General features: G+C 41.9%; 3 protein-coding genes across 3 annotated transcripts; 2 read left to right on the top strand and 1 right to left on the bottom strand.

Annotated features, from left to right (window-relative positions):
• Nucleotides 1–655: 655 nt before the first annotated feature.
• Nucleotides 656–189,678, bottom strand: LOC128046312 (maltase-glucoamylase-like). The gene is made up of 70 exons (XM_052638415.1): nucleotides 189,552–189,678; nucleotides 187,215–187,333; nucleotides 173,802–173,922; nucleotides 172,579–172,688; nucleotides 171,583–171,734; nucleotides 170,554–170,725; nucleotides 167,246–167,345; nucleotides 162,101–162,213; nucleotides 161,670–161,795; nucleotides 160,644–160,775; nucleotides 160,377–160,493; nucleotides 159,193–159,306; nucleotides 157,628–157,712; nucleotides 155,522–155,639; nucleotides 154,381–154,552; nucleotides 152,967–153,083; nucleotides 151,202–151,356; nucleotides 148,582–148,666; nucleotides 147,761–147,817; nucleotides 147,104–147,228; nucleotides 143,935–144,023; nucleotides 142,616–142,665; nucleotides 142,050–142,217; nucleotides 139,106–139,258; nucleotides 137,774–137,974; nucleotides 135,075–135,229; nucleotides 133,829–133,997; nucleotides 133,442–133,538; nucleotides 132,266–132,378; nucleotides 131,206–131,331; nucleotides 129,607–129,735; nucleotides 129,254–129,364; nucleotides 128,671–128,733; nucleotides 123,630–123,764; nucleotides 123,075–123,162; nucleotides 122,106–122,244; nucleotides 120,811–120,944; nucleotides 120,661–120,695; nucleotides 120,215–120,331; nucleotides 118,740–118,888; nucleotides 118,093–118,177; nucleotides 117,121–117,177; nucleotides 112,913–113,037; nucleotides 54,410–54,498; nucleotides 52,833–52,882; nucleotides 46,914–47,081; nucleotides 45,332–45,487; nucleotides 43,711–43,992; nucleotides 40,498–40,652; nucleotides 38,777–38,945; nucleotides 38,130–38,226; nucleotides 37,555–37,667; nucleotides 36,970–37,095; nucleotides 35,178–35,306; nucleotides 33,381–33,488; nucleotides 30,224–30,286; nucleotides 29,272–29,406; nucleotides 27,407–27,491; nucleotides 26,025–26,163; nucleotides 24,561–24,694; nucleotides 24,249–24,283; nucleotides 24,028–24,144; nucleotides 22,350–22,498; nucleotides 22,159–22,243; nucleotides 21,349–21,405; nucleotides 20,822–20,946; nucleotides 19,645–19,733; nucleotides 9,632–9,681; nucleotides 4,946–5,119; nucleotides 656–4,600 (listed from the first exon to the last, which is right to left on the bottom strand). The coding sequence occupies exons 1-70, from the start codon at nucleotides 189,676–189,678 to the stop codon at nucleotides 656–658; spliced, it is 12,129 nt and encodes a 4,042-aa protein (XP_052494375.1).
• Nucleotides 189,679–210,605: 20,927 nt separating this feature from the next.
• Nucleotides 210,606–211,613, top strand: TAS2R38 (taste 2 receptor member 38). Its single transcript, XM_052638833.1, has one exon. The coding sequence runs from the start codon at nucleotides 210,606–210,608 to the stop codon at nucleotides 211,611–211,613; it is 1,008 nt and encodes a 335-aa protein (XP_052494793.1).
• An 18,485-nt stretch (nucleotides 211,614–230,098) lies between these two features.
• CLEC5A (C-type lectin domain containing 5A) lies at nucleotides 230,099–241,915 on the top strand. Its single transcript, XM_052639197.1, has 6 exons — nucleotides 230,099–230,177; nucleotides 231,176–231,235; nucleotides 233,570–233,629; nucleotides 233,941–234,077; nucleotides 240,381–240,487; nucleotides 241,801–241,915. Exons 1-6 carry the CDS (start codon nucleotides 230,099–230,101, stop codon nucleotides 241,913–241,915), a joined length of 558 nt encoding a protein of 185 aa, XP_052495157.1.
• Nucleotides 241,916–243,793: the final 1,878 nt, after the last annotated feature.

The following is a 243,793-nucleotide window of genomic DNA, read 5'->3' as shown; positions in this document are numbered from 1 at the left end:
TAGTATTATCTCATAAATAAGTACTAATAGCAGCAGTACTTGGAGAAGAAAGAGTACTCATCAAGAACAATATTACCATTGCTGGCAGCCCCCATACATACAGAAAAAAAGTAGTCACAGGAGGAGTATAAGTGCAAATGGCATGAGTTTATGAAGGGAAAGTAGTCACTGCAGAAAAAGCATTACTAGTACTATTGTCCCCAGACATTGTAGGGGAAGGATAATTCGTAATCAGAGCATCATTACCAAGGCTAGCAGTTGGAGAAGGGGTTACTGTAAGAGGAGAGGTTACTGTAGCAAAAGTAGTGTTCTTATCATAAATACTTTCAGAGAAACTAGTCACAATAGAAAACTATTGCTAGTAGTATCAGCAGCAATATCTGTAGGAATACAGTGGTAGTGGGTGAGTATTATTAGTGCTAGTAGCAATAGTATTTGTTGAAGATGAGTAGTGGTAATAAGAACAGTAGTACCAGTGCTAGTATCAGTAGTACTTGTTGGGAAAGAAGTAGCTGTGATAGGAAGTGTAGCACTAGTTCTAGCAGTAGTAGTATTTGTAGGGAAAGGCACAATAGAATTAGGAACATTCATATCAATAACTTCAATAGCACTTGCTGGGAAAGGCATGATTGTGACAAGAAGAATACCATTAGTGCTAGACATGAGTAGTGTTTGTAGGGGAAGATATAGTAGTATTAGAGACAGTAGTACTAGTTGAAACTTCAGTACTACCTGTTGGGAAAGGCATGGTTGTGACTGGAAGAGGAACATTAGTGCTATCAGCAGTAGTATTTATTGGGGAAGATATAGTGATATCAGGGACAGTAGTACTAGTTGAAACTTCAGTAGCACTTGTTGTGTATGGTGTATCGGTGATAGGAAGAGTGATATCAGTGCTATCAGTAGTTGTATCTACAGGGGAAGAGAGAGTGGCATTAGGGACAGTAGTACTAGTTGTAACTTCAGTAGCACTTGTTGGGTAAGGCATGGTTGTGAGTGGGAGAGGAACATTAGTACTATCAGTAGTAATATTTATTGGGGAAGACATAGTGGTATTAGGGACAGTAGTACTAGTTGTAACGTCAGTGGCACTTGTTGGGTAAGGCATGGCTGTGACCGGAAGAGTGATATCAGTGCTATCAGTTGTAGTATACTTAGGGGAAGTTATAGTAGTATTAGGGACAGTAGTGCTAGTTGAAACTTCAGTAGCACTTGTTGGGTAAGGCATGGTTGTGACCGGAAGAGGAACATTAGTGCTATCATCAGTGGTAGCATTCATAGGGGAAGATATAGTGGTATTAAGGACAGTAGTACTAGTTGAAACTTCAGTAGTACTTGTTGGGAAAGGCATGGTTGTGACTGGAAGAGAAACATTGGTACTATCAGTGGTAGTATTTATTGGGGAAGATATAGTGGTATTAAGGACAGTAGTACTAGTTGAAACTTTAGTACTTGTTGTGTAAGAAGGCATGGCTGTGACGGGAAGAGTGATATGAGTACTATCAGTAGTAGTACTATTTACAGGGGAAGAGAGAGTGGTATTAGGGACAGTAGTACTAGTTGAAACTTCAGTAGCACTTGTTGAGTAAGGCATGGTCGTGACTGGCAGAGGAACATTAGTGCTATCAGCAGTAGTATTTATTGGGGAAGATATAGTGACATTAGGGACAGTAGTACTAGTTGTAGCTTCAGTAGCACTTGTTGGGTAAGGCATGGTTGTGACTGGAAGAGGAACATTAGTGCTATAGGTGGTAGCATTCATAGGGGAAGATATAGTGGTATTAAGGACAGTAGCACTAGTTGAAACTTCAGTAGTACTTGTTGGGTAAGGCATGGTTGTGACAGGAAGAGGAACATTAGTGCTATCAGTAGTAATATTTATTGGGGAAGAAATAGTGGTATTAGGGACAGTAGTACTAGTTGTAATTTCAGTAGCACTTGTTGGGTAAGGCATGGTTGTGACTGGAAGAGAAACATTGGTACTATCAGTGGTAGTATTTATTGGGGAAGAAATAGTGGTATTAGGGACAGCAGTACTAGTTGAAACTTCAGTAGTACTTGTTGTGTAAGAAGGCATGGCTGTGACAGGAAGAGTGAAATGAGTATTATCAGTAGTAGTAGTATTTACAGGGGAAGAGAGAGTGGTATTAGGGACAGTAATACTAGTTGAAACTTCAGTAGCACTTGTTGGGAAAGGCATGGTTGTGACTGGAAAAGGATCATTAGTGCTATCGGTGGTAGCATTCATAGGGGAAGATATAGTGGTATTAAGGACAGTAGTACTAGTTGAAACTTCAGTCACGCTTGTTGGGTAAAGCATGGTTGTGACTAGCAGAGTAATATTAGTGCTATCAGCAGTAGTATTTATTGGGGAAGATATAGTGATATCAGGGACAGTAGTACTAGTTGAAACTTCAGTAGCGCTTGTTGTGTATGGCGTGTCTGTGATAGGAAGAGTGATATCAGTGCTATCAGTAGTTGTATCTACAGGGGAAGAGAGAGTGGCATTAGGGACAGTAGTACTAGTTGTAACTTCAGTCGTACTTGTTGGGTAAGGCATGGTTGTGACTGGAAGAGGAACATTAGTGCTATCAGTAGTAATATTTATTGGGGAAGAAATAGTGGTATTAGGGACAGTAGTACTAGTTGAAACATCAGTAGTACTTGTTGGGTAAGGCATGGCTGTGACCGGAAGAGTGATATCAGTGCTACCAGTAGTAGTATTTATAGGGAAAGATACAGTGGTGTTAGGGACAGAAGTGCTAGTTGAAACTTCAGCAGTACTTGTTGGGTAAGGCATGGATGTGACTGGAAGAGGAACATTAGTGCTATCAGTAGTAATATTTATTGGGGAAGAAATAGTGGTATTAGGGACAGTAGTACTAGTTGAAACATCAGTAGTACTTGTTGGGTAAGGCATGGCTGTGACCGGAAGAGTGATATCAGTGCTATCAGTAGTAGTATTTATAGGGAAAGATACAGTGGTGTTAGGGACAGAAGTGCTAGTTGAAACTTCAGCAGTACTTGTTGGGTAAGGCATGGATGTGACTGGAAGAGGAACATTAGTGCTATCAGTAGTAATATTTATTGGGGAAGAAATAGTGGTATTATTAGAGGCAGTAGTACTAGCTGAAACTTGAGTAGCACTTGTTTTGTATGGCATGTCCGTGATAGGAAGAGTAATATCAGTGCTATCAGTAGTATTTATAGGGGAAGGTATAGTGGCATTAGGGACAGTAGTACTAGTTGAAACTTCAGTAGTACTTGTTGGGAAAGGCATGGTTGTGACTGGAAGAGGAACATTAGTGCTATCAGTAGTAGTATTTATAGGGGAAGGTATAGTGGTATTAGGGACAGTAGTACTAGTTGAAACTTGAGTAGCACTTGTTGTGTATGGCATGTCTGTGATAGGAAGAGTAATGTCAGTGCTATTCAGAGTAGTATTTACAGGGGAAGAGAGAGTGGCATTAGGGACAGTAGTACTAGTTGAAACCTCAGTAGCACTTGTTGGGTAAGGCATGGTTGTGACAGGAAGAGTAACAATAGTGCTATCAGTAGTAGTATTAATAGGGAAAGAGATAGTAGCATTAGGGATGGTAGTACTAGTTGAAACTTCAGTAGCATTTGTTGAGTAAGGCATTGTTGTGACAGTAAAAGTAACATTAGTGCTATCAGTAGTAGTATTTATAGGGGAAGGTATAGTGGCATTAGGGACAGAAGTACTAATTGAAACTTGAGTAGCACTTGTTGTGTATGGTATGTCTGTGATAGGAAGAGTAATATCAGTGCTATCAGTAGTAGTAGTAATAGGGAAAGAGATAGTAGCATTAGGGATGGTAGTACTAGTTGAAACTTCAGTAGCATTTGTTGGGTAAGGCATTGTTGTGACAGTAAAAGTAACATTAGTGCTATCAGTAGTAGTATTTGTAGGGGAAGGTATAGTGGCATTAGGGACAGAAGTACTAGTTGAAAATTCAGTAGCACTTGTTGAGTAAGGCATGGTTGTGATGGGAAGAGTAACATTAGTGCTATCAGTAGTAGTATTAATAGGGAAATGTATAGTGGTATTAGGGACAGTAGTACTAGTTGAAACTTGAGTAGCACTTGTGTGTGGCATGTCCGTGATAGGAAGAGTAATGTCAGTGATATCCAGAGTAGTATTTACAGGGGACGAGAGAGTGGCATTAGGGACAGTAGTACTAGTTGAAACCTCGGTAGCACTTGTTGGGTAAGGCATGGTTGTGATGGGAAGCATAACACTAGTGCTCTCAGTAGCAGTGTTTGTAGGGAGAGATGCACTGGTATTGGCAACAGTAGCACCAGCTGAAACTTCAGTAGCACTTGTTGGGAAAGAAGTGGTTGTCATAGGAAGAGTGGCACTAGTGCTATCAGCGGTACTAGTACTCGTGCCACTTGAAGCAGAAGAACTGGTGGTAACAGAAGTAGCAGCAGTAGTAGAAGCTGTGGAAGGATGTGAAGAGCTCATTGGGAAGGTACTCATCATAGCTGTAGTAGAAACTATAGGACCACCGTGAATCCAAGTAACCTCAGTTAACTTTTCCAGGCTGATAATCTTGTCAGTCAATTGAATATTTAGTGTCTGCCAGAAAAGAAGAGATGAAGTTGGTATTTTAAAATTTGTTAAATATCACATTTAAGTTAAACCTCACATTACAGTATAACAACTGTGCAATGCAACTTATTAAGACCAATCTAACACACAGCACAATCTCTTTGGGAAACATATGGAGAGGATTCCATCAGATCATTGATCATTGATCCCTGGACTATCCTGAGAGGATCACTAATGTGCACTGTACAATATGAGTCAACATTTGCAAATATATATAACCTTTCAAGTATAAGTAAATACAACAATAGTGCTAATAACTTTACAGAAAAATAAAATTAATGTGTGATATGATAGCATTCCTTTAAGACATACCTGATTGTAAGGGTCACTCTTGAAATTCATCACCATGAATTGTTGATTGTCATAGGAGACATTCACTTGTGTTATATCAGTAGAGTTTATGCCCCAGATACTAATATATCCAACTTTCAGTGAATTAGTGTCACTCAAATAATTATTATGTATCATTTGGATTTGCAGTACACTCTGCAAAGAATATATAAAGAGGAAAAGATACATAATACATCTGTTAATAGATTAAATTCTATATTACAATGTTAACAAAAATGCTGGTTTTATTCTTAAATTTTTCATGAAGACATACTTCCTGAGTACTTAAGACAATAAATTTGAGGTGCTCAAAACAGGTTTGTGTGTCAACATTATGAAAGCTTTTTAACTACATTATTACTAATTCTTACAATGATTTTGAAAAGAAAAAATCTTTATGTCTGTTTCTCAGATGAGAAAACTGAGGCTCTGGGAGAGAAAATGAGAAGGTCAAGGTTGTACAGCTTAAAGGCATTTATATGGTTGGAATCATGATGAACTTATGTGCGTAGCACTGTATGACTTAGCACAGTATAAATAAACGATTATGGCAACTTGTCCCTAGGCTAAGGATCAGTCATTCAATTCAATCACTCGCTCGTGTCCGACTTTTTGCGACCCCATAGATTGCAGCATGCCAGGCTTCCCTGTCCAACACCAACTCCCAGAGCTTGTTAAAACTCATGTCCTTTGAGTCGGTGATGCCATCCAACCGTCTCATCCTCTGTCATCCCCTTCTCCTCCTGCCTTCAATCCTTCCCAGCATCAGGGTCTTTTCCAGTGAGTTGGCTCTTGGCATCAGGTGGCCAAAGTATTGGAGCTTCAGTTTGAGCATCAGTCCTTCCAATGAATATTCAGGACTGATTTCCTTTAGGATGGACTGGTTTGATCTCCTTGTGGTCCAAGGGACTCCCAAGAGTCTTTTCCAACACCACAATTCAAAAGCATCAGTTCTTCGGTGCTCAGCTTTCTTTATAGTCCAATTCTCACATCCATACATGACTCCTGGAAAAACCATAGCTCTGACTAGATGGACTTTTGTTGGCAAAGTAATGTCTCTGCTTTTTAGTATGTTGTCTAGGTTTGTTATAGCTTTTCTTCCAAGGAGAAAGCATCTTTTAATTTTGTGGCTGCAGTCATCATCTGCATTGATTTTGGGGCCCAAAAATATAAAGTCTGTCACTGTTTCCATCGTTTCCCCATCTATTTGCCATGAAGTGATGGGACCGGATGGCATGATCTTAGTTTTCTGAATGTTGAGTTTTAAGCCAGCTGTTTCCCTCTCCTCTTTCATTTTCATCAAGAGGCTCTTTAGTTCTTCTTCTCTTTCTGCCATAAGGGTGGTGTCATCTGCATATCTGAGGTTATTGATATTTCCCCCAGCAATCTTGATTCCAATTTGAGCTTCATCCAGCCTGGCATTTAGTATGATGTACTTTGCACATAAGTTAATTAAGCAGGGTGACAATATACAGCCTTGACATACTCCTTTCCCAATTTGGAACCAGTCTGTTGTTCCATGCCCGGTTCTAACTGTTGCTTCTGACCTGCATACAGATTTCTCAAGAGGCAGGTCAGGTGGTCTGGTATTCCCAAGTCTTAAAGAATTTTCCCATAGTTTGTTATGATCCACACAGTCAAAGGCTTTAGCATAGACTAAGGATAGTTTGCAACAAATCTATATTATCAACTATTTTAAGTATCAACACATGGGTTACCATAATGTGAATGAAGTCATGAGATGTTAGAAGATTAAGGCCTAAATGAAAATCATCATGAATATTTGTTATGGGTGTTAAAAGAAAATAAAAAGAATCACCATGGGAATAGGGTTGCCAAGAAAGGACTTAGGAACGACATGGAATGTGAGAAGTCCTGGGAAGACGGATAGAGCTGATGAAGACAAAATGAACAGGAAAGGGAATGGGGTGGAGGGAGGCAGAGACACCTGGCAAAGGCCCTGAATTCATGGGCTCCTGAGTTCACGCTGGCACTGAGCAGGGCAATTACTGGTTAAGTACATAAGATGATGACTTGATGCAATCAATTAAGGAGACAGCTGCAGTAGAGTGAAACTATAAACTCCTAGACTCTGATAGCAACAGTAGAAAGAAAATGATGTTCAGTTGGCATTATGGAGAATTAACCAGACTTTTGTAACTGAGCAGTAAGAATCAAGAGAAAATTAAGAAAAAGGAATATAACATGAAGTAAATGGATGTTTTGGAGCTAACTCTTATGATTTGGGAGAGCTTATTTTCAAATTGTCTGGGATTTCGCAAGCCAGTCGATAGCCTGAAATTGAGGAATGTGATGGGAGATTTCACACACAGAAATTAGCAAATGCTACAAATCAGCCACCAACTCCCATAACCTCATACCAGCCAGAACACCACTGATAAAAATTACTCCCAGGGGAAGCTCTCTTTCATGTCAAAGCACTGATCCTTAGGAAAAACTCCATCAAACATCACATAGAAAAAAGAATCCATTTATCACTACCTTGGAATAACAGAAGAATGGAATTTTAGCATTAGAAGATATTAACATTTATGAGAAACCAAATATATTATAATCAAGAAACAGGAGAACTATCTTCCCTAGCTTGAATAACTATTTAGCAGTAGGAAGAGAACTAAAATCCAGGGCTTCTAGATGAACAGCTTCATTAAAAAGCAATATTTTCAGAGGAAAATGATATAATCTTCAATTCTTTTCTTAAACTAAGAACAGAGAAGTTACATGCCTAATTAGTATACAAAGTCTTGCATTTTGTTTCAGAAAGGCAAACGCAGGATGTCAACATCATGACCCAATAATAATGTCTATGAAGATAATTTGATACACGTGTTTAAAAAAATACATAGTGTGATGCAATAACAGTAAGAAAACAGTTTAGCTAAAAGGAGCTAAGAGTTAGGTAATGAATTAAATAAGTATTTATTGTTGCATGCCACTGAGGTTTTGAGTTTTTGGTTTTGGGTTTTTTTTTTTGTTTTTTTTTGCAACAGAAAGTCCACACTGTCTTATAGACTATAATGCAAACTATATATGTAATTTAACAAGAGAAAAAGGAAAAATTGCTTTGATGATGTTTTCTTTAACCCAATATATCCAAAATATTGGGCTTCCCTGGTGGCTCAGATTGTAAAGAATATGCCTGTAATGAGGGAGACCCAGGTATGATTCCTGGGTCAGGAAGATTCCCTGGAGGAGGGAATGGTTACCCATTCCAGTATTATTGCCTGGGAAATCCCATGGACAGCGGAGCCTGGCAAGCTACAGTCCGTGGTGTCACAAAGATTCGGATGTGACTGAGGGACTAACACGCATCCAAAGTATTATTATTTTAACATATGTCTAACATATGTTTAACATAAAATGTTAATGTGATATTTTATAATCTTTTTAAATATTTAAAATTAAGCTAGTCATATTTCAAAAGCTTGATTGCCACATGAGGCTAGTGACTATCATTGCATACCATAGTGCAGCTCTAAGATAATCTCTCAATCCTGGGACCATGTTTTAAGAGAAATCTAGACTAATCTAGTCCAAACAGAATAAGCTAATCTGGAAACCAGGGTAGGCACAAAACAGAGGAAGTATGAAGTTAGCCTGGAGATGTATAATTCCAAGAAGACAGAAGGAATATGTGACAGATACCTTCAAACACTTGAAGCACTGTTATGTAGAAAAAACACAATAGGTTTATGTTATACTATTCCTTAGTTAAATCCACAAGTAAAAATTAGAGAGAAGCAGATTATAGGTTTGATAGAGAATGATCCTCCTACTCTAATTAAAACTATATGGATTATCCATGGAATCATTTAACATGCCTAGTAGGTTGATTGTATTATGACCTCCAATGATTTGCCCCTCCCTATCTATACTCTTTTCCATGCAATTGTGCAGTGACCTCCCTCTCTGAATGGGGCATTCTATCCCACCTCTGTTGGGGTTAGCCATATGACTTTGCCTATTGCCAACTTACTACAAATGGAGATTTCAGAAAGCCCTCACTCAGGCTCTTCCACCTCTGTTTTTGCCCTTTCATAATCATGGAAATGTCATGCCCAGACCTGTGCATAAGACCATCTTAGATCATCCAAGAGCAGCTGACCTCCAACATGTGACTGCCCCCTCCAGATATATAATCACTGGAGCAAACAGACATTCCCATGACTGATTGCAGATGAATGTGAGCTGGCCAAGATCAGCCAAGCCCAGCTTAGATCATCTAAGCACTGCAAAGTTATAAGCTAAATAAGCATTAATTACTACATGCTGCTGAAGTTATGAGGTTGTTTTTTATGAAGTTATGAGGTTGTTTTTGCACCATTTTTGTGCAACAGATAGCCAATCTAGCATTTATCCTTCAAATTTTTATCAGCCAGAAAGTGTCTCATTTCCTAAAAACATGTCATATATTCAAGGACTCATTTTTTTCCCCAGCATTATATGAATTACAATTTTTTTTTAGTAGAGTGATGGTATACTGGGCAATTGTCAAAATAAGAACTGTTTCTTCCTTATTTTCATGTCAGTAGATCTGATTTGTAAATGTAAAGGCAGGAAGATGTGGGATATGATACCGTTCACTGATTACATTCAATCTGTAGCTAACTGGGAAAAGATTTATAAAATTCAATAAAACAGTCTTACCTGAGCTGCTGTAAAGTTTACCAAGAAATAGTTTCCATTTTCAAAGGTATCTGCAAGCAAGAAAAAAGAATAAGCAACTACTCATTGTTTCAACAATAGCAGATAATCTTTCATGCAGTCAGAAAATATTTCACTGGGATCCCAAGTACTGATCGACAAATCATGACCTCTGTAGAGCAGCACTAAGGGTAGTAGCTGAGGGAATATTTCACCCCTGGTTAGTGTGGGGATGTACCTATGGAAGAGGGTATTTTTGAGGTGAGCATCAGGAGATTGCAAATAGAAGAGAATCTGGATTGAACTAATAGACACCATAGGTGAAAAAGCATGGAGGCTACTGATTGCAACAGCAAAGAATCTGCCTGCAGTACAGGAGACCTGGCTTTGATCCCTGGGTAAGGAAGATCCCCTGGGGAAGGGAATGGCTACCCACTCCCCAGAATTCTTGCCTGGAGAATTCTGTGGACAGAGGAGCTTGGCAGGCTACAGTCCATGCAGTCGCAGAGTGGGACACGACTGAGCAACTAACACACAGCAAGCGCATAGCCTTGAGAAGTCACATGGCTGTGACGAAAAAGGCTTAGAATTGGGGAGAGTGGCTAGGAATTTGTGCTCTCAAGAGGCATTGACATAGATTCAAATTTCCACTTTTGTATTATTGTGCAAACTCTGGGAAATTACTTAACATTTCATCATTTGTAGACTGGAGATGTTAATAATACCCAGCTCAAGGCAATGAGGTCTACAACATGCCACTTGTGTTGATAAGTGCTCAAAATTTGTTGTTCACAATCATCATCAAAGTCATCATCATCTGTACCTTCCTGGCTCCTCTCTCCCTACCCTTAGCTCATCCTTCCACAGTGTTCCAGATCCTAAGGCCTCTGGCCTCAGCTTGTTACATCTATGTGTTCAACTTGTAATTCAATCCTATATCCACCACTCTTCAGCTCCTGTGTTTCTTTTGTTTTTCCCCACTGAATCTGGTCCTTTCAAAATCACCAATGATAAAGTATATTAAATTTCAATATCTCATCATGATGTTCAAGATTTTTAGCTTCTTTGCCCACACATCTCCTCTTTGAAATACTCCTTAGTTGATATCTGCTTTAGTCATTCTCCTTATGTGGCTAAACGCCAGTTTCATAAAAGTCAGTTTCATTTTGTGTTTTATTCTTGGCCCTAGTCAACATTTCATCTCTAATCAATATGCCAACATAGTCTCTCCCTGAACCCAATAATAGTCTTTGTTTTTTAAATCAACTCCACCCTTGTGGAAATGAACACTTGTAAACCCTTATTTTTAAACTGAGCTTTGGCTAGAAAGTGAACATAAAACACCATAGCCTATTTTAGCAGTTTTATTTTTTATTTTTTTTAAAGAGAAGGAAATCTTTTATTTAGTTTGTCATTTCTTTTTTTTCTTTTCTTTTTTTTTAATTTTAAAATCTTTAATTCTTACATGTGTTCCCAAACACAGTTTTAATATAAAATTTTTAAAGAATGAGATTCTGTTCATATAAGCTATTTAAGATTAACTTTGACCTAACTATTGAATCTCCTTAAATCTAAGTAAATTTTTAAAAATAATTACAAACAGTTAAGAGAAAAATTAAATTAAATCTATACTTGTATCTTCATATTTTAAATTTTAATTTCAAGGGCTGGTGAAAAAGGGAAAAGTGCTTCTGCGTAGACCTTAAACAATGTAAAAAGTTTAAAACTTGCTGGGAGTACTAATTTTTAACTTTAAGGCTAGAATATATTTGTTGTAGGAACCTAAAATTTTATTGGAGAAGGACATGGCAACCCACTCCAGTATTCTTGCCTGGGAAATCCCACGGACAGAGGAGCCTGGCGGGCTACAGTCCATAGGCTCACAAACAGAGTCGGACATGACTTAGTGACTAAACAAAAACAAAGTTTTACAGAAAATTGTTTTTTCCCTCCTATTTTTGAAACATATTGCTCATAGAGAGCTGATTTTACACACTAACTTTGGTGCTATAAATCCAATATGATATTAATCATCTAGTCCTAATCAGCTCAAGCTATATAAAAGGATTCTTGTTGTTTAGTTGCTAAGTCATGTCCAACTCTTGCAACCTTATGGATGGTAGCCTGCCAGGCTCTTCTGTCCACAGGATTTTCCAGGGAAGAATTCTGGAGTGGGTTACCATGTCCTTCCCGATCCAGGAATCAAACCCACGTCTCCTGCATTGGCAGGAAGATTATCTACCACTGAGCCAGCAGGGAAGCTGGAAAGGATTCCAGATTCCCTTAAAACATTGGTTCTCAACCAGCAGCAATTCTGCTGGTGAAACATGTAGCAGTTATCTAGAGACCCATTGATTGTTACGTTTTGGAGCTGGAGAGTTTTAGCATCTAGTGGGTAAAGGGTGGGGGTGTAAAAACATTGTATAATTAATGGTTCAACCACCACCAATAACAAAGAATCCAGTTCAGTTCGGTTCAGTCGCTCAGTCATGTCTGACTCTTTGGAACCCCATGAATCGCAGCACCCCAGGCCTCTCTGTCCATCACCAACTCCTGGAGTTCACCCAAACTCATGTGCATCAAGTCGGTGATGCCATCCAGCCATCTCATCCTCTGTCGTCCCCTTCTCCCCCTACCCCCAATCCCTTCCAGCATCAGAGTCTTTTCCAATGAGTTAAATCTTCACATGAGGTGGCCAGAGTATTGGAGCTTCAGCCTCAGCATTAGTCCTTCCAATGAACACCCAGGACTGATCTCCTTTAGGACGGACTGGTTGGATCTCCTTGCAGTCCAAGGGACTCTCAAGAGTCTTCTCCAACACCACAGTTCAAAAGCATCAATTCTTCAGCGCTCAGCTTTCTTCACAGTCCAACTCTCACATCCGTACATGACCACTGGAAAAACCTATAGCCTTGACTAGATGGACCTTTGGTGGCAAAGCAATGTCTCTGCTTTTTAATATGCTATCTAGGTTGGTCATAACTTTTCTTCCAAGGAGTAAGCGTCTTTTAATTTCATGGCTGCGATCACCATCTGCAGTGATTTTGGAGCCCCCAAAAATAAAGTCTGACACTGTTGACACTGTTTCCACTCTTTCCCCATCTACTTGCCATGAAGTGATGGGACCAGATGCCATTATCTTCGTTTTCTGAATGTTGAGCTTTAAGCCAACTTTTTCACTCTCCTCTTTCACTTTCATCAAGAGGCTTTTTAGCTCCTCTTCACTTTCTGCCGTAAGGATGGTGTCATCTGCATATCTGAGGTTATTGATATTTCTCCCAGCAATCTTCATTCCAGCTTGTGTTTCTTCCAGTCCAGCGTTTCTCATGATGTACTCTGCATAGAAGTTAAATAAGCAGGGTGACAATATACAGCCTTGACGTACTCCTTTTCCTATTTGCAACCAGTGTGTTGTTCCATGTCCAGTTCTAACTGTTGCTTCCTGACCTGCATATAGGTTTCTCAAATGTCAATGTTACCAAGGTTGAGAAAACCTGCACAAATAAAGGCACTTTCTTAAAAAAGAAGAGAATTATTGCTCCCTAATTTCAAAAGTGACTTCAGGGACTCCCCTGGCAGTCCAGTGGTTGAGACTTTTCCTTCCAGTACAGGGTTTGTGAGTTCAGTCTCTGGTGGGAGAGCTAAGATCCCACATGCCTCAAGCCACAAAACAGAAGCAATATTTCAACAAATTAAATAAAGATTTTAAAAGTGGTCCATATAAAAAAAAAATCTTTAAAAAAAGCCACTTCAAAGCAATTATAATCAAGACAGTGTGTTACTGGCCGTTAATTCCTGTTGCTATAATTTTCTGCTCACCAAACAAATTCTTGACTGAAGTTTCATCTTTCACATACACTTCACTTAAGGAAAAATATGTACTTCCTAATAGATGAGAACATCTTAGCCCATTAATAAACACAGTTCTTAAATTTAAAAACTGACCTTGCAGCATATTATTTTCTTGTAAGGTTCAAGTCCCACTTCCTTAAAAGTTGGCTTGGGTGGCTAGTTAATCTCTTTTCTCTGATTTTTGGGCTTTTTGTTGTTATGCTAGCCACTCTGATTTAAATGTAAAATAACTTAAAAGCTTGTAATGGAAATTTATTATTTATCTTTCATATTAATGATACATTTTATTCAGCAACTATGTTTCAGGAATTCTATTTATATATTAAATCAATTAAATCTGCTTAAAATCTACATGATAAGTAATATCTTGCAGATTTTAAAAACTGAGGAAATACAGGCAGAGAGATATAAAGCTATGCCGCTGCTGCTGCTGCTGGTGCTAAGTCACGTCCGTCGTGTCCGACTCTGTGCGACCCCATAGACGGAAGCCCACCAGGGTCCTCTGTCCCTGGGATTCTCCAGGTAAGAACACTGGAGTGGGTTGCCATGTCCTTCTCCAATGCATGAAAATGAAAATTGAAAGTGAAGTCTCTCAGTCTACGTCTCTCAACTCTTAGTGGCCCCATGGACTGTAGCCTCAGGCTCTGATTTCCCAGGCAAGAGAACTTGAGTGGGGTGCCATTGCCTTCTCCAATATAAAGCTATAAAGCTTCCCAATAGATATGCAATTAATAAATGACTGAAATGGTTTTTGAAGCCAGACCTATTGAATTCCAATATATCACATGTCTCTCCACAGAGTTAACTTAAAAAACAAATCCAGAGACTAAATGGAACTTTGAAAACAAAAGTAATCTAATTCCTTTATATCCCTCCATTTTTTGCCAGTTCCACCTATAAATGAGATAAAAGAAAATAATTTGAAAAACATCTCTCTTGTATGTTGTGTTAAAGGAATATAGGCTTCTAAAGTATTATCCATACATGAAGAAGAGTAATTTAAAATGCCACTTGCAACATCATCAAAAACTTAGAAATACTTGGGATAACTTAACAAAATATGTGTAAGACCCATGAACTGAAAATTATAAAATGTTGCTGAAGTAATTAAAGAATACTTTCACTTACTTACTTACTTAATTGAAGATGAGATAGAGAGGAAGATGGATAACCCTAAATTTATCTTTAGTATCAATGCATTTCTGTTAAAGTTCTAATAAGCTTTTTGTTAGGTACTGACAAGTTGATTTAAAATTTTTTATGAAATCCAAAGGAACTACAATAAACAAATCTGAAACTACTTTAGTCAAGACAATATGATAGTGGCATAAGGATTAAACATTTAGATCAACAGAAAAACTAACCCAAAATAAACTCTCAGCCACATATAACCTATTGATAGCTAACAGAAATGTCAGGAAAATAAAACAAGGAAAAAAGATTATACTTTCAAGAAAGTGGTGCTTGATCAGCTGGACAAACATGGGGGGAAATGAACCTGGACTATTACATACATACAAAATATAATATTAATGAGGTGGATTCCTAATATATAAAAGCTAAGACTGTAAAACAGGTAATCTTCAGTTAGGCTATGTGATGTGATCTATGATAAATAATACATATTTGGTCTTCATCAGAGGGCTCCGCAGAGCAAGTGATAAAGTGTCCTTCTGCCACAGCAGAAGACACAAGATGATCCCTTGGAGAAAGAAATGGCAACCCACTCCCGTATTCCTGTCTAGAAAGTCCATGCACAGATAAGCTGCTATAGAAGCCTAGAACTGGAATTTCAGGTGAAGAGAGCAATCAAGGTGTCTTTTGTTATGTTAATGAGGTGACTTTTGAAAAGCGACTCAGGATGGTGGCTGTGTGCTGCGTGTTGTTCTTAGTTACTCAGTCCAGTCCGACTCTTTGCGACCCCATGAACTGTAGCCTGCCTGGCTCCTGTGTCCATGGGGATTCTCCAGGCAAGAGAATGTGATTTGTGCTTCTTGTGTCTTAGCCTAAAGAGTGTTGTGGTACCAATACTGGAGTGTTCTGGTACTGGAGTGGGTTGCCATGCCCTTCTCCAGGGGATCATCCCAACCCAGAGATCAAACCCAGGTCTCCCACTAGTTGCCAGAATAACCAACTATCAGTCTTACTCTGAGACCTCTGGAAGGGAGAGGGGCTGGAGATTACATCAGTAGCCAACGGCCAAGAATTTAAACACCATGCCTATGTAATGAAGCTTTCAAAAACAGAAAAACAACAACAGCAACAACAATAAGAAAAACACAAAGAATGAGGTCCAGAGAGCTTAGGGGTTGGAACACACATGGAAATGTGGGGATAGGAACACACCTGGAATGGGCAGGGGAGCTCTACAATGCTTCTCTCATACTTGCCCTATGCATTGCTTCTATCTCGCTGTTTCTGAGTTGTATCCTTGTGTAATACACCCATAAACTATTACGCAAAATGTTTCTCTGAGGTCTGCTACCCACTCTAGCAAATTAATCCAACCTGAGGAGGGGGTCATGGGACCCTCTGATTTATAGTTGGTCATTCAGAAGCACAGATCTAGCATCAGAAGAGGGCGGAGAAGGCAGGAGGAGGAAGTCTTGTGAAACCGACCCCTTAACCTTGGGATCTGACATGATTTCCAGTAGTTAGTGTCAGAATTGAATTGAATTGAATTGTAGCACACCCAGCTGGTGTCCCAGAGTTGCTTGTTGGTGTGGAAAAACACTCACATATACATATGTTGGAATTGGTACCACAACACTCTTTAGGCTAAGACACAAGAAGCACAAATCATATAAGAAAAGCATGAATAAATTGATGTCTAATCAAAATTAAAGTTACTCTTTGCCAGATACCATCATGGAATTGAAAGGGCAAGTCACAGACAGGGAGAACAAACCATATATTTGATAAAAGACGGTAAAATATGTAACTCATAGAACTCAGTAATAAAGACAAATGACAATAAAGAAAATGGGTGAAGGACTTGAACCTCACATAAGAAGGTATGTGAAGTGAAGTGAAGTGAAAGTCATTCAGTTGTATCCGACTCTTTGCGACCCCACAGAATATGTAGTCCATGGAATTCTCCAGGCCAGAATACTGGAGTGGGGAGCCTTTCCCTTCTCCAAGGGATTTTCCCAACCCAGGGATTGAACCCAGGTCTCCTGCATTGCAAGCGGATTCTTTACCAGCTGAGCCACAAGGGAAGCCAAGAATACTGGAGTGGGTGGCCTATTCCTTCTCCAGCAGATCTTCCTGACTCAGCAATCGAACCAGGGTCTCTTGCATTGCAGGCAGATTCTTTACCAACTGAGCTATCAGGGAAGGCCTAAGAATGTATATGCTGCTAACTCACTTCAGTCGTGTCTGACTCTGTGTGACCCCATAGGTGGCAGCCCACCAGGCTCCCCCGTCCCTGGGATTCTCCAGGCAAGAACACTGGAGTGGGTTGCCATTTCCTTCTCCAGTGCATAAAAGTGAAAAGTGAAAGTGAGTCACTCAGTCGTGTCCGACTCCTAGCGACCCCATGGACTGCAGCCTACCAGGCTCCTCTGTCCATGGGATTTGCCAGGCAAAAGTACTGGAGTGAGTTGCCATTGCCTTCTCCAAAGAATGTATATAAATGTATATAAATAACCAATAAACACATGATAAGATGCTCAACATCAAGGAAGTGCAAATCACATCCATAATGAAATGCACTATACACCTACTATAATGGTTAAAAATTTTTAATTCTTAGTGTTGGTGAGGATGTAGAAAACTGGAACTCTTAATTAGTAATGTTAGTAATAGAAAACAGTACACTTTAGAAAACAATTTGGTATTTTCTTTAACCAGTAAACACACACTTGTCACATGACCAGGCCCAGCAATTCCATTTCCAGGATTTTACCCAAGTGAAGTGAAAACATATGTTACAAAATGACTTATACTCAAATAACCAGGGCAGGTTATAGGTAATAGTAAAAAATATGAAACAACTAATATGTTTATCAATAAGTAAATGGATAAATTGTGGTACTCCCACAAGATGATTATTCAGGAGTCAAAAGTAATGAACCTTATGTGCAATAAAATGGATGAATCCTTAAAAATATTTTGTTAGGTGGAAGAGGCTAAGCACAAAGAGGACATACTGTAGGATTCTATTTACATAAAACCAAGAAAAGACAAATCTAATTCATAATGTCAGAAAGCAGATCAGTGGTTGTCAGAGACTGGAAATAATAAACTGGGAGTGAGGGGCAGTTTGCTGGAAAGAAGTAGAAGGGCTTTGTGTTTACAAAAATATTCTACATATTTATTGTCATAGTAGCAAACCAACAATTGTATACATTTGTCAAAACATATATTAATAGAACTGTAAACTTAAAATGGATACACTTTGGAGAAGGAAATGGCAACCCACTCCAGTACTCTTGCCTCGAGAATCCCATGGAGGGAGGAGTCTGGTAGACTACAGTCCACGGGGTCGCAAAGAGTCGGACACGACTGAGCGACTTTACTACTACTATCAAGTTAATTAGAAAACAATAATTTTACTTTTAGGAATCTACCCTATGGAAATAATCTGAAATACAAACAAATGTTAATACTCAATGTTGTTATTTTATAACAATAAAAACTGAAAACATCCTGCACAGGGAATAACTATAGAAAGATAAATTATGGAATATCCTCTCAATGGAATGTGATAATCGTAAGGTGTGATATTGATAAGGTGTATAAAATAATATCTAGACATATTTGTGTCAATATGTTAAGTGCAAAGAAACAGGATTCACAAATTAAATATGGCAACCCACTCCAGTACTCCTGCCTGTTAAATCCTAGGAATGGAGGATCCTGATAGGCTACAGTCCACGGGACCGCAAAGAGCTGAACACAACTGACCGACTTCACTTCACTTCATGTTTTCAACTAGAGGAGGAAATGACAACCCACCCAAGAAGTAATACCTGGAGAATCCCATGGACTGAGGAGTTATGGTCCATAGGGTCACAAAGAGTTGGACACAACTGAAGCAACTGAGCATGCATTATTTCAGCATTATTGAAAGTTAAGCATTATTTTAGGTAAAATGAAAGCAAAAGGTGTTACCGCAAAAATATCAACTGGTTTTAATTTTTTTTCTAATTTTTTATCTCTAAAATGTTTTCTTTAATGATGATATGTTTACCTTTGTAATGAATAAAATCAAAAGGAGGAAACCTTTAGAAATATTTTACTTTTGTAAATAAAGAAAAAATATTTTATTTTATTGAAAAAAAAACTATAAATTCAGTAACTGCTACCTGCTACAAGATTAGAGGTCCACAGTAATAAAGTACTGGAAAATGGACATCAGTTGGTGAGAGATTGTAAATCTACAGCAATGCCTGAGGAAGAAGGTATTCCAGTTATAGTGACAAGCACCAAAATCTAAGATAGAACTATCGTGTTCCTAGACTGGGAAGAGAAAGTACACAAAGCAATATTTCATTGACATAATTATTCTTTGGACAACTTTAATTCCCAAATTCTGAGACACTAAGAAATTTTCTAAGCTCTAATATGTTTCCTGAGTGGGCCTGCACTAAAAGAGTGTTAGTCACTCAGTCATGTCTGACTCTTTGAGACCCTGGACTGGGGCCTGCCAGGCTCCTCTGTGGGATTTCCCAGGCAAGGATACTGGAGTGGGTTGCCATTTCCTTCTCCAGGGGGTCTTCCCAACCCAGGGATTGAGCCCAGTCTCGTGCACTGCAGGCAGATTCTTTACTGTTTGAGCCACCCCTTTGGAGGCAAAGGGTGCCTGGTTCTAGATGGTTGGCCCAAATAGAGGCAGATCTATGAACCACTGAGAGCGGATGGTCAGCTTGATATTTGCAGTAACACTCTTATCAGAGCGAGAAAGTTATAGGGAGATGAAGTCCCCCAGCTGAATCTATAATATCAAATTGATGATCTTACAAAGCGGGACTCTATACCCTTCTATTACAACTACAGCATAATATATATGAGAAACAAAAGTTGCAAAAATCCTCCCAACACCACCGCCTTATTAATAGTAGTGATAGAAACAGGTTTTCAGTTCATGCCAATTATATCCTGAGCCTCCATGTATGGCTTCCCTGAATGCTGTGTGCGGACCCAAGAAAGCTCCTACTCACCAATGCTTTGTCCGTCATCCCAGAACAGCTGACCTTCAGCTCTCCCATTGTCATCCAAAGCAACAATCAATCCCATATATTTCTGTCGGCTATTAAAAGAAAAGTTATTTTTCTATAGACTGCAGGTTGTAAGAATGAAGGACAGCTTCTTTGGAAAATATATAGTCATCCAGAAAAAAAGTAAATGCATTAAAAATACACCTAAAATTCTAAAAACAGATGAGATCAAATAAAAGGTATTTAAAAGCTAACAGAATAAAATGCTTATATTTTAATGAAACATTCAATACAACTTAAATCTCCAAAAATCAAATACATACATGTTACTTACATACATATTATTAGTAATATAAGAAGCTTCTCCCCCCCGCAAAAAAACACAATCATTTAGCAGCTTCCAGATTGCTGTAGAGTACAATGCAGTATGCTTCTTCTGCATTCACAGATTTCCATGGCCTGATACTAACCAGCTTGATTTTGATTCACTTTATCTCTTTATCACTACTCCAGTTAAACTCAGCATGAACGGTTTACTGCCCTCCAAATTGAGCTCATTTTTCACCTTTAGTTCTTTAATCCTCCCAGTATATCCCTTTCTCTTGTTTTCATACATTCAAATTCTGTTATTCAAGACTCAGCCCGGAGCTGAAACCATGATTTTTATAGCACAAGAGTGAAAGCTAACTTCCACTAACTTCCACTTACTAACCACTAAGTAGTTGTTACTACTCTTGTTACGTATGTCTCTCTTGACATGACGTGTTCTATTTTGTGTGTGTGTGTGTGTGTGTGTGTGTGTGTGTGTGTGTGTGTGTATAATTTCTCTTGAGTTCACCAAAGTAGACCTCAGGATAAGTACTAAAACTCTGGGTAGACATCACAAATCAAAGAGCTCACTCCTATTCCTGAATTTTTAAATGCTGTGGAGAGAGGTACATGATGGTATCCTCGGGAAAACGTACTTTGAACCTTTGACACAGAAGCTACACATAAAAGTTCTCCCCAAGACTGACTTCATGAACTTATTCTCCCCCAGATCCCTCTTGGAAGGTACTCTCAGAATCAGATTAATGAAACTGTCCATATTTAGTTTATCCACCATCGAGGTGGGCCACTTCTGAAAAGGCTGCCTCGTTATGGGAGAGCAAGGCCAATAAACACCACCTCTATCCCTTACCTGGAGTGAGTGTTCATCGCAGGTTCTTGCCAAGGCAGGATGTAGCCTCCTCTGACATGAACGTTGATATGGTCCAGGGGAGCCTCCAGGACTTTCCACTCACCTCTTGATTCATTGCCCGATCCCTAGAAGGGAGAAAGTGGGCAAGGAATGATGACGAGAAAAGTAGATGAAATCGGTGCCTGCTCTATCAGAAGAACTTCCTTTCCAAGAAAATCAGCAAAATACTGCAAATCGAAGCAGAAGATCTCTGGGTTTCAGCTTTGCTAAAACCTCTAAAAATCTAGCCTTTTCTCTGTATTGTCCAGAAAAGGTAGGTAGTTGGGGAGGAGTCAATGTAACATAGGCATCAGATTTTCTAATATTTATGGTTTTATGGGTACTTTTATTTAAGCAAACTTTGCATGGCTGAAAGGCTAAAACTTACTGCCTTAGAAAATATGTGCTTGGAAGTCAGGAGAAAGTTCCAGGCCCCTCTCTCTGCCTGCAGGGACCAACCCAGGTCCAGAAACAATGTTAGTTCTTACCGTGCTGTAGTCATACCAACGGGCTCTGGGAAAGTAAGCCTGGACCTGAAAAGTATTCTGAAACACAAAATCAACACATCGTTATGAATATGCCAATAATTTACTTTTAATTTTAAAAATTATCTCTGTAGAAATAAGATTAAAAAGGGAACTTGATTAATGACTTAAAGAGTTGGAAAGGTTTTATTGAGAAAGATCCTAGGAAATTCTTCTTTAAACACAGAGAAACATAACATTTATGAAAAGGTAGATTTTGCAAGGATGCAATATGACAAGATACCAAAATGAGAATCCTTTGTGGGGGTAAAGTTTCCATTAATGGAGATCTTGAAAAACAATCAAGATCTCCCTTAGAAGTTCTAGAAATGCATTTGCCTGAAAACAGTGAGCTGGATAAGACAACCTGTAGGGCTACCCTTGTGGCTCAGTGGTAAGGAATCCAATCCGCCTGACAATGAAGGAGACACAGCTTCAATGCCTGGTCAGGGAAGATCCCTCTTGCCACTAAGCACAGGGCAACTCAGTCTGTGCGCCATGACTACTGAGCCCGTGCTCGAGAGCCCAGAAGCTGCAACCACTAAGCCCACGTGCCCTAAAGCCCGTGCTCCGCAGCAAGAGAAGCCACCACAATAAGAGACCCTCACAGCACAACCAGAGAGCAGCCCCTGCTCACAACCAGAGCAAAGCCCGCAGAGCAACAATGACCTAGCCCAGCCAAAAAAAAAAAAAAAGAAAAAGATCCATAAGATGCCCTTCCTGTTCTTTAGATTATATGATTGGAGGGTACCTGAGCCACAGTGGAAAACTCACATTTTCCAGCACGGGGCTAATTAAGATGGCAGGGCCCAGCATGAACTGATGGTCTATATCCCATGTTGTGCGTTCCTCTGTAAACCTTAAAGAAAAAAATGTGAAAAATATGCCCATATTGTTATGACAGTTGCAGAGGGTTATTCCCAAGACACCCCAGACTTGTCACTGGGGGACCCGGCTCTACTCACTCATGGAGAAGGGGTCGAGCCACAGTGCTGCCCTCAGCGTGAGCCTTATGCATGAGGGTGTAGAGGTAAGGCAGCAGAGTGTATCTGGTCTGGAGGGCTTTTCTTGAGAGCGTCTCAAAGGCTGAGTCCCAGGCCACAGGATCTTGTCTCTAAAAGGGTAAAGGAGCAAGTGGAAGGTTACCTCCTCCTTCCTAGCAGTAAGAGAAAAGGACCAGCACACGCATATGGGCTTTCCTGGTGGCTCAGTGGTGAAGAATGCCCCTGCCAAGACAGGAGACGTGAGTTTGATGGCTAATCTGGGAGTAACCCCTGGAGAAGGAAATGGCAACTTACTCCAGTACTCTTGCCTGGGAAGTCCCATGGACAGAGGAGCCTGGTGGGCTATAGTCTATGGGGCCATAAAGAGTCGGATTTAGCAACTAAGCACTCACGCACAGGCACATATCCCATATGTAGGTTCAGTTCAGTTCAGTTCATTTCAGTCGCTCAGTCGTGTCCGACTCTTTGCGACCCCATGAATTGCAGCACGCCAGGCCTCCCTGTCTATCACCATCTCCCGGAGTTCACTCACACTCACATCCATCGAGTCCATAATGCCATCCAGTCATCTCATCCTCGGTCGTCCCCTTCTCCTCCTGCCCCCAATCCCTCCCAGCATCAGAGTCTTTTCCAATGAGTCAACTCTTCGCATGAGGTGGCCAAAGTACTGGAGTTTCAGCTTTAGCATCATTCCCTCCAAAGAAATCCCAGGGCTGATCTCCTTCAGAATGGACTGGTTGGATGTCCTTGCAGTCCAAGGGACTCTCAAGAGTCTTCTCCAACACCACAGTTCAAAAGCTGGGTAGGTTACACATGCTTTTTCCTCTAACTTCTAGCTTCCTCTTTCCCTCCATCTGCCATCTTTATAAACTGGAGTTCCTTGCTTCCTTTTCTTTCCATGAACCCTTCAGGATGGGGTCTAGTCTTGCCCCTGCACGTGTGTAGAGAGAGATGGGTCTCCATGCAGCACTGACGTAACTCAGTGAGATTTAAGTAAAATACAAACCCATCATTTCTAAAAGCAAAGAGAGCCTCTTTTTATTTCAGCTCTGTTGGGAGCCATAAACATTTCTCCTCATAGGCATGAATAACCCAAGAGATGGGAAAAAGTATATTCTTGAAAAATGGTTGGTAGTCTGGGCTTTTGAACTCTGTAGATTTTCCAAGCACTGGAGTTGCTGGTGATTTTATAATTTTTCATCATACAAATAAGTACGATGTTCTTGAGCGTTAAGAAGTGGTGGGGTTTCCCTGATGGCTCAGTGGTAAAGAATCTACCTGCCAGTTCGGGAGACACAAGTTCAATCCCTGACCTGGGAAGATCCCATATGCTGCGGAGCAACTATGCCGGTGCACCAAAGCTATTGAGCCCACACTCTAGAGCCCAGGAGCCACAACTGCTGAGCCCAAACTGCTGCCACCACTAAAGCCCACAGGCCCTAGAGCCCATGCTCCACCACAGCAGAAGCCTGTACACTGCAGCTAGAGACTAGACCCTCCTCGCCGCAACTAGAGAAAAAGTCCACACAGCAATGAGGGCCCAGTACAGCCAAAAATAAACAAATATGTAAATAGAATTACAAGAGGAAGTTGTGATGTGAGGACACAGAACACCCACACCGTAACCCGCTTCCCTCACCCTGGTCCCGAATGTGTTGTGGTTCCTGGAAAATGGATAAAACGCCCCCAGCTGCATCCAGCGAACACACATCTCATACTCAGCATCTCCAAAGAATCCACAGATGTCTGCTCCTGTCTGAGAAGATGCAAAATCAGAGCATGTTTTAAGTGGGACTTTGTGTGTTTCAGACACACCGAAATCTGAACTAGGGGATTCATCATGGCCCCAGTAGGACTTACATAGGAGATTCCAAAGAGACTGCATTCCATCATGCCTGCGGGGAGAAGATACAGCTGCATTGGACACGGGAGAGCAGACCGTGGGAAGGGTAGGTTTGACCTGTCTCTTCTGTTCCACATTTGAAAGCTCTGAGTCGCTCGTGGTGAAAATGTCAAAAGACGGGTGTGCATTAAAACTCACACACACACAGAGCACTCAGCTCCCGTGGCTTTCACTGACTGCATGGAGGATAATTAGACATGACAACCCCGCTGAGGAGCACTCCAGCCCCCTCCCCCCCTGGAGAGGCCCCAGGATGAGAGCCCACACACCAATGATTGACTTCTTCAGCTGGTCCCACGCGGCCGTGTTGTCGCCCAGCCAGTGTCCTCCCCAGCGGCCAGAAGAGGGGAAAGTGGAGCGAGTGATGACGATCCCTCGCTGTCCCGTCACCTCCTGCACGGCTCTGCTCGGAAGGGGACAAGGGGGCGAGCTGAGGGTGAATTTGAGGCTGGACAGTTGAGGAACTTTATCATAAAGAGTAGCTGCAGCCTGGAGTGTAAGGCAGCAGAGTGCTGCTCCATTTTAAGCCAGAAAGCATCTGCTATTTAAGTGATGCTGACAGTCCCAATCAACTTCCCAGCAGAACAACTGCAGATAGAGCATCAACTAAAATATGGATTTCTTTTTCTTTAAAAAAATGTTTTAATTAAAAAATGTTATCTTATTTTGGAATATAGTTGATTAACAATATGTGGATTTCTTTTCTTAAAAAAATTAATTAGCTGTCTACTTCTAGGTATGAGGAGGGCTGGGGTAAGACAGATATTCATAGAACAATTACTCTATCCCAGGTATTGTACTGGTCATGTTCGTGTGTGCAGTCTCACAACCCTGGCCTCCTTTTACTGTCAGGAAACTGAGGCTCAAAGGAGAGAGATAGTTTGTCAGTCATTTAAAGAGCAACGAGGTAGATCTGGTACCCAAATAAAACTATATATGACTACAGCTCCCTTTGGTAATATGCTCTCTGCTAGGCTAATCCTCAAAATGCAGGAGAAACTTTGCACAGAGGGACAAATACACATAAAAGATGTTTAAATATTTATCAATGGAAGGTCAGTCTTCTGTAAGATGCTTTAGCTCAAAAATGAAAACAAGATTTGAGAGAAAAATCAGTGGAACAAAAGAGAAAATCTACTGATAGATGCTGGTGTGTGATGTAATCCAAATATTTGCTAAAGAAAGCATCACATCAATAGGCAGAAATAAAGTACTCAGTAAGTGACAACAGGAAAATAAGTTAGCTATAGCGGAAACAAATCCATTTAGGTTACTGCCAATATTTTACACAAGTCCAAAAATGGACAGGGATGCATGGGCATGCATGCGTGCGCACACACACACGCACACACACACACACACCAGTGAGAGGTAATGAAGGCAAGAAATAAGGCAGGGGTATCCCCAGTGGCTCAGCAGTAAAGAATCCTCCTGCAGTGCAGGAGTCATAGAAGATGCAGGTTCGATGAAGATCCCCTGGAGGGGGACATGGCAACCCACTCCAGTCTTCTTGCCTGGAGAATCCCCATGGACAGAGGAGCCTGGTGGGCTGCAGTCCATAGGGTTGCACAGAGTCGGACATGACTGAGGTGACTTAGCACATACACACAGAATAAGGGTGGATGCCCGTGATGCAAAGAACTCTGTTCCTGACCATGTCAGAACTCTAGACACTTACAGCCATGGGAAGAAATGAAAATTGTCTTGCTGGCCAATGACAAAAGCACACTCACTCGTACGTGGGTCTGGTCTGGGCCCAGCCATAAAGGCTGTGTACGTCGTAGTGGCGCACCGGTGAGCCATCGGGCAGCACCTGCTGGCTCTCCATGCACAGGGTCTGGCTGCTCAGGCCCTGGTCCCAGGACTCCAAGTCTGGGAGGAAATGCAGAGTTAATTCTTACGAAACCTGATTTGCACATTCACCAGAAATGCCCATCATCTTCGCATTTCTCAACTTCAGCCAACATCCTCGTTACCAATAACAGCTCCAGTTTTAAGAATTTTTTGTTATCAGGGTCCTGTGGCTGCTTAATTAATGAAAGGTAGGAATAGGGTGTAGAGCCAGGAAGGGCACCCTTCTGTTTGCTCCAACTCCAATAGCCACAGGGGGCTGCCAGAGTCCAGTTAGGACACGAGAAACCCCTTTGTGGTTATGATCGTCTCTTCCACTAGATGGTAATGTTCTCAAGGGAACAGGTCCTATTTCATCACTGCACTAGTACGGCTAAAGCTTTCTGATTTGTCATCACGTATCTGATACACAGATATTAAATTAAGGAAAGAAGGAGAAAAAGGCAGAAAGGAAGGAAGGAGAAAGGAAGGGAGGAAGGGAGAGAGGAAGGGAGGAAGGAGCTAGTGAGCAGCAGGAAGCCTAGCAGTGACCCACAATTCAGGCAATGTGGAGTCCACGAATTACTGGGACAGTGCTCTTAATGAAGTGAGTCACTTCCTTCCCTAGGCAGAGTTCAAGTAAGGTACGAGTTCAGGGCAAGGAAAGAGTTCACCTTGTAAGGTGTTAGCTCCTAAGACACCTTTAAACCCAGGGCCCATTAACATTCTGTTTCTGCTTTTACCACGGGACAAACAGGGAGTATCTTTCATGCAGTTTCTGTGAACACGGGCAGAAGGAGTTGACGGAGCTAGATTTCCATCATCTAGTCAAAAGAGTGAAGTGTGTATGTAGGGTGTGTGTGTGTGTGTGGTAGGTGTATATGTGTGTCTTTGTGGTGTATGTGTAGTATGTTGCAGGGTGTGTGGTGTGTGTGGTGTGTGACATGTCTGTATGTGCACGTGTATGGTGTGTGTGCAGTGTAGTGTGTGGTATGTATGTATGGTGTGTGTGGTGTGCAGGGGGTGATTGGGAGTTTCAGTTATCAGTCCATACTCATCACTATAACCAGATGCACATTGTTGCTTGGTTTCTTTCATACCACACCATGCTATTGTTTCTATGCTTAATTAGTTGTTTATTTGCACTTATTCAAAGTTACTCTATTTGGGATTTTACGTCAGATTTAAAAGTGTTTTCTTGCCAAAATTAGGCTTCACTTTAACAGGAAAATTTGCAAGGCTTTTGAGCAGAGAAGTAATTTGGTGAAGACATCATTTTACATACATGGCACATAGGGTGGATTATTAAGAATTTCATTGCTGCAGCCCGTGACAGATCCATTCACAAAGTTCGATGGTTCATTCATGTTCTGCAATGAGATAGCAAAAATAAAAAAAAATTCTGTGGGTCAGAGGCAGCGTGGACCTTCCTGTAGATGACACTGACCTCACAGAGACAAGGTCGAATTTACACCAGCTGGTTGCATCACTAACTGTGTAATCTCAACCCAAAAGGATTCTAAGAAATCATTTTGGTTTAAGAAGAGTGTTAAACCTCTAGTTTACTTGGCATTTTTAGACCTGTGAGGATTGGCTTATAGTGACAAAACACTGAAATTAGGCTGGAATCATGACCTAAGTAAATCTCCTTTTGATTCATCTCCCCACACAAGCCCATCTTTTCTGTGTGGATGAGTCACTTTTTATCTGTGGCTAATGGTTATCATAATCTCTTCATTATCAATAGTTTAGATTATTGATTCTGACATCAGCATAGACCTAAAACCAGGAGAAACCTCTAACTTTCTACAGTAGATACAGTCCTAAAAAGTTGTAGATAACTCAGAAACAATCTAGAAATCAAATACTACTTGCATAGATCTATTACTTAAATGTAAGAAATAGCAGTTCCCGAGGTGAATATTCACAGCCTACATTATCAATGGAAAACTTAAAATATTGTATATTAGGTGATCTTAAGTGAAAGTGAAATTGAAGTCGCTCAGTCGTGTCCAACTCTTTGCGACCCCATGGACTGTAGCCCACCAGGCTCCTCCATCCATGGGATTTTCCAGGCAAGAGTACTGGAGTGGGTTGCCATTTCCTTCTCCAGGGGCTCTTTCTGACCCAGGGATTGAACCCAGGTCTCCACATTACAGGCAGACACTTTTACTGTCTGAGCCACCAGGGAAGCCCCTGGTGATCTTAAGTAGGACATACTAAAATGCAAAGGCAAGCTGTTTGGGAGGACTCTTGGCTACTGGAGTTGTTTAGCTACACCTTTCTTGCAGTGGAACAAACACCACAGAGCTGTTGGGATCTGTGTTCCTCAGGGCTCACCCCATCTCTTCACAGTTTGGGTTAATCTATGTCCTTCTGTGTGCCTACTCTGGGTCTGCCTATCCTGATGGTGGCCAGGGAAGCCCCAGGGCCGCCAGTAGGCTGAGAGGTTTGTCTCTGGGTCAATGGCAAGCTTCTTTCAGCCTGGCCCAAACTGGAGAAGCTCTTCAGAGGTGACCTGGAATATGGTCGGGAGCTCAGACCACTGCACAGTGGAGGAGGAAACTGGGGCACTGATATGCTTCCCACTCCTAGAAAAACACCAACAGAGGAGACTTCGAATGTGTGTCCCAGAGACATCTCAGGAAGCCCTGCTCTTAAGCCCAACCAACAGGCGTAGCAAGCATCGGAATGGATCTTTGAAGCTGGCATTTTCCCAGCCCTGTGATGAATATCAGTTGCCTCTGATCCATGCCTTGCCCACACCTGGCCCTGCCCTGTATCACATGATGGGGTCTTGGGCTCCTTTAGCACTGGCCTCTGTGTAGGTCTGGCCGATGGAAAGCACTGGCAAGAGGTTAGAGGGTGGGAGCTAAGAGAAGTCAGATATGTGTCCCTCTTTCTTTTTCAGGCAGCAACTTGAGCAGTGGCTCATTGCCTTCAGGGACTCCAACTTCCACCAGGCAGTATGTCCCTGGGCAGACATATGATTCTCTCTGCTCTTCCTGGTGGTCCCAGCACCTCAGCTCTATAACAGCATCCCTCTCATCCACACCTCCAGCCCTAGCTTGCTGCTTTAGTAGGTTCTGAGTTATCTCCCTGAGTTTTGACTGCTAATGTTTTCAAAGAAAGGCATGAAAGATGACTTACAATCCACAATCCATCAAACTTCAAGCTCTTCTCTGGCTCTCGAGGGTTTCTGTAGAGCTCTTCTATCTCCCTCTTCCACCAGGCAGCTGTGCTGTTCCGCAAGAAGTCAGGAAAAGCAACATGGGCTTTGTACAGCTGTAAGGATGACACATGCTCTTATGTGGGGTCTCAGCCTGTCCGGGAAGGGGGGTGCACAAGGATCGGGAAGAGGAGACAAGCAGGTATTTGTGCAAGGCTTTGCCCACTCAGTGTGTGCCCTAACCTCATACCAGTGTCTGCAGCTGCACAGAGTTTACTGTGGACACAAACACACCAGGAAAGGTGACTCCATTCTCTCTTTTCCTAGAAGGTTAGATAGTCTTTAAGTCCCATTTTAAACATGGGATTCACTTTACGATTAGGCATGTCATCATATAAACAGGAAAATTAACCATCAGCATCTAAACAGTCAAACTTCAGAGCACAAGTGCTTTTACCACGTTGGCCATATCAAGGAGATCAGTCATGCAGGGAAATGTGAGCTGCAGTGTGGATGGGATGCTGGATGCCCAAGACTGATGTGGCATCAAGTGCTGAGTCAAGGCCATTGCTCCTTTCAACTGGCCAGCACTTCCTTCTAAATGTAGACGATTCGTTAAAACCCAATCTGTTCATAACCTCTCCAGTGAAAAGATCCCAGACTTTCCTTCATTATTTTTCAAGCAACATTAAGTTCAAACAAAATACAACCCGTTGAAGGTGCACAGGTAAAGGTATTTCATACATGATTCCCTTCTGTACAATTCCAGTTTAGCTACCTGTTGGATTTCCATTTGGGGAAAATTTTGCTTCCAGAAAATTACCCGTTGACAAGTATACTCAACTCAGAGCTACTTAACCAAACATCAGGGTAAAACTCATAAGCATCCAGATGTGTAGAACCATGTAGACAAAAATCTGTGCGTTACTGTACCTTAACCTGAGTTTCAAGATCAAGGGACCCATCCACATTCACATTGGGCAGATCTGGCAAAACCTAGAAAAAAAAGAAAAAGAAAAATTAAAATCTTTAAAAAGCATTGCACACAGACCATGAGATGTTTCACATGTTAGACTCAAATGACATGCATCTCCATACAATTCTGGGGGATATTTGCCATTAGTTAAATTGCAAAGTCTGAAGATATGAAATTTTGTTAGGTGAATATAGGTTGGGATCTCTTGATTCATTCCATCAGTTTTCAAAATTTTACTTTTGAATGTTATTAACTAAATCCCTTCTAGGCACATCCTCTGTACAATCACTTTGCAAATGATGATTTTTTCACTGATCTGCCTATCACAGACTTGTAACAAATTTCCCCTTATAAAAAATACATATTAAGTGTGACTCTAAAGGAAAAAGATTGATTTCTGTTCACAACCCATACGCTTAGCCTCAATGCTTTTAAGGAGTATCACAACTTACTAGGGACCCCAAGTATACACAGCATTAAAAAATTCATAGTATCAACCAATTTCATCTGTAATTAGAAGGACATTAACTGTATACATTTTGGACTTCCTTGGTGGCTCAAATGATGAAGCGTCAGCCTACAATGTGGGAGACCTGGGTTCAATCCTTGGGTTGGGAAGATCTCCTGGAGAAGGAAATGGCAACTCACTCCAGTATTCTTGCCTGAAATATCTGATGGACGGAGGAACCTGATAGGCTCTAGTCCATGGGGTCACAAAGACTCAGACATGACCACATTTTCACTTTTCAACATACATTGATTCATTCATTCATTCCAAAAATACTGAACGTTTACTACATGCCAGGCTCACTTCTGTAATCTGTATCTGCTGAGCCTTAAGTAAGAAACAGTCCTTGTTTTCTCCAAGGTCACAGATGGAACAGAAGCACTAGGTTGCATGTTACACTCTCTGAGAGTCGCAATACAGAAGAGGGAGAGCACAGCTGGTCTTGAATGCTTCCTGAGAGTGAACATTTAGGCTGGCCTTGAAGTGCGGGTATTATTTGGGTAAGTTGGGAAGGAAACATTCAAAGGCACTTGAACAGGGCATTAACCCAGAGCAGGAGTGTTGCAGCAAAACAGAAACAAGTGAACAGCCTTTGGCACATACCAGCCAAACAGGCCCACAATGGTTTTGGTTATTCTTTAGCTGTTACTACTAACAGACTCTTGAGAAACCTGCACGCAGGTCAGGAAGCAATAGTTAGAACTGGACATGGAACAACAGACTGGTTCCAAATAGGAAAAGGAGTACGTCAAGGCTGTGTATTGTCACCCTGCTTATTTAACTTATATGCAGAGTACATCATGAGAAACGCTGGGCTGGAAGAAGCACAAGCTGGAATCAAGATTGCTGGGAGAAATATCAATAACCTCAGATATGCAGATGACACCACCCTTATGGCAGAAAGTGAAGAAGAACTAAAGAGCCTTGTGATGAAAGTGAAAGAAGAGAGTGAAAAAGTTGGTTTAAAACTCAACATTCAGAAAACGAAGATAATGGTATCTAGTCCCATCACTTCATGGGAAATAGATGGGGAAACAGTGGAAACAGTGTCAAACTTTATTTTTGGGGGCTCCAAAATCACTGCAGATGGTGATTGCAGCCATGAAATTAAAAGACGCTTACTCCTTGGAAGAAAAGTTATGCCCTACCTAGATAGCATATTCAAAAGCAGAGACATTACTTTGCCAACAAAGGTTCATCTAGTCAAAGCTATGGTTTTTCCAGTAGTCTTATATGGATGTGAGAGTTGGACTATAAAGAAAGCTGAGTGCCGAAGAATTGATGCTTTTGAACTGTGGTGTTGGAGAAAACTCTTGAGAGTCCCTTGGACAACAAGGAGATCCAACCAGTCCATCCTAAAGGATCAGTCTTGAATAGTCATTGGAAGGACTGATGCTGAAGCTGAAGCTCCAATACTTTGGCCACCTGATGCGAAGAGCTGACTCCTTGGAAAAGACCCTGATGCTGGGAAAGATTGAGGGCAGGAGGACAAGGGGACGACAGAGGATGAGATGGTTTGATGGCATCACTGACTCAATGGACATGCATTTGAGTAAACCCTTGGAGTTGGTGATGGACAGAGAAGCGTGGTGTGCTGCTATCCATGGGGCTGCAAAGAGTCGGATACGACTGAGCAACTGAACTGAACTGAACTAACAGACACTTGTAGCTGGACTTGTCCTTCACAAAGCTAATTACTCTCTGATTCCATATAGATTATACTCTACTTGGCATTATTCTCCTCCTACACTCCTGTAGCATTCTCCATTTCAGAAAGAAGGTCCTGGGCTGATAACTTCAGGGACACCAGACTTGGCTGCTGAGTTGCCTGATGCCAGCTGTGGCCATTTTGAAACTTTGCAGCAGGGAAAAAAAAAAAAATCAAGACATTCAAGAGGATATAAAACCTCTCCCTATTCCTAAGAGAGCAGGGCACAATTATTGAGTCACTAGTCCGCTGTTTTTCCCTTTTGCCTGGTAAAAATAATAAAGCTAATCTTTTCTATTTCCTCCAAATGTTGCCTCTGTATTTCTATTCGGCATCGGTAGACAAGAAGCCAAGGTTTTGGCAACAAGATGAAGCAGCATGAGATATTTACAGAGCAAACCTGGCTAAGAGCTACTGTCATCCAGAGTCAGGAAGTCCACTTAAAATCTTCTTGCTATGAGTCGAACAATGAATATGAGGATTGAGGCCACAAAAGGGAATGAAAGGAGATAAGAGAAGGAGATTAATTCATAGCATTCAGTGATTTATTTACATACTGATTAAGCATCTTGGGTCAAAGATGAGAGTGGGTGACTGAGAGACAGATTTCAAAGTCCTTTTCAAAGGGATTGTTTATCTTTGTTAAATGACCAGTTGGCATATATAAGCAGTGGGTCATTGGAATACTTCCAGACAATAAAACAAGGCTCACTGATATTTTAGAGGATTAGACCTGAAACCTTAGCCTTATTAATGTTTATTGAGCTAATCAGTATCAGACAGATTTCTACTCATTCATAGTTTATACATTACCCAATATATTTTGCCAAGAGTTATTGCATCTCTTTTAATCAACTGTGATACTGATTAATTACAGGCACCTTATCCAAAATCTTACCTTTCCCCAGACAATATCGCTGTTGTCTGGCCATTTGATGAACACATCACTTTCCTTCCCTCTGGTGAATGTGAGATACTGGGTCTCATTGCCAGAAATGGCTGGATCCTGCAGGGAAAGGGTTTAAAACAGCAGACATGAGAAAAACGTCACCAAGAAATCTCCTCTCTAAATTTTTAACAATTCACACTACAGAAAGAAATGGTGAGAAAGAAATACAACACCACACACACATCCCATGGATAACTAAGAGCAAAAAAACTTTATTGATGTTTCTCTATAACATTATTCTTTTATTTTTTTGGCTGCAACGTGTGGCATGTGGGATCTTAGTTCCCCAACCAGGGATCAAACCCACGCTCCCTGCATTGAAGTGTGGAGTCTTAGCCACTGGACCACCAGGAAGTCCCTCTCTATAACATTCTTGAGGGAAAAAAGTATGCTAATGTTTGAAAACAATTCCTGGAGATAAGCCAGGTTAATAAAACATTACTCTCGAGTGGAGAAGTCTAATTGATTGTGTTTCCACAATGTAATGGCAATAGTCCTTAAGAACATGAAATTCCTTTCTCCTATTCTGTGACCCAACTTGTCTCTCTCAAGTTCTCTTCCCTGTTCAATCTATCTCATACCTGCCTCAACTGCTCTCTAAATAGCATCATATTTCACAACTGTCATAGAAATTGTCACTACCTATCTGGAACTATCTTTTTTTAATGTTTATTTGTTGGAGGTCTCACTCCAAAAGAATAAAATCTCTGTAAGGAAAAGGACATCTTTTTTTTTTTTTTTTTTTTTTAGGACATCTTATTCTCTTAGATTATAAATACATTTTTTAGAAGAGTGATTTTCAAAGACCCAATGTTTAGTTAATACTTGAATGAATGAATGAAAAAAAGTCAGAGAATAATGCTGTAATTCCTGGAGGCTATAAGGAAGGATCATTCATAGGTAACTACTTCTGTGTTTGACAAGATACAGCTTCCAATGTAAAATGTGTGCTCAGTCGCTCAGGCAAACCCAACTCTTTGTGACCCCATGGACTGTAGCCTTCCAGGCTCCTTCTGCCCATGGGATTTCACAGGCAAGAATACTGGAGTGAGTTGCCATTTCTTCTTCCAGGGGATCTTCCCAATCCAGGGATCGAATCATTGCCTCTTGTCTCCTGCATTAGCAGGCAGATTCTTTATCACTGTACCACCGGGTAAGCCCCCAATATGAAATAATAAACTGATATTCTGGATCCTAAATCAGTTGTTTGTGAATTTAATTAAGAAGAAATAAGTCCCTTAAACCTCACCATTGTTGAGTACTGGTAATGGTAACTTAAGAGGTTTTTGAGCCCCTAAGGGAAAAATGAGATAAAGATACAGCTATTTTCTCTGAGGCATAGCCTGAAACAGTGAAACACACACTCTCTCCTTTACTGTGTGTGTGTGTGTTTTTTTTTTTTTTTTTTTTGGAGGCTATATCTAGTGTTACACACTCTTTTGTACTTTTGGCTGTTAACTAGCATTTCAGTTTTCTAACTCTACCAAAAGAATGTAATAATAAATTACCTCCAAACAACACAGTTATGAAAAATAAATATTGCAATCCATCATCTTTTAAAAGCCATTTTCATTCATTCTTCCTTTGTTTATTTGCTTTTTAATACTTTTAAAAACTTAGAGATTCATAAGAAGTTGCAAAAAATGTTCAGGGAGGTCTTCTGTGTTTTTCATCCAGTTTCCCTCAATGGTACTAGTTTTGAACTATAGAAGCAGAAAACAGGATCTAATCTTTCTAAATACCTACCAGAACAAGAACAAATCTCGTGCCATTTTTCTTCATTTGCTCAATCAGGAGACCAAGATTTTGAAAGCTGGGGCTGAGGGTGAAGTCCAGCTTCCGGTCCATGTAGTCAATGTCTACATGCTGGACATCCTGTAGAAGGAAGCAAGCAGGAGCTCCTCAGGGGACACAAACTGCTTGGCCAGGCTCTGGCCCTGCTGCCTGCAGACTCCAGACCAGGCCTCGCTGAACACCTTCTCTGTTACTCTCCTAGACTGACTTTTCAATTCTGCTGATTGAAATTGCTTTCTGATCCCTACATCCAGCTCACCGGTCCCCATTCTTTCTCATGCTGCTCCTCCAACTGTATTTCCTCCCACTCCTTCCCTCAATTTATGTCTTTTCCATTCTTCAGATCTCAAACTCAGTGAGCCTATTAAACAAAATGATGGTTGAATGTTCAAGGGTAGAAAGCCATACTTGCCTGAGAAACATATCTGTGTCTTTCCCCTCTCCCTCCAGTAAACCTGACAGAATTTATTCACATTTAGAACTACATTGGTTTCTAGTTTTCTAGAATGTATTTATTTCTGCCACTCTCATTTGACTGGATGAGCCTGGAGTGAGAAACTTGTCTTCTCTATAAAGCACCAACTCAGATTTCGGCACATGAAATTCACTTAATCCTTGATTGTTGGATAATAACATCAAGTAGTTAGTATTCAGTTCCTGGTGGGGAGATGATGATTCTTTTTAACCTGAAAGTGATAACCACCTGTATTGCCTTAAGACTTTAAGTAAAACTTCTTTGAGGGAGGAGAGATTTGTTCATAAGCCAAAACTCAGAAAGAATGAATGAACAAATTATTAACATTAATTGTCTCTGTGAGGTATATCCATGGATTTTTTTTAGTCTTTTAATTTTCCCATCTTTTCTAATTTATATTTAATAAGTATCTAGAATAGCAGTCTATAAAAAGAAAAATTAAGCCTCGATGAATGTTTCAAATTATCTTTGATGAGAATATCATAATGCTTTATTTTATTCTCAGCTGCCAATCATTAATTGTCCTCCAAAACCTCAGGAGGTGAATTGAGAGCAAAACAACTGCGTGATGAGAAAATGATCATTACAAGAGGATAAAGAGCATGCTATTTATGGAATTCTGTCTGTTGACAGCAAATGACTGCACTTCTAGGGCTTTATGGAGAAGGCAATGGCAACCTACTCCAGTATTCTTGCCTAGAGAATTCCATGGACAGAGGAGCCTGGTGGGCTACAGTCCATGGGGTCACAAAGAGTTGGATAAGACTTTGCCTGTGTGTACTACTGTTCTGAGATTGTAGCTGTAGGATATGCTTATGTGTATGTGTGTGTTTAAGAAAAAGTGAAGGCTTAGTATTAACTGGTTTCATTCATATTGTCCTTTTATAGCCACTCTCTCCAAGAATAGCCACAGTACAATTTCCTAAAATGGTTATAATCTTGAGATGATTTTCAGGCCCCAAAGTCATGCCTCAAAGCCCAGCCATGGCTACTGAAGGATATTCCTGGCAAGAGGCAGGAACAGTATCCCCCAACCATCCCTCAAACTGCTGAAGGATTTATGCAACTCTGAGTCTGCAACCCTTGATTTTAAAGGGTTGCCTGAAATAAATTTAAGAGGTAATGTTTCTAGCTCCACAGCTACATTTTTCCTTCATACTAAAGTAGTCATCACTACTTGAATGAATTTCTATGAAGATTTTCCAATCTATACTTAGCCAACAAATTCCCACCACTAATTAAACCACAGACTGAATGAGGGTATCATACGTAGGGAATCTGAGCAGCCGTCATTGCAACATACAAACTGGAGATTTCATAATCATCCTGGTATCCATAGCGACTCAGCTGGAATCCCAAGGCCCAATAGGGAATCATTGCTGGCCGACCAATCAACTAAAATAAAAAAGAAAAATAGACTCAATTACATTTCTTTGGGAAGAAAAGATGATTGGCTTCTACTTGAAGCAGCTTGAGCTCTTCTATGAAGCTATCTCATCTAAGAGGCCTCAGTCAAGAAAAATAAGAAGGTCAAATAAATATGGATTAACCATAGAGATGCAGAATGATAGAAAGTCTCTCTATAAACAGTATCCACTCTAGGAAACCTGAGAACTCAGTGATTATCACTGATTTGAAATTCTCAGAAAGGCAAATAGCTCAGAGAAGTATGGGATATCAATACACCTGCAGAGCCCCTAAACACTAAATCCTGACTTTCAGAAAAGATAGCAATAATGTAGTAGGGACATCTAAGGGTCTTAAGGAGGGGAAAATGGCCTTTCTCAGTGCTAAGAACATGGCAATACCCAGCAAACATTGGATGATATATTGATGGGTAGAATAACTTCCAACCTCAGTGTATTGCTGAGTTACAAGCTCAGGGGTTGGCCCCAAAACCATATAAAAGTCCAAAATGCCTCCTGTGGTGCGGTATGTCAGGGCAGGAGTAGGCTGGAATGTCACATCTGTTTGAAAAAAAGAAAAAGGAAGGTGAGGAGTATCCCTGGAACTATAAATCACCCAGTCAGGGAATCTGCCCTAAATTTTGCTATTTTTGCTTTCTTACATTCTTATTTTAATGCCCACCTCCTCTAATAGGCTGTTTCCCATGCAGTGGAATCAGAGGGATATTCAGGTACCTCAAACATAATCTCAGTCTCAACACCTTACATCACTTTGTGAAAAAAGAGCTTAAGTGTACAGTAAAATAAGGTCATACAAGATAGGCACTGTGTTTAGTGAAAATCATACTCCTTATACCTGGCCTAGTGCTCTTAGTAAACCTGAATAAATGAATGAATGGTAGGTGAGTTTATCTGTCTCATTTCCCTTACCCTTGACTTTCCTTATTTCTGTTGATATTCCAGATTGCTAAAAGTGGTCACAGATGTTTCTGGTGGTACACAGAGAATGTGTGTCTGGCTTACCCATGGCATTGCTGTTCAGCAGGAGCACTCCATGGGCACTGCCATCCTCCTCCAGTGCCATATAGTAGGGGTGGACACCATAGGAGTTCTTCTTATACTAGGAGAGTTGTGGGAAGAGCAGGTGGATAATCAAGAAGAGAAAATCCAAGAAATCATGTTCACATCATAACCCAAACAGCAAACTCCTGTGCGGTACTGAAGATTCAGTACAATGTCATGTCTCTTGTGAAGACTTCCTTGACCCTTCCTTCCATCCCAAGTGAAAACCTAAGTGCCCTCTCCTCCTATGCCTTCCTTGTTTATTACTATACAAATCTATTGTAGCACTGGTTACACTGTGTTACCATTGTTTCTGCCTCTCTCTCTTTTTCTCTCTTTTACTAGTTTATAAGCATCTGGAGAAAAAGACAGTATCTTAATAAGACACTGTCTCATTCTACATGTGCCTGACATGTAGAATATATTAAACAAAAGTTTGTGAAATAAATAAAATCCATAGTCCACAGGAAATATATATAAATAGGTAGTTTAGGGACAGAAAGGAAAGAAAACCTTAAACATGGTGTATTTCATTTGAGAGCAGAATATACAGGGATTAAACTAAATTTATATACAGTAAAAATATTGATGATCTTGTCTGTGCTTACCGCTGGTGGCTCATCTCGGGCAAACATCCCCCACGTGTGCCAGCTTATGTTTCTTCTGAAAGTTGTGTGCTCAGTTTCCCCAAAGCCATAGAGGTACTGAGAGGGGAGGCGTGTGGAGATGGAAAGGAACATGTCCCTGAAGGTGAATCCAGGGAGCTGAGAGTCCCAACTGCAACACGAGAGCAGACCTTGGTTCAGAGCTGGGCACAGGCCAGCACAAACACGGGCTCCATGAAGCCTCCTGAGTGGCTGAATATCTGGATACATGTTCAAATACTGTGAGACGATCCAGGTCATAACAAAAGCCATAATTTGCTGCCAAGTTTCTGTGCTGGCATGTTTATTTGTTATCTGTCTTTTGCAAGGATGAGAATTCCTTTACTTGGTCCTGGGTTCCTGGACAACAAGGACCACATCACCCTCATCTCTATATTTCTACTTCTCCTTGCCCAACATATCAGCTTGAATAAATGCATGAGTGAATGGATAAGATAGAGGCACATTTTTCTGTAGAAAATGTGATACTCTTAGAATGGTTTTTTGGATTGGCCAAAGAACTTCTTACTGTTAGGTAGTTAGAATAGGAAACAGGAGTCCAAAACAGTGGTGGCTAAAAGACAAGGAAGGGAAAAGCCCACAAAAATAGAACAAAGGAAGGTCAAAGGAAGGTCCAAGGACCAGAGTGAGGACTTCAGGGAGAACAAACAGCACTTCTGGCTAGCCCAATTTGCATAGGGCAGGCCCCGGGGGAGGGAAAAACATATAAAAAGAGGAGCCAAAGGGCTCTCTCTCTCTCTCTCTCCTCCTCTTGCATGCTGGGGCATTCTTCTCTTCCTGTCTTTGGGTCGACATGCCCTCACACCTCAAAGATGGATTTTCCTGCTATTATCTAAATAAAATGGAGCTGTAACACTGATTTGTCTAAGAGCTATAACACGGTCCATTTGAGACCTGAGAGCTATAACACAGTCTGTCCAAGACCCAAGAGCTGTGACACGCTGAGAGCTTTAATGTCCGTCACTGCAAATCTTTGTTGTGGACGAGACAGAACTGAGGAGCATACACTCACCTGACATTTTACCAAAGAAGGGAACAGACAGAAAGTCAGACATACAGTCAGAGAGAGCTGAAAGCACACGTGTGCACCCAGGTCACAGTTTCTACATGGATGGGGAACCTCAGCCCCAGGCAAAATCCAGACCTTCACTCCATTCCACTCAGCAGCAGGGCAAGGGATGAGAGATGACAACTCCTTTCATGCTTAACACTGTGAAGAGGCTTTGAGTCTTGAGTGTCGATAGAAGCAAAGACTGTAGGAAGCCATTTTACTGAAGCCTCAGTAACCTTTGTCCTTCTCTCCTGACTCTTCTGTTATTATTTCTTAATGAGGGTATATAGAATTGATTTCTATCACGGATAATGTCATACTTATTAAATAGAGTTTCCTGTCCTACTTAACAGGAACAAAGAATAGAACATGTATTTTCCTTTCCCTAAAACAAGCACCACTTAATTAGCTTTTGTAAACCTTTGGTTGATTCATTTTTCTTGTTAAGGTCTAATGGCAAATAAAATTTTTATTGAAGTAGGGGCAATAGATACATTCTTCATTGAACATATTGACATAGAGCCTCTAAAATTAATATTTCACTTGCATTCACGAGAGCCACTATAATTAGATCTAGAACCACTCTAATTAGAACCAAATAAAGAGTGCTTACATCACAGTGCTGGAGCTTTTTCTTCGAATCTGGATCCCGAAAGGATTGTTCCGAATCTTGACATCATACAGACGGTTTTCAGGGGAGCCCACTGGAGACGAAGGGGTGTTCAGAGGCACTGGGACCTCATACCTTTTATTAGTGGGATCATAGATCTGCCAAGAAGAGAGAAGGAAGCTTCTTCATGGAATCTCAGGCCTACAATTCCTTGTGCCAGCTTATATCAAATACAATTCAGTTTCCATATTTTCTGGCTGGTCTGAATCATATCAGGAGGCATCAAATATCCTGAAACAAACAGGTGTGAGGCCTACACACCTACTGTGCCCAATATGGAGCCTGAACTCCAAAAGTGCCTCAATATGACCTGTTCAAAGCCAGCAAGGACATTTCTAAAAAATTTGTGATATAAGGGTATAGAATCTCATGGATAGAATGTATGTGTGTGTGTGTGTTTATGAGGGTGTGGTATGGGAACATGCATGTGTATACAGTACCTTATGTGTGAGCGTGTGAGTATATGCTAGAAATTAGAGAAGAATTTACTTATGGACACTGAGGTCTTCTTCCTGGGGGAACTTCCAGATGCTGTACAGTTTTTCCATCCCGAAGATGGCTCTCTTGTACCCACTGCTTGCTCCTCTCTGCCTGACAGGTAGGAAAATTAGAGAAAACTGTGTGGGAAAAATGAGACAAGGGAAGAGTGCTGTTGGAGGCCCTGGAGTATTGCCAGGATGAGCAAGCATCCTCTTCCTTATCATATTATTAGCCAACTTTTTACACTTCAAACAAGTCTCTTTTCTTGATAGGTAAGAAGTGGATTTATTTAGAGAGAAACACGCTTCACAGAGTGTGGGCCACCTCAGAAGGCAAGAACCACCTCAAAATATGGCATGGTTAGTTTTTATGGGCTGGGTAATTTCATGGGCTAATGAGTGGGAGGGTTATTCCAACTGTTTCAGGGAATGGGCGGGGATTTCCATGAATTGAGCCACCACCCATTTTTCAGCCCTTTATAGTCAGCCTCAGAATTATCATGGTGCCTGTGGGTGTGTCATTTAGCTTGCTTATGTGTTACAAAGATCCTATATTGAGGCTCAAAGTCTAGTGGAAATTGACTTGTCTGCCATTTTGGACCCATTTGGATCTAATCAGTTTATGTCCTGTCCTCAGGTTTTGTTATTCTCTTGTGCCCTGTCCCCTTACCTCCTGTTTCAGACAAGTTTTCTCTAAAGCTTTGCTTCTCAATATTGTGTTTGTCAGGTCAAAAGCAGCTTTCACAATATTTCACAATGTTAAACAGGATCACCAGGAAACTTGTTAGAAAGTGAAAGTGAAGTCGCTCAGTCGTGTCCGACTCTTTGCGACCCGTGGACTGTAGCCCACCAGGCTCCTCCATCCATGGGATTCTCAGGCAAGAATACTGGAGTGGGTTGTCATTCCTTCTCCAGGGGATCTTCCTGACCCAGGGATCAAACCCAGGTCTCCCACATTGCAGGCAGATGCTTTAACCTCTGCCCCACCAGCCGGGGAACTTGTTAAGACCACAGAATCTCAGCCTCACCCCAGACTTTCTGAATCTGGCTCTTCATTTTCATAAGATCTCTGAGGTGACTCATTAAACACTAAAGTGTGAAAAGCAAAGTCTAGAGCTGACCTGTCCAAGGAGGTACCCACCACATGTGGCCATGAAGCACTTGAAAGTGCTGTCTGAATTGAGACTCACTATGAGTACAAAACCAGAGAAGGCGATGGCACCCACTCCAGTCCTCTTGCCTGGAAAATCCCATGGATGGAGGAGCCTGGGAGGCTGCAGTCCATGGGGTTGCTACGAGTCAGACATGACTGAGCGACTTCACTTTCACTTTTCACTTTCATGCATTGGAGAAGGAAATGGCAACCCACTCCAGTGTTCTTGCCTGGAGAATCCCAGAGATGAGGGAGCCTGGTGGGCTGCCGTCTATGGGGTCACACAGAGTCAGACATGACTGAAGCGACTTAGCAGCAGCAGCAGCAGCATGAGTACAAAATACATAGCAAATTTTGAGGATGTAGTATGGTTAAATTGTATTTGGATTACATGGTGATATGATAATATTTTAGTATACTGGTTAAATAAAATGTCACTAAAATAAATTTCATTAATTTTTTTCCAAATATATTTTTAAAGCTATAGTTATTAGAAAACATGTGGGGACTTCCCTGGTGGTCCAGTGGTTAAGAATCTGCCTTGCAATGCAGGGGATGTGGGTTCCTTCCTTGGTCATGGAACTAAGCCCCTGTACCACAATTAGAGAGTCCATGTGCTACAACAAAAGACCCCACATGTGGCAATGAAGACCCATGGTTCAGACTGCATTTTTATTAGAGCAGAGAGAAGACTCTTGAGAGTCTCTTGGACTGCAAAGAGATCAAATCAGTCAATCCTAAAGGAGATCAACCCTGAATATTCATTGGAAGGACTGATGTTAAAGCTGAAGCTCCAATACTTTGGCCACCTGATTCAAAGAACTGACTCATTGGAAAAGAGCCTGATGCTGGGAAAGATTGAAGGCAGGAGAAGGGGATGACAGAGGATGAGATGGTTGGATGGCATCACCAGCTTGATGGACATGAGTTTGGGCAAGCTCCAGGAGTTGGTGATGGACAGGGAAGCCTGGCATGCTGCAGTCCATGGGGTCAACAAAGAGTTGGACATGACTGAGCAACTGAACTGAGCTGAGTAGGTCTCCAAGAGTGGCCTCTTAACTTACAGCATCAGCACCACCTGGAAACTTGCTAGCAGTGCAGATTCTCAGGTTGGAAACTCTGGGGGGTCAGGCCAGCCATCTTTTAACAAGATCTGCAGGTGATTCTGATACAGGTGCAGGTGTGAAAGCTTAAGAACCACCACTAGAGAAATAACTCTGATGTCAGAAGTGGGTTGTTGCCACTTATATGACTTACCACACAGCAGACACACTTTTCTCAGGACTAAAGAAGGACTCTTTAAGAATGTTCATGACTTAGAGCACTCACTATTATAAGAAATTACCACCCTCAGCGTTGTAAGGTTACATCCCACCCCAACTCTCTCCTAACTCTGATCTTCACCTCTTGGGGCCTCAGCAGCCCCACTTGTAGAATGAGGGATTTGGATTAAAGATGTTTCAATGTCTTCCAACTGCATGGAGCTGTCAGCTAAGAATTCCAACCATGGAGACACAGGATTACCTTGAACTGCAGCATGTTCTCTGTGTGGTAGATCACACTCAGGCGGAGAAAGCCGATGGTTGCAGAGAGAGTGTCAGAGGCAGAGGCGGCCTTCGCTGTGGCTGCAGGTGGGGGTAGCTCGTCCCGTGATGATGGTGGTGGCACCGTAGCTTGTGCAGCTTCCGAGGCTGTCAGGTGGGTGAGGTCTACAGTGATGCCCGTAGGCAGGTACTGAATGTTGCTGGCAGCATAACTAGGGATGGTGTCATAGAAACAGGTGGGCACCCCAGGAACAGTCGTGGGCTGGAACAAGAGGAGGACTTCAAGGTCAGCCTCTGACATGACGCTTCGAGACTCTAATTACAGAAGAAGGTGGTTAAACCAGACTCAGTCTCTTACCCTATGTCCATTGCTATGAGTTGAACTATATTCCCCAAAGCGATGGTAAGTCCTAACCCCTGGTACCTGTGAATAAGGTACCTGGTGCCTTGTTTGGAAATAGGATCTGTGCGGGTGATCAAGTTGAATGAGGTCATTGGGACAGAGCTAGCCAATATGACTAGTGTCCTTAGTAAAAGGGGAAACTGAGACACAGACATGCACCTGGGGAGAACATCATGTGAAGATGAAGAGGTCAGGGTGATGTTTGTACAAACAAAGGAACACTGCAGATTGCCAGCAAACCACCAGAACCCAGGAAAGGGACACGAAACAGATTTTCCCTCTTGGCCCCTAGAAAGCACCAACTCTGTAGACAGTTTGATATCAGACTTCCAGCTCCCAGATGCTGGGATAATAAATGTCTGTTGTTCTAAGTCACCCAGTTTGTTGTACTTGGCTATGGCAGCCCTAACAAATGAATACATCCATTTAAACATACACAGGGACTTCCTTGGTAGTCCAGTGGCTAAGACCCCAAGCGCCCAATGCAGGGGGTCTGGGTTTGATCCCTGGTTGGAGAAACTGATCCCACAGGCCACAGCTAAAGGTCCCACATGCCACAGCTAAGACCCGGCACAACCAAATAAACAGATAAAAATAAAGAAAATAAACACACACACATACTCACACACACTCACACACACTCACACACACTCTCACACACACACTCACATACACACACTCACACACACACACACTCACTGGCCTCACCCAATCGTGAAGGGCTCCTAAGGCAGAGCTCTGTTCCCCATGTCCTTACTGTCCCTTATTGTGATCTCGAGGAGATCACTGATTTTCTCTGGCCTTCATTCTCTCTATTTCTCAAAGGGAGAGAAACAGCATTACCTTACCTTTCTGCTTGGACTCTCCAATAGATGGGGGAAAAAAAATCACTTAAAATACTCAGTGCATTCCCACTGCATTACAGCCATGTTCAGAACAAAGTGGGATTTGAAATGGTGTGATTGTAGGAGAGAGTCGGTGAGTTGATCCTCATTCAGATCTCTGAATGAAACACTGATCGCCCATCACATGCAACTGATAAAAACACCTCATCAGCTGCCATAGCGTCATTTGCCTCCTGAGGATGATTACAGCTTAATCTACCAACATTTGGAAAGTGTTTGCTGGGTGCCCAATTACCTGTGGGACACTTTTTACAGCTTCCTGCTCACTGGGGCAGTCTGCTCCTGGCCCTTACCTCCCAAAGGCACCCCCGCTCCCTGCAACTCTCCTCGGAGACAGCGGGCTGCTCAGGAAAGCAGTTGAACTTCTGCAGGTCACTGACCGGCAGATCCCACTGAATGGAGAATGCTTGTCCCAGTACCAGTCCCTTGAGGTCAGTAATGTTCACCACCTGAGGAAAGAGAAAGGGCCATGATGACACACGAGATGTGGCGCAGCTGCCTGGATACTGTCCTTCCTTGATGGTCATGTAGTCAGGACCGGGGAAACCAGCACTTTGACGAGCACCACTTTGATGAGGAAAATTCGTAACCTTATTTCTCCTCTGGGTCTTTCGACCTCTCTGTCGGGAAAATGAATCTGACTTCCTCCAGACCTTTCTGATCTCATGGAGCCAGTGTGGGATATTGAATTGAAAGAGCTTCAGTCATGTTAAGGAACACAGGTCACAGGCAGGGCGGGCATTTCAGATTCATTGCCCCCTGGGTACGGTGCTCAGACATTTTACTAACAATGGCAGTTTAGAGAGCTAAACTTTACTGAGTCTGTCAAGTACTGTGATAACCACTTCATATGCATTGTCTCTATGAGTCCTGTAAAACAATCCTATGCAATGAATAATAATATGTTGACTATATATATTATAGTCAGTAGTACTATATATATAATGTATTATATATAATATTATAATATATTCAATATAATACAAGTATCTCAGTTTTACAGATCAGAATTCTGAGGTTCAGAGAGGTTTACTGTTTTGCTCAAGATCTCACAGCTAGGGCTCAGCAGAGCTAGGATTAGAACCCTATTCTGCCTAATCCTATAAAGCAAGCTCTTGTCCTTTTCTATATGTGTTGTCAAAGTGGAAGGGGGCAGGGAGTTCCCTGGTGGTCCAGTGGTTAGATTCTTCACTCCCAATGCAGGGGGCAAGGGTTCGATCCCCCATCAGGGAACTAAGATCATGCATGCTACACTGTGCGGCCAAAAGAAGTTTTAAAAAATAAAATTAAAATTAAAAAGAGGTCTGCTGTAAGGAACAGTGAATTTCCCAGTGCTTGAAATGTTAACTAACGATTGGGATTTTTCTTTTTCAAAGATTATCGTGTAAGGGAAACATTCCATAAGAACAAAAAGAATAAAAACTCCTTGTGTTTGATTAAATTCTCATTATCTGCAATGGTATAAAAATAGTTTAGAACAGAAAGGAAAAATAGCAACTGTGTCTCAAAGAAAGTCCTTAATGTGAATGAGAGAACACAGATGTCAATATTCTCCAGAACGAGGCCAATGTACTGAATCATATTTTCTCTATCACATCTGACATTAGCACATCTACTTTTAAATAGCCCAGAGAAGAACTGCCTTCTTCAAGGGTATCAGCTCCTACTGCCTGCCTCAGAGTCCCAACGCAAGCAAAGCTCCAGGGTCCATATCAAGCATGCACAGATTTCTCCTTCTACATTCTCCCCCTGGTTCCCCAGCAAGCCAGTTGTCTCTGTGCCCACCCAAAGTTAACAGAGCAAGAACGAGCTGGGTGTCAGGAGCTCAGGCAAGGGCTGTTGACAGGGGCACCACAGCGAGGAACAATATCCCACCTTTGTTGATGCTGTGTAGACAACGTTTGAAATGGAGGTGGTAGCATCATTTAGGGAGACAGTGAAATTAGTAGGTTCCTTGTCCATTCCCAAGATCATGATATCTGTAAATGTGAGTTTGTCAGGGTCTGTATAATTAGCATGTATAATCGTTGCCTGTAGACGGTTCTGTGGGGAAAAGAAGTCAGTTTAGAGACCAGGTATATCTCATTCTGATTGTGTCCAAATACCACTCCATATCTTTCAGAGATCCCAAGAGATCCTTTACCTCTGAGGTTCTAAATGGTGCTGGGTGGTCATCCCCAGGGAATTTTTCAAGTAAGACTCGTAACAGTCTTTAAGTAATCTTTTAGTAATATTATGTACTTGTTTTAGTTTACTGGTTCTTTATTGATTCTATTACTCAGAAAATATGTTGCTGAAACCATGGAATTATCAAACGGACAAGATGCCACACATACAAAAAGAGACCCATAGGCATGCAAAGATACACACATTCATACACATACAAAATCATGCCCAAATAATTATTTTTTCTTTTAATGATAATGGTGATAGCTAAAATTTATGAATGTTCACTGTGTGCCAGACCTTGTGCTAAGCATTTCACATGTATCATCTCATTCAATTCTCACAGCAAACTATGAGGTTGAGGCTCTAATGATCCCTGTTCTTCAGATGAGGAGCCTAAAGCCAAGATAATGTAGAAAACCTATCCAGGGAACTACAGTTCAAAAGGGACAAAGTTGAGCTGTGACAAAGAAGGTAGAACCAATGACTGAAGGAAAAAAGGGACACTTGGATGTTTAAAAAAATTAAGCATCCCACAGATACATGTCCAAATGATTTTTTTACACAAGTAATGTAATGGAGAAAGGACAACCTTTTCAACAGATGATGCTGGAGCAATTGGACATCCATAGGCAAAACGCAAAATTCAACCTAAACCTCATGTCTTATATAAAAATTAACTCAAAATTGGCAGTTCCCTGGTGGCCTAATGGTTAGGACTTGGTGCGTTCACTGTCATGGCCTGGATTCGGTCCCTGTTCAGGGAACTAAAGTCCCGCAAGACCTGCAGTGTGGCCCAAAATTTTATTTTAAATTTAATCTAAAAAAATTAACTCAAAATAGGTAATAAACTTAAATATAAAGGGCAGAACTATAAAAATTTTAGGAAAAAATGGGAGGAAGTATTGAAGAACTATAAAGAGTTCTTATATTAGACACCAAAAACATGATCCATAAATGGGAAAAATGATAAATTAGACCTTTGAAAATCAAAAATTTTTCCTCTGAGAAAGACTGTTAAGAAGATGAAAAGAGCAGCCTACAGACTGAAAGAAAAAAAAAAAAATTACAAACCATGTAGCCAAGAAGGGAACTCTCAAAGCTGAACAGAAAAATAAGTTAAACAAGCCAATTAGAAAATGCACAAAAGAACTGGAACATTTTATCTTAGAGAATATACAGCTAGCTAATGAAAAGATACATGAGAAGATGGTCAACATCATTAAATGCCAGAGAAATACAAATTGAAACCACAATGAGCTATCACTGCTGCTGCTGCTAAGTTGCTTCAGTTGTGTCTGACTGTGCGACCCCATAGATGGCAGCCTACCAGGCTCCCCTGTCCCTGGGATTCTCCAGGCAAGAACACTGGAGCGGGTTGCCATTTCCTTCTCCAATGCCTGAAAGTGAAAAGTGAAAGGGAAGTCGCTCAGTCGTGTCTGACTCTTAGCGACCCCATGGACTGCAGCCTTCCAGGCTCCTCCATCCATGGGATTTTCCAGACAAGAGTACTGGAGTGGGGTGCCATTGCCTTCTCCAGAGCTATCACTACACCTTTATCAAAATGGCTAATCTTTTTTTTTTTTTAATGTGACAACATCAAATGCTGGTTACAATGCAGAGAAACTGGGTGACATACATTGGTCATGGAAATGTAAAACAGTATAGCCATTCTGAAAAAGAATTCGGCAGTTTCTTATAAAACTAAACATATACTTACATAATACCCAGCAACTGCACTCTTGAGCATTTATCCCAGACAATTGAAAACTTGTGTTCACATAAAAATCTGTTCCTAGCAGCCTTATCTGTAATGACCCATGACTGGAAATACTCCCAGATGCCCTTACGTAAGGGCATAGTTAAACATATCTTGGAATGCTGCCCAGCAATAAAAACGAACTGACTTTTGTCATGGAAAAGCTTGGATGAATTTTGAGGAAATCATGTTGAATTTAAAAAGCCAGTCCCCAAGGCTGCATGCTGTATGATTACATTTACATAACATTTTTGAAAGGACAAAATTTTAGAAATAGAGAGCAAATTAGTGGTTTCCAAGAACTAAGAATGAGGTTGAGGCTTGGGGCAAGTGGAGGCAAGTAGATTGGACAACAGGAGGGTTCCTCTTGGCCATGGAAATATTCCGCAGCTTGATAGTGAGAGGGTAACATGCACGAAGGCTAGGGGTCTCCAAACAGAGGAAATAGGCTGCAAGTGTCAGACATTTTTTTGTCTCTCTATATATACAAAATTAAAAGGAGGTTTCTCTTAAAATTCTGTGTTGCCATGACAACACCTGGTTCCACCTGAACTTGACTTTTCTTAAATCTTGAGCTAACCAATGCTATTTTTCTTATGGAAATGTTTTTCTTAAGCTATGTTAATGAACTATGTATTTACCTTAGACTCTGTCTTTCTTCAAGTTTGTTCTGCCTAAGACTCAGAACCAACTTGACAAACCAGTGTGTTTTACTCATGCAAATGTTGTCTTAAGTTATGTTAATGAGACTATGTATTTGCTTGAAAACCTGACTTTCTTCAAGATTCATGTCAATCATTTTATGGCCTGGGATGACTCACCTGCGCCAATGTTATCTCAAAATACATGTTGTGGGTGAGGGGCCTGGTGCCACTCTCTGAGTTTTGAGACATTTCCTTTCTCTAATTAGCAGAATGCTAGTAGCTATATAACTCCCTGCTAAAGACTAGCGGGGGTGGGAGGGGGGCACTCTTTCTACTCCCTTCTGATATCTATGTCAGAAGCTTTCTCTATCTCTTTTATACTTTCAGTTCAGTTCAGTCACTCAGTCGTGTCCAACTCTTTGCCACCCCATGAATCGCAGCATGCCAGGCCTCCCTGTCCATCACCAACTCCCGGAGTTCACTCAGACTCACGTCTATCGAGTCAGTGATGCCATCCAGCTATCTCATCCTCTGTTGTCCCCTTCTCCTCCTGCCCCCAATCCCTCCCAGCATCAAAGTCTTTTCCAGTGAGTCAGCTCTTCCCATGAGGTGGCCAAAGTACTGGAGTTTCAGCTTTAGCATCATTCCTTCCAAAGAAATCCCAGGGCTGATCTCCTTCAGAATGGACTGGTTGGATCTCCTTGCAGTCCAAGGGACTCTCAGGAGTCTTATCCAACACCACAGTTCAAAAGCATCAATTCTTTGGCGCTCAGCCTTCTTCACAGTTCAGCTCTCACATCCATACATGACCACTGGAAAAACCATAGCCTTGACTAGACGGACCTTAGTCGGCAAAGTAATGTCTCTGCTTCTGAATATGCTATCTAGGTTGGTCATAACTTTTCTTCCAAGGAGTAAGTGTCTTTTAATTTCATGGCTGCAGTCACCATCTGCAGTGATTTTGGAGCCCAAAAAAATAAAGTCTGACACTGTTTCCCCATCTAGTTCCCATGAAGTGATGGGATGGGATGCCATGATCTTCATTTTCTGAATGTTGAGCTTTAAGCCAACTTTTTCACTCTCCACTTTCACTTTCATCAAGAGGCTTTTTAGTTCCTCTTCACTTTCTGCCATAAGGGTGGTGTCATCTGCATATCTGAGGTGATTGATATTTCTCCCAGCAATCTTGATTCCAGCCTGTGTTTCTTCCAGTCCAGCGTTTCTCATGATGTACTCTGCATAGAAGTTAAATAAGCAGGGTGACAATATACAGCCTTGACGTACTCCTTAAGAAGAGGTGGCAAGAATACACAGAACAACTGTACAAAAAAGATTTTCACGACCCAGATAATCACGATGGTATGATCACTTATCTAGAGCCAGACATCCTGGAATGTGAAGTCAAGTGGGCCTTAGAAAGCATCACTACGAACAAAGCTAGTGGAGGTGATAGAAATCCAGTTGAGCTGTTTCAAATCCTGAAAGATGATTCTGTGAAAGTGCTACACTCAATATGCCAGCAAATTTGGAAAACTCCGCAGTGGCCACAGGACTGGAAAAGGTCAGTTTTCATTGCAATCCCAAAGTTCATGTGAACCGTGAACTTCCTGATGTTCAAGCTGGTTTTAGGAAAGGCAGAGGAACCAGAGATCAAATTGCCAACATCCACTGGATCATGGAAAAAGCAAGAGAGTTCCAGAAAAACATCTGTTTCTGCTTTATTGACTATGCCAAAGCCTTTGACTGTGTGGATCACAATAAACTGTGGAAAATTCTGAAAGAGATGGGAATACCAGGCCACCTGACCTGCCTCTTGAGAAATCTGTATGCAGGTCAGGAAGCAACAGTTAGAATTGGACATGGAACAACAGACTGGTTCCAAATAGGAAAAGAAGTATGTCAAGGCTGTATATTGTCACCTTTTTATACTTTAATAAAACTTTAATACACAAAAGCTCTGTGCGATCAAGCCTCAAATTGGCCCCGGATTGAATTCCTCTCCTCTAGAGGCCAAGAATCCCAGCGTCTTTCACAGCTCAGCAACAATCTTTCAATAGTATAGATGTCAATATTCTTGTTGTAAAATTGTACTATAGTCTTATAACATGTTCCAATTAGGGGAAACTGGGTAAAGAGTACAAGGGAACTCTGTATTATTTCTTATAAAATGGGGCTCTATAATTATGTCAACACAAAAAGTATCATTTAAAAAGCAATATGGGACTTCCCAGACTTCCCTGGTGGCTCAGATGGTAAAGAATCCACCTGCTATGCAGGAGACCTGGGTTCGATCCCTGAGTTGGGAAGATCCCCTGGAGGAGGGCATGACAACCCACTCCAGTATTCTCACCCGGAGAATCCCCATGGACAGTGGAGTCTGGTGGGCTAGAGTCCATGGGGTCACAAAGAGTCAGACAGGACTGAGTAACTCAGCACATGGGACTTCCCTGGTGGTCCAGTTATTAAGAATCTGTTTTGCAATGCAAGGGGTGTGGGCTTGATTCCTGGTCAGGGAACTAAGATCCCACATGCCATGGAGCAACTAAGCCCATGCATGGCAACTAGGGCCAAATGCAGCCAAATGAATAAACATTTAAAAAATAAAAGGCAATATGAATTTAAAAGAAAGAAGAAATAAGGGAGCAAGAGTCCCACACAAGAAAGTTCTGCCCATGCACAAACAGACATCTAAGAAAACCAATTCAGGGTTCTCCCATCCCCTTCCAGCCTTACTGCCATTCTTCCTCTTGGTCCCCTTGGGAAGCAGACACCCAGCAAGTAATGCACTGCATCTCCCAATCTCTCAAAACCACCACATAATACCTGTGCCCAAGGCCAAGCTTTAGGGCCTAGAAAGGAAGTTCCTTGATGGAACAACTTCAAAAGGCATACCTCATCACCCCCCATCCACACCCCCACCCACTTGTACTCTCTCAAATAAGGGTACATCTTGGAAGCCCAGACTCATCATATAAAACTCAAAAACAATGATTTTTTTTTTTTTTTTTTCAGAAAAACAGACAACTTCACCAAACACATGCTGATTTTCTATCGGTTAATGTTTCTAACTCAGATTAAAATTTTTCATTTTAATGCTAATCCTTCCTTGGACTGTGGCAATGAGGCACTGCCCACAAAGGCAAGCAACTTCAGAAAACCCAAAACTCAAAAAAGCAGTCACAAAAAAGAGCATGCCCCGTGAGTTCCCCCAAAAACAGTACTTACAGAGGTGATGGAAAAATTATACAGAATATAATTATTTTCAGTTACAGCATCTGAAAGAGAAAGACGGAGGAGGGCCAGTTACTACAGGAAGCAGAACAGCTGGGCATCCTCTTCTCTCCACTGGGAACGCCTCTGCCAACTAGCTCTGCTCCCCCGAGTTCCACCTGTTTTTTTGCAGACTCTCCTGGACTACTCCAGCCGCCAGTAACTACTCCCTCCTCTGAACTCCACGGCAGAAGTGGAACCATTCTGTCCGCATTTAAAGCATTTGGGGGGCTTCCCTGCTGGCTCAGTGGTAAAGAATGTGCTTGCCAGCGCAGGAGATCTGAGTTCAATCCTCGGTTCCTGAAGGTCCCACATGCCATGGGGCAACTAAGCCCGTGCACCGCAACTGCAAAGCCTGTGCTCTAGAGCCTGGCAGCCGCAACTGCTGAAGCCCACGTGCCCTGGCGCCTGTGCTCCACCGCAACGAGAAGCCATGCACCACACCTAGAGAGTAGCCCTCATTTGTCACAAGAGAAGAAGCCCACACGGCAAAGACGACCCAGCACAGCCAAAAATAAACAATATGATAAATAAACAAATAATTAAAAAAAAACATTCTGACTTGCATTTGTAGTTATCTACATGCCCTCCCTCTCTCTGGACCAGGACTTCCTCAAGGGCAATGGCTCTGTCTTGTGTGCTAAGTCACTTCAGTCGTGTCTGACTCTGTGACCCTATGGATTGTAGCCCACCAGTCTCCTCTGTCCATGGGGATACTCTGGGTAAGAATACTGGAGTGGGTTGCCATGCCCTCCTCCAGGGGATCTTTTCGACCCACGGATTGCACCTGCCTCACTTCTATCTCCTGCATTTGCAGGTGGGATCTTTACCCACAGAGTCACCTGGAAAGTTTAGGCCCTGCACATGGCCCAATAATAAATAGCCAAGAACTATTAATAAATGCTAATTCTATGTAGCACAGATTTTTACATAATGAGACCCGAAGCTTATGTGAGGTACTTATGTGTGAAAAAACACTGCACAAATTAGATACTTGCCTCTCAATAGCAACCAAGGCAATATTTTACAATCTATTAATAATTTGTAGCTTCCTAGGTTGTGCTAGTGGTAAAAAATCTGCCTGCCAATTCAGGAAACACCAGAGCCGCAGGTTTGATCCCTGGGCCAGGAAGATCCCCTGGAGTAGGAAATGGCAACCTGTGCCAGCATTCTTGCCTGGGAAATTCTATGGACAGGGGAGCCTGGCAGGCTACAGGCCATGGGGTCACAAAGAGTCAAATGCAACTGAGTGCATATACAAATTAACGTAATGTATTATTAATAATGACATCCAGAGAAAGGAATAAACTAAATCCAATCATATCTTTTGCTTTGGTAGAGTCAATAACACACAAGTTGCTCATCTGAAGTCTATTTTAATGTATGCATTTGGCTAGTGGAACTTTAAGAATGCATTGATTCTAAGCTATAGAAATAAGCACCAGTGATAACAAAGCTCATGCCATACTGGGCAGTCTGCCGAGATGAACTGCCATGGAGAAGCGCAGTGATGGTACCATAAGGAAGTCTACCTTTAGAGACACCATCATCCCAGTACAGCTCTCCGTTTGCTTCTCGCTTAGAGTCCAAGGCAATGATGAGTCCCAGAGAGTTCTTCCGGCTGTAAAGGAGCAATTCTCAGTTTCAGAGAATGAAGAAGAGATAGAATGGTCTTAAGCCAGCCCTCTTCATGCCCCAGGGACAGACCATTTTGGAGTCAATCTCAGCTATTAAGTAGATACTGATGCTGTCTGAAAACACGGAAGCAGGGTGTGGGTAGGCAGCAGAGGTGAGTAGTGAATGAGCTTAAGAACAGTAGATTGGAGGCAGTTCTTGCTGAGAACTGCACTTGTGATAATACTAACAATTAGTACTTACTGGATGCTTTCCACGTGGCTGGCACTCTTCTAAGCATCCTGTATTCCTTAAACCATATCTATTATTTCATCTTAATAACTCTAAGAAGTTGAACTACCATCATCTCTAGTTTACTAATGATGAGCAGAGACATGAGGCTCGAACCCAAATTTTCTAGCTCTTGACCTTAAATCTATGTTGATTTTCATATGGTATCTCTTACCTCCTATTAACTTGCATTGTCTCATGCCTAAGGAAATCTATTTGAGGATGCTTTTGGACCTGGGGAATCCTCATGAGTGATTATTTTGACCACCCTTACAATTTGATGCAACTTACAAGTGAAAGACAATGGGAATGTAAAGGAACCAAGGCTACAGCTATCCCCTGCTAAATGAAGATGCCAATTTTGGGCTGACCTTGAGAGGAAGTGAGAAAGATGAGTTACTGAAGCTATTTCCCCTTAGTTGATCTACTTTCAGTTCCAATTTTTCTTCCCCATAACACTCTGCACCCTGGGAAGAGTGAGGAGCTTACCTGGCCTCCGTGGTCGTGTTTGGCCGCTGGATGGGAAAGATGTAGCCCCCTCGGAGGTGAAGTCCTATCCTATCACCTGGCAGCAGCAGCTCCACAAATTGTTTCCTCCATTCTATGGCTACTTGCTAGCCAACAAAAGGGGGAAAGACCAGAAAACTCGTTATTTGGGCTACAAGTGACATTGGAATTATCTAGTTCAGTTGCTTCATTTTAAGCAAGAGGAAAGCAGAGGACCCCCCGCCACCGCACCTCCCAAAGTGAAGTGACTTGCCCAAGGCGCATAGGAAATAGCAGAGCCAAGACTCCAGCCTATCCTATTTCCTTATATTACACCATGCTGTGTGTGATTTCCCACTCGGGTTTTAATTCTGTAGATCATCACAACCTAAGGCCCACTACTAGTCCACATAGCTGCAGAATAGCCAGTCAAATCTACCGAAAATTTCCATAAACCTACTCTAGTTATTCAAATTATTTCACTGTACCTCAGGAAAGGCCTTCTTCCCAGGAACGTATCCATAAGCAACAACATGTAAAACCTTGTTCTATTAGCCTACCCCAAGCACCCAAGACTCACTCACCGTTTCATAGTCGTACCAGATGGCGTCGGGTATGTATGCCCTTGCATAGTTCAAACCCTGGGGAAACATAACGGTGAGCAACACTGTCACAACCCTTTACAGTTTACACAACACCCTCACCCATGGTGGCATGTGCTCATCACAACACTCCTGAGAGAAAGTTGGGATCACACATCCCACAAGTAAAATACAGATCCTCAGAAAAACTGGGCAGATTAACCAAAACAGAGCTGTTCCTAGAAATGAAGATTGTTTTGCTTGGAGACTGCTGAGAAAAGCAGAGAAAGTGTATTTCCTGGGTCCCTTGTGTAATCTGATAGGAGGAGAATGAAGTAGCTAGGCCCTCCAGAGAGCTTTGCAGGAGGCCTACTTGCAAGCTGGCAGGACCTACCATGAGATGCTGGGGCTAAAATGTCAGCTCCAAGGGCCTTTGACTTGAGTCCGTGAGCCATCTCTCATGTTTATAAACAGATCACCATAATCCTGACCCCTCTCCTACTCTTCCCTACTCACCCCTGCCCTTGATTCTACTTGGTCCTTCCTATAGGGATTCCAGAGTAACACCCTCCCCTTACCCAGCACTCTTCTCTCCCTCCACACTCCTCTCCCCACCTCTTCTCTTCCCCTACCCTGACTTTAAGAAACACACCCCCTCTGGTGAACAGGAAGCACAGACAGATGATCAGCCTGAACTCTTAGTTATTCAAAGCCCCCATCAGTACCAAGGCCAATGCTTAAGGAAACAAGCTTTAAGGTAATTTTGCAAAATGGAGATTGTTTGGCTTGGCAAATTGAGAGTGAGATCAATAATTACTATTTTTCTAATTTCCGAATTTTCGTGCTCTCTCCCTCCTATTTGTAGTCAGATTTATCTTTAAACACAGACACTCGGGCCCCAGCTTATTCAGCTGTAAATCCACGAGAACAAGTGGGAGAGTCCACCCCATCGTTCAGATTATAAACACACTTCATATAAAACAGGCGTGATGAGGAGTCCAGGGCCCCAGAGGAACTGCTCGTGCACCTCCCAGGTGGCTGGGTCCTGGTAGAACCTGGAAAACAGAGAAGGCAGGTAAAGCCTGAGTACAAAATAGCCACACTTGGTAGGGCAGCAGGGTCCTAACTAACCTTGCTGCTACTAGCAAGGTCAGTGATGTTCTGATCTGAAAGGGAGTCTTTGCAGGTCAGGAAGCTTACTCGTGGACGAGGGGCCTTGCTACGGTCTCGCCCAGGGTATGAGCTCGGTAGAAAAGTGTGTAGAGATAGGGCAGCAGGGTGTAGCGGATGTTCAGATAGTATCTGGAGGATTCCAATAGCATAGCGTTGTTTTCACTGAAGGCAGCAGGATCCTGGTCCTAGAAGGAAACGTAAGCAATTACTAAATATTTCCATCAAATCTCTGAAGCTCTCTTGGGATAAGAAGCTTTCTCAAGGGAAAGCAGTCATGTTTCCCAATTCAGAGGATATCAAAGCATTTCTAGAACTGCAAGGATCTTGGTTCTCCTTCTTCATTTTATAGATGGAAAAATAGTATCAAAGGTTACATGACTTCCCCAATGTCAAATTGTAAGCAAGTGGCAGAGTTTAAATTTGATACATCTGCCAATCTATGACACATCTGCAGCCTCAGGGTAATTGAGAGGCCCTCAGAAGTGGCCATGGAGATAAAGGGGCTATAATGGGCCCTACTGCCCTAGAGCTGTTGCTCCAATGTATGTTATTCATTAAGGTTTCTGATAATACTTCATTTGGCATATAATGCAATAAAGTTGTGAAAAGTGAAAGTGTAGTTGCTCAGTCATGTGTGACTCCTTGTGACCCCATGGACTATAGCCTGCCAGGCGGATCAGTCCATGGAATTTTCCAGGCAAGAATACTGGAGTGGACTGCCATTCTCTTTTCCAGAAGATCTTCCCAACCCAGGGATCGACCCCAGGTCCCCCACATTGCAGGTAGATTCTTTACCATCTGAGCCACTCCTACAAAAATACTATTTGAAACCAATGGCATTAAGCCACACTGCCTACCACCATGATGTGCAATCCTTCTCTCCCTTTCCTTACAGTTTGAGAAATTTGCAAATTTAAAATTTATGTCTGGTTTTGTCTGTAATGTTTTCACCATCAAAATATGTTTTATTTTCTCTATTCCAAAGACAATGACCTCTATTTGTTCTTCAATATACAATGTGCAAAAAAAAAAAAAAAAATCATGAGTACAGCCTTTTGTAGATATTGTTGTCTTTTAGTCACTAAGTCATGTCCAACTCTTCATGATCCCATGGACTGTAGCTTGCCAGGCTCCTGTGCATGGGATTTCTCAGGCAAGAGCAATGGAATAGGTTGCCATTTCCTTCTCCAGGGATCTTCCAGACCCAGGGATCAAACCCATGTCTCCTGCTGAGCAAGCAAGCTCATTGAGCCACCTGGAAAGCCCTTAGTAGATTTTATCCAAGAACAGAAAAAAAAAAAACCAAAAACCTTTAGTTGAAAGATCTAATTTGCTTCCCAGAAACAGAAATTTTCCATTAATGATGAGCAGTCATTATGTTCATTCTCACTATAGTTGGAAAGATGTGAAAGATATGCGTGCCATATTTAGATCAGTCATCTTGTATTCTATTTCTGGAAAAATTTTAGAGAAAATTGTTTAATTTTTTTCTTTCATCCCTAAGATGCCCATTTCACTCCTTCTGTACAGAACTATTCCATGAGACCACTCAATGGCCCCAGTGTGCGACTCATGAAAATCCTGAGGCCAAACACCAAAGAAAACAACACTCTGTAGCCTCTATCAGTTTGGTCTCCAACACAGAAAATCCAGAGCTGCACCATCCATATGGTGGCTACATGGTACATGAGGCTACTCCACACTTGAGATGTGGTTAGGAAGGCTGAGGAATGGAACTTTTCATTTCATTTTATTTTAACCCATTTAAATATAAACCTAAAAATGGAATCAACATAAAACATTTTTTCCATTAAACATTATTTTGGTAGGATTACACTTAACTCCAACTACTGAAAAGTTAGCATCCTAATTGATATGCACTGTCAAGTGTAAAATGTACACATAATTTGAAGACTTAATTAGTAGAAAAAAAAGAATATAAAATAGCTCATTAATATTATGTGTCAAATCCAGATTGAAATTGTAATGTTAGGGATATACTGAATTATATAAAATATATTAAGAATAATTGACCCCATTTCTTCTCATTAAAAAAAAATTTACAGTTAAACCTAGATGTATGGCTCTCATTATTATTCTTTTGAACACAAGTTGAGAGGAAAGGAAAAAGGCCCTGGAACCCAAAATCCTATGTGCTCTGAGTACACTTGTCTGTATTAAGTGCTTCCAGGCCATCTCTTCAGAAAGTGAGCCCACCTACCTGCTCCCAGCCCCTTGTTTAGAAGTCCAGAAATAGTTTCTCTCTATATAGATCACCAATAGCTAGGAAAGGCCAGGGATAAAATACTTGGCTGCGAGTCTTTCCCAAGTTGGAGACATGTCATTGGATAAAATCAAGAACTAAAACTAAAATGACCATCAGTAAGTTACTCTAATTAGTCTATTAAGAGCTAAACCACTCAAATGAAATATTTCAATTGTGGATGAGGTCGTTAGAAGAAAGAGCATCCCACCTTACTCATCCCTAGCATCACCAAAGACATCTCCTTAAGGGGGACTTGGAGTAAATGTCCGTCGACAGAGGAGTGGATAAAGATGAGGTGCACATACACAGTAGAATATTACTCAGCCATGAAATAGAGCAAAGTGAAATAATGCCATTTGGAGCCACATGGATGGACCCAGGGGTTGTCACAGGGAGTGAAGTGCATCAGAAAGAGAAAGGCAAATATACGATATTGCTTATATGCAGATTCTAAGCAAATGGTACCAGAGATTGTATTTACAAAACAGAAATAGAGTCACAGATGTAGAAAACCAACTTATGATCATGAGAGGGGAAGGGGTAGAGGCAGGGATAACCTGGGAGATTGGAAGTGACATATACACATCACTGTATATAAAATAGACAATTAGTAAGGACCTCCTATATAGCATGGGGAACTCGACTCAATACTCTATAATGACCTATATGGGAAAAGAATCTAGAAAGAGTGGATATATGAATACGTATAATAGATCCACTTTGCTGTTCACCTGAAACTAATACCACATTGTAAATCAAATGTACTCCACCTGAAAAAAAAAAATGGAATGTAGGGGGAAAGGAGATACAGTACTAGGTGAAACGTCAATTTTACAGTCATTCCGGAAAAGTCTAGCAACATATAATAAAATTTAATATACTTTAAAAAAGGGAACTTCAAACCTATAGCTATACTTGCCCATCAAAAATAGGACCTTATATAGAAGAGGCTAAAAGTACGATGAGTCATGAGAAGCAGTGGGGGTGGTTTCATGAACTATTCGTAGAAAGACAGAGTGTGTAAGGAGGTGAAAACAAAGTTCAAGTCCCTGGCCTGTCCCTCCCTAAATCCTTCCTCCCCAGTTTCCCTTATCTTGGAGGAGTTTCCCTTGTATTAACTGAAGAAAAGCCCAGTGGACTCTGTCGCAACTTATATAAGGTAGTAACAGACGCAATGGGGCTTCCCTGGTGGCTCAGCGGTAAATAATCTGCAGGCCAATGTGGGAGACGTGGGTTTGATCCCTGGGTCCAGGGGTGGAGAAAGAAATGGCAACTCACTCCAGTATTCTTGCCTGGGAAATCCCACGGACAGAGGAGCCTGGAGGGCTATAGCCTATGGGGTCGCAAGAGAGTCAGACAAGACTTAGAGACAAAACAACAAGCAACAGAAGCAATAGCAGCACCATGGACACTTTCAAATGCTTCTCACCTTACTGGTGAGTTTCCAGCAATGGAACCATTTGGTCACATGCATTCTATTCCCCACATACCCTCATCCCCACACCCTGTTTTTGAAGCCTGTCGCCCAAGGTTTATCTATTCTGCCTCTGCAAGTAGGGCCACCCTGTATGATTTTCTTCAATCCTACATAAGCATAAGTAGATCATAAAATTCAAGAAGTCTCCATCATTTCTCTTGGAACCTTACCCTGAACCCAGGCCCGTTGTGATTCCTCGACAGTGGATAAAATGCTCCCAGCTGCATCCACCGTCTGCAGAGCTCCTCTGTGACATTCTCTGTATAACCACAGATGTTGGCACCTACCTGGAGAATTAGCACACACACAAGTGCATGGTCAGTGAGAGAGGAGAGGGCATTGACTGGGTACCTATATGATAAGGAAAAATAGCATCCCTTATTTCCATCCTTCCATACATAAGTAAGTCCCATTTGGCTGCAGCAAAGAGAAAGAAACAAGTATGCATGGCAAATCTACTGACAAGAAGAAAACTGTCTTTTTAAGGGCTCTTCCTCAACATTCAGCTTTCGCTTTCAAGGTTTGGCATTTATAGATTCTCTGCTGATGGGATTTTCTGTGACACTAACATGTGTTACGTTTACCATTCTACCTTCAGAAGACAGCTCATAAGGCACATAAAAATGGATTTTCCCAGGCTTCCCTGGTGGTCTAGTGGTTAAGAATCTGCCTGCCAATGCAGGGGACATGGGTTTGCTCCCTGGTCCAGGAAAACCCCACATCCTGCGGAGCAATTAAGCCTGTGCGCCACAACTATTGAGCCTGAAAGCCACAATTACTGAAGCCTGCGGGCCTAGAGTCTGTACTCTGCAACAAGAAACCACTGTGATGAGAAGCCCAAGCACCGTGAGAGTAGCCTCTACTCATGGCAACTAGAGAAAGCCCATACACAGCAATGAAGAGGCAGCACAGCCAAAAAAAGTTTATTTTCCCAATACATGTCACAGTGAAATACATGCTCCTTGGTTTTCAGATACCCTCAAAGTCTGGTAATGAAAACAATGTCAAAGGACAAATGGTGAAAGCTCCTCGTTTCAGAATGGAACTCACCATGGGGATGCCGAATAGGTTGAACTCCAGGATCCCAGGGATGGACCATCGGAGATCGTCCCATCTGGCTGCATTGTCCCCCAACCAATGAGCAGCAAATTTGCCAGATCCCGCAAAAGTAGAACGTGATAAGATGAAGTGTCTCTTCTTGGGGAAGATAGTCTCCATGGCCCTTAAAAGGAATACAGTTAAGTGAGCTGGAATGACTAGGACTCACCTACCCCCAGGGCAGTAATGGGCCTTCCAATCAAACTCAGAAAAAACACTAAAGTGTCAGGAATCAGGAAAGCAAACTAGTTTGGCAAGTTTAAGAGCTTCTTTCTCTCTTCTGGATAAAGTTTCAGATCTCACATGACATTACAAACCTCTACAGATCACCCCCCACCCCCACCAAGGAATTTCTCTAAGCTCCTATCCTTTTGGTTATGTTTTCTCTATCTTGTTGGAACACGTTGTGCTCTGCCTTTGGGGTCAAAACTACCCTGGAATCGTGTTTTGGGTTCTTGGCCCTATCTTCTCCCTCTAGACAAGGTTTCGTCAATGTTCCTTGCTCCCATGCCTTGCTGCCCATCAGTAATCCTGTTCAGCACAACAGCAGCTCAGGCTGCAACCCTGTACCCACTGCTGGCCCAAGAAGAGTGTGCAGCTCCAAGCACCTGGTTCCTCTGAAGCTTCACAACTTATCATTAGCAATGTCTAATATGAGAAATTTGTAATCTATACAAAATAATAATTGAAATGAGAATAACAAATGAACTGACAAGTGAAATGTCAAGGATGATATATGGCACTCTTTATAAAGTTAAAAACAACCGAAATATAAAATATTTTCCTTGATTACACATAAAATATTATATATCAAATAAAGCTATATAGAAAAGAGAGCAAAGGAATTAAAAACAGAATTCAGAAAGATAATTGCATATAGTTAATATTATTAATAACATTATTAACTATATATTATACCACCCTGAATCCTGAAGCTATTATCTTTGAATTCTGTTTTTAATTCCTTTGCTGTCTTTTCTATGTAGTTTCATTTGATACGTAATATTTTATTACATGTTTTATATGTAATACAAGGAAAATATTTATATTTTCTGCTAGAAGTAGGCTATTTTCTTAGCTTCTATTCTGCATACTTTCTTATGCAGGCACTTTACTAAAAGGCCTCTGCCATCTTTCTTCTTTCACACTAAATAGTTCACACCTTCCTTCAGACTCCAAAATTTAACAATACTACAACTGCAAGACAGTAACACTTGACAGTAACACAATTGCTGCTAGCTCTTTGCAGGCCAGTTCTTTTATCTTTCCTTTCAACACATGGTCTGAGAAAATGTTATCAACAGGCATCAGGTAATTCCTAATAGACACCAACACAACCACCAATGCTTCCTTACTTCACATTCCTAAGGATTTGATGGAGAGTCTCTACATGCAGAATGACTTATAATGACAAAAGGAGGAAAATTCTGAATTAGGAGGCTGATTCATGAAAAAGACGTGCTCCGTTCTACCAATTCAATGATCAAAAGATGGGAGTAGGTTGGAGGAGAGGACACACACTTCAGTTCTCGTCCTTGTCTCTTTTTTTATCTGGATTGACAGACACTTTGCCCTTATTGCTGTTGATCAGAGGGATTATTGCCTTCTGCAGTCATCAGTCATGAAAGAAACACATTCAGCTTTATAGAGTGAAACTCAAACAGGGATGACATTATCTGCAGTTACAGTTCACTTAAAGCTCAGCCGTTAAGGTAACACAGAGGAGATAACTGTTTTTTCCCAGCTCAGAGATAAAAGCTTGCTGAGAGATCTTTTCATTTCTCTTTCCTACCATTCAGGTTTGACCTATTTATGGTCAGGGTCTGATCTCTGAAAGACTCTGGTCTTCTGCTTTCAGGCTAGATGGAAGTGAATTTCCTCCTTCAGGTGTATCAGTAACCACTTTCCCCAGACTGGACTGCCAGCTAAGATGGAGCCAAATACTCATTAGACCCAAGACTTAGTGTGAAAGTCAAAGTGTTAGTCACTTAGTTGTGTCCAACTCTTTGCGACCCCATGGACTGTAGCCCACCAGGCTCCTCTGTCCATGGAATTCTCCAGGCAAGAATACTGGAGTGGGTAGCCTTTCCCTTTTCCACCGGATCTCCCCAATTCATGGATTGAACTCGGGTCTCCTGCACTGTAGGTGAATTCTTTACCTTCTGAGCCACCAGGGAAGACACAAGACTTAAGTTCTCCTGATGCCCAGATCCCATTTTTTTTCAGCCATCTCTGCCCCCTACCTGAAGGCTAAGTTATGGTTATTTCCACAGTTCTCTGGAAATTTAGGTCATTCTGCGTGACCTAGGGAAGTTTGAAGGGTGCTTACTCCTTACTCAGTCATAGTTACCTTTAAACTCTCAGCCAGAGCTAGTAGAATGTTTTAATCAACCCCATCATGATGTTAAAGCACTTTGTCACATGGAGACACTAACAATAATGCAATTTAAAGTCTCTTTCCTTCCTACTACGCTTCGTTACTCTTCCTTTTTGCCCTGGCTATTTATGCCCTCTCCCTCTTACCTTCCATCCTTAGATTGGCACATCTAAGTGTACAAATAAAATGGGAAGGTACTATAGGAAACATGGGATTCCCTGGTGGCTCAGACAGTAAATAAAGAATCTGTCTGAAATGCCAAAGACTCGGGTTCAATCCCTGGGTCTAGAAGATCTCCTGGAGGAGGAAATGGCAACCCCTTCCAGTATTCTTGCCTGGAGAATCCTTTGGAGAGAGGAGCTTGGTGGGCTGCAGTCCACGGGGTCGCAAAGAGTCAGACATGACTGACTGACTAACACTACTGCTGCTATAGAAAACATTGATCCAAGTCTCTCATTTCAAAGATGGGGAAACTGAGTCTTATTCATCTAGTTATTTCTCATGAAAAGTAGAGAAAGAGAAAAAGAAGCCAGAAAAATAAGACAGAAAATCAGAAATGCGTGTCCTTCTTGAAGCTTGTCTTTCATTGAAATAAACAATTTTTCATTCACTAGACAAGGATCTGCTCTGATCTGGATGATTCGGCATTAATAAAAAGTCATGATGGCAAAATGGTGCTGGAAGACAAAGTCAACACAGACTCTGCCTCTAGAACTAGGTCCCTCGGGGGCCCGTCCTGACCTTCTCTTCCTCAGGCCCAGCATTTATTCATTCCACAAGTCTGTCTTAGTTTGTACACTAGGGATACATGAGCACCTTTAATCTTAAAAACTGACAGTCCAGCAAGAAAAAAAAAAAAAAATATATATATATATATATATAAATAATAAGATTTTGGCACATTAAGCAGATTGTAAACCTATGGTTTTTCTAGTAGTCATGTTCAGATGTAAGAGCTGGACTGTAACGAAGGCTGAGCACTGAAGAATTGATACTTTTGAACTGTGGTGCTGGAGAAGACTCTTGAGAGTCCCTTGCAGTCAATCCTAAAGTAAATCACCCCTGAATATTCACTGAAAGGATTGATGGTGACACTGAAGCTCCAATACTTTGGCCACCTGATATGAAGAGCCAGCTCACTGGAGAAGGCCCTGACGTTGGGAAAAATTGAGAGCAGGAAGAGAAGGGGATGACAGAGGATGAGATGGTTGGATGGCATCACTGACTCAATGGACATGAGTCTGAGGAAACTCTGGGAGATGATGAAGAATAGGGAAGCCTGGTGTGCTGTACTCCATGGGGTCACAAAGAGTCAGAAATGACTGAGCAACTGAACAATAAAAACAACAAGTGTGGATTTAACTGGGTAGCCTGTATTTTTATTGGCTGAATCAGGCAACCCTAGTGTGGTGATCTTAGTACATTCAATAATAGGACCGAAGCAAGTACTAATGTTCAGTTGGGACCTCGAAATATCTTGCATGTTATTGCCTTTGAGTATCTTCAAAATAGTGAAGTTCCTGAAATAATGAAGCCAATCAAAAATAATCCTGCTTAAAAACCTGGGATTATGAGGAAAACCTCTTAAGTACCCTGTAAGATCTGAGTTTCCATATGCTTATAACCACAAAAATATTTGAAATATACAGTGATGAAAAACAAGAGAAACCCTTCACCTCCCACCTCCCCAAATCTGGAATTAGGAGGAAACCCATGCTTACGCGTCTGTGGCTCTTGCCATGGTGTAGCCATATAAGCTGTGGACATCGTAGTGAAGGCCCTCATGAAACTCTGTGTCCATGCAGAGGGTTCTTGCGAAAAGCAAGTGGTCCAGAACTCCTGTGGGAAAACACCCATCTGTGAGGCATATCCCTGTCCACCAACTGAACAAAAGAACTACCCAATCACTTGTTTCCTGGTTACTGATCTTCCCTGATAGTATCCGCCTGAGAAAATCCTTTCCAGATTTTAAATATCCTAAATGGTACTTCCTACCTAGGGCCTGGGCTTCCTAGGTGACTTGGTGCTAAAGAACCTGCCTGCCAATGCCGGAGACACCAGAGATGTGGGTTCAATCCCTGGGTCAGGAAGATCCCATGGAGTAGGAAATGGCAGCCCACTCCAGTATTCTTGCCTAGAGAATGCCATGGACAGAGGAGCCTGGTAGGCTATAGTCCACGGGGTTGCAGAGTCAGACACAGCTGAGCACACACGCACCTGGGGCCTACCCTGAGCTAGATCATTAAATTAATTTGCATTTCCATGAGCTCACAAAGAACAGTACTTAGGCACGTGAGAAAACATGTTCAGAGCAATGGTTCATCTGAGTTTAAATATAAACAAAGCACTTGCATTTATCAACATGTATTTTGTCAAGAAGAATAGAGAACAGGTATGAGGGCAGAGGGCAGTGCTTATTCCTTGGAAGGAAAGTTATCACCAACCTAGATAGCATATTGAAAAGCAGAGACATTACTTTGCCAACAAAGGTCCGTCTAGTCAAGGCTATGGTTTTTCCAGTGGTCATGTATGGATGTGAGAGTTGGACTGTGAAGAAAGCTGAGCACCGAAGAAATGATGCTTTTGAACTGTGGTGTTGGAGAAGACTCTTAAGAGTCCCTTGGACTGCAAGGAGATCCAACCAGTCCATTCTAAAGGAGATCAGTCCTGGGTGTTCTTTGGAAGGACTGATGCTAAAGCTAAAACTCCAGTACTTTGGCCGCCTCATGCGAAGAGTTGACTCATTGGAAAAGACTCTGATGCTGGGAGGGATTGGGGGCAGGAGGAGAAGGAGACAACAGAGGATGAGATGGCTGGATGGCATCACTGACTCAATGGACATGAGTTTGAGAGAACTCCGGGAGTTGGTGATGGACAGGGAGACCTGGTGTGCTGCAGTTCATGGGGTCGCAAAGAGTCGGACACGACTGAGCGACTGAACTGAACGGACTGATGAGGGCAGTGGACATTTTCACTTTTATATTATAGACATTCACACCCCAGTTAGATTTTCTTTTAAAAGTGATGTAAGATATTGGAGTGGTTTCATGAATAAGAATTCAGATCTTGCCTCTAGAAACCACTACTATTTCTGTATTTTCCCTTTCTCATGCCTCAGATACTCAGTATTTTCTGCCTTATCTGCAATTGTCTTTTTTTGTCATTTTCTTTATTAGCTTTTATTGAATACAGTTGATTTATGATGTTGTATTCATTTCTGGTATACAGCAAAGTGATTCAGATATATATGTGTATGTGTGTGTGTGCATATATATATATGTGTGTGTGTGTGTGTATGCATATGTATATATTTATTCCTTTCCGTTATGGTTTATTACAAGCTATTGAATCTAATTCCCTGTGCTGTTCAGTAGGACTTTGTTGGCGACCTACTTTATACATAGTAATTTGTATCTGCTCATCCCAAACTCCTAATTTATACACCTGCTTCTTTTCCCTTCTCCTTGAAGACTGATGACTGGGGACCTGCCTTCATGAAGCCTTGTCTCCACATAGGACTTCAGTATGAGGCACCGTTTCAGAAAGTTTTTTTCAGAAATAAAGAAAACTCTGTTTCTGGCACAGTTCAGATCGTGGAATGAGATTCATGACAACTTCAATTATAAGAAATGACACTAAAATTTTCCCAGGGTCAAAGTTAATTTATCTAAATCTTTATCACGCTAATGTATACTGTCCAGTCCTGAAAATCCAAGAAGCAAACCAGCTACAAAACAAAGCAGCTGGTTATACACATAAGGAGACTAAGGACCAGCAGGTAGAGAATGGGGTGCTCAACAGAAGCAGGTAGAAGGCGATAGGACTGCCATTTTCTGTAGAGGAAAACACTCGGTTACGGCCAAGAAAAAAACTAAGAGATTAAAAGGGAAACATGATAAGCTGATTCATAGTGGAAAGAAAAATTGAGGGAACATAGAGATGAAGATGAGACTAGGGAGGAGTGAGACTTCCCAGGTTGTCCAGTGGCTAAGAATCTGCCTGCCAATGCAGAGGACGCAGGCTCGATCCCTGGTCTGGGGAGACCTCACTTAGTGCGGCAACCAAGCCTGTACGCCACAACTACTGCACCCACACCCGACAACTGCTGAAGCCCGCCTGCCTGGAGCCCCTGCCCTGCAACAAGAGAAGCATCACAATGAGAAAGCTGTTAAAGGTGCTCAAGAGTAGACCCCACTCACCGCACCTAGAGAAAGCCCGAGAGTAGCAATGCAGACCCAGCATGGCTAAAAAAAATTTTAATTAAGAAAAAAGAATAAGTGAGAGAAGCAAACAGTAGATTTGGCAAAAAGTTAGATGGTTGAAAGTCAAGGCTCTGCCTGAAAACTTCTCCACTCCTGCAGTGACCAAAAGGGACTAAAGAAAGGGCTAAACCTTGGTCCAGGGGTGCACACAAAGTGGACAAATCAGAATAAAGTGGAAGAAATTGGCCAGCGGCTCAGCAAGCCTGTGCTCTCCTCCTGGGAGAATATTTCACACTTTCACTTGACATTAAGCTGAGACTATGTTATTGGAGTCTGGCCAAAGGAATGTGAACATATTAAATACACCCCACTTCCAGGAGTGTCCATAAGAGTCCCTCTACCCTCTCTTTCACCCAGTAAGTTGGAAGCAAAGGACCCTGGGATGGGAGAACAGACTGTGGAAGTAACTAGATCCCTGAATCATTGCTGGATGAGAGTCACAAGTCCCACAAGAGAGTATTATGTGAATAAACTTGTGTTTATCCACTGAGATGTTCTCTTGTTTCCAGATTCCAGCATAATCTATTATGCACTGTTTCTCCCTCTTCCTCTCTCTCTTTGACACACTTACACTCTTTCTTTTTTTTAAATTTAAATTTATTTATTTTAATTGGAAGCTAATTACTTTACAATATTGTATTGGTTTTGCCATACAACAGGGATTGGAAAACTCATTAGAAAAAGGCCTTAAAAACAGGAAAGACCTAAAAGGAATCATACTTTAAACTGTTGCTAATGAGCTTTTTTTTTTTTTTTTTAAAAAAAAAAAAGGCTTTCCTAGTAGCTCAATGGTAAACAATCTGTCTGCCAATGTAGGAGACAAGGATTCAGTCCCTAGTCCAAGAAGATCCCACATGCAATGGGGCCACTAAGCCCAGCGTGCCACAACTACTGAGCCTGAAGTCATAGACCTGTGTTCTGCAAGAAGAGTAACCACAGCAGTTGAAAAGCCCATGCACCACAACTAGAGAGTAGCCGCTGCTCTCCACTAGGGAAAACCCGCAGGCAGCAATGAAGACCCAGCACGGCCCAAAATAAATAAGCAACAATTTTTTTAAAAAGAAAAAAAGCTAACAAAATAAAGATTTGCTTTAATGGCAGGTAGTCTGTACCTTAATGTACTCTGATATTCTCTGATTATAAAGTTTAACATTGAACCATGTGTATGAAGGGTTTGGAGACAGTGAACAGGGTGGAAGTATGTAAAACTCTACAACTACAGGAGATTCGGCTTCCACCGTGCGCTTGCCCTTGGATCATGGCAACGAGAAGGTAATCAGAGACCAAACAAGGAAGCAAGGTCTCCAGCAGAAGAGTGGTCAGGGTGGTCAGGGTGTTTGGACGGGGAGTCCCTTGAACTGGGAAGTAGATTGCTCCTGGCCACACCAAGCAGTATCGCAGTTGTCTTAAACACGTCTCATCCCTCCATCACTAGGAAACAAGTTGAAACTTACGAGGTTTGAAAGGAGGAAAGTTGAAGTTGTTTACTTCACAGTCTTGATCAGAACTTTGTAGAAAGCTAGATACTTCATCCATTTCCTACACAGACACAAAATACACAAAATGGAAAATGTTACTGATGCACAGTTAGCTGTTGAGTAATGCTTACTGAATTAGAAGCCCCAAATTTTCTATCCACTTCTTTAAATATGGACTAAAAGTAGGTGATGCCTGATTTTACTAAACAATTAATTTTTTAAATTTCAAAGAACTATCCCCACCAGCTATCCCCACCTGAAAATAAAAGATGCTCACGAAATAATTCTCTAATAAGTAATTTTAAATTTTAATGAATCAGTGTGACAATAATAATTATATTAATAGCTTCTCATAAAACAGTATTTTTTAAGTTAAAATACAGTTAATGGAGGTAAAAGCTGAAGCCATGAGAAAACAAAGGACTTTCTCAAAAAGAAATAACCAGTCAGTGGCAGATCCAGAGTTAAACTTCCCAGAGTTTTGAGGAGTCTAACTTATTGCATATAAATTCAGCATCAAGTAAAAGGATTTTAAATACCACTAGATCAAACAAGCCATTTTATTACAGATCAGAGTCAAAGTTTATCTCACAATTTGGAATATTTGTTCCCAAAATAGGTTTGATCCTGAAATAACAACTTACAATCCACACTCCATCAAACTCCAGAGTTTTATAAAATTCACTGAACTGCTCTTTCCACCACGCAGTACAATCTACATTAGTAAAATCAGGAAAAACTGTCCAACCAGGATATGCCTAGAGAAGAAAGAAGGCTGTAGCAATTAGTCTGTTCAATGGTTCACTTTGGATTTATTTCTGGCTACCATTTCTTCTACAAGAATCCCTATGCATCTTATCACTTAAGAATCAAAATTTGTGACTCTCTTCCTAAAATTTAATAGTAAAATAGGAGCAAAGAGCCAAGGAAAGAAAAAAGAAAAGGAAAAAGAAGTTATTAAATAACTAAGAAGCCATCAAATGTCTTTTTCCTATTGAAAAAAAAAGGTAAAATTTCATTATGTCAGGCCAATTCGGAGAAAAACAGTTTAAAATACTGTAAATCTAACTAGATAATATTTTGGAAGAGAATGATTAAATTTCTCTAATGTGTTATTAATTAAAGGTAATCTAAAATCTACTTTGAATAACAATATTTCTAAATAATACATCGGTTTCAGCATATAAGCAATCTTTTTTAAGTGGTTAAATGAATTTCATGCTTCTTACTCAGGCCCAGTTGTTTCTCACCCTATCTTCTCTTCCTATCTATTCCTATCAAAGTGCAGCTTTTAACATTTTCTACAAGTAGCACAAAGACACAGCCATAGCCAAATTATAGTAAATTATGAATTTATGGGATATAAGCTTTTGTGCATACTTTCTTGCTCATTTCCCCAGAAAATGTATAGACTGTCATTTAGGGACAATTTTATACTCAAGTAATATGATGTATACAATTTACATATATTTATAATGCAGAAGCTTCTTAAAACTCAAGATAAGAGCTTGAAGTCCTTCCTTTAAGTGGACTGAACTCCTGGTCCTTCGTTTTAGGTGATGACAGCAGATCATAATTGGAGATAATGTGGGACCTCAGGGGACAGGCATGTGGCAAAGACGTCTCTTGCAGCAACATTCCACCCAGAGCAGGGCCAGCAAACTTTATTCTAACTGAATGCCTTTATAATGAACGCCAACCACCCCCACTATGACTACCTCTGCCAACATCCTAGATCAAATGATTGTGTTATTTGTCGGTCAGTGGAAGTCACACTGCAACAAAGAGTAGCCCCAACTCACTACAACTAAAGTCTGTGAAAGCTACAAAGCCTCACCACAGCCAAAAAATAGAATAAACAAATAAATCTTAAAAAATATTTCTTCTCAATCATCCGTAGTATTGGAGAGCTAGGATATAGCTTTTTAATTAGAATAGCTCTGTTTTTCCCACCACAATAAAAAAATCATAATATATGAAGTGATAGAAATATTAATTGTTACTACAACAACAGTCACATGGCACTATATAAATGGATCAAATCAACTTGTTACATACTTTAAACTTATACAATATATTTCAACTAAAAAATCCTTCAGAATTTTAATCATTCTATCATTCCTTCTACTGATCTAAAAGTAATAATAAAAAAGCCCACTAAAACAGTAATGATACTGTAACTTGCTTTCTACCTACTCATCTTCATACCAAAAGTACAAACTTCCCAAAATGATCGTAATTACTCCAATTTTCTTAAGAAATTACCTGCCCAACAGCAAAGCCTTTGTTTCCCAAGATCCACACTGTCTTTCTGCTTCCATTCACATAAGGCTGGTAGTCAGAGTTATTTAAGATGCCAGGATTCTAATAAGTGAATATAATAATAAATACTGTTTAGTAACTTTTTCCACTTTGAAAGGAAAAATTAGGCAACAGAGTAAGTGTTTGAACGTACCATAATAATTACATATTTCAGTCCATTTTGATGTAACTCTTTGGCAAAATCTGAGAGACCATGGAAAGCCACTCCATCAATAGTGAAATCCTTCTTTTCATCCATGTAGTCTATGTCAGAGTACTGGACATCCTGAAAGACAGTGCTGGCCAATTAGAACTGAGAAATAGGATCATGCTGATGGAAGATATTATAGCTCTGGTTCTTGATAATTAAAACTGAAGCCATAGTTCTAAACGATCCCAGAACTGTCCAGACTTGGCTATATTCTAGGAGTAAAGAAACCTTTCTGAAAGATTCCAGCACTCTCAGATTGCAGGTTTGCCTTTTCATACCAATAGAAGCGTGTCATGAGGAATTGAGAAGAACTTGAGGTAGGGGCTGGGTCTTGTTCATCCTTGTAACTTGAGAAGTTGGATGCTTGACATAAAACAAGTTCTCTTTAAAGTGTGTTTGAATGAGTGTATTAGTAATGTTATAACCATGTTCTAACTTGGAGCCTAAACGTGGAACTAGAATAGGTGATAAGAGGAGAAACTGGTCTTCTTGCCCTAAAACTGCCAGAGTAATAATTAACAAAGATAAATAACAAAAGCATAGAGCTTTAATTAACCAAACTCTCATGCATGTGTGTGTTTTGTGTTTGCATAGCATCCTATGAGAAATAGGTGTTATTCTTAATGAGAAGATTGAAATGTGAAGGGGTTAAGTGACATTTCCCAAAGTCATGGGTGCATGAGTCTGTGGGGGTCGACTGGGGCTTTGTTGATAGGCTCTTGGTTTCCAGATGCTATTTTTGTCCAACCTACTACATACTCCAAAACATATGAAGTTCTTCTAAGTTGACAAGAGAAGTTCCAACTTACATATGGGATCTCAGCTTCACGAGTTCGGTTTACAACATTTTTCAATCCATCAATGCCACCATAATTCCTGCGACTAAGCTGGAACCCAAGACTCCAGTAGGGAGGCAAGAATGGTCGTCCAACAAGCTGAAAAAATAAATAAAGAAGTGTCTAAGCATTTAGAACACACACTATCACACCACGTCTGACATAGAAAATACTCCCTTCACTTCATTGTCTCTTAAGCCCTCAGATCTAAAAATGGTGAAGCCAAGAGTAACCTCCTAGGGCAATTTGCAAAATTCTACAGCTCACCTAACTACCTAAATGTATTCCTGACAAGAGCAACATCAGAAAACAGTGGGATTTGCAGGTAATGCTTGAATCCCAATATAATATTGGGGGAAAGAAGGAAGCAACGTTCATTCACTCAGTGAATCTTTTCTAAGTGTTGATATTGTAGCAAAGGATTGGCAAGGCACTTGGGATATAGTGGCATACAGCAAAAGTGATTCCTGCTCTCACATCAGTGTCTAATTTCAGACAGCAATAAGTGCTAGGCATAAAGCATCGGGACTAATATTGAATGGGATGGATGAAGAAATAATGGACTATGTTTAAAATCCAGTCCTATAAGTTGCTCAAGCCAACATTCTGAGAAGATCTCACATACAGCCCTGTCTTAAATGTTCCCTGAGAGTCACTGTCTTGTCCTTCCTTATGAGAGTCGCCTCAGCAGGGAGACTCTCATGCCTCTGAGTCCCCATGCAGTGTATTTGCATCTTATTAGTAGCACTGATTATAAGGTGTTTCCTATTACTATTATTTCAGGCTTTGTTGTATTTCTCCTATGTTATTATAAATTGTGCCATCTTGAACAAATCAGCTCAGTTTTCTGTACCTGATGCTTTTCGTCTGTAGCATAGAAAGTTTAGGCTAAATGGTGTCTAAAGTTCCTTCCTGCCCTACAGCTTGAACTGAAAACAAGTAGCACAGTTCCTTTTCCATAGTTTCTTTTCACTAATCTTTTTTTATTTGTTGAATCAATGAATAGATTTTGCTGATCTGTGGCCTTAGATCTTATCTTTGGAATGATTCATCATACAAAGATGGACTATGAGCTCCTTGAAAACGGGAGCAGGATGGCATCTAACTTAATTTTGCATTTCTCAAGCCTTGCACAGGGCCTCTTCAGCATGTAGAAGGCACTCAATAAATGTGCATCAAATTAATGAACAGCTGGGACTTTCCCAGTGATCCCATGACTAAGACGCTGCGCTCCCAACGCAGGAGACCCAGGCTCAACCCCTGGTCAGGGAACTAGATTCCACATTACACGACTAAGATCTGGAACAGCCAAGCAAACGAACGTGCTTCCAGCTAATGAAAGACTCACAGTCCCAGTGTTCAGAATCCATAATTCACTCACAACATTAATTGTTCTCCTGTTAATTTATAATGAATGTATGCAATAACAGCAATTCATAATGATTGTGCACGCATGTGGGCATGCTGTGTTGCTGCAGTCGTGTCCAACTCCATGCAACCTTCTGATTATCTAAACACCAAGCCCGTACCTCCAGGTATTCCTGAACCACTTGTTCTGGAGTATTTCCCAGGAACACATAGAAGTCAAGGATACCCCCGATCGTGCGGTAAGTGACGGCAGGAGCGGGCTGAAGGGTGACCTCTGAAAGCAGTAAGATAAGAGTTCTTAGAATGTTATAGTCGAAAATATACCCATCTCTGCAATATGAATGCCTGAGTTATCCAAAACAGGCTCAGTCTCATTTACAAAGTGTTGAAAATCACACATGTTCTTTCCTTTGGATGATTGCTGAAGTTTATCAAAATACTCAGTTCAGTTCAGTTCAGCCACCCAGTCTAACAACTCTTTGCAACCCCATGGAGTGCTGCACGCCAGGCTTCCCTGTCCATCACCAACTCCTGAAGCTTGCTCAAACTCATGTCCATCGAGTCGGTGATACCATCCAGCCATCTCATCCTCTGTTGTCCCCTTCTCCTCCTGCCTTCAGTCTTTCCCAGCATCAGGGTATTTTCCATTGAGTCAGTTCTTCACATTATTTGGCCAAAGTATTGGACTTTCAGCTTCAGCATCAGTCCTTCCAATGAATATTCAGGACTGATTTCCTTTAGGATAGACTGGTTGGATCTCCTTGCAGTCCAAGGGACTCTCAAGAGTCTTCTCCAACACCACAGTTTAAAAGCATCAATTCTTCGGTGCTCAGCTTTCTTCACAGTCCAACTCTCACATCCATACATGATCACTGGAAAAACCACAGCCTTGTATAGACGGACCTTTGTTGGCAAAGTAATGTCTCTGCTTTTTAATATGCTGTCTAGGTTTGTCATAGCTTTTCTTCCAAAGAACAAGTGTCTTTTAATTTCATGGCTGCAGTCACCATCGGCAGTGATTTTGAAGTCCAAGAAAATAAAGTCTGTCACTGTTTCCATTGTTTCCCCATCTATTTGCCATCAAGTGATGGGACTGGATGCCACGATCTTCGCTTTTTGAATGTTGAGTTTTAAGCCAGCTTTTTCACTCCCCTCTTTCACTTTCATCAAGAGGCTCTTCAGTTCATCAAATATTCATCATCAAAATATCATTCATCAGTTCATCAAAACATTCAGGTCATCAAAATATCAATTCATCAGTTCATCAAAATATTCAGTTCACCAGAATATCAAAATATTAAATGAATAAAATACTAATGAATTTATTTTTTAAGAGAAAGAAGGACAAAATCTGTTCTAATCTAATCATATAAAAATACAAATGCCTGGGATCTGTGAGTGATTTAGCCTGAAGGAAAAGTTTTTAAAACCTTATTAGATGAGCTTACAGTTAAAAAATAAAAATGAACTCTTATTCTAGCACCATTAGTCCAGAAACTAGAGGCAGATGGGGTGGCCTATGAGAAACCCTACCAAACACAGCCTAGTTGTCTACAGACAGGCAGCATGGTTTGATGTTGAAATCTACAGGTATCTTTGGAAGGTGTCTATCAATGGAGTCTATTATCTATAAAATATTATGGGTAACATTGCATCAATAGAGAACACTGAAGCAGTTTTCAATGAAAATAGCTTCCAGCTTGAACTGGATTTGTAAACAGGTTAATCTATGTTTGAGTTTCAGTTTCTATAGAAATATACTATAGGTCCAATATATTAATACCTTCAACTTTAAACAATGATCTCACTATGAAAACCATTTTTATAAAAGCAGCATTCCAAGACATATTGCTGGCAAGAGAAAGAGATGTTTCCTACCCATGGCATTACTGTTCATCAGAAAAACCCCGAAAGAGAAGCCGCTGGTGTCTTCTAGGCACAAGAAGAACGTGTGAGCTCCATATAGATTAATCATGCCCTGACAACAAAAATACAAAGAAATAATGCTAGTACCTGTTGAAAACATTTGTACTCGTCCTAAAATAAAATCAAAAGCCATGCACAATAGATGCTCTGTCAACATTCGAGGTAGTTTAGTACTGTACCGAAGAGGTTTCGCAATGGTAACATCAACAGGCAAATGGACAGACAAAGTATGGTATATCCATCCAATGGAACGCTATTAGTCATAAACAAGACCGGAAATACTGATTCATGAGACGAGTGTCAACCTCACAAATGACTTTTCTGTTGTTGTTTTCTTTTTAACCGAGCCAGGCCAAACTTATTTTCTGAAATATGTTTTTTAATTTAATTTTATTTATTTGACCACATTGTGCAGCATGTGGGATCTTAGTTCCCCAACCAGGGATTGAACTTGTGCCCCCTGCAGTGGAACTGCAGAGTCCTAACCACTAGACCACCTGGGAAGTCTCATCAACCTCATGAACGCCATGGTTAAGTGAAAAGAACAGACACAAAAGACCATATATTGCACAATTCTATTCATGTAAAACATCCAAAAAAGTCAAATCTATCCAGACAGAAAGCAGATTAGTGACTGGGGCTGGAGTAGGCAACTGGGATAGGGATGGGATTAAATCTAAAAGAGAAGGAGGGATCCTACTGGGGTAACAAAAATGTTCTGAAACTGGATTATGATGATGGTTGCACAACTCAGTAAATTATTAAATTGTACACTGAAGCTAAAATTATTAAATTATAAAGTCATTAAACTGTACACAAAACAGATAAATATCATGGTATAAATCATATCTCCAGCAAATCAACCTGAATATTCATTGGAAGGGCTGATGCTAAATCTAAAGCTCCAATACTTTGGCCACCTGATTCAAAGAGTTGACAGATTAGAAAAGACCCTGATGTTGGGAAAGATGGAAGGCAGGAGGAGAAGGGGACGACAGAGGATGAGATGGTTGGATGGCATCACTGACACAACAGGCATGAGTTTGAGCAAACTGCAGGAGATGGTGAAGTACAGGGAAGCCTGATGAAGGACAGGGAAGCCTGGTGTGCTGTAGTCCCTGGGGTCTCAAAGAGCAGAACACGACTGAGCGACTAAATAACAACAATCATCAAATTATTTTTTAATTGGAAAATATTGTCAATGACACAATCAAATGCTGGCAGAAGAAGAGAATATGATGAGCAATTTTGAATTTTTTCTTTATGCCTATTTTCCAATTTTTCTATAAATAACATACAAAAGTTTAAAATTTTAAAAAAAAATACTGAATCACTCACAAGGCTGTGATGAGCACTGATACAAAAAGAGAGACTGTGTATAAAGGTAAGTACTAAAAGAATAGAAGATATTGAGATTATAACACACAGAAAGCTTTATGAAAGCTCCTGGTATGATGTGGCAAACTTAGCCCCTGATACAGACCTGATCACAGTAAATTCCAGGAGATGAGGAGAAAGAGAGTGAGCATGATATGCAAAGGACGGAAGGTCAGCAGGCCTATGCAAAATTATGCTGGTTTTGAAATTATAGCCAGGAAGACTCACGACATCAGCACTTGGATAGAAAGAAAGTGAAAGTGTTAGTCACTCACTCGTGACTGACTCTTTGTGACCCCATGGACTGCAGCCCACCAGGCTCCTCTGTCCATGGGATTCTCCAGGTGAGAATGGGAATGGGTTGCCATTTCCTTCTCCAGGGGATCTTCCCCACCCAGGGATCGAACCTGGGTCTCCCACACTGCAGGCAGACTCTACCAACTGAGCCATCAGGGAAGCTTCACTTGGAGAGAACACAGGCTATGTTTTAAAAAATATTAAGAAGAAAGAAGAAGAGGTGGAGGGGATGAGGGAAGATAAGAAAAAGAAAAGAAAGGGAAGGGGAGAGACAGAGGAGAAAGGAAGGAAGAGAGGGATGGAAGAAGGACTCCTGTACTACAAATAAGTTACTGCTCGAAACCAGCTTTTCTCCCATTTTAATGTGCATGTGATTCACTTGTGGGTCTTGTTGAAAGGCAGGTTCTGATTCGTAGGTCTGGGCTAAGGCCTGAGGTCCTGCGTTTCTAAAAAGCTCCCGGGTGATGCCAACATCACTGTCTCTGGAATACACATCAATCAGCAGAACAAAGCAGCCAAAAGAGGCTTTTTTTTTTTTTAAGTCTACAAAGTTCTACTGAGAATGGCCCCTGCTGAAGCTTTTCCCTAGACACTACTCAGTTACTGAAGACAAACAAAGGTATTTTGCAGATGTTTTTTCTAGTATACATTAGGCTATAATATAATCATTAAATTATATTTTCCTTTTGGACTTCCCTGGCAGTCCAGTGGTTAAGATTCCAAGCTTCCATTGCAGGGGAACAGGTTCGACCTCTGGTGGGGAAACTAAGATCCCACATGCCTTGCAGTGCTGCTGCTGCTGCTAAGTCACCTCAGTCATGTCCGACTCTGTGCGACCCCATAGATAGCAGCCCACCAGGCTCCTCCATCCCTGGGATTCTCCAGGCAAGAACACTGGAGCGGGTTGCCATTTCCTTCACCAATGCCATGCAATGCAGCCATAAATAAATAAGAAAACTTTCTCATAAAAACCTGTATTTTCCTTTAAAAGTGAGATGCTTTTCAAAATCTCTATATTACTGATTGTAAGTTTATAAACCTTATGAACAAATATTCTTCAACACAGATCTATATAAATTGGGCAAATTATCAATGTAACTTCATAGGTTACATTACTTGATGGTCTGCTTTACTTTGTAGGTTACTTCCTGGAAAGAAGGGCAGGCACTGCTTGCTGTGAGCCATCGGCAGGAGGCCGGGAACCTCACCTCGGTAGGGGTGGCGTCCCGGGTGAAGATGGGCCAGGTCTTCCAGGTCATGTTGTGGCGGTACTGCTGGTGCACGTGTTCCCCCAGCCCATACACGTTGGCACTGGGCAGTCGCATGGAGAGCTGCAGGTACTGCTGGGCAAACTGGAGGGGCCCAATGCTGGTGTCCAACCTGGAGAAAGGGCCATAGAGTAAGAGCGGGAGTCAACCAACAGCTCTCTGTGGCAGCAGTCTCTGCTTCCCTGCCTGTCCACTCGGGGAACAGCTGTTTCAGGTGTTACCATCATCTGCTTATATGCTACCTTTGAAGGTCCTTCTAGGGTGTCTCCAATTCTTTGATTCTCAAGGAGCACAGCCCTGGAGATATGAGGCCAGCTATTCAATGCAACCCCATCCATCTACTTCCATCAGCATCCTGCCAGGCACCACTCTGGATGCTTTACAAATAACATCTCAGCACACACAGCAACAGTGGCTGTTTTGATTCCAAGGAAACGGAGACTGAGGAGGTGAGATAATTTGCCTAGGATCACACAGCTGAGTGGTAATTCAGTGTGACAAGATTGCATAGATTTCACTGACATTATTATCCTTATATTTTCTCCAGTACAATTTCTGGTTTAAGCTGCTGTTAGGTGCTTATTGGTAAGTTTCTCAGGAAATAATACTTTGGGATGATAAATAGTGAAGTTGTAGTTCCAGTGTAAACGGTAATCTAAAAGAGTAACATTATCACTTTTAAAATATACATGAATCATAAAGGTATTTACATAACCGAGCAAATGAGCATGTTACATTTCAGTATTCTTTGTTCTGCGATCATGACAGATTCCCAGTGTTAATGATTTACAGTAACAGCTTTGACATTTCTCAGGTTCAAACATTTTCCCAAGTCATACTCATCTCTTCAACAACTACCTGCAATTAAGTCAGAATGAATGCCACTCACTGGGACGTATACTCAAAGAAGGTTGAAAAACTCACAAGACTCTTTTGTTGCTGGTCCTCATTATTTTGATGCTGAAGGGTTTGTAAATGACTTCTAGATGATAGCTCAAATTGGAAGCATCAGCATTCCCATCAAAGAGCTTAACATTTTCATGGGGGACTTCATAGCGCATGTTATTGAAATCAGTGATCTGTCAGATGGAAAACAGAAAGGACGCTTCTTTTTAGAGATTCTACAAAAATTTTCACTCTCAAATAACCCCCAGTAATGACAGCTTCTAATTCTTGACCCTGGGTTTCCTGATTTGAAAAGGAAATAAAAAAGTCACAAGTCCCCCATCAAATAAACATCAGTCTGTCCATCCTATCTGGAGATCCCTGCAGACAGAATCGAAGGCACCTCCTGCCTCCAGAGCTTATAAAGGAGAATGATCTGAACCCAGCATGGAGGCTCTGCTGTCTGCAGAGATGTCTTCAGCGATAACTATCAAGCTAACCTTAAAATGGAAACGATTGGATGTCTGATGTTCAGCTGTGAAGAGGGTGTCAATTACGTCATATCCAAACAGAGATGGTGATGGCAACCTTCTCAACTGGGCAGTACACCCTAGAGGTCAAGGAAGGAGAGAGAAGTATTGGTCTTTATTTTGCAGTTAACTTATCTGGTCCATATAAAGTGATTCCCAGGGCAACATTAGAGAAGTGCTCACCTGTGCTTGTATTTTCAATCCGATTGCTGATTTCATAGCCCCAGTTCCTGGGGAAGAAGCACCAGGGGATGGCAGTATCTGGCACAGGTTTCCAGCAGCACTTATATTTCTGTCTGCAGACATCCTATAACAACAGCGCAGAATGAGCATTACATGAAATGAAGGAAAATACTAGTCATCTATTTATTTGTAACCAATTTTGCTCCAAGAAGAATTTCTGATGGGGCACAATTCCATTCAGTCATGCATTTATTCTTCTTTCATTTATACAATTTTCCATCCATCCAATATGCATGTATTATCTACTCAACGAGGAACTATTGATAGTTCTTGCCTTTAGCAAACTTGCAATCTACTTGTAAATCCAGGTACTCACAATATGATGCGTGCTGCAATGGTGTGCCCAGGGGCTGAGGGGACACACCAGCCACAATGTCCAGCCTAAAAGACTGGGGTGGAGTGGGTGTAGGGTGGGCTTCCAGGTAAGTGAAAGGTAAGTCCAACCCTAATTCACTAGGAGTGGTTAGACACGTGACCAGCAGAGCAGGACTCTAAGCAGAGAAAGCAGCAATGCGCAAGAGACTCAGTAAATCCATAAATTCGTCGTGCCAAGAATACCAAGGGAGAGAAATGAGACTGGAGGCCCACAGTATCCATACCAACAGTGAGTTGAATGCTGGACCAAGCACTATGGACTTTCTCAAGAGGAAGAGTCATGGAAATAGCTAACAATATGTGAATTCCCAAGTGGCGCTAGTGGTAAATAACCTGCCTTCTAATGCAGGTGAGACATAAGAGATTTGGGTTGGATCCCAGGGTTGGGAAAATCCCCTGGAGGAGGGCACGGCAACCCACTCCAGTATTCTTGTCTGGAGAATCCCATGGACAGAGGAGACTGGCAGGCTATAGTCCATGAGATCGCAAAGAGTTGGACACAGTTGAAGTGACTTAGCATGCACACGGCATGAAGAAATGCATTTCTAAGAAGAAAAGGAAAACAAAGGAACACAGAGAAAGTTAAGATCAAACTAAGATAGACAGTGATGTCAAACAAATTTACAGTGTCCACAAGGTAAAAATAAAGCACACATGGTTTCTCATAGTGGTTTGATTATAAATTTTTTTAAAATTACTATCATTTGGTGAGATATATTTTCTAAAGTTCCTACAAATTTTTTTTCATGTGTTCCCCATCCTGAACCCCCTCCCACCTCCCTCCCCATTCCATCCCCCAGGGTCATCCCAGTGCACCAGCCCTGAGCACCCTGTCTCATGCATCAAACCTGGATTGGCAATCTGTTTCACATATGATAATATACATGTTTCAATGATAGATTAATTTACATAAAATTTGTTTTGTTATAATAAATTAAATAGATGGCAAGTTGAACCAAAATGTTGAAATAAGCACGGGTATTCATCTCTCCACCCAACTGATCCTACATGAATTGACAGAAGTATCATTAAGAAAGAAATTACAAATCCATTGTAAAACAGCAAAATATAGTTCAGTACGACAGACCAGAAAAGTTATGAAATTCCTGAAACACAGAAAATCAACTTTATCAGCTCTAGGGAAAACACATATTCATAGCTTAAAACACGAGAGAAGAAAAAGAACTGCTCCAAGTCAGGCAGGTGTGGAGAAGTGGAAGAGAAACCTGGGATGTAGCCCTGGATGATTAATTGGGACGCTGTCACAGCTACTGGTTAGCTCCTGCTAATGGGCGGGCATCCGAAAGTGTTTATTCCTAGGTTAAGGGACTGAAGGAGCTTCCCAGGAGGCTCAGTGGTTAAGAATCCGCCTGCCAATGCACAAGATGCTGGGGACATAGGTTTGATCCTTGGATCGGGAAGATCCCCCTGGAGGAGGAAATGACAACCACTGCAGTATTCCTGCCTGGAAAATTCCATAGCCAGAAGAGCCTGGTGGGCTATAGTCCATGGGATCACAAAGGGTCAGACACAACTGAGTGACTGAGTAACGGAGTGAGGAGACATGCTGGGAGCCAGAAGGTATGGCGACGCAGCAGCTAATAAACTGCCCCCCCACCACTGGCCACCAGCACCACCTCCAGATAAGTATCCATTTTTCTCTCCATCAGCCCTCTCCTCAATTCTCAGCATGAGCTAAGGTAAATAGGACAGGCTGTCATAAATAATGAAATACGAAGATGACAGTCAAGCCACCCAACATTTGAGAGAAACTAACATCATTATCCATACATGATTACTGGAAAAACCATAGCTTTGACTAGACAGACCTTTGTTGTCAAAGTAATGTCTCTGCTTTTTAATATGCTGTCTAAGTTGGTCATAACTTTCCTTCCAAGGAGTAAGCGTCTTTTAATTTCATGGCTGCAGTCACCATCTGCAGTGATTTTGGAGCCCAAAAAAGAGCACTGAAGAATTGATGCTTTTGAACTGTGGTGTTGGAGAAGACTCTTAAGAGTCCCTTGGACTTCAAGGAGATGCAACCAATCTATCCTAAGGGAAATCAGTCCTGAATATTCATTGGAAGAATTGATGCTGAAGCTGAAACTGCAATACTTGGGCCACCTCATACGAAGAACAGACTCATTTGAAAAGACCCTGATGCTAGGAAAGATTGAAGGCAAGAGGAGAAGGGATGACAGAGGATGAGATGATTGGATGGCATTGCTGACTCTATGGACATGAGTTTGAGTAAGCTCTGGGAATTGGTGATGGACAAGGAAGCCTGGCATGCTGCAGTACATGGGGTTGCAAAGAGTCGGACACAAATGAGTGACTGAACTGAACATCATGATAGGAAGGAGCCAAACTTAATAAACAAATTGGAGGAAGCAGTTAATAGAAAAATTATTATAAGCCTTCAAAAAAAATATAATTACTACCTTCAGACACGGGCCCACAGCAGTTGCTTCCATTAAGAAAAGCAGTAAAGAGTGTTGAAAGTGAAGATATCTAACAGCAAGGTTTAAAACTCAATATTTGTACTGAATAACAAAAAGGAAACAATAAAAGAAAGATGCATCAAGGCAAGAAAATAGTTTTAATTCAATTTAAGATTATCTAAGAACATAATACACAAAGATAAATAAATGAAAGTAGAAAGGGTAAGTTAAGTGACCAATGGACTCACAGAGCAACATTCACCTAGAAGATTCCAAAAGGAGTAAACAGAGAAATAGAGGAGGAAAGAGGGAACCAAGGAAAGAGAGAAAGTAGTGTTATATATCACGAGCAACTTAATATACAACACAGGAAACTGGTAAAGAACAAAATAAAGCCATAAAAGCTACATGAAAAACTAATCAGTAAAAGCAGTAATTAATGAAAGAGAAAAGAAGCAAGTACCTACAATCAATTCAAAACATGAAATTTTTTCCCCAGGTAATAATCTAAGAATATGTGCTATTGTGTTGTCAGCAAGCATTGTAAAGTAAGCCAGACATCCCCATGAAATAGACCTAGCTTCTACTATTGATTTGAAATTCTATTTTTATTATAAACTAAATTTAAGTGTACAAATATGAGAATATGAATATGTGTTTGCTGCTGCTGCTGCTAAGTCACGTCAGTCGTGTCCAACTTTGTGCGATCCCATAGACAGTGGCCCACCAGGCTCCTGTCCCTGGGATTCTCCAGGCAAGCATATTGGAGTGGGTTGCCATTTCCTTCTCCAGTGTATGAAAGTGAAAAGTGAAAGTGAAGTTGCTCAGTCCTGTCCAACTCTTCGTGACTCCATGGACTGCAGCCTACCAGGCTCCTCCGTCCATGGGATTTCCTAGGCAAGAGTACTGGAGTGGGGTGCCATTGCCTTCTCCAAATATGTGTTTAAGGACTTCTTATTATATTCTAATGGTGTACATATCAATTCCTGCTGTAATTACAGACTGATAACTATTATAGTGTGAAGACATGTTTTGGTATTAGTTTGGCAGATAAGTAAACCTAAAGGGGACTCTTTGAAAAGATCTAAGAAATATGAAAACATTATCAAGTCTTATTTTGACAAAGAGGGAGGAGGGCAAACAAGATTAGGAACCAAAAAATGCAGAATGACACCAGATACTAGGATTTTTTTTAACATAAATAAGAATTAAAAGAAAACTGTTTACACAAATATTTACCAATGAATGGTAAACTGTAATTTGAATCTTCAAATAGTGAAACATTAGATAATCAAGATTAGATAAGAAGAGATACAAAATCAAATGACCATTAACCATGAAAATTATAAAAAATAGTCAAAGGCCTTTCCCTAAAAAAATTATATTTTGCCCTTATGATTTAGGGAATAGAATATTCTCATGTAATATATATGAATATATATATTCAGAACAAGGTAAAAAAGTTTTCTGATTAATTTTATTAAACTAGAATAATCCTGGCAACAAACTAGATAAACAGAAGCCACGCAAAGAATCAAATAAAAATATATAAGCCAATTTCACTTTAAAAAGACAGATATGTAAAATTTTAATAAAATGTTAGCAATCTGAACTCATTAGGGTATTCAAAGAATTAACTCATAATAGTCAAGAGAGGATTCTCAAGAGAATGCTACAGTGGTTCAAAATTAAGAAATCTTTTTAGTATAATTCACAACATTGACCAAAAAAAAATTTATATGATCATCTCAAGCACTTTTTAATACATAAAAATGACCCAAATTTTAAAAGCAAGTTATTAAATAAGATATATAGTACAACTAAATTCAGGTGAAAACAAAACCAAAAAAATATAAATATATGTACAAAATATATAAAAACCTATGTTAACCTAGGCAAAGCTTAGAAAGATCAAGAGAAAGATAAATACAAAGCTCTTGACCTGGTTCTGGGGAGGTGATTTGGAAATAAAGAGAAAGCATTACAAATATGGACTTTCCTATTTTTATTTTGTACATAACTATAAAGTCTGAATCTTTCCTACTAAAGGAATATATCCAAGTATAGATTTTGTGATTTAAAAAACAAAAGAATATGTCACAATACTGCTCACTTAGAAAATATTTTAGATGCTGGTCTCTAAGAGTCAGACACCACTGAGCAACTTCACTTTCACTTTTCACCTTCATGCATTGGAAAAGGAAATGGAAGCCCACTCCAGTCTTCTTGCCTGAAGAATCCTAGGGACAAGGGAGCCTGGTGGGCTGCTGTCTATGGGGTTGCGCAGTGTTGGACACGACTGAAGCGACTTAGCAGCAGCAGCAGCAACAACATCTATTATAATTGCTATGAATAATCACAGTATAAATGTGTATGCCTGTGACTGATTCATGTTGATGTACGGCAGAAACCTATGCAATATTGTAAGCAAGTATCCTCCAATTAAAAATAGGTTAATTAAATTAAAATAACTAAGTAAATATAACAGATCAATCTTTCACACTTATTATAAACAAAGCAATTACAGGGAAGGATAAGGAAGCCTGGCATGCTACAGTCCATGGGCTTGCAAAGAGTCAGACAGAACTTCAGTTCAGTTCAGTTCAGTTCAGTTGCTCAGTCGTGTCCGACTCTTTGCGACCCCATGAATCCAACACACCAGGCCTCCCTTTCCCTCACCAACTCCCAGAGTTTACCAAACTCACGTCCATCGAGTCGGTGGCCATGTCATCCTCTGTTGTCCCCTTCTCCTCCTGCCCCTAATCCCTCCCAGCATCAGAGTCTTTTCCAATGAGTCAACTCTTCGCATGAGGTGGCCAAAGTACTGGAGTTTCAGCTTTAGCATCATTCCTTCAAAAGAAATCCCAGGGTTGATCTCCTTTAGAAAGGACTGGTTTGATCTCCTTGCAGTCCAACGGACCCTCAATAGTCTTCTCCAACACCACAGTTCAAAAGCATCAATTCTTCGGCGCTCAGCTTTCTTCACAGTCCAACTCTCACATCCATACATGACTACTGGAAAAACTATAGCCTTGACTAGACGGACCTTACTTGGCAAAGTAATGTCTCTGTTTTTGAATATGCTGTCTAGGTTGGTTGTAACTTTCCTTCCAAGGAGTAAACGTCTTTTAATTTCATGGCTGCAATCACCATCTGCAGTGATTTTGGAGCCCCCCAAAACAAAGTCTGACACTGTTTCCACTGTTTCCCCATCTATTTCCCATGAAGTGATGGGATCAGATGCCATGATCTTCGTTTTCTGAATGTTGAGTTTTAAGCCAACTTTTTCACTCTCCTCTTTCACTTTCATCAAGAAGCTTTTTAGTTCCTCTTCACTGTCTGCCATAAGGGTGGTGTCACCTGCATCTCTGAGATTGATATTTCTCCCGGCAATCTTGATTCCTGCTTGTGCTTCTTCCAGCCCAGCATTTCTCATGATGTACTCTGCATATAAGTTAAATAAGTAGGGTGACAATATACAGCCTTTACATACTCCTTTTCCTATTTGGAACCAGTCTGTTGTTCCATGTCCAGTTCTAACTGTTGCTTCCTGACCTGCATATAGGTTTCCTAAGAGGCAGGTCAGGGGGTCTGGTATTCCCATCTCTCTCAGAATTTTCCACAGTTGATTGTGATCCACACAGTCAAAGGCTTTGGCATAGTCAATGAAGCAGAAACAGATGTTTTTCTGGAACTCTCTTGTTTTTTCGATGATCCAGTGGATGTTGGCAATTTGATCTCTGGTCCCTCTGCCTTTTCTAAAACCAACTTGAACATCTGGAAGTTTGCAATTCACGTATTGCTGAAGCCTGGCTTGGAGAATTTTGAGCATTACTTTACTAGCGTTTGAGATGAGTGCAATTGTGCGGTAGTTGGAGCATTCTTTGGCATTGCCTTTCTTTGGGATTGGAATGAAAACTGATTTTTCCAGTCCTGTGGCCACTGCTGAGTTTTCCAAATTTGTTGGCATATTGAGTGTAGCACTTTCACAGCATCATCTTTCAGGATTTGAAGTAGCTCAACTGGAATTCCATCACCTCTACTAGCTTTGTTCGTAGTGATGCTTTCTAAGGCCCACTTGACTTCACATTCCAAGATGTCTGGCTCTAGATTAGTGATCACACCATCGCGATTATCTGGGTCGTGAAGATCTTTTTTGTACAGTTCTTCTGTGTATTCTTGCCACCTCTTCTTAATATCTTCTGCTTCTGTTAGCTCCATACCATTTCTGTCCTTTATTGAGCGCATCTTTGCATGAGACGTTCTAATTTTCTTGAAGTAGGAAGTCAAGAAACACTTGAAGTAACAGGCAAATTTGGCCTTGGAGTATGGAATGAAGCAGGGCAAAGTCTAATAGAATTTTGCCAAGAGAACGCACTGGTCATAGCAAACACCCTCTTCCAACAATACAAGAGAAGACTCTACACATGGACATCACCAGATGGTCAACATCGAAATAAGATTGATTATATTCTTTGCAGCCAAAGATGGAGAAACTCTATATGGACAGCAAAAGCAAGACTGGGAGCTGGCTGTGGCTCAGATCATGAACTCCTTATTGCCAAATTCATACTTAAATTGAAGAAAGTAGGGAAAACCACTAGACCATTCAGGTATGACCTAAATCAAATCCCTTATGATTATACAGTGGAAGTGAGAAATAGATTTACGGGACTAGATCTGATAGACAAGAGTGCCTGATGAACTATGGATGGAGGTTTGTGACATTGTACAAGAGACAGGGATCAAGACCATCCTCATGGAAAAGAAATGCAAAAAAGCAAAATGGCTGTCTGGGGAGGCCTTACAAATAGCTGTGAAAAGAAGAGAAGCGAAAAGCAAAGGATAAAAGGAAAGATATAAGCATCTGAATGCAGAGTTCCAAAGAATAGCAAGGAGAGATAAGAAAGCCTTCCTCGGTGATCAATACAAATAAACAGAGAAAAACAACAGAATGGGAAAGACTAGAGATCTCTTCAAGAAAAATAGAGATACCAAAGGAACATTTCATGCAATGATGGGCTCAATATAGGACAGACACAACTTAGATGGAACAAAAATTACATTATAGCCATACAATCTCTTAAAAGTACTTACTAATTCTCCAAATATATAACCGATATTCCTGCTTCATTCTCTTTAAATACAAAATAGGTTGGAAGGGATCAGTGTAGAAGTTTGGGAATTTGGGGTAACTCCTAGGCTGTTGAGTTTCCTAAATCTGAGACAGATATTTAAGTAGCCCTGCTACCTCTGAGGCTGAGATCATTAAAGTTCAAAAGGTCAGTTACATTGCCATAAATCGTTCCAAAGCCTACCAGCCTCTATTAAAAAAAAAAAAAAAAAAAAACAGTTAAGACAAGAAATCCAATAAAGTCAGATAAAGACAACACTTGTGCATGAAGTCTGCCCTAACATTCCTGTCTCAGTTTTAAGGCACTTCCTGTATCCCAGACACCAGAAGTGAAACCTCTGAGATATACATATGGCCTTTTTGGTTTCCATAGTTAGACAATAACACAGATCGTCATAAACTCACACCTGGATTATGGCAATTGACTCATAATAAATCTATCTCTGTGCTTTCCTTAGCACCAAACTTTTCTAAAGAGTACTCTTCAGTTGTCTTTCTCATAGATGTTTATGTCATTTTGCCCTCAGAAATTACTGACTAATGGAATTTGAGAATTGAAAATAGGCTTGGAAATTATCTTATTCAACTTACATTTGAGGCAAGGATATTTTTTCAGTAGAGTCTCTGATAGATGCTTTAATTCTGTGAATGATGTGTAGCCAACTTCTTTCAAAATCAGAGATTCCTCTTTAGAGTTAACATTTTACTTTTACTTTTAACATTTTATATTTTACTTTTAATGTTTACTGAAATGTTATTTCTTAGATTATTTTGTGTTATCATGAAAGATAATAAAGATAAAAATCCTATGACCTGGATTTTTCATTCTGTATAATTATTTGCCTAGGGTATAACTATATGGGTTGCTGTATTAGTCTCTCTGTTGTGTCTGACTCTTTGCAACCCCATGGACTATAGCCAGCCAGGCTCCTCTGTCCATGGGATTATCCAGGAACGAATACTGGAGTGGGCAGCCACTTCTTCTCCAGGGGATCTCCCTGACTCACGGGAGAATCCAGATCTCCTGCACTGGCAGGCAGATTCTTTGCATCTAAATCCCCAGGGAAGCCTATATAAATATATACTCAATGACAATAAAATGAGCTATATAAACCACTTTAGAGACAATGAGAAATTAAAGTTGGTCAAATTGTATAATTAATATAATATGTTATAATATAATATATAATAAAATTTAATAAAATATTTAATAAATATAAAATAATCTTTAGTAATAAAAGAAGCACCAGTTAGCAAATATAATAAACTATATTTACAACAGACACTTTGTATATGCAATATCTAGGAAAAATATACATCTGTAATGAAATATATCTTTCCCATTCTGTTGTTTTCCTCTGTTTCCTTGCACTGATCACTGAGGAAGCCTTTCTTATCTCTCCTTGCTATTCTTTGGAACTCTGCATTCAGCTGCTTACATCTTTCCTTTTCTCCTTTGCTTTTAACTTCTCTTCTTTTTTCAGCTATTTGTAAGGCCTCCCCAGACAGCCATTTTGCTTTTTTGCATTTCCTTTCCATGGCAATGGTCTTGATCCCTGTCTCCAAAGGAGATCAGTCCTGGGTGTTCATTGGAAGGACTGATGCTGAAGCTGAAACTCCAATACTTTGGCCACCTCATGCGAAGAGTTGACTCATTGGAAAAGACCCTGATGCTGGAAGGGATTGGGGTCAGGAGGAGAAGGGGATGACAAAGGATGAGATGGCTGGCTGGCATCACTGACTCGATGGACATAAGTTTGAGTGAACTCTGGGAGTTGGTGATGGACAGGGAGGCCTGGAGTGCTGCAATTCATGGGGTCACAACACAGTCAGACACAACTGAGTGACTGAACTGAACTGAACTGAATGAAATATATATGAAGACAGTTGAGAAATATGCATATATGTATAAAAGAGTTGAAATGAAAAGAGGTTGTATTGAATATGTTTTTAAAATGAGAATGTTTAAAATTATGTCACTGTTACCTAAATTAAACCTAAATTTTAATGCAGTCCTAATTATGGGATGTAGAATATAGAACATGAGATAAAGAAATACAGTCTAAATATGTATACCTTTATGATAAAGTCATTAAGTTACAACTAAGAAGGCTTCCGATAGTTGACATTCTTATGGAAACTACTCGAGTAGAAAATCTATGTTTTCTAACATATGTTCGTTGGGATGACTTGCCAGTAACATGATTTCAGAAGATTCTTGTTATAACAAGTCATCTGGGCTCTACAGCAACTCAGCCATTATATATGCCTGATGGCCTCTGTTCTCAAGGAATGTGAATGCAAGCCCTCAAACATTAACCTTCCCATGACTCTCCTGGGAATCACGGTAGGACACATTCAGCAACACGAAGAACTCTCCCTCTACTCTGGACTTCAGACCCCATGGCCAGCCCTTTTGTTAGTTTCTCCTCCTCTTCCTTTTACCCCTGGCTGCTTCTGATTTCCTCAGTGTTGCTGTTCATTTCATCAGGCAAGAAAGAAAGTACTCCAAACAAGTCAAGAGGCCCATAATCCACTCTATCTCCACCCTTTCCCCACAGCACATGCTCCTCTTTTCAATAAAACCCAGCAGGCCCACAGCAAGGACCATTTTTCTCTGACCTCTGTCACCTCCTGGCCAGGGGCACAGTCTATCCTTTCTGATTCAGGGATTTCTGGGCACTCTGGAACAAATGAAGCGCCTGCAGAGAAATTAAAGGACAAAATTGAAAATGCAGTGTGTACTTACAGTCCTAGGGAAGAAGCAGTCCTAGACTTTCCGTCAATTCTCCAGTCAGTAATTGCTAGTAACTGGGATCTACATTTGCATAGAATGTTTAACACTTCTCCAAGGGTTCAACACGTATACTTTTTGTTTTGCTGGGCGTTTTTTGAGATATAATTCACATACCATAAAATTCATGTGTTTAAAGTGTGTGATTCAATGGCTTATAATATTTTACAAAGTTGTCCAACGATGAGCATCTAATTCCAGAACATTTTCATCACCCCCAAAGAAACCATGTACTCATTAGTAGTCACTTCCCATTTCTTTTTTCTCCCAGTTCCTGGTAAACATGAATCTACTTTCTGTCTCTGTGGATTTGCCTATTCTGAACATTCCATATAAACAGAATCATAAAATATGTGGCCTTTCACATCTGGCTCCGACCTGGTGTAATGTTTTCAAGGTTCATTCATGTTGCAGCATGTAACCATACTTAATTCTTTTTCGTGGCTGAATCATATTTCATGATATGAAAATAACACTTCTTAAAATCTACTCATCAGTTAATGTACATTCGGGTTGTTTTCACTTATTAACTGTTCCCTTCCACAAGCTTCCCTTGTGGCTCAGCTGAAAGAATCTGGGTTTGAGGAGACCTGGGTTTGATCCCAGAATTGGGAAGATCCCCTGGAGAAGGAAATGGCAACCCACTCCAATATTCTGGCCTGGAGAAGTTCATGGATAGTCCATGGACTGTATAGTCGATGGGGTTGCAAATAGATGGACATTTTTACTTCATTGGGTGTAAAGGATATTTCACTTGACTTGAGTTTCCCAAACAACTGATGATATTGACTATTATTTTCATGGCTTATTGGCCATTTATAGACCTTCCATGAAGAAATGTCTGTTAACTCTTGTGCTCAATTTAGAAATTTGATTATTTTCCTTCTAATTTTGAATCATAAGGTTTACGTATTCTGAATGCTAGACCATTTTCAAGCACATCATTCGCAAATATGTTCCTCCTTTAGTGGCTTGTCATTTCACTTCCTTGATAGTGTTCTTTGAAGCACAAAATTTTCTGATTTTGAAGTCCAGTTTGCTCTTTTTGTTTTCTTTTGGCTGCTATGCTTTTTTTGAGTATCGTATCTAAGAAACTATTGCCTAATCCAAAGTCACAAATATTGATATTTATGCCTATGTTTTCCTTAGAATTTTATAGTTTTGGCTGTTACATTTTGAGCTTTGATCCATTTTGAGTTATAGTTTTCATGTGCTAGTTGCTGCAGTCGTGTCTGACTCTTTGCTGTCCCATACACTGTAGGCTTCCAGGCTCCTCTGTCCATGGGATTTCTCAGACAAGAATACTGGAGTGGGTTGCCGTTTCCTCCTCCATAGGATCTTCCCAACCTGGAATCGAACCCTCATCTCTTATGTCTTGCCGGGAGCCAGCGTGAGGAATCCTGCCCGTGGCAAAGGTCATGAAGAAGGAAGCCTGACAAAATGCAAAGGCATGATCCGGCTTCAGGGGTGCCCCCTGGGTTTTCCTGAACATCTACCCCCCAAAACCAGAGTCTGCCTGCTTTATTGTACTGTGCTTTCCACTCTTCTGACATTCTCTGGAAAAAGTTAACTCAGGGCTTCAGTCTCCTGCATATGAAAGGAATGTTTCAGCTCAAACCCCTTTGATGGCTCTCTAACTTGCCTGACAGGTTCCCCCAGACTTTTACAATTTGTGAATTGCTTACAGCCCCCCAACCATGAGAGGCACAAAGCTTAAAGCATCTTAAAGATACAGAGCCTTTTCTAAAGAGCTAAAAATTATATTGGTGACGGGTTTCACTGTTGAGTCAATGACTGCTGCCAGGCCTCCATATTCTTTATCTTTTAGGCACCTGAAGGATATTAATCAATGTAATTGGGATATAGAAAAAGCAATATAGTAGTTTTGATGTTAGCAACACTAGACTTTTGAGTTAATTACTTTTCCCTTTGTTATAAATCACTGTACTTCTTTTATTGTTATAAATTGTTGTGTCTTTGCTATGTAAGAATGTAATTTTATTTAGTGCTTTCTGAGAGTGGCACCAGACTTTGGGAAGAACAACATTTTTAAGACAAATAAGTCTTCTGGTTGACAAACCCTTATCAGAAAAGGGCCGTAAAATGTTAACTGGCCTTCTGGCCAGAAGATGATGTAAATCGCCTAAGACTTGTGTATACAACTAGGTATGCAGAGAGAAAGCCTGGTCTCAATAAGAGTCAGGGCCGTTGACACTGCTTAATTTTATAGTATCCATTCATCTCTATGTACAAAAAAAAGGTATACAAGGCCTTTCCAGACAATAGAGGATGGACCAGTCACTGGACTGGTTTCCCCCGTGTCTTCTTTACTCTATTTTCAGGCTGAATTCTCATCTGGAACGCGGAGGCTCGCCAAGCCTACTTACTTGCCCTGGCTTTTAAGATCCATGCAAAAGGGAGCCTAAGGTGGGGCACCCTTCGATTTTAAAATGGGCGCCGGTGGCCCAGCATAGATGGTGCAAATCTCTTGTCCTGAGGTTTTATTAGCTTTCCCGGTAAACCAAGTTATTCAGCCTCTTTTCTCCACAAAATTTTCCTACTATAGTATTGCTTCCAAATCTCTTTTTATATTTCTAAATAAATAAGTTTTTCCTCACCACGCTGTCCCCGCTTCGAATTACCCTGGATCCACCGAGGCTGAACCCCGGCAATGTCTCCTGCATGGGCAGGCAGATTCTTTACCATTAGTGCCACCTGGGAAGCCTAAAGAAAGTCTGTTTCCACCCGGTTTCAATCTGGGGAACTTGCACGTGTAAGGTGAATGTGATAACCACTACACTATGGAAAGAAGGCCTGTATATTTTTTCATATCATCTCACTAAATCATAATTGTTCCTAGAAAATACCTCAATGTTTACTGTGAAGAGTGGTGAAAAGAATAAGTAAGTAGGATTATGCTATGGGTACAGGTTCTTTTCACTACACGCTAAATCTATATTGATATAGTGAGCTTTATCAAGCAGAGTAAACCTCAAACTCATTTTAAGAAAAGATTTTTGTATTGTGTATATTATTATTTAGAGTATAATGTGTGCAGGGAAGGCTTCCCTGGTGGCTCAGATGAAGGAAAGAAGACATTCTGTGGGATGTTTCTACGAGAGAAGAATTTCAAAGTTATCCATGAAGAAATCGTAGGCATTTAATCAGAATATGGGCTGGAGGCAAATTGTAATTGACATATTTAGGTCAAGTTAATCAGTTCCTAAATCTACTGTAGCCCAATTTCTTTTTCCATAGTATAAAGGGACTGGGCACTATTAACTATTCTTCTTGAAGGCTTTTTTATTTCATTCATGACTCTAGGTTGAAGGACAGGCTTCTGATGAGTCTCATTTTGCATTTTGCTAAAATTACATGAAATGGGACTTGGGAGACCTTGAATATTACTAGCATTTAATTTTAGGTATAGTTGCAGAACAAGAACACAGCATTTGGAAATTTATCTAAATTAATTGTGGATATAGACTGTGAATAATGCAATGTGGTGGCATGCTGAGGAATGAAGACATAAAAGGATGTCTTTGGCATCCTGAGGGGACTTCTGTTTCAATCCTTCCAACCCAATAGCCACAAGCATCTCCCTTACCTGAAGGCTTCTCCAACAGAAGCATCAGCAAGAGGATATCTACAGCAAGTACAATTATGATGAAGATGATCAGAAGAATTTCCAATGCACTAAGCTTCCTCGCCATCTAGATGGACACAGGCAACAGGATTAAAGTAAACTGCAAAACCCCATCATTCCAAAAGAATAGGTAGGCATCCTGATTACTTGATACTCCTTGCCAGTTGACATGATTATCAGCATCCCTCTTTATTGTAATCCAAGGAGTATCTGTTCCAGCTCATCACAGTGTCTCCAAGAAACTCTGGTCAGTGCATCCAACCCATGTAGGACTCTTGCCCTTTTTGTCTGAAGAGGGACTGGTTACTGTCTAAGAAAAACTATATCAGACATAAAGAACTGAAGGGAGGGGAGGAGGAGTGGAACAGAGAACGGGAGAGACAGGAAGGGTTAAGATGGCTCCAAAAGCCCTTCTAGATGCCACTTTGATCTTCACACCCTCCGTGGGCAGAGAAAGGAAGGTCCACTCAGGGAGGGGGAAAGTAACAAAACCTGAATCCAAGTCTTCTTATTCTAATTCCTATGCCAGTGATGCTGACGTGTTTAACTGTTTAGAGCTCACTAAGCCTTTTAAGAATAGGGTAACAAAAATGAAACTAGTCCTGATCTTCAATATAATGCTTACTTGTATGGTCATGGCACACAAATCCATGTAAATTTGGTGGCTCACAGTAGCTCTAAATATTGAGCCCAGACCCAAGCTCTAAACATCAGGCATAGATACAACTTTTAAAATATTTGTTATTTTAGAGGGTATGAACTGAACCAGGAATCAAAGAACTTTGAATTCTTATCCTAGTTTTCATACTGACTGGTGGGTATTTCAGCTATTTGGATGTGTATTTCCAATATTATCTCAACATTCCAGACAAGGTAACTATTTTGCAGTGACTATTTTATCTCCTTGCTTCTCAACTCAAGCTCTTCTATAAAAATTATCCATATTTGGGTAAGTTCTGGTCCTTTTCTCTTTGCAATGAAAGAGTTTTTCCTCTTCTTGTCTCAGTGTAATCCTAGCATCTATTCCCTAGATCTCAGAGCCTTTGAATTTTTCAAACTTCTTATTCTACCAAGAAGGTTTCTTCCCTCTTATATTATCCACCTCTCCTCCTGAATTTGCTCTTTCCTCTCATAAATATTAGGCTGGCCAAAAAGTTCACCTTAAACTCTGTTGATGACTTGTATTCTTCTCTAGACCATTCTAGCTTTCTTTTTCCTTTCTTAGCAACTTTCCAAAATGATAATTCCATGTACTCTGCAATGCCTTCCTCTCATATTACTGGCATGAATTCTGTTTCTCGCATTCCACTAAAACTGCTCCTGCCAAGATCACTAGGGGTTAGCTGCTGAATACAAAGAGCACTGTCTTAATCACCTAGCCCTTCCAACCACTTCCTCCTCTGTAAAATTCTTCAGCTTTGGATAGTTTGATATCATTCAATCTTAATTTCCTACCTACTCTTCTGGCTTCTCTTCAATTTTCTTTGTAGTCTCCTATTTTGTGAAATGCACCATTCCCAGCATTTCATCTTGGGGCCACTTCTCACTCTCCTTTAGTGATTTTCATTGCTCCTGTGACTTTGTATAATATCTGAGGACAATGCAACCTGTATTTCTAGCTCAGAGATTTGGATTCATATATTCAGCTGTTTGTTAGATGTCTCACTTGGATTTCCCACAAGCTTAAATTCAAGTTGTTTAAACATGAAATCATCTCTCCCCATAGCCCAGTCCTAGTTTCACCAATTCTGCCAAATTGGCTCCTTCTCAAAGAGTTAATACCTTAGGGAACAGAATCACAATGTCTTCAAAAACCTGGAAACCTTTTCTGACTCCTCTCTTGTTAGTTCTCACAACCAGCTACCTGTCCAGTCAAATACTTTACCGATATCTTTCAAACATGTCCCTTCCTTTCCATTGCTACTGGAAACACCTTATTCAGACCATCGTTTCTGGCCTGAACTGTCAACACTGCTCTCCCCATAGCCCCCTGCTTCCACTCTCCCTGCTCCTGAAATCCGCTGAACACACTGCAGCTGGATTGATCTTTCTAGAGCACGAACAAGATTGTTTTATTCTCTTGTATTAAAGTCTTCAGTGATTCTTCAGCTGTGTAACCAAAGGTCTTCATGACAACTCCCATGCCCAGCCCCCACCCTCTTCATTCCCTGGGTTTCAGCTGCACCAAACCAACATTTATGCAGTGATAATCTATAAATTGATAGAGATAAAGAATTCTCTCCTTTTAACTTTGTCTCTCCTTTAACTTTCCATTCCCCCACACCCCTGCTCTTCTCAACCCCAGCCCAATGCCATGACCATTTCTGCAAGCACTTTCTTATGCATATAGCTTCACTTTTCCTCTGAGTCTGCCTTTAGGTTAATATTTAATAAGCCAAGAAAAGAAGCACCTTAACTGTGAAATGGGAGTGAGGAGCAAAGATCTACAGCCATTTGCCAACATGGAGTTGAGGACTGGGGTTTGGAATTGAAGCTGGAGTTGATTAATGATTATTTATTCGCCATTCTTTCCTAGTTGCTGAAATCTGTCAGGTGTCTGCCACTGGCCTAAATTATTCAAAGGTTTACTCTCAGTCCCATAAGATATATCTCATATGACTATGTTTCCATAAAATTCTTACGTCAGGGTTGATCAGGCAGGCGTCATGATTCCTATTTTTAAGGGAAAGTTAAGGAACTTTATCTAATCACAGTTAGTTGTGGAACTGATGTAAAAACTGAAATGCCCTGCTTCTTAAATAAGAATCTGAATATTCTTACTCTCAGACTTCCCAGGTGGCTCAGTGGTAAAGAATCCACATACCAATGCAGAAGACGGAGGAGACTTGGGTTAGATCCCTGGGTCGGGAAGATCCCCGGGTCGGGAAGATCCCCTGGAGAGGAAAATGGCAACCCACTCCAGTAATCTGGCCTGGAAAACTCCAGGGATGGAGGAGCCTGCCAGGCTGCAGTCCATGGGTTGCAAAGAATCAGACACAGCTGAGAGCACACACACACATTCTTACTCTCTCCACAATGTCTCCTAGACTGAAGAGCTTCAAGGTCTGGAGGCTAACTCTCTGATGGTGGAATTTCAGGCAGTAAGAGAAATTTGAATGATCCAGCCCACATGTTCACAATAACCTGACTAGTTCCTCATCCATTCAGCCCAGGACTCACTACCGCAGTGAATACATCATCCATCAGTTAGCCTCTTCCTCCAAATCTCTCTTAATTCTCTCCATGGGGAGATTTTTTTCTCTCCAGCCTCCTCAAACCAAAAGCAAGCACCTCTTCCATAGCTCCTTAATCCTTTTGGAGAAGCAGTTTCAGCACCTGTAATTCCCAGAGGTTCAGGACACCCTGGGGACAATCCTGGGAATTTTCCAGCTATTGGAACCATTGTCATCATGCAAAGGGTAGGAGTAGGGATTCCTGAAGGTAGAAATTCTTCCCTGCTTAGATACCTTCCTGGCCCAAAGCTACTTTCCTGTATCAAACAACATTTTAGAATAATAAAAATCCTGGCTATTTTTCCAAAACCCTTAAGGATTGGATAACCATCTCCCTCTCTGCCCAAAGAGACAAGTTCACCTTTCTCCCAATCCACACCACATTCAGCTAGTGGCCAGAAGGAGCCCATCTGTTTATTCTTTCCTTGGTTTCTCTCCAGGAGAGAGGACCCTCACACGAGACCCTCCCCCAAACACACACACACACACGTACATACAGACTCACACACAGCTCTCCTCTCCAGCCAGTACAAGAAGAAAGGGACACGCTTGTTCAAAGAACCATGTGCATAGGGAAACGCACTCACCTCATAGCCGTATCTTTGTATGTGCTGTGTCTGTCCTTCAGTGGTTCCTGAGGAGCACTGAGCAAAGGTGATCAGGCTGATGTAGTCAGCTTCTGCCAAGATCGATTTATTGCCCTATAAAGTGAGTGGCAATTGGAGGAGACGAGTGCAGTTGCCAAAAGACCTTAAAAAGTCCCTCATTTTCCTTGTGACAGGAGGAAAGCTCCCTTTGCAAATAAAAGGGGGAAGGCGGGGTTTCTTCTAACAGTTTGTCTTTTCTGTGTTTCTGTTCATATCCGATTACTTGCTTGTCACCTTCGATTATACTCGCTTGTCTGTCCATGTTGCCTAAGAGCTGGGGTCTCAATCATCTTCTTCAGCTTGCCTCTCCTGTACTTAGCATTCGACCCAATGTCCACCGATATTTTTCAATATACAGCTCTTTGTTGAATAAGTGAAAGAATGAATAATGCTAGGTTCATCACAGTTTCTCTCTCCATTTTTATCTCCCCAGCTTCTCTTGGTATAACTCAGTTTTTCATTAATTCAAATGAGCCTCCCCACCAATTATCCTAATGGAAGAAACACCATTGAAATGGAAATTATATTATCTTAAAGTGGGAAGGCACTGCTACTTGATATTTGTCATGCTCTCTAACTGCTCAGCATCTTTATAAGCCTTGTCAAGGGACCTTGCCCTGGTGGTCCAGTGGTGAAGACTCAGCACTTCTACTGCAGGGACACAGGTTCGATCCTTGGTCAGGGAACTAAGATCCTGCAAACCATGCAGCATGGTAAAAAATAAAATAATAAAATAGTAATTTTTAAAAAAGCTTCTGTATCATTTCAGGAGCTTCTCATCTTGAGAATTCTGCCTCCCCAAGGAAGATGCTGGACAATCTCTTTCACAGTCTTCCTTCTAGCCAAGGTAGAGGCAAGGAGCCTGGGGGTGGCCAGTGGTCTATGCTTGTGATCCAGAAGAAAGTAGAGGGAAGAAGGAAGTGTCATGTGGAATCCAAGATGGTGGAGAGACACATTTCAGAGTCAGCAGGAACAGGGACTTAGTAGCATCCTATGCTCAGATCTGGGGTACAAATTTCCAGACATGTGGTAAGAGAAATGGCAATAGAGTATCCCACTAGGTGATCATGGCTGTTTTCTGACCACATAGCTTATAGACATGATGCTCTAGCCCTCCTGGAGCTTCCATGAGTCACTAATATCTTTTTAAAAATTTGTTTCTTCTTACACTAACTAAAGTAGGTTTTTTTAACATTTGAAATATAATTTGCATACCATGACATTCATCCTTTTAAAGTGTACAGTTCAGTGGTTTTTCATTATATTCACAAAGTTGTGCAATCATCATAACTATGTAATTCCAGAACATTTGCTCATACCAAAAAGAAGCCATATCCTTCCCTCTCCTGTGTTCCTGCAACTGCCAATCTGCTTCCTGTCTTGATGGATCTGCCTATTCTGAATAGTTCATGCGAGTGGAATCATACAGTACATGGCCATTTGACTTCTTTCACTTAGTATAACTTTTTCAACGTTTATTCATGTTGTTGCAGGTATCGGTACCTGCAGGTATCAGTACTTTATTATTATTTTTTAAATCTTTCGGCTACACCATGCAGCATATGGGATGTTAGTCCCTGACCAGGGATGGAACCCATGCCCCCAGCATTGGCAGCATGGAGTCTTAACCACTGGACCACCAAGGAAGCCCCCTTCACTCCTTCTTCTGGCCAGATGATACAGATTGTAGTGGCATTCTGTTTATTCACTCATCAGCTGATGTACATTTGAGTTGATTATACTTTTTAGCTATTACGAGCAATGTTACTGTGAATGTACATGTACATGTTTTGTGTAGATGCGTATTTTCAATTCTCTTGGGGTTATACTTAGAAGTGGAACTTCTAAGTCATATGGCAACTCCAGCTTTAACTTTTTGAAGAACTCTAGAAGTTTTTCAAAGTAGTGGCAACATTTTACCTTCACGCCAGCAACATATAAGACTAATGCATATTCTATATATAGCAATATATAGGGGTATACCATCTTTTGAGGGCATCCAAGTAATATAACTGAGGGCTTCCCAGGTGGCACTACAGGTAAAGAATCTGCCTGATAATGCAGGAGGCACAAGAGACGTGAGTTTGATCCCTGGGTCAGGAAGATTCCCCTGGAGAAGGAAATGGCAACCCACTCCAGTGTTCTTGCCTGGAAAATCTCGTGGAGAGAGCAGTTTGGTGGACTACAGCTCCTGGAGTTGCAAAGAGTGAACACACACAACACACAAGTAATATAGTACCCATAGGAGTTTATTTGCTTCAAATGTTCAGTGTATGACCAGTACACACCCACATACAAACTTGGTTGGTTTCTGCCTCTATAAACTCCTGAAATGGTGTATACACCTTATCTTTTGCTTTAAAACAGGAGAGCCTTTGTTAGAGGAAATAGCACCTGGATCCCATTTCAGACTGGGACAATATTCTGGCAAAAGATCAAGCCAAGAGATTTATTGTTACGCAAGATCTTTCTATTCTTTGTGTGGTCGTTTACACTTCACTCCCCACATCCCATGCCCACTGGTGACATCTTTCATGCTAAATGTTAACTGATGATCCCAGCTATCATCTGTTCCTAAAAGGCAGAAAACAGTGAGCTTTGTCATCCCTTTTTGCTGACTAGCAGCTGCAAGATCCTGGGTCACATGCTTGTGCTGACCCATGAAAAAGTAACAAACATTTTGAAGGGAAGAGAAGTTTGTTAGCCAACATCTTTCCATTGCTTATTAACAAGAAGGCATGGGAAAGTGAATACTGGCATAACTCTTTTCTCTCAGAAAGAGAAAAGCAAACCAATGGTGGGACTCTTCAGATCAGAAACCAACAATATGTATGACCTCATCCTCCAAGGCCAGATGCCAAACTCTCAGTGACATTGCTGCCAAGATAAGAAGGGGACAGATGTTGTTGAGACCCAGACCATACCTGCCAAGATCAACATAAGCTTGTCTTTGTAGGCACCTACAGTCACTAATGTTATAACAAGGATGCTCTTAATAGAAAAGAATGACTTTCTTCCTCTTTAAGTAAAAATATTTGGGATTGTTATTTTTTATTTTGGCATACATGAAAAGATAAAGTGAAATTGTATGACCTGTAGAAGACAGAATATGTCAAAAGGCCCCGGACTTTTCCCTCATAGCTTACCAAGAGTCATAAGCATAGGTCCATGTTTTGGGAGCTGCTCTGGGGTAGCCACAAATATATGGCTCCATGTGGAGTGGTCTTCAAAGTCTGGGCCGTGGATCAACCTCTGGGAGGTCTTAGTGACCTTTTCAGGAGTTTTGTGAGGTAAAACTATTTTCGTAAAAACACCGAGAAGCTATTTGCCTGTCTTACTGTCTGTTGTGAGCATATGGTGGAGTTTTCCAGAGGCTACATAATGTGCTATCACAAAAGACTGAATGTAGAAACAGCTGTGAGAATTCTTTTTTTTTATCCATTGAGCCATATTTTAAAGAAATTTGTAAAAATGCAAAATTATGCTGAACAAAAGCTCTGGGAATCTGCAATCATTTTTAAGAATATAAAGACGTGCTGGGACCAAATTATTTGAGGACTACTGATCTGGTACACTGATTTTCAAGTTTTTTACATATACATATGTGCTATATATAAGGATGCATGCAGGTATACTCCACTTAAAGGTTTTAAATATATATAATATATACTAAGTATGTGAAAGTGAAGTCGTGTCCGACTCTTTGCGACTCCATGGACTGCAGCCTGCCAGGCTCCTCTGTCCATGGGATTTTCCAGGCAACAATACTGGAGTGGGCTGCCAGTATGTAAATATATATATAATATTTAATATATTTAAATATACATTTAAAATCCCTTGTTTAACTAGAATTCCAGTATGTAAGCTAGTGAATGACCGAAGCCAGGATTAGGCACTCAGAACCCTGCCACTCTGCCTTCTCCCCACTCTCAGAGGGTAAGGAAGAGCCCAAAGCTCTGCACAGCCCATCATCTGGAAGTCACTGCTTCAGTCTAACACCAGTATTTTGCAGATAAGGAAGCAAACAGCATCCCAGACAGACAATGTGACCTAACCAAGTCTCTGACTCTAAAGCTTGCTTCTGAGATTTTCTCATTCAGACAAAAGCCGTACAAAATGCCCTGATCAGCAGACCTAACCCCTGTGTTGGAACAAGGTGGGATCAACCTTAAACTCAGAAAAGAATACCTCTGCTCCAGAGAGACAAACTAAAGGAGACCCAAATACCCCACTGATCTCCTTTTCCAGAGCTGTTCAGAATCTTTCTAATTCTAGACTAAATGTCTTCATGTCCATATGCCTGCTTAAAACCCAAAAGGACAAATGAATTTGAGAGAAGGTGACAGGCCAAGGCTTGGGAACTCTTGCAACAGTCACAGTTACACAGGGTCTGAGTTGCTGAACCGAAGTCTGGGAAGCTGCCATGCCTTAAGTTCAAGAGGTTCTTGAACTGGTGTCCCCAGAACTCCAAAAGGTACAACTTAGGCAGCTGTTAACATAGATGGGGAAAATATATCTTTTTTCATCAATTTCTAACTGAAATTCCTTAGATTATGAATGGAGGCAGTGGGGCACAGTAATTTTACTAGTGCACAGGAGTTTTTCAAAAACAGAATCAACAATATTTTCATGTCACATTAAGAAACTGTAGTAAATATTTCAAAATACTGTTCAAGCTGCTCATCACATTGAAGCTTTGACATTATTAGACCCACAGTTAAATCTTGTTATTTAATGTTATAATTTTAAAACACGTCATGTATTACTATATTAAACTTTTAAAACATTTTGCAGAAGTATATTTTATTAAAATGAAGGCTTCTCCAGTGGCTCACCAGTAAAGAATCCACCCACAATGCAGGAGATACAGGTTTGATCCCTGGGTTGGGAAGATCCTCTAGAGAAGGGAATGGCTACACACTCCAATATTCTTGCCTGGAGAATCCCATGGACAGAGGAGCCTGGCGGGCTACAGTCCATGGGGTCGCAAAGAGTCGGACACGAATGAGTGACTAAACACACATTTTAATATAATAAGATTCTTTTCCAACAGTGTGCATTAAACTTTATGCATTTAAGAACATCACTCTCGGGAGGGGTTCCACAGGTATCACTAGACTGCCGAGAGGGTCCTTGACTCTATAAATGTTGTCAGCCCTTCCATGCCTCACTCAGAAACTTGGCAACCAGGACTCTCTAGTCAGAAATGTTCTTGAGCATTTTGTAGCAGCCAGAGCCAATTTCTACCAATATGTCCCTGATGATAACATGAAATATTTCTCAAATAGCAAGTAAATAATTGTTTCCTTCTGGTAGCCTCCCTGGGTTTATCATAGGATAGCTGACAAGTTTCCCACCTTTTTGATCAAGGAGTCCCTGTGGCTATATTTCCATGTTTCACTAGTTGCCTAAATTCGTGCAAGCCCTCATCCAAAAGCTCTTTATTTTGATAATTAGAACACTAAGTCAGTTTAATAATGTTCTCTTTCTGTAGCCTTATGGAGGCACTGACACATGAGTATACAAGTATAATCTGGCTTTCTGGCATCAAAAAAAAAGAAAGAAAGAAAGAAAGAAAGGGGAAAGGTGGGAGTGATAAATTAGGAGTAGGGGCATTAACAGATACGTACTACTGTATAAAATAGATAAGCAGCAAGGATTTACTATAGACATGTTCTCGGAGTGGAAACAGTATTCAGTATCTTATAATAACCTATAATGGAAAATAATCTGAAAAATATATATCTATGTATTAACATATACATATATAGCTAAACTCCAGTACTCTTGCCTAGGAAATCCCATGGATGGAGGAGCCTGGTGGGCTGCAGTCCACCGGGTCGCAAAAAGTCGAACACGACTGAGCGACTTCACTTTCACTTTTCACTTTCATGCATTGGAGAAGGAAATGGCAACCCACTCCAGTGTTCTTGCCTGGAGAATCCTAGGGACGGGGGAGCCTGGTGGGCTGCCGTCTACGGGGTCGCACAGAGTCGGACACGACTGAAGCGACTTAGTAGGAGCATATAGGTGAATTACTTTGATGTACAACTGAAATTAACACAATATTGTAAATCAACTATCCATCAATTTTTAAAAGACAAGAAATTAAAAAGACATAGAAAAGTAAACACTATCTCCAATATACTCATTTTCAAGTAACACTTAAATATCTTTGTTAAACATTAGTATGCAATTTCTTTATTCCCAAATTCTAACCATCTAGTGTTTTAATCAATAACCATTCCAAATTCTGTTTTTTTCCAGGGTTGATATGTTACCAAACATAGTAATTTTTATGATGATTAAAACAACAATCATCCAAGTACACTCTCCCACAAACCTAAACCTTAAGAGAAACCCATGCCAGAGACACAAGGAAAAGGGTGGATAATCACAGGTCTGTTCATTCCATTGATGAATTAGCCTGCAGGCACTCTGATGCCAAAGAGAACAAGACCAGTTCACAAGGGTTGGCTGAATAAGAAGTCTTAATACCAAAGTGAGATTACCCATGGTCAAATTACCACAGAACTCAAAATCTCTTGTTAATCTGATCATTTATTTTCCTTTGGCATATAAATTGCATGCATCTGTGTGAACTGTGGTTATGTACATTAGGCATAGAATAGAGAAATAAGATTTACACATTTCAAAGCATACCACAGTAAAAAAAAAAAAAATAAGTTACTTTTTACATTCAAACTCCTTCCTTCAACTTTGCATGCTCAAATCTCACCCCAGCCCTATTCCCTTGTGCTAAGAATTTCCTCCAAACTCCTCCTCTTGCTTTCACATGAATTGGCTCTTCCTTCCTCCTTCCAATGAGGCCACTATTCTTCATGTTTTTGCGTAATCCTCTTACTTGTCATGATCACTTTTGTCCTTATCACCTGCTGTCTCTCATCTTTCCTACTTATCTTCCCTGCATTGGCCTTTTCTTCCCTTTGGATCATGCTCTTGGCATACTATCCCATCTCCTTATAACCACCTGGCAGATGTTCTTTCTGGATTATTTTGTGTGTGTGTGTGTGTGGTGTTAGTTAACTCCAGGACCTGACCTGTCCTGGAAAGCTGTAGCTTGTATATTTAGCAAGAGTGGGCCCATCGCATAATTACACACATATACACATGCGCACATGCTTCATCATGGACCCAGTGCATCTTCAGTCGATATGTGATGAGCCATCAGTACCATACTAATCACATGGAGACATCAAGATAACCCACAGCTTTCCACACCGCCCTCCAGCCTACTCCACAGGGCTAAACCACGGACCAAGCAAAACAAAACTAAGAAAATATTTTCACCATACTGGGTATAAACTGATTAGCAACACACAATAATTTTATGAGCATGAAGCATTGGTTTGGCCAAAAAAGTAGGTTCAGGTTTTTCTGTAACATCTTGAGGAAAAACCTGAACGAAGTTTTTTGGCCAACCGAATATACAAGTAGTTTCAAAGCCATTTGAAGTTAGGATCTTGCTCTAAAAATTCAGTGTGCTTCTCCATGTCAATGAAGTGAAATTATGTAGGCTGATGTTTCTGCTGGTCACATCAATATTTAACACCTGTTGGGAATCAAAGAAAAAGTATTGGACATCTGGTAATGGAAGTTTCCTGCAGTTGAACAAAACAGATAGAAGCCAGTGGTCCACAGACACTTTCACAAGTCATTGCCTCGCTTCCAGACCACCCTCAGATTTTCAGGTGAGAAGGGTGTTTCTTAAGCCCTTAGAGTACAAAAATTATTCAGTGACAGGGAAAAGATGACAAGACCCTAAGTAATGGAACACACAGCCACTGCATAGAAGCAATTGCGCAGACAAATTGGAGAAAATGTTCTCATTTCCATTACTCGGAGCTCTCTTTTCATTTCCCACTTCTCCTATTCCCTCATAGTGCCTTGATGATTGTCCAGTAAGAGTCGATATTTCAGCATTTTTTTCTAGGCAAATACTTTCCATAGTTTCACCACACATGCAGCAGTCAGCTTGTGTGTTGGTAACAAACTTGGGCAAAGTCCTTTATAAGCTCTTGGTAGAGTTGGGGAAGTTGGTTGACAAGAAAACCACAAACATGAGGAAACAAGGCCTTGTAATTAGGAAGGATTATGAGAGAAAGAGTTCTGTGCAAAGCAAGAAGCAAGCACGTAAGGAAAGAGCCCACTTACTGTGAGGCTAGGTATTAGGACCACTATACTGCAGTAATTCCACAGTGCAGATTTTTCACATATTTAATATTCATGAAATCAAGATCTGTTCTACCATCAACAGCCTAGGAATTACTGTGAACAAGTAGCTCTCCTGATGACTGTTTGTCTGTGCGTGTGTGAACTTATTTGTTATTCCTGGTATTATGAATGGATGGACTGCAAACTACTTCAAGATTATTTCAGAAATGAATATAAATCTTGGCTGACAGTAAAACCAAGAAAATGCTAGGATGAAAACTTGTATAAAGCATATAAGTGGCTTTGGAGAAAATTTCATTTGCAGCAGTGAAAGAATTTTCACGAAATGATGTATCCCCAATACCTCTGATAATAGAGAGGAAATACCTTAACCAATTCCATGCCACATAGTCTCCTGTTAAAATAATAAAGTAATTTAGATATTAACATAGAAATTTAAATTAAATATTTTGTGTAAGTTATTTAATTATGAAATTAAGTATTTAATTTACTTAACTGTTAAGTATTAAATCAAATATTTAATTTAAATTGTAATGTAAAGTAAATTAAAATTTTACATGGAAATTTAAATTGAAGAGAATGTGTGATACAAATTGGTTATGTTTAATATCTCCTCATTCAGATTTTACCTCTTTGAAATTATTAATACTTTGATGCAGATGTCTCAGTGTCCATGTGTCTCTACCCAACATTTTCCTCTGTAGTATATTAAAATGATAAAAATCTCTGTGTAAAGGAGTTTTGTAAAGCTTCTGTACTTTTAAACTAGAAGATTCAAGTGAGAGGAAAGCATTGTCTCATACTTCTGTGATCTTGTTTCTTTCTTTGTGGCACATGAAAAAATGTAGCAACCTTCAACTGATGGGGAAAGGCTACTGCTGTTTGAAAGGTTAAAGCTGTTTGAGAAGTAGATCAAAGACAAGGTTTCCTTAAGTTTGCAGACAGGAGGACATACATGACAGACAAGGACCCAGACCATCAATTCCAGATGATGACAAACTCTGAACTTTCCCTTTATTTCTATGTTGTCCACCCAGATACCCTGAACACAGAGGGATTCCAGAAAGGCTTTGCAGGAGAGGGTGTTGTTGGGAATGGGAGCAGGCAGGAATTGCACTCGATAGCTCAGGGTTGGGAAATACCATTTGGACTTTGAACTGGTCACAAACCTGTGTTGTAGAGTTGTAGGAGAAGGTGGGTGTTATAACCACGCCACTCACAGAGATGCTGACACTAGAGATGGAGTCACTGCCCACTCCCCAGACCTCAAAGTAGCCCAGTCTCAAAGGGTTTGTATCGCTGATGTATTTGTTGAAAATTATATGACTCTGCATCGTATTCTGTCAATTGGAGACAAAAGAAACAAGAGGAGGGGGAAAAAACAACAACAAAATTTGTTCAATTTCTTACAATCTCTTTTAGGCACAAAGGTAGAGCATGAAATAAGACAATTAAAAGAGTCCCCACCTTGTGACCTTGGACAGTGAGACCATGGATTTAACATTCTGCCTCCTATCGCCAGCCACCACCCACCTTTGCACTGGTTAAACACCAGTAAGGTCTCTAGAGTCACTCCAACTCTAAGAAGACAAAGAATCTCAGCTAGCAGGAACCTTTATATCCCGCATGTGGAGAAGTAACAAAGCATGCCAGTCATTCCAAGGCAACATAGGAACAAGGGCTAGAAAACATTGAAATGGTCTGCCCATCTTGCTTGGTGAATTGGACTAAGTTACTGATGAGATACAAGTGTGTTTAATCACAGAAAACTTCCTGGGAGCACTTGACATGTCTATCTGAAGTCTAGAGAAAGGGTAAGATGCAAATTAGGGTTAGGACTTTTGAGAGTCCCTTGGACTGCAAGGAGAACCAATCCATCCTAAAGGAGATCAGTCCTGGGTGTTCATGGGAAGGACTGATGTTGAAACTGAAACTCCAATACTTTGGCCACCTGATGAGCTGACTCATTTGAAAAGACCCTGAGGCTGGGAAAGATTGAGGGCAGGAGGAGAAGGGGACAACAGAGGATGAGGTGGTTGGATGGCATCACCAACTCAATGGACATGAGTTTGGGTAAACTCTGGGAGTTGGTGATGTACAGGGAGGCGTGGCGTGCTGCGGGTTCATGGGGTCACATAGAGTTGGACACGATTGAGCAACTGAACTGAACAGAACTGAACTGAAGATGCAAATTAGGAAGGTGAACAGTAAAGGAATTCTAAGTGATGATGTGTATCCTACGATGTCCAGCACCCTAGCAAGCTGGCAGAACTCTACATTCACTCTCATAGTCCCAGCCACACTCACCTGGCTGACTGAAAAGTGGGCCAGGTAATAGTGTCCTTTTTCATAGGTATCTGCAAACAAACAACAAAGTAAGCATGACCTGGAACTGCACCCTAGAATTCTAATGGCTTACCTATCTTGGTTGGAAAAGTAGGGATGTTTTTTGTTTGTGATTTTTTTTAATTTTATTTTTCTTCTTTACAGACTTTCATTCTGAGGGATGAGTCAGAATCTGCCCCCAACCTCAGCTTACACAGACTGCCTGAAACAAGTGTATACAGATGCCTTGGTCTAACAGAGGTCCCTCCTATAATGGAGTTTTCTAACATCGCTCTTAATCCTCTTCTCTCTTTTGTGATTCCCAACTTCTTGGTAGTCACCTTGGAATTCCCAAATTTCTTCTGCTAGAGACACATATATGCACACACATGCATGCACACCCACATCACAAACACCAAGACTGGTGTACAATTGGTCAGTTAATCTTGAGTGGTTTTAGGCAATTTTTAAAAATGCAGTCTCCAGAGAAAAGTCTTCTTTGTTCTTATCCTTAATTTATGCCACAGGTCCAGGGAGAATATCTTTAAGGGTGGACTAGCCAAAGCCTTACTATTATAGGTACTCCCACACACACACCCTAACTCTGTGGCTTCCTCCCTCTTCCCTAGACGCTTGCCTATTTCGGAGCTCCTTATCACTCAGTCAGAAGGCATTGCCTATCCTCTAGAACTGTCCTGTCTGAGATAGCAGCCACTAGACAAATGTAGCTATTTAAATTTAAATTAATTACAATCAAATAAAATTTAAGCTTCAGTTGCTCAGATACTCTTGTCACATTCTAAGTGCTCAGCAGTCTCATATGCCTAATTGCTACCATGTTGGACAACCCAGATATAGATCATTTCCATTGTTGCAGAAAGTCCTATTGGACATCCCTGGGCATAGAAATAACAATAGTACTTGAGACATCCTTCTGAGAGTTTACTAATTCCTGTAAAACTCTTAATAGAAACCCCCTCTTCTGAATAATCGCAAAGCTGATAGAAGCATTGCTTTTCTTAGTGGAACACATAATTAGGGAATTGCCTTTGAACATAAACTATATATGGAAGTATAGCTCAGTTGGCTGCAAAGAAACTTTCCCTACAGCTCTTTATACTGTTCTTTTTCACAATGGATTAGGACAACTAGATAATGGTGAGAGATTCTGAACTAAGCTTCATATAGATGAGGCACAAAGATCATATATTATACACTTAGAGCAACAAATGACTATATTTTAAAATGCACAATTGTCTTAACACATAAAAGGAAATAGCAGCTCTATAAGATATCCAGGAACCTGGTATTGACATGAAGGAATTGGAGGCAGCCCTTACTCACCAATGCTTTGCCCATCATCCCAGAAGAGCCAGCCTTCAGCAGTCCCCTCATCATCCAAGGCGACCTTGAAACCTAAGAATTTCTGACGGCTGCAGTGAGGTAGGAAAGAGACATTGGATAAAAACAAAGCCCCAGCCACAAACCAAGCATTTTCATAAAAACAAAAAGGAAGAGCTTCAAGATGTAAAGACTGGGTACTAGGATTCTGGAGCCTTGGGGTCTAGTTCTAGTTCTGACTCCATAAGCTGGACAATTTCATGTCAGGAATGAATGAATGAATCAGGGGGAGTTTAAAGGCTCTATAAGTTCACAGGAGTTCTACAATGTCTACAAAGAACTACAAGTAAATGCACTGGTTTCCTTTCTTTCCCCACTGTGAGGAAAGCCTAGTGTTTCAATCTTTCTCCCTTCACGACCTGATCTCCACATGTACAGCGAAGTTCTGCTTACAGATGTCCTAAGTTCTTCAGTTTTTAACTGAATTTTTGCAATCAAATAAATAGGGCTTCAAGAATTTTAATTTGACATCAGATCGACATGGATTTTAGTCTCTGTTCAACTACTTACTATATGACTCTAAGTTAATCATTTAATCTCCTGAAGCTTCTCATTGCTTATCTGCAAAATGGGGATGATAACAGTACTTATACCAAGGGCTTAGTTTTCCTTTTGTTAGGAAAAATAGAAAATCTCTAAATAGAAGTCTCCATATTAGTACAGTTCTAGGCACAGAGCAAGCATTCACCTGATGTCAGCTATTATCAATTATTATATAGGTCTAGAATATATAGGTTATACGTTAGGCCTAGAATTTTTAAACCTTGCATATAAGGGATCTCAGCCTCAGTTTCCATCTGGCTTACACAAGTTTTTAGCAATAATATTCTTAGCAAAAAGACAATTATGATCCAGATGGTCTTTTAAGGTTTTTTTGATGTAGACCATTTTTAAAGTCTTTATTGAATTTGTTACAGTATTCCTTCTGTTTCACATTTTGGTTTTTTGACCACAAGATATGTGGGACCTTAGCTGCCTCACCAGGGATCAAACCCGAACTCCCTGCATTGTAAGGTAAAGTCAAATCACTGGACCACCAAGGAGTCCCTGGTGGCGATGGTGGTTTAGTTGCTACACCAGCTAGACTCTAGCAATCCCGTGGACTGTAGCATGCCAGGCTCCTGGGTAGTCTTTTAAAACTAGCATGAACCATGGTTGCTCCTATTTGACTTCCACTTCAAATGTCACTATTTAAACCTAACACCTCACCCACTTAGATCTCAAACAGCTGTTAATTAAGAATTGTTTGAAGAGTACAAAATCCAAAAAAGGCTAAAATCCACACAAACAAGCAAGCAAACAAAAATGTTTACTATTGGGTTAGCCAAAAAGTTCATTCAAATTTTTCCATACCATCTTACGGAAAAACCCAAATGAACTTTTTGGCCAGCCCTGTAAAACTGCTTTTGGGCCTGAGGGTACAGTTTACAGATTGGTGGGCTTCACCAGGATCTGAGTTAACAGGCGTGGAAAGGAGAAATCTGGGGCCCTTGTTCACCTTAAGTGGGTGTTCTGTGCAGGCTCTTGCCAGGGCAGGACGTAGCCCCCACGGACATGAAGATTAATGTGGTCAAGAGGCGCTGGCAAGGACTTCCATTCACCCGTCGACTGAATGTCCACACCCTGTGGGCAAGAAGAAGGTCAGGGATGATAAGGGAACGCCTCTGTCTGGACAATGATCTACAAGCCATCTTGTCCACGCTCGGGACCTGCTGCTGTCTGGCCTCGGTTATCACGCTTTTCCACACTCACCACCTGCTGTGTGGGCTCCAGGCTGCCAGGACATGAGGTCAGGATCTCAACCATAGCTGCCTCTCACCGTAGGCTCACTCCACATCTGTTTCTGCATCCAGCAGCACTGCCAGAGGAGGCTGAGCGATCCCTTTATTTTATTCGGCCCCTGACTCACTCCCCACAACGACATGTCCAGACCGTCCCTTTGCTCGGTCCCCACTCTGCTTCCATCTCCCTCCACTGCCCCATGCCCTGCTCCCGCCAACTTCACTAACACCTTTGACTCTTACTTGACAGAAATCATTAAAGTGAATGGACCTGCTTCACAGATCCTTATCTTTAAGTCACTGTATCTTCCTTTATGTTTCACTTCTAGATCTTGCCCCATATGTGACAGGGAGAAGTGGCTCTCACCCCAAGCCATGAATCTCAATTCCTTCCTAACATGTTCTCCAGCTGGAGCCCAGCTTCTCATATTCAGCACTATGGACATTCTGGGCCAGCTAACTCCGTTGTGGGGGCTGTTCTGTGCTTTCTGGATGTTGACCAATGTCCATCCCCTGGAGACCAGCAGCCTCTCCCCTACCTTCCACCACATTGTGACAATCAAAAATATCCCCAGGCTTGGCCAGTGTCCCCTGGTAGGCAAGTCCTCCCATCTGAGAATCACCACTTTAGAGGTGAGGAGCAAAGCTACCATTTCTTCACTTTTGGTCGGTCCCTGATGTTCATTCTATACAGATTTGATCTCTATCACATTCCCTGGGTCAGACTGTTTCATGGGTGGCCTCAGGACTCCAGAGTCCACAGAACTTAATACCAATTCCAGCCCATATCTCTGGGCTTCTTCAATTTCCTCACTGATATCATGAGAAAAGTGAATTATATGCTCTCTAATGAGAATTTATTCCAATATCTTATGAATACTGGACTGATGGTTCTACCTTCAAGTGAAACTTGATACATGTAAAACTGTCAAAGTTATCTTCTTACCAGATTCTTTATTTCTTTCGATGTTTTTTATTTTTCACTCTACCACACATTGTGGCTACATAGGATATGATACCTTCTCATGATTTCCTTTCTAGTACCTGATGAGTCACAAGTTTGTTTACTTTCCTTGAAATCATTTCTGACTGGGCTCACCTAAAAAGTGCCTATTAAAATATCCAGAAAGACATGACTCTAAGGTCAAATCTTCAAGCAGCACTATTAAAATAAGAATAGACAACTTAACATGACTTTGTTCAGGAGAATTCTCACCAACCGCATAATCACTGAATATGACTGAAAAACACTGGTTTTAAAATCCAATATATAGTCTACACTGTAAACAAACAAAATGGCCACAAGGGAAGTAGATAAAAACTGATTCACACACACACTATATGCTCTCAGTTGTAACTAAAATAGGTAATCAGTAAGACAAGTCAGAATCGTTCCAAGCTTCTCCGTGTCCCAGTAGTTTACAAATGGTAATGCCCAATACGAGAGAAAGGAAAGAGGGGCGGATAGCAGCCAACATCACGGCCTGTGCAGCCACACAGGCACGGCCGAGACAGGCAAAAACTCTGCGAAGAGCTACCAACTGCTGATTCTGCAGCTTGTTTCCAGAATCCGAGAGTCTGAGTAGATGGAGGTCCAGCTTTGGCAGAAGTGCACCAGCCTGTCCTGCCTCAAGATACCTGCCCCTTCATCAAACAGGCGGGGCCTGAAGATCAAGAGTAAGCACGCCATGCTGCTTTTGCAGTCAGATGAGCCCAGAAGGGACAGTGGGGGATGAGAGTCCACAGCTACCAAGGCAGCAGTGAGGAAGAGTCATGATCCCCGGGAAGTGGGAGCCACCAAGGTAGGGAGCTAGGAGTCCTACATTCTTTGCCCACCCTTCCCTCAAGCAATTGCTCACTCCCAGTTCCTCTGGACAAGCAGCAGAGAAACTGCACAGAAATGGGAGCTCTCAAAACAAATGGGCCTTCTTATTTTTTCTTTTCCTGCTTTCCATCTCTTCGCCTATCTGTTCTACTTTCTGGGTAATTTCCTAGATTGTACCTTATAATTTCCTTTTAAGCAACATTCCTGCATCATGCCTTTAATTTGCAAGGATTGCTTCGTGAGTATATCTTGTTTAAAAGCATGCTTTCTTATTTTAGGCATATCTTCTCATCTTTCTGAGGAAACAAATTTTCTAGTTAACTTCTTAATAACATATGTACAGAAAATTATACAAATAACAAGTACATAGCTCAATAAAGTTTAACCAAGTGAACACACCCATGAAACCACCACCTAGATCAATGACTACTACCAGCATCTCAAATGGCTCTCTCTTCCCCTCTCATAATAATCACCACACCAGAGGCAGCAACTTTTCTGATTTTTATCATTTTTGCCTGGTTTTGAACTTGTATTTCATAAGTTGTATCTGGCTATTTGTGCTCAAGGCTATGTTTGTGATTTTTATTATCTTTATTTGTGTAGCAACACTTTATTAGTATCTAGTTTTAAAAATAGAATACAATCTACTTATCCATTTTACTGTTGATCGACATTTGGCTTATTTCCAGTTTTTTGCTCTTTTACAAATCTTGCTGCTATGAAATATTCTTGGACTTTTTTGGTAAAATATATACACTCTAGGAATAAATCTGTAACATTATCATTTCTTCCCAGATATACATTAGGAGGCTGGGAGGCTGCAGTCCATGGGGTCGCAAAGAGTCGGACACAACTGAGAGACTTCACTTTCGCTTTTCACTTTCATGCATTGGAGAAGGAAATGGCAACCCACTCCAATGTTCTTGCCTTGAGAATCCCAGGGAGGAGCCTGGTTGGCTGCCGTCTATGGGGTCGCACAGAGTCAGACACGACTGAAGCGACTTAACAGCAGCAGCAGCATACATTAATATATACATAGTTATATAATTAATAGGTATATATTAATTATACAATTGATTTATAATAAAGTGATATATATGACATATTAATTACATAATTAAATAACATAATTATATATGGTTACTAATATATAATTATATAATGAAGTAGGTATTAATTATACAGTTAGTATATAATAGATAGTGATATACTATCTAATATATGTTACTTCAAGTTTGCTTTTATTTTCTGAATTGACAATATTATTTTAATGTAATGTGGGAGAATATAAAAAATAACAATCAAAAGCATTTCTGAAAAAGGATGATGACATATTGATCTGTCATATTATACATATTTACAAAACCCTAAAAAATCTACCAAAATGAAAAAAAGGATCAAAGTCTGACTTCTCTGTATCCCAGCAAAAGGTCCCTGCTGGAAGCTTCTGTGAAACACTCTGTTTCCCCAGCTGAGTCTCTGGGGTTCAGACTAGCCCAGAAAAGTTGTATGATGGAGAAGGTTGTGTTCCTTCCCTATTTCTAAATGCAGTTACCTTACACCAGCTCGCAGGAGTCAGGCCTTATACTTCTATGTACCTTTTGCACACTGCCAAGGACCTTGCTTACCTTAGAAAGTACATTCAACAACCCTTTGGGCATCTCTATTATAGAAGGAGGTATGTAAAAAGACATAGAGGAAAAGGCTTCTAATACTTATGAACTTCCAGCCTAACAGGGAGGATATAAATAAAAACCATAGTTTCCAGCACAACTTCAAGCATTTTTCTAGTGTCTGCAATATACAGCACTGTGAAAAATGGTGGTGTAAGGAAAGAGACAGACTAACAAAGAACACCCACCAAAAGCCAGGAACTGCAGGAGATGCCTCTATGCACTTCACAACAACTCTGTGAGGAAAGTGGCCTTTCCTACGTGGAGGTGAGAAAACTGAGTCCACAAGGGTAAAACTGCCTCGTTCAAGAGCACACAGCAAGTGGGCTACAGAGCCAGAATTTGACCTGAGGTCTGTCAGAGGCTGAAGACTGTGAGTGCTATCATTTCCCCAGGTTCTATAGAGGCAATCAGAAAAACTTACCGTATAGTAATCATACCAGCGGGCTTTAGGGAAATATGCAGTGACATCTCTAGCATTCTAAAATTAAACAAAAATAAGGCGTGAGTGCAGTAGGCTCAGCTAGGGAGGGCAGAGTAACCCATTTGCATAGTAGAGGAGCCAAAGCAACAATAATGGCCTTGACCCACAGACCTCCACTCTCTAGAGGTCGCTGGTGTTGGGAGTGGCTTCCTTCCCTGCCCTCTTCTCAAACTGGGAGATTTGCCTAACCAAAAGTGGTGGCTTCTGTAAAACCCTTTGGGATCCGGAACTTACATAGGAAAAAAAAAAATCATCATTTGCCTATAAGCTTATCCCATACCCTCTTCAAAGAGACAAACTGAGGTTGGGTCTAGAGCAGAAAAGAAAAAGAAAAAGAAAAATTGCAGATTTATGGACATCAATACTTCAGAAATTATGATTAGTGCAATAAGTTTTGGAGAAAATCCATTTAACTGATATTTTAATCAGAAGCCTAATCATAGATAAAAGAAGTAAAGAAATGGCTGCCTGGGGACCTCTTTTGGAGGAAGGGAAGGGCTGGCCAGTGATGACATTATACACATTGCTGCAAAAAATTCTTCTGAAAAGTTTTGCTTTAACAGTGACAGAGGGTAGGAAGGATTTCTTTGTATTAATAGTACTGCCCCCACCTGACTCCTACTCATTTCAATTAAAGAAGAAACAATTATATCTTCAAGTATAACAGAGGGTTCTTTTCCTTCTCGACTGTTCAATGAATCAGAACTTGATATGCTGATTTTAAAGACGAGGGAGCTGAAGACCAGAACATCTAAGTGAAGGACTTCAGTTCAGAGGGAGAAGAAGAGACAAAGGCAGACGAAGGATAAGAAAGCACCTCTCAGGACCCCAATCCAATGAGGCCTCTGCTTCGTAACTAGTCTCTGGCCACACAGTCGGGACCCCGTATTCATCAGAGGCCTCCATACTCACAGCCTCCAGGACAGGGCTGACCAGGAAGGCTGGGCCCAGCAGGAACTGACTGTCTATAGTCCAGGTCACCCGGTCTGACACAAACCTGGGGAGGGAAACCGAGGTATCACAGTTAGGACCCCCTCTACAGGTGGCCAGGTCAAGGCCTTGAGGAAACTCCTCAAATTCAGACCTAAGTTGGAAATCCAGCTGCATTCTATGCCGTCTTTATTCTTTCCCTAGGTCTACCTTAATCAGACACATCTTCCCTTTCTACATGCCATGCTCTTCAAACCCAGAAATGGCTGGGTTTAGACATGTTCTCCGCTATCAGTATCTCCAACTTCAGTGCAAGAATGGTCTTCATTCCTCAGATATCCCCCTGGAATACCATCTTTTATGATGTGAGCTACTACAAATGCCCAAATTAGAAAGAAATTATTCTATGTTGCATTGTCTATCATGTTGAATTTTTTAAAATATTCAGTAGCCTTTTATCAAAGAGTGAAGGTGTGACTGACACCATGCTTAAAAGAGTCATAATGTATGGTCTGTGCCTAGAGAGCTTTTGGCAAAGACAGTCATGTCTTTAATTTGGAAGAATTCTGCAATAGCTACTATATAGAAGGAAATTATCACAGTCACTGGGATCCTGGCTGGACACTCACTCATGAAGGAGAGGCCGCACGACGGTGCTGCCCTCTGTGCTGGCCTTGTGCATCAGGGTGTAGAAATACGGCAACAGGGCATATCTGGTCTCCAGGACACTCTTGGAGATTGTCACGAAGGTAGAATTCCAGGACACGGGGTCTTGCCTCTAAGGAGAGAAAAAAGAGTATTCAGTGCTTAGGGGAGCTAGGGGACTTAAAGAGGTCACTGCATGGTTAGTCCAAATGAAGATCACACACAGCTAAACCAACGATGACTACAGATGAGGCTCAGCGAGTATGTTTAAGAGACTGAAAGAAATCACTGAAGCCTTCCCAGGACAGTTGAAAAACTTTCTCATAAGAAATTGGGCTGGGGGTGGGAGGTACACATCTGGTACAATGCCCAAAGCAAAAGAATAATCTGAGGAACATTGAGGAATATGATTGAAACGTGAAGATTCTTTCATGTATCTGTTGGCTATTTGTATATCTTTTTTAGGAAAACTGTCTATTCCATTCCTCTGCCCATTTTTAATTCAGATTGCAGGATGGACAGAGATGGACTGTCAGTCAAAGTATAAAAACTTCTTGTTAGAAGTTAAATATTTCTGGTGATTAAATGTACAGCATGGTGCCTATAACTAATGACTGTTGTTCAATTGCTAAGTCGTGTCCAGTTCTTTGAGACCCCATGGACTGCCACACACCAGACTGCCCTGTCCTCTTCCCTGTCCTTCACTATCTCCCAGAGTTTGCTCAATACTTAGTTTTATATATAGTTAACAATACTATATAATAAGGGCTTCCCTGGTAACTTAGTGGTCAAAGAATTAGCCTGCCATTGCAGGAGACATGGGGTCAGTCCCTGGGTCAGGAAGACCCCCTGAAGGAGGAAATGGCAACCCACTCCAGTATTCTTGCCTGGGAAATCTCACGGACGGAGGATCCTGGAGGGCTGCAGTCCATGCAATTACAGAGTCAGACATTATTTAGTGATTAAACAACAACAACACTGTATTATAAACTTGAAAGTTGCTAAGAGTATAGATGTTAAATGTTCTCACCACAAAAAAGGAATGGTAATTATGTGAAGTGATTAAGGCGTTAACTGACCCTACTATGGTATAATTTCATAATATGTTTCAAGTTTGTTTTTTTTTAAAGGAACATAAGGGTTTAATGGTTTATAAGATGTCCTTGGGGAATATAAACAACATCGTGTGCTATGTCTGACTCTTTGCAACCCTATGGACTATAGCTTGCCAAGCTCCTCTGTCCGTGGAATTTTCCAGGCGAGATACTGGAATGGGTTGCCATTTCCTTTTCCAGGGGAGCTTCCCGACCCAGGAATTGAACCTTCATCTCTTGCATCTCGTGCGTTGGCAGGCAGAGTCTTTACCACTGCACCACCTGGGAAGCCTATACATTACTTGTAGTTCAAATGGGAGTCTGTGCTCCTGGTGAACTTTTGAGCTCTGAGCTTAATGTCCTACCCTGGTCCCAATGGTATTGTGATTCCTTGAGAAGGGGTAGAAGGCCCCTAGTTGCATCCAGCGAGCACACATTTCATATTCAGCATCTTGAAAGAATCCACAAATATCTGCTCCTGTCTGAAACAAGATAGAACAAAATGGGCCAGTTAATGATTTCTGAAAGATGTCACCATCTGCATCGTGAATAGGAGTGATCCCAAGGACACCACAGGGACTTCCCTGGTGGTCTGGTGGTTAGAGTTCCCCCTTGCAATGCAGGTGACAAGTGTTCGATCCCTGCTCGGGGAACTAAGATCCCACAAGTTACAGAACAACTAAGCCCACGTGCCGCAACTACCACATCAGTGTGCTGCAATGAGAGACCCCACATGCCGCAACTAAGATTCGAGGCAACCAAATAAATAAATAAATACTTTTTTCTAAAAAGAACAGAAAAGGACACTTACGTAGGATATACCAAAGAGACTAAACTCCATCATGCCTGCAAGAGAACCATGGCTGGGTCAGACGAGGCACTCATGACCTGCCTCCTCCTCCCTCCCCAGAGAATCCTTGATCCAAGATCCTGACTCTGCTCCCACCAGCAGCCCACACACCAATGATTGACTTCTTCAGCTGGTCCCACGCGGCCGTGTTGTCTCCCAGCCAGTGTCCTCCCCAGCGGCCAGAAGAGGGGAAAGTGGAGCGAGTGATGACGATCCCTCGCTGTCCCGTCACCTCCTGCACGGCTCTGCTCGGAGGGGGACAAGGGCATGACTTAGGGCAGAGCAGGGGAGGAAAGCCCCAGAGCTCCTGAGCCTACGGCTCAAGGACAAAGCATCTCATGTGTCCCAGAAGGGAATATGGAAAACCAGCTCATGAGGTCCCGACTGACTGATTCCAGGAGATGGAGATAATGCCTTTATATGGTATTTTACAATGTTTTATAAAAACTACAGACCATAACAGACTCACTGGATCACCTAAAAATAATAGCTAGTCACTGAATCTTGCTATCTATTTACTCAATACTCAGTTTAATATACTGGGGAAAGAAGAAGGTGAATTCCTGTATAAGGTTTTCCTTAGGATAATTCTTATTAAGCATGGACTGAGCACACAAAATGAAGCAGGGATAATCCAGTAGAACACCAGTTGGCTAGCCAACAGGAATGACAAAATCAATCAATCAATCAATCCCAATAGAGCTGAGTCACTTCTGAAGTCAAGGAAAGAGATACCCAGTCCTCTGTTCCCTTCTAATAGGTAAAGTTACTATAGCATCATCCACACCCTGTGATGATTGCCTGTGTCTCCGTGTGTGTTTCCTCCATGAGGACTATTAGCCTTTCACCAGCACGACCAGCTCTTATTTAAATCTGTCCTCCTCACTAGGATCACAGGATGTGGCTACATGCTCATGAGTGTTTAATGCTGGGTTGGCAAAAGTGTCCATTGGGGTTTTTCTATACGATGTTACAGAAAAACCCAAACTTTAAGGCCAACCCAATAAGTGAGAATTTCTATAGAGCTATAATTAAAATCTACCCAACTCTTGATGCAAAGAAACCAAATTCAATGGAAGAACCTGAAGAACCGACTTATTGGAAAAGACCCTGATGCTGGGAAGGACTGAAGGCAGGAGGAGAAGGGGACAACAGAGGATGAGACGGTTGGATGGCATCACTGACGCGATGGACATGAGTTTGAGTAGACTCCAGGAGCTGGTGATGGACAGGGAAGCCTGGTGTGCTGCAGTCCATCGGGTCTCAAAGAGTCAGATACAAGTGAGTGACTGAACTGACTGACTGAACTCTTGGAAGAGGGAATGAAAGGAGGAGCGGGATAGCTTCCCCAGTCCCAGGTTGTCCCCTCAGGCTGTCCCCACTGGAGAAGGGCAATGACGACTCACTCGTATGTGGGTCTGGTCTGGGCCCACCCGTAGAGGCTGTGCACATCGTAGTGGCGCACCGGTGAGCCGTCAGGCAGGACCTGCTGGCTCTCCATGCACAGGGTCTTGCTGCTCAGGCCCAGGTCCCTGGACTCCAGATCTGAGGAGAAAGATCTAGCGATGTGACATTGACCCCTGCCTGATCCTGTTTAGCCTTGACCTCGCTTCATGGGATTGAAGCAAGGCAGTGTCTGGCTCTTAAGTCTAAGCTGACCTCTGCATGGGTCCCTCTTCTCCCCAGCGTCCTGGAAATGTGCCTGGCTTTTAGTTACAGTGGCACCTGCAGGTGTTGTCAGCATCCAGGACCCCGGAGGAAAAAGCAGTGGCGTGCAGAGGACACAGTTGTCAAACACGGACAGGCTCCAACCAAGCTTCTAGCATGCACATTATTTCATATAATACTTATCATGATTCTTTGAAGAAGATGTCATGATCCTCCTTTTACAGTTTAAAAAACTGAGATTTGGAAAGAGCAAGTCATCTGCTGAAGCTCATACCACTCATAGAGAAAATAATAATTGGATCCAAGACATGAACACAAGGACAGTGTCAAAGTCACCGTCTCCATGGTAAGGGGAGGGAGCGTGCCCACCCACTGGTGACACAACCAATTCCTGGGGAGGGACTCACGTGAGCCTGCGGAAGTAAGACACTGAGCTATAGGGTCTGTTGGAGACATGACCACTGTTGAGTGTTTTCTGAAAAAAACTGAGAAATGCACTCAAAGGGGCCAATAACTTGCCCACACCCAACTGGGGAAAGTTCTCAGGGATGCACTTGTTACTTTGCCGCCCCCTCTACCCCCCTGCAAAACAGAGCATCAGTCAGGATGTCCCTGAGCATCAGGCCAAACGCCAGGCTGCTGGGCTCTGGCAGGGCTCACTCCCTGTACCCATGAAGCTGCCAGCAGAGAAGGCCAAGGGTCCTCACGTGGCATATAGGGAGGGTTGTTCAGAGTGGCATTCTTGCAGCCTGGAAGGACTGCTCCATTCACGAAGCTGGCTGGTTCGTTCATATCCTAGAAATATCAAACCCGGAAATACTTTACTTTTAAAAAGAGTTACATCCTGTCAACCCAGAGACAAAGAAGCAGGGAGTATATTGTTCACCATCCAATAGTTCCATAGATACAAGCCCAGGGAGATTCATCAAATCCAGCTTGAGAAAAATCAGGGAAGCCCTACAGAATGACTGGCTAGAGGATTTGAAAAAACTCGCACTGAGGGTGTAAAGTAGGCTCGGTTCCAAGGAATTCCTGGTTATCACCTTGGACTTTTATAACCAGAACTTCAGACAAGGCACAAGCTAAGAGGCATATCAGAGTGGGCCGGTCCTGACTAGAAGAGCTGCAGTCTGATGCGTTCAAAGTCTTTTCTGGATGACTATTACCTCCTCGGATTAAAGGTCAGGGATACATATGCTGAGGCACGCAGAGATAGAAACGCAACTGTCCCCATGTACACAGACACAAACGTGCACACTTACAATCCACAAGCCATCGAACTTCAAGCTCTTCTCTGGCTCCCGTGGATTGGTGTACAGTTCTTTCAACTCCCTCTTCCACCATGCGATGGTTGAATTACGGAAAAAGTCTGGAAAGGCCACAAATGCCCGGTATTTCTGTAAGAAGGAAATATAATTTATTTGTCCCAAATAAATATATTAGACAGAAAACTGGCATTTCCTGAAACTTAACTTACAAAACCCATACTGTGCAGTGATAGTTAATCCAAACAGAGCTTAAGGAATGTTCTTAGCTTATTTGAAATACAATGAATGCAAAGAATAGAACTGAGCACAAATGAATGAAACCCCTTCTTATCATCCGGAAAGCGTTCATGGACTGTTTTCCTCTTTGATTCAACATGAATGGTAACTACCAACACCCTGAACTCCCTGTTTCATCTGTTAGATACCCACTCCTCAACCTCCATCCTGAAGTTTCCTAAGCTCTCCTCAAATACAAAGCATGAGCCAGGGAGACTGCGGCTTGAAGGGGGCAGAGAGCAGATGTATTATCGACAGGTTGGAAAGAAACATCCAGGTGATTCTCCCCTATTTCATTCTCGGGAGGAAAAGGCTGTAAGAGGTAAGGCTGCATTTTATTACATTAAACTATCTAACCGATATGAATCTGGGTTTTCTATGGTTTCAGAGTCACCTGAAAAGTTCAGTGTCAAATACCTCTTGCGTGACCTAGGCTTTAAATGTGTACATTATTTCATGTAATTCTTATCCTAATTCTATGAAGAAGGATTAATTGTGTGTCAACTAAGTTGGAAGAATTTAAAGAGAAAGTTTCAACTCCCCTTTCTCATCTTCTTCAAATGATAAAAACAGTGTCTTTATTTTAACCTGGAAAATGGACCCAAGGTATAACTCCAGAACTATAACCCTTTGGAGAGGAAGGCCCTCGTTAACCCTTGTATTCCCCCACCACACTGAGCTTAGAAACTGCATAATTGTGAATTCATTCCACTTAACAACGGCAAATCTTCATAAATTTCTACATAACTATGATGCTTGTTATGGACCCTTATGGCCCTTTGTATGTCTTAGTAAATCGGTTCTTCTGTGTTCGTCAGTGCATTTCAAGAGTTAAAATAATAATATATAATTTATAATTAAATAATTTAATAATAAATAATAATAAAATAAATAATAAATAATTGCCACTAAACAATGCTGGTGGCAAGGTTGTGGGTGGCGTGGGAACAACAGGAAGAGGACTTGGACTAGGGGACTTCCAGTTCTGATACACAGCAGATAATAGGCAAGTGGAAAACAAATGTCTAGATAAAAGACCACAAGGAACAGCAAGAAGAAAAAACAAAAATGGACCAGCACACAGGGATCCAGCTCACAGAGAGCATCAAGGTGTTGAGTCACATCATTGAGCATCTTGTGGAGGGCAAGCATGGCCTTTTTTGTTAGAAAATGGAGGTAGAAATATAGAAACAACAAAACAGAACCTTTCACCAGAAACAGAGAGCTCCAGCTCAGGCAGAGGAGGAAAGAGGAGGATTAGCGTAGACAGAGTCAACACCAGTCACATCTGAGAGATAACTGAATCTCAAATGAGACACAAGTGAGCAATTTGACCATTTTGATTTATGAACCCCACTAAAGGGGCTCTTGCCCATGAAATGAAGACAATTCTGCTGTTCTCCAAGGTCCTAGTTCTACCTCATTCCAGTCTGTGTTCCACTCTTGCTTCATTGCTTCTGCAATGCTATTTCCCCTCATCCTCAATCCATGACGTACCCACCTGGCCCCATTTCTTAGCAGGTAAATGAAAACAACAACTGGTTAAAAAAAAAAAAAAAAAAAGACACATAGATCAGTGGAACAGAATAGAAAAGCCCGAAATAAACCAATGCATATGCAGTCAATTAATCTTTGACAAGTATGCAAAGAGTATAAATGGGGAAAGGTAGCCTTCTATTAACAGTGTTAGAAAAACATGAAGAGAATTCTCTGGTGGTCCAGTGGTTAAGACTCCATGCTTCCACTGCTGGGGGCCTGGATTCAACCCCCTAAGATCCTACAAACTGGGTAGAGCGGGCAAAATAGAGAAAAGAAAATTGTGGATATCCACATGCAAAAGAATGGAACCGGGGCTTCCCTTGTGGCTCAGTGGTAAAGAATGCAATGAATGTCAGTGCAGAAGACACTTGTTTGGTTCCTGATCCGGAAGGATCCCACTTGCTTAGGAGCAACTAAGACCGTGTGGCACAACTATTGAGGCTGTACTCTAGAGCTCAGGAACTGCAATTACTGAAGCCCGCATGCCCGGAGCCCATGCTCCACAATAAGCGAAGTCACCACAATGAGAAGCCCGAGCATCATGACTAGAGAGTGGCCCCCACTTGTCCCAACTAGAGAAAAGCCTGTGCAGTGACGAAGACCCAGCACAGCCAAAAATAAAATGAAAAAAGAATGAAACTGGACTCCTATCTTATACTGCTCATAAAGTGAAAGTGAAAGTGAAGTCGCTCAGTCGTGCCCGACTCTGCTCCTCTGTCCATGGGATTCTCTAGACAAGAATACTGGAGTGGGTTGCCATTTCCTTCTCCAGGGATCTTCCCGACCCAGGGATTGAACCCAGATCTCCCGCATTGCAGGCAGACGCTTTAACCTCTGAGCCACCAGGGAAGCTCTAAAACTTAATTCAAAATGAATTAAACATTTAAAAGTAAGACCTGAAACCATAAAACTTCTAGAAGAAAACACAGGGAAAAGTTCCTTGACACTGGTCTTGGCAATGACATTTTGGATTTGACAACACCGAAAGCACGAGCAACAAAAGAAAATTAAGTGAAATACATCAAATAAAAAGCTTCTCCACAGAAAACAATCAACAAAATGAAAAGGCAGCCTACAGAACAGGAGAAAATATTTAACAGGCAAATACTCAATGAGTTGATATTTTAAATACATATGGAAGTTATAAAACTCAATAACAAGGAAAATAACCCACAAATAAATTGATTTAAAAATGGACAAAGGACCTAAGCAGACATAGTTGGGAAGAAGGCCTACAAATGGCCAACAGATACATGAAAAGGTTCTTAATTTCACTAATCATCAAGGAAATGCAAATTAAAACCACAATGATGAGCTGTTTTGACAGCTTTTATGAAAAAGATGACAGATAACAAGTGTTGGCAAGCACGTGAAGAAAAGGGACTCCTTGGACACTGCTGGTGGGAATATAAACTGGTATAACCAGAAAATATATACAGAAAACACTATGGAGTTCCCTCAAAAACTTAAAAATAGGACTACCAAGTGATCCAGCAATCCTATTTCTGGGTATATCCTCTAAAGGAAGCAAAATTAGTATCTTGAAGAGATATGTCCCATGTTCACTGAAGCATTACTTACAATAGCCAAGGTGTTGAAATAACCTAAGTGTCTGCCCACAAATGAATGGATAAAGAACATGTGGTATGTATGTGTGTGTGTATACAGTGGAATATCATTCAGCTATGACAAAGAAGGAAAACTTGCCATTTGCAATAACATGGATAAACCTAGGAGGCATTATTCTAAGTGAAATAAGCCAGATAGAGAAAAACAAACACTGTATGATCTCACATATGTGGAATCGGAGAAAAACAAGTTGAACTCATAGAAACAGAGAGTAGAATAGTGATTACCAGGTGCGAGGAGGTGGGGAAATGAGGAGATGCTGGTTAAAGGTTGCAAGCCTTCATTTATCAGATGAATGAGTTCCTGGACCTGATATCCAATGTGGTGATTATAGTTAATAATACTGTATTGTATACTTAAACGGTGCTAAGAGAGTAGGTTCTCCCCACACACATACACAAATGGCAACTATCTGAAATGATGGATGTGTTAATTAACCTGATTCTGGTAATCATTTCATGATATACATGTATATCAAATGATCACATTGTATACTTTACATACATACAATTTTATTTTTCGATTATACCTCAGTTCAGCTGGAGGAAAATACTAAAAACTAGAATAAGTAAGTAAAAGTCAAGGAGCCCATGACCCTGAACTTCTCTGGCAGACTCCTATGTCCATGTGGCCTGCCTGGACCACCAATCTTCAAGTGATCTTCTGTGAGAAACAACAGAGATTGCAGGATGCTAGGTTCTCTCCCTCCTCATCTGAGATCCATGATAAGTGAGAACCTGCTCCCAGGAGAGAGCAAGCGTTAACATATGGCTAGAAACTTGGAGATAAGATCAGAGTTGAGGGACATCCCTGGTGGTCCAGTGGTTGAGAATCTGCCTGCCAATGCAGGGGACACAGGTTTGATCACTGGTCCTGGAAGATCCCACATGCCGTGGAGCAACTAAACCTGCGTGCCACAACTTCTGAAGGCCACATGCCTAGAGCCCATGCTTTGCAACAAGAGCAGCCACTGCAGTGAGGAGCCCGTGCGCCACAACTAGAGAGTAGCCCCCGCTCACAACTAGAGAAAGCCTACGTGCAGCAACAAAGACCCAGCACAGCAAAAGAAAGAAAAAGAGATCAAAGCTGAGAAACCTAAGGAAAGATGGGGGGATTCATAAGGGTGAAGATGGAGAAGTCTACCCCCCAAAAGAGAGATGTACCAATCAGTAAAGACAGGGGTGAGAGACTGTTTGAAAAGGATACTCAGAGCAAAAACTGCAAAAGGAACAATAAATATCCTAATTCAGTCAAAAGACAGCATTTCTTAGAGGTTTCATTCAGTGGAAATTTCCTGGATGTTTATAATCTGAGAGTCATGGAGTGGAAATCATCACTCTGTCACCTGAAACCATGGACACAAGTAATTTAAGATCTCTGAGTCTTTGTTATGCAAAGCATAAAAATACCTACCTCCCACTGGGGTAAACTATTGCATGTAAAGCGACTGGCACAGAGAGATGCACAGGACACGTTCCCTGTGTGAGTTCCTCATCTCGCCCGTGCTCATGGCACAGGGATGTCCAGTATCCTAAACACGGTGGTACCTTCTTGACATCCCTGATCCCCCACATCCACACAAGCCCCTTACCTCCACTTGACTGTCCCAGTCTAGAGAACTGTTTATTACCACATCAGGAAAATCAGGCCAGACCTGGGAAGAGAAACATATTTTAAAGCAATGCACTAGATAATTTCTCTTATATAGAATTTCCTAAGAAACCATAGGGCTTTCAGGTGGTAAAGAATCCACCAGCAATGCGAGAGACATAGAAGACACGGATTCAATCCTTGGGTTGGGAAGATCCCCTGGAGGAAGAAAATGGCAACCCACTCCACTATTCTTGCATGAAAAACCCCATGGGCAGAGGAGCCTGGTGGGCTACAGTCTATGGGGTTGCAATGAGTTGGACTCAACTGAAGGGTTAAGCACACAAGAAATTACAAACCTTGTTCTAGGGCTGATAGTACTTCGATTTTCTTGTAGGACTGATCTAGAGAAAACTGGATCACACAATGTACACACACATTCCTTTAAAATTCCTTAATAGTGGTGACAAATACCAATGGAGAATATGAGAACTTCTGACCTCAAAGTCCAAATGGAAAAAAGAAAAAAAATGTGCAAACCCACTGATAGTGTGGGGATTAGTGAATCACTGCTCAGAGCATACCTTTCCCCAGACAATGCTCCCATCACTCGGATCTTTGATGAAGACATCATCCTCTACACCCCGTGTGAATGGCAGATAGGGCTTGGTCTCGTTGCCAGAAATGGCTGGGTCCTAAAATCAAAGCACAGGTCAGGTGAGGAAACCAAAGCCAGAGAATGACTCAGGGTAGGGAAAAGGAGAATTCCTCCCAAGAGGAGGCATGCCTTCCACCCGTGCTATCGAGCTTCTGTGAACCCAAGGACATATACTTAATTTCTCTACTCATAGCATGGAAGAAAACACACATAAAGCTTTCTCCACCAAAGTCCATTCAGTCTTCCAAACAGACGCCACCCAGTCACATAGCAACTAACCAGAATGATAATGACTCGCATCCCATCGGCCCTCATGCGAGTAATCAGAGCTGGAAACCCCTCAAATTCAGCGTCAAGGGTGAAGTCCAGCTGCCGCTCCATGTAGTCAATGTCCGAGTACTGCACATCCTGGAAGAGGACAGAGGAAACTTACACAAGCCCAGGTCCACGTGAGAACAACGGTCCAGTAACCAGGGCCAGTAACCAGGGGTGAAGTTCAGATGGCATCGTCTTGATTCTTTCAAATCCCACCTCTGTTATTTGCTAGGTATTAGGTTCTGGAAAATTCACCTAATTCTCAAACTTTTAGTAGTAAAAGTAGAAAGAAAAAACCTAAATTAGCAAAAAGCAGAATGATAATGTCGACCTCCACAATTTTGTCTGGGGAGATACATGAAAAAAGTCGATGAGAGTGCTTTGTAAAGGGCCAGAATAAGGAGCAAACAGAGGATGAGATGGTTGGATGGACATGAGTTTGAGCAAGCTCTGGGAGTTGGTGATGGACAGAGAAGCCTGGCATGCTGCAGTCCACGGGGTCGCAAAGAGTCAGACATGACTGAGCGACTCAACTGAACTGAAAGCGTAAACACAGTTATGTCTTCCAGGAAGCCAACTCAGGTATCAGGGGTTCAGATTCAGACAAAATAATATACTAACACAGTACTAGCACAGTACTAACAACATGGACAGTAAATCCACTAAAAACAAACAAAAGCATCTCTAAGTGCTTTGGAACTACAATCCTGGGGGTAATCAGACACAGCTTTCTTATTAAGAATAAAATATTGCATGCTAGACTTTCCATTAATAGGAAACAAGAGAAAATTCAGAGAATAGTATTGATTAATAGAAAAATCAATGGCTCAGCAGTGCCTGCCAAAGCAGGAGATGCAGGTTGAATCCCTTTGTCAGGGAAATCCCCTGGAGAAGGAAATGGCACCCCACTTCAGTATTCTTGCCTGGGAAACCCCATGGATGGAGGAGCCTGGAGGGCTGCAGTTCATGGCGTCACAAAAGAGTCAGATATAACTTAGAGACTAAAAAACAACTCATCTTCAAGTAAAGGTGAAGTTTGTCTCACACGTATTTCTTCTGGAAACCAGTCCCAAGATCCCTACATTCAACCAAGAATTAGATCAAAGCTGGGGGAACACTGAGCTTTAGTGCTGGCGAAGTTTCAGAACTAAGGTTATATCTATAGACACAACCGTCTGACTGAATTTGGGTCAATTTCTTTCAACAAAGCAAAACTACTCTTCACCTTTTATAAGGTAGCAAGGATGTTTTTGACTAGATGCCATGAAGTCATGTGAAAGAAATGGAAGCATGATCTAGTAGAAAGAACCCTAGAGCTGACCCAACGCCCCCCTCCTTTGGCAAATCACTGTGACTCTTCGAGCTGGGGACAATGACCACCACCCCCACCCCCACCCCCCGCTTATATTATGGCCACTGGGTAGAGTGAGACTGAGTGTGATCCTGTATGAGAAAGTGCTTTGTAATTTCGTAGAGACTGACAAAAATCAGACAAATGCAGACATCGAGACAAGGGCTGACCACGAGGTCCCAGAGCCAGAACCCCACAGGCTGACGACATACATAGGGGATCTGTGCAGCCACCATCGCATCGTACAAGCTGGCGATCTCAGAGTCGTTCTGGTATCCATAGCGACACAGCTGAAACCCCAGGGACCAGTAAGGAACCATCACCGGCCGGCCAATCAACTAGAAAATAAACAGAAAATTTAGTCCTTAAAAAGAAGAATTTGGATTAAAGTTGTACACAAAGTAATAAAGTTTTTCCAGTGTCCCCAGTTAGATAATCAGCAAACTCAAACCCAGAGATAACAAAGAGGATGCAAAGCCTCTAGGATAACTTGGAGAAATCATGCTGCCAGACTTGGCCTCTCTTGAAAATCTGAGTTTACTCCTATTTCCAGTGATTTCTAGCTTGCTGGTTAAGAACATGAAATTCAGAAACAAAATGCCTGGGTTGCCCTATAGGGTCCAATCTCTGCTGGCTATGTGACTCTGGACAAAAGTGAAATAACCTCTCATACATGTTTCTTCACTTGTAAATCGAGGATAAGAATGTATTTGTTTCATAGTGTTTTGTGAAGACTGAGTGAATTAATATATGGAAAGTGATCTGACGTGCAGCAAGTAATATATCAGCGACATACAGTAAGTTTTATAACACTGTTTGTTTGGCTGATGCCAAAGCAACTGTGACGACCTCTGCGACCACAGTTATCATGTCCACTATCCCCGCCCTCACCACAATTACCACCACCATCACCACCACACCACCATCACCACCATCACCACCCTACCACCACCATCACCACCATCATCACACTACCACCACCACACCACCATCATCACACCATCACCACCACACCACCACCATCACCACCATCATCACACCATCACCACGATTACCATTGCCACTGCCAGCTATAACCAGCGGTACTATTACTACTTCTGCTACTCTGCAATGCACTGACAGGCTATGAATTTAACAGTTATTGGGATAGATTTATTGTTCATTATTCTATAACCTACCTGTCACCCAGAAAGACCAACAATTTCAGTTATCATCTAAGAACTACAGAAAGTGCCATATAAATACTGGGTAACCAACTGAATTCCCTCCTACCTCAGTGTACTGCTGAGTGACAAGCTCTGGAGTTGGCCCTAAAACCACATAAAAGTCCAGAATTCCTCCTGTGGTACGGTATGTCAAGGCAGGCAAGGGCTGGAAGGTCACATCTGGAAATGCAGAAAATACCAATCAATATGGAAACCTTCAAGTGAGAAATTACCCCTGAAATTCATACATTCTCCTTCCTATGCCTCTATTGTGGAGTATTGAGAGAAGGCAATTTGTACTAAACCTACACAGAATTTTAAAAGTTAAGTGAAAGTCTTCAGGGCATATGCCTGGATTTTTTTCTCTTTGATGCACCTATTACCTTATTATATGTTTCGTCCTTCTGTTCTTTTAAAACTGCTATTATTGATTTTATTTCAGAACAGTTTAAGACTTATAAGAAATTGCAAAAATAGTACTAAAACTTTTCTTGGACACTTCCCCCAGCATCCCCCAATGATAACTCTTACATAACCATTGTATGTCATCAAAACCAGGAAACTAATGTTGATATAATACTATTAACTCAGATACAGGCCTTATTCAGATTTCCCCGGTTTTCACAAGCACACTCTTTAACTCTGCTTCTTGATTCCCCACTGTCTTTCCAATATACTACTCAAATTTTCTTTACACCCTCGTGCCACCAGAGTGAGTGTTCTGACCCAAACTCTCATCACTAACTCAAATTATATAAATGGCTCCCACTGACTAACCTCTAGGACGCTTGGGACTCCCTTGATTTTGCTATCCCATCCTACACTGTTTATGCCAAATGAGTTAATTCTTATTACTACATTTTGTTGTTGTTTTTTAGTTGCTAAGTTGTATCTGACTCTTGTGCAACCCCATGGACTAGAGCCTGCCAGGCTCCTCCATCCGTGGGATTTTCCAGGCAAGACTACTGGAGTGGGTTGTCATTTCCTTCTCCAGGGCAGCTTCCTGACCCAGGGATTGAACCTGTGTCTCCTGCATTGGTAGGCAGGTTTTTACTGCTGAACCACCACAGAAGCCCTTACTACATGTTACTGAACTGAAATAAACAGAATGAAGGAAAAAAAAGGAAAACACTGTCCACAAGATAATAATTTTGACTTCAGGGGCAACATGATTGAACACATTCTGAAGTTCCTCAAGAAGGACTGATTCACAAAAACAGAGAAGATGCCAGCATCACCTTACCCATGGCATTGCTGTTCAGCAGGAGCACTCCATGAGCACTGCCATCCTCCTCCATTGCCATGTAGTAGGGGTGGACACCGTAGGAGTTCTTCTTGTACTGAGAGAGTCATGGGGAAAAGGGCAGGAGGTTAAAAGACAGAGATTGAAAAGAGAGGTTGAGAAAAAAAAAAAAAAAAACCTCAACAAATTGATTGAAAAGGTGTGTCTAGTCTTCTCTGTGAAATGAACACATAAGAAACAAAGGAGCCTGGGAGTCGACCTGCTTGTCTAAAAGCAGACTGTGAGCCTCCGAGTGGGGAGTGGGAAGAGGAAACACCCGCTGCATGACATGTACGCAGTGTGGGTAGACAGAGGCAACGACCCAGATCCCGAGTGCTCTGCCCTTACCCCCGGGGGTTGGTCTCGGGAGAACATCCCCCACGTGTTCCATCCCAAGTCTCTTCGGAAGGCTGTGTGCTCAGTTTCCCCGAAGCCATAGAGGTACCGGGAGGGGAGGCGCGTGGAGATGCGGATGAACATGTCATTGAAGGTGAAGCCGAGGAGCTGAGAGTCCCAGCTGCAACACAAGAGGGCATGTTTGGAAAAGAAATGGGCTGTTCTAATGGCTTCAAGCCGCTAGAGTCTCAGGGAAATTGAACTCTTGATTTCCTGTGAACCTCCCACACAAAACATAAAGTCTGTACGATTAAGATAATCACAGCAGCCAGGGCTGCAAGTCCAGGAGCCAGCATCTTTCTTCTGCTTTCCTTTATCACTCCCTCCCTTCAGTGGGCCTTCCAGAATGCCAGATCTAATCACTTTCATCATCTCAGTTGCCCCACTTCACAGCAGCCCTAGTTTCCACTCTTGCCCCACCAGAGTCCACTTGCTATGCAGCATCCTGAGTTTGTTTTTTTTTTTTTAAGTATCTCACATCATGTCAACCCCTGTTTACAATTCTTCAGTGATTCTCACTGAAGCATCTTGTAAAGTCTTCAAAGCCATTCCTGATTTGAAGCTACCTAAACCCCAGCCTCATCTCCTGCCATTTACCTCCTTATTTGTGAAACTACTCCACCCACACTGGAATTTTTCCCCTTCATAAGGCAAGTTTACTCCTGTTTCATGGCCTGTACACTGACTACTCAATCTGTCTGAAATGTTGCCCACTTCTCCCATCTCCACATGGGAGGCTCCTTCTCCTCCCCAAGGTCCTATGTAAAGCTCACTTCCTTGGAGACATCAACTCTGACCACAGTATCAAATGCAGTCACCTCCCCATAATTATCAATTACCCTGTGATTTTTCCTGCATAGCATTGTCACTATCTAAATCTCTGCATATTTTAACTTAAATTATTTTTGTTATTTCCTTACTATTTTTGTCATAGAAAGAGAGACCTCATCTTCTATAACCACCTAATATGGAGAAGGCACTCCATCAAAATTGGTTGAATGAACCCCTAGGTACATGCAGCTGACTCAGGAATTACTTCCTGGACACTAAAGATTTCTCATAAGAACAGAAGGAAATGACTTATTCAAGAATCTGGGAGTGGCTGGTGCATTGCTTCGAGCAGGGTATCTCCAAGCACACTGGACCAGGCAAGGACACAGGGGATCATCAACTCCTAATCAGACTAAGGGCCACTAACATGACAGTGCCTGTGCTCTTGCGGTGAATTTCAATCCCAAATGGATTCTCCTTGATGAGGACAGCATAGAGTTGACTCTCAGGGGTGCCAGATGGAACGCTGGGTATGTTGAGAGGGACTGGGACTTCATAGCGGTTGTTGTTGGGATCATAAATCTAGACCAGAGGAGACAGATTTTAGGTAAATATAGTAGTCTTGAAACCTATACCCTTAGCAGAAACCTGATGTCTTTGACAAAGAGTCTGAACACTATATTTGTCTTCTTTAAGCTCATGATACTGGGAACTTAATTAAAAAATTGAAGAACAATGTCAGATTTATCATTTTGATCTGAGTCTGCCATAACTTATTTTTAAATCCTCTTAGAGCAACACATTATTTTCACATCGGTTCTACCTTGGAAAATCAGTCTGGAATTTATGGATATATTCTTTATTATTTTGTTTGTGGGCGTGTCAGTGTACATGACTACTTGAAAACTTTTCTGAATTGAAAAAAATTTCTCCCCTAAAAACCATGAACTCTTCTTGACTAAAATAATCATAGATGTTCTCACTAAAAACTGGGGTCTAAATTGATTCACTGTGTAGCTACTATATTCCTGCCTGATACTGTACTAGACACAAGGTTTACTAAACTGAGTAAGACACAGTTATTGCTTTTAAGAAATTCACATGAAAGGTGAAAGAGTGTGCCCAAAACACCTGAGTGAGATTGCAGGGAAGGAAATGCCTATCAATGTTTCCAGAAGACTGAGATGGTTTCATGGGGAAAGGGGCTGAATCTTCAAAGCTTTACAGCCATTAATCAAGCACAGAAAGAAAACCAAGTCATTCCTGGCAGAGAAATAAACGCAATGGCACAGAGAATTAAAAGAAAGAGGCAATTATTTTGGAGAGAGCTATTGTATCATCCAGGAGGTAGAGCAGGGAAGAGTTAAACCTGAAAAGTTGAGTGAATTCATTTGTTTCAAACCCACTAGGCACCTACCACATGCCAATACAAAGGTGAGGATGGAAAGATACAATAGCATCATCCCTGCATTACAAGATGTAGAAGAATTCATAGTCCAGGTTGATATCAGATTGTGAAGAAGCTTTCAGGTAATGCACACTTACTTGAATCTTTACTGTCTCAGTACACATTGAGAACTTACTATCTACTCAGCTTTGTGTTACATCTCAGAGGTACAAAGATGAAAGGACAAAATCTTGTCCTTGAGAAACTTATAATTCAATAGTGAAAAAGACCGTAAAAATAGCCCATCATTAACGGTACAGATGAACATATTTGCAGGGAAGAAACAGAGGCACAGACGTGGAGAATGGATGTGTGGGCATGGCAACGAGGGGATGACCTGGGAGAATGGGAATGACATGCACACACGGCCTTGTGTGAAACGGATAGCTAGGGGGAAGCTGATGTATAGCGCAGGGAGCTCGTCTCGGGGCTCTGTGGTGACCTGGAGGCGTGTGACGAATGGGAAAGAGGTCCGGGATATAGGTATACACCCGCTGATTCACTTCGTTGTACAGCAGAGACTAGCACAACATGGTAAAGCAACTATATCCCAATTTAAAAAAAAAAAATTACATAAATAAAAAACGAAAAACAGACCATCACTTGTCCTGAGATGTCATTAAATCGTGAAAGAAAAAGAAACCAGTACACTCTTCTAGGTATTTCATATATCCCAAGTTCAGTGTCCAAAACTGAATTCATCCCTGTATTCTGCCTAAGCCCAAATCTTTCCAGTGTTCCCCTTCTGGTTCCCCTTCATGGACGACAGCACCATCCATGTGGAGCCACGAGCTAGAAACTTGGTGGTTGTCTTGAAGTCTCTCCCTCCCTCATGGCCTGTTTGTAATCAATCAGCAGATCCCATGATGCTACTTCTTATGCTCTTGAAGTTGTCCAGGTCTCCCTCACCTTTCTGTGCCTGGTCTAAGCTCAGGACCTCATCCAGATTACCCAACTGGTAGCGGCCTAGCTTGTCTCCTTTTTCACCCTTGTCCTCCCGACCATTTTTCTTACGGTAGAAACAGTAATCATTTCAAAGGGCAGTTTGGACCAGGCCTCACTGTCCCATCAATGGTCCCAAATTACTCTTAGGATAATGAGCTAGTATATTGTGTGTGAGCTCAGTCACTCAGTCCTGTCCAGCTCTTTGTGACCCCGTGGACTGTAGCTCACCAGGCTCCCCTGTCCCTGGAATTTTCCAGGCAAGAATACTGGAGTGAGTTGCCGTTTCCTACTCTAGGGGATCTTCCCGACCCAGGGCTTGGATCTGAGTCTCCTGCATCTCCTGTATTGGCAGGCAGATTCTAGGGCCACCTGGGAAGCCCATGTAGGATAAACTATGTACATCAGCTAATTTACAATGTGTTTTCAGTTGCTGAAAGTCACAAATTTAATGTGTGCAAAAATTCACTTGTCAAAAAATCAGGAAAAAAGCCTCCACTGTCAACAGTGCCTCAAAAGCCCATGTGAAATATCAAGACACATTTGCCTTGCTTGATACCTACCCCAAATGGATGGAGAACAAAACTATGAAAGTGTGTGCCAAGGACGTGACAGTTTTCAATGGCTAACTCAGAAGAGCAAACTGATTGCATGGTTCTGTGATCCTGACAAGCAAAAAAGAATGAAACTAAAAAAGTGCGAAGTAGGAACTTGATACGTATACTGTCAACACATACCTTAAACTGCAGCATGTTATCCTTATGATAGGTCACAGTCAGGCGGAGGGAGTTCACAGGTACTGAGGGGAAGGAGTAGGCATACGGAGAAGTCTTTAAGGAGATGACAGCTGAGGCCCCGTGTGAGTCATACTGAACATCACTGACAGAGTAGAGGTCACTGACAAAATAGCAAAAAGGGACTCCAGGAGAACTGGATTCCTGAAAAGTAAAGGCAAATTCGGAGACAAGGATAAAATCAGTCATTTCCTTATATACCCTTTGGCAGTGACATAACTTTTCACTCCTGGTCTCCGTGTAAAATTTTGTTTAAAAAAAGACCCATTTCTGTCCCATCTATTCTTCACATCCACATAAAAACTCAGGTTACTTTGGAAGTCTGCCCTTTCTATAGATTTTAAGTAGTGACTTAGGCACTGGTGCCATGCTCGTGAAATTGTAGATGGAGTGTAACGGATTTTACAAAATTACTATGAGGTACCAGGTTACATGGGTAAGAATGGCCATCAGTAAAAAGTCTCAAATGCTGAAGAGAGTGTGGAGAAAAGGGAGCCCTCCTACACTGCTGGTGGGGATGTAAGTTAGTGCAGCCACTGTGGGAAACAGTACGAAGCTTTCTCAAAAAATGAAACATAGAGCTGCCAGAGGATCCAGCAATCCCACACCTGGTCATACATCCAGATAAAACTAAAATTCAAAAAGACACATGTACCCCAAAGTTCATAGCTGCACTGTTGGCAATAGCCAAGTCATGGTAACAATTTAAAGGTCCACAGAAAGACAAATGGATGAAGAAGATGTGATACATAGACACAATGGAATACTACTCAGTCATGAAGAAGAATGAAATAATGCCATTTGCAGCAGCATGGATGGAACTAGGGATTATCATACTTAGCGAAGTAAGTCAGAAAGAGAAAGACAAGTATCGCAAAGACAGATATCACTTATACATGAAATCTAAAACGTGACATGAACGAACCTGTCTACAAAACAGAAACAGACTCACAGATGTACAGAACAGACTCACGGTGGCCAAGGGGAGCTGGGGGAGGGATGACTGGGAGTTTGGGGTTAGCAGATGCAAACTATGATATAAAAAAATGGATAATGACAAGGTCCTACTGTACAGCCCAGGGAACTATATTCAATACCTCGTGATAAACCATACTGGAAAAGAACATGAAAAAGACTGTCATATATTAATATACATATGACATAATCATTTTGCTGTACAGTAGAAATTAATACGACATGGTAAATCCACTATGCTTCAATTTAAAACGAAGTGTAGAGGATTGTCATGTATATTAACACCGTCAGCATGGTTACCTCCCAGGCACAACCGCGGGCAGTGCAGTTTTCTGCAGAAACACCAGTCTGATCAGGATAACAGTCTATTTTTTCTTCATCTCGTATCTTCACATCCCACTCCACCGTGTATGTTTCTCCCAGAACAAGATCAATTCCTGTGATAAGGGCCACCTGTAGGAATGGGGAAATATCAAGGAAATGTATCCTCAGGACAAAGACCTCGCAAGATATGAGATTTCTTTCAGGAAAGAAAATAAAAATCAGACCAGTCTCTCAAGAATCCAAGTAACATAGCACTGGAGCTTCCATGAAGAGAGAGAGAGAGGGCAGGGAGTTGGCCAATAACCACAGGGAAAATGGCGCAGTTCTATCAGAATCTTGTGCACAACATTTTGAAAAGAATCAGGTCAACCGCAACCTTCTGTAATCACCCTTTTCTCTCCTCCCCTGACTCCTCTTCCTCTTTCTTATTTTGTCAGGAAGACTCTCTTCCTGACAGTCGCCTTGTAGCACAGAAAACACAAGCATGCGGCGTCATCCTCAGTTGAGCCCATCTTCTTGCCCTCCATCCCCCAAACCAGTATTCCCCACAGGTCTGGAATGCGGGCAAGAACAGAGAAATAAGAATCATATGGCCTGGGTTCTCCCCTCCATCCCACTGAGGAAACTTGGACAGATTCCTTCAAATTCCTTGGGTCTCAGTTTACCAATTACAAAATTGATAAGTAGGCAAAATCATATCTCCTTCCATTTTTAATATCCTAGTCTCTTCACTGGTCCAAGCCCAGAGCCTCAAAACTTGAAACTTTCTTTGAGTTCCATTCACTAATTCAAATACTTCATTTTTTCTATGTGTTTTTCTTCTGGTTGTCTCCTTGTAAAATAGTAACTTCCATAGTGAAAGTTCTCATTTATCTAGAGTCATAAAATCCCATGCTAAGGATTATCATCCTTCCAGTCTCTCCCCCGTCTATGTTCATCTCACATTTCCGTATACCTCAAAAACCACCACAGAACAACAGTCTCACAATGGTGCATATTGATTTAAGGATCAATAGGAGACCCTTTGAGAATTAGATCACATCCTTCTTAGTCTGGCATCTAAGACCCTCCAAAAGCTGACCACAAGTTAATCTGTCCAAACTAGGCCCTCTTCCAGATGTGGGTCCTGCCTATTCCAGTTATACAGACTCACAGGCTAACAAAAGGCTTTTCTTAGTCCCAGGATTGGCTTATGCTAATACCCCAACCTTGACTGCTTTACCTATGCCAGTGCCCTTTCAAGGATAATGGTGCCCATTTGTGAAACAGACTTCTAGCCACCTGCCCAGTGGAAAATTCCCTTCTTACTACTTCAGTTTGGAACACCAAACTTCCCAAAGAAGAACTTTTTTTTTTTTTAATCCATGTAACACAGCTGCAGCCATTCATAGCTGAGTGCAAGTCCACCAGAAGTGGCTGGCCAAGGGTTTCTTTCTTGATTTAATGGCCTACCCCTCCCTCTCTTTCATCGTCACCTTCCCCTTTTCCTTCCAGCTCCTTCTTCTTTGTTTTAATTTTATTTTATTTTTCCTCTAACAAGGCTAGAGTGACTGGAATTAAGCCATCACTTCCAATCACAAGAGAAGAAAAGACCTCAGCACTGACAACCCTGAGGCCCTGAGCCCATGCCAGAAACTGAGCACGTCCTAAACTCTCAGTACCATAAGGAAAAACAATCCCCGTTTGTTTAAACTACCATTCCGCTGAGTTTCCTGTCACTTGCAGCTGAACAAATCTCTGCACAGACGCACCGTCTTTAAGGTCCAGCTCTAGACCTAATGCCGCCAAAGCTTTTGCTCAATGACTCCATGAAGCTTTGAACATGAAACTGGAAAGAATATAAGTTAACATTTCCTAAAGGTAGGATTGGGTTTCCTGTCCACCACCTAAATGCAACTAATAAAAGAGTCATTTTGTTTGTATATTTATTAATCTGTTTATCAAACTGGTAATCAGTTTATTTTCATATGAGCATCTTACAAAGGATTTGCACTTTGCTGCACACATAAGTGAAGTCGCTCTGTCGTGTCTGACTCTTAGCGACCCCATGGGCTGCACCCTACCAGGCTCCTCCATCCATGGGATTTTCCAGGCAAGAGTACTGGAGTGGGGTGCCATTGCCTTCTCCGATAACCAGTCACATAATACTTCATTTTTAACTTTATAATGTATGCATCATCAATGTATGTTGTTAGGACAAAATGTCCAATGATACCAATATATCATTTTAGTAGAAGACAAAATTTACTTATTTTTCTCCAAATTTGGAAGGTTCCTCACAAACCATGATGACCCCACTGCTCCCTATCCCAGATTATCTTGAACACCTGTAGCAAACAGTGTTGTGGAAAAGGATCCCTCATAATGCTAAAATTTCAGAGGAATTGCTAATAACCTATTCCAGAACATCGTCTCATTAAAAGTGATGAAAAATTCTTTTATTATTATCACCTAACCAAGTAAGTAGCATTAGCTAAGCTTATCAAATTCATTGACTCAAAATATTTTCTAAGAATGTGTTGGAGTGAGAATCTAGCTCTATAGAGTAAAGAAAAAAAGAAAAGCACCTGAAATTTTAAATTAATGGGAATCCCAACTCAACCCTTCTAGCACCAATCAATCAGCAGCTTTCAGACCCAGTTTTCCTCTAATCCTGTTCCCCAGACTCCTGTCTTTGCTCTTCTTCTGTTCCAGGCAGAGAGAACAGAAGACTGAGGGGCAGATAAGGGAAAAAAGAGGAAAGGACCAGTTTACTTCCTCCCAGTATCTCAGCAGCCTCCTTGTTCATCCCAGCTCTGGCTCCCTCTTTTATTTTTTTCTATCCTAACCCTCTAACTTCCCCACTTCTGACTTCAGAGTGTGCCCTGGTCCTTTAGAAACCAATGCAACCTTGGCAAGAAGGAACATCTAAGCTATTTACCTGTAGGTTAGAATCGTAAGTGACATTAGGAGAAACTTGAATTGGAACACCGTTCTGTTTCACTGCAACGTTGTTAAGCTTCTGGGTTCCAAGGATTTTAATTTCTTTAAATGCTAAATTATTGGGGTCTGTGTAGGTTGACTGCAAAATCTTAACCTCCAGTCGGTTCTGCAAAACAATTAAACACAAAGATCTGCCTTGAATACACAGATGCTCAAGCCACTCAAGTTGTCTGTCCTAGACCAGCTCCCAAATGGCCCTGAATGCTTCTTAGTTGTCTCTACTAATGTGTGCTCAAACACAAACTTATTTTTCCCCTGAGCCAGGGAGAAGGAGGGTGAGAGAAACACATACACACACATGAAACTTCATTTCAAAATTCATTTAAAAAGACTGACTCTTTGATTTATCCATATCATTGCCTCTTTTGGACATTAAAGTCATAAACAGAAATGTGTCCCCCTATTGTTATAAATGCACCTACAAATACACATACACACAAACAGATAGGAGCTAATTATCAGACCAAAGCTCACACTTAAGATTCATAAAAATATACTACTCACTTGGGTGACGGAGAACTCACATAAGAGATAAAGGTTGTTGGCCACAGTATCTGAAAAGGAGAGAAGGGCAAGTCAGACTCTGGCCTGCCGAATACGGAAAAACAGATTTCCTCCTGGTGCTCCTTGAAGCTTTTACAGGGAAGAAGAAAACCTACTACAAGTTGGATCTGTTTCTTTTACTTGAACCTTTGTTTCCCATTGCTTTTGTTCACTAAAAGGATACTGTCTATACATAATGGCCTGCTTCGGGGAACCCTGTCCCTAAGCCTGAATGTTAAATCAAAGTGCCTTTGTTCAGGGAGCCATCCTTACCCTAACTGCCTGTGAACAGTTGCAGGAAGGAAGAAATTAACACACCCCCTCCCCAAGGCTGGCCATTCCAGGAGATAAGTGCAAGACTTACGACCTTTCGACTTCTTCACCTCCTCGTCCTCTAATCTATAAAAGGACCTAACATCCAGACCTGGATATGTGGTTATTTTGAGACATTAGTCTGCCATCTTCTCCGTTTGCCAGTTTTCTGAATAAAGTCCTTATTCTTTGCCTCAACACCTCGTCTCCAATTCATTGGCCTGTCATGTGGCAAGCAGAGCAAGCTTGGACTCAGTAACAGAGCTTCACATTGAGAATGACAGATTACAGATAGAGTTTCCAAGGCTGAGCCACTGTTTTCTCTTTTCCTTCCTACCTTAACCTTGAAAAGGTTCCCTCCCAAGTGCTTCCAAAGCATATGCCTCCAGTGAATCTGCTTCCTAAGCTTGAGCCACAAGACTTCTTAGTGCACTGCTGCTGCTGCTGCTAAGTCACTTCAGTCGTGCCCGACTCTGTGTGACCCCATAGACGGCAGCCCACCAGGCCCCCTCATAGTGCCCTGGAGACAGACAAATGAGCTGAGAAGAATGGCTAGATGCAGGGCCACTAGGAAAGTGTCTTCTCACCGCCTCACTAGCATGGGCATGTTTGACACGTCCTCCATGCTTGTGCATAAGCATTTGGAGTGAAGGAAAATGCACTGAATGGCAGAAACAGCCTTGAAAATATATTTCAGGGGCTGACTGAAAATCAAATGAGAGCCTATATATATACAATATAGCTGGCCAGTGGGAGAATTCTAAGAGGTGGAGGGAAGTTTTCCTTCCATCCAAGGAAAACCTCTACCATCCTTACATCTACCACTATCCCTAAACAGCACAACCAAAACCAGAATTCTTCTCTTGAGTGATTAACGCTACCATGCCTGGTGAGATGTCTCCCACTGCTGAATGAGCAGCAGGAGAAACTCAAAGATGCCTGTCTGGAAACCCCAACGTGGTACTCACCTTTTGTTTCCCCATCATCCCAGAAAAGTTCGCCTTTTGCTTCTTTGTTCTCATCCAGGGCAATGATTAGACCAAGAGGGTTCCGTCGACTGTGGGAAACAAGATTTATGTGAGAGGCAAAGACTTGGGGCTCAAAGAATTTTGCTAAATGAGCTGTGAAGGATTCCATCAGATTTCAAGCGGGAAAGGTTCCTAGCAGCAGATGGCTCTGCTCGTCTTCAGGCACAAAGGCAAAATCTACAGGGGCATCATTTTCCAGAATCACTAGTGTCATAGGAGACAGAAATACCCCAAACACTGGCGAGAAACATCTATGTAGGAGGCAAGAATTTAATCACCAGAATTGCTACAATAGCTACAATAAACGCTGTTAATGCTGTTATTATTTTGAATACAGACTATTAGAAGAGAAATCCTAGACGATAATTGGTTCAGCCTAATCATTTTATAGCTGATACATGCAGGGTTAGTATTCACTGAAATCAGGAGGACATATTTTTTCCCTGCCTAAGAACCACGTTGACTCAGAAACCAAGAAAATACAATAGAATCCACCTGTACAAGGGCAATTTTCCTAACTTGATTATTTATTTTCAGTTCATTTTGAGACAGATAAAGGAAACATTCTAATTATTTGCTACATAACTTAGAGCAGCAGTCCCCAACCTTTTTGGCACCAGGGACCAGTTTCGTGGAAAACAACTTTTCCACGGACCAGGAGTGAGACAGGCGGTTTGGGGATGATTCAAGCACATTATATTTACTGTGCACTTTATTTCTATTGTTACTACATCAGCTCCACCTCAGATCATCAGGCATTAGATCCTAGAGGCTGGGGACCCCGACTTAGAAAATGAAACACAAGAAACCACTCAAAAGATGCTGAAATATATGGACATAGAGACAGAGAAAGGAAGAGCAACTGCATTTGAAATCTCTCCCTATTTCATCCCCCCCAAACCACCTCCCAATTTCTGGCTCCTGTTGCACCCCTTACATTCCCTATTGTATTCTCTCACAGTTCAACCTTCCACAGTGCCCTGTGCAAGCCAGATTCCATTATCCACAAAGTCACCTGCTTTCATTTAACACACACGTACTGCGTAGCTTTCAATGCTAGGAAGTCTAAGAAATACAAAACCAAACAGACCACAGCTCCACCTTAAATATTGTAAGAAAGATTAAACATATTTACCAAATAATCAAAGCAGAAAGTTGAGTGGCACAAAAGTTAAAATCCTTACAGGAGTCTATACTGATACTTCTAACATCACGGTGGCCTAGACACCCTGGAGGGTGCCGTATACTCTGAAGGCGTATGTGCACGCTTAGTTGCTCAGTCCTGTCCAGCTCTTTGTGACCCCATGGACTATAACCCGCCAGGCTCCTCTGTCCTTGGGATTTCCCAGGCAAGAATACTGGAGTGGGTTGCCATTTCCTACTCCAGGGGATCTTCCTGATCCTGAGATCGAACCCACATCTCTTGCAATCTCCGGCATTGGCAGGCAGATTCCCAATCGGCCACGTGGGAAGCCAATAGCCTGAAGGACTCAACCACTAAAACACTACTTGGCTCTGGATAAATTGGACACCTGATCCCTGCAGGTTGCTAATGTGAAACCCAAGGTGACAGCAATCCTTGTTTGCAACCAAAAAGAAGGCTAATCGTCTCTGAAAGAATGAGACCTATAATTGGATCCTTGCAGTCACCGCATTTGTAAAACAAAAAAATTACTAAACACATGAGGTAACTAGCCAGCATGAAAGATAGATGGCAAAAGCAACTAACAAGAGATTTATTAAGAGTCTACTAAGAATTTCAGAGACTAGAAATCTCAGCTGCAAAGTATAAAGTAACTATGATTGAAATACTTAACAATGTTAAGAAGGGGAAAAAAAATTAGCTAAGCAGTAATGAAGTATAAATAAAAAGCAGAAAGCTGCAAGTACCAGCACTCCCTCTGCTGGAGTTTTGGGGGAGGATTTCTCACAGAAGAAATCTGAGTTTAATTGGAAAGATCATTAAGAATGTATCAGGCAAAGAATGTTGAAAAGGACAATAAATAGAGAAGCCCAAAGGCAGGGAAAGAGGTGAGTATGTTTGGAGAATAACAAGACTTGGCATTGCTAATCTAAAGGTGTATAGCAAGATGTGTCAGGAGACTCGTTTGTTAACTTGAAACCAGATTATTTGGCCTTCCACACTCTGCTAATGACAGATTTTGGAGTTTAACCTGGGAAGCAATAAGTTGAGATCCTCATTTTGGAAAGACCGTTTTGGTATCAGTATGCAGAACAGCATAGCATAAAGCTGAATAAAGAAAAACAAAGCAGGTGGTACTGGGTGTATAAGTATTTTCCATCAGCATTACAAAGTCAAAATTTGAAAAATTATGGTAGGAAGGAATGTTCAAAAGAAAAGGATTCCTAACCTCCAAAAAATTCCCTGACTATTAAAAGCTAATAAGCTAACAATTTAGAGACATGAATATGAACATGAGTCTCTTTAGTATCAGATGGAATGCATAATTTGAGAATCAAAATCATCAAGGAGAAAGTAGTGACATGAAGGAGATTTGAACTGCACAGGAAATAATTTTTGAACACTGTTTTGCATCACAAGAAATGGCTTATGGGAAGAAAGGAACAGGAAACTGAAATTATAGGGGAGTGGAAATGGACCCGACTCCCTAGAAATGGGGTGTCAGGAGCATAGCACAGTGGAATGATGGTCCAATTAAGGCAGCTGGGGAGATTAACAGACCTCCTTTACCCGGAATTGAGATGTTCCCCAAAACATGAGACTTTCAGGGCTAACACTGAAATGGTCCTAGGAAAACTAGCAAGGTTCACCACCGCAGATGTCAGTATGTTTTGAGGAGACAGTCAGAAGGGTTAAGGAAGGACAGAGATTCAGGTCTTTGAAAATCCATTTGGATGCAGCTCTAAACCACAGCTTCTCCAGAAGAGGCCTAGGGAAATCTAGGGACAGAGTTTGATGACCTCACACACACACACACACACACACACACACACACACACACATACCCTTCCTCCCCACAGTCCACGCAATGCATTAGCCTCTTCTATGCAGACAACAGATGGGAACAGAAACGACCAGGTTTGTCAGCCTCCCCCTCTTATAAGGAAACCCCCGGCCGCACTGTACCTGGCCACTGTGGTCGTGGCTGGCTGCTGCGTGGGGAAGATGTAGCCTCCTCGCAGGTGAAGTCCAATTTTGTCTCCAGGAAGTTCCATCTCCACTTTTTGCTTCCTCCATCTCTCTTGGACCCCCTGAGGCACACAGACAACTCAAACACGTCAGCATGCACACGTCACCTCTTAACCACATGCTGACTTACCTACAGCTGTGTCCTTCTCCCACTTAGCTGAATTTCTGTCTAGCCAGGCAATCAAACAAGAAAAGGGAAAGAATTTAAGAACAACAGGTTCTGGAATCAGTTGAGGGCTTGGGGGAACACAATGTCTTGCTGAGGTTGTTTGACATACATTGTGGGAATTAAGCATACTAAATAAGAATCTGACTCAAAACCAGGCTCAAATTGTCTACCAGCCCCAGTATTTGCCCATGAGACCTTCTACTTCCATCTATATTTTATTGCTGAATAAAGTACATGGAAGTATCTTTTTCAGATTTCATCATGACTGATGTCAAGTGACCTAGGCTCACTTTATTGACTCAGCTGTGAATTACTACTGGAAGCACGGCAGAAACATTCCTCAGTACACAGATAGATGTTTCTCTCTGCCTAGAGGTATCCTGTCTATGCAGCTTGAAGAGTGGAGAAAAGTCAAAGCTACTTACAGTCTCATAGTCATACCAGACAGCGTCAGGCATGTATGCGGTCACTTTCTCTGCACCCTGAAATTAAAACAAAATCTTGTCCTTCATGGCCCAGCCTCTGAAGGAGAAAAAAAAAATGGATTTCTTAGCATTCCCTAGGGAAAGTTTTAAACATGTACTGAGAATGCATACATGGCCTTTCTTTTCTCTGTTATCAACTCGTGCTTTTCTTCTAATAGAGGTGATAACTTGGCAACTCAAAGAAAAACCCCGGGTGGAATCCCATTAGGAAGAAGAAGAAGAATACTGAAATGCATGTTGTGATAAAATAACAGTTCCAGGTTTACACTGTATACCGCATTTAACCTTCCCAAGAGTCCCCAGTGATACGGGCTATTGTCATCTCACCTCACAGCTGAGGAACGAGCACGTCATTTCCCCCAGATATCACTGGTGCCAAGTGGCAGAGGTGACAACCAACACCAAGGCCAGCCTGACCTTAGAATGAGTGCTAGGGCTCTGCTCCACCCTGTCTCTCCATCACGGAGCAAGTTATGATCTGCTGGGTGAATCTGACAATGCATAGGACCGTTCTTGATTCCCGAGTCATAGATGCTTCTACACTGATTGGAAACTTGGTCAAGGACAAGAGACCCCTAGAGACAAAAATGTGTACCCGTCTTCCCCAAGCTCCAGCACGCTGCCTTTAAGGCTGCCCCAGCCAGGCATGTTGGCAATGGTTTGGGAATAGGAAGAAGATATATGGTTGCAAGAAGAGAGGAGTTTGGAGTTAGCCGAAACAAAAGCAGAGGTCGCCATGGTTTCTCTGTGGAAACACTTGCCTCATCCAGGACTGGAGTGATGAGGAGGCCGGGCCCCCATAAAAACTGCTGGTGCACATCCCAGGTGTTGCTGTCCTGGTAGAACCTAGACACGGAGAAATCTTCCCTGAGATCTGGGCCAGTGCTTTCTGGCGGCTCTCCCCCAAGCCTGTCTAAAACCTACAGGCTCCCTGCCTGGGGCAAATTCTCCCAACTATTCTGTGACCCCTATTCAATCCCTAGCCCTCCCCACACTCCTGCAGGCAGACCTAATTTCCCAGCCTCTCTACCCTCCTATGCTTCCCCTAATTTGGACAGAAATTCCTATTTCAGTACTTGTGCTAGGCAGGTTCCAGGCTATAATTCTATTTGCCATATCTCCCTTTAAAAATAAAACAAGCAGGATATTTTTGAAACTTCAGCTGACTATCCAAAAAGAATTGGATCTGATCACCCTCCCTCAAAAAAAAGAAAAACAATTAAAAACTTTACTCTTCTCTTTTAGGATACCTGCGTTTTAATAGATAATTCCAGGAGATAGAAAAACCTTACCCACAAGAATAAATATATATCATAATATATATTATAATAATATAATACCTGAAGCCTGAAATGTCAGAAACATAAGGGAATTAACTGTGCTTTGATTTTGACAAGAAAAAAGTCTCTTTATTTGTAGAGTGTAAAATTATTCTGTTAATTTAAATAAATGAGACCTAGATTCTTTTCTTTTCTTTTTTTTTTTTTTTGTGGCTGGTGCACAGGGATGATCCAGAGAGATGATATGGGGTGGGAGGTGGGAGGGGGGTTCATGTTTGGGAACTCATGTACACCTGTGGTGGATTCATGTCAATGTATGGCAAAACTAATACAGTATTGTAAAGTAAAGTAAAGTAAAAATAAAAATTAATTTAAAAAAATAAATAAAGGTAATTAAAAAAATAGATTCTATTTTTTTATGTGATGTGACCAATATAGACCTCAAAGATGTCCCCATTGATGACCAGCAAGTATATCCTCCAGTATCCAGGTATTTGGCTTTCAGCACATCTGTGCTCAAAACTGTTAGAATGAATCACGTACAAGCCAATCAATAAAACTGGTTGAATTTTATGTCCAAACTGAGGCTTTGATCTAATTAACAGCAAACACTAGTTTAACCTAATATCTCTATTTTTGTGGGTCGCTTCAGTCGTGTCCAACTCTTTGCCATCCTATGGACTGTAGCCCGCCAGGCTCTTCTGTGCATATGATTCTCCAGGCAAAAACACTGGAGCGGGTTGCCATGCCTTTCTCCAGGGGATCTTCCTGAACCAGGAAATGAACCCAAATCTCCCACATCTCCTGCGCTGCAGGCAGATTCCTTACCCACTGAGCTACCTGGGAAGGCCAGCTGAGGCAGGGTCCCCACCTAAACCACAGCCTCTGTCTCAAGCCGGCTAGCTTCACATAAGCTTCCTAGCATCATCTCAATCCTCAGTTTCTAAACACGGCTTCCTTCTCCCGATCCTTCTGGGGCCACTCAGGAGAATGCCAACCCCACCACAGAGCTACTCATTCTGCAGCCACTAGAGGGCCCTGCAGCATCATCTCGGAAGCAAGGACACACCCTCTCCTAGCACAAATCTCTATCCAGCATGTATTTCCTCACAGCTGCTTCCAGCCCCAAAACAGGATTGCCTATAGACCCCAGAGATACCTGCTGGCTAATCTGCTAAGGCATTAGTTCATACTAAGTGACCAGTTTTAAGGAGAGCCTCTTAAAAGTGCTCTTTATTAGAGTCAAATTAGATACTCATTGGGTGAAGATAAAAATTCTGATTTCTGGAAATTCTGCATAGTAGTATTCTTATCAGTGTGTAAATGACAGGCTCATTCCTAGAGCCCAAACAGAGTGCATTACAAAAGCGACCATCAGCTCCAAGATAGCAAAGCCTTTAAATCAATGATCCCCAACCTTTTGGGCACCAGCGACCAGGTATATGGAAGACAGTTTTTCCATGGACTTGGGAGGAAGGAGTGCTGGTTTCAGGATGATTCAAACATGTTACATTTATTGTGCACTTTATTTCTATCATTATTACATCAGCTCCAATTCAGATCATCAGGCGTTAGAGACCAGAGGTAGGGGACATTGCTTCCCTTGCGGCTCAGCTGGTAAAGAATCTACCCACAATGTGGGAGACCTGGGTTCCATCCTTGGGTTGGGAAGATCCCCTGGAGAAGGGAAAGGCTACCGACTCCAGTATTCTGGCCTGGAGAATTCCATGGACTTTATGGTCCATGGGGTTGCAAAGACTGTGACATGACTGAGCGACTTTCACTTTCAAAGAAACTAAGGATGAAAGAACTTAAATGATTTGTCTAAGGTATGGAGTCAGTTGGGAGAACAAAGACCCCCAACTCCCATGACTTTTAGAACACTTCTTGTTCCTAAAGGGATAAGGCGATAACACTTGAATATACCTAAAATAGCATTGATATATAGGCAGTAATAGAATTGCAAATGCCAAATGATTAGTCAAGTTGAAAAAATATATCTGATTAACTGGATTGTTTTAATTTTCCCACTTCCATTTGATGATACAGTCAGTTTCACCCAGTTATATTGATACGATTCCTGTGGATTAGATGAACTTACTCATGCAGAAGGGGCCTGGCCACGGTGTCCCCGCGGCTGTGAGCACGGTAGAAAAGGGTGTAGAGATAGGGCAGAAGGGTATAGCGGATGGTCAGGTAGTGCCTGGAGGAATTCAACAGCAGCGAGTCGGTGCCAAAGGAGGCTGGATCCTGGGCCTGGGAAGAAACAAGAGGTGGTAGTTGTCATCTGGTTTTGATCTCAGCGAAGCAGCAGTGAGCGCTGAGTTTCCTGCTCAGGAATTGAACCTGGGTGACCTGAATGAAAACCAGGAAACCTAGCCACTCTAACCAGCAAGTGTTAGAGGTGAGAAGCAAATTTTCCCAGGCTCTTGCCTTTGTTTAAAAGCAAGAATGTTTCAAGGAGGCAAACCATAAAAGCAGGTGCAAAGTTTATTATTAGAGACAGCACAAGTGTGAGCGCACACAGAGAAACAGTCTGTTTAGTTAAGACAGAAGCAAGGCAGAGAGGCATACCTGGATACAAAGGGTGTGAGCATTCCCCCACCACCCCCCGGATTGAGGAGGGGCTCAGGGAAGAGGTGGTTAAGTCATTTATATGGGGCCGTTCTTCTGGGTCTTTACCTTTGGCCAGCTATCTAGTTTCTTTTTCCACTTCTGACCTGCCCTAGGACCCTCCCCAACATGCATGTGCGACTTTTTCCCAGGGGAAAAAGTCCAGTCCTATGGGGGGCCTTGGCATCACCTATTCTGGGGTGGTACCCCCTACTTTTTGATCCCCAAAGAGCCTTCCTGCACATATGCAGTGTTCCCCTTGCCCCAGGGAGGGGACATGACCTTGATCTTTTACTCAAGCAGGGTTTGACTCCTCTCTGTTCCTGCCATGACAGTTAAAAAGTGCCCCGTCTATTTACCCTGTTCTTGTTTGTTTTGTTTTGTTTTTTCTATCTCAAAGTGCAAATGGGAGGCTGTAAATACCTAGCCTAGGTTGTAAATACCTAGCCTGGAGTCCACTTGCCTCCTTCCTCAGAAAATGTAAACAGGAGGCTAGTGATAAATGTCTAGCCTGGAGCCCATCAACCTCCTGCCTCAGAAGGATCTGCAGAAATCAGACTCCATCCATCACAACTAAGAGTTTTATTCCTGCCAGACCCGGAGCTGCCTTGCAACTTTGCTTCTGAGCAATAGGGTTGAGAAAAGGGAGTTCATTTCACCCAGTAAGTGGGTGCTCTTCACCCTGTGATGCCTCCCCCTCGTTCATTCTCCCGGCAGTGCATGCTTGCTTAGTTGCTCAGTCGTGTGTGACTCTGCAACCCCATGGCTCCTCTGTCCTTGGGATTTTTTCCAGGCAAGAATACTGGAGTGGATTGCCATTTCCTCCTCCAGGGGATCTTCCCGGCCCAGGAATTGGACCAGAGTCTTCTGTGTTTCCTGCATTGGCAGGTGGATTCTCTACTGCTGAGTCACTGGGGAAGCTCTCTCTCAGTAGACTGTCATTTAAATATTTGAAGTATTTCCTTATTTTTATTCAAAATGAGTAACATAGAGGTCTAGAGGTTTGATTGAAAACCTTCACAGACTCGCCATTTCTTTGACTGCTGCAGCAGAAATAGCAGAGGCCACGGCAACAGAGCATTTTAACGGCACATCAGGAGTTCTGGCCAATTGTAAGCAGTTGTCCCAGTTAGCCTAAGTGAAGCACCAGGGAGGAAGATGGCTCAACAGATTTCCAGGTGAGGATGCAGGTAGATCCAGTCCTACTGAATGCCAAGTCTATTTTGATCATATCTCCTGGGAGACTGACTTGCCTTGTAGCCTTGGCCATTGTGATTCCTGGAAAATGGATAGAATGCTCCCAGCTGCATCCACCGTCTGCAGAGCTCTTCAGAAGTGTCCAGTATAAAGCCACATATGTCAGCACCCACCTGGAAGGACACACAGACAGTGACAGCATGTGGACCTCACTTCCATTGCTGCCCCCTGCTCCTGGGCTTTGCTTTCTACCGGAGACCTGCCAACCCAACTTGGCTGATCTCTCCGTGAGAAGGTGAATGCAGTGTGATGGAATTAGGCTGTGTCCCGTGTCTACTCCTTACTGCCAGGTGACTTCAAATGAGTTACTCAACGCTCTGTGCCTCAGTTTCCTCATGTTATTAAAGCGGGCACTCTAGGGTTTTAGTAAATGAGATGGTATAAGTAAAACATGACATACAATAGCTTTTTGGTGAATAGTAACTAGAAATACTGCTGATATTATCACTTTGACCACAGCACTGGCACAATTAATTTTCCAACGGCTAAATCTGATCAGGTCATTCATCTCTTCAAAAATTTCCAGGATCTCCTGCTGCTCATCCTCCTGGTAACTCATGGTAACTGGCTGCAACTCACCTTTCCAGCATCATTTCTCATTCCAGTCCTACATACCCATCCTTACAGATACATCAAATGCTCCCTCTTGCTGGTCTTGTTCAAGTTTATTTCTCAGTCTTAAAATGATCTCCCCTAACCATTAGTCTGATAAACATTGCCACTTTTAAGGTTAAACTCAAGTGCCATCTTCTATATGAAGTCACTATTGACTTCTTCCTGTGACTCCCCTTGTTTCTTGTAATCTTATTAGAGTTGAAAATACCCTTTCTCGGGATTTCTTTTAACATTTAAATTATATGTTCCTGTTGGCACCTTTACCCTAGCTTCATAATTTTGTGTGTGTGCTTGTGTATAAACTTGGGGGTAGGGAGGAAAGGAAGGTGTTTCCATTACTATATTAATGTTTCTCTTCGTGTACACCTAGCTCAATACTTTGCTCAGAGTAAGAGCTCAATAAATAGATACGTCGAATTTAACTAAAAGATCCCAAAGCCATCTCTAGGATGCTGATAGTATTGTGCTTCCTCATTTGGGTGCAAAATACACAGATGTGTTTCATTTGTGAAAATCATTATCTGTAACCTTATAGATATGTGCACTTTTTCACATGTAGGTTGTACTTTAATTTTTAAAAAAATGTTCCAATGATACCACTTCAAGGCGGTATCAAGGTTCTATTTTTATAAGGCAGTACAGGAAAGAATGGCGTGGTATCAGTGTCATACCAATGGAGATGAAGCAGTGCTCACCAGACACTTAATCCTGGGCTGCAGAGGGCAGAGGAGGGAGGATTTTTTATTTGGAAACCATCTAGAATGAGGCATTCTGGGGACTGTCATGTGGACTCACCATTGGGATACCAAAAAGGTTGAACTCGAGCATGCCAGGGATGGACCATCGGAGGTCGTTCCAGGTGGCTGCATTGTCTCCCAACCAGTGGGCTGCAAACTTGCCAGAACCCGCAAATGTAGAACGGGTTAAAATGAGGCTTCTCTTGTTGGGGAACACAGTCTTGACCGTTCTAGAAAGGGAGAGAGGGAATCAGTGTGTGACCTTAGTGAGTCTTAGCCCAGAGGCTAATGTGATGATATTGAAGCTCTCAAGTTAATACCCTACTCTTGTCTTCTAGTTCTCTCCTGTAGGGCTAGATTTGCTATTGGGAGCAGACTGCCCCATTGGGTATGTTTATATTTTGTTTTAGGTACTTTATGTACATCATTAACTCCATAAAATCAAATTTCAGTACAAGGATACTGAGCTGGTACCTAAAATCCCAGAGCACATAAAGTCTGTAAGTTACTTAACCCTCTGTACGCCAGTCTATAGAGTATGGCAGAGAGGAAAATACATGAATCCCTGGACTCATGCAGAAATGAGTCCAAATTTTGCTCTTACAATATATTAGCTGTTTGACCTTGGTCAGGTTACTTCTCTTTCTTTCTTCCAACTTTCCATTCATGCATGTATTCACTCTTTCTTTCATTATATACATTCCATAAATATTTATTAGCTTCCTTCTTCCCTTTGGGTTTCCCTGACAGCTCAGTTGGTAAAGAATCTGTCTACAGTGCAGGAGCCCCCAGTTCAATTCCTGGGTCAGGAAGACCTGCTGGATAGGCTACCCACTCTAGTGTTCTTGGGTTTCCCTTATGGCTCAGTGTAAAGAATCCACCTGCAATGCAGGAGACCTGGGTTCGATCCCTGGGTTGGGAAGAGCCCCTGAAGAAGGGAAAGGCTCCCCACTGCGGTATTCTGGCCTGGAGAATTTCATGGACTGTATAGTCCCTGGGGTCGCAAAGAGTCGGACACTTGCACTTTCTTCTCTAGGTGCCCAGGATTTTCTTCATTCATTCAATAATAACAGCCTTACTTATCTTGCCGAGTTCTAAAAAATAACACAGTAGCACCTGGAGTCTGACAAGACTAAGAATCTGGTCATGTATTAAGTCGCTCTGACCACATATCGAGCCCACAGCGGTAACGGCCGTACTCTGCAGTGGCGATGGCCATGGAGTAGCCGTACAGGTTGTGGACGTCGTACTGCTGCCCCCAGTGCTGCACTGCGTCCATGCAGATGCTCTTGCTGAACAGGTACCCATCCAGGATTTCTGCGACAAAAGAGGATTCGGCCAATGAGAGCCTGAGCTACACACTCCCCGTTTCTCGACTATCACCAGACGAGGCGGCTCCCTGAGCAGGCAACTTTGTGGCCATCCCGGAAGTGGACATACACCATCCGCACAATCAGAGAGCTATATACACCTGCAGTAGTTTCTCTGTTATGCAAAACAATTGTGCTGACTTGACACCCACACACATCCTCCCACCTGGGTGCTCAGGTGACCAGAAGCAAGCACTTGGAAGTAAGTGGGTCCAGTTAGACTTGAAGTTAAATCTGAAGTCTGCAGACTTAGCTGAGTGGTCCAAGAACAAAAATATTTATTAAAAATAAATTTCTATCCCTTCTCTCTGTTGACCAGATACTATAAAGGATGATCGACCAACCTGTCTTTCATTCATCCAATCTTCTCTGCTCCCTTCACACCACTCTGGTTCAGATCCAAATTACTTTGGATCTTAACTATTGCAATCATATCCTTAATGGCTTATTGACCTTTGATCTATCGACTTTCTAACTCATATTAGAAGCACACATAATGCCAGATCACTATTTCCAAAACCATCTGACTGCCATATTTCCATTACTAAAATATCAGTAATTTCCATCACCAAAAGAATGAAGCCTCCCATCTAATTCCCTCACTGTTTAATCTTGACCTATTTGTTCCAATTTCTTATTTTCTCGTCAGATTCAGTTCAGTTCAATCGCTCAGTCATGTCCAACTCTTTGCAACCCCATGAACTGCAGCATACCAGGCCTCCCTGTACATCACCAACTCCTGGAGTTCACCCAAACCCAGGTGCATTGAGTCGGTGATGCCATCCAACCATCTCATCCTCTGTCATCCCCTTCTCCTCCTGCCCTCAATCTTTCCCAGCATCAGGGTCTTTTCCAATGAGTCAGCTCATCGCATCAGGTGGCCAAAGTATTGGAGTTTCAGCTTCAACATCAGTCCAACCAATGAACACCCAGGACTGATCTCCTTGGAGTCCAAGGGACTCTCAAGGGTCTTCTCCAACACTACAGTTCAAAAGCATCAATTCTTTGGCACTCAGCTTTCTTTATAGTCCAACTCTCACATCCATACATGACCACTGGAAAAACCATAGTCTTGACTAGATGGACCTTTGTTGACAGAGTAATGTCTCTGCTTTTTAATATGCTGTCTAGGTTGGTCATAACTTTCCTTCCAAGGAGTAAGCATCTTTTAATTTCATGGTTGCAATCACCATCTGCAGTGATTTTGGAGCCCAGAAAAATAAAGTCAGCCACTGTTTCCACTGTTCTCCCATCTATTTGCCATGAAGTGATGGGACTGGATGCCATGATCTTAGATTGGAAGTCTTCAAAAGATGCTATAATTCTAGCAGATTATTCAAGATACTATTTCTCTGTGAGCCTCTAGTTTTCTTCAAAATACAACAAATGCTGTGATCCTAGGGCCACACCCTGGGAGATTCTATTGGTCAAAATTCAATCAGATCTCTCTAGCATTGTATTCACTGACACTGACTTTGTCCTCCCAAGCCATGGGTTCTGGCTCCCTCTCATCCTCTCATCCAAATCTCTTCTTCACTCTCTTGACTTGACCAAACTTAACTTCATCTGAAGACCAAACCTAGTTATCTGGTCTCTCTCTGGTAAGCCCTGACCTGTCTGGGTCCACACTTGAGAGCAAAATGAACTACCTACTAGCCTCTGGTTTCTGTCCTGCATCTTCTCCGGACTGTCCCCTAGAAACAGCTCAGATGTAAGCAGAAGGACTAGGTTACCCCTTTTGAATTTATGCCTCATCTAAGAAAGCAGTGTTTTGATTTTCTTCTCTGGTTTTCTATAAAGAAAAATGGTGCCCACATTTTCCTTCCTCTATGCAATTTATGTACAAAAATCCTCAGCAGGTTATTCATATCTATCCTTATGAATTTAAAATATGAGATATGTGTTGCCATTTTAATCAGACTAATCAACGCTTACTGGGAGTGAATGGGGGATAATTTAGATTGCTCGTGGAACATCCTGAAACTGAGCCATCCACGAAGTTGGCAACTTCATTCATATCCTACAAGACAAAGAGCAAAGACTATTAAGAAAGAGTAACATTTCCTCATATGTTCCACAGATTGTGTCTTTTTTTTTTTAAGGACTCAGAGAAATAATTCTACATATTTCTTTTCTAAAGAGGTCCTTAGGTTAAAGAGAGAAACAGATGTTCCTGCCCTGTCTTCCCTACCTATTGAAGGCTTTATGGAGAAGGTTGTTAAAATCCCTTCAAAATGATATATGTCTTCAATCATTTAAACTGAAATATTTCTCAAAATATTGGGTTGGCCAAAGGTTCATTTGGGTCTTTCCATAACATCTTACATAAAAACCTGAATGAAATTTTTGGCCAATCCAATATTAGGTGAATCGTATTTTGATTTATATGATCCCATATAAATCAACTTATATTGATACATTCTCTAGATATGCAAATATAGCTATGAATACACACACATATATATATATGCATTTCATATATAAACATATGCAGAGAGAGTGAGTGAATAAGCAGGTACCCACAGCTGTGCAAGTGAGAGGTCTGTAAAGATGAACACAGAAATACTGATGGTACATGCCCTTGGTTGATATCATTTTTGCTTTTCTCATCTGTTTAGCTCTTCTGTTTACATTTTCTACCTTTCCTTTATAAATAGAAAGAATTTCAATGCTAGCGCTCCCTAAATTGTGTTGAACACCTCCTGCTTTGCATTGGTTTTCATTCGCTATTAGTCTAGGAGACATTTGTCCTTTCTGTAGCCACAGTTCTGTCCACACCTGAGTACTCTGGCTCTGGTCAGTGTATCCAACTTGTCTGAACTGGCCATTGAACCATTCAGGTACCTTGTGACAATGACAATGTCTTCTCTGGTGGCTCAGAGGGTAAAGAATCTGTTTGTAATGCAGGAGACCCAGGTTCAGTCACTGGATCAGGAAGATCCCCTGGAGGAGGGCATGGTGATCCACTCCAATATTCTTGCCTGGAGAATCCCATGGACAGAGGAGCCTGGCAGACTACAGTCCATAGGGTTGCACAGAGTCAGACATGACTCAGCCACTGAGCACACACAGACTTGGATAGAACTGATTCCTGAGCTTACTTCCATTCTAAAAATCTGCTTTTGAGTCTAAGCTACATGTCTTGGTAAGATTATTTGAATAGTAAGAGAGGGAATACTTGGAATCACTGCCACTCTTGCTTTCCTTGCTTTCCATGGAGCACCCTGTGCTCCATGATTCAGTGACATAGAGTCTGATTGTTAGCCGCCTACTCAACAGAATGTTAAGAACTCTATAGATAACAATTGAGAACCTACAGCATAGCTGAGGGAAATTTACTCAGAGCTCTAAATGAGGAGGAAATATAAAAACGAAGGGATGTATGTATACGCAGAGCTGATTCACTTTGCTGTACAATGGTAACTAACAAAACACTGTAAAGCAAATATACTTCCATAAAAATTAATTTTAGGGAAAGAGAAAAAATGTTAAGAACTCACAATCCAGATTCCATCAAACTCTACTTGACTGTGGAAAAGCTCAAATTCATTTGTCCACCAAGCAGTACACTTAGGGTTGGTGTAATCAGGAAACACAGTTTTTCCAGGCCAGACCTTCAGGAAGAAAAGAAAATAATTAATCAGAGAAAGTTAAATGAGTACAGAGTAAAATAGAGTAGAGTACTCTACAAAGAAACTCCTAATATGATTATGGCAACAGAGCTGCCTAGACATAGGTCATTTTCAGTTAAAGATGTGAAGCACTTCAAATACTCAGGATAAATAGGAGTCGTCAACTGATGCTTGAAGAAAAGAAGTTATTTTTTTTTTCATGATTAGATCGTTGTTAATGTTCAACTCCCAATCCCAGGAATGATAAATGAAGGAATGGTGGTGGTTTAGTGACTAAGTCCAGTCTGACCCTTGCGATCCCATGGACTGTAGCCCGCCAGGCTCCTCTGTCCATGGGATTTCCCAGACAAGAATACTGGAATGGGTTGCCAGATCCTTCTCCAGAGGGTCTTCCTGACCCAGGGATCAAATCCGGGTCTTCTGCATTGCAGGTGGATTCTTTACTGACTAAGCACAGGGGAAGCAAATGAGGAAGAGTACTGTGTAGTTTCAACTGATGCATCACAAGTTGTATGTTCCAACCATCAGGCGCTCTTCTCTATTGTCTTTCTATCCACTTCCTGTCCGACACTACATACTCAGGTCAGCAGAGATATTAGAAGTGAAGCAGCAGATAATAATTTGATGGAAGACAAGGACAAATAGAAATTTGAGAAAGAACTAGTCAAACTTGTCAGATAACAGAAAAAATTGAGTAAGAAAAGGAAAGAAACAGTTCCACTGGATTTGCCAGTTTGGAAATAACTGGTGCCATTTGTCAGAGGAAGGATGGGGGAAAAAAGCAGACTGCAGTCAGCTAAAGAGCAGATGGGGAGTGAGGAGGGAAATATTCAGTATCTATACCTATTGTTCAAAGGGACTTTGCTATGAAGGGAATGTAAGAGCTCAGATGGCTGGTAGGTATTTGGAGATGAAAGCACAAGGGCAAGTCGATCCCCAGCAAATATGATAACTGAAAATGTAAAACAGAACAATTATACACACACACACTCACACACATATAACACAGCCACAGCCCCCTCTACCAGCTCCTAGCTTCCCCATTAAGTTACCTCCCCAATAAGTGGAGTCACTCCATCTGAAGTATTCACCCATATCTTCATATCTGAACCCCTGTCATACGGGCCATAGGGATTACTTAGGGAAGAGTTGTTGGAGATGGCAGGATCCTAAGAAGGACAAAAATACAGTGAGGAACCTAGCTTTAAGCCAGAGGCACTGAAAGGAGATTGGAAATTGGGGATGAGGTGGGGAGAGGGGGCTTCAGTGACAAAGAAGAGCAAGGACCTGATATGGGGGTATAAGAGGACTGCCCATACCACAATGATGACCAGTTTCTGTCCGTTATTGTGTAATTCTTTAACAAACTCAGGGAAGCCCTTGAAAGCTACTGGATCATAAGTGAAGTCCTTTCTTGCATCCATGTAATCAATATCAGCGTGCTGAACATCCTGAAAGAATACGCAAGGTCCACAGTTTATGGGCCCATCCCTGGAATCAGATTAGCTGCATCACTCTGCCTTGTTGTCTGGCCCTCTAGCATTAAAGTCCAATCTAACAAACAAACCACAACAATCACAAAAAAATCACTAAGGCTGTCAAAGCACATCCATTACCTAAATGCTATGTCATCCACAACAGAGAAGGGAAGGGGCTGTGTCCCCCACCTCCTCTCCCTCATTTGACTGTCCCCATTTTGTCTTGTTGCTTCTCTTCTACTTCGAGCCATCTTTGACATTTATTCTTTCCTAATCTTACTCTTACGAAAACAGTGGAGCCCAGAATGAAATTGACTCTTGCTATAGGACCTTAATGTCTGCCTCCAAGGGCATGGGGTAGAGGAGAGAAGATGATTATTCCAGAGAACTTCGGGCTTTTCCCTTTGCATCTCTTGCAAAACCTCACTATTCATTATATAATAGACACATTCAAGTGCAGTCATTTAAAACATAAAAATATGTTACTACATGCATGTACTATAACCTTTTGCTCACTTAAACTAGGAAAATAAGTGTTTTGAGAAGTCAAATAACAAATGCATTATGTGAAATGTAATCAATACAGTAAGCATAAGGAAATTTTACTATCAAAACATGTGGTAAGAAAAATAGAGAAAGAAACAGATTGTCTCCCAACCCCATAATTGTGGTCTCTAAGAACTATTACCTGCTATAAAGAACCAGTTGCTTTAAAGGAATGGTTGGCCCAACAAAAAAGTCTGGCATTCTGAATATGTAAAAATATTTTTCTTATATATCAAAAAAAACTCAGGAGGAGAAAATATAAACAGATGTTCTTATTCCCCAATTCTTTTATTTTGGAGTGTTTTTTGAAATCTTACTTACATAAGGCAGCTGTGCAGCGCGGTTTCTCTCCACCACTTCTTTCATGTTCTCTAGGGTTCCATAGTCATAACGACTGAGATGAAACCCAAGCGCCCAGTATGAGGGTAGGGCTGGCCGTCCAATGAGCTGAAAGAATGATATAAAATGAAAGTTAGGAAATATTCTGCTTTTAAAAAATTTTATTCTGAGCATTAGTTTGGGGGCACAAAATATACCCACTTCCCAACACACCATTTCCTTTATGTTAGATGCTAGTCTATTTTTCCAGCCCCTTTATAAATCATGGAGCATAGGGTCAAATTGTAGTAGCACATTTGTAGCAGCTACTTATAATATTAACAGCATATGTTTATAAGTCACACATATTAAATTTCATTTTCTTTGTGTTATTTAAGATTTCCTTAACCATAATCATGATATCATAAGTTTACCTCTAAGTATTCTTGAACAACTTGCTCTGGAGTATTCCCCAAGAACACATAAAAGTCGAGAATGCCCCCGATGGTGCGGTAAGTGATAGCTGGGGTGGGCTGGAGGAAAACCTCTTGAAGATTAAAAATGAAGCAAATAAACATTAGAATTTGTTCTAGAGTAATAATTACAAAGTTTTAGACTAGAAGATCCCCCATCATCTGAACACTAATGAAGTGATCATAATACCTCATTTTTGTATAAAAAGGGACAAACTCTGATGGTCAAAGTCCACTCTCACAGCATGAGAGGGGTCAAAACATTTGTTCTGTAGCAGATTTTCATACTGGTGACTGGAGTATTTTCAGTGTTGTATCAGGATTTCATGTAAAAGCAACCATCGTAGCATAAGAATGATTATAAGTTGAAGATGTTTGAGTTTCTGAACTCCCTTATCAACCTAAACACAAAGCCTCTCATAAGCACTCTGCTGTCAGACTCCCATAGTGGTCCAGTAGTTAAAGACTTTGGCTTCCAGTGTACAGGGTTTAAGTCTGATCCCTGATCAGGAAGCTAAGATCCCGTGCGCCTCACAGCCAAAAAACCAAAACAGAAACAGAAACAGTTTGTAACAAATCCAATGCTGCTGCTAAGTCACTTCAGTCGTGTCCAATTCTGTGCGACCCTAGAGACAGCAACCCACCAGGCTCCCCTGTCCCTGGGATTCTCCAGGCAAGAACACTGGAGTGGGTTGCCTTTTCCTTCTCCAATGCATGAAAGTGAAAAGTGAAAGTTGAGTCGCTCAGTCGTGTCTGACCCTCAGCAACCCCATGGACTGCAGCCTTCCAGGCTCCTTTGTCCATGGGATTTTCCAGGCAAGAGCACTGGAGTGGAGTGCCATCGCCTTCTCCAACAAATCCAATAAAGACTTTTAAAAGTGTCTACATCAACAAAATCTTTAAAATTAAAAACTTCTAAATGATGCTGAAGCTGAAACTCCAATACTTTGGCCACCTCATGCAAAGAGTTGACTCATTGGAAAAGACTCTGATGCTGGGAGGGATTGGGGGCAGGAGGAGGGGACGACAGAGGATGAGATGGCTGGATGGCATCACCAACTCGATGGACATGAATTTGAGTGAATTCTGGGAGTTGGTGATGGACAGGGAGGCCTGGCATGCTGCGATTCATGGGGTCGCAAAGAGTTGGACACAGCTGAGCAGCTGAACTGAACTGAACTGAACTGAAGAAAAGAACTTAGTTGTCATAAACTCCCTACCCTAGAGCAAAACTAATGTTCTCTGAGACAATAAATTGGCAGCACACCCAAACAGACATGGCCACAAGAATATCCAACTCGCACTGTTCTCCTAAAGTGAAAGTGAAGACTGACTCTTCGCGACCCCATGGACTGTAGCCTACCAGGCTCCTCCCTCCATGGGATTCTCCAGGCAAGAGTACTGGAGTGGGTTGCCATTTCCTTCTCCAGGGGATCTTCCCGACCCAGGGATCGAACCCGGGTGTCCCACATTCCAGGAAGACGCTTTAACCTCTGAGCCACCAGGGAAGCCCACTATTCTCCTAAGGACTCTGCAATCTTTCCAAAAAGTCATTTGTTGTCGCATTAAATGCCCTCTCACCCCTTCAGGGAGTCATTTGCTTCATCCTGAGTAGCTTTCTTCCTCTACCTTATGAGGATGGTAGTGTTAGTTGCTCAGTCATGTCTGACCCATTGCAACCCCATGGACTGTAGGCTGCTAGGCTCCTGTGTCCGTGGAATTCTTCAGGCAAGAATGCTAGAGTGGGTAGCCATTCCCTTTTCCAGGGGATCCTCCCAACCCAGGGACCAAACCCAGGTCTCCTACATTGCAGGCAGATTCTTTACCATCTGAGCCAACAGGGAAACCCGTAGGATGGTATGTAAATTCTAACCCAGATTCTAACCAACCCTTTGAGCTACTTATTGAGCACTCTGGTGCATATGTATGTCACTCATGTAAGTAAACTCGGTCTTTCTCTTACTAACCTGTCTTTTGTCAGATTGATTCACAGGCCCCCAAATACCTAACTTAAGAGGACAGAGAAAAAAATTTTCTCCTCAGACATTCACAACTACAGAACTTGCTCTTCCAATCCCATTACCCATCATAACTACAGGAATATGACCCAGCTAGACTCACAGAGGTCATAGCCTCAGCAGATCTCACACCAAGCAAGAGCCAAACTAAAACAATGTTAGAGATGATATTATAAATTCAAAACCTCTCTAAGCCCCCATTGCAATTCTCAAAGATGAAGTCTCCCCATCGCCTTGATTTGCACTAGGGATAATGAAACTTGAATACCTTGTAACACCATACACAAAAATAAATTCAAAATGGATTAAAGGCTTAAATGTAAGGCCGGAAACTATAAAGCTCCTAGAAGAAAATATAGGCAGTACACTCCTGGACATAAATCACAGCAAGATCCTCTATAACCCATGTCCTAGGGTAATGGAAATAAACCCAAAAATAAACAAAGGAGACCTAATTAAACTTAAAAGCTTTTACACAGCAGAGGAAACTATAAACAAGGTGAAAAGACAACCCTCAGAATGGGAGAAAATAATAGCAAATGAAACAACTAACAAAAGATTAATTTCCAAAATACACAGGCAGCTCATGCAGCTCAATACCAGGAAAACGAAAATTCCAGTCAAAAAGTGGGCAGAAGACCTAAAAAGATATTCCTGCAAAGAAGACAGACAGATGGCTAGTAAACACGAGAAAAGATGTTCAATGTCACTCGTTTTCAGAGAAGTGCAGTTCAAAACTACAGTGAGGAATCACCTCACACTGGTCAGAATGGCCATCATCAAAAAATCTGCAAACAATGAATGCTGGAGAGGATGTAGAGAAAAGGGAACCCTCCTACACTGTTGGTGGGAATGTAAGTTGATCAGCCACTATGGAGAATAGTATGGAGATTCCTTCAAAATCTAGGAATAAAACTACCATATGAGCCAACAATCCCACTGCTGAGCATATGCCCTGAGGAAATCGTAACTGAAAAAGACACGTGTACCCCAATGCTCACTGCAGCACTATTTGCAATAGCTAGAACAGGGACGCAACCTGGATGTCGACTGACAGATGAATGGATAAAGAAGTTGTGGTGCATATTGTCATTGCTGTTGTTGTTCAATCGCCAAGTCATGTCTGACTCTTCATGACCCCCTGGACAGTAGCACACCAGGCTTCCCTCTCTCTCACCATCTCCTGGAGTTTGCCCAAGTTCATGTCCATTGAATCAGTGATCCCATCCAACCATCTCAGTAATATTCCATTGGAATATTACCAGCCATAAAAAGGAATGTATTTGAGTCAGTTCTAATGAGGTGGGTGAACCTAGAGCCTATTATACAGAATGAAGTAAGTCCGAAAGAGAAAAAGCAAATATCATATATTAATGTATATATGTGGAATCTAGAAAGATGGTACTGATGAACCTGTGTGCAGCGGAGCAATGGAAATGCAGACAGAAAGAACAGACTCACAGACTCAGTGGGAGGAGAGGGTGGACGAACAGAGTAGCATTGAAATGAATACATTACCACAGGTGGAATAGAGAGCTAGTGGGAATTTGCTGTATGATGCAGGGAGCTCAACCTGGTGCTCTGTGGCTACTTAGAGGGGAGGGATGGAGTGGGTGGTGGGAGAGAGGTTCAAGGGGGTGGGGACATGTACACCTATGGCTGATTCACATTGATGGATGGCAGAAACCAACACAACATTGTAAAGCAATTATCCTCCAATTAAAAGGAATACATTTTTAAAAATCAGTCTGGCCAGGCTTAGAGGGAAAGGTCACAGGATCCTAGATACACTAAGCCACCTTTCAGCCACCGGAAACTGCATTTGCATTACCTCATTCTATTCTTTGACTATCAGGTAGCTTAGAATCATCTAAGATTCAATTAAGTATCTTAGAATCATCTTGTATCACTCGAGTTATTCTCAAACAATCTGGTAAAAAAAAAAAAATCAGAGCCTAATTTTTCAAATTTCTGATTCTTTGCAAACTGATGCTTTTGTAAAATAACACAAAAATTAAACACTAGAAAAAAGGTTCATGCATGCACTTGGATGCTATAGCAATGTTTACTTTCAGTTTCTATATTTGTCTTACTGTAGACCTGAAACAGTCTGTGAACCTTCCATGAACCACACTTTGAGTGGCCTTGATCTAATCTCCTGAGTCTCAGTCGAGAAGACGGTGGGGATCAATATCCTATGCTGATCATCAACTCTGGGATTCTGACACAACTGCTCTTCCCCTACAGTGACTGAATCACAGCCCTGGGATTATATGTGATGGTGCAAGTAGAAAAATAGTTAAGAATCATTGATCTGGTCTAAAGCCTTCAAAGATAAGGGAGTGAGCTACTTTCTGGAATCCTATGATATTACCATGAGATCTTAAACTGTCTGAAAATATTCTGCATGGCCTTCCACACTCACCCCACTTTACCTTGCTACCCTTGGTGTCTCAATGCAACATTCACTGCTCAGTTGTATCTCCTTGGTTAGGCTCAGCTATTAGAACAACTGGACTTCCCAGGTGGTTCAACGTTAAAGAATTCACCTGCCAATGCAGGACATTCAAGACATGCAGGTTTGATCCATGAGGTGGGAAGAAACCCTGGGGTAGGCAATGGCAACCCACTCCAATATTCTTGCCTGGAAAATCCCATGGATGAATAAGCCTGCTGGGCTACAGTTTATGGGGTCACAAAGAGCCGGACACAGAGTATGCACACACTAGAAGAATTACCTGTTTTTTACCAAAGCTGATACTAACCCCTGTACTGGATGGATGTCTGAGGAAGGAGAAAGATAAATTGGTAGAAACTGCCTCAGAATAGCTTATAATAAAGGTAAGCTGCTTTAACTCAGAAATAGGAAATTTTCCAACAGAGGCAAACAGATGGAAGAAAATCATAAGCTAGGAGAGGACACTCAACTCATGGCCACCACGGGTCAACAAGTAATGAAATAGGGATGATCCAATCCGAGAACATATGAAATCCTAAAGGGCGCCATTCCTTTATCATGATGCTGTCAGAAAGGGACTGAAAGTCATTCCTGAGTACTTTTTTCATGAATATTCCTTTAGTCTTTTACCCATGGCATTGCTGTTCAGCAGAAACACTCCAAAGGACAATCCACTAGCATCTTCAAGGCATAGGAAGAATGTCTGTGCACCATACAAGTTAGTTCCATCCTGCAGAGAGACAATTTAAAATCAAAAATTTACAAATAAGCCCCACGTCGCCAGAAATAGCTTAGGAAATCAGTATTAATCATGCAAGAAATGGACAAAAGAACTTGTGGTCAAAGAAGACACAGATTTCTAATACAAGGTCTATATTGATGTTGATGTTAATCAAATGAATTAGTATTTTCTTATACTAATGAGTCAGCTGTGAGAGCTTATGATGTGTTAAGATGTAGAAGAACAGGAGTTTTGAAACTGTAGTTCATAAAAGCTCTTCTCTACAGGTATCAAAAACAAACTTACGGTTACCGAAGGGGAAACTTGGCAGGGTGGAGAGGGATAAATCAGGAGCTTGGGATGAACATACACACATTACTATCTATAAGATAGATAACCAAAAAGGATCTACAGGGAATCTACTCAATATTTTGTGATAATCTATATGAGAAAAGAATGGATATATGTATATGCATAATTAAATCACTTTTTTGTACACCAGAAACTAACACAACATTGTAAATCAACTGTACTCCAATAATTTTTTTGAAAAAAGCAGCCCTCAAACAGGCTTGACCTTGACTCAAAGAGGTTTGACCTAACCCCACCTGCAAAAACTCCATCAAGTCCTTATATAAATCAGTTCAGTTCAGTTCAGTCACTCAGTCATGTCCAACTCTTTGTGACCCCATGGATAGCAGCACGCCAGGCCTTCCCGTCCATCACCAGCTCCTGGAGTTTACCCAAACTCATGTCCATTGAATCGGTGATGCCATCCAACCATCTCATCCTCTGTCGTATATAAATCAGGCACCATTTAATTTGCAACTAGATGGAGATATATTTAAGATATCTGGTCTTCTAGTCTTTACAAGAGTAAACATTAGAACTTGAGCTGGGCTTCTAGACTTGAGAACAGTAGTTCTCAACCTGGGCCACATTCCACCTCAATTAAAACAGAATCTCTGGAGACAGAAGCAGGCAGCTATAGTTTGTTGAATTTCCTGGGGTGTTTCCAAAGTGTAATCATGTTTGAGAATCACTGCTCTGGGACAGTACGTCTCAAAATTTGGCATGCATAAAAATTCCAAAGGAATTTAATTTAAGTGTGGGTTCTGATTTAGTAGTTAGAAGAGAGAGCTGAGAGCCCAAATTTCTCGTGTGGTGTTTCCTGTACTGCATACTTCAAGCAGCAAGGATCTTAGGCTCCTTATTAAACAAGCATCAGCAGCCATATCCCAGAGGACCTGCTCTGAATCAACACCTGTCCTGTTTTTCTGATAGGATGTGGTATGGTAAGGAGCATGGGCCAGGGGTTAGATCTTATCTCTGTTCCTTAGAAACTATTTTTTGTTGTTGTGTTTGTTGTTTAGTAGCTAAGTCATGTCTGACTCTTTTGCGACCCCATGGACTGTAGGTTCCTCTGTCCAAGGGATTTCCCAGGCAAGAATACTGGAGGGGGTAGTCATTTCCTTCTCCAGGGGATCGTCCTGATTCAGGGATGGAACCCATATCTCCTGCACTGGCAGGCAGATTCTTTACCACTGAGCTACTGGGCAAGCTCTTGTTTGGGTTTCGGTTTTTTTTTTTACATTGTGCTTTTTATCTGGCTTCTCTAAACCTCAGTTTCTTTTTCTGTTAGATGGAGTAAAATAAACTTATTTTTTCAGAGTTCTTTTGGTAAATAGAGATAATGTATTTTTTAAAGTCATTTAATAAATTATTCCTCTAATTTCCTTTCATCCAATCACTAGTTCTGCCTAATCAGGAAAGTTGCTGAACAAAATCTGAATGTAGTATTGCTGAGCCTAGAAAATATCTCTACTTTGAATTTTAGCAGTAAAAACAAAACAGAGAAAAAATAAAATAATTAACAACAATGAAACTTTATTCCTTCTATTCTCTCACTGCCCCAAACATTCTTCAAGGAAAGAATGATTAATACAGAATTTTAGTTGACATTTTATCCTATTTTGCTGACAAACCTGGTAAGTTGGTGATTTGTAAAGGTCAACCTAAAATGTGGTGAGCAGAACCAACATATTGTGCAGAATCAATATTGGTTTTTTCCACAACTGGTTAGTTCAAAAGGAAAATAAAATAAAAGTAGTTGGTATTTATTGAGCACTTTCTATGTGGAAGACACTCTTATAGAGACTCTATATGTATCTGTTCATTTAATCACCATCACAACCCTATGAAGTAAGTATACCACCCCCATTTTATGAATGGGGCTCTAAAGATACAGAGGGGAAACCTGCCCAGAACCTCATAACTGGTGAGTGCTGTTGTTATTGTTCAGCCACCAAATCATGTCTAACTCTTTGTGACCCCAGGGACTGCAGCACATCAGGCCTCCTGTCCCTCACCATCTCCTGGAGTCTGCCCAAGTTCATGTCCATTGAATCGGATATGCCATCCAGCCATCTCATCCTCTGTTGCCCTCTTCTGCTACTGGTGAGTAGCAGCACCAGAATTCAGATCCGGTAGCCTCACCCTAGCAGCTTATTCCTAACTGTTATACTGTACTGCGTGCACGTCTCTTCATGACTAATAGATGGGGAAACAATGGAAACAGTGACAGACTTTATTTGGGGAGGCTCCAAAATCACTGCAGATGGTGACTGCAGCTATGAAATTAAAAGCCGCTTGCTTCTTGGAAGAAAAGTTATGACCAACCTAGACAGCATATTAAAAAGCAGAAACATCATTTTGCTGACAAAGGTCCATCTAATCAAAGCTACAGTTTTTCCAGTGGTCATGTATGGATGTGAGAGTTGGACCATAAAGAAAGCTGAGCACTGAAGAATGAACTGTGGTGTTGGAGAAGACTCTCGAGAGTCCCTTGGACTGCAAGAAGATCAAACCTGTCCATCCTAAAGGAAATCAAACCTGAATATTCATTGGAAGGACTAATGCTGAACCTGAAGTGAAGAACTGACTCATTTGAAAAGACCCTGATGCTGGAAAAGATTGAAGGCAGGAAGAGAAGGGGACGACACAGGATGAGATGGTTGGATGGCATCACTGCCTCGATGGAAATGAGTTTGAGCAAGCTCCAGGAGCTGGTGATGGACAGGGAAGCCTGGTGTGATGCAGTCCATGGAGTCGCAAAGAGACGGACACAACTGAGCGACTGAACCGAACTGTACTGCTAGGAGTGACCTCATGAAGAGGCTATGATATTCAGTGAAGGGGGGCCCATCTGAAAGCTTACCCCATTGGGGGTGGTGTCCCTGGCAAATATGGGCCAGGTCTTCCAGTTCATGTCATGCCGGTACTGCTGGTGCACGTGTTCTCCCAGCCCATAAACGTTGGCACTAGGGAGTCGGATGGAGAGTTGCAGGAACTGGTGAGCAAACAGCAGGGGCCCAACGCTGGAGTCAAACCTGGACACAGGTAGAAAACATGGGTCAGGTGGGCAAGTGGTGTGGAGAGAATGCAGCTGCTTAGAAAATTGTTCTTACAGCTCAAAGACTCAGTGTGCTGTGCTCTGCTCAGTCGCTCTGCTGTGTCCACCTCTCTGTGACCCCATGGACTATAATCCACCAGGCTCCTCTGCCCATGGGACTGTCCAGGCAAGAATACTGGAGTGGGCGGCCATTTCCTTCTCTAGGAGATCTTCCTGACCCAGGGACGGGACCCAGGGATCTCCTGCATTGGAGACTGGATTGGATCTCCTGCATTGGATTATTTACCACTAATGCCACCTGGGAAGCCTCCAAAGACTCGATGCTCCCTGTTTAATCGGCTCCATTTGCCCCCCTGTGATATTTTCCAACGGATAACAAGAAAGAGATCAGGTACCATTTGGCACATTTCTTAGATTCGTCCCCCTAATACTCTATTATGTGATCAGATTATTCTTACATTATTGTAGATGCTCTACAGAGAGCTACTGGTGCATAGGTGTTAGAAAGATGGAAGGGAAAAAAGGGACAATAAAGAGGAAAAATGACCTAATGGAAGGAAGAAAAAGAAAAAGGACACAGCCCAGTGCCTGGCCTATAATAAATGCTTAGTCATAACAGAGGAGGAGGAGGAGAAAGAGAAATAGTGGAGCAGGAAGAAAGAAAGAGGCAGAAAGGCAGCGAAAAGTATGCATTTGAAGGTGGAGAGTTTGGTCACCATCAGTGAGCTTACAATCGTCTAGATTATTATAGAAAGGCATTCTTTTTCAGGTTTGCAAACCTCCCTCCTCCATAACCTTCATACTCAGCTCTCTAGGTAAGTTTCCAAAACTTACAGAACACGATTGTTGCTCGTTCTGATCACTTTGATGCCAAACGGCTGTTGGGAGACCTCAACTTTATATGTCAAGGAAGAGGCAGCATTTCCTGTGAAGGGTTGCACGTGTTCATGGGGTACTTCGTATCTGTTCTGGTTTTGGTCAGTTAACTGTCCAGAGAGGTTAGCAAAAATAAGTCAAAATGGAAACATCTCTACTTTTTCTAAAACAGAAGCATGCCTACCAACACCATGCTTCCTAACACCTATGCTCCTGGCACTGGAATCTGGGCAGCAGATTACATCCTAATCTGAAATTACGTCACCCAATTCAGATGTTTAACGCTTGGACATAAGTTAGTCTTTGGGTAGAAACATACACTGTAAGTCTGCAGACATGACTTATCTCAAGAATTTTCAAAGCTGTGATCATTCTTTTCTTCCCCTCCCTACCACATTTCACATGGTATCAAGGGAAAATGCAAGAAAGCCAAAACTCACCAGTGAACCCTATAATATATATCTGGGAACTTATCACACTGAAGGAAGGCAATAGGTACCTTCAACATACAGGTGCTAAGTAAGAAAATGACAGTAAAGAAAAATATTCTACTAGCAAATTTTTCTCTTTTGTAGTAACTGCAGTCCTCAGGAAGGGAACAAGAACTTCTCAAAAATTTTTCTAAATAAGCAGGTATCATCTGATACCACTTATATGTGGAACCTAAAATATGACACAAAAAAATGTATTTATGAAAGAAAAAGACATAGAAAACAAACTTATGGTTACCAAACGGGAAAGGGGGTTGAGGAGGGATAAACTAGGAATTTGGGATTAGCAAACAAAATCTACAATACATAACATATTAACATATATATAATACATAACAAAACTATAATATATAACATAAATGTTTAAGAACAAGGTCATACTGTAGAGCACAGGGAACTATATTCAATATCTTGTAATAAACTGTAATAGAAAATAATATGAAAAATATAAATAAACTACAACCTTAAAGTGGAAACGGTTAGATGTCTGGTATTCTGCTGTGAGAAGGACATTGTTGACATCATTTCCAAACAGAGATGAAGAAGACAACCTTTCCAGCTGGGCTGTGAATCCTAACATGAAAAGTAAGAGAGTTTTTAGAGCCAGCTGTGTAAATTCACAAACAGCCACATACAAGTAACCTTTATGTCAAAGGGGCTGGCGAAAAGCCTTTGCTTCCCATAAGAAGAGGAGACACAAATGTGGACCTCATCATGCACGCATACCACACTGGACCAGATTCTGAAGCTAGGTATTGCTGCTACTTTATTCAAAAGCTATGCCTCTCTCCTCCAAAATCTGAACAGAAACACCCCTCTCCTTCCATCAGCCCATCAGTCACTCCTACACCCTTTACACTCTCAGTCCTCGAGGCGTTCATATCCATTATTCCCTCTCTGTTGTCTCCATGTTACATCACAGGTGATCGTAGGCACTAACGCCATCTCCTTAGTTAGGTGACACACCAGATGAGAGTCCAGACCTTATTAGAAAAGTCCATCGGGCCAAGAGGCCCTGGAGGAAGAGCATGCTCTTCCTTTATGCTAAGAGCCTCCCCCAAGTGGTCAACTTCTGTTATCCCCAGAATGTTCATTATTATGGCTGCATTTTACGATGGGAGAAAAGAAGGGGGGATGTTTAGTCCATGAACAGTGACACTGACTAGCTAACTTTAATAAAACGTTGATAAAATTGGAATTGCTTCCATATCATTAAAATTGCATTGTATTAGAGTTGTTGGTAGTCTCAGAGGTGGCTGAGTCAAAAACTCTCTCTTTAAAAGTTAGAAACGGGGAATGAAGAGATCACGATGTATAGACAAGGTTGCATAAGGAAATGGCAACCCACTCCAGTATTCTTGCTTGAAAAATCCCATGGACAGAGGAGTGTGGGGGGCTACAGTCCAAGGGGTCACAAAGAGTCAGACCCAACTGAGTGCACTCACACACACATAAGGACAAAGACAGGAACAGGACATGTGACCCAACTCTTAAGACAGAGAGTGATCTTTTCCCTTGATGCCAAAATAGATTCCAGTCCATGCTTGAGAGCACTGCCCATCCTATCACAGGCACTGCGGCCGTGCAGAGCAACACCCTGCCTGCTGGTACAGCTCTCTACTGCAGTGTACAGAGCCACCCTCCAGAGGACCTGGAGTTCTTTCTTCAGGGCTCAGTTCGGCTTACCTGCATTTGTGTTCACGAGGTCGCCCCCTACTTGATAGCCATGATTCTTAGAATAGTAGCACCAGGGCTTACTTATGGTTCCCTGAGGACTCCAGCAACAGCCACGCTGGTCACAGGTAGCCTGAAACAAGAGATCAGTCAGAGTAACTCCATTCATTGATAAATATGATTGGAGCCTGTGGTCTCATGAACCTTGTTTTACAAATAAGTAACCTGATAGTCAGAGGAATTGTGCTGCAGCCCAGTCAAAGCAGTGTTTGCCCTCAAAACTCATTTTTCTGGCTAACATCTTTCTTTGTTATTGTTATCATATAACAGTATATGATTGCAGTGCATTCTATACCTCTCATCAGATTAAAACTGATAAATTTATTTAAAGATTCTAAACTACAATATAGCTATATCACCAGTAAGCCAAAATGACAAATACAGCTTCATTAATTTTGGTTTTGGCTTTTTAAAAAAAGACTTGGCAATTAACTTTATTCAGAAGCTTTGAAATCAAAGTAAATTTGCTTTGACTTTTAAATGTGTATATTATAAATTTGTATACTTAGTATACATGACATATATGCATATGTATTATGTATATTTGTAAAAATATATATACATTTTTATATATAGTCTCTCAGTTCATCCCAAGGCAGAAAGCTACTGTTCCATGAAACCCAAATAGATTCTAATTCTTATTTTAAAAAGTTACATGCCTTTAACTATAATTAATGACTCAATTACATGGATACTACCGGCTACCCAGGTGGCACTAGTGGTGAAGAGCCCTCCTGCCAACAAAAGAAACAAGAGAGATGTGACTTTGATCCCTAGGTGGGGAAGGTCCCCTGGAGAAGGAAATGGCAACCCACTCCAGTGTTCTTACCTGGAGAATCCCACGAACAGAGGAGCCTGGTGGCTACAGTCCATGGGGTCACAGAGAGTAGGACATGACTGAAGTGACTCAGCCTGCATGCACGTGGATAACTAAAATGAATACAATCTCTTTCTCATGTCAACTAATCTGGAAGAAGCCGTCAAATTAAATACAACAAAATGCAAAGAAAGTGCTCCTCTTGAAGAGTAATAATAAAATATTATAGCAAAAATAAGTTGTAGCTTCCAAGATCAGATTACGGAAAGTCTCCTGTCTTCCTCCCTGTCTTTCCCTTGTTCTGTCGGAGCCCTCCCTCTGGGGGAAGTGAGGTGCTGCACTGCAGTGTGACCCACATGGTGAGGAACCGAGGGAGGCCTCTGGGCAACACCCGGCAAGGCACTCAGGCCCTCAGCCCAACCACGCTTGAGCAGCTGAATTCTGCTAATGATTACAGTAATCACAACACTCTCCCTTGAAAAGAATCATCCCTCCGTCCCAGCAGACACCTCGATCACAGTGTGTCAGAAGCCTGTTGGCCAAGAGCACCCAGATACACGAAGGCCAGATTTCTGACCATAGAAACTGTGAGGAAATAATGTTTGCTGCGCCAAGCCATTATTTTGGAGATAATTTCTTCCACAGCAACAGATAATGAACACACCCTGCTGCATTATTTTATTTTATTTTTTTTAAATTCATTTTATTTTATTTTTAATATTAAAATCTTTAATTCTTACATGAAGAACGTCGGGCCACAGAATTCAAAATTCACAGGGGTGAAGTGATTTGCCAAAGCTCACTTAGTTAGCTATTGAGAAGGCAAGGATCAAAATTTAGTTCTCTTGCTCTCTGTTTGTTTGTTTCTATAGTCTGGGTTAAGTATCTGCTGAACAAATGACCAACCTAGATAGCATATTCAGAAGCAGAGACATTACTTTGCCAACTAAGGTCCATCTAATCAAGGCTATGGTTTTTCCTGTGGTCATGTATGGATGTGAGAGTTGGACTGTGAAGAAGGCTGAGCGCCAAAGAATTGATGCTTTTGAACTGTGGTGTTGGAGAAGACTCCTGAGAGTCCCTTGGACTGCAAGGAGATCCAACCAGTCCATTCTGAAGGAGATCAGCCCTGGGATTTCTTTGGAAGGACTGATGCTAAAGCTGAAACTCCAGTACTTTGGCCACCTCATGCGAAGAGTTGACTCATTGGAAAAGACTCTGATGCTGGGAGGGATTGGGGGCAGGAGGAGAAGGGGACGACTGTCGGGAGCCACCACGGGAGATCCCACCCATGACAAGGTCATGTGGAAGAGAACTGTTAAGCAAGACTTCAGGACTCAAAGGGCTCCCTAGGCTTTTTTGAGCATCTACCCCAAAACCAGAATCTGTCTGTTCTACTACTTCATGACTTTCACCAACTCCTCTGACATTAACAGGAGGCTATTCCTGACTACCTTTCTCTGGAGAAAATCAACTTAGGGCTATAGCTAATAAGTCTCTTGGACATGAGAAAAATATTTCAAATCAAACCCCTCTGTTAGCATTCTAACTTGCAGGTATACCCAGACTCTTGCAGCTACTCTTGAGGCTACTCTTGCAGCCTCCCAACTATGAGAGGCACGGAAAGCCTAAAACATAGAGCCTTTCAAAGAGTTAAAAGTTATTAGAGTAGTGCTGGCATAGGATTTCATTATTGGGCCAATGCTTGTTGCTAAGTTCCCATATCTCTTATCCACTGTGCACCTGGAAATGCATTAGTTAACATAGTTGGAAAGTAAGAAAAACAAGTGTAGCCTTGAAATTAACCACATCAGACTTTTGAGCTAATTGGTTCTTTCTTGTAACTCACTGCCCCTTTGCTCCCTGAGAAATGTAACTTGTTTAATACTTTCTGAGGCTGACATAGATTAGAAATATAAGAAAAAACACTTTGAGGGAAAATAAGTTTTCTGGTTGAGCAGCCTTTATCAAAAGAGGGTCATAAAATGTTCACAGGTCTCCAAGGCCAGAAGATAATGTACACAATATTGTTTTTGGAAAAGGTTTGCAGAAAAAAATCCTGGTTTCGATAAAGACAAAACAGATGTAATGTTTGGGCTGACTCTGTATGACTTTGCATCTTTCATTTCCCTCTATGTATAAGACAAGGTATAAAAGTACCTTTTAAAAATAAAGCTATTGGGCCTTGCTCGAAGAAGCTTGGTCACCCCGTGTTTTTCTTTTTTTCTCTTTTTTTTCTCTCTTACTTTCTTTTTCAGGCTGATCCCTTGGAACATAGAGGCTCCCTGCGTTCATTTATCTGCCCGGGCTTCTAAGACCTGAACGGGAAGACGTTCTGCGTCTTCACTCCCTCGGGAGACCGGGAAGGCACCTGTGGCCTCCGTGAACAGGGCGAACTTCTTGTCTCAGAGTTTTATTGACTCTCTATGTAAACCAAGGAATACCAGCCTCTTTCTCTCCTCCATTTTCTTATCTACAATATTCTTTCCTTATCTCTCTCTAAATCATCCACCGACACTGTTTTTCCTTCAGGTTCCCCTGGATCCTGCGGGGGCTGGATCCCGGCAGACAACAGAGGATGAGATGGCTGGATGGCATCACTGACTCGATGGAGGTGAGTCTGAGTGAACTCCGAGAGTTAGTGATGGACAGGGAGGCCTGGTGTGCTGCAATTCGTGGGGTGGCAAAGAGTCGGACATGACTGAGCAACTGAACTGAACTGAACATACTTTCAGGGGATGTGGGAATGCTTTACAAATGTAAGACACATAAAAATTGCTTAGATATATAAACAATTAGATTTAATCAAATGCTAATTTTTATGCTAATAACTGATATTAACGATCAAAAAATGGTGTCCATCTGTGGCTTCTATTGCTATGGAATCAGGCTTCATCGTGAACTCAACTAGTCCGCAGGTTTTGTTTTTTCTTTTCAAAACCCATTCAGATGAAACTTCAGTATAACAGGAAAAGAGAAAGGTGTTGAAAAGAGTGTTAAGTAGAATGATTTCAGGATGCTCCCTGGAGCTTAATAATCTCTTCATTGAACTGGAAAGGGCAAAGATCAAAGAGTGGCCCAGGCAGAAGGAGAAGTGTTGGCTGCCTGGAAACCCCAAGCCCTGCAGCTGAGCTAAGCAGTGATGGGAAGCAGTGTGGGAAGAAGCAGAGCCCAGGCACACAGACAAGAGAGTAAAGAGTATGTGAAATATCGGAAATGAGTTGCAGAGAAAAGCTATGAAAAAGACAATATGAACAGGATCGAAGGCACACAAAAAGAATCAGACCTAAACCCAAGACAAAAAACAACCCTTGAAGTCGAACCTGAGAATTAAAATTTAAGAGAAACTGCCAAAATAATATAGGGTGTAGCATTTCCAATACAGTACTGAGGGGAAAAATTCTCAATGCAAAAAATAAGGAAAGAAAACATGTATATGGGAGTGAAGGTGAGTGGGGAGCAGTATGTGAAAAAAAAGAACAAGTGGAAAACACGAAATGAGACTGTAGTTTTTCAGGTCAATTGCTATATGGCTTAAATAATTAACTTAGAAAACAAAGATGAACTGATTACATTTACAGAAATACATTCAGCTGAAGCTGCTTATAGACAGCACTCCCAAAATTTAAGCTTACAAAAGCACAGAAAATGGGGGAAACAGTTATGTGAGAAGAATACTAACCAAACACCAGAACTATAGTAATAGCTGACAAGTAGACTTTAAGTAAATATTCATTATTAGGGAGACACAGAGTCACTATATGAAGATGAAAACTCACCAGGAGGATATGACATCTCGAATCTGATATGCAGCTGATAATAAAGACTCTAAGCATTTACAGGAAAAAAAAATTTAAAGAATCAAAACGGAAACCCGAAAAAGATATTAATTATATCATGGACTAGTTTTAAAGAACTCCCTCAGTAATTGATAGATAAAGTAGACAGAAAAGTAAAGCTACTTTTCTCTTCGCTTAATAGATGCATACAGGCTCCTACACTAAGACAGAGGGAAACACTGGGCTGAACTCGGAGATGGTGAGAAACCAGATGCTGAAGACACTCTTTATGACCTAGTCGAGCTCTGTTCCACCTGAGCCTTTCTCCTCTACCCCTCAGTCCTTCTTAACATCTACAGAGAGGAAAAGAAACAAAAAAGCAAGTATTTAGCATCATAGTCAAACTTGAAAGAAAAAGGAAACCTAGCATCCAGTCTTATCCATGAATGTAAAAACCTAAACGAGCACACAGCTTTAACAACAGAAATCAGCCACGTATTAAATAAAGAGCGGGTGGTGCTTCTCCCAGAAACACAAGAATCGTTCAACACTAGGAAACCCACTGTATAATTTGTCATAACTTATTAAAGAAAGTACACAATACAACCCTTTAAATTGATCAGCTATTCAAGATAAAATTCTTGGCAAACCGAGAATAAAAGTAAGTTTCTTAGTTGGATAATGGGTATCTACCTAAAACCTATAATAAGCATCTCGCTAAATGTGAAATGTTAGAAACATTCCCTTTTTCCTTTAAAATCAGAAAAAAAGTGTAGATGACCCATATCTATGACTTATTATAATTAAATATGTATAGGAGGTCCTAACACTACAAGACTAATAAGAAAATAAAATTTGCTGTATAACTCAGGGAACTCAGACTGGGGCTTTGTGACAACAGAGAAGGGTGGGAAGTGGGAGGGAGGTCAAAAGGGAGAGGCTATATCTATATCTATGGTTGATTCATGTTGATATATGGCAGAAACCAACACAATATTGTAAAGCAATTATCCTTCAATTAAAAATAAATGTTTTTAAAAATATATAAATTAATTTTCTAAAAATTGTAAAACAAAAAGGATGAAGCTAAGACATCATTATTTTCTGACATAATATTGTGTAATTAAAATCTAAGAAAATTTATAGAAATAAATTTATACAAAATAAGTTAATTATTATATTAGATCTGCTTTCTTTTAAAGTTACATTTTTTTTTTCTTTTTTGCTTTTAGTGTTCCTGGAACTGTTCCTCGAGATTGAGCTTGATTACACTAAAATATAAAACATCTGTTCATTAAGATAGCATAAAATAGGTTAACACCACCTCATTACAGCAGAAGACATTTGCAACATGTATAATAAAAACAAGGAGGAGAATCTAGAATAAGGTGAGCAAGAAATGTGTACAAATCAGAAAGACTGAAAATAATTTACTGATAAAACTACATATACCTGGGAATGTGTTGATCATTAGGTCATTAGGAAGCAGCAGATGTAAGATTAAATTGAAAAATCAGGACCTCAGCAACTGTAGCATTTATAAAAGATGGAAAGCAAGGTTGCAAGGACAAACGCAAACAGGCGAGAAGGTGCAATGAGCATCCCTGGTGCAATGAGAGTCGGCCTGAGTGAGTCAGAATTAAGCCATCTCCTGCCGCTGGAGGGAAAGGGTCCACAGTGGACCTTGCTCATTCAGCCCTGCCAACCATCCTGTATCAGGTACTGGTTCCTCTAACCCTCCATCCCTCCGTCCTGTTCTTACTATACTGTCCAGTGGCTCTCCACATGCTTTATGTTTACCAATACCTACTCTGATCAAAATTAGAACGTATAAAATGGCTGCATGTCTCTAACACATGAACCATCAGGAGAGGGGGCCTACCGCCTTTCGCATTGAATCACACTGCACCTGGGATGCTTCCTTCTCTCCTGTTTGCGTTTGTCCTTGCAATCTTAAGAGAGAAAGACTCTAAGACCACATGGAAAGGGGGTGGGGCCCAGGTGAGGTGAACCTCAGAACCATCTTCACCAAGGTGCCAGACATGAGTGAAGCCATCTTGGACTCTCCAGAGCCCATCGGCCTGCAAGTGTGTAGCCATCCCAGTCCACACCACATAGAGCAGAAGAACCACCCAGCCAAACCCTTCCCAAATCTCTGACCCATAAAAATGGGAGATGTTACAAAATGATTGCTGTTATATGTTTGGAGTAGTTCATTTGGCAGCAGTGAATAAATACAGAGACCATGCTGTAAGAAAATGGGGTACCTAAACAATTTAGGTCTGGTTTTCTTGGTCCAACATGGAGGGAATGTGGAGCAGGTAAGAAGCAGCAGGGCTCATAGCTGCCTAGCTCTTCTCAGAACAGTTTTATCACTGACCTTCAGGGAATCCAAAAACATTGGATGCATTCATTCAAATGAACTAGATCCCAAACCCAAATATAAATACATTTTTAACTATCCAGTTTCTGTATCTCTTCTGCTCTCTTTGTTGTTATGGATAATAATAATAATAAAGACTTTTCTAAAATACCAGGAAAACTTGATGTTGCGAATAAATATAGAACCAGAAAGTTTTTATACAAAGGTAATAAGAGTGAGGAAATGTATCCCATTCTCAAATACTGGCAGCAATTTTAGAAGTTGAAAAATACTTAACAAGACACTTCCAAATCACCTTCTACTTAGTCAAACATTACCTGGACACTTATGTTCAGCAAGTTTGACAAGTGAGTGAAATTAATCTCAATTCACTAAAGTGCCTTACTTATAATTTCATAATATGCACTTTAAGTTTGGTTTAGAAAGTTAACTTGACCACTTCTTTCTACCCCATAGTGAAGTCTTACAGCAAAGAACATGCCATGTCTGCAATTCTTATGATCTAGAATCTCGAGTCCCCTAAATTATACTACAGTGAAGTTCACAGAACATCTGTCAGGGCCTCAGAGGCATTATTTTAAAATCTTGTTAACTATAGGATTTAGTAGCATTCCTGGCACTTGTTCAGTAGTCGTTTGTTAGTGAATAAATTTCAGTGTCCGCATTGTCTCATGTCACTGATAAGGTCTTGACAGTCTGCAAGGGACAGTCTGCAAGGGAAATGTGATTTAGTGACCAAGTGGCAGAGTTTTTCAGAAGTACAGCCAAGACCAGAAATTAATATCCTGGCTCCCCTAACATGCTGCTGCCCAATGGCTACACTATTGGTTCAAGACAACTTAAGTCTATATTCAGGCCTTTGCAGCTCACTGCCCTTCCCAGTACAGTACAATGGCTCTTAATTAATGTTGTGTGGACACAGAGTAATTCTGAGGTTAGAGACTAATAATGATCTGATATACACCTGCTACTGCTGCTGCTGCTAAGTCGCTTCAGTTGTGTCTGTGACTCTGTGCAACCCCATAGACGTCAGCCCACCAGGCTCCTGTGTCCCTGGGATTCTCCAGGCAAGAACACTGGAGTGGGTTGCCATTTCCTTCTCCAGTGCATGAAAGTGAAAAGTGAAAGTGAAGTCGCTCAGTCATGCCTGACTCTTCGTGACCCCGTGGACTGCAGCCCACCAGGCTCCTCCATCCATGGGATTTTCCAGGCAGGAGTACTGGAGCTGGGTGCCATCGCCTTCTCCAATATACTTGCTAATATACTGTAAAACTTGCTTCATTAAACACTTATTGATAAGAAACTGGAATTTGAAAAAAGACATAAGTAATAAGTAGACAATTACCAAGTATGTTTGTTATCAAATATGACAAAGCTTCTGAATAAGAAATAGTGTGACCACTCAAATATCATCAAAAAGATTACCATTAGTATTATTATTAATCTTATCCACAGGAAACACATAATTGCAAATTGTTCTCAACTTAACTAAATGGTTACTCAGCAGGTTTAGTTTAACCATGTAAATCTCTTTTTATACAATACATTCCAATCCTGAAAACCAAAGAGTTGAAAATCATTACCCACCATCTCTCTCCCAAGCTGGATATCTGGAATTTATGCTAAATACTTCTGCTGCATGCCATCAGTGGGATCATTCAACTAAATTCTGGAATGGTGGATAAAAGGCTTCATCAGGGAAGTGGAAAGTGACACGTTCTTTCAGAATGGAGAGGTTCAGGGTAAATATAGAGTGTGAGCTAAATTGCTTCAGTCGTGTCCAACTCTTAGCTACCCTACGGACTGTAGCCTGCCTGGCTCCTCTGTCCATGGGATTCTCCAGGCAAGGATATTGGAGGGGGTTGCCATGTCCTCCAGCTGTCGCTAAAATCTGCATGGGTGGGATGCTCTAAGTGATACTACAGAGGCACAGAAAAGGGTAATTAGGGTCTTAGATGACAGAAGGAAGTGTTTGAATATTACCCAATGCATTGTAATGTATGCTGTAGGTACTCTAGTTAGGTAGAAATGGAATGAAAGTAGGATGTTCAGGAGAGCGCTTCAACCATGCATGCACTGAAACAGGCGGGAGGGGCAGAAACGGAATTCAGAAGAGACGCTCACAGCCTACTGAGTAGTCCAGGCACAAAGTAACATTTACTCAGTCTTACTCAGTGCTTGAGTATGACAGCAGTGAGAATGGAAATGATGTGCTTTTTCTAGAAAATATTGTTGAGAAAAATGTTTTAAAATACATGAAATATTGACCAAAAGCACTGAGGGGAAGAGTCAAGCAAAAGTTATGCTGTTCCAGCCTCATAGACTAGAAGCATAACAGTACTGCCCAGACAAATCTGCAGTTGAGACAGGAAAGCAGATTTGGTGAGAAGGTGGTGCGTTCCAGAGCCGTGATTGTGAGCCATCCAGGTGAAGATGCCCTGTAACCAGCTCCTAGTCCAGAACTAGAGATCAGGACTAGAGGTTTAGCTACTAATAACTGAGCCATCTTTCCTTCTGAGACCAATGAAAGGAGCCCTTTGAGCCCATTCTCTCTAAAAAGGCTCCCAAGAGCACTGGGGGGTGGTTGACAGATGACTTTATTCTGTCCTGGACACAGGATTCCCTCCCTTCACTGGGATAAGAAACAATGGGATTTACAACAAAGAATCATCTGAAGGGAGATTTATACTGTCAATTCTTCAACCCCAGAGGAGAGAAGGTGAGTGGAATAAGAAAACATTACAGCAATGGCCTCAGCAGTAAGACCTTGTGCCCAGACTGGCGTCATGTTCATAATTTCTTCCCACTTCCCTCCCCCATATAGCCTTAATACTTTCCTTCAACAAATACACTTATCTATATGTATATAGATACTTTAATATTAAGTATCTGTAAGATACTTATCTGTATCTATACACACATATACACATCATTACCCATAGAATTAGAGCCTCTCAACAAAAGCCTGGATCAGCATATAGCACCCAGGATACTTAAAACACACAACAAAATACCTAAGAAATACCTTCTATGAAAAACCCAACCCCTGAAAGTGCTTTCTAGAGTCTTTCCCTCTGGCTGAGCTGAAGAGGAGCAGGCCAGTGACTGAATGCCAAGGTCATAGATTAATTCCCTTGGGTATAACACATAGAAGCAAGGCAAAGGTTGTTTACTGAACTACGATCTTGATACCACAGCATTTATTAAAAGGCCTTATAATAAAACAAAAGACCTATTCCTGAGGCAGCAGTGACATGTGATGTTCACGTGGCCAGCAACAAGATGGGGTGTTGCAGGAGGGTGAACCGACTGAAGATGCATTAGTCTTCCAGGCGGGCTTCTGAGCAAGTAGTTTCCTAGCACGTTATCACAGGGGCAGGTAAATGGGTGTGGATCAGCTTTCTGGAAACAACCTGCTTGGGTACAACCTGCCTAGACCACAACTTCCCATTCCTGCTGACAAAGCAGCATGGCAATGGCCCTCTACAGCAAGCTCCAATCTGCCGTATAGTCCCGAACTCTGCGTGCTCTCTGGCACCCATCCTATGACTTGGCCATTCGGGGCCACTCAACACGTCCCACGTGCCCCACATGTCTTCTCTGTCACTTCGTGTGCACTGTCTCCTCTTTTCTGAATTCACTTTCCATTTCTCTCATCTCTGTCAAAAATCCTTGCTTGCTTGCTTGCTAAGTCACTTCAGTCGTGTCCGACTCCTAGCAACCCCATAGACGGCAACCCACCAGGCTCTGCCATCCCTGGGATTCTCCAGGCAAGAACACTGGAGTGGGTTGCCATTTCCTTCTCCAATGCATGAAAGTGAAAAGTGAAAGTGAAGTCACCCAGTCATGTCTGACTCTTAGCGACCCCATGGACTGCAGCCCATCAGGCTCCTCCGTCCATGGGATTTTCCAGGCAAGAATACTGGAGTGGGGTGCCATTGCCTTCTCTGGTCAAAAATCCTACTTACTACTAATTCCAGACCACCACCTTCTCCTTGGTAATAATCTCTTCTGTTTCGTGATCCACACTGTATTTTATTTACAACTCACAAATTTTTGTTTTATAGTCTTGTTATTTATTTACTTCAGTTATCTCCTCTACCTATTGACTTGATCATCTAAAACACTAAACTTTTTGACATTTGGCCCCAGACTGAAGTGCCTTTTTTTTTCTTTCTCTCTTCTATCTTCTTTTTCCTTTATTTCTACATCTTTTATTCTCTTTTCTTAGTTTCCAATTACATGATTTCGTTCAGCGCTCAGTGGCTTCTCCTAGATGCTATATGTCACATAAAAAAACAAACTACCCCAAATCCAAGGTCTTCCAAAATCTGAATCCACCTTTTCCTGCTCAGATTCATTTCTTCCTACTCCAAGCAGGCATGTCTCTTCACTATCTAAGACTGAGTTACATTAATTTTGCTCAGGATAAGATGACAGATGAAGGGTGCTAGAGTCTTGGTGAGATGAATCAGTCTAATTGGGATTCCTTCTGATTTTGGCAGGCAGGAGGAGAAGGGGGCAGCAGAGGACCACATGGCTGGACGGTATCACTGACTCAACAGACATAAGTTTGAGCAAACTCCAGGAGATGGTGAAGGAGAGGGCAGGGGAGCCTGGTGTGCTGCACTCCATGGGACTGCAAAGAGCTGGACATGACTTAGCGACTCAACAACAAAAACAACCATACCGGAGCTCTCTCTTGCCTTCAACATGGCCTCTGAGCTTCCTGACTAGCTCTGTCAAAGCACTCTTCTCCTAACTACAGTAATTTGAACAGAGGCACACGCACACACATGGAGAATGCCATGTGAAGGCAGAGGCGGAGAATGCCATGTGAAGGCAGAGGCAGAGAATGGAGTGATGTAGCTTCAAGCCAAGGGACACCGAGCATTGTGGCATCACCAGAAGCTGGGACAAATGCATGGAAAAGATTCTTCCTCAGAGCTCTCCAAAGGAACCAACCCTAGACTGCCCTGGTGGCCCAGTAGTTAAGACTCTGCCTGCCAATGCAGGGGACACAGGTTCAATCCCAGGTCCAGGAAGATCCCACACGCCACAGGGCAACTAAGCCTGTGTGCCACAACTAGTGGAGCCCACGCCCTAGAGCTGATGCTCTGCAACAAGAGAAGCCACCACAATGAGAAGCCCTCACCCCCCACCACAACTAGAGAAAGCCCGAGCATAGCCACAAAGACCCAGAACAGCCAAAAATGAATAAATATAGTTATTCTTTAAAAAAAAAAAGGAACCAACCCTAGCAACATCTTGGTTTTGGACTTCTAGCCTCCAGATGTATGAGAAAAAAACAGAAATACAATGCCTTTTGGTATTAGGGCCTTTAGACAAACTAAAATAGTATCTCTCCAGAACATCACAGATTTTTCCAGCCCACAAACAATAGGACAGCCCAGAGGTAAATGTGAGGGTGTCACATGCCAAAGACTCACAGGCAGCAAGCATCCTCTCCGTGCCTGATACAAACCTGCCATTACACGTCAGTGGACTTCACTCAGAAGCCTGCATTTTGTGTTTATTCACTCCCAACATGAAATATGACTGATACGGTGTGTGCAATACACTTTATAATCCTAATATCCTGCTGGATTTCAGCTGATGATCAAGAAACATTGCCCTACAGTAAATGCCCAGATGTCTGTACTATCCTTAATCTGGTATTTATTACCTCTTCCTTCAACACTTGGCTCTGGAAAGTGAAAGTTGCTCAGTCCTGTCCGACTCTTTGCAACTCCATGGATTATACAGACCTTGGAATTCTCCAGGCCAGGATACTGGAGTGGGTAGCCTTTCCCTTCTCCAGGGGATCTTCCCAACCCAGGGATCAAACCCAGGTGTCCCACATTGCAGCCGGATTCTTTACCAGCTGAGCCACAAAGGAAGGCTCTGGAAACTTTGTCCTTATTTAAAATACTGTTTTGTGCCTGTGGCTGACTTTTTATTGTATCCTAGATAACCTATTGGAAATGTATAAGGAAAAAAGAGAGACCAACAAAGAAGAGAAGAAAGAGTCAGAGAGAACTAGTAACCAAGCAGTGTTACCAGATAAAAGACAAATACATTTTTAGTATGAGTAAGCCCCAAGTCTTACTCGGAACATATACTAAAACAAAATTCATTGTTTATCTGAAATTAAATTTAACTGGGCAGCCTATACTTTTATGTGCTGAATCCAGCAACCCAAGGTAATTTTCTAGTTCTTTTCCTAAAGCTGCACTGTCATTTAAGCATGAATACAGGATTACTTTTTCTGAATCAGCAATAATTGCAATGCAAACAACAATTCTATGGGCTACAAACAAACAAACAAAAAACACTTTATCCAATCGCATAAACTCTTAAATGAAAACCAGATTCATAACTCAAACCTTTGTTGGTGATTGGTCAGGGATGCAGTTTATCCGTTCCGAGTCATTTACCACTGGGCACTCAGCAGAACCAGGGGTGGTACTTGTCCCAGGATCTGGGCTAACTGTCGTCCCAGGATCTAGGATTATCCCCAAAACAAACATAAGATGAGACCATCAGACAGAATTAACATCACAGGCATGTGATACCCCCATAGCTCTCAACACTTCCAATTATATGGATGTCACTATTGATTGGGCTTCACTGTGTGACTTTGAAGTGTACATATTCACTTTATAAAGCTTCATTTTGTTCTTGCTGACTGCATTTAACCCTATATATACCTGTACCTGGAGATGAGCATGACAACCCACTCCAGTATTCTTGCCTGGAAATCCTATGGACAGAGAAGCCTGGCCGGCTACAGTCCATAGGGTTGCAAAGAGTCAGACACAGGTGAAGCAACTTAGCATGTATGCATACCTGTACCATCTCCTTCTACCAGCAAGGCCTTCCCCGAGTGCATACAAGAGCAAGGAGTTGGATTCCACCATTAGATTGGAAACTCATCAAAGAATTCTTTAGGGCTCTCTACAATAAGCTCATAACAATATTAGGACAAAACAACGAGGCTTTTAATAAGCTTTCTTTTCACTAGGGTTTCCAACTCAAAATGATGGATTGGGATTTCCCTGGTGGTCCAGTGGTTTAAAGACTTCATTTTCCAATGCAGGGAGTACAGGTTTGATCCCTAATTGAGGAGCTAAGATAAGATCACACCCACAAGCCTCAAGGTCAAAAACCAAACATAAAACAGAAACAATATTGTAACAAATTCAATAAAGACTAAAAATGGCCCACATCGAAAGCAAACAAACAAACAAAAAACTTAAAAAAAAAATCAAACAAAATACCCCAAAAGTGGTGGATTAAAAGAACTTCATATTTATGCCAGTTTCCACATGCAGGTTTTATTTAGTTTCATCTTTAGGATCAGAGAATTTTAAGAATTTAACAACCTTTGAGATTATTTAATCTAGCTTCCCACAAAAGTAGAAATGGCCTGGCTGAGAATAAGGGAAAAAGGGAATAGTTTTTCCTCTGGCTACATACTGGCCCTCGTTGCCTGCCCCGACTTGGAAGCTGCTCTTAGATGAAGCCCAGATACAAAATCATGGATAACTCAGCACAATTTAGCCCCACTTTGAAAATAATACAGCTCAATAAACTTTTAACAACTCTATTAGCTATTATTTTCTTAAAGAACAAACTTGGGCCTAATATACTTCACTTGATTGTATACTTATTTGACTATGTTTCATATCAGTTCAGTCACTCAGTTGTGTCCAACTCTTTGCAACCCCATGGACTGCAGCACACCGAGCTTCCCTGTCCATCACCAGCTCCTGGAGCTTGCTCAAACTCCATCGAGTCAGTGATACCATCCCACCATCCTATCCTCTGTTGTCCCCTTCTTCTCCTACCTTCAATCTTTTCCAGCATCAGGGTCTTCTCCAATGAGTCAGTTCTTTGCATCAGGTGGCCAAAGTATTAGAGTTTCATATAAGGGTATTATTAATTATTATTGGGGAAAAATACAAGTATTCAATGAAATTTGGCCAATATATTTCAAGTGCCAGTTGTGGAATCCTGTACTATGCTAAATTGGGGGATAAAAGTGTCAGAGTTAGGCCTACAATGTATACCTGTTTGTGCTGTCACATGATTATGCCAACAAAGGTCCATCTAGTCAAGGCTATGGTTTTTCCAGTAGTCATGTATGGATGTGAGAGCTGGACCATAAAGAACGGTGAATGCTGAAGAATCAATGCTTCTGAACTGTGGTCTGGGAGAAGACTCTTAAGAGTCCCTTGGACTGCAAGGAGATCCAGCCAGTACATCCTACAGGAAATCAGTCCTGAATATTCATTGGAAGGACTGATGCTGAAGCTGAAGCTCCAATACTTTGGCCACCTGATGCGAAGAACTGACTCATTGGAAAAGACACTGATGCTGGGAAAGATTGAAGGCAGGAGGAGAAGGGGACAACAGAAGATGAGATGGTTGGATGGTATCACCAACTCGATGGACATGAGTTTGAGCAAGCTCTGGGAGTTGGTGCTGGACAGGGAAGCCTGGTGTGCTGCAGTCCGTGGGGTCGCAGGGAGTCAGACATGACTGAGCGACTGAACTGAACTGAACTGAACTGTTCTGTCACAGTTTGAGTCAGACGGTCCCCAACACACATATACAGGCTCACACCAGTGAACATGAAAGCATTACTTCCCTGCCATTTATGAGGTTTCTGCTTTGAAAAGAGCAACATATGGAGGGATAACTCCAGACTTCCTTGTTACCTTGTGATTCCAGGGAATCTCTGGCTGAAAGCACGAAGATGGGAATAGTGATGATAAACACCACAAGCAGAAGAATACTGAGCATAAGCTCCAAAGTAGTGAACTTTTTCAGCTTCTTTCTTGCCATCTACAAAGAAAGAGAAAACAATTTTAGATTTGAGTTTTCTTTCACATATAGTCAGCGAAGTTTTTTTTAATGGAAAAGCTCAAATGTATATACAAGAGGAATGAGTAAAATAACAAAGGCCCAGGTACCCATCAACTATTAATAGATTAAAAAAATTATCAATTGGCTAATCTCACTCTAAAGTAAGTGTTAGTCACTCAGTCATGTCTTACTCTTTGCAACCCCTTGGACTGTAGTCCGCCAGGCTCCTCTGTCCATGGGATTCTTCAGGCAAGAATACTGGAGTGGGTTGCCATTTCATTCTTCAGGGAAACCTTCCTGACCCAGCGATCAAACCTGAGTCTCTTGCATTGGCAGGCAGATTCTTTACCACTGAGCCACCGGGGAGGTCCAATACTATTCTAAATACCATTTCCCACGTAAAGGAAACATCTAAGGAGTCCTTAGAGACTGGGGCAGGAAATGTACAAAAGGAGCTTAGCTTATCATGTTAAACCAGCAGGTAGGGAGCTACCAAAGAGTACCAGGAATCAACTTGAAGAGACTCTCACTGGGTTAAGTGGGACAATATGAACATTAATAATAATAATGCCATCAGTGGACTAATGTGGATGAAATGTATTTAAATCTATGAGTTCATAAAGATTTTGGACTAAAAAACCTCATTGATTCCCTTTGGAGGATTCTAGGAGAAAAACTCCTTAGTTTGAAAACCAGTAAACAAAAAGTCAAATGTTTATCCTACCTTTCCTCTACAATCTGTTCCTGTATAAACCAAATGATGGATGAGGGGAAATTTCTTTCTATAGGAATATTTCATTTAATAAGTAAACAAAGAATGATAAAATTACAAGGTCACTATATCACAATTTCTAATGAAATAGTGGAGTGAAGAAACGCTCCCCAATGGCTGTGAACAGTTAAAGCAAAAAAAGAATCTGCTAGATTTTATGCATGTCTTGCTGGAAGATGCTGTTCCCATCTATGCACCATTCATGCTACAGAAAACAAATCTGTATCTGTCAAAACTCCAGGTCTAATAATTTACAGGAAATACAAGGATGGAGAGACATGTTGGGCTGCATGGAGAGGCAATCATCAAAGTTAAGTATTCCAAACCCACAGGAATTGTGAGATAATAAATGTTTATTGCTTTAAGCTGTTAAATTTGGGGCAATTTGTTATGCAACAATAGATAATTAATATACATGAGTAAACATGACTTTTGAAAAAATATCATTTTTTAAATGATACATTTTTAAAATATACATTTTTTAAAAATCTGCCTCTCATCAGAATGTCCTTTTGCATTATATATTTAAATATGGTTACCTGCTCTATGGGACAAAGATAATAAATTTCTAACTATAGGAGAGACATATTTCCTTAAGCCTTAAAGGAAAACATCTCTCATCAGCATCATCTGGTTGACCTCACTTCCCAAATTATAAGGATCTCAGTGGTGAAACCTTACCATATTCTAAATTGGAAATACGATTCAGAAAAAATTAAAATCAAGAAAAATGACAAACATGTATACTTATGGCTGATCCATGTTGCAGTTCAGCAGAAACCAACTCAATTTTAAAGCAATTATCCTCCAACTAAAAATAAATTTTTTAAAAAATTAAAGAAAAGAAAAAATGACAGGAGGCAAATAGAATAAGGAGGCAATTTAAATAGATTTAACTGCTTTTAAGAGAAAAATTGTTAAAAAAAAAAAAAAAAGAAAACCTATTTAGCAGACTGTCGCCAGTCTTTGGATAGTCTATTTCATGTGACAAGCTTAAACTGTGCAATGACAATGATAACAATCACTACCAACAACTGAGTAATGTGCTAAGAAGATTACATAATTTGTTGCAGGCAATCTTCCTAGCAACCCTCAGTGAGTTATTGCTACCATCTTCACTTTCAGATGAGGAAACTGAGCTTCAGCATGGTCATATAACCTGCCTGATTTCACACAGATGATAAGGGGCAAAGTCACAGTTTAAATACCAGCGCTTTGGACCTCACAGCCAGAACTTGTAACCACTGTTATTCCGTGCCATGATGCCCATGGTGCACTCCAGAGAAGCTTTTGGCAAGATTGCACTTTTATCAGATAGTGTCTGGGTCATTCACCAAGTGCTTAGAACAGGTGTGGCCCGGGGTGAGGTGCATAACATGCATTATTTCGTTTTGTCCTGACTACTATCCTCTCAGCTGAGACTGTATGACAGGTAGGACTTTGATAAGTGCTCTGGAGTAAAATAAAGCTTGGGTGGGGGGAAGATGAGGAATGGGGGAGAATGGGGGTGGCGGTTGCAATTTTAATTAGGAAAAGTCTCATGGAAAAGCTGAAATTTATTGCTGTACATAAATCATGTGGACTCTGTGGTCATTTTTTCCCTCTTGAGTTAAAACACTTATATGAATAATTGCCAAAGCTCATTCTCCTGGTACTGCTCTAATAATTTAAGCAAGTAGATAGATAAGTCAGGTGGGGCCCAAACTTGAGATGGCTATCTGAATTCACTCAAAAAACTAGATAATCAATTTTCATTTTTTTTATGTTTAGCCAGTAGCTGATTGGCATATGGCAATTTAAGTCTTTTAAAAATTCTTTGATAACACAAGGCAAGAGCTCTTGTGGAAAAGAAAGGGTTCATTTTACAGAGACTGAGAATAACTTGCAAAGAGGACCCCAGCGAGTCATGGCTATTCCTCAAAACTCCTGGGTAAAATTTATTGGCTTGATACATTGTCATCTGGATATTTAGAGAATGGGAAGGAAAAAGGGAGCTAACGGTCTTTTTCTCCCAAGTCTTGTCACATCCAAAGTGCAAAGATCTAAAAGCTTGATCTAACTTAGCTGTGTGACCTTGGAAAAACTGCTGAACCCCTCTGGGTCTCATTTTCCTCATCCAAACCCCAAATCATCTCTGGATCATCTCTGGAAGACAGCTATGACCCAATTGTCACCCCAGCAGCAGGGTGTGCAAAGGCTTATTTTCTCCATCACATTTGGCAGTTTTGGAAATTTTCAGATGGAAAATCTCTTCTTCTAGGGCCATCTAGCCCTTAGTATTCCATGCTCAGGGAACAGTTTACATATAAAGTAATGGTATTAGCCCATCAAAATTCATTTGTAAGGGTTGCCTGATGCTAAAAATCATTGGCATCTGTGGAAGTGTGAGTGAAACAGTGACGTGCTAGGCTCAGTTGGGGGTACAGAGCAGAGGGCCCCCCATCATTTGGTCCCTCCCAGCACAGCAAAACAAAGACCCCTCTCTCTTCCTCCTGCCTGCCTACCATGCACACATGCTGCTCCACACCATCACAAAGAGCAGTAGGCAGTTTAGAGGTTCGGAATACCCGCTCCGCGCAGGAAAGCCACCATTCAGACCTTCTATTGGAAACCCATGGAAGCCATTTCTAGTGAGACCCACGGGATTGATCGTTGTCTCCTTTCTGTTTCCCCAATTGCAACTCTTCCTTCTCACCTCCATGGCTCATCAGAAAAGCAATGCCCACTGTGTTCAGCTAGATTCTCAACAACCAGTGAAGACAGTACTCTCTCTTTCTTCACTTTGTCAGAGAGAGTCCAGCAGCGATCCATCACCTTTCCACTCCCCTGGGCACGCATTTCATTTTGACACACGACGGTCAGTCCAGACGTCCAGTCTTTCCCTTCATTTCCTTCTTCCAGACTCCACAGGAAATCTCTCACACTCCCGACATAACAAAGCAGGTACACACCCCAATACTTCACACACACAAACACACACACACACACACACACACACACACCTTTAGACTCTTCCCCATAACAATTCTTTATTTGGTCAGCAAAGGCACCAAACTCACAGGGATAGAAACAGATTTCTCAAGTTGCTGCCTGTGATGGATTCTCGAAACACCAGCTCCACGTCCGTTTAGAAGGAACATCCCAAATTGCCCTCATCTAACTCTCAAATTCTAACTCCTTCCCCTCACCTCCCCCACCTCATCTCAAGAATCAGAATTCACCTCGAATATTAAGCAATCATCACCACACACACACACACACAAGTCTCAAGGACAAAAAGAGTTGTATTTTGTTTAATATGTGTTTGTATAATTTTGTGGTTTGTTATTGATGCTTGTCTTTGTGTTTAACCAGTTCAGAAGGGCATCTGATTGAAGGAGATGAGCACAAGTCCACACACGCTTGTACACGCACATCTGTAGCCATCAGTGAGCACACGGTTTAGGAACATACCTCATCACCCCGAGGCTGCGTCCTCTCTCTGAAGGATGGGCTGGTAATCCGTGCAGAGCACAGTCCAGAGAAAGCAGCCACAGCCCTGGTAACCAGTTACTGTGCTGATGTTAATGGAGTTCAAATGCAAATCACCGCCCAGCTTTTTCTCAGGCTGATTTGCTGGTTAATTAGTAATCAAGGTCTTCCTCTGAGGCGAACATCCTTTCCGACCGTGGGGCAAGAAGCGACCCTGAACCCAGGAACACAGAATGTCTCTGCAGCAGTGACGCTCCATGAGCCTGGTACCAGAGCAAGACCGACTCAAAGTGTAGACGACCAAAAAGAACAATAACAAAATGACCCGGTGGCCCAGAAGAGCTCCCTCTCTCCGCGACTCCAACCTCATTCGCTGATCAGTCTTTGAAGGAAATGGTTCTGAAAATGTTTACAAAATAGTTCTCTTCTTTTGCTGCCTCTTTTTAAAGCTGTATGTGTGCGCGTGTGTGCATGGGCTAAAGAGGCCCTTTGGCCATCTTATGCTTCCTCTGGACTTCTCTTAGGATTACATTGTTTTAATGCATGAGACAAAATACAGAAGTACAAAATAGGAATACAAAAGAAACCAATTTCATTGAGTTACAGTTACTAATAGATAAATAGAAGTCTTTCAGTCGTGTCCAACTCTGCGACCCCATGGACAGTAGCCAACCAGGCTCCTCTGTCCATGGGATTTTCCAGGCAAGAATATTGGAGTGGGTTGCCATTTCCTTCTCCAGTGGATCTTCCCGAGCCAGCGATCGAACCCAGGTCTCCCGCATTGTAGGCAGACGCTTTACCTTCTGAGCCACTAGGGAAGTCACAGTTACTAAAATACTTCTTAAATTGCAGTATAATAATGTATGTTCTTTTTAGCTCAGTCACTCAGTCATGTCCGACTCTTTGCCACCCCATGGACTGCAGCACACCAGGCCTCCCTGTCCATCACCAACTCCAGGAGCCTACTCATATTCATGTCCATCAAATCAGTGATACCACCCAACCATCTCATCCTCTGTTGTCCCCTTCTTCTCCTGCCTGCAATCTTTCCCAGCTTCAGGGTCTTTTCCAATGAGTTGGTTCTTCCCATCAGGTGGCCAAAGTATTAGAGTTTCAGCTTCAGCATCAGTCCTTCCAATGAATATTCAGGACTGATTTCCTTTAGAATTGACTGGTTGGATCTCCTTGCAGTCCAAAGGACTCTCAAGAGTCTTCTCCAACACCACAGTTCAAGAGCATCAATTCTTCAATGCTCAGCTTTATTTATAGTCCAACTCTCACATCCATACATGACTACTGGAAAAACCATAGCTTTGACTAGACAGACCTTTGTTGGTAAAATAATGTCTCTGCTTTTTAATATGCTGTCTAGGTTGGTCATAGCTTTTCTTCCAAGAAGCAAGCATCTTTTCATTTCATGGCTGCAGTCACCGTCTGCAGTGATTTTGGAGCCTAAAAAAAATAAAGTCTCTCACTGTTTCCATTGTTTCTCCATCTATTTGCCATGAAGTGATGGGACCGGATGCCATGATCTTTGCTTTCTGAATGTTGAGTTTTAAGCCAACTTTTTCACTCTCCTCTTTCACTCTCATCAAGAGGCTCTTTAGTTCTTCTTTGCTTTCTGCCATAAGGGTGGTGTCATCTGCATATCTGAGGTTATTGATATTTCTCCCAGCAATCTTGATTCTAGCTTGTGCTTCATCCAGCCCGGCATTTCACATGATGCACTCTGCATAGAAGTTAAATAAGCAGGGTGACAATATACAGCCTTGACGTACTCCTTCCCCACTTGGAACCAGTCTGTTGTTCCATGTCCAGTTCTAACTGTTGCTTCCTGACCTGCATACAGATTTATCAGGAGACAGGTCGGGTGGTCTGGTATTCCCATCTCTTTAAGAATTTTCCACAGTTTGTTGTGATCCACACAGTCAAAGTGCTTCTTTAAGGATATATTAACTAACAAACCTAGCAGTTACTGCAGTTTCAAAACAGTGTAGACAGTATTTTGAGATTATCTTCAATATATGATATAAAAGTAACCGTGACCTCTCTTGAAACCAGAGTCTTAGATACTGCTCACACGACAGTGATTCGTGGCCTGACTTTACACTTTGACAGATTAAATGTCAATATTTCAGCAAAAAAAAAAAGCATAAATATTTTCCCCTTCCAATTCACCTACTTTCTGAACTAAATGCATGAACCCCAGGTTAAGAACTCTATTGCTAGGCAGACCCTCCCTCAAAGGAGGACAGATAAGATACATTATTTTTTCTACATTTTGAGTCAGTCTTGCTCTGTTACCAGGCTCATAAAAAGGCAGACTGGGGTTGACATATACACACTACCATATGTGAAACTGGTAACTAATAAGGCCCTACTGTGTAGCAGAGGGAACTCTACTCAATAGTTTATAATGACTTATAACTGACTCACTTTGCTGAACAGCAGAAACTCACACAACAGTGTAAATCAACTCTGCTCCAATAAAATGAAGTGAAAGTGTCAGTCACTCAGTCGTGTCCAACTCTTTGTGACCCCATGGACTGTACCCTGCCAGGCTCCTTTGTCCATATAACTTTCCAGGCAAGAATACTGGAGTGGGTAGCCAAAGGGGATCTTCTTGACCCAGGGATCAAACTCGGATCTCCTGGATTTCAGGTGGATTCTTTACCATCTGAGCCACCAGGAAAGCCCCAGTGATGCCAGTGATCCATGAACCCATTATTGCCAGTCCCAAGGAAATAAGTATTAAAACTGAGGATACGTATTTACAAACAATCATTACCACCTGTCAGAGAAATTTCTGTTTCTATCAGAGAAGGCAATGGCACCCCACTCCAGTACTCTTGCCTGGAAAATCCCATGGACGGAGGAGCCTGGTAGGCTGCAGTCCATGGGGTCGCAAAGAGCTCGGACATGACTGAGCGACTTCACTTTCACTTTTCACTTTCATGCATTGGAGGAGGAAATGGCAACCCACTCCAGTGTTCTTGCCTGGAGAATCCCAGGGACGGGGGAGCCTGGTGGGCTGCCGTCTATGGGGTCGCACAGAGTCAGACACGACTGAAGCGACTTAGCAGCAAACCTAATAATAAAAAATGGAGCTTGTGTTTGTATATATATATATATATATATGTGTGTGTGTGTGTGTGTGTGTGTGTGTGCTTTTTAATTTAATTCTCCTGGCCATTTATTTTTATTTCATATTTATTAAAGTCTCGATCTGTGACCTAACGGAAAATTTTTTTAACCTTTTTTTTTTTTTAATGACAGAGCATTTTAAAAACTCAGCTCAACTATGGTTAATGCCTGGTCATTTGCTTTTCTGGATAAGAGAAAATTCAGGAAAAATTCAGGCTAAGGGACCTAAATTTATAAACTGTGTATCACCTAGAAAAACTAGACAAAAGTGAACATCTATTATTATTTCATTGTGGACACAACCTATTAAAAATGGAATGAATTTATCATTTTGAAATGTTTACTCTCTTGTCATTTTTCTCATTTCATCAACCAGTGGAAATGATGCAATAAAACCTGCAGACAGGTACTGGAAATCCCCCATGTACTGTGTTTGTTTGGTACCACAAAGAATTCAGAACTAGAAGAGGAAGGAAAGGAAAACTAAGGTGCGTGGAGGCCTGCTGGGTACTGCAGTCTTTCATTGACGTTATCTCATCAATATTCACAAGGGCCCAAGAGCAGTGAGGGTCTCAACTGCCAGATGGGTGCTCATCAACTCTGCATCAGAGCCCACGTGGTCTGTTTATTATTAACCCTAAAGAACATTAGAGATCATCACATCATTTTACAAGTGAGGAGACTGATCTGAGTTCAAAGCCCAGGTCTGTTTACTGGCTAGGGAAGTACAGCCAAGTAAATGTCAGTTTCCTTAACCTAAATGAAGATAAAAGTGGCACTAGAGGTAAAGAAGCTGCCTGCCAGTGGAGGAGACATAAGAGACGAGGGTTCAACCCTGGGGTGGAGAAGATCCCCTGGAGGAGGAATGGCAACCCACTCCAGCATTCTTGCCTGGAAAATTCCATGGACAGAGGAGCCTGGTGGGCTACGGTCCATGAGGTCACAAAGAGTCAGACACACTGAGCATGCACGCACCCACACCCCATCAAATTATAAAGATTAAACCCTATAGCACAAGTAAAAAAACGTGGTGTTGCACAATAAATGGCGTCAGGTACAATTATTATGATTACCATGCATCTGTCACAGCTGCGACCAGAGCCCAGACCCTGGACTCCCAACCGCATGTGCCTTCAAATAGGCCAATATCTCCTTCTCTCCTAAATCAGGATTTTGACTGAAGTTGTTGTTCAGTTGCTAAGTTGTGTCCAACTCTATGTGACCCCATGGACTGTAGCACACCAGGTTTCCCTGTCCTTCACTGTCTCCCACAGTTTGTGCAAACTCATGTTCATTGAGTTGGTGATTCTATCCAACCATCTCATACTCTGTTGCCCCCTTCTCCTACCCTTCATCTTTCCCAGCATCGGGGTCTTTTTCCAATGAGTCGGCTTTAGGCATCAGGTGGCCAAAGTATTGGAGCTTCAGCTTCAGCATCCGCCCTTCCAATGAATATTCAGTGTTGATTTCCTTTAGGATTGACTGGTTTGATCTCTTTGCAGTCCAAGGGACTCTCAAGAGTCTTCTCCAGCACCTTAATTCGAAAGCATCAATTCTTCAGTGCTCAGCCTTCTCTATGGTCCAACTCTCATATCTGTACATGACTACTGGAAAAATTATGGTTTGACTGCATGGGCCTTTGTCCACAAAGTGATGTCTCTGCTTTTTAATACACTGTCTAGGTTTGTCATAGCTTTTCTTCCAAGGAGCAAGCATCTTTTAACTTCATGGCTGCACTCACATGTAGTTATTATATGTGTGTTATAACTGAGGGTCTATCAGAATAGCAATGACAGCAACATTTTTGGAACACTTATTAAGACCCATACATTACATTAAATGATTCACAGACAAGATTTCAATTTCTCCTCATAACTACACTATGAGGCAGTGACTGTTATCACCTCAGTTTTATTTTCTCTCTTTTTTTTTTTGCCAAGTCACACGGTATATGGGATCTTAGTTTCCAAACCAGGAATCAAATCCACGCCCCCTGCAGGGGAAGTGCAAACCCCTAACCACTGAACAACCTGGGAAGACCCTATAACCCCAGTTTTCAAGTGGAGAAACCTGAGGCACAAACAGCAACTGCCCACAGGCTGTGTAACAGGAAGTCAAACCAGCGTGCAGACGCAGGCAGTCTCATCAAGCCTGCACTGGAATACCAATGTGAGTGAGGTCTCCATAACCTCACGGCCAGGAGCGGGTGAGAAGTTTAATGGCTCTGCTACAAAAGACAAGAGAGCACTGAAAAATGCCACTGGGAAAAGAACAACCCCAACCACGAGGGACAGGAAAGAAACCAAAGGCCAAGATAGATGGGAGTGGGAAGGGAAGGAAAGATTGAAGGAGACTGGGGGCTAAAGAATCAACAAGGCACAGAGGTTAGAAGAACGAGACCTGCTTTAGAAACTTGAGCAAAAAGGCAGGGGAAGACAGTTGTGGCAAAGTCAGGGATAATATTGTAAAAGCACACTAGAGCCACCGCATCATGGAGATTCTGTTAGTAAGAAGACTCCACCAGCAACAGGGACCCACCGCAGACAAGACACCGCCCAGGCTGTCATTAACATGAAATAGATTTCTGAGCCTAGGATCTCTGCCTAGGATTCAATGTGCAGGATTATCTGTCACTGTGAGTTTTTACTGAGAATATTGCTTCTTCCCACACCTCCAAACAGAACAAGTCATAGTCACAGGGAACGCTGGGACCTGTGTAAGCTGCATGTCCATTGGAGTGGCCCAAAAGCATGGAACTCTGCTACCATGAGATCCTCCAGGGGCATTCCCTGACAACCAAAGAGCTGGTGGGTCACAGTTGATCTTGAGCAAGAAAACCACGCAAACTTCTCCAAACTTCATAGTCCAAACAAAAAGGCATGGTCTATTCTTCAGGATGAATTTCAAACTCTTTCTCTCTTTAAGGCCCTCCATGTCATTTTGACTCCACTAATCCAGTGTTTTTTCACTGCTGCTGCTGCTATGTCGCTTCAGTCGTGTCCGACTCTGTGCGACCCCATAGACGGCAGCCCACCAGGCTCCCCTGTCCCTGGGATTCTCCAGGCAAGAACACTGGAGTGGGTTGCCATTTCCTCCTCCAATGCATGAAAGTGAAAAGTGAAAGTCAAGTCGCTCAGTCGTGTCCGACTCTTTGTGACCCCGTGACTACAGCCTACCAGGCTCCTCCGTCCATGGGATTTTCCAGGCAAGAGTACTGGAGTGGAGTGCCATCGCCTTCTCCGATTTTTTTTTTCTAGGCACCATTAAACTTGGCTCAGGGCTGCTTCTGCATCATTGCCTGAGGGCAGCCCTCCTCCAGGGCTGGGTCTACACCCTCTTGGCCTCTGTCTTCTGCGAAAACCCCTCTCCTCTTGCAAAGCTAAGCTTAAAATCCACTTACTTGGTCTGATATTTTCTCTAAATGCTCAATTTAACATTGTTGGTTCCCCATTTCTGAACAGCTAAAGTCACAGTACATTCAACACAGGTGTTCTGTTTTATAGGTGAGCATACCCCAAAATGCTCAGAGAACAGCTAGCCTCCCATCAAGTCCCTGCTGGTTGAGGTCCCTCAGAGTTTCCATCAAAGCCCGACCCAAGCAAGGAGCCTGGACTGACCTCTGAGCAGAGAACGGACAGATGACTGCCCAGTGTGTGTTTTCCATTCTCCAAGCATTGAACATGACAATGGAGTCTCCCTTCTCAGAATAAAAGCCTGGTAAAAACTAAGATACTCATCTGTCTGGGTTTTACCTGCAATGGACTGTGGGTGGGTTAGATGATCCTGAAAGTATCCATAAATAAGCCAATTAACCTGAAATAGATGGATGTAACATTGAAATCAAGTTAAACCATCTCTTGGACACTGTTTCCATGTTAAGTCTTCAGCTGGTGTCATAGAAAGAGCATGCGGTTTGGAATCAAACAAGCCACAGTTTGAATATTGGATTCTCTTCTATGTGCCACAGATCTTGGGCAATCATTCCAATGTTCTGAAGGTCAATTGCCCTCTCTGTGAATTAGAGGTAATAATAGGCTTGACATATATTACTTTGAGCCTAACCTGAGATAGTAGGTAACCTGTTATCCAGGGTTACAGTTTCCCCAGTCCCTCCCCAGCTGTCTTTTCTTAAAGTCAAAAAAACCCAGCAAGTGGAACCATTAGCTTAAATTCTGTTAACAACTCTTCCTTCAGTTCATCCACCCCCAGAAACAGCCTCACTAGTGTGGGCTGGAGGAGGTGGTCTCTTCCCTCCATGGACGACTGACAGACAAGTGCAGAGCATCAGTGCCTCCCACACTGAACCACAGGCTAAGGGAGAGACACCGGTTGAGCCCATGACTGTGTTCTCCATGGTTCCTTAACACTCCCTCTTCCCCCATCTCCCTCCTACCCCCTTACACAAGCACATGCCATCTCCACACCTTCATGTCACAAAGCATCTCTCACAGTCTCCATAGCCTACAAAATTGTATAAATCATACCTCTTTTTAGGGCTTCCCTGGTGGCTCAGATGGTAATAAAAAATCCACCTGCAATGCAGGAGACGCGGGTTTGATCTCTTGATTGGGAAGATCCCCTGCAGAAAGGAAGGGCTACCCACTCCAGTATTCTTGCATGCTTCTTTTTATTGCAACCAAGTTGGTTATCTTTCTTTTGCTCCCAAAATATTCTCTTCACATCAGAGGCTATTTGGCAATGAAGAAGTTGCTTAGAGTGAAAGTAATTTGCCCACCCAGAAATGTTCAAAGGAAGGTGAGAATAAAGCAAACTGGGGATTACAGCATTTCCTCCTCTTGTGAAATACCTATTATTCAGCAGTTTTACAAGGCCTTTCATCCTTTTCTACCTTTCACCCCCATGGACAGGAACATGTGCAAATACCAGCATGAGTCCAAGGAGAGAGTTATTAGGGATATTACTTAATATTCACATGTTCATAATAAAACTTTATATTTGTATAACATCTTGCAGTTTTCAGAGCACTTTAATCTGTATTATCTCTCTGATCACCACAAAGAGATAAGGCAGGATTATTTTTAAACCCCATGTATAATGAGGAAACAAATTAAGGAAAATGACTTGCTAAAGGTCATTCAAAGAGTGGCCCAAGATGAACCTGTGCTAACTTACTTTTAATCTAGTAATCCAATGTTCACAGAGTCTGAAGGTAGTAAATCCAGAAATTGCTTTTTCAGATTAAATATTTGTTCATTCACCCAACAAATTCAAAGTTCACTCACCACCACGTGTCCCAAAGAGGAAACTTCAGCTCCCTTCTGTTATCAAATTCTACCATCCTCCCCTCACAGACAGCTACGTCTCTTCAGTTCAAATCTTGTCCTAGAAATTTCTACCATTTCTTCCACGTCCCTCCTCCCCACAATGTAAGATACACCAACAAGCTCCTGTAAAGGACCCTACCACAGCCCTGACTCACCGGTCCCAGCTGACTGGACCAGCACTGGAAAGATGATCCAACTTGTTCCAATGGGGTGCTCTCTCCCAGAAACTAGGATTTGACACCTAGAGTCTGAATCATACTCACATGTTACTGAGAGGCAGAAACTAAAGTTTTATTGAAAATACCTCTTTTCCCAAAAGAGAATAGAATAGACACAGAAAGTGGCAGAAGAGATTATTCAACCCCAAAGAAGAAAAGTAGAGACAAGCTGCCAGTATTTTCCCTATGCTGTGAAGAACAATGCACAACAGAATTTCATGTGATTCTCCTGCTTCTTCACCAAAATACTACTTCTATATTACTACCACTACTGCATCTACTACTAACCCATCACCTCCACCACCACCACCACCACCATCACCACCAGCACCACCACCAACACCATCATCACCATCACCACCACCACCAACATCATCATCACCACCACCACCACCACCATCATCACCACCAACACCACCAGCACCACCACCATTGTCATCATCCTACCCCACCATCACCTCCATCATCATAACCATCGCCATCACCACCACCACCATCATCACCTCCATCACCACCACCGACACCATCATCACCACCACCACCAACACCATCATCACCATCACCACCACCAACACCATCATCACCATCACCACCACCACCATCATCACCTCCATCACCACCACCACCATCATCACCTTCATCACCACCACCAACACCATCCTCACCATCACCACCACCACCATCATCACCTCCATCACCACCACCAACACCATCATCACCATCACCACCACCACCATCATCACCACTAGCACCACCACCAACACCATCATCACCATCACCACCACCACCATCATCAACACCAGCACCACCAGCACCACCACCATTGCCATCATCCTACCCCCACCATCACCACCATCATCATAACCATCGCCGTCACCACCAGCACCATCATCACACCCCCACCATCACCACCATCACCACCGTCATCACTACCAGCACCACCAGCACCACCACCATTGCCATCACCACCATCACCAACACCATCATCACCATCACCACTACCGCCATCACCCTACCCCCACCATCACCACCATCACCACCACCACCATCATCATAACCATTGCCATCACCACCAGCACCATCATCACACCCCCACCATCACCACCACCAACACCATCACCACCAGCACCACCACCAGCACCATCGTCACCATCACCAACACCATCATCACCATCACCACTACCGCCATCACCCTACCCCCACCATCACCACCATCACCACCACCACCATCATCATAACCATTGCCATCACCACCAGCACCATCATCACACCCGCACCATCAACACCATCACCACCACCATCACCATCATCATCCTTTCCTAAAGCCATGCTCTATGAGTTTCTATGCCAAGCAATCCAACAGTTTCTGCTGGCCCTGCTCTTACAGACTCGTCTCCCTTTGTCCAGTGTAAATACCTTCACCAAAAGCCTCTAACCACTCCAGTTCAATCTACCAGTAGAATATTGTCAGTACTTTGTTGGCTTCGACAACCACTTGCAATTGTGTGCTCTTCAAATCCTCACAAGATGCCTCTGGATTATTTGGCCTCCCCATAGAAGTGTCTTTTTTAGTTCAAGATACATGTAACCTGGGGTTATGTGGTGATCTATGGAGAGGCACACACCTTGGAAAACTGACTTGAGTCAAAAGTCCTTGGAGAATTTCCCTGCTGGTCCAGTGGCTAAGAATCCACCTGCCAATACAGGGGACATGGGCTTAATTCCTGGCTGGGGAAGAGTCCACGTGCCTCAGGGCAACAAAGCCCATGAGCCCAACTACCGAGCCCACTCTCTACAGCCCCCACGCGGCAGCTCCGAGCCCACGTGCTCCAACTACTGAAGCCTGCGAACTCTAGAACCTGTGCCCTGCAATAACAGAAGCCACCACAATGAGACCATCTACAGACCACAACTCGGGAGTAGCCCCTGCTCACTGCAACTAGACAAAGCCTGCACCCAGCAACGAAGACCCAGCACAGACAAAAATAAAATAAATAAAAATTTTTAAAAAGGTCCTTGGAGAAGAATCAGTAATTTGAATCAATATTTGGGAATTATGAAAAATACGGCAGTATAAAGTAATAGCATGCATGAATTTTTTTCGATCCTGAACACTAAGCTTACAGAAATCTTCCTCTGTGATGAGCGCCTGGTAAATCTGCTTCCCCCAGGTCCCCACCCCAGGAGAAATCATGAAAAGAATGGGGAGGGAATGTCTTCAAGGCACCGACAATGTCTCAGCCACGCTCAGGCTCTGGCTGTCCCTGGTACCCTCTTGCCCGGCTCCTCCTCTCTCCCACAAACTCCCTCTCTGTTCCCCTCTCTGGAAATCACCAGGTCACACCACCAGCCCCGTCTCTGCTGGACAGTGAACCCTCGCAGTGAACCCTGAGACCACACTGCCGCTCCGTGGTCTCTTCCTATTTCCACTAGAGCGAAACAGAAGAGGACGGATGGTCAGCCAAGGTCTCACAGTTCTATCAGCGTTTACTCACAACCTCCTCTTGCATCATTCATATTAGTGGGCAAGACAAAGCTCAAGGAGGGGTCCTAGCACCTTCTAGAGGAGCCCTACCGTGAGGTCCCTGCTGGGGAAAGTGACCTAAGTATGACCCAAATCACAAGGTTCCGTGCTGGCCCCTGAGCTGCTTGAACCTGGGCTGGGCACGAACCCAAGAGAGCCAGTCCTCCCACTGACTGGCATCTCCAGACTCCGCCTGCTGTGCGAACACCAGACCACTCAGGTTCTCGTTCTGAATGGAACACACAGAGAATCGGTAGCAGGATCTGTCAGCAGGAGGAGCAAAGTGGAAAGATCGAGAAACAGAAATAAGAGCTGAGTGAGACCATCCTTAAATTCGTCTCCCCGGCTGCCTCTTTGCCCTCCTCCCTCTGTCAGTTCAAAGTGGACAGAACACGCTTTGAATCAGGGGTCCCTAACCCCCAGGCCATGGATCAGTGGCCCCGCTAGGAACTGGGCTGCCCAGCAGGAGGTGAGCGGCAGGGGGACGGGCAAAGCTTCGTCTTTATTTACAGCTGCTCCGCATCCTTCTCATTACCGCCTGGGCTCTGCCTCACGTCAGATCAATGACAGCATTAGAGTCTCAAAGAAGCACAATGAACGTAAGGCACTTGAATCATCCGGACACCGTCCCCCCGCTCCCCACCTCCATCCACGAAAAAACCGTCTTCCATGAAACCAGTCCCTGCTGCCAAAAATATTAGGAACCGCAGCTTTAAATGCAGGGAGCAGAGGCTCCGTTTCATTTCCTCGCTTGCTTCCTGTTTTCTGCCTCTTCATAAGTGAACCTAAACACGGAGCTAGCTGGACAAGCTGCCCTTCTCTCAGTCCACTTTCTGGCTTCAAGTGCTCAGACCGGCAAACAGACTTAGAGCCCTTCTCACAGGCAAGTCATCGGTGAGTCGCTGTGTCCGGCTTCCAGTCACAGAAGCCCAAGCGCCGTGACTTAAAGACAGAAAGTGATGACCTTTCTCACTTTCTCTGCTCCCCCTGGAGCAGAGTAGTCGCTGGTGGGTTTCAAGAACTTGTAAAACTGCAGGATTGAGATTCTCTTGGCTTTTCCCTCCTGACTGGCGCTCCAACCATAACATCAAAGTTCAGGCCCAGACAGAAGAAAAGGAAACAAGGGCTTTCGAAGGGATTTTCCCACCCAATGTCTTCTTCCTGTGTTTCACTGGACACGCTAACCTGAAAGAAAGATGGCAAATGCAGTTTATATTTAGTTAATATTGACACACCTGATAATACGTCGGCAATGAAAAGGAAAAAACTAATAGTGTGCAGGCAGTTAGCAGCAACCACCACTGTTGACTCAACGGACATGAATTTGAGCAAACCCTGGGAGATAGTGAAGGACAGGGGAGCCCGGTGTGCTGCAGTCCATAGGGTCGCAAAGAGTCGGACAGGACTTAGCAACTGAACAATAACCGCTATTGAACAGAATGGCAAGTTAGATGTGTGGACTCTGTCTAGGCCTATTGCATGCTCCAAACCAACTAGTATCAGAGCTCTTTCTTGGCAGCTCTTAGATGCAGGTCTAGCTTTTAATAAAGTAATGCACCTTACACCCAATTTCCCTGGTGCTCCTCTCCTGTGATAGGAGTGATTGTCAGAGCTGGACATAGGAATTCCCAGGGCTCTTGGCTAAATCCCATCTAAAGCATCAGCATCCTAACTCCTCACTTAGTAATTTAGTTACCTTGGCCCAGCTACTTAACTACCCTTTCTGAAACTCTACTTTGTCATCAGTAAAATGGAAGTATCACCACACTCTTCACAATTCAGCCTACTACAGAGTGATACATGATGAAGTCTCAAGAGTTCAATTCTGTAACATACGAGGTCACAGGGTTGCAAGATTAAATCAATGGCTGGGGTGAGCTTGCACAAAGTGAAAGGAAGTGAAGTGAAAGTCACTCAGTTGTGTCCGACTGTTTGTGACCCCATGGACTATACAGTCCACAGAATTCTCCAGGCCAGAAAAGTGGAGTGGGGAGACTTGCCCTTCTCCAGGGGATCTTCCCAACCCAACCGAAGTCTCCCGCATTGCAGGAGGATTCTTTGCCAGCTAAGCCACAAAGGAAGCCCAAGAACACCGGAGTGGGTAGTCGATCCCTTCTCCAGCGGATCTTCCCAATCCAGGAATCGAACCAGGTTCTCCAGCATTGCAAATGGGTTCTTTACCAACTGTGCTATCACCAGGCCAGGAATTCCAGACCTCACAGTGGTCTGGTGCCACCTAGTGGCAGCTGTTGAGTAATGATAGGAAGATTCTGGATCCCAAGCTGGCCTGAACTTGGAAAAACGACAGTGATGTGGTTCAATTATCGACTCATCCTCAGACACCAGGCTTCCCAAGAGCCAGTTACCTGGTCTTACCCACTGGTCTCAAACAACACTCCGTAACTGCCTACCCACAGGGTGAGAAATTCGCCAGTCCCCAGGTAGGAATGGGGGCAGGTGCCAGATGAGAAGACATCCATGGATCACTTTATATTATAATTTCCACAAAAGAGAAGGGAACCGGTCTTGGTCAGGAGCCCAGCCCCTCCAGTCTCCGCTCCTGCTGCAAGGCGTCCGCTGGCCTCCTCTCACCCATCAGAGCACAGGCCTCCTTCCTCCCAGGGCACTTTCTGGTGGCCATGTCCTCCATCACCATGGCCCTAGTTGAGAACACCACGACCCCAGCCATCTGTTTCCTGTCAGTGACCTGTCCCACTAACATTACACTGCTTCTTTCGGTTAACCCTGTTGTCTCAAGTCACTTAACTGTGCTTTCCTCTCTAAATTAAAATGCACTTTCTCCCAGAGGGGTATGCTCATGTAAACCACCATTTCCTCACAGTCCTGTTGCCTTTGGCTCACTTGCCCCAGATCTCATGGTACTTACTTCTCTGTCACATCTCCCCCATCACCCCTTTTCTTTGCATCTAGATAATCAATTATGTGAGGGAGGAAAAAGTTTGCTGGGACTGAGGAGTCTCAGCTCAGTGATGTTCAAACAGGAAGCTCACTGTGTTCTCAAAAATGTACATACTTTCTTGCAATAACCAAGATAGACAAGCAACCTAAGTGCACATCACACATAAGTGGATAAACAAGATGTGGTATATATATATACAAATACTACTCAGCCATAAAAATGAATGAAATTTTGTCAAATGCAACAATATAGATGGGCCTGGAGGGTATTTCACTTAGCAAAAATAAGTCAGAGAAAGAGAAACGCTATATGTTTTCACTTCCATGTGAAATTTGTATTCGATGAGAACATATAAGTTTTACTCTCTAAGATTTTATTTATACAATTCAGCGTTATATATGATGTGTTACACATCAGATTCTCAGACTTTATTCATCTTCTAGCTTTAAGCTGGGGGCTTCCCAGGTGGCACTAGTGGTAAAGAAGCTGCCTGCCAATGCAGGAGATGTAAGAGACATGGATGGGTTGGATCCCTGGGTCTGAAAGACCCCCTGGAGGAGGGCACAGCAACCCACTCCAGTATTCTTGCCTGAAGAATCTCAGGAGGAACGTGGTGGGCTATGGTCCACGGGTTCACGAAGAGTCAGGCACAACTGAAGCGACATAGCATACACTCACAACCTCTCCTTATTTCTCCCACCTCCCAACCACTGGAAATCACTTTTTTACTCCATTTCTATCAGTTTAACTCTTTTTCTCACATACAGTATAAGTGATACCATGCACTATTTGTCCTTCTCTGCCTGGCTTATTTCACTTAGCACAGTGTTCTCGGGGTCCATCCATGTTGTCCCACATCACGGGATTTCCCTTTCTCATGCCTGAGTAAGATTCCATTGCATCCATTCATCCATTAATGGACACTTGGGTTGCTGCCATATCTTGGCTCTTGTGAATAATGCCACAATGAACATGGGAGTATGGATATATCTTTGATATCCTCTCTCATTTCCTGTGGATATATACCCAGAAGAGAAATTGCTGGATCCTATGATGGCTCTATAACTAGCACTGATTGACTGGACTTCATGGGCCAAGTGTTGGTCACTCAGTCATGTCTGACTCTTTGCGTCCCCATGGACTGTAGCCCACCAACCTCCTCTGCCCATGGGATTCTCCAGGCAAGAATACTGGAGTGGGTTGCCACTAAGCACAATCTCAGTCATGTTCCCTGCATCAATTCAGGTAACCCATCTGAGATAGGTGTTATTTTGATTGTCATCTCTATTTCATATAAGATGAATGAAGAGGGTTCAGTCATTTGCCAAGTTTGCACAGAGAGGATGAAGCAGAGCCAGGCCTTAACCTGCAAGAGCTTGGTTCCAGAGCCCACACTGTCAACACCAAGCAGCCTTCAGATGAGGACATTTGAGAAGGGAAGGAGGTGCTGATTTTATACCCAGGACCACTAGGTCACTGTGAAAACTCAGCTGAAATGATGAGGAAGACGGGGGCCCTAAAGGTTTGAACAGAGCAATGGCATGATCTTAAGTAAGTGAAGTCGCTCAGTTGTGTCCGACTCTTTGTAGCCTACCAGGCTCCTCCGTCCATGGGATTCTCCAGGCAAGAATACTGGAGTGGGTTGCCATTTCCTTCTCCAGCGGGTCTTCCCCACCCAGGGATCAAAACCCAGGTCTCCCGCATTGGAGGCAGACGCTTTAACCTCTGAGCCACCAGGGAAGCCAGCATGATTTTAGTTACATGCTAACAGGATCACGACTGCTGCTTTGTAGAAAGTGTGGTGCGGGAGTAGGGGTGGGAAGCAGAGAGAGCAGTTGCAAGACTTCTGCAATGATCCAGGCCAGATACTCCCCATTCCCCCTCCCTTTATAGTAAGATGCTGCCTTGTTCATGTTAATGGTCCTCTTGCCAAGCGTGGTACCTGGCATAATGATGATGGCTGAATGAAGTCTTTGGCGACAGCAGTCATACGAGTCAAACGGCAGAGGAGCCATGCCTGCCCCGTCCATATTAAAAACATAGTCTGTGATCAGAGTCACCCTCAGGGGTGATGGAAGACATGCAAATGGAAAGAGGCACTGTTTCAAACCTCAGTTCACAGAGAATATATGCTTTGCCTGCTGTCAGTTTACTGTAAACCCATAAACAAATTCTACTCTCTTCTGCACTCATGGGCGCCCAGATGGACATGCAAAACTGGGTTTGGGAAGTCAAGATCCTATCTTGTTTGCATCCCTGATGTCATGCCGTGGCCCTCAGGGAAGGCTGTTATTACAGAACACCTGGGTTTATTCAAAGCTTCTGCATCACCCAAGAGACAGAACCATCATTCTTCTGCTCTCACGATGAGCATCTGTGAGTATCCAAGGGATATTCTAAAGAAGTACTGTCCCTCTAAGTTTACTGTCTGAACTTTTGATGCACTCACCTTGGGATAACTCTGGACCAAGAGCGGATGCCTTGTAAAGGAAGGTCCTGACTTAGCACACAAACGTACTTTCTCTCCTGGGCAGTACATGAGTCTTAAATTAGCCAAGTCAGAAGAGGCATCATGGTGACTCTGACTCACATCGCATCTGTGCCCTCTGAAGTCAGGAACGCATTTCTGTTCTTTTCAGTCCTGGAGTTTGCAGTAGGGATCCTGGTCAACGCCTTCATTTTCGTGGTGAATTTCCGGGACCTGGTGAGGAGGCAGCCACTGAGCCACTGTGATCTTGTCCTGTTGAGTCTCAGCCTCACCCGGCTTGTCCTGCATGGGCTGCTCTTTCTGAAGGCCATCCAGCTTACTCATTTCCAGCGAATAAAAGACCCACTGAGCTTCAGCTGCCAGACCATCATCGTGCTCTGGATGATTGTCCACCAAGCTGGCCTCTGGCTCGCCACGTGCCTTAGTCTCCTTTACTGCTCCAAGATTGTCCGTTTCTCTCACGCCTTCCTGCTCCGTGCAGCAAGCTGGATCTCCAGGAAGATCCCCCAGATGCTTCTGGGTGCTGTGGTTCTCTCCTGTGTCTGCACTCTTCTCTGCTTATGGGACTTTTTTAGTGGATCTCGTTTCTCAGCTGTAACGAGGCTACTCACAAATAACAGTACTGAACCCAATTTGAACATTGCAAAACTCAGTTTCTTTCATTCCTTCCTCTTCTGCAGCCTGGCGTCCATCCCTTCTTTCTTGCTTTTCCTGGTTTCCTCTGGGATGCTGGTGTTCTCCCTGGGGAGGCACATGAGGATGATGAGGGCTGAAACCAGAGGCTCTCGGGACCCCAGCCTGGAGGCTCACCCCCGGGCGCTCAGGTCTCCCGTCTCTTTCTTCTGCCTGTATGCGCTGTCGCTCTCCGCTGCCTTAGTCTCAATGCCGTTGCTGTCGCTGTGGCACAGCAAGGTTGGGGTGATGGTCTGCATAGGGATAATGGCAGCCTGTCCCTCGGGACATGCAGTCATCCTGATCTCAGGGAATGCCAAGCTGAGGAGGGCTGTGGACACCATTCTGCTTTGGGCAAAGAGCAGCTTCAGGGTAAGGGTGGACCACAAGGCAGATCCCTGGACGCCAGATCTGTGTTGAGAGCGGACACAAAACGGGCCCTGTGTGGCTATGCCTCTGATTGTTCATAAAGCCTTCAGAAACCCACTCCAATTTCTTCTATAAAATATAACTCCAAGTCTGTCTACGTCAATGGGCCCTTCCACGGTAGAATAAAATGAATAAAATGAAAGCTCTACACATGGCGTAGGCAAGTAGAATGGCATTGATTGCCTAGGTTTCTCTTGATAGAAAGTGGTGTTAGTCGCTCAGTCATGACCAACTGTTTGCAATCCCAGGGACTGTAGCCCGCCAGGCTCCTCTGTGCATGGAGCTCTCCAGGCAAGAATACTAGAGCGGGTAGCCATTCCCTTCTCCAGGGGATCTTCCTGACCCAGGGATAAAACCCAGGTCTTCTGCATTGCAGGCAGATTCTTTACCATCTGAACCGCCAGGGAAACTTTTAAAAAGGAACAAAATAGAGAAGCAAAGTACTCAGTGTAAATGTTCTGCACAGTATATGCAGAACCACATACCATATAGTTGGTATAACCCACACCATGAGAAATCACCTCTTATGAAATGATATCTAAATTCCAAGGGACATTGGTTGGCTTTTCACATGCTGGCTATTTCTTAAAATAGGTGCAAGTATAATATTTGAACATTTTCACTACCTTGGCAATGAAATTATCTCCTCAAACTCCACAATTTTCATGGAAACATACAATATGAAAAGACAAACACGGAAGAAGTGACATCATCACTTCGGCTTCCAGAAGTACTACATCAAAGCTCCTACAGGAACCATAGCATGGGTCATTTTGTCTGAAAGTGCACTGATTCAGAAATGCATATTCAACCTACTTTATACTGAGAGATAAAAAGGAAGATACTTGCTCAGTGGGGTGCCCTGGATGCAAAGCCTCTCTGTGCTTTCTGGTTCTATTCCCACTTGAGGTCAGTACCAAGCATTGATCAGTCTAGTTGGGGAACCCGCCAAAGTAGTCTCACTGAAAAGCATGTTTGCGGAGACCAGCATTCTCTGTCTGCCTGCATAAGAGCCTAGCTTGGAAGTCTTCTCTCAAATCAGAACCTAAATGACTCAATAGAGAGACAGGTATACCAGGCTTAGATCTTTACAGGCTTGAATGCATAGCCCAGCCCTTCTCTAAATGTTTGATAGAATCTGCCTGTGAAGTCATCTGGTCTTGGACTTTTCCACTATTAGCATACACTCTAAGAAAATCATAACTCAAGACACATGCACCCCAATGTTCATTGCAGCACTATTCACAATAGCCAAGGCATGGAAGCAACCTAAATGTCCAACAGCAGAGAAACAGATAAAGAAGATGTGGCGCAGGCATACAGTGGACCAATGGACTCTTACTCAGCCATGAAAAGGAATGAGACTGGGCCATTCATAGAGATGTGGGTGGACCTAGAGTCTGCTGTGCAGAGAAAAGTAAGTCAGAAAGAGAAAAACAAATACCAAATATTAACGCATATATGTGGAATCTAGGAAATGGTACAGATGCACCTATTTCCAGGGCAGGAATAGAGACACAGATGTAGAGAATAAACATGTGAATACAGTTTGGGAAGGAGAGGATGGGACAAATTGGGAGAGTAAGACTGACTTATATACACCCATATGTAAAATAGATAACCAAAGTTATCCTGTGTGTGAAAGTCACTTAGTCGTGTCCAACTCTTTGCAACCCCATGGACTATACAGTCCACGGTATTCTCCAGGCCAGAATACTGGTGTGGGTAGCCTTTCCCTTCTCCAGGGGATCTTCCCAACCCAAGGATTGAACCCAGGTCTCCTGAATTGCAGGTGGATTCTTTACCAGCTGAGCTCTAGGTTTCCCTCAAAGACAGTGGTCTCCACTCTTGGATGCACATTAGGGGAGCTTTCAAAATCTCAATGGCTAGGCCATACACTAGGCTGATTAAATCAGATCTCTGGAGGTAGAAAAGTTATGACCAACCTAGATAGCATATTCAAAAGCAGAGACATTACTTTGCCAACAAAGGTCCGTCTAGTCAATGCTATGGTTTTTCCAGTAGTCATGTATGGATATGAGAGTTGGACCGTGAAGAAGGCTGAGCACCAAAGAATTGATGTGTTTGAACTGTGATGTTGGAGAAGACTCTTGAGAGTCCCTTGGACTGCAATGAGATCCAACTAGTCCATTCTGAAGGAGATCAGCCCTGGGATTTCTTTGGAAGGAATGATGCTAAAGCTGAAACTCCAGTACTTCGGCCACCTCATGCAAAGAGTTAACTCATTGGAAAAGACTCTGATGCTGGGAGGCATTGGGGGCAGGAGGAGAAGGGGACGACAGAGAATGAGATGGCTGGATGGCATCATGGACTCGATGGACGTGAGTCTGAGTGAACTCCGGGAGTTGGTGATGGACAGGGAGGCCTGGCATGCTGCAATTCATGGGGCCGCAAAGAGTCGGACATGACTGAGCAACTGAACTGAACTCAACTGGAGGTAGAACCTAGGCAACATTCTTTTAAAGACCCTAGGGTTACCAGGGTACAACCAATGTTGAGACTCCCTGTTCCTGTCACTCTTATTATTGAGCGGGAACATGTGGTCCTTCAGTTGAACTGTACTGTGACCCTTTAATTCCACCTTCCCCTGGAGGACTTGGAGGACTATGAAAGAGAATGATAAAGGACATCCTTTCTTATTTTTCTTCCTCTTGTTTTGCCTAAACTCTCTCTGGAAAGGTCTCTATAACATCTTACTGCTCTTCACAGCTTTTTTAGCATTATATTTTGACATAATCTTATACTTAAAGTTGCAAGAATTTCCATATACCCTTTATCCAGATGTACCCATTTCTTTCATTTGCCCCATTTCTATCCTCTCCTCCCCACAATTCCAACCCCAAAATATAAGGTTCACTTTAGTTTTCTTCTTCTATATATTCATTATGCCTTTAACCATGAAAAATACCTTGCGTTCATGTTCAATATATTTGCCTGTTTGCGTATGTGTAGCATACAGAAAAAGTGGTTTCAGAATTTCTATCCTGTAACACTGCAGAAGCAGAATAACAAGAGTTCAGTAACTATTTGCAGAATTTTTTCATTTTTAGGCAAAATTTATACACAGTAATATGCACAGGTATTAAATGTAAAACTTGATGAGGCTTGATTAATATGTATATACTTATATGTATATATATTCATGCAACCAATACCTCAAATATAATATATAATATTTCCATCAGCACAGATAGTTCCAGTATTCCTCTTCCAATAAATCTTCACCCACCATGGGCAACCACTGTACTAATTTTTTCACAGTTTATTTCTTCCCATGGATGAGTTTTGTCTGTTCTTTTATGGATTCATGTGGTTTGGACTCTTGTTTTGCTTATTTCACTCCACATAATACCTTTGAGATTCATCCTTAACAGTATGCGAGTCATAAATTGTTATCTACTTTTGATGATCACTTGCATTGTTTACACTGTGGAACTATTATGAATAAACATTCTTTTTTTTTTACTTTACAATATTGTATTGGTTTTGCCATACATCAAAATGAATCCGCAACAGGTGTATACATGTTCCCCATCCTAAACCCCCCTCCCACCTCCTTCCCCATACCATCCCTTTGGGTCATCCCAGTGCACCAGCCCCAAGATCCTGTATCATGCATCGAACCTGGACTGGTGATTCGTTTCACATATAATATTATACATGTTTCAATGCCATTCTCCCAAATCATCCCACCCTCGCCCTCTCCCACAGAGTCCATGAGACTGTTGTATACATCTGTGTCTCTTTTGCTGTCTCGCATACAGGGTTATCATTACCATTTTTATAAATTCCATATATATGCATTAGTATACTGTATTGGTGTTTTTCTTTCTGGCTTACCTCACTCTGTATAATAGGCTCCAGTTTCATCCACCTCATTAGAACTGATTCAAATGTATTCTTTTTAATGGCTGAGTAATACTCCATTGTGTATATGTACCACAGCTTTCTTATCCATTCGTCTGCTGATGGACATCTAGGTTGCTTCCATGTCCTGGCTATTATAAACAGTGCTGCGATGAACATTGGGGTACACGTGTCTCTTTCAATTCTGGTTTCCTCAGTGTGTATGCCCAGCAGTGGGAGTGCTGGGTCGTATGGCAGTTCTATTTCCAGTTTTTTAAGGAATCTCCACACTGTTCTCCATAGTGGCTGTACTAGTTTGCATTCCCACCAACAGTGTAAGAGGGTTCCCTTTTCTCCACACCTTCTCCAGCATTTATTGCTTGTAAACTTTTGGATAGCAGCCATTCTGACTGGAGTGAAATGGTACCTCATTGTGGTTTTGATTTGCATTTCTCTGATAATGAGTGATGTTGAGCATCTTTTCATGTGTTTGTTAGCCATCTGTATGTCTTCTTTGGAGAAATGTCTGTTTTGTTCTTTGGCTCATTTTTTGATTGGGTCATTTATTTTTCTGGAATTGAGCTGCAGGAGTTGCTTGTATATTTTTGAGATTAGTTGTTTGTCAATTGCTTCATTTGCTATTATTTTCTCCCATTCTGAAGGCTGTCTTTTCACCTTGCTTATAGTTTCCTTTGTTGTGCAGAAGCTTTTAATTTTAATTAGGTCCCATTTGTTTATTTTTGCTTTTATTTCCAATATCCTGGGAGGTGGGTCATAGAGGATCTTGCTGTGCTTTATGTAGGAAAGTGTTTTCCCTATGTTCTCCTCTAGGAGTATTATAGTTTCTGGTCTTACGTTTAGATCTTTAATCCATTTTGAGTTTATTTTTGTATATGGTGTTAGAAAGTGTTCTAGTTTCACTCTTTTACAAGTGGTTGACCAGTTTTCCCAGCACCATTTGTTAAAGAAATTGTCTTTTCTCCATTGTATATTCTTGCCTCCTTTGTCAAAGATAAGGTGTCCATAGGTGCATGGATTTATCTCTGGGGTTTCTATTTTGTTCCATTTATCTACATTTCTGCCTTTGTGCCAGTACTATACTGTCTTGATGACTGTGGCTTTGTAGTAGAGCCTGAAGTCAGGCAGGTTGATTCCTCCAGTTCCATTCTTCTTTCTCAAGATTGCTTTGGCTATTCGAGGTGTTTTTGTATTTCTATACAAATTGTGAAATTATTTGTTCTAGCTCTGTGAAAAATACCATTGGTAGCTTGATAGGGATTGCATTGAATCTATAGATTGCTTTGGGTAGTATACTCATTTTCACTATATTGATTCTTCTGATCCCTGAACACGGTATATTTCTCCATCTATTAGTGTCCTCTTTGATTTCTTTCACCAGTGTTTTATAGTTTTCTATATATAGGTCTTTTGTTTCTTTCAGTTCAGTTCAGTTCAGTCGCTCAGTCGTGTCCGACTCTTTGCGACCCCATGAATCGCAGTACGCCAGGCCTCCCTGTCCATCACCAACTCCTGGAGTTCACTCAGACTCACATCCATCGAGTCAGTGATGCCATCCAGCCGTCTCATCCTCGATCGTCCCCTTCTTTTCCTGCCCCCAATCCCTCCCAGCATCAAAGTCTTAGGTAGATATATTCCTAAGTATTTTATTCTTTTCATTGCAATGGTGAATGGAATTGTTTCCTTAATTTCTCTTTCTATTTTCTCATTATTAGTGTATAGGAATGCAAGGGATTTCCATGTGTTGGTTTTATATCCTGAAGCTTTACTATATTCATTGATTAGCTCTAGTAATTTTCTGGTGGAGTCTTTAGGGTTTTCTATGTAGAGGATCATGTCATCTGCAAACAGTGAGAGTTTTACTTCTTTTCCAATTTAGATTGCTTTTATTTCTTTTTCTGCTCTGATTGCTGTGGCCAAAACTTCCAAAACTATGTTGAATAATAATGGTGAAAGTGGGCACCCTTGTCTTGTTCCTGACTTTAGGGGAAATGCTTTCAATTTTTCACCATTGAGGATAATCTTTGCTGTGGGTTTGTCGTATACAGCTTTTATTATGTTGAGGCATGTTCCTTCTATTCCTGCTTTCTGGAGAGTTTTTGAATAAACATTCTTGAATCCACCTTTTGGTGACAGCAGTTTTCATTTCTCTTAGATAAATTCCTAGAAGTGGAATTACTGTGTCATAAAGTGGATGTGCATTTATTTTTACAAGACATTGCTGAAGAGTTTTCCAGAGTGAATCTAGTATTTCAGGTTCCCATCAACAGTGCAGGAGATTTGTTCTACATTTTCACAAACATTTGGTACTGTCAGTCTTTTTTAATTTGGGCCATTCTAGTGGAGGTGAATGGTATCGCACTGTGGTTTTAATTTGGATTTCCCTGACAACTAGTATTTGCTTTCCTCTGTCTGGCTTATTTCACAAATGCAAAAAGGGAAAATGGTTGTCTGAGGAGGCTTTACAAATGGCTGAGAAAAGAAGAGAAGCTAAAGGCAAGGAGAAAAGGAAAGATATACCCATTTGAATGCAGAATTCCAAAAAATAGCAAGGAGAGATAACAAAGCCTTCCTCAGTGATCAATGCAAAGAAATAGAGAGAAACAATAGAGTGGGAAAGACTAGAGATCCCTCCAAGAAAATTAGAGATAACAAAGATGGGCACAATAAAGAACAGAAATGGTATGGACCTAACAGAAGCAGAAGATACTAAGAAGAGGTGGCAAGAATATACAGAAGAGCTATACAAAAAAGATCTTCAAGACCCAGATGGTCACGATGGTGTGATCACTCACCTAGAGCCAGACATCCTGGAATGTGAAGTCAAGTGGGCCTTAGGAAGCATCACTACAAGCAAAGCTAGTGGAGGTGATGGAATTCCATTTGAGCTATTTCAAACCCTAAAAGATGATGTTCTGAAAGTGCTACACTCCATATGCAAGCAAATTTGGAAGACTCAGCAGTAGCCACAGGACAGTTTTCATTCCAACCCCAAAGAAAGGCAATGTCAAAGAATGCTCAAAGTAAATTGCACAATTGCACTCATATCACACACTAGCACTCATATCACACACTAGCAAAGTAATGCTCAAAATTCTCCAAGCTAGGCTTCAACAGTACGTGAACCGTGAACTTCCAGGTGTTCAAGCTGGATTTAGAAAAGGCAGAGGAACCAGAGATCAAATTGCCATCATCCACTGGATCATCAAAAAAGCAAGAGATTTCCAGAAAAACACTTATTTCCACTTTATTGATTATGCCAAAGCCTTTGGCTGTTTGGATCACAGCAAACTGTGGAAAATTCTGAAAGAGATGGGAATACCAGACCACCTGACCTGCCTCCTGAGAAATCTGTATGCAGGTCAGGAAGCAATAGTTAGAACCAGGTGTGGAACAACAGACTGGTTCCAAATCTGGAAAGGAGTACATCAAGGCTGTATATTGTCACCCTGCTTGTTTAACTTATATGCAGAATATAACATGGATGAAGCACAAGCTGAAATCAAGATTGCCGGGAGAAATATCAATAACCTCAGATATGCCGATGACACCACCCGATGGCAGAAAGTGAAGAGGAACTAAAAAGCCTCTTGATGAAAGTGAAAGAGGAGAGTGAAAAAGTTGGCTTAAAACTCAACATTCAGAAAACTAAGGTCATGGCATCTAGTTCCATCACTTCTTGGGATGGGGAAACAGTGAAAACAGTGACAGACTTTATTTTGGGGGCTTCAAAATCTGTAGATGGTGATTGCAGCCATGAAATTAAAGGACACTTGCTCCTTGGAAGAAAAGTTATGACCAATCTAGACAGCTTATTAAAAAGCAAAGACATTACTTTGCCAACAAAAGTCCATCTAGTCAAAGCTGTGGTTTTTCCAGTGGTCATGTGTGGATGTGAGAGTTAGACTATAAAGAAAGCTGAGCGCCAAAGAATGGATGCTTTTGAACTGTGGTGTTGGAGAAGACTCTTGAGAGTCCCTTGGACTGCAAGGAGATCCAACCAGTCCATCCTAAAGGAAATCAGTCCTGAATATTCATTGGAAGGACTGATGCTGAAGCTGAAACTCCAATATTTTGGCCCCCTGATGCAAAGAACTAACTCTTTTGAGAAGACCCTAATTCTGGGAAAGATTGAAGACAGGAGGAGAAGGGGATGACAGGGGATGAGATGGTTGGATGGGATCACCAACACAATGGACGTGAGTTTGAGTAAACTCCAGGTATTGGTGATGGACAGGGAAGCCTGGCGTGCTGCAGTCCATGGGATCACAAAGAGTCGGACATGACTAAGCAACTGAACTGAACTGAATTGAATGTCCCTCAGGTCCATCTATGCTGTTATGAATGGCAAATGGCAAGATAGCAAGATTTTCTTCTTTCTCACAGGTGAATATTATATATATATATAATATTCTCATTATATATATGTATGTGTATACACACACCTATCTTCCTTATGCATTCATTTGTCAGTGAGCACTTAGGCTGTTTTCACATTTTGGCTGTGGTGAATAATGCTGCAATGAACATAGGAGTGCCTACATCTCTCTGAGATACTAATTTCATTTCCTTCACAATATACACCCAGAAGTAGGATCGCTGGATCATATGAGAGTCCTGTGGGGCTTCCCAGGTAGCTCAATGGTAAAGAATCCACCAGTCAATGCAGGAGAAGCGGGCTCTATCTCTGGATCAGGAAGATCCCTTGGAAAAGGAAATAGCAACTCACTCCAGTATTCTTGCCTGGAAAGTCCCATGGATAGAGGAGCCTGGAGGGCTATAGTCGATGGGGTCGCAAAAGACTGGGACGTGACTAAGTGACTAGATGACAACAACAATGAAAGAGTCCTATTTTTAACTTTTCAAGGAACTTCCCAGTTTTCCATAGAGACTATGTTAATTTGCATTCCCATCAACAGAGTGCACATCTTCATTAGATATTGTTATCACTTACTGTTTTAATCACAGCCATTCTAATATGTGTGAGGTGATATCTCATTCTGGTTTTGACTTGATTTCCCTAATGATTAGTATACAAGTAGGTCAAGGTCAGGTTGTAGAGCTAGGCTCAAGCGCTGAGGTTTGTTATTGTTATTGGTTATGTGTTAGTTGCTCAGTCATGTCTGACTTTTTGTGACCCCATGGACTGCAGCCCACCAGGCTCCTCCATCCACAGAATTCTCCAAGCAAGAACACGGGAGTGGGTTGCCATTTCCTTCTCCAGTTAATGATTATAATGGAAACTTAAATAGGGAAGTGACATGATCATAACGATGATTTTATAAAGTTTTGTCTAATAGCATTTTCTAATATTGATTAAGAGGGTGAAGGTTGAAGGGTGAACATTAGAAAGGTGAAGGTTTCAGACCATTTGCACTCCAACTGCAGCGAAAGATTTAGACTAGGATGGGGGTGGTAGGAATGGAGAGGTGAAACAGATGTAACAGAACTTTTGAAAAACATCCTCGACTAGGGTCTTCACATGGTGTTTGACCAAGAAGGAAGTGTCAAGGAGGCTTTCAGTGTCTGAGTATGTTGTAATATGATATAATGACTAACAAAAATAAAGAAGTTGAGGAAGGAAGTTGGATTGAGTTTGTGGAAAATGGTAAATGTGGTTTGGAACTTATTGCAACTGAATTGACATCATGTCACCTACTTGGAAATACCAGCAGAGTCTTGGAAATGAAGAACTAAAATTCAGTTTAGAGGACAGAACTAGAAATAGACACGTGGTCATCCAAGGAGAAGTCAGTTTGGAAAAACGTAAATTTTAAATGAGGTTATAAAGGTAGATGGAAAATGTTGGCAAGGTTGGAGGCCATAAAGTTCTGGAAGCAGCAAGTGGGCAAGAGGTAATGAGGACGGTAGGAATAGGCCAGGGTTGAGTGTGTGTGTGTGTGTGTGTGTGTGTGTGTGTGCGTGTGTGCACGCATACATATATGTGTGTGTGCATGTGCCTTCCCAGCACCTTCCTTCTTCTGAAAACAACCACTTTCATCTTGGAATAACTGCTCCTCATGCTCCAGTTAGACTGTTTACCATGATCCTGTCCCTAACCATATTTGATGGGTCTCCATCATCTGATAGACCCATCAATGTCTACCTTTGGGATTTTTCTAACTTGTAAGACATGAAATACAACAGCTTCTCATGGCTATGATTCCTGCCATATTTCCTATCACAAGAGAAAGTGATTAGAGACAAGAGATGAATATGGCAAGACCTAGTTTTATCTGATTTTTGATGTTCCAGAGGTTCAGATATATCTTTGCTTTATTTTGGTTTCACTGTGTGATCCTTTGACATATGTCATGAGCCAATACATACCGCTTTTGCCTAAACTAGTTTGAAGTTCTTTCACTTGCCACTAAAAGACCTATGATACAATGAGTAGTACATAACCCATAGATGGAAGAAGAGGACGTGATTTGTGAATAGTACAAAGGAGTTCAAACATTCAATGTAATGTTTCATTTCTTGGATTAGGAGATAGCTGTTTATTAGATTATTCTTTATCTTTTTTGTACATCTGAAATATGACATGATATATTGGGTTGGTCAAAAAATCCATTTGGGTTTTCCTGCAAGAGGTTATGGAAAAATCTGAATGAACTTTACGGCCAACACAATAGTTTTTAAAAGAATGCATCAAAGACTTAAAATTACATGTCATGTAAGTACTCTGAATACATCTTTGCTGGGGCATTCACATGGAGGCACACCACTGTAACTAGATTTACTCTGTCCTACAAACAGTCTGATTTGGGAAAACTCATTTAGCACTAAATAATCTAGTTTCACTTTCTGATCCAAAAGTACTTATCAGAAACGAAACAAATGAGATGAAATTAATTTCTAAGGCTATAAAAAATTAATTTTCATTATATGTTCTCCAATTTCAAAATTATTGGACAAATGTTCTATTCATATTTAGAAGAATCTCTACTTTGAAAGGACTATTTTCCATGTATGAAGCAGAATGCAGTTAAATATGACTCCTAGTTAAAAGGATTCAAGGATAAATTCTATACTTGACATCTCCATGCACAATGTTAACCTGAAAATGCAATCCACAAAAGAAAAAGTATTATGTTCTTAGTTCCAAAGATAGAGCAACTAAATATTTTAACGTTCAACTTGTATTTTTTTAATGAATTTAAAATATCATCTCCAGTATCATGTATTTGTGTTATGTATTCAGCTGAATAAAAAATAAGTTTCATATAGTTCTGGTAAGTGTTTGTCTTATGCCTGGTTAACTTCACATGTTATATTCATTGTCAAGAACCTATAGGTTTTTGGGTTTGTAAACTGCTGGTTTATAAATCACAACACTATAAAAATAGGTAAAGAAAGATGTGCTCCACTCAAAAGGAGGGAGAAAGATCTCTGAGACTTAACTTTGGCAGAATTACACACAATATCCATCACCAAACAAAATTATGAAATTTGTGGCTTAATGTATACCTTAATGCAGTTAATTCACTGTTTGCACCAGCTAAAACTACAAAATTTGTAGGTCTTACCTTTACAACTGTGTATCTGGTCAATTCAAAAGTTTTTTAAAGAGAAGGAATTGTGTTCCTCAAAAATGATTTCAATTTCAATCTTAACACAGAAATTGCCACATTTAAAAAACATTTTCTTGCAGTTTATGCTTTACAATTTTCCAAAATCTTAAGACCATCTGTTAACAAAGACACTTCAAGTTTTCTTCTCTTGAGTCAATTTTGATGTATTGTGTCATGATTTATCTATCATGTCAATGTATGGCAAAACCAATACAGTATTGTAAAGTAAAATAAAGTAAAAATAAAAATTTAATTAAAAAAAAAGAGAAAAAAACTTTAATGGCTTAAATTTGTGGTATTTTCTTATCATATTTCACAGAGTGTAAAACAGCATCAGTTTTAGGATACATCCTTATTTTATACACCACTAAGGAAAAAAAATTCAAAGCTACCAATTAAGCAATGTTTTCTTATCATTGATTACATACAGCTTAAATCCAGAAATGTCATGTGGAAAGCAACGTGCTTCTCTGAGTCAATGAAATATGGTATATTTTAAATCTCAGTGTATGTGTTTCTTTGTTTAATTTTCAATGTGCTTAGTAGATGCATGGAGTACAATGGACTATTGTGTTATGAATAGCTTGAACTCATGCAAAACTCTGGCTTTGTGTAGTTCTAGACCTTTCTAGAGTGTCTGGCACACAGCTTTAATGACCACATCCATGAATACTTTACTACAGTGTGTTTCCTGACAAATGATGTGGTGAGTAGGCTTCAGTTCCATGCCATTGTGAAATGTTGCCACAGCGGTTGGAATTAAGTAACAAGTCTGACTTTAACACATACCATCACAGAATATACCCCTAGTGATGCTTACTAACTGAACCTTTCTACAGAAAAACGTCAAAGATTTTCTTATTACACAGATCATTTCTTGATGTTGTAGACATCAACAGTGCCATTTTAATAAATTCATTGGTTGCATGAAGTTTTCAATCAATACCACAAGTAAATATAGCTAGCTACTTGGAATTATTATTTATACCCTTGCTTCATCCACTGCAATTATAACACACCACAGATTATTTAATTCCTCCCCAGGAAGTTCTAGCTCAGTTGGTAAAGAAACTGCCTGCAGTGCAGGAGACCCTGGTTTGATTTCTGGGTTGGGAAGATCCCCTGGAGAAAGGATAGGCTACCCACTCTAGTATTCTTGGGCTTCCCTTGTGGATCAGCTGGTAAAGAATTCACCTGCAACATGGGAGACCTGGGTTTGATCCCTGGGTTGGGAAGATCCCCTAGAGAAGGGAAATGCTATCCACTCCAGTATTCTGGCCTGGAGAATTCCCTGGACTGTATAGCATGACTGAGTGACTTTCACTTTCCAGCAAGTTCTCAGCCAATATTCTAAGTGACAGTATTCCTGAGTATAATATATTCATGAATGTTTGATTCTGTTTAAGCCACATAATGTCGCCTTCACTCCATAGACAATCTTTCAGAAATCTGTTGTCTGTAAAGGATTTTATGGTCACTTTTTCACAAAAGCATTTGGGAAACCTATTTTGTTTGCATTCAGAAACAAACTGTGGAAATTCTAGTTCTTCCTGTTAATCAAGTTTTCATCATATGTGTTTTCTATGAAGCAGTTGTCCCTTAATTTGCTTCATAACTGTCTCCCGTTTTATTCTTTGGCAAAGACACATAAAATATTGTTTACTTTTTTGCAAAAATGAAAAATATTCTCTCCCATTTTTCTGAAAGCATGTAGACTCTTCATTCTTCCTTTTGTTTTCCCTCTTTCAATAGAGGCATGACTTTAAACAACACTTGCTCTATTCCAGGGGGAAACAAATAGCTATGTGAGCATGACAATAGCTGGTAACTGGGTTCCTTCCAATGAGGTGGGGACTAGAAACAGAGGACTGAGCCCTCACCCCCCATCAAGCCAACTGCTGCCCTGAGGGAACATAATCTCAATAGTGTCAGATCTTCTCAATACCTAGGTGGCTATAGAGATCTCTCAAACTTCAAAATGTTAATTCAAATTTCTTTCTGCTTTTCAAACAAAATATTGCTGCAATCTGTGGGCCCCCAGTTTGCAATCTCTGCTACCAATTTGCAGCCTCTCCTTAATGGGATATGAGAGAGTATTTTTCTGTTTGAGCAGAAAAAAAAATGAGGAACTGAGAGAAAGAACCCTGAGATAAACTCTTAAGAAGGTGTTATTTAAGTTGAATAACTCAGAATGTTGTTGTAATGCTCAGTAGGGGATATACTTGTATGTATGGCTGGTTCACTTTGCTGTACAGTAGAAATTAACACAACATGGTAAAACAACTCTACTCCAGTAAAAATTAATTAAAAAAAAAATGAATGCAATGCTGGACTAGTATACACTGGTGCATATAGTACTGCAGAGTTCTGAAAGCTGCTGAATTTCCAAACTATACAGAAGGGTAGACACTTCCATCCTACTAAGCTTCCTATTGATTATGCCCATGTCTGGGGACCACAGAAATTCTCTGAGAGCTCCTGGTATGGAGAGAGTGGGGGCTGGGAGGAACTCAGGAGTAATCATAAGTTAAATTCTGTATTGCACTTGACATATTGTTAGTTCCTAAATCACAATGTTCAGAACCTTAAATATTGATTTATCATCTTCTGGGACCTAGAATTTTTGAACAAAAATATGAAAAATAGTATTTTACTTCTTTATTAGGTTGTCCTATCTAGAAGCCTCTAGAATACATGTTATCTTTTTTTATTTTTTTAATTTAAAGAAATCACCAGAATTATGCAGGTTTGAATCTATTTTCACGGATTTTGCCTAACTTTCAGCTTTTTTGATTATATTTTCTCCCACAATTTCTTTGATTATTGCTGCTGTTTATTCAGCTTTCATGTTTTCTCTTTTGCAAACCACAACATATGTACCTGATCTGCTAGATCTGACAACACACCTCTCTTTCTTTCCCCTCTAATCACATTTACTTCTTTTGGCATTTGTTTATTAATTTCATTATATTAGGTGATATTCTTTTCAGTGTTCTCTAAACTCTGAATGAAAACATAAGTGAGACGTTTTCCAACATTTCCTATGTCTTATCATCGACTCAATGGACATAAACTTGAGCCAACTGTGGGAGACAGTGGAGGACAGGGAAGCCTGGCGTGCTTCTGTCCATGGGGTCACAGAGTTGGACACGACTTAGTGACTGAACAGCAACAACAATAACGACTTTATTTCACAGACAGTCACTGGATCTTTTTTTTCATAATGCTCACCTTATTTTGAGTTATTATATTCTCACACATCCATTGATTTTTTTTCCTACATATTAAACTTTGAAGTAGGAGGTTAGGGAGCTTTCCCCAACATTCAAATATGTAATGGATCTAGATAAACATTGGAAGTGTTAAATAGCATAAGATCTGATGAAGGAAGATCAGTTCAGTTCAGTCGCTCAGTCATGTCTGACTCTTTGCAACCCCATGAATTGCAGCACTCCAGGCCTCCCTGTCCATCACCAACTCCCGGAGTTCACTCAGAGTCGCGTCCATCGAGTCAGTGATGCCATCCAGCCATCTCATCCTCTGTCATCCCTTTCTCCTCCTGCCCCCAATCCCTCCCAGCATCAGAGTCTTTTCCAATGAGTCAACTCTTTGCATGAGGTGGCCAAAGTACTGGAGTTTCAGCTTTAGCATCATTCCTTTCAAAGAACACCGAGGGCTGATCTCCTTCAGAATGGACTGGTTGGATCTCCTCACAGTCCAAGGGACTCTCAAGAGTCTTCTCCAACACCACAGTTCAAAAGCATCAATTCTTCAGTGCTCATCCTTCTTCACAGCCCAACTCTCACATCCATACATGACTACTGGAAAAACCATAGCCTTGACTGGACGGACCTTAGTTGGCAAAGTAATGTCTCTGCTTTTGAATATGCTATCTAGGTTGGTCATAACTTTTCTTCCAAAGAGTTAAGGGGAAGTATTTTATTTTCTCTGGTTCTGTTTTGCCAGGCTACAGACAACCTGAGCAGAAAGTCTGATCACTGAACACAGTTTCTTCTGGCTGATGCTGTGACAGCTTGATAGAAATGAAGTCATGTCCTCCCTACCCAGTTGGATAAGTGTCCTCAGCAGCAGAACTTCTAATTTATTCACTGAGCCTCTACACAACGTGAAAGCCAAATGTGAACATCTCCCTGGGATCTCTGTTCTAGAACCTGACCGTCTCTCCACAGGCTCCAAATCCTCCCTTCTGCTGATTCAAGAGCCACCCCTCACCTCCAGGCTCCAACTCTTCAGATTATCCTAAGAGCAATGGAAAGTAACTAAAATATTTCATCACAGGAATGATAGGGTCAAGTCTGCATTTTAGAAAGATCATTATTGCTGAAGAGTGGGGAATTGCTAAAGCAAGATGATGGCACAGAGGTTTCTTTAGACATTGCTGAGAAGATCAAGGAGTGAGCAGGTGGAGACTGGGGACAAGGCAGCATTGAGGAAGTGGAGGAGAAGGCAGGTTGAGAAGCTCCAAGGAAAGAGAATCACCATGACTTAGAGTTTGATTGGATCGGAAGGAGGAGAGAGAGAGAAACCAAGGATAATACCCTAATTTAAAGCTATGGGCAACTGAATAGATGGTCTTCCCATCCAGAGATAAAGAACTTAAGAGAATGAACATGTTTTAGCAGTGAGTGACAGTCGCTCAGTCGTGTCCGACTGTTTGTGACTCCATGGACTATACAGTCCAGGGAATTCTCCAGACCAGAATACTGGAGTGGGTAGCCTTTTCCTTCTCCAGAGGATCTTCCCAGCCCAGGGCTCGAACCCAGGTCTTCCACATTGTGGGTGGATTCTTTACCGCTGAGCCATAAGGGAAGCCTCGTTTTAGCAGAGGATGGTAAAAAATACACTCGAGGGTATGTCCACACTGGGTTGTCTGTGGAACATCTCAGTGAAAAGTGAAACTAGTCAGAAGATACATTTTACTAGAAGAATTACAGTGGTCCAGTTGTTGAATAAATCATATAAGTGTATGTGCAATAATAATATATCATCAAAAATCTATATTTTGACTTGAAGGGATACATGTAATACAGTGTGAGTTTAACCTATAGTGCCTAGATTACAAATAATACATACAGTATGATCCCAGTTTTCTAAACAACCCAGTATCTATATATTGATATATCTATCTTCTTATCTATCTGCTCATCTATAAAGTATACACACCCAGAGATGTTAACAACAACTATTGCTAAATGTAAAATTTTATAAACATTATTTTCTCAACTTTCATTGCCAGTATTTTCTAACCACTTTTTAAAATATTTGTTTATTTATTTGGCTGCACAGGGTCTTAGTTGGGACAAGCAGGTTCTTTGATCTTCATTGGAGCAGGTGGGTTCTTTAATTGTGGCGTGCAGAATCCAGCTCCCTGACCAGGGATCGAACCCGGGCCATGTGCATTGGGAGCACAGGGTCTTAGCCACTGGACCACCAGGAAAGCTCCTCTAACCACTTTTTGTAATTAGTGTGTGTTCATCACTCAGTCGTGTCCGACTCTTTATGATCCCATGCACTGTAGCCCACTAGGCCCCTCTGTCCATGGAATTCTCCAGGTAAGAATACTGGAGTGGGTTGCCATTCCCTTCTCCAGGGGATATTCCTAACCCAGGGATCGAGCCCAGGTCTCCTGCACTGCAGGCAGATTCCTTACCATCTGAGCCATCAGGGAAGCACCAATGAGTACACATAGCCTTTACAGTAGGAAAAGTATGATAAAAGGAAACCTTCAGATGTAATATATCCTTGATAGTAAGACTTTGGTATTATTCACCCTCACCAGACCCCCTGTATCCAGCAGAGCACCATGCTAGTGAAATACTGAATAGTCATCGCCTTCTCGAGGCATGAGGCTAGGGAGATGGGCTGTTGGGTGGGACCAGAGAGGAGGAGTCCACGATAAAGGGGACTGAGCAGAGAGCCAGGTTGCAGTTATGGAACCAATGGGACATATGAAGACCTCCTTATTAAACGTAGTGACTTCAGATGAACTTCTTTTCTTAAAATTTTTTATTTTGACAATTTCAGATTTGCAGACATGTTGTAAGGAAAGTCCAAATAAATAATTCACAGACACTCTTCACCCAGACTCGTATCTGTTAACATTTTACTACATTTTCTTTCCACTCTATTTCAAGGAGATTCAGACACACAGAACAAGTCGGTATTAAGATATTCCATTTCCTAAATAATCCTGCAATCATTCCCCTCTATGAGAACCCCTTTGGCGGGGACCTTCCTCTTCCAGAGGCTACTCCCTTCCCCTCCTAGCCCCTCCCACTCCTTGGCCAAGAACACTGAACAGGAAGAAGTGTTTGCTCAGGGATGCTGGTGAGACAGAGACTACGTAAGGAAGGAAGGACACTGCCCACACACAAGGAGCCTGTTCTCACTGGAAGGGCCTCCACCCGCCACACCAAGCACAAGGGCACTGGGAAAGATCCCCACCTGCAGACCAGACCAGCCTTCCAGGGGGACATCAGGTGAGTCTCTGCGTGTCCTCTCTATACAGATTGTTGGCTCTGCTCCCAAGCCAAGGACCTCAGGGACACTTGTCCCGTCTGTCGGACTCCTGGCATAGTTTTCTGAAGACAGTGACTTCTGAGAGCTTTGACCATATGGCCAAGACTACAGATGAAAGGCCCGGGGAGCAAGGATCATTTCAAGGTTAAGGGTTCTCAAAGTCCAGGAGAGGATTTATTCATCAGACAGAGTTTAAGAGCCACAGATGGGAACAGGATTGAGGCTGAGAGCTAGGGATGGCAGAGGAGAGGCAGCACACCCAGTTCAGAGGTTCCCAAGGAGCACAAGCTCCTCCCTGTCTTCTGGGTGCTGGGTGCTGGGTCTCCTCCTTGCACCTATCAATGTCATGCCTGGCTTCCCAGCCCCTAAGGGGTGCTCTGAGAGTCCGGCACATCCCCCGCTGGAAAGAAGCCTTGTCCCAGATTCTGATGGTGATACTCTGCTCTCATGCCCACAGGCGGCCTCACCTCCTGCATCATGAACTGGCATATGATAATCTCTGGGCTTACAGTAGTGGTGCTTAAGATTGTTGGAATGACCTTATTTCTGCTTTATTGTGAGTATGTGATCAACCTCTTACCGCAACTCAGATTATACTGTTCTTGACTCTTCCCTTAGGATGCAGGGTTGAATATAAATGTTAAATGCTCAAGACTTTCCAGCTGAGGGCAGTTGATGGCCCTTCTCATTCCCAGACACACACAGTGAGCAGGGTACCTTGGTCTACCTTGGAGATACAAAACAGAGCTGTGTCTGATGATTAGACTTCCACACAAAATTTTTGCCACTGGAGTATTCATTGGGTAATCTGAGCTGAAGTACTCTGCAGTGCTTGTTATAGTTGCTAATTTGAAAATACAACTCCAGTCCAACCCAATGATAAGCTGTGGGACGTGCTAAGTCACTTCAGTTGTGTCTGAGTCTTTGCAACCCCATGGACTGTGACCCACCAGGCTCCTCTGTCCATGGGGATTCTCCAGCAAGAATATTGGAGTGGGTTGCCTCTCCAATGCCCTCCTCCAGGGATCTTCCCAACCCAGGAATCAAACCCAGTCTTTTAAGTCTCTTGCATTAGCAGGTAGGTCCTTTACCACTAGTGCCACCTGGAGCTACATTAAGGGTTAATGGGGTTTTACTGGGCAAGATATTTTCCTTTATGTACACAGAGACTAATTCATCCAAATGTTCAGAAAAAGAGGCCTCATATCAAAAGATTTTACCACAGTTGCAGCAAGTAAAATCTTCTCCAGCCTCAGAAGCCTGTGGGGAAGATAAATGAGGAAGGAAATGTGATTTGGAGGCAACAGTTGGGTAAGAGGTATCGACCATATGGCCCAATCTCAAGGTGCAGTTTCTACCACATAAGACAGCAGGATGAGAATGAGTGAATATGCCCACAGGAAGCACATGCCCACCTTGGCTGACCCGAGCCAGCGAGCTCAACCTGTCCCACTGACAGGCGCTATGTCCCACCAGCCCTACAGTAACGTCTGTCTGTAACACTCACTGCACAGCCACCTTTGAGGCTGAGTCAACAGCTGATTTTCTTTGCAGTCCCACAGATTTTTGGCGAAAATAATATCATCTTCATTCCCACAGAGAGCTCTGGAACAGGTAATGTACATGAAAATAACCTCCTCTCCCCTCTCCAGGTTCTTCTGTGCTTAAGTCTTAGAGACCTTTCTCAAAGCCTCCTTCCCCTAGACATTCTTCTGTAGAATGAGTTCATAAGGAGCTGATAATTGTTATAAGATGAATGAGTTCCAAAACTCCTATGTACAACATAGTGACTGTAAGTACTAACAGTGTATTGTATGCAAGGAAGTTGCTAGAAGAATAGATGCTAAATGTTCTCCCGACACACAAAAAAAGATGATTATGCGAGGTGATGGAGGAGTTAACCAACCTTATTGTGTTGATAATTCTGCAATAAGTACATGTATGAGATCATCATGTTGTATATTTAAACTTACACAATGTTATGTGTCAGTGATATCTCAATAAAGCTGGAAAAGTAAAATAAATGCAGCACACCCAGAAAAACAAAGATCTTCCAATTAATTTTCTTTTAGAGATGAGAAACCAAGACTAGACTTGGTGAAATTTCAGATTCTGTTTTCCTCTTGGGAATGAGGATGATTTGTATATAACTAGATGGACAGGGAGGCCTGGCATGCTGCGATTCATGGGGTCGCAAAGAGTCGGACACGACTGACGACTGAACTGAACTGAACTGAGTGTAATGTGATGTGAAAGTACTTTATAAACCCTGTCATTTAAAGAATTGTTTAAAGAAACCCATGCCCCACAAAAATCATCAAAAATTATATTCAACACCTTTTTTTTGGTGCCAAGCAGTATGATAGACCAAACACAGAAGGAGACTGAAAACAGGAGAAATTAGTCAGCTATCATCGATAAAGCACAAAGTCCAATGCCAGAAGCTATGGGGGATAAAGACATGTCAGGCATGGCTCTCCTTATGAACCCCACCTCCTTCTGAAGCTTTTCCAAGGATCTCCTTCTTACTTGCTCTTAAGACAAACCTATTACTAACCACATCTTTATCAGAAAGATGATTTTTTTTCTTCATTTTTGTAGCACCCGAAGCACCCAGTGAGTACAGTGAGCCAAAAGGAGGAAACGCTCATGAAATATGTATACAGTTCTGTTCAGTTATAATCCCCAAGTCGTTTCTAATGAAAACCAGGTTATGCTATATTACAAAGAGCCTTTGAGCAGGGGACTGAAATAAAAAGTGAATGCTAAGTTGCATGTTTTATATATGATTGTAAGTAGCTAACTGGCATCTGGGTAAACTAAACTGGTCTTCAACCACCATGGACAAACAACCGGTCCATTGAGGAAAAGTCTGATCGACCTCTGGAGCCACTGTAACTACTCACTCCAACAGCCAGTGTTCCCCAAAAATAATGAGGCCTCTTGGAGGCCTACTGATTCTCCTTTTATGTTTAAAGAGATGAATAGACTCTTCTGCCCACAGGAAATCTCTGGGGACTCCCCTGACAGTCCAGTGGTTAAGACTCTGTGCTTCTGCTGTGGGGGGTGGGGGCATGGATTCAACCCCTGGTCAAGGAAATAAGATCCCACATGCCATGTGGCATAGCCAAAAAACAAAAGAGAAACCTCTAGAATGTCCATCTGCCTCCTTGCCTGCCAACATCTTCTAATTCTGAATCTTGTTCCAGTTAGCACAGTCCTTAGAGCTGATAATTGCTGATGAGAGAGAGTCAAGAGCTGCCCATCAGGACTACGGGTTTTCACATAGGGTTTAAAGCACCAGCAGTGGGAAGAGTAGCAAAGGTGCTCTGTGGAGCCTGGAGAGAATCCCTCCAAACAGCTCTTTGGGGAAAACACTGTAAAAGGTATAGATGAGAAAGAACAGGGAGGTTTCCTTTCTGGTACTAAATGCATCTATTCCTCTTCCTTTCTCATGCTCTTTTTCTTGGCATTTCACACTGTCAAAAGTATATATGAGTGTGTGCCAAGTCATTTCAGTCGTGCCCAACTCTTTGCAACGCTATGGATTGTAGCCCACAGGCTCCTCTGTCCATCGGGATTCTCTAGGCAAGAATACTAGAGTGGCTTGCCGTGCCCTCCTCCAGAGCACCTTCCAAATCCAGGGATCGAACTCGCATCTTTTATGTCTCCTGCATTATCAGGCGGGTTCTTTACCACTAGAGGCACCTGGGAAGCCCGTCAAAGGTATATATGAGACACCAAAAAGGAGACATAAAATAGGACCCGAGGCAGGTCAAATCATAGTAGTAGTTGGATGGGCGTTCCAAAGGAAAAAAATCTGAAAAATTCCAACACAGAGAGGCAAAGAGTTCCTTGTTAATTCCACTGTCCATTCTGGACATCTGCTGTGACATTTGTGCATCACATCCATCATCCAGCTATCTTCAGGTTTTCTTTTCATTTCAGTTCCACAGATTTTGGGGAATGGCACTGTCAGCTTCACTCCAACTGAGAGCTACGGAACAGGTACTGTGCATGCTTTTACCCTCTCCACCTCCAGGTTCTTAGTTAGTGAATTCTTAGAGAATTTTCCCATTGTCTCCTTTCTTATGAAACTGCTTGACTCAATGGGGCCATAATGACCTTATCATCATTCTCTTCATGTTACAGACAGGGAAACTGGGGCTAAAGTGGATGAAATTCTTCCTGGATTGAAGAGAATTGTATTGGCATAATAATTATACAGAAACCCACATCCTACTGTCTTATGATTCACTCCCAAGGTGCACATCCAAAATCTCACTAATCTCATCCTGTCTTTTCTTGGATTTCTGTAGTCTGCCCCAAGGGGTGGGATTTTCATCAAGGAAGATGTTTTTTCTTGTCCAAATCGGAATTGTCTTGGAACAAGAGCATGAACTTTTGCAAAGAAAAAGGATCCACGTTGGCCATTGTCAACACGCCAGAGAAACTGGTGAGCCCATGGAATGGTAGAGAAAAGCAGCATCCCCTTCCCCGGCCTCAGTGGGTGGAGTCGAGTTGGTGGGGCAATTTGATTTGTGGAGCAGGGGATGGGTGGGGGTGGGATGGACACGGGGTGGGAGGCTCTTCTCAATAGCAGTGGGGTGTGTTCCTCGGACCCATCTGAGCTAATGAAATCCGCACTCTATGGTCTCTCCCATGAGCAGTGTGTTGGGGAGGGGCCAGGACATTTAAAACACAGGGAATGACTAAATGAGCTGATGTGTATAAAGCTTTTAAAACTATGGAATTCTTCACAGAGGTGAGCTGTTAATGTTTGATCCCAATCAGCCTAATAAGTAAGGAAGTTTTAAAATAACAAAGTAATATGCAAAACAAAGAATCAAGTCATAGAACTGGGGTTGCAGTGTGCAATTATGAGAGTAAAAATAGCTTACACTATATTAAAAAAAGCTTTATTATCTCTTTTTATCATAATAACAATTCTGAGGAGTTATAGTTCTTCATATTTTATATATGGGAAAACTAGGAAACCACCTATACTCCAATAAAAATTAGATTTTAAGAAGTGAATTTTTGTGCTTAAATAAATGGAATAAAATTTAAATATAAAAAATTTGGGCACAGGAAAATAATTTGATCAAGGTCATATACCCAATAAATGATAGCACATGGAATTGAATTGAGATCTCTCTAAGTCCAAAACCCACACTCTAATCAATTTTAGGTCTTCCCAGGTGGTGCTTGCTAGTGGTAAAGAATCTGCCTACTGATACAGGAGACAGACAAGAGCTGCGGGTTCAGTCCCTGGGTTGGGAAGATCCCCTGGAGGAGGAAATGGCAACCCGCTCCAGTATTCTTGCTTGGAGAATCCCCATGGACAGAGGAGCCTGGTGAGCTACAGCCCAGGGGGTTGCAAAGAGTCGGACACAACTGAGCAACTAAATTTTAGGCCATAATTTTATTTACAGTTGCCTCTCTTTCAAACCCTAAGTATTTGCTGAGCACTGCATTGGAAAAGGAAATGGCACCCCACTCCAGTGTTCCTGCCTGGAGAACCCCAGGGACAGGGGAGCCTGGTGGGCTGCTGTCTACGGCGTCGCACAAAGTCAGACACGACTGAAGCGACTCAGCAGCAGCAGACATTGTGCTGCCACAGCATTCTAGCTTCTTTCCTCTCTTCCCTTCCCACTTCCTCTAAAAAGTCCCTGGTGCTGAAGAGTTTATGAGAGCATCTCTGTGAATCTCAGTAGTAGGTGCCCAACAGTGAGCAGGGATGGTGATGATACAGCTCCTCTAGGGCTAAGGACTCAAGTGGGAAGAGAAAAGTGCCTTAAAGTGGAAAACCAAGAGCAAGACAGAGTGCAGAAAAGAGAAAAAGGAAAGAAGAAAAGAGGACAATGAGAAAGGAAGTCCATAACCTCTGTTCCTTTACTAAACCCTTAAGAGTTGATGCATCTCAAAAGCCATCCTTGGCATTCTCTGCCAATTACACTTATGCTAAGCCCAGAAAAAGCTCATCACACCAATGGCTTGCTAATGACTCTCATATCCATATCTTCAGTTCCCTTCCCTAGACCAGGAAGCGTATCACATTCCACTTTGATGTCTCAAAACCACCACAAACATACCATGCTTGAAATGAAATCAAATGTATTTTACTCCAACTGCTCCTCCTCTTGTACCCCAAATACTGGTGAGTCATCATGTCAACTGAAATGGAACACCGACAGTTTTCTGGGACTTTGCCTTTTCACTTTCCTCCTAAATTAGCTGCTAACCAAGTTCTTTCCCTGCTATCTCCACAGCAAATCATTCAGCTCTCCCCTGGATTTCTTTGGGATTCTTCTAATTTCTCTCCTTGCCCCTAGTTTTGCCACTTCTTACCTCTCCTCCACAGATCTGACTTACTAATTGCTCTAGGGCTCTAAACTATCTGTGCCATTTTCCAGAACCAAGTGAGTTAAAGTCCAGTTTCCCTAACATGACAGGTAAGCCTTGTATGGTCCAGCCTCTGCCTTCTCTCCAATCCTGTCTCTGAACCCACCTCCCTCCTATTTCTGCACCAACCGAATTCAGCATCTTGTAGTTCCACAGATGCTCCAGCCTGTGGCGCTAGTGGTAAAGAACTCGCCTGCCAATGCAGGAAATGAAGAGGAGCGGGCTGCATCCCTGGGTTGGGAAGATCCCCTGAAGGAGGAAATGGAAACCTACTCCAGTATTCTTGCCTGGAGAATCCAATGGACAGAGGAGCCTGACGGGCTACGGTCCATGGGGTCGGTCACAAAAAGTCGGACACAACTGAAGTGACTGAGCACGCACGCACACTGCAGTCGGCCTGTGATCTAATGCTTCCTGTTCCAGGAAGTCCAACCCTGACCACCCCACCCCCCGACACACACACCCCGCTCCTAGCACTTGCCTTGCAGTAACTATCTCCCCAAACCCATCTCACATATTACCTCATCTACAGTCTTTATGATATAGACTCCGAAATCCAGGTATAATTATTCACTTCCTCCTTTCTCCCTGGGCATGCATGCATGCTAAGTTGCTTCAGTCACATCTGACTCTATGAGACCCCATGGACTGTAGCCCACCAGGCCCCTCTGTCCATGGGACTCTCCAGGCAAGAATACCAGAATGGATTGCCATGCCCTCCTCCAGGGGATCTTCCTGACCCAAGGATCCAACCCGCATCTCCTGTGGCTCCTGCATTGAAGGTGGATTCTTTACCTCTGAGCCATGGGGGAAGCCCTCCTGGTCCATATCTAATACATATTTCCTAAAAGCACTATACCTGGGATGCCCTACTATGGCTGGTCAACTCGTCTATCTTCTCTCTTTTTTTTTTTTTTTTTAGTTTTTTATTTTTTTTAATTTTAAAATCTTTAATTCTTACATGCATTCCCAAACATGAACCCCCTTCCCACCTCCCTCCCCATAACATCTCTGTGGGTCATTCCCATGCACCAGCCCCAAGCATGCTGTATTCTGCGTCAGACAGACTGGCGATTCAATTCTTACATGATAGTATACATGTTAGAATGCCATTCTCCCAAATCATCCCACCCTCTCCCTCTCCCTCTCCCTCTGAGTCCAAAAGTCCGTTATACACATCTGTGTCTTTTTTGCTGTCTTGCATACAGGGTCGTCATTGCCATCTTTCTAAATTCCATATATATGTGTTAGTATACTGTATTGGTGTTTTTCTTTCTGGCTTACTTCACTCTGTATAATCGGCTAATTAAAAGCTTCTGCACAACAAAGGAAAATATAAGCAAGGTGAAAAGACAGCCTTCTGAATGGGAGAAAATAATAGCAAATGAAGCAACTGACAAACAACTAATCTCAAAAATATACAAGCAACTTATGCAGCTCAATTCCAGAAAAATAAATGACCCAATCAAAAAATGGGCCAAAGAAAACTAAATAGACATTTCTCCAAAGAAGACATACGGATGGCTAACAAACACATGAAAAGATGCTCAACATCACTCATTATTAGAGAAATGCAAATCAAAACCACAATGAGGTACCACTTCACACCAGTCAGAATGTCTGCGATCCAAAAATCTGCAAGCAATAAATGCTGGAGAGGGTGTGGAGAAAAGGGAACCCTCCTACACTGTTGGTGGGAATGCAAACTAGTACAGCCACTATCTTCTCTTATTAGATCCGCAGATTTTCAACATGTTGGGATAACTGAGGTTTTAGAAATGGTGATGAAATCTATTCCTCTCTTTCCAGAAACATTACATAAGCACAATATTTTTAATAAAATTCCAGCGGTTTTATAGATCCGTGTAGAAACCATCCCTGCTTCCAGCAAGAGATAGAAGGGTTAAGAACCCTTGTTTTAGACCATGGGTCAGCAAACATTTTTTTAAAACATAGATGGTGTATATTTTACACTTTTCAGGTCATATGTCCTCTGTCACAACTACTTAATAGTGCCATCATAGTTCAAAAGCAGCTATACACAATCTGCAACAAATTGCCATGGCTTGTTCCATTAAAACCTTGTTTATAAAAATTTGCTCCAGTCTGAATTTGACCCACTGCCCATATCTTGCCAACCCATTTTAGATCATAAATTTTTTTAAAAGAAGCAAATTTATTTCTGTATCTCCAACCTAATACAATGCCTGGCACACAACAGATACTCAAAAAAAGTTTACTTAATGAGTAAATCTGGTAATCAAGCTTTAAAAATAATTATTTCAGGGAAGAAAAATGTTAGGAAAGGAGCAATAAAGGCAGTAATCATGGGGATGGAGAGAATACTTAAGTGGGCTTGGATAGCCACTGATAATGGGAGGAATGTGAAGAATACAGGAGAGTCCAGGGGACTCCCAGGTTCCTGGCCACAGTGATTTGTGACCCATTAATTTAATGCAGGAAGTAAGATGTCTAAGGTCACTGTCATTTTAGCAGGCACTCAATCAGTTCAGTTCAGTTCAGTCGCTTAGTCGTGCCTGACTTTTTGTGACCTCATGAACCGCAGCATGCCAGGCCTCCCTGTCCATCACCAACTCCCGGAGTTTACCCAAACTCATGTCTTTTGAGTCATTGATGCCATCCAACCATCTCATCCTCTGTCATCCCCTTCTCTTCCTGCCCTCAATCTTTCCCAGCATCAGGGTCTTCTCCAATGAGTCAGTTCTTCGCATCAGGTGGCCAAAGTATTGGAGTTTCAGCTTCAGTGTCAGTCCTTCCAATGAACACCCAGGACTGATCTCCTTTAGGATGGACTTGTTGGATCTCCTTGCAGTCTAAGGGACTCTCAAAAGTCTTCTCCAACACCACAGTTCAAAAGCATCAATTCTTCAGCACTCAGCTTTCTTTATAGTCCAACTCTCACATCCATACATGACTACTGGAAAAACCATAGCCTTGACTAGACAGAATTTTGTTGGCAACTGATTATTTCTTGTGGCATTATCAGCTTTGGCAACACACTTTCAAATCTCCCTGTTTTTGCTTGCCAAGTATTCAAGGAATTTTCTTAATCCAGTTTTGCTATTGCTGCTGCTAAGTCGCTTCAGTCATGTCTGACTCGCTGCGACCCCATAGATGGCAGGCCACCAGGCTTCTCTGTCCACAGGATTCTCCAGGCAAGAATACTGGAGTGGGTTGCCATTTCCTTCTCCAAGATGATCCAATCTTATTTGGAATGTAAAACTTCTGGCAATGAAAACATTCTTATGCAGAGTAGATCAAAGAAAGTTGTATTTTAAATTACCCTTTTTTAGATGGTATAGTCTCCTCCTCCTTCATTTTCAGTGCATCAGCATCACCTTGGAATTTGTTCAGTTCAGTTCAGTCGCTCAGTCGTGTCCGACTCTTTGCGACCCCATGAATCGCATCACGCCAGGCCTCCCTGTCCATCACCAACTCCCGGAGTTCACTCAGACTCACATCCATCGAGTCAGTGATGCCATCCAGCCATCTCATCCTCTGTCGTCCCCTTCTCCTCCTGCCCCCAATCCCTTCCAGCATCAGAGTCTTTACCAATGAGTCAACTCTTCGCATGAGTGGCCAGAGTACTGGAGTTTCAGCTTTAGCATCATTCCTTCCAAAGAAATCCCAGGGCTGATCTCCTTCAGAATGGACTGGTTGGATCTCCTTGCAGTCCAAGGGACTCTCAAGAGTCTTCTCCAACACCACACTTCAAAAGCATCAATTCTTTGGCGCTCAGCCTTCTTCACAGTCCAACTCTCACACCCATACTTGACCACAGGAGAAACCATAGCCTTGACTAGATGGACCTTAGTCGGCAAAGTAATGTCTCTGCTTTTCAATATGCTATCTAGGTTGGTCATAACTTTTCTTCCAAGGAGTAAGCATCTTTTAATTTCACGGCTGCAGTCACCATCTGCAGTGATTTTGGAGCCCTCACAAATAAAGTCTGACACTGTTTTCACTGTTTCCCCATCTATTTCCCATGAAGTGATGGGACCAGATGCCATGATCTTTGTTTTCTTAATGTTGAGCTTTAGGCCAACTTTTTCACTGTCCACCTTCACTTTCATCATGCAAATTCTTGGTCCCTTACACCAGACCCTTAAACCTGAGCCCAGCAATCTATGTTTTAACAAGACCACCGCATGATTTTGATGCTCTGGGTAAAATGAGAATCACTTCTCTAGGGCTGGTGGGCAGTGCCAGGAATAGCCAGCCCTGGAGTCCTTTACTTGTTCCCAGAATCAGATATAATCATGAGCCCATTGGCATGAAGGAAGCAACAGAAAATAACTTTTTGCTGATTGTTTTATCTCTTTTTAATTTCTAGAAATTTCTCCAGGACATAACTGGTGCTGAGAAGTATTTTATTGGCTTATTATACCAGCCTGTAGACAAAAAGTGGCGCTGGATCAACAACGCTGAGTTTAACAACATGTACGTGGACATCTCACATTTTTCTGGGATCTTAGCTGCCTCTAGAGACTAGATCCAAGACTCAGTGGGTTTATCCTCGGACAGCACAAAGGCTGAGACTTAGCTGCATGTTCTCTTCCTCTCCTTTATTCCAACCCACTTATTCCCAGAGACACATTTTGGGGGTAAATTTTTTATTATGGAAAATATCAAATATTTCTGAGTAGAGAGGACTGTTCATTCAACAAATTATTTTGTTCAAATCAAGATCCAAACAAATCCACATACATATCATGTTTAATACATCTCATAAGTATCTTTTAACCCTGAGATCACATTTTTTTAACTAAGTTCTTACAAGTTCCCCAGATGTGGCTTCTCTATCTAAAGAAAGGTTATTATAAACAAGTTGTCTATGCCTTAAAGCTATTAAACTTTAGCTCCCAAGATCTATGTCCTATGTACTATTCCATGGCCATAGCCATGGTGGGGAACATGACTTCCCAGTGGACCTATGAAAACAGTGAGTCAGATAGAAAGCAAGTCAGTTCCCCAAACTATAACCAGCTGCTCACAGAGAGGAGTAAGTGAACATTCATTCAGGCCCTTGCTAAGCACTTTACACATCATTCCTTGTAGTATTCGCAATGATGCTATTAGGAAAAGCCTTTATTGATTCCCCCTTAACAGACAGCTGAATTGAGGATGAGAGACTTAGAAATGTGTTGAATATCACAAAGCCAGGGTGTGGTAGAGCTGCAGTTCGACCCTGCATCCACTTGGCTGCAAAACTTATGACCGTCCCATGAAACCAGACTATTTCCTGTCGGACTGAAAGACAGTTAAAAGAGGTATGAAAAGACCAACCAGGTTTTTCATAAAGCCAGCTGGTGTCCAGGAAAGGAAGAGAAATCTCCTTCCACCTTCTCCTCTTGGGCCTCCTGTTGAAAACACAGGACCTCCAGCACTGAAACATTATGTCTGGGAGAAAAGAGGACAAACAACCCATGAGGTGTTTCTAACCAAACAGAGTCAGTTAATCCAAGACAACGAGTCCATAAAAGCTCACAGGAGAGCTGACAGGAAAGCATCAGTTTTTGAGCTGGATTTGGGGTTGTTGCTGCTGCTGCTGCTAAGTCGCTTCAGTTGTGTCTGACTCTGTGCAACCCCATAGATGGAAGCCCACCAGGCTCCTCTGTCCCTGGGACTCTCCAGGCAAGAATACTGGAGTGGGTTGCCATTTCCTTCTCCGTGGGGATGCTGAGGGGGTACCAGAACCAGGAAAATGCAGGCTGAAAAGACGGGCCTTAACCATGCTTTCTTTTCTCAACTAGCATTACCAATCCGATTCAGAATTTCCACTGCGTGACCATAGGCCTAACAAAGACATATGATGCTGCTTCATGTAACATTACCTACCGCTGGATCTGTGAGAAGAAGGCCCAATGATGAAGTTCTCTGTTGGCCTCTGACAAGAACAACAAATATACAGCAGAGATAGCAAATGATCATATTGGCAATTGGGACTGATCTGGGAGATACAAAACATCAAATTCCTACATCTGTCTTCCACAGGTCACTGGAGAACCCGCTAATAGCTCCTCAGTGCCAAAGCACCAGGCCCTCCACAAATATACTTGCAGACACACAGCTGAGGCAAACTCCTCATTCTGAATCAGCAGCCCCCCAAGACCCTATTTCCTGTGAGAGACACACCCGTGGGTTTGGATCTACACGGGTCAACTGATCAAATGATATCTTTATCCATCTGTCTACTAGTAGAGGTCCTTGGCTACTGGGGGAAATCAGCTTCTGCATTCCACCTTGGGGGACTGGATACTATTAATATCACCAGGAGACAGACTCAGTTTGATGGAGACAACTGGTTGATACAGAGATGAGGTCTGCTTCTATAGAACCAAGGATTTCTGACTGATCAACAGGCTTTGTTTTGTCCTCAGAGCACATGACCATACTACCAGGGAGAAACTGCAGACTGAGCAGGTGTGAACGTTATTTAAAGAATAGCAAGAGTGGAAGAGGGATAAACTCAGCTTCTGGAGCTCACTTTTGTTCCCAAGAGACCCCTGTTCTCATACCCTCCAGCCTACCTGGGGAGGGACAGCAGAGGCCCTCTTCAATCTGCTTTGAGGCCAGGCCTAGGAATGGTCTTGAGAGCTAAGCTAGGACCAGAGACAGCACTGTTCATGGGAATTGAGAGGGAGCTGGGCAGGGCAGGAATCTGCTAGGAAACCTCTCTGAAGACTACCTAACACCCAAGATGACCACACTTCAGAAAACTGAATCTCTGTTCTTCAGCAAAGTCCTAAAGAAATAAGCTAAATATTTCCTTGGTCTTGGCCTGAATCTCCTTTTGAATGGGTTTTGATGACCTGTTTGTTGAGTATTTATTAATAGTTTGGTATAGTTCCTCGGGTCCCAGTAGTCATAACGTATTCCTGCCTGCAGTTCTAGAGAGATGACGCTGCCAGGTACAATCTACTCTCCCCAAAGACGCCAGCACTGGTTGGTACCACCCTGACCCAGGACTGGCCCAACTGACCACAGACTAGAAAAAGAGGAGGACTGCTCAAGGAGACATTGGATGGAGCCAAGTTGTGGGCATTTGGTAGAAAGGGAACTCCAGGAACACAGGAAAGCCATACACAGGAGGAAAAAGAGCTCATTTGGCCATACTGAAAGAAAGGCAAGAGAAAGGTAGAAAAGTCTTGTGGACATCCTATCTGTCCTCTGTACTTGCAGGAAGACATCAGCTACAGACCCTTCTCAGTACGTGGAAAAGAGAAAAGAAATACATATGTGTTTTAATTTAACAAGAATTAAGCCATAAGAACAGAGTCATTGGAAAAGACCCTGATGCTGGGAAAGATTGAAGGCAGGAGGAGAAGGGGACAACAGAGGATGAGATGATTGGATGGCATCACTGACTCAATGGACATGGGTTTGAGCAAGCTCCAGGAGTTGGCGGTGGACAGGGAAGCCTGGCGTGCTGCAGTCCATAGGGTCGCAAAGAGTCAGACACAACTGAGTGACTGAACTGACTGACTGAAGCCATGAGGGAAGTTTGCATAAAACTACTAGAAATTATAGTCACTCAAGTAAAGAGATCACCATTTATGTCTAATAAAAATGTACTACAATGATTGTGAACATCACTTTATGTATGTCGAATTAAATTGATGACAGTTTTATATTTTATTACAACACTAAGCTCTGTTTCTATATTCCTAGGCTTCCCAATTTGGGATTAGTTAGCATGGCGACTTACAATGTTTAAAAATGAGATTAATACATTATATGTTAGAA

Source organism: Budorcas taxicolor, chromosome 4 (assembly GCF_023091745.1).
Source record: "Budorcas taxicolor isolate Tak-1 chromosome 4, Takin1.1, whole genome shotgun sequence".
Taxonomy (NCBI): Eukaryota; Metazoa; Chordata; class Mammalia; order Artiodactyla; family Bovidae; genus Budorcas; species Budorcas taxicolor.
This window is presented reverse-complemented; position numbering and strand designations above follow the sequence as displayed.

Coding starts and splice junctions, on each gene's coding strand:
- LOC128046312 (XM_052638415.1), bottom strand. CDS start 189,678: ATGGCAAGAAAGAAGCTGAAAAAGTTCACTACTTTGGAGCTTATGCTC. Junction 170,726..171,582: donor ACGAGCAACAATCGTGTTCT/GTAAGTTTTGGA, acceptor ACCTGTGTCCAG/GTTTGACTCCAGCGTTGGGC. Junction 24,145..24,248: donor GTCTCTTTGGAATCTCCTAT/GTAAGTCCTACT, acceptor GCATCTTCTCAG/ACAGGAGCAGACATCTGTGG.
- TAS2R38 (XM_052638833.1), top strand. CDS start 210,606: ATGGTGACTCTGACTCACATCGCATCTGTGCCCTCTGAAGTCAGGAAC.
- CLEC5A (XM_052639197.1), top strand. CDS start 230,099: ATGAACTGGCATATGATAATCTCTGGGCTTACAGTAGTGGTGCTTAAG. Junction 230,178..231,175: donor GACCTTATTTCTGCTTTATT/GTGAGTATGTGA, acceptor TTTTCTTTGCAG/TCCCACAGATTTTTGGCGAA. Junction 233,630..233,940: donor AACTGAGAGCTACGGAACAG/GTACTGTGCATG, acceptor GGATTTCTGTAG/TCTGCCCCAAGGGGTGGGAT.